Source organism: Motacilla alba, chromosome Z (assembly GCF_015832195.1).
Source record: "Motacilla alba alba isolate MOTALB_02 chromosome Z, Motacilla_alba_V1.0_pri, whole genome shotgun sequence".
In the NCBI taxonomy this organism is placed as follows: Eukaryota; Metazoa; Chordata; class Aves; order Passeriformes; family Motacillidae; genus Motacilla; species Motacilla alba.
This window is the reverse complement of record NC_052046.1, coordinates 20,775,771-20,978,061: the sequence shown is the minus strand read 5'-3', so window position 1 is coordinate 20,978,061 and position 202,291 is coordinate 20,775,771. Positions and strand designations below refer to the sequence as shown.

Genomic DNA, 202,291 nt, shown 5'->3' with positions numbered 1-202,291 from the left:
TTATTGAAGTCCACTGTGTTTAACAATAGTGTTATTAATTTTAAACTCCTTGCCTGTATATAGGAATTGTATGTTCAAATATCCAGCTTGTATCCAGATACAAAAAATAAGCATGCATTTCTACTAGGATAATAATATTCACTTACTGTTTCTTTACTTTTCTCCATCTTCACAGAGCATACAGCCCTACTTTGGGGACTACATCTATGCCTGAATTTAAATAATTGAACTAAATCAAAGGTAGTCATCAGAGTTTATAAAAAAAGAGAATTGTATGTGTATATATAGATTATTTCCCAAAACGTTAAATTGCTTCTATTTCTTCTTGTACGGAAAAGGCATTTTCTTCAAATGAGTCAGCTTTGTACTAAGGCCAAGCAAGAAAACTTTACCCCCACCGACTACAGATCTAGAATTTCTCACTACAGTGCCCTCTATTGGTGCCCTACACTGTGTCTATAATAAAATTAGTAATTTTTTTAAATCTCTTGCAAATGATTGATCATTCGTGTCATATTCTGCATAACATATCCTTATCATAATTAATGTGACTAGCTCTCTGCAACTGATGCCCTCCATCATGGACTCTTCTTATGGCACTTTCTTAAGGCACCCTCTTAAGGCACTTTCTTATTGAATTATCACAACTTTTTAATGTGTTTTTTTAAAAATGTATACTGCTCAATGCATTTATTAATGTAGCAGAGTAATAGATGTGTGTGAGAATTTACAGTAGCTGTTGGTCAGATGGTGAATCTCCCATAGTTGTTAACATTAGTTGCAATGTAAGATGCTGTTTCACTTACAATTTTAGCTATCAAAATAAAAGCCTATCCAAGTCTGCTGAAACCACAGCTAGCTGGAGCATAACTACTGAAGACATTTTGCACAGTCAAGATATAACTATCTGTACAAATTAAGAAAATACCAAGACTTATCCTAGGGATCTAAATGTGCTATAAATATCAAGACAGTATTTAGATTACAGCTCCAGCAGAGTCTCCAGCAATATTAATTCCCAGAGATGGTATCCCAGTTACCAAATAATTACAGATTAGGTGCACAAAGTACAAAATACAGAGTTACGTAATGACTATCACTCTTTCAAGTGAGACTATGCATCTGATCCCACTGAACATTTAAACAAATCCTTTATACACACTTTAATGCTGGAGATCAAGGCCAAACTCCTCTCATTTTAATTTCTATTTTTTATATTTGAACAGGAGCACTAGTAAATACTGCAACAACATGCACCTGAATCAAAAGAACATGTGGTGAAACAGTCACCTGTATGTTTGTCTCTCAGGAGTTAAGTGGTCTAACAATTACTGCATAGTTTCTTCTGAGTGACTGAGTTTAATTTCTGCTTTTCCCTATTCTTACTACTGTTGTTCATTATGATTGCATGTTTCCCCTTTTCCAGGAAATAGATTGAAAGGTCCCTGGGTTAAGAACTTCTGCTTATTAAATGCTCAGGTAGTGACTTGAATGGTGGATTTCAAATTAATTTGAAGTGGAACTTCTGGGCATGATTGCAATACAAATATTAAATAATAATTAGTGGAAGTAATAACCACCTGAAAGACACAAAGAGGCAATAAGTAATTTTTTTCTTTTACAAGTATATATTGAAGTTTATCTTAAGTATCACATAATTTAAATTTGCCAAAATATCTTACTGTAGTATTTTCTGAATTTATGTGGTTCACAACTGGATGACACCACATTTATGCTGGTGAAATTAACACAAAACTGGTATAATTCAATGGCAATTAAGTCTTAGAAGTGTGTTGCTATAACTTCTAAATGCATCATGTGTATCTACCATATTTGAAGAGAAACTAAGTAAAAAAGTTCTGTTCAGTCTAACTTCAGTACAATCCCAAACATACACTGGCTAAATACACCATACAAATAAGTTTTCTCTGTATTTGGTTGTTTTGTTTCTCAAACAGTAAAATCAAAGTGATGAATTATTATGCAAGTACCAACAGAAAACCTTGGTAACACCACAACCTATTTTTTTATATTCTGTGTTCTAGACATGGTTAGGAATGTTTAAGAGTTATTTTTAAACATTATATTGTGACTTTTGGCTTGTGTTTATTTTCGTTGGTTTGCATGGGAGAGCTGGTGAATTCTGAGGAACACTTGGGACATGGAGGAGCATTTCATATGGAGGAGAAAAGACAAAAACGTGGTGTTAAGGTACTTTCCTGATTTGGACTGCTTTGTTCCTGGACAGTTTCCTGAACACTGATTTTAAGCTATACTGCAGCCTCTTAACCTAAGGGTCTATTTTGACAGCTGATGCCACCACATAAATCTTATTCTGGTTAAAACAAAGAGAAAGGAATGAAAATGGAGCCATACTGTGTGAGGACACTGACAACTGTAGATCATAACCAAAAATCCTTTGCTGACTAGTTTAAGACAAAGAGTGCAGAAAAAGCCAACTGCAATGTTGCCTAAAATAAGCCTTGTGCTCAGTATGTTGCCTATGCACCAATGGTAGTTTTGGACTGCCTTTGGTAAGTTCTTGGATCCTAGAAGGGTAGCAATTAATGCTGTTGAGGTTGTTTGTATCCAAATAGAAATCCTAAAAGAATGCTGTACCAACTTCTAGTCGGATCTGGTAGTACTCTTCCATGGAAAATCAGTTATGCTAGCACTATAGGACCCATCATCACACAAACATTAAATAAAACCAGACTTCTTTAATTGTAGGATGAGTTGCATTTATTTTACATTTTATGGCTTACCTCTATTTTGACAATTAATTTTTCTTAGAAGGTGCTAATGCTGACAATACAAATCTCTTAGTAGTCTTTAGCACAATGTTGTGTGTGTGCACACCTAGATTTTTTACCTTTCCCTTGTCTTTTCCTGTGAATAACATCAATAATGTAAAAATAAATGCTAACAATGTTTGAATTCTTGGCTTCAGTGTTGGTTCAATGACATTTCAAATTGAATTTCTTATGGACTACCATATTTGGAATCACAAGGTAAATCCTTTTGAAGCAATGACATGCAAACAGTCCAATGAGATGAACTATTCTGTCTCTAGGCCAGCTAAACTGACAGATTGTACTTAAAGAAAAGAGTTTTTGATTTCTAGAAAAGCCACCGTGGACCATTTTTAGGAGAGTTTAAAAAAATCCTTTTGATTGTCTTTCATCTGCAAAATATAATGATAAAAGTTCGTGATAAAAGATTATTTCATTTTGGGGAAAATAATTACTTTTTTCAGAATCTGTCAGAGCAAATGCAGAATCCTTTCATTACATATGAAATTCAATTTTAAGTTCAATTAAAAAGGAATAATTTTGTCTTCCCCATTTTTCTTCTTTATGAAGTCTTCTGTTCCCCTTTTTTATTTTTGTTTTGCCTTTTTTCTCCTCAACAATCAATAGAGATGACATAGTTCTAAGTGCTAAAATGTTTTCCTTTGACAAATATTTTACCCCTTTCCCTTTGAACAAACAAAATATTAAAAATTGCACTTTATCACTAATATCACTAGTATCACTGAAAACCTTATGGAAACACTATAGATATTTTTAATTTTCCTTTGACAAGAATGGTTTCAAAGTATTTTCTAAAATCTTAAATAGGTATTTTTTTTAGTTATATCTGTCCTATGTTCTGTGGTATGGTAGACGTAAACAATAAATTTTTTATGTTTTAATTCACAGGTTTCATCTACTCTTCTCCTCCATCAAAGGATATTTTTGTACATTTTTACATGGCATGTATATTCTAGAGCATTATTATCAGTAAGGAAATAGCTGCTTTCCCGCCCACAAAAGTGAAAAAGTTGTCTATTAACTCATTTCTGTTCCTACAAACAAGCAAAAGTGCTCAACAGAGAGCTTGGCTTTGCCAAGTACTTTGAGAAGTGCACTTTAGTCTAGAGGTGTAATTATTTCTATTTTTAGAAAAAAATATTTAAAATACTTTACTTTCTTAAACTAAAGTGAAAATGCATAGCTTCTGATTAACTATGCTATTAGCAATGTAGCAGAATATACATCTGAGTATCATGAGAGCATTGATTTCCAACCCATTTCCATAAACATATTTCTAACTGCTGTGATAAAACAGCATACATTCAGATTAAACAGGCACACAGCTCAGGTGAGACAGACCTCCAATGAATTTTGACACTGTAGGATATAAACTAGACAAGTTTAGTTTGTAGAAAAGGTGATACCTTTAATATGATCAACTGGTAGAAATGGAGAAAAAGGTTTTGACTTGACTGACATCATTAATGAGAACTAACAAGGAGGAAAGCCCAAACTAAATACAAGTGGGATGTATTGGTTTTAGTATAATGAAATTATTTTAATCAATCAAACCACTGGTGAGAAAACAGCTCTGCTAACATGAATGTACAGAGGATGAATCAGTAAGAACTGTCAGCTTTAAAAATAATGTTGCTACTGTCTCCATGAAGAATATAGTTCCCAGGATTATTTTTTAAACATGACTTGGAGATCCTTTGTTAGTCCCTGCTCTGTGCAAGATGTGGATTATTTTTTTAGTGAAATAATTTTTCTTCTACGCTTTGCTGTGTTTTATCTGTGCCAGTTCAGTGTAGTGAATAACAGTTGATGAGTTCCATGCATGTAATTCTCATGAGAATGTGTGATACTTAGTGTAATATATCACATTTTAAAGAGTATGAAGAAATCCTGAAATAATTAATTTCCATTAATTCTTTTGGTCACTGATCATGTTAAATTTGTCAGTATTCATGAAGTTTACTTAGGCTGTGCCAGCAAGGTTTCATTCTAATGAGTGCTTTTTAGTACAGGGGAGGTCTGCTTTGGATTATGAGTTCAATACTGGACCTGTTGTTTAAAAAGAGATGTGAGAAAGAAGTCTTCAATGAAGTGTAAATGCTGTAATTATTTAACAGTTTTTTGTATACATACACTAGCATTGAGTATTATGCAATAGACAGGAATATTTTATCAATGAGGTCTTCAATTTTGCATTATTGGATTGATAGGTGATATTTGGGAGGTTAATTCAAATGCAAGGCCTGCTCCTTGCAAGGCAGTTCTGAGATTTTTTTTTCTAGTGCATCTCACATAGTGGCTAATTTTCTGAAGTTTGTTGATTTGTGGATTCCTCTGCAAGGTACTTTGTATTATCACTTTTTGCCAGCCATGTTATCTGGAAAGGTGAGGTTCATTTTCTAGTACACAAAGGGCAATAAATTCTTCATTTAGCAGTGAAAGTCTGTGGAGAAGTTAAGGTTTAGTGGCACTGTCCTTTAAAGTACATTCCCATGAGTAGTTCATGAACATGATGCCATTACTGGTACGAGGGATACATTTAAAAATATTTTCAAGCTTTGATTGCTCTCTCCTATGATTTACACAGTTATTTATGAGTAGCAGGCACCTTCATCTGAAAACCACCAATTTAGGTGTTCAATATTATATTAAATAAGAGAAACAATTGTTCCAGTTTCAAGTTCTTTCTTTATCTTTGACAGAAACCATCTTGAATTAAGTCCCTGCACAACCAAGAAACCTTTGGGAGAGAAATCCTCTAAGATGTGAATATTCATAAACTGCTTTTTAAGGTATTCAAACATAAATGGCACTGTTCTTGTCAGGCTGTTTAGCATTTTAGAACTATGCAGACATTTTCTTGTCATACTCTGAAGAAATGGGAAATTGCCAGGATGTGGTTGTGTTCTTTTCCATCACATATCTATTTATACTATATAAGCTATTTTGCCTCTAGTTCAGCCATGTCTTTATGTGTTAATACAATCATAAAATGAGTTTCGTGTACACACACACACACACACACACACACACACACACCCCACCACTCACACACACAATTGATCCACAAAAGCCTAAATCTGAAATATTATATGAGATGTATATGTATATAAATCAATGTCTCATGTACATATATACACATATGTATATGCATACATATGTGCACAAATGTCAAAGTGAAAGCATTCATCCTTACAGTGTGAAATGCTTATGGCATAGATTTAATTCCTCTTTCATTTTAAGACGATAAATCGATAAGTCAATAAAAATATATAGACACAAAAACTATGTGAATCACACATATGTCTAGGAAAAGTATGAAATGTGCCAGATAGTTTAACAGGCATGCTACTGTCACAGAAATTTAAAATATAAAGATCTGCTTTTTCAAATGCAGAGATATTTTTCCTAGAAGCAAGCTTATTGCCTTCACTGATATTGCTAATCGAAATAAGATGCTACACCTGTCTCTAGATCCATTACCTAAGGGCTTGTTTACACTGAATCAGAAAAGTACACTAACCCTGTGTACATTGAAACACCTTAATTCCATGTGATACAGTTTTAGTATATACTCATTTTTGAGATAAGGTAAACCATGGATTTCCTTTGTTGTATTTTATGGCACAGACTTGATTTGACGTCAGACTTTTCATTAGTTGAACAGCAAGTGTCAGTTTTCAGAACACACATTATAAGTATTAAATAAGGTTTCAAATTTTTTATTTTGACATGCTATTAGAAATACTAAAGAAACATGCAGACACCTACTCCTACTAACACTAAAGAGTGGAAAGCTGGAAATGACCATAGCAATACCACTGGTTGCACAATGAGCTTATTAGAGATTTAATTTTAAGGTCAATAGTCAGTTAAACAAAAACCCTACCAGATTATTTAAAGATGAACAAAAGCCAGTATGTTCTCTCAGTTTTATCACACTTCTCCACAAGGAACACTAACCTGTACGATTATAGGAAGAGCTCACTTTGGTGTTAGGCTGATAACCCAGAATCTGAACGCAGACACAGTAAAGACAGTTCTCATCTGTGTGCTCCTGGAGCCCTGTGTCCTCTGTACCTTCTAAGAACTGACAGGCATCTGAACGGCTGGTATTCATTATTTCTGTGAGACTGATCTGCTGGCGGAGCATCTGAAAAGGGCTTTTGACGACATCACTTGCACCTGATGGAAGACCTGTAAATACCCATCCGACGCCTATTAAAGGAGGCACACATAATGTTTTTCTGAGCTTCTACCTTGCTGCCTTTCCAAAGCTGAGAATATGCTGGAATGATTAGGAAACTAAGAAAGGCCCTACTTGGCCGTGAACTTCACTTCCTCATTACGACACTACAGGCTCATAACACAGCACAGCAAGCCATTTTCATCTCCTTGTTCAGCAAAAGTCAAATACAGAGCTTCAGAGGGCACTTATAGATCCTGACAACAAGCAGCCTCCTCATACAGTGGAAGAAGCTTAGGCCTTGAAGACCACAATGTCTGGCTGCGATAGACAGCTCACAGCACTTGTTCTGCTGCTCTATTGCCATGCCAAATAATGTATCATAATGTACTTCCAAGAACAAAAATAGATTACCAGCAATCCTGCATTTAGCTGCGTACATTAGGAGAAGCCTGACTGGATTTTGTTATGGAAAGACGTACCAAAGTCAGTTTGCTGTAGGCAGTGCTGATGCCAGTGTACACAGTGAGGACTCCAAGGCTGATACATAATGTGACATGTCAACAAGGCTCAGATAAAATACAGGACCATTTTGTATGAGTGCCTAGGTGTCTTGGCTGGATACATGGAAGGAGAGCAGATCAAGTGTTCAATTTGCCCGTCTTATGGACTGCTTGTGTTGGCAACGCTGAGAAGGGAACATCAGCCAGTAAATCTCCTTGTTTTGCCTGGTTAATATGCCATTAATGTGAAAAGCTATGGAAGGGGTATCAGCTTAGGGAGTATGGCTTGCAGTGCTACTTGTAGGCATTTAAAACTCCTCTGCTCCTGACAACCAGCTGCAGTCTGCAGATCTCTTTTCCCTAACTGCTCAGTTGCCTTCATTTGTACATTCCGAACAGTGACCATAATAGAAATTTCAAGAGCTAGTTAAAAATAATGATGTCTCAGCAAATGCAATAGTTGCTCTCAGATGTTCAGTGGAAAACATTCCTTTCTTTCCCTTGCTCTCCTCCCCCACAATACACATTTTCTCCTTCCTCCTCTCCTTCTCTGCTTGATCTTAGAAGGGAAAAGTCTTGAAAATCTCAGTAGTGCTGCAAACATGTCAAAGTTCTCCGCCATCATCCCTCACCAATAAAAGAAGAGGCATGAACCTCTTCTTCACTGTTAGCTACTGAAATTTTAAATAACCAAGCTTCACTGCAAAAAGAGCATTTCTTAGGGGAATAAAAACTGAATTTAAGATGCCAAAATTATAATTGTATAGCTGTCTTGTCCCTTATTCCAACATTGAAAGCAGTGATTGTGCTTCCAGAGATTAGACTGCTTCTGTTCAACTACATATAAAAAATGTCCTATGGATCCTTTCTTTCCATAATGATTGCATGAAGAGGGAAATCACCAAGAGCCAGTGCTGCATCAGTGCTGCATTCTCTATCCTATTTATGGGACTGCAATAAAAAGGAGATTGATTAGCTGCTAATGAATACTGAAGACGTTCCTGGAGCTGAATGAAGTAGTTCAGCTGTTGTTCAGGGACCAGCCTTTGAACGGTGAAAAGCAGAGTGATAAACAGAGGTGTTTTGGTCTCCCATGAAGAAGAGTGCTGCCTTGGGAATAGATCAGTCAGTCCCAGAAGACCACTGTGGAATGAGTGGAGAAGAGGCCAGTTTTACCACATCCAAATATCATACAGGTGTCCCCATAGTTGTTTTATTTTCTTGTGTGTGAAGCAGATAAAAGTCATGGCAAATTTCAGTTATGCTGCCTGTGCATATAGGCTTCTGGAGATGCATATGTTAGGGTTTTTTGTAATGGAAGAATCAGCACTCTGAAAACTGTAGGAGTGATCCTTTAGGAAAGAAATGTAAGTATAGATTCTACTAAGAAGGCTACAGTGTAGGGAGAAGCTGCTGACATTGAGAAACATGAGGAATAATATTTAGAAAGTAATACCTGTTGGTCACTACAGAGGAAATGGATGTGAGCAGTCAGTATGTACTCTAAAGTTAATGTACAACTGCGAAGAAATGAAGGATATAAATGAAAATAAATATTATCAAGTAGAACAGAAGGATATTCAGTGGTCTTTGTCTTGGGTAAACAGGTAAGCTGAAAAAGGAAATGTAACTACATGAACTAATTTTCAAACCTAGTATAGTCATATATGTCTGGGAAAACATGGGCATTGTCATTCTGCAGAGTAAGCAGGGATATGCAATTGGGGTGAACACCATGTTAGACATAAGGCTGCCATGTCCATGCTTTCTTACCACAGTGCAATGGTCACACCGCCCCTCCCACAACTGTTTCATCATCCCTCTCTCTCTTCAGGGTAACTTGCTTTTTTCTCCTAGGGCTTTATTGAAGAGCAGGACTGACTGTCTGGTGGAAAACGAGGTAAAGACAACCAAAGGAGTGGGAAAAGTCATTAAGTCTGTGGTGAAGATGACTATGAAGGAGAGGGAGACTAGTAAGTGGAAGGGAAGGGTAAGGAGAAGACAGAAGAAGTAGGTAATAAAATAACCACTTTTGGCCCAGCACACCATTCCAGAAAGAAAACTGCAGACCTACACAAATGTCATACCCCACTTAATGAAATCAATAAATACATAATATTAGGTCTCTGGAACTTCTGGCAAAGGATTTAAATTTGATTTCAGTACTTTTCTGGTTTGGGCCTTACAATGCTCTACCAGAGCCTTGTGGTTGTTTACAGCCACTTGAGGATTAAAGACTGAAATGAATTACAGACTTTTGAACAAAAGGCTAGAACCTAGAGCCAGTAAATGTATTTTGGCATTTAATTCCATTTATTTTAGGGGAAGTAAGATTCCTATATACTTCCTCTGGCATGAGCTGGATGTGTTACTCACAGAAAGTACAGTTACAGTGGAGGTCCTAGGACTCTGCTAATTTATGCCACTTGACAATTCCCATCACAGATGTAGGAAAAATCCACTGTGGCAACACGACAGGGCAGTAAACGTAGCACATCTAAATAAATGACATTTTGCTTGTACCTAATGAGATATACTCAGATGTACTATTCACCCAATGCTCAGGTTAAAAAATTTAACTGGGATATATTTCAGTTGTTTTCTAATGCTTGAAATTAATTCATCACTCATTAAATATGTTGAGGCATCCAAATGAATCATATTGCACATAAATGTTTTTTTATGTAACTGGCAGCCTTTTATATAATTGAAGTATTAGACCTTTTGTAAGTATATGTATATGTTTGTAATTTTGAATGTTTTGTACACTTCTTTCATTTTCCTTTACTGACTTCTGACTCATAAAAGATTTTCAGCTCACGTGATCTTTGCTGCCTAAATTACATAAATTTTAAACAGAAAAAGTATTTTATATATAGAGACACATCTATTCACTAGATGTTTTAAGAAAAAAAATACTGTGCAAATACTCTGTTGGCTTTTTGTTTGTTTGGGGTTTCTTTTGTCTGTTTTGTTTTTTAGGAAACATTATTATATATATTGTAGCTGACCATTTTTAAAAAACAATATTTTTTTGAAGAAGGCTGCTATATAGTCAACATAATTGTAAAATCCATCTTTTATGAATTCTCTGCTTTGACATTCACCACTACTTGTTAAACTTTGCTGATAAAAATATTAAAAGAGTGGACAAGTCACTCTGCCGTTAAAAATGGCATGGAACAGTTTACAGTTGTCTTCTAAGCTTCCCATTTCCATTGATGTCAATTTACAAAACAGAAACACAGGTTAAAATTAATTCCTTATGTTGTTTGGGGAGTAATAATTCATAGAAATACTTTGCTGTTTCTCTCTCCTACATCCAGATATTTTTGTGTACATTTCAGATTTCAGTTACAAAACATAACATAACCACAGCAGTAATAATATGAGCTTGATTTAACCCCACTTAAATATAACCTGTCTCCGTCCTTTTATTTTCTGCAATACATACTATTATTTTCCAGATGGGATATCCCATAGTAAAGAACACAAGACAGACCTCCTATCTAGATACAGAATGAGAACTAGTTTGAGTACAAATACAGCATTTCTAATGACACTGTTGTGTGAGGTCAATGTTCTGTTTATCTACAGTACAAGATGTTACTTTACAAAAAGTGAAAGACAGTTTTACATTTGTCAAGTGATCATAGAAAATTGTTAGTGCTCTGCAGCAGTTTGACAGCGCAAGGGAAGAGAGGCAAAGGCAGAAGTTTAAAAGCTACCAGTGCAGCAAATACAATAGAACAAAGACTGAAGATAGACTTTCAGTGTAAATCTATATTTCTTTCTCTTAAAAATGTTCTTGAAAAAAGTTCTAAATAGCAGATTCATTAAGAAATAACTAACTAATCCAATGTAGATAGCTTCATATGGGAAAAGTGATAGAGTAGCCCACTTTCTGGCCAATGTAAAATCATTAGAAGATACTCATATTTTCCAAAATCTCAGTCAAAAATGTTTTAAGTTGCAAAATAAAAGCCCTGTTATGAACATCACATTAGTCTTCAACCAGAAAACTCATAATCAACATGCCTTAAGCTAACATTAACTTAAATTTTATACATGCAGCATGAAATTTAAATTATTTTATCTTGTATTTTCCAGAATTAAGATTTTTTTTCAGAAAAGGTATGTTGGGTTTTCTCATTTAAAGAGTGCTTTGGAGAATCCTGAGATTCTGAGCAGCACCTGTTAGTGCTGGGAATTTTCTGCTGACTTACACCTCAAACTAAATTAAGAATTACTGTAATAGGTGTCTATGCAATAAAGAATAAGAATCTCTAAATTCTATTACCAGTTGAAAAAAGAGAGTCTTGCTTAGATCTCTTACTGAAAATTGATCAGATCACAAGGCACTGATTTTGTTTAGATTGCAACGGAGAAGGAATGTGCTTTTTCAGTGTATTAAAGCTAAGCACAATACGGTGAAAGTATAATTACATTTGCTTAGAGATCTTCTGTGCCATGCATTTTGACTGTAAAATACAGGCTAATCATTCAGATGTTAGCTGCTAATCGATATACTAAAAGAAGTAGAGGGAATTAATTAATTGTGTTAATTTGGTACGGCTTCATATTTTTTGGTAGCAGCAAAGTGGGGCTACAGGGTGACTTCTGGGAGAAGCTGCCAGAAGGTCCCACCATGTCCAATGGAGCCAATCCCTGAGGGCTATGAAGATGAACATGCTGCTGGCACAATCAGAGAGGTTGGTAATGCCTCTGTGATGACATATTTAAGGAGAAAATCAAAACAGTGCAGGTGCAGTTTTTGTCCAGGTGTGGCGAGGCACCTCTGCTGGGGACCATCCCCAGTGCAGCGTGTGGCAATGAGCTGCTGCTGCTGCTGCCACCCTGGTGCGGCCCACAGCTTCCCCTTGCCTGGCCCTGCCCCTAGCCAGCCATGCTGTGGGCACAGAGGGCAGGGGCAGCATCGGCTTCCCCTTCCCGGCACCCCCCCAGGAGGTGAGGTGTTAGACAGTGCCAGCGCCGCAGCAGCCACCACTGTTCACATGGCGGTGGCACGGCCACATGGCTGATGGCAAACCCGCCGTGGCAGCCACCACTGTTCACATGGCGGTGGCACGGCCACATGGCTGATGGCAAACCCATCGCGGCAGCCACCACTGTTCACATGGCGGTGGCACGGCCACATGGCTGATGGCAAAAACGTGGCGGATGACTCCTCAGCACGCAACCAAGATGGGATCAACTTCTCGGCGCTGCGGGATCCCGCAGGAATCTTTGAATTAGTGGAACTTGTTGGCAATGGTACCTACCAGCAGCAGTTTTTCTTCTAGATGGAGAAGAGGAGGATGCGAGAACATGTGAGGAAAAAGAACATGGTGACACCAAAGTCAGTTCAGAAGGAGGGGGAGGAGGTGCTCCAGATGTCAGAGCCAAGATTCCTCTGCAAGCCATGGTAAGGACCACGGTGAAACAGGCTGTCCCCCTGTAATGCATGAAAAAGTGCTCATGCTGGAAGTGCTCATGCTCATGCTGAAGTGGGTAAATGCTGGAGAGGGCTGTGATCCAGTTGGAGACCTGAATGGAGGGAGAGGACCCCTGCTTCCAGAGGTAGAGAGAGAGAGCCCTTGCTTCCAAAGCAGAGCAGCCTATCCTTAGAGGACTGCACCCTGTGGATGAGTGACTCACACCACACCAGTTTTTGGGAGGACTGTTTGCCCGTGGGAAGGACCCCACGGCAGGGCAGAGAAAAGCCTCCTCATCCTGAGTGAACAGAAGATGATCTCCAGTGATGAACTGACCAAAACCCCAAGCCCTGCCTCCCTGCACTGTCAGTGGGAAGGAGGGAGGGGGTGAGGGGAAAAAAGGTGTTTTAAAGGCTTATTTTACTTCTCATTATTCTCCTATGACTCTGTTAATAATAAATTTACTTTATACCTTTAAATTTGAACCTGTTTTGCCCTTAGTCTATTTTTCTTCCAGTCCTTATCTCAACTCATGAGCCCTTTGTTTATTTTTTCCCCCTCTCCTCTGCCCAGCTGTAGCCAGAGAAAGTAAACTAACAACTCTTGTGGATGCCTGGTGTTTGGCCAGTGTCAAACCATGACATTAGTTAATTCCATTCAATTAGTTTTTTATTTTTTTAGCCAAGATCCAGTACTATCTTGTCCAGAAAACTATTTTTTTTCTGAATGCATCTACCATTTAAGCAATATTTTACTTGAAATTCAAAGACAATTCTTTCACATTGGCTAAATTCCTGTTCTACAGCATCTATGCTAATACAACTTAGGTAATATAAGAACAAAAATTCTTTTTTTGGTCAGCTGAAGAAAGCAAGCAGAACAGGTAAGGAGTTTTTTTGTTGAGACTTAGGGTTTTTTGTTTGGTTGGAGTTTTTTTGTAATTATAAGTGATCTGATATCTTGGCTGATTAAAAAAAAAACAAACTTTAGGACACAGGAAAGGAGGTTTTATGATTACAATAAACAGCCCCAATTCTGTTCCAAATCTGATGTCTGTACAGTTTTCATTCATGCATCACTTTTAGAAAATGCTTTAAGAAAGAGCACTCTTATGCTGTGGCATTATTGCAGATTTAAAAGATATACAATAGCCTTTTTCTTAGTCCTTCATCTTCATTTAAAAAGTAAAAGCTTATTATTTCATTACAAATAATTTCTAATATTTATTTGCTGGGAAAATATGTATCAATGGTTTAATACTTTTCCTAGCTTCAGTTCAAGAAGGACTGCAGCACTAAGGTAGACAGATTACCATTACTTTTATTATTCCTCTGTCTTTCAACACTCGTAATTGTTTTTCTTTCTAAAACAATCATCTTCTGATTGATCAACTGCTAAGTGGGATTGTACTGTTTCCACCACTACTTCCACCAATGATACTACACTGAGCCACACAGAAAAAAAATTGCAGAGGACATAGAGATCCAGAAAAGGGCAATGATGAACACTCAGGATCACCTGTTGTAACCATATTACACATGTCACTAGTGTATTTTGTTACTTTTGAGAGGAAAAAGACCTTATAGAAAGGGTGCACTAAAAATGAGCATTCAGTAAGCAAACAGCAAATCAAATAAACAGAGCAGTCTAAATATTCAATTAAAATGATCTGTTAAAATGGACCATTGGAAGTGGCTGTAAGCTTTTGTTGAATTCATGGAACCCTGAGGTCCACTGAAGTTTTGTTGTTCTAAAATACTCAAGAGGATGCAAATCTTTCAAAGTTCACATGGTAAATATATATTCTTAGGGTTCTCCCTTATTTGTAATAATCCTACCCTGTTGCTTGTTAACTTCATTTGCTAAACAATCTTTATTGGAAAAACTGCTGGTACATCCATGTGCTAGTAGCTTCAGAAATGTGTATTAACTAATTTCAATCTGATAGTTAAAAACAGTATCTTATTGAATTCTTGCTGAAATTTGGTCCTGGCATAGGTGTTCAGCTCTAAAAATCTTCCACTTAAAATTATTTTTATCTTTCAAATAACTGAGGTGTTTCTTCCCAGTGTTCATATGGCATTTTCCAGGCAAAAGAATTTAACAATTGAAATGAAAGTAAAAGAACAGAGTGACATTAAGGCATGTTTAGGCCAAAACACAATACAGAATTGTCAGATGAGTATGTAGGGTAATTAAGGATTCAGTGTCAGCTCCATACAGAACAGTAGTTTGTTAAAGAAGGAAAGAAATTTCATGGCAACAGTTTATCCACTCATGCAGAATCGAAGCTTCCCCATGCAAATAATTCTTTAATGAGCAAAATAAGGTGAGACTTTGAAGGTGTATATGCTATATCACAAAATTTGTCACAAAGACTTGGCTCCAGTAGCAGAATCTGTGTACTCTTTTCTCTGCAGATTTAATTTTCAAAACAAAAACACCCTGTAGGGAAAAAAAGAGAAACTTCTCCAATCCTCAAGCGCAGACACACCTCAGATACAGAGCACTGTGGTGGCAAGAGGAGCCTCTTGATCCCGGAGCTGGAGGAAGACAACTGTGGGTACCCTGGGTAAACAATGCTCCTGTGATGGAGTGGGAGCAGGGTTCAGCAGGACTGACCCAGTGCCACTGCACTCAGGGCCTCCAGCTTTGCAGGATAAGGAAAGCAACAGGCATATGCTCCTGACCCAGGCTGTGAGACTTTCACTTTGGCCCTGATGAAGGTGTGGGCTGCAGCCCAGCACACAAGCGACATTTACTCTTGTTGCTGGCCAACAGGCAGTAGTAGTGGCAGAGGCATGAAACAGCTCAAGGGGAAGGCTGATGTTCCACAGCTGCTCTGCTGCAGCCAGACCATGCAACTTCTAAATTGCTCATTTCTAAATCTATAAAATCCCTTCCTGGAGCACGGACATTCCTAACACAATTTAGATATTGCATATTTCCAATTTATGGTGGATTTCATACAAATCATAAATCCCAGAAAAAAATAACAGAATAATACAATAAAAATGTGTATTTAAGCAACTAAAAATGGATTTCAGTGGAAATGTGGAAATTCCTTGCTTTGAGACTATGGTAATATGGGAGTTGGCCTTTTGCCATTGGTTCAGTTCTGCTTTACCTCATTATCATGGCCTGCCTTAGTTTTGCTGGAAATGCAGATAATACTAATAAACTAAATGATAAATCAATAAAGTCTCATGGAATTGGGCTAAGATGTATTATTGTTATTTTTGCTGATTATTATTATTATTATTATTATTATTATTATTATTATTATTATTATTATTATTTTACTGGATAGCACAGATAGTCTTTCTCATTGTGATAAATACTGATGGGAGAACAGATCCAGTTCTGCATGCATGTTAATGACAGTTTTTTCACTGCTCATATTCCTAACACACAATTTTCAAGCGAGCACATCTACAATTACATGATCTTCTCTCCTCTCTCTCCTTAAGGCCCTGCTAGGCAGTCCTGCCAGCTCCTGGGCACAGCCCTCATTGTACTCAAAAACTGGCGTTTGGAGTTGAAACGGAGCACTCTGACATCAGCTTAGGACAATGGAGCCTTTTAAGAGGAACAGTGAAGGGAGACAGGGATAAAGCTCCTTCCATGGTATGTACTGAATATAAAGCTGACATAATGAAACTCTTCATAACTCCCACCAAATGCTGAGCGCACATCCAGCCATGTGACAGGGAATATGGTCTGGATATAGCTTTTGCCTCCATACAGAGTATATAAGTAGTCTCTTGGTGGGTAGAAGCGTCCCCCACATGCACATCAGGCAACCAGGAGGACATGCTGCTGTGTAATGCTAACCGTGACTATCCACCATGTTCTGCCACGAGGAGAGGAGCAGTCTGGATGTCCTGACACTTCTATTATTGCACTGAAGTGCTGCCATAGTTTGACCAAAGTGTGTGGGAAGGAGCCCCATGGAGGCCAGGCCCTAATATAGTATGATCAAATGGCTTGTGTAGGGAGGGATCTTAAAGATTATCTAGTTCTAACTCCCCTGCTGTGGGTAGAGATGCCACCCACTGGATCAGGTTGCTCAAGGCCCCATCCAGGCTGGCCTGTGGGCATCCTCATACCACTCAGACATGCACAGGCTGTATCTGCTGCAATGTTCTTACACCTGCAAGAAACTGGTCACAGAGGGGCAGTCTGTTTCTTCCTCCTCAGCAGACCCCAAAAAACACAGAGGCTGCAGTGGCAATATTGTTAAGAAGGGAATTGGACTATTGGAAAATGTGTGAAGAGAATGGAATAGAAGAGGTCCACCTCTGCTGCAAGAGAAGCTAGGGAAAGTATGTGGTTGGATTTTTGTGAGAGATCAGCCGAAGGCACCTTTGAATTTACAGATTCCTGTGCCAAAGATATATTTTAAATTTAAGATTTGTCTGTGACTTTTTCTTTCCCTTAGACAATTCATTGCTGGTCTGGCTACAGTATATTGCTTGGGTGTAACACAATTCTTCATATAAACATATCATAAATGTCAGAAAAGAATTTATACTAGGAATGTGGAGAGAAGCCTAAGTACCCAATGCCAGAAGTTGCTCTGTGGAACTGTATACACCCAGCACTTTGTACAAAACCTGGCCCATAAAAAGTCTTTTTTATGAGATCCACCTGTTCTGGCTCTCTCTGGCATCTAGAATGTCAGCAGAACTGTTGATCAGGACAAACTGCTGCTGCTTCTAATGCCATTAAGCAGAAGACCTCGGCATGGCAGCAGCATGTATTTTATTTAAGTACTAGGACATCTGCTCTTTCATGGAACAAGTTATTTCCATTATGAAGGTATTCATAAGTCACGGGAGCTATTAAAAATAAAAGACATGTCAGTAGTATAACTTTCAAACAGCCTTGTAACTGACATGTGCCTGTATCTGTGTGATCAAGGTGGGACTTTTACACTCCACCAACAGAGTTGTGGGTAGGTTGGCTTTTTTCTTAAGTGTAAAATCAAAATATTTTATAGTTCCAGGCAATTTAATGTAACTAGTTCTGGGTGTTACCAAAATCTCTTTCTCAATCTTGTTTTCAGAGTGAAAGGATAATCTTGTTAATTCACTAATCTAGGATTTAGAAGCTCTGAATTCTATCCCAGTCTGCTACAGACCACGGGTAGCAGGAGTGCAGCAATCCCTCCACCCTTGGATGGTACACAACCTAGGAGAGGGAACCTCCCTTATTTAGCATTTGCAGCACTTGCTATGACATTTTAATACAAATCATAGGTGCTGCAGTGTGGGAGGAACCAGTCAAAGTCACTGAACTGTTGTTGGTGTGTCAATATCTGCTAAGCTGCTGCAGGAAATGTGGCTGACAGATGCAGCTGGGTCACCCAGAGCAGGGCTGCAGTGGCGCTCGGTCTGTAGGGCTCTCTGGTGGCAGTGACCAGCGGAGCATGATTGGCAGCACAGGGACCGAAACAGCTGAACCTTCTGCTTCAGGCATCTAAGCAGCAAGTCCCTCACAACTGCTGGCCAGCAGCAGAGCTGCCGTGCTGCTCCTCTCCTTGCTGCTGAAGGCCCCAGGCAAACCACAAACTGCTTAGACCTGGCAGGGGAGCAAGAAGAGATAAATCAATTTAAAAGGCAGTTCAGCTTGATAAACCGGATAAGTTTCTACTCTTGCAGACTCGTGACATCTAAGCACTATGGTAATAGCTTACCAGAAGAACAACATACGTGTTTTCTTTAGCCATTCAAAACGCCCAGGGTTGGCACAGCTGCTGTGTGGACTTTGGCATGCCACCTGCCTTACAAAAGCTTCCGATGCTGTGCTTCATTGCTCAGGGGCGGTGAAGGGCACAATATGCTTTGTGTTTGGTTGTTTTCTTCCCTGTAGGTCAGCCTCAAGCCTTTGAGAAACATTTTGCCCATTTAGTCTGCCAATAAGAACAGGTGATTTCACAGCTTCCTCCAAAAACTGCAAAAAGCCACATAGCCAAAGACAGAGGAAAGGAATAAAGAAAAGTATATGGGGACAAACTCAAGGTCAGGAGCAGCCCAGGTGAATGGCTTTGTTGTCAGCACAGCACAGCCCAAGGCCTCATTACTGAAGGTACAAATGAAGACAAATCCAAACATGGAAAGCATATTTCAATGGGAAACAGCCTGCAGCATGACTGGAGTGGGATTCTCTCTAATAGAGATAATTCATAATTTTGTTTCTGCAAAGTGGACCTAAACATGAGTGCCAACATATAGAAATGGTTCTCCAACGTACCAGTCTGAGCCATTTGCAAATGGCACAGGCTTACCTTCTCCCACCCTCTCCAGGTTTTCCTCTCCACTAAAGCACATCCATATTTGCTGTTCACAAAAATCTCTCTGCTCTCCCTCCTTTTTCCGTTCTCCGTTCTGTCTCTTCTAGTTCTGCTTCATAAGAGTTTTACTGTCAAATACAAATGGCACTTGATCCAATAAAGCAGATCAACTGTCCTTTTCTCTGACCTAGCCATCTGCGGGCTTGCTGTGTTAGACTCTCCATCCTCTGATGCCAGTTGTTTGCCTGCTCTACAGAGCACAATTGAAAATGAGCAGAGTATGCTATTGGAAATTCAGAACAGCTTTTCTTTCAGTTTTGCAGTTTCAGATCATTGTTACTTCTGTGTAAACCAATTAGAGTAAATATCCTTTCTTCTGCTATTTCATTTGTACACATTTGTGAGTATTCTATCCCCAGTTCACCTACTAAATTTCTCTTTGAGGAAAATCAGGATGATAGCCATCTCTCTGCCAGGATGCAAAACAACATCGGATGCTCTCATTTAGCCTGCTTGTTTTACAGCTGCAGAGGACTCTTGAGGTTTTTGGGAGATGGGACATCAGGCTCCATCGCTGTCTGCTCAGAGGAAGAGGAGATTATAAAAAAACAGTTTTCCCAGGTTTCTCTTCCTAGAAATTGTCTTTAAAGCACAATGACAGAGACAAGCGAATGAGATACCTCCTCTGCTTTATTCCAACTCCTATGGAGCTGGAATATTTGTCAGACAGACATGTTGCATATGACAAGGTAATTTGTAGCTAATGTGCAACCACACAGAAAACACAGGAGAAACTTGATGGGCCTTTAACCCCAGGTATGAGGACATCTAAAATAATCATAAGCCAAATGAGGACAAGAGGATGGCACAAGATGTCTCACACTGTTGCCTTTGTGTAAACACTCTATCAGACTCTGATACTCAATAACATGGTTTGTTTGTGTAAGTAGAAGGATTGAAGGAAAACATAGAAACACTAAGGTTCCATAGAGTCCAACTGTGAACCCAGCCCCACCATGTTCACCACCCCAATACAGGGACTAGCTGTGATTTACTAACCATGACACTTGTCAGTAAAATAACAGCAGCACTATGAATGTCATTGTCAACGATTCTCTTTCCTTCCCCCACTCTCAAGTTTGTTAGCCATGAAAAACCCTTTTTCTCAAAAGCAACTTTTCCTTTCTTTTTCTTTTTCTATTCCCTTTCCCTTCTTCAGGTAGACCAATCACTTGGAACTTTTTCTTTTGCTAGCACATTAAGGCCCTTGCCAAGTAGAGAACACTATAACTTACAAGAATATATGTCTATGAACTTAAATTAGTCTTTCCTTGCTTGAAATCAGGGAAGATAAAACATGCCCAAATATTAACTCTCATTTACTTCAGGCATGTAAAACCAGAAAACTGATCCTGTGTCATTAAAGCTATGCCAAGAATAAAAGAACTAAAACAAATGCAAATATTTAAGGTACTATATTTGGATAAAAATAAAGTGCCCTGATTTTCAAAACATATGATCATCCAGTTCATCCTTAGATCATAGGCACCATATATTAGTATCTCAGATTTCCCTATTATTCTTTTTTAAGTAAACAGAGTAGGTATAATCTCACTGTAAACTGCAGATTTGCTCAAAAGTGAAATTTAGTATGAACTGCAGAATTGAATAAACTTTATTTAGCTAAAATAAAAAGAAATGTATTAGGTGACATTTTCTTTTAAAATGTACCAATGCTTATACCAGAAAAAAAAAATCCTAGATGTTAATGCTTCCAGGATCACTGAAAAGGAATTTCTACTTCAGCATCTTTATGATCCTTATTGAATTATGATGTAATTTAAAACACCCTGTGGAGGACCCTGTCTGTAAAGCCAAACACTTTTTCTTGAAGTGAGTTGTTAAAGTGCATTGTTGAAGTTCTTTTGTTGGAGCTGATTTTGAGCTCTGAAGCTCACTGAGGCAAAAACTAAGATACCTTACGATTTTCTCTTGCTCACCACTCCACTCAGATCACTTCAGAACTTTCACTCCAGGGCACAGAAATGTCATGCTTGGCTTTGCTGAGCACAGTGAATTGCCAGCTACCACAGCCTCGAATCTGTGCTACTTCATAAAGAAAATTTTAATAATTTGCATTTACAACATTCAGGGAAATATCACAATTACACAGTAAAAGCTTAAGTATCTAGGAAGTTCCTGTAGGTCATGGCAGCCTAAGTTTAATACTGCATGTTAAGTCAGTGACATAAACCATTCTAAATACAGTCCATTTACAATTTCAGACACGCTTAAAGCACTGGTGGGAAGTTTGTTCTCAAAATTTGCCTAATAGACAAGACCCAAAAGTCAGGAAGTGGCAAAGCTGTTGTTCTCAGCCCAGGAGGCTGCAGTAAAAAAGACAATTGCTGAGTCAGACAGAATTTCCCCTGAGGACTCTGGCTGCAGACCAGCCCCTGGAAGACCTGCCAGCTCACCTAAGGGTAAAAGCAAAGATTTTAAAAGCCAATATAGCTCATAAAGAAAGAAACTAAATTTTGGCATAGCTTTTTTTTGGTATTTTAAGTTAGGTCTGTGGCAGAGAAATCTATGGAATCTTAGAACATCTGTATGAGCAATTTGTATAGTCTTTCCAACCTCAGCCACTGCTGACATAGCCAAGAGCTCTGAGTGTTGCTTGGCTGAATGCTGCTGTACCTGCTACTGTTACCATGGGAATGGACACTGGCAAAAATAGGATTAGAACTTTAAAGTAATTACCAATATAATTAGCACTTTCACCTTTTTAGAGATGGCATCCCCAAAAGCACCCAAATAGTGAAACCATCCAATTCAGACTCATCAATATAACAATTAGTGTCTAAAGAGGCATCAGTTAACATGATCAATGTGGGAATGACACACAAAATGAAGGCATTGTTGGAGCCGGGAAGCAGTGGGTTCCTGTGGCCTTCTTTGCTTATTACTAATAAGGAACTCTGCTTCTTTGCTATGAGTCAGTGTTCCAGTTTCATCCTTAATTAATTCAGCGTCAAGAGAAAGGGTACTAAAGTGAAGAGAAGCTCCCAGAGATGGCTCAATGAAATTTGCAGAAGAGGGGGAGGGAAAGAAATAATTATAGAAACAAAATTTGAGATCATAGAGAGGAGGAAAACTGGTGGAGAAATCTAAGTACAGTGTTTCTCATTACTCTGCAACTGTCTGAATGAAATACCTATACAAAGAAATGCTCGTCAGAGTCCCTATGCACGAATCTTTCATCCAGTGAGTGCATCAGTTAGTACACTGTGATCTGCACCAGTTTCTACAACATGGCAAAAGTCTTCAAAGGTCTCTCAGTGTTTCCAGCAACATTTTTAACTATGGAGGGTCAGAGGGGAATTTTAGAATTTGGTACAATTTTACGCTTCTTCACTTCTTCCACAATAGCCTGCTTGTATTCAGGTTGAATACAGAACTCACCTTCAGTGACCAGTGAAGTGCCTCCTTGCATAATTATCACTGCTTCTAAAAACATTAACATTTGGCTGGGTACAGCCTGAAAAGTTTTGGCTGTGGTTACTTAGCAGAAAAAGACACTTTCAGAAGAAACTGAGGAACACTCTGAAGAAAGCTAGGGCTAGATATTAAGAAAAATTTTGTAGATTTATTGGCTTACTAGTGGATATTGAAAATCTCTAAACACATATTTGTTATTAAAAAAAATATAAAGTACTAATTACCTCTGTTCATCCCATACTGTTCTTTCAGGCTGCCTTTGGGTAGGGCTGGGCAGCAGAGCCAAGCTCCAGGCAGAACCTCTGAAATGAAGCTGTGTCCCTGGGGATGTCTTTTGTGCAAGTCCTACTTGTTAGTGTGTTCATACCCTCCAGTCTGTTCCCTTTGAGTGTCTTGTTACTCAGGCATTATTGCACAGTCTGGTCACTACACAGCAGAGCAAATAAAGTGTCTTTGTCCCTCCTATCCCCATCAGTGATGTAAGGTAGCACAGTGAACTTCCACTTTGTTGGCTAAATATAGGGGAGTACAGGGTGGGTGGGGGGGTAGTGTGTTGCTTTAAGCTATGTGTTGTACAGCTGTTTCTCATGCACCTGGATTTTCAGGACCTTTTAAGATGTCAAGTAATTTTCTCCTACTTATTCAGTGCAGGAGTTTTTTGTAAACACACTGAGATCCAAATTTCTGTTATTCTTCAACCAAATACCATTGAGACAAAAGAGTCTGTCATCCAGATGTATTTGTCATAGTCCATTTCCCTGCCTACTGCTGTTAAGCACCTTCAAATGAGTGTGAAGTTAGGCCAAGTTCTTCCACTAAGGGCAAAATATTGCTGTGGGTGGAACCCTTCTCTGCTTTCCCCATGACTACATAGACCTAACTGGCTTGTCGGCTTCCTTACAATAGAGCACCCTTAAGACATTTGTGCATGTGAAAGACACACATTTTATCATGGCTCATTTCAGAGAAGACTGAGGCTTTTTCCCAGAAAGAGAGGTAGATAGAGGCAAGAGTGGTGAAGACCACCTGTGTGAAGGGAACTGTCATGCCATGTGACTCTGTGTCACATTCCTAGGCTCCCCAGCTGCTACCCAGAGCCCTCCCAAATAGCTGTCATTCCCCAGAAAAACAAAGCAGCCAAAGCCCTCAGCAACAGCTTTACTTTCTTCACAGTCTACTGCCAAATTTCTTCACTAACTAGCTTTAAAAAGTTAAATAGATAGAGAAAACCCACTGATGCTTGCATTAGTCAAGTAACTGTCTTTAGCTGTAAGAGGGTCACAGCTGATAGAACCATGGTGCATTTCGTGGGCCAGCACAGTTACACCAGACTGAGTTTCAAGGCAAGTATGCAGAGTTAGGAGTTTGTATAATTAAGGTACATAAGGTTAGGAGGTGCATAATTATGTTCAACCATAATTACACCCATTGGTGACTGTGCTTTATGATATTCAATTACATGACCACCTCCTTGCTTTTCCCTATTGGACCTGTGCCTGTGTCAGGGCTGTCAACATGGCACAGTGCTGCAGGATTGCCCAAATTGCCATTAAACATTCTATTTAACACACTGGGAAGTGCAGTAGTATTTGCATTGCATTCTCTTCAGGACACACTACCTTCTTTTGTGATAGACATGTTTGAGGTATAGGAAGTCTGAGCTCACAGATTAAAATGTTGTCATACAGATTTGAAAAAAAATCTAGATTTGCATGTCTGGCTTGCATATTATTAAAGCCTGTATTTATATATAACTTCTGATATGCAGCATCTTTATGAGCTGTTTCCTTAATTATAGGATAAGAAGCTACTTACCAGGACTGAATTTTTTCACACAAAAGGCCTTATCCAGCCTCAGTTCCTGTAGTAAAATTTTTACTGACTAAAATGGGAGTGGGATCATGCCTCTGGCACCTGCCATCCTGCTTCACTCCAAACAAAGCATTGCTCAGTTCAGCCAAACCAACAGGAAAAACTGCAAGGGTAATTTCTCAAGTAACAGCACCAATACATGCACATGGTGTGACAGATTGGAAGGCTTATTACTATTGCTTACACTGAAACAGTGAGCTGCCTCTTCAGATATATCTTGGACATCTTTGTACGTTCATTCTGAAAAGCAGAGCACAGCACTTATCTTATACAGGCACTCACATGTCAGTATCATGAAGAAATATTTATACTGTGAGCAGCTAACAGCTAATCTTTCATAATTGCCTATTAACATCTCCATATTTCTGAAGCATGGTAGAATCATAGTTTCAGTGATACTTTGTAATGCAATGGCAAAACAGAAGTGTAACTATTCATAATTTTAGCATTTCTGTCTGAAATAAATAATCTATATCTCAACTATATTGGTAGTACTAAAACACAGTCTCAAATGACAGGCTAACCAAAATCTGATTTTTGAAAAGACACTACTAAACCATAAATCTCCTTATAACATAAAACCAGACAACTAAGTCATGGAGCTTGTTCTAGAATAAAAGTGTGCTTGAAAATTCATGATTACCTGCATCAAGTAAAGCATACAAAGACCTTACTTTGCTTTAATTAACAGTGTAACTATCTATCCTACAAAATAGGAAGAACTGCAGAAGAAATTAAAAATATGCTTCTATCAAACAAATATGTAAAAGAGGGACAAACTTACTAAGAGAGTCCAAAAAAGAAAAAAAAATCCTGTATTTCAGAATTAATTTATTTCTATTTGCTGTGACCAACCTGGGAAACCATTCTGCAAAATAACTCAAGTGAGGTTACTTGCTTTTCTCCAGCTGAGCATTTGGCATGGCATTCTTGGCACCACAAATTCCATCAATAAATCTCAGTACGATTTTTGGCAGCAGAAACAGAACTATTTCCACCTTTCTTTTATCACACTGGACAGCCCAGAGCTGTTATGGTTCAGTGTCCCTGGAAAAACTGGAGATGGTTTTTTGATGTATTACATTACACTAGGATAAATAAGATTAAATATCTTATTATATATCTGGAAACAAAACAAATGTTTCAATCAAGTTGTATTCCCTTCCCCATCGTCCCACAGCAATAAATATTTTTAACTTCAATCTGTTAGTTATATCCTGTTTATAAACACACAGTTCTCTTACCAATATCTCATGTACTCTAGTTCATTCTCTTGGTGATATTTGTCATGGGTCCCCATTCAAAAGTTAAAATATCATGATGCCAGATTTCATTATCAAGGAAGAATTAATGCTGAAGATTACAGTCCCTTATTTCCACCTACAATTACTACCCACACAAGTGTATATCTTGCTTTTAGTTTCAACACATTTTCCAATGAAGCATATACATGCTGTCATTTGGCAAGTTACTCTACTGCCCTTTGCTCTTTTCTTAGTCTGGGACATCTACATTTGCATGTCAGCCTGACATCCTTTTATCCACATCTCCGAGTGTTAGGCACAGAGAAGCAGCCACATGGTTATCTAGCCCATTCCACTTGCATCAGCAGCCTTGTCAGTAGTTCTCACCAGTAACTGACAATTCTGGCTTTGATGCCAATCTTTGAATACACCATTGTTTGAAATAACCACCTTGCTTTTTTCTCTTACAACTCTTCCCACAGTATGAGATTTCAGGTCTAAATTAGAGCACAGAGCGGATACAACACATATTGTTTAAATAATAGGATGGCTGAAATAAATCTATCCCTTACACGTGGATATTTTCTCTTTTTAAAGTTATACAAAAAGTTACTGTAGGAGACATTTAAATATTTGGTGAATGTCAGAGTTCACTTATTCTGTTAATGCAAGCTGACCAGACAGCTCACTTAACAAAACTCCACTGGCTTTTAGTAGACCTATATCGGTGAATCCCTACTAAAAAAATAATTTCCATCTAAAAGCCATCTGAAAACACATCTTATGCATGTTAGAGTAAAACTGAACTCTAAGTCTGACAATTCTATAAGAAAATACATTACTTTTATGCAAAGGAAGATGCTTGTAAGAATCTCAATTTAAAAAAATTCTCCATTAATATTTCAGTCAAGTCTTAAGGAGAGACCACAATCTAAATCACACAAAGAAATCTGATGAAATAAATGTTGAAGAAAAAAACCCCATGCTATTGAAGTCCAAAGCTCTAATTAAAAATATTTAACATTTTAACCCATACCAAGTGTGATAAATGATTCCAATAAATTTTTATCTACTTTTATAAACCCTCATCTTATAAGTTACTTTCTACATGTAAACTATAGTTTGGGCTTATAGAGCTGTCTGCAATTTAGATTGTCCAACAATCCCTATTATATTAAACTGTTGCAATGTCTTTTAAATTTGCCAAACTGTAACAGTTTAAGCTGAGGCTCTCCATGCTGTATATATTCCCCAGGCTGATTTTGGTGTGGAAAATTTCAGCTGAATTATTTTGGCTGGCTCTGAAAACAAAGCAAAGTATTATGCATATTATTTCAATTACTAAAGAATTCTGACATGCATGTATTGGAGTAGGACTGAAACATAAAAGAGAAAAATTTTGTTTTGAAATGTCCTTTCAGCTGTTCTCATGAAGATACATTTACCCTGATCATAGAGCTCTAAGAACATGCAGTTTGACAAAAACTTGCTGCAGCTATATGGCTGAAAATCTCTGAAATCCCCCTGAAATGCTTGAACCTCCCACAGCGTAGGATAGGCTCAATTGCAATCGAGCCATTTTATCCCAAGCAAGAGTTCTCTTCTGGCCACAACCACAGAGCTGAAGTTGGGCAGCCTATAATAACAGCGGCTAACCTGCTCAGACTACAGTGAGATAAACCAGAACTGTGGAAGTGCAGCTTGTCCCTCTTGTGCCTTCAGTGGTGATTTTCCTGGCAGCAAATAAGGAGGGATCTCTCTGTTACTACTGCAGAAGGAACAATCTGCAAGGGAACCAACAGAATAATTCTTCTAGATCTTAAAACTAAAACACAAACTGTAGATCGTATTCTACAGCAAGCTGATGCACATAAATCTGTGCTGTAGAAAAGATTATCTAGATAGTATCCCATTATTTCCTTTAGAGGAAATAAAGTCCCAGTGGACTGTGCATGTATAATTAAAACCAAAATGTATTTTGCACCCTTTGTTTCCTAGTGTAGGTTAATAATTGTGGCCTTAAGAAATATATTTCAAAAGATAGTATTTCTCTCCATGTCAGGGACTTTTTTCCTTTTTCCCCCAAGACTGACAATCTAGTCCTCACTGGCAACTACAACAGCACCAGCACCTAAGATGAGGGAAACTAATGGCATTACTGAGTGAAATGCTCAGCACAGAGGGCCACAACTGTCTTCACCCAAACTCATCACCTCCTTTGTTATAAGAGAATTCAGTGCCAGAAGTAATGAGTTAGAAAAAAATTATAATTTATTTTAATTTTAATATTTAATTATCAGAGCATTTGCTTAAACAGGGATGGACTTGAACACGTTGGTACGTGTGTCAAGAAAGCATGCAAAATAATTCTTTTCATAGTAATTCCTTTTGTGCATTTTGACATTGAAATTACATGAGTCAGCAGAAACCGCCTTGAATATTGTTCCTTTTGCCATATGAAAATTGCTCCAGTATTTTGTATGCCTCTTTGTATGATAGATATGAGATATTGACCCTTAGTTTTAAATTTCTGTATATATAATAAATATTAGTGTTTTCTGGTGAAGAGTTATAGCTATAAAGTTCTCCCAGTCAACAGAAATTTTATCATCACCTTACTGATCTCTCCCTATTCATATTCAAATCTTCTGTAATCATTTCAAGAATCTGCTGTTTTTCTGGTTGAACATTATTCCTTTTTTCCCCCCAAAATGAAGCTGTTTATGACACTTAAATATTGGTTCTCTAAACCAAGGGGAGATGATATAATTTGCAATAACTACAGCATAGAGAGATAGGAATCCATGTTTACATTTTCAAACCTCTAAGACTGCTTAATAGTTGCCAAAATACCTTCTCTAGGTCTCACTTTTTTATATGTAGAGGAGGCTATTCTTATCCCTGTTATACTGAAATTTTATATCTGTTATTCTGTAAAATGCTCTAGACAAAAAATGGTCAGTGAGAGGAGGACAAAAATTTTTAGCTGTTAGGCAGGTTACCATAGTATCATAGAGTTTTCAGCTCCTTCAACAATAGCTCTCATTGAGCTCAATAGTTCTTCATTCTCTGAAAAATTAAGTTAAATAACTAAAGAATTAAAAATAACTAACCCTGAGCTCTGTATTTTAAAATGTAAATTGAAATACATTTACATGTAAATGTAAAATTATAGTTATAAAATGTTGTTGATAAACACAGATTACACATATAGGAGTTATACTTTGTGCTTGGGGAAAAATCAAGTGGTTGTTTAGATTCACTCCTTCCTTTTCTGTCAGCAGAATAAAAGAAGCACTTACAAACATAAAACATTTCAAGGTGAAAGTAGCTGCAAGAAAGCACAGAGGGCTAACAGAAGTGAAAGTGCACAAGGCATAACCAGGATGCAGGAGAAGAGGGGAGGGACTTGTAACCTTCATGCTCAACCCATATTTGCAATACAGGGTGGCTAAGTTTCTCTAATGACAATCTGATTAAAAGTGAGCACAGAAATGTTATAATGCATTAAAGATATATCCAAAAATATGTATTATTCTAAGGTGGGCTGTTGCTTACACTGAATTATCAATTTTCAAGTGACATACAGAAAGTTTTCAAACACTTTCAGACCTGTTTCAGAAATCACTAGCCTGAACTCATGGTACCATCCAATTATTGATTAAACCCCGTAACAGCCAAATGTAATTAAATATTAAAATGAAAATTATATTCTCTTGTACTTCCCTTAAAACTAAGGTCATTCTTCTTCATTAAGTCTGTGAAAGAAAATTAAGTATCTTATTTTCTAAGATAACGTGTTGTTTTTTAATTTTATGACATACAGCAATATTTAATAAATAATTTTTTGTTTTATAAAACAAATGGATTTACTTCCTTAGCCAAAATCTCTCCTCTGAGGAAGCTAGCACATATCAGAAGACAAAAAGCCAATATAAAATAAGTAATACTTCAAAATTAGGTAACATCATACAAGTTAGCTGCTAAGCTCTGGGATAAAATTCTTAGTGAGATTCAGTAGTGGGAATGATTGAGAGATTTATTCTCTTGCATCTGAAGTTTTGCTTCTGAAATTTCCAATTCTGCTGATGCCTGAATTAATCTTTTATTTTTATGTTAAATTCTATTTTCCTAATATAGTGCTTCTGCACAAACTGAAAGTTCTTTCTAACGAAGTCAGCAGTATTTTTATACTTCTGATGCCACTTTCTATTTTAATTAAAATTGCACAGGAAAATTATATCAGCAACTGAAACATCTTTGTTACCATGAGTAAGTAATCTAGAGAAGCATCATTTTTGTTACAGGTGGGGGCTAGCAACACTAATATAAAATTTTCAATAATAATTTTATTATTTTAGGAATTTTGTTGATAACTAAACACATATTACTCTAACATATATATCGGGGATTTATTTGGAAAAGCATTCTACACTGGTCTAAGGAATCACACCTGGGCAACTTCCTAAACAATGTGCTGAGTTTGACAACTGAGCTCAAATTAATGAAATACATGTATCAGGCAAGCAGAATTTCTACTCTCTCAGGTTTCTCCAGCCCAGAAAGCAGTCAAAGCAGCTTGAATTGTCTCTTTTCCTCTTTTTGTTTTGAGATAGTTAGTTGCAGTCTCTGCTTCGAGTGTGGAATGTCAAAAGCAAAAAAACCTGAAAACCCAAAGCTATCCTGTCACCTATTCCAAACCATGAAGAAATGGCACCCCTTCTGCTACAGAAACAATCCGTGTCTCAGATCCTTGGCAGTTACCTTCTTATTTCAAGATATTTAAGAATCATAGAATACCAGACTGGAAGGGACACACTAAGGATCATCTTGTTCAACATTTCTTTGCAAAAGCGTGATCTAGACAAGACAACCCAGCACTGTGGCCAGCTGGACCTTAAAAGCATCCGAATTTCCAGAATCCACACTTCCCTGAGGAGATATTCCAACTGCCAATTGTTATAATTGAGAAAAATTTTCCTGTTATGTTCAAATGGAATGTCTCCAGGAGTAACTTCTACCCATTACCCCTCCTCCTTCCCATGTGATTCCTTGTAAACCTCCATCTTCTCTGTAGCCACCCTTTAAACACTGGAACATAGGATCCTTCAAGGTCCTCAAGGCTGAACAAACCCAGTTCCCTCAGCCATTCTTCCTGTGCCAGGCTTCCCATCCCTGTGATTACCTTTGTGGCCCTCCTCTGGACCTCTCCTGCCTGTCCGCATCTGCGTTGTGCACTAGGGGCCAAAACTGGACACAGAATTGCAGGTGTGGCCTGACAAGCACTGTGTGGGGTGGGATAAGGAATTCATCTCTGCTGGTGAGGCCCTTGGTGGAGCCACCCAGGATCTGCTCCCTTTCTGTGCTGCTGGAACACACTGGGCACGCAGATGGAGCTGTGTCCACCAGGAGCGCCAGGCTCCTTCCCACAGAGCTGCTCCCAAGCTGGGTAGATCCCTGACTGTGCTGCACTCCTGGACTAGGGTTTTGCTTTTCCAGGTGCAAAACCTTACACTTGTCCTCACTGAACTTCACAATGTTCTCATCAGCCCACTGTTCCAGCTTATCCAGGTCTTTCTGCAAGGTGGCTCTCCCTTGACAAGCATCTGCTTCCTTGACCAGTATATTATTATTGGAAAACGGCACCAGGATAGACCTGATCCTGTCTTCTAGATCACCCTGAAAAATAAACATGCTGGGCCCAGCATCAATCCCTGGGAGCACCCCTCGTGCCAGGCTGTCAGTTTGAAGAGAAGTGATTGACCACTGCCCTGGGTCAGCCAGGTGCCCACCCACCCTCAGGACCCCTTGTCTAGGCCATAACACAACAGCTTCTGCGGAAGGAGGCTGTGGGAAGCAATACTTAGAGCCTTGGAGAAATCCAGGCAAGCAGCGTCCACCACTCACCCAACAGCAACTAAGGTTACTGTGTCATAGAAGGCAATCAGGTTTGTTGAACACAATTTGCCCTTGGAGAATCTATGCTGGCTCCTCCCAGTCATGTGCTTCACCTGACATGCAATAGCCCCCAGGAGGATTCATTCCTTAATCTTCCCAGGGACTGAAGTAAAATGGCTGGATCTTCCTTTACGCTCTTCTTGTAGGTGGGGTGACATGACACTTCTTCCAGTCTCCTGCGACATTCCTTGATCTACACAACTTCCCAAAGACTACGGAGAGTGGCCTCACAATGACATGATCCAGCTGTTTTGACCTCTTGTGGGGGGATATCACCAGAGCCCCTTGAGTCATACGGGTCAAGCTCTAGCAACAGCTCACACTTAACTCTGTCTTCACTAACAGCAGATCTGTGTTTGCATCAGCCTGGGTTTTTGTTCCCAACACCTGGGGCCCAGCAGTGCTGGTAAGCACAGAGGTGAAGAAACTGTTGAAAACCTCTACCTTTCTTGAGCAGTTGGTGACTGATTCACCTTTTCTGTTTAATAGCAGACCAGTATTTTTTTGTCTGTTTCTGCTTGCTGTTTATGTACCAGAAGAAGGCTTGCTTGTGGTTTTGGATATCTCTGGCCAATTTCAATTAAAGCTGAGCTTCTGCCATTTAAACCAAAACTCTGCACACCCCTGACAATGCTCTTGTAGTTCTCAGTGGGTATTTACTGACAGTGCCCTTGTAGTTCTCAGTGGGTATTTACCCATTAAGAAGATAATACATGATTAGCAAACATACCTTCTGCCATTCCAGCCTGGGCACTTGTTACAATTTGAGAATTTACAATGCTAAGGCTTTAGACATGCTTTTGAAGAACTCAGGTAGGATCTTCCACTTGAGACTGACTTTTATACCTTGAAATCTATGAATGGTTTCATAGTATATCTCCTTTTGTCCAGGAGAAAGTCCTTGAGAGACAGTTGTATGATTGGAAAAACTAGGTTTTGTAATGAAAATCTCTTTTCCTGCAAACCTAGGTAAGTCTTGAAATGCATTAGCCAGTTCCCTGTATTTTCTCAGTGATCATCATTAATCTTCTGTAAAAAATTAAGGTGGGGTTTTGTTGTTTGTTTCTTTTTTTCTTTACAGATCATACCTCTCATAAGGGATCCTGAATTTCCTTTCCAAGCATCTTTGGGGGAACAACCACTTTTCTAACATAATTTTTTACCACATCAAGCTTACCCTTGTACACTAAATTTATGTTACCTAAGTATCACACCCCCCACCTTAAGTTTTCTCCAAAAAGACCTGATTAACTGCGTTCCAACCCAGATATCATGTTAACTTTCTTTTAGACTAAACTGAATCTATTTCTATCTAAGTTTTCTTGTCTTCAAGGCATACAGGTTTCTGGGTGTAGCTCTACTGAGAACTGATCACACTGGATCCCTGATGGCATGAAAGAAGAGCTAACTTGTGATTTAAGCAATTTCCATTGGAAGTCAAGCAAACCCAATGTAATTCCTAAGGAATAAGAGAGAAAGGGAAGCCAGCCATGTCAAACTTAATCCACACTTTTACCAAGGACTAAAGTGGTTAAGTTCTAAAAAACCATCCTAGACCAGATGGTCCTTCTTCAGATTAAGGGGTACTGCTGCATGTCTACAGCAGAGCAAAGTGTATAGAGAAAACAAAATGAAGGAAAAAAGAAGCTCATTTGTCAGTAAGTCTGATTATCTTCAGAGGGTTTTTTTTTTTTGTGTGCAGATTCACACCTGTTGAATCTTTCCCTTGTGCATTAAGTTCCATTACAAATGGTGAAGGGGCCTATGGCTGGGCTTATCCAGGGTTTACCATGCTTGGTGTAGAAACAGATAAGACATAAACACATTTTGGCAAAAACACATTCTTAATGTGAGCATGTATACAGACAGCTTATCTATGACACCTCTCAACTTCTGATGATTTTTCTTATCTGTAGAGAATGTGAACATTTTGTATAAAAATAAAATTTAAATAGAAGAGGAAAATGCTATTAATGCTATTACACTTAATTGCACTGTATTAATTAATATTTTAGATAGCTGATTTAAGCCCTCTCCATGCATCTTAATTCTGAATTTTCAATAAGATGAAAGTCTTTCTTCTTGACTAAGCTTAAAATACAAACCCACACTTTAAAAAACTTACCAAGGTGAATAAAATGTATTCCTCTCAGTGCATGCTCTTAAAACACAGTATGTGCTTTGAGACATTTCTCATTAATGCTTTAGGCCAAGCCTCTTTCATGTTTATATAATCAAGTATTTGCAAAAACCTTCTGTGGCTAGCAATATTTGTAACATGTTATACATTATGTGGCTGTAAAATTCTGACTAGATTGCTGATCTGCTGTCAGATTTTGGTAGTAACTTATTTTGACTATTGTACCGTGAGTGGTTCTTAACAAACAAAGAATTTAATACAAGGAGAAATACAAATTGCTCAGTGCTTTGTAGTTCTTTGTATTTGTAAGTGCTTCTCCCAAGTTTAAATTATACATCTCAGATAATGAGTTGACTAAATTCCTAGGGACAGCAACACTTCAGTGGAGAGGCAAGGGAGAAGATATGTTTTGGGCCTGACAGTGAGCCCGGTCAGAAGATATCAGCTCCGTAAAAAAGAAGTCATCTTAAGAAGTCAACCTAACTGAAATCTGGAAATTGAAGGGGGACAACACAATGAAGAAAAGCTAACTTCAGCTACTCAAAAATCCTATTTGTAACAACAGCTTTGGAGTACTACTCAGTTTCTGCCTTCGACAGAGAAAAATACGGTCTTCTTCAATATGAAATCAAAGGATGAGTTTATCTTCTGTCATGTAAAAAATCATCTGTCTGTTAATTTTTGTTGTAAAAGTTTAGATATCCCACAATCATGCAGTTAAAGAAAACTATTTCAGGTTAAAAGGTTTGCTCAATTTAAAAGTACTTTTTCCACTTGCTTTAAATTTCCATTAGGTGTTTAGAAGGCAATAAGTCTTTGACATTGAATTACCTTGAGTAGTTTTACACTTCTTCCCCACATAACCATGCTACAAATGTTTTTGCTAAGATATAGTTTATGGAATTGTAACAGTTTAAAAGGAAAAATGAAATCAATCTGATTTGTATACCACTAGCCATTCTGCTTCACCCAGTTATAATGAATGAAATCTAAATCATTGTGATGGTGAACACAATGTACCTCCTAGAAGAGGTTTCACTTGTCTTGATTTGAAGACATTAAGAACGGACTAACTATTGGGACAAACTACTCACAAAGTTGGGACTTGTCTTTGTCTTTACTGTTAAAAATGCAGTTATTTTCTCTTTGAAATTACTGGCCTCAGCTTCTGGCTAACATTCTCCTACCAAGGAGTCTTTAATATGTGATGGTGATACCTAGATACTAAAAGTCACTTTTTGCTCTTTTGCCGATCTTCATACCAGATCAAGCAGCCGGTTGCTTTGATACAGTATCCTATCTCCAGTAGCGGCTAAAAGCAGATGCCTAAAAGAAATGTGAATAGGGCTGCAATACATGTAAATATCTTGGATATTCTTCTTATTTCCACTCCTTACTTTGCAAGGTCTTTCCTAATATGGAAAAGGTTTTTTTTTTTTTAATATTCTCCACTGGGGTTCTCTTCTAAGACTGGATTGTGTTGACTTTTATCCTGAACTCATATAAAACTACCACCTCTACAATATCCTTGGCAAGGAGTTCCACAGCTCAACTTTATTCTACATCTAGAACCATATGTGTTTATTTGGAATAACAAGGCTTACAAGCCCCAGTTAAAAATCAGGCCACCAAAATTTTATGCAATTGCTGTGCCCATTTTACTGCTCTAGTATACAGAAGTAATTTGCTTCTACACAATATTTTCATGCTATCCATCATGAGGTTGCCTAACCATTTCTTGCTAAAGTCTCCTAACAATTCTGATAGAACTGGCTAAGTAGCCTCTAGATACTTTCAGAAGTAAGGAATTTACAGAATACAGTCCTCCAAGCTTTAGTTTTAACCTACATTTTAGTTGCTACAGGCATGCTACATGTTCCTTTGCCCATGGTACATCAGAATGCCAAAAGTTTTCAAACAATCTAAACAATTCATTGTGACTGGTTTTTTTTTGGTCAATTCCTTACAAATTCTATCACCAGTGATTTTATATTATTGTTTTATATTTTTGTATTTCTCTGTGATGTCTGAAGCACTTAGATCACTGTACCCTGTTCAGTGGTAATTCTATGCCAACAAGTACTCCAAACAGTTAGCTGTTCCTAATCCATTCTATAAATCCTCTATTGATATCATATAGTGTTATTTAAAATGAAAATATGCAGCACTAAATCAAATACATAAATCCCTACAATCGCCCTCAACAAGCTTGTAATAACCATGAATGATTACATCAAGCTTGTCTGAAAAAACTTGTTTTCCATAAAATCATTTGCACTCTATGTGCAGATGACAGAACAGTATTTATGCTTCCTGCTGTTTCACTGAAGTTGAATTTCAAGCTATGTGACCAATAGTCACCTATTGGGTTTTTAAGACTAGAACTCATTAGCAATGTTTCAGTACAATGACATATGCCCAGTTATCCCAAAATTCACAGCACTGGGAAAAACTTCCCCACCACTAATTCTTCTTTGTTTGTAGGATACAAGTTATCCAACTCTACTTGTGCCACAATGATTATTCTTAGTGGGTATTGCTTAATATGCTCCTCACTTAATAGACCGGAAAGTACCCCATTGTTCTCACATGACATGATTATATCACTCACTTCTTTGTAAATGCAGAAGAGGAACTGAATTTAAAACTGTCTTGGTTATCATTTGACATATTAGCATTTCCATCCACTGAAGGGTCTGTAACACAAGTGGTATTTATTTGTTCTTAACACATTGCATTATACATATTATTTGCTATAATGCTTTCATCTATTTTTCTTTGCCTTGACAGTCTTAGCCTTCTTTATAATTTTTAACACTTTACAATTCCTCATTTTATAACTATTTCCTACTCCTGACCACCCACTTCTGTTTTGTTTATTTTTAAATGCTGTTTTTGCTGGTGAGCAGATTGGTTCTTAGAATTTTTCACAAAGATTTTTAAGTTGTGAAATTGTGGGATTTTGGCCAATTGAATCTCAAAGACATACAACTTTTCATTCACATTTTTTCCCAATAATTTTACTCCTTAATTCTCTTAACACTGAGATTTTTAACCTTTTCAATTCATCAGTACTGTAAAGCAAGCAAATATTGGTCGAGTCCACACTCTGTTAATCAATACTGAACAAAATTAGGTCACAATTCTTGGTTTCTAGGCAACCACTTACTTCCAATTCATTTACTTAATTTGTCTGTATTTATTCTAATGAGGTCTAAAACAGATTGACTGCTGTTTGGGACTGCATCTTTAATATCATCTACACTATTTACACAGGCCAGTGATGATTAGCTATACAGGGTTTCTGGCACATGCCCCACAAACTGAACTTCCCAAAAACTTTTTTCCTTCCACCATAAGAATCTATTATTTAAAATATAGTAATCAAGAAAATAGTGGTGAAAAAAAAATTAATCTCCAGATGTCAGGAAGAAGTCAAGAAGTCAAGTTCTCAAGAAATAAGCCAGTGCAAAGTCTCATGTTCTTTGGCTTGCAAGTAAGAACAGAAATTTATTCCTAAAAAAAGCATTGTTTCTAATTCATAAAACAATGAAAAACATTTAAGCAGCCTTTCACAAATCACTGTACATCAAGTTAGTCTTCTTCCTGTTATCTGCCTCTGACATTCACTTCAACCCTTCTACAACAATTGTCAAAACACCATTCTCCAACCTCATCCTTCCACCTAACTGCTTTCCTTCCTTTTTCTCTGACTTGGGTACCACATAAGCTGATATTTAGCCTCTCTAACCCCTATCAGTAAATCACTTATCATGCAAACAGTTTTTATGCTTCCAGAAAACCCCTCCAGGAATCTCCATTTAACTAAACTACCTTGCACTACCTCTAAAGGTACTTGGATATCATTTAATTTTTTCAGAGAGAAGTGTAATGCTGCCACATCTCACAGAGCAAAGTCTTACTCAGACAGTTTTTATCATTTATGTAAACATACCATGTGACTTGCAGGCAATCCAGAAAGAGCCTACATGCTGGACCTCTGTCAGACAAGTAGGCAGTAGCAGCTGCTGAGGCCATCACTTTCCTCTTGTAACCCAGCCACATGCTCAAACCATTATTTTACAATGAAGCAACAGAAAGAGAAAGCCATTGCCTGTTATTCACTTGCTCAGTGGATAATAGGCACGCTCTCCTGAGTCTCTGATATTACCCTTTCCTGTGAAGCCTTTTTTTGTGAAGCCAAAGTCCAATTTGAATTTCTAATACAAGAAAATAATAATCCTAAACACAGTGAAATTTTAAGAAGATATGATACTAACTTTAAATGCCATCTGTTTGTTACAAACAAAAACTACAAATTACTTCCTCATTTATTATAGTGAATACTTAAAGTTGGGTTGGAATAAACTCAGGCTTTCATAGTTTTGAAATTTAATTCAGGAGAAGCCTAGGTCTAGCAGCTCTAGAATAGGCTAGGCTTTGTCAGATACTATGTTTTGGCATGATTTCATATACGTGATTGTTTCTGGCAGTGTCAAGGTCATCAACTCATGTTTGAAAAACAGAAGAAGTGTTCCCTGTTTTATTGGGGGTCTCCCCAATAAACGTCACAGCCTTAGAATAGTGTCAGAGAAAGTTTTTCCTTTACAAAGTTTCCTACCTGTTTTAGACAGGTGCAGGAACGGAAATCAGGTTATTTTTCCATTCCAAGATCAGGTATTTTGAATAAAAATGTGAATATCAATTTCACAGAATCATAGAGTAAGTTGTAGTTTGAAGAAAAAAAGGCATTTACTCCAACCCCAATTTAATTCAGAAGTCTCCAGGAAGCCAATATAAAACTTAGCAGACAAGTTTGATATGTTACCGCATTGAGATTTTCATAAGCACTTCAGAACATACCCATTAGTCTTCTGTGTTGAGTGTTGTATTAGCCATAGGCTGATCTGACTTAATTACTGCCTGATGAAGGAACTGGCTTCTACAAAAAGAAATTACAGTAAATCTTATTCTTTGGGAACAGATATAGAACATAACACTTTCATTTGTGGTTACAATATGGTTTAGTTTTTTCCTCCCTACACACATGGATATCCATTTGCTGTTAACATAACTGTACAATCATGCAGGCATTTCCACACATGAGTAACAGGAGACATTCTCCTGCACTTCAGTATCTTGGCTATTCAACACTGTACAACATACAAGCACACACACTAAAGAGTAAAAGAATTTAAAAGTCCATTCAATTGTCATAATTACCATCAGTACTGTTCTAAATCTAACTTTTAAATCACATGACTTTTTATCACCATGTATTTTTGGCTGTAATTACTGTACTTACAATCATCTACCTTGATCCAGGACTGCTGGTTTATGCAGAGAAAGGTCTCCCTCATGTGGAAATCTGCCTATCAACTGTAAAATAGAAACTGTCTTTTTCTTAATAAAGGTTCTATTGCTTAGATTTGCAGATTCATTTGGGGAAAGTATCACAGTATAATTTTTACAATGTTTTCATTCTTCAGAGCTATCATTACAGTATGAAAGAAAAAGCTATGTTAATAAGACAGAATCACAAGAATTTTAAACATGTATAAGAAGATGGCAAAATACTGAAAGCAAAAGAATGTAAGGGAAATCAATCTAGGCCAAAGTCACAAGTGTTGGAATAATCTTGTATCCATCAGGTTTCTCAGCTTTCCATTCTGGCCATACTGAATACTGTTCAAGATGTTCTCATACATGTGATTTCCATGTATTGCCTTTTCATGGCCCAGCAGAACTGTGGCCTAAAATTGTAACTCACTATAAGACTTAGATTTGACATCATTGTGTGGTCTGGCCAGACTACACAGTTAATCTGTTTTGGCTACAAATAGTTATGATTCCTCACATCTAACTGGTGCAGTTCAAAGGTAGAGTCCACTCAGATTTTCTATTTCAGAAACTAATTAAACTCATTTTTAACTCCCTAATTTCAATGCTGTAAAAGAAAAAAAAAAGGCAAAAAATAAAGAGAAACACTCACAAATTGTGAGAACAATCTCAATTTTAGGATTTTTTCCCCTAAAACAAATGGACAGCTTTGACCCAGAGTGAATGATATCAGTTTTCTTTTGCTGAAAAAATTCTCTTGAGTTGACCACCACATTGTCTTGTCTCATTGTTGAACAATAAACTATAGACTCCTACCATGTTTACAACTGTGGTTTAAATGTCTAAAATGTATTGGCTAGTAAATAAAATTTAGAAGCTGTTTATATTATGCCGCAATAATAAAACCACAGTAAGATACGATACCTAAGACAAGAAAAGTGCACTTGGATGAACAGCTTTATTTGGATGGTGTAGAGTTGGCTTGTAAGACTACTTTTTCCTGATTTTGCAGAAAAACTGCAGAATAATTCCTTGATTACTTTCACACTCTCACAGCTGAAATCATTAAATCTATTGCACTTTTTTGTAGCATCTCTTGCATGCCACACTGGAAAGAAACAGGAAAACTTTGAATTGGCTTTTATCATTCCCGTCAGGGATATCTTATTTCCTTCCTTCCTTATTTGTATCTCAAAATACTTAAGAAACCAACTGAAGCCATTATAATTGCTCAAGTACAATATTTCAATGCCCATGTTGATATAATTTGGAAAACAAAGACCTGGTTTGTGGTCATCAACAGAAAAAGTGGTGGAATAACTGAAGAAGTGACTGATTTTGGCTGATTTTTTTCCTTTTTGGTTATACTTTTTAATTATATAAATGGTACAAAATTTAACACACACCAGAATTAGGTCTAAAAGTATCACACAAAAATCTCTGCTGTAAAGGTATCTGGGGCGGGTTTTCAGTCTTGAAATTTGTCAGGCAGCTGGACTGAATTCAAACAATGACAAAATCAAACACACTTCCTAACCATTAGAGACACTGGTGAACCATCAATACAATAGAGAATAGAGAATAGGAATGAATATGTTTCCTTTATTGCTGGTTGTATTCTTTTTATCCCCTTCAGTTTTAAAATTAATTCACAAGACATAATTTAAGGGCATCTCTTAAAAGAAAAACATGGCAATAACTCCTCATATTGATTAGTATTAATTAGTATTATTTCATAAAAAAATTTAAAAATTACCATCCAATTTCCTCAGCTTCTGCACATCTCAGATTTTTTTCCCCTCATGTTGAATTTTGTAGTCCTATTAAGTTTTGTTTTAAAAGTCACATTTTTATTTATACAGTTTAAAAAATCATCAAAAAATGACCTAGTTTCCCTAGAGTGATACATAGTCAAAATGTGAAATACACTGACATTTCCAGCTGATTCTATTCTTATATGCCGTTACAAAAGAATCATAATGTCACTGAACACGTAATCCCTTACTCAATAGGAAAGCTCTCTGGCTTGGTTTACGCTCCAAGAAATTTTGTAGCATATCCATTCCATCCAAAGATCCTCCAGGTTTCAAAATGAGGTTTCTGTATTTCATCCCAGCCTGACAGAAAGTAAAGCAGAATGTCAGAACTTCTTATCTTGCCCACTGCCCTTTCTTCTGTATTTGTTGCATATTTAAAAATCTATTCATGATAAAACAACTTTCCTCCTTCCAGATTTTCCTAATATCAAATTAGGACATACCAGGATATGTCACAAGTATAATTTAGATCTGCTGGAAGAATTCAAGAGAGCAGAAATTTGACCAGTTCTAAAGAAATTATTTTCCTTGTGGTTTTACATTAGTTTTGAAGCTATAATCACAAGTTGTCTGAAGACATTCTATAAAGCATAACAAACACACAACCTCCTCAAAATCTTCAGTGAAGGATTACCCCTGTGAATGATAGGCAGGAAGAGGGAACCCAACATCCTTTCTCTAACTGATGATTTCTCTTTCTTTAACCTTTATTTGGATAACCCAGATGATATTTCAGAGATAAGATAGGCAATAGCATTGTGGAATGGCATGGCACTCACACCCATATAATATACACAGTTGTACATATCATACATACAAACACATCTAATACACCTATTATAGTATCTTAGAGAAAATGAAGCTTAACTCAGATTTTAATTTAAGGAAGAAACATTATTGCTTCCGAAAGAATGGATTCCTTAAAAAAATTACTGAAGTTTCTAAGAAAACAAGTAATGAGGAGTTTCTTAACAAGTTGTATTTTGAGGAACATATATATCTGGAGAATTCTAGGCTTCTGAGATATGACTACAAATGAGAAAATGTTATTTTGCATGTGCATTTCCCAAATGCTTCTGATATTGAAGAAGACAACGTTCTTCCTTTTAAGCAGTGTATATATACATATACACTTCTCCCACAGCTCAACAAGAATACATTGCTTCCTCAGGACTTGTTGGGGGTTAGGATTTTTCCTTTTGTTTCTTCCTCTCACGGAATTTTGTCCAAAATGTTGCTAGGAAACAGTAACTACCAATACTTAAGAAAACAAAAGATGTAGCTATGTGTCACAACAATCCATTGACCCTGGCTGGGGGCGGGTTACATCTGTCAACACAGAGAAAAGGTGAGGGGGGCCCAGAGGTTTGGGGCTGGGCTTCTGGTCAGTCTGGTTTCCAGGTTTGTGGGAGAAGGGAGCTGTTTGCTGTTTTCCCTGCTGCCTGACCACTTTGAGCTGAAACATTAGGACTGGCTCCTGCCGGACACTCTGCCCACCTCATGCTGCCACAGCCACTCCTGCGCGGTGAACTCCGAGACTCCTGTCTGCTGCAGTTTTCCTGTGCTTTAAGTCTGTTTAAGTATTTTTTTTTTTTGTTTCTCGGCCATTTGGTGGGGGGTCCGGAGCCAATGTGGGGGGTGTCCCCATATGGGCCACCTCTGCATGGGAGCCCCGTAATAGCGACCAGCTGCCGCTCAAGACTCCCCATCTCGGCCAAGCCGCCATTGCCGCGTGGTCGCCGAGCCCACGCCACAGCACCCCCTGCAGCCACGGGGGAATCACCGCACCCCCTGCCCTGCCGGGGGCCAGCAGCGCCCCTGCTGGCTGTGACCGGAACTGCACCGAGGGGAAATAGATTAAACTGCAGGGAGGAGACTTTATTTGGGTTTTCTGGTTTGTTTGCTCTTATTGTTTGTGTGCCTTGTTATACATACCAGTAAAGAACTGTTATTCCTTTTCCATGTCTTTGCCTGAAAGCCCCTTAATTTCAAATTTACAATAATTTGGAGAGAAGGGGGTCGTACTCTCCATTCCAAGGGAGGTTCCTGCCTTCCTTGGTGGAAGGCAGGTGGACACCTGTCTTTCAAACCAAGACATGATTGTACTGTCAAAACAAGCAAAGGTGTTTTTAAGTGATGGGCTTCCATGACTTAATTGAGCTACCATCTGCATTGTCTGAATTACAGCTGGAAAAATCTAAAATAAAATAAAAATAAGTTTAAAAAAATCACTGAAGCGTCGTTCACACTTCACTGTTTTTGTTTGTTTGCTGAACATCAGCAGCAAATGAATATATTGTTCCTTATAGTTTACAACTGTTTTTGAGTAAACTTGAGTCTTTGCTGTTGTCCCTTCAGAGCCAGAATACTGCTCAGTTCTAGGGAGACCAGAGTTTAGTTCAGATAATGTGCAAGGATTGAGGAGGTTGGCTACCAATTAAGTTAGAGTTAACTGTTTGTGGAAGAATTTTAATACATTCAATCTCTGAAATTAGGTTGTATAATTAGGTTATATACAGAAGGAGACAGAAGGAGAAGATTAATTCAAAAAGTAAGTAAGCCAAATTTGTATAAGGCCTAGTCATAATACCTTAACAATTTTCCTTGTCTGCTGTCCAGAAGACTAGTCTAAATCTAGATATGACAAAGTATGAGTAACTACAAAAAACATACTGGTATCTAGCATTTGTTTATAAAAAAATGTTTGTCTCATCCTGTGGGATGCTATCACACTTATTTGGGTTAAAAGATAACTAATTTGAAAAGACAGCTTTGAAGAGGGAGAGAAAAAATCTCCACAGCTATCCCTGAAGTTATATCAGCATTCACACCAAGTGTTTGTGTGCACATATGCCAGAGAGTGAGTGACACACATAAATAATCATCTTTCTGCCTCACCTTTTAGACTGGATAACAGGTTGCACAATAAAAGAGGCACTAGCTGCCTTTCAGCTATTCCACAAAAATATTTACTTTTAGCATAATTAATTTATTCTCAAAGCCTCCCATACACAGGCAAATAAAACAAAAATTCTCACCAAAAATCAGAATAAGAGACATCTCTCAGGGGAAGTAAAGGTAACTAAAAGAGCCATTTTGCCAAACTGTAGGATTTTGACTATACAGTCATTTAAATCAGACTTTTGAGACTAGAGAGTAAAACGGATGGAATAAAAGCATGATGGCACTGGAGGGATATGGGATATGCCAGAACAAAAAACTGACACAAAGTTCCACAAGTTTGGCCCCAGCACCCTTAACCATCTTTCCCAAATGCTAGCAGTTACAAAAGCCAGCAAGTTTCACCCCTCCTGAAATGCCACTTTTAAGATTCATATGAAAAACATTCCATCAAAAGTTATTTTATTTACTCATTTAACTTGACACTTCTTCTCTACTGCTCTTATTTATAAGTGACAATATTCCCAATGAATAAGCAGGTATGCTTATTCTCATATGTACCTGTCATGAATCCCTATCCCTTCAAGGTCAGTCTCAACCTCCAAACCCCATGTTGCTTCTTCTCTCAAACTGTGAAGTTGTCTGCTTTTCTTCATAAAACCCTTTTGGGTTTTGTTGGCCTAACCACTGCCTCAGTTTCACAGTCCTACCCCATCCCCATTCTCTTTCAACTCCCCTCTTTGTCCAAATCAAAATCCAATCTTGTTTATTGTCCTCATTCTCTAGAGGGATGGAAAGTTCTAGAAGTTCTGGTTGCTGTGATTAGTACAGGGAGGAAAGAAGGCATATTCCAGGAGAGGAAAAGGACAGCCATGCATTTTCTACTCTTTCCTTTATTTGTCTCTTGTATACTTCTATCAAAAGGAAGAACGAGTGCTGGCAGCTGAATCAAGAACACAGTTAAGAAGATCAGGAAACCCAAAAGGTCTTTCCCATGACAGAACTCATCTATCTCATCTGCAGCCCCTCAACTCAAGTCTAATACTATAATCTCTGAAAAATATCGCTAGAATTGGCAGGACTAACCACATCACTAATTATCCTTTTTCTCTACTGGAGGCGGAAGAGGCTGGAAAATTACTCTAGGGAAAAAAAATCCAGTAAATCTAGAACCTCTTAATGATTTAGACTTCAAAATGACCTGGAATTTAAACTGAAGATGAAACAACTTTCACATTACTCTGTGTTGTGACAGAGAAAGCTCAAAATAAATTCAGTTTTCTAAACAGTAAGTAACTACATAAAAGGGCCACATAGTTGAGGTACGCAAAATGTAATGGAAATGTAAAAGAAAAAGAGCACCACTATCATACAGGTTTCACAGCAGATGAATATGCATCTCTTCTTACAATGGAGGAATGGTTTTTTTACTCAGAGGAAGGCAACACAATATCTCCAAAGTACTACAGTATTAAATATATGGTGATGTAAGAATTGCATTAAAATTCAAGTACTCTTGGAAATTTTAAGATGGGTTTTCTTAAAGTTACTTTTACATCTTTTTTGTTGTTGATCTGAACTCAACAGATACAGAAGTAGTACTTGAGACGTTATACTTAGGGATCATGATGGCAATAAATGTGGTTTCAGAGGCAAAGTGCGACAGCAGAGTTTATCAAAAAGTATTCATCACCTACCTTTGGATTCATTATTCCTTCCTGCTTAAAGCAGCTATAAAAGATATCCATGGAAAACACTTCACTCCACAGGTACCCATAGTATTGACCATCATAACCACCTGCCAAATGTCCAAAAGTAGCGGGCATGTTTGTTCCTTGAAAAGCAGATTAACATCAAGTTATTGAAATCAAATTCAGTTATTTCTTTGATGCATACAGTACTTCAGCAATAAATTAATAAGGAATTTATATCAACTATTTTGAAACTTTTAGCATAAAGGGTCTGAATATGCCTCAAATTATTGAATATAGTCTGTTGATAACAAAGGAAACTCAATTTCCCATTTTAGGCTACTTGTACATTCAACACAGATGTGACAAAACATCTGAAGTGGAATTCACATCCTGTCACTCTAAAATCTATCCTGCAAAAGGGTAAGTTTTATATTTACCTTCAGAATCTTCCTTCAGAAGAGATCATTAAGATCATCCTACATTTAAAACTAATTATTTCAGCTTCATAAAGTAGATTATTCCATAAACAGCCCTGGTTTTTGTATGCACGCCAGGCATTACTGGGAAAGAAGGGCATGTTAAATCGAACTATTTGGCCATGCTGTATAAAAACTTCATACTGACATACCTGGAGTGGCAGGAATTCCTAGAATCTCCATACAGTATTTAGCATATTCATCTGCTGGGTCAACAGACAGCTTTGTATGCAGTGCCTGGTCAACTTTGCTCAAAACAATCTGACGGAGGGTTAGAAGGCCTAATTGGGTAAAAACATTTAATTAACCAGCATCAAAATATATGGAGTTTCATTTGCATCTTTCCTTCAAAGATCTCAACATGCATACTAAACTATTAGAATTTTTGAGTTGTATCATTTCTATCTGAGTTACTGCACTTACAAAGAGTTGAGAAGCATAGTTTTAATAAAGGAATTATCATGCTAAGCCCCCCTCTTTTGAATACTACTTTCCTCATAGATCAAAACTAAAATAAAGCAGTTCTTTTAAAAGCACATTTTATTTTAGCTGTTTTTAAGAAGCTAGAAGATATGAACCTTTACTCAGACAAAATGCTTATGCAGCTAGAGTCTGTGCAAGCTACAAGGACAAAGACTTTTTGTTTGGGATAGGAAAGCAGTACAAAATAAACAGGAGTAGCTTAAGGATGAATTGGTAGCATAAATGGGAAGCTCTGATTACAAGAACAGAGAGGTGGGAGTGATAGAATAATAATGACATGATAGGTAATGACCTGTGATTACAGTCTTAGTTTGGAGATATGTATAAGGTCTACAACAATGCTGTCTGGGATATGTTATGTCTGTTCAGTAAATTTGCAAGTAAGTTTCATATCTGTTAAGTGTCTCATGCAAATCAAATATAGACAATGCATGCAAATCAAATGTAGATGACACATGTGGCTATACTGTGTCTTGCACAGTGCCTGTTCTGGAGTACATTTAAGATTAAAAAACCACAAAAGCCACACCTGACTACACCAGACTACCCTCCTCCACCTACCACACACACCCCACCGATTTTAAAAGAAAAAAGCTTACAGGTAAAAATTTACATGGATTGGAAAGGTATTTTAGTCCTGGAGGTGACTTGGAAAATCAGAGCTGCTACTGTTCCTGTAAAGAATTCTGTCTGTCATCATAGCCTCTTTTAGTGGGGTTCCCACACAAATAAACCCAGAAAGACGGTGGTAAGTGTATGCACAGAAGAAATTTAATAGGCTCCTTATGTTTGTCAGCTTCTTAAATTACATACTTTTATACATATACTATGGGGGGAAAACACAGAGAGATACCTGTATTAGCAAGTCTAGAGGCAGCAAGTTTCTCCAGGAGAGCATCTCCAACATGGGTTGCATCTTTATAATGTCTTGACATCTGTTGTAGTGGCTCTTTTTCCCACACCCAGTTCTCAAACATTTGTGAAGGTACCTCTACAAAGTCTGTTTCCACATTAGTTCCACTAAACCTTGCAAAATCAGTCTAGGAAAAGAAAAGACATTTAATTAAATTAAAATAGAAGCAAAGATTTTTAGCAGAATATATTTCAGATGTCAAATTTTCAGTTTAAATCACAGGAAAAGGAATTAATTTGAAAATAAGAAGAAGAAGAAGAAGCAGAAGAAAAAGAAGAAATTTAAAGAAAGGAGGAAAAAATCAGACATAAGACTATTATCAAGGAGTAAAGTAGAGTATTGGGTAGTTATATATTGCATTATCTATTGGTACATAACAGTACTTCCATTTTTTTAGTATTAGTGATTTTTACCTTTAAGGTTATAACAGCAATATAAACATTTCTATGTTGTCCTGTGACAAGGATATAATTTGCAAATTATTATAGATTTTTGTTGTGTTACCCCAAAGTAAAATAATAAACTCCAACTATGCACTTTATAAAGTTTATTGTATTGCAGTCTACCCCACTGGCTCACAGATTTTACTTAACCAACTTATTCTATTAAGCTTTGCCCTATTTGTCATCATTTGTAATATATGTGGTTAACATACAGAACAACTTTTTTAGCCAGTAATAGATAGACCAACATAAATAAATCCTAGCAACCTCACCCATGAAAAGTTTTCAAATTTGACACTTGGATAAAAGAATCTTTCTTCTGAAAGCCAAACAAACTAGAACTTTTTTTTTAAATTTTAGTATCAGCAATAACTTCATGTTTAAGAAGCTCCTCCAATACCAATTTTGAAGAAAAGTTAGTATAGTTAAGAATCTTCACTAAAATATACTCTAAATCCAAGTATTTCTAGGAAGTCACCTCTGAAAGACAATTGTTCAAATGCAGATAAATTATTTCATTTCATAGAATCATAGCATCATAAAGGCTGGAAAATATTTTTAAGATTATCAAATACAACCATCAACCCAGCATCATCCTCCTGTTTAGCATTAAGCTGTTAACCTATGTCCTGAAGTACCTATTCACACATTTTTTGAATGCTTCCAGGGATCCTGGCTCCCCATTTCCCTGGGCAAACAACTTCAAAGATTTTTCAACTCTTTCAGAGAAAAAAAAAATTACCAATATCCAATCTAAACCTTTCCAGGTGCAACTTCAGCCATTTCCTCTTGTCTTGTCATTGATTGCCTGTGTGAAGAAGCTGGCCCCCACCTGGCTACAGTCTCTTTTCAGGCAGTTGTAAAGAGCAATAAGGTCCCCCTGATCCTCCTTTTCTCCAGGCTAAACACCCCCAGCTCCTTCAGCCCCTCCTCACAGGACTTGTGCTCCTGACCCTTCCACAGGTCTGTTGTCCCTCTCTGGAGTCTCTCCAACACCTCAGTGTCCTTCCTGACCTGAGGGCCCAGAACCTGGCATAGCACTCGAGGTGTGGCCTCACCAGTGCCCAGCACAGGGGGACAATCCCTGCCCTGGCCCTGCTGGCCACACCATTGCTGATCCAGGCCAGGATGCCATTGGCCTTCTTGGCCACCTGGGCACACCCTGGCTCATGTTCAGCTGCTGTCACCAGCACCCCCAGGTCCCTTCCAGCCACTCTGTCCCAGCCTGTGGCACTGCCTGGGGTTGTTGTGACCCAAGGGCAGGACCCAGCACTGGGCCTCGTTGAACCTCACAGCACTGGCCTCAGCCCATGATCCAGCCTGTCCAGATCACTTTGCAGAGCCTTCCTTCCATCACTCCACCCTTGTCTCGTAATAAGTCTACCTCCTCTTGCCAGCCCAATTTTATTTTTTTTTATTCTCATCAACATACTAACAAAACATTCTAATTGCTAAAAGAAAAAGAATTGTCTGTTGTCCTCTCTAGGAGCTGTTGATATTCTTACAGTCCATCCTCTGCTGGGAAATAGATCCTTACAGGATTATAGGCTTTTGAACTTAGTTTCTTGCAGGGTTACCAAAAAAATATGTATAATACAGGACATAAAATTGAACTGACATCTGTGTCACATGCATCTGTGTGACTTCCTCTCATGTCTTCAGAAGAACAACACAAAAGGAGCAAAACTTTCCTCTACTCTTGCAGGCTGCTCAAATCCATAGTTGTAGGCCGGCCCTTCTTACTGTCCTTTCTGAACAGCAGCTCTGAAGAAAAGCTAGGAAGCACCAGCTTCAGGGAAGAAATAATGATAGAAGTGGCTAGAGCAAAAAGCAAGTGGCCTTCAGATATCTTCATTTACCCATACCCAAGTGCACTCTACTAACAAAAAACATCAAGACATTTGGTTCAAGTTACTCCAGGAGTGCTCCCTGAACAACACCAACAAATTCCCTCCCTGCCCTGATCTCACTCTTCAACACTATATCTCACTTTTCCAGTATATTACATAATCAGACCTTTACCAGCAGCTCACAAATCCCTCCCAGTCTCATCCTTGTGTAGCATTTAACTGCAAAGTCTTAACATGCTTAAACAAATCATCATATGAAACAAGACAGTGCTTTGTACACACGAATTCCAGAGGACAGGATGTTCTTAAGTGGGACTAGCAAGTTTGCACACATGCAAATAGCTATTTACGTACAATACAGGAGAAGTGAGCATGGCAGCTGGGCACACAGAAAACACCAGAGCAGTGCGAGAGACAACTGGAATGCAGGCCTCTGATCTGTGTGCAATTCCAGAGCAACTGAAGTATATATGCATTGGAATTGTTGGCTTTGGCTTCCCTGAAAGGACTCCAAAACACTGAGGCACATCTTACTGGCTGTCAAAATGTTGCAGTCAGTGTTGTACTGTTTTATACCAATGCCAAATGTGTTACACTTATAAACACCTTCTATGTTGCCTAGGTTTTATTCTTCAGTTTTTGATATCAGAATCACCTATCATAGGCTTGATAAAATAATAATTATATTTTTACCTTTAAGATGATTGAAAAATATCTAAGCAATTATTAACTCTGGATTTAATATATGGATTTCTGTGATGATGTTGCTTCTTTATTCTGCAGTCCTAGTCTCTAGGATTATGGTCAAGAATTAAAATCTAATGTAGGCAATGTTTCCTTGACTTTATTATTTTGTATTTGTTTATACAGAAGACGAAGGAAGTGCTACACAAAATCTGAATTTGTAATTAACTATGTGAATTTTTTAGTGTGTGAATACTGACACTCATCTCTTTTTGAAATATAAAATTTTCATTAGGTGAATAATAAATTTATCATCTGGCAGTATCAATTTTACATGTAAGTAAAAATGAAAACAGAAATTTGACAACTTTATTGGTACCTTGATGGAAAATCTGAAACTACCTTCAGTTCTTTCTGGTCACTGCAATAAACCTAACCTGTCAGATAGGAAAAAGTAAAATAGCTTAGGTGAGACCTGTTTTACGCTTGTGATGTCAAGAGTGATAGGTCTCAACAGTACTAAATGCTAAAATGATGCAGGTCAACTAACTTCAGAAATTATTTTCATTCCTAGGTATAGCAGCATTGTTTTGTTTCTAACACCTGGTTTCTCATGCCATACCTCTACAAAACCAGAAGTAATAAAAAGCCATCTAACAAAGACATGACTGAGCATCTTCTTCACTTTACCTGTACCTGTGATGAGTAAATAGACTCCTGCATGATGCATATGCAAAAGTACATGTTCCTACAGAAATGTTTTTCATAAAAAGGCATATTTATTGCTTCAGTTTTAAATAAATATTAAAACTAAAACCGACCTGATGCTCCAAAAAAATAACCAGAACTCTGCATACGTGCTTTACTAAAACTAAAAACCACCAAAACAGAACTATACCTTGCTTTGAGACAGTTGAGAAAGAAATAAGTCTTACACTGGAGTAGAAACATCACTAACCTGTGCACATATCTGATGCATTACGTGACCAAATTCATGGAAGTAAGTCTTGACTTCATCATGTCGCAGCAATGATGGTTGATCCGATGCTGGCTTTGTGAAGTTGGTTACCAGAGCAGCTACAGACATCAATCTGCTGCCGTCAGAGAGAAGACAGCTGGGTTGTAGACCAAAGCAGGCTGCATGCCCATACTTTCCCTCTCTGCGTAAGAAAAGACATCAGATGCTATCTTCAAACCACAAGCCTGCTCACCAGAATGGTGAAGCCCATTCAAGAAGAATGAATATCTTTAAATATCTTTCAAATATTTACTTCCAAATGCATTTAATTTTAATTAAACAAGCAGCAACTCATTAAGACAAATTCCATTTTAAACATGTAAGCAAAACCCTAAGTCATTACCTGGGGTAAAGATCCAAATAGAACTGCCCCAGCATTTCTCCTGTTGATTTATCCTTTACTGTATAAAGAGTAACACTGTCATGCCAAACATGAGCACTTTCTATTTGCTCAAATTCAAGTCCAAGCAGCTTCTGGTAAATATTCAGTAAGCCTTCTGTAACAGCCTCAATTGGGAAGTACTCCTTCAGTTTTTCCTGATCTATGGAGTACTTCAGCTCTTCAGTTTTGCTCATATAATAATGAAGATCCCATGCATTGATTCTTCCATCATAATCAAAGTTTCTTTCTTTACATTCCTTCTTCTTCAGATCTAGAATGAATTGTCTTTCTTCCTCAACCAAAGGCTTTAGCTTTTTACTCAAATCATCTGAAAGAAAGATTGGCTTAGAGTCAACTTCCATGTTCCTTATCTGTTCCAATAAAATGCACTCAACATTTCAAGCACACACTCCAGAAGTGGGTGTTTCCCATTCATTCACCACCAACATGCAACATCTGCTTTCTTGTCCTAAATGCTATAAATGATACAGTAGGTTCCATAGAGGCCAAAGAATGGTGTGAAGGGTTTAGGTGAATTTAAACTTTTTCCAAGACATCATAATCGAAAAGTAACACTAGATACTTATGCTTTAATCCTTTGATTTTATGCCATGTAATCTCACTATTCCTCATACATTTCTTCAGCAACAGTCAAAGACTAGAACTATTGTTATTTACAGGAAGGAAGTGCAACACAAAATTCAATACTTCTAGCTAAAGTCCTATAAAAAATCCAAGAGACCCAAGAATTCTTGCCTATAGGATGGCTGACTTCTACACTAGCAAAGCTTCTGGATATTGAAGTCTATGATTCAAATTATTTCCAATATACTTTCCTTGGAAGCAGACATTGAATATAAAATACTTAAGCTTACTGACACTTCCATACAGTACCTTCTGAACTCATTCTCTTGTAAGAATTTCTGGTTTATCAGAAACTTTTTTCATCATTAAGAATTCACAGTAATGTTCATTGTTAATACCTACAGTGTAAAATTTGGGAATTGCCACTCCTGCTTCTAGGAAGGCTGTAACACATTAAATGGATTTGCATGACTGAAATACTGTTTGCAGCTTTTACTGTGCTAAATTCAGAATATGTCATAGGAGTGAATGCTCTTCTTTCCTAGATGTAAGATCAGCTTATGAACATTTGATTCAAAACATGATTAGATAGGAATAAAGTAGAGGAAAACATACTGTCATGCTTGTAGCTGAGGATATATCAAAATAACTGAATAAAAAGTGACAATTAATTTGATGCGTGTTCTCCCTCTGTGAGAATTACCATGAAGCATGATAGGCTAACTTATGTGTGTCAGCTTCACAATAAATGGAAAAACACAGTATTACAATAATACAATGGACAAAGAAAGTCTAAAATACTTCAAGTACACTTAATAACCTTAACATTTAATAATAAATCAAAATCAAGTATTCCTTAATTGTCAAGTACACTGGAAACTGGTATTGCCAAATATGGATCTGATCTCATGAATGAGCACTTCAGGAGAAATGCAACAGAATTATGGGTTTAGAAAGTGGAGCATTTGAACCTCTTTACTGAAGCGTAAACACCCCACTACCAGCAAACATACCTTATTTTTCTACTAATTTCTTTGGGGAGGTTACTTCTATGATACATCAGTATACACTCCTAAATGGTGTTAGGACACAGTAATAAAGGAACACATATTCAGTGGAGAATACCAGAGAGCAGAGGTTAACTCTACATCCAAGAGTCCACTGACATTGACAGGAAGACTCTAAATTCATTCATAAACTGCTGTGTTTAAAATTTTCAAGATACCTCTGTTTTCAGATCAAATTCCACTACAGGGCTTTTAAATTCCAGATGTAATCCATCACTCTGGATATAATTTTTAATTCAGCTCATGCAAGTTGCATAATTTCATACAGTAAAGTTTCATACTTAATGCAGCTGTACCAGAAAAAGACACCAAGGCTACAGATTCACAAAAAATTGGGAATGAAAAGCTGCAGTTCTGATGCAGCTTCTTGAACTGATAAAATTGCTTAAGCTGCACATGTTACTCTGGTTCTAAATTAGGATAACTTAGAACTTCTGGTTCTAAATTAGGGTAACTGCATTTCAGGGCAGATAAAGGTTTAATCACTTGCTTACACTGGCTGTCACAAAGAATTTGTGACAACCAATATAAGCAAGTGATTAAACCTTAATATTCTCACAATTTGCCTTGTGCTTCCTGATTTGGAACAACTTCATTTATGTAGCTATAATTTAAAAAATATGTATGTATGTCAGAACAGAGGCAGCAGAATTCCTCTTCTGGCTAAACGTCATGGGTGCTGTGACCCACTTATGTATTTAAATTCATCTTGGCTGAGGGGACATGTTACTACATTAAATATACAAGTATTGCTTATAAATATGAACAAACCTAAGAAGGTTGCTACGTTATCTGTGCTCTTGGCAGTGTTTACCTCCAGGACAAAGTTGGCATGTGTGTTATAACCAAGAAGCTCTGCTACTTTTGCCCTTAGTGGGAGCAACTGCTGCAGAATTTTTGTGTTCTCCTAAAAAAGAAAGTAGGCAAATTTGTAATATGAAACCAGAAAACACATGTTAACAAAACAATTATCTCAATAATATCTGTAATCCTAAAAAATAAAAAATATTTCAAATTAAACACTTTCAGATTAAAATATAATACAACCTAAGTTTAGCTAGATTCTTCTCATAGAAGAATCTAGCTTCTCATGGAAGAACTAGAATACTTCTCAGTGTTTGAAGGTAGCTGGTTTTCTAGTTGACCTGATTCATTACACTCCTTATTATTACAACTTATATTTTTTATTTAATCAAAATATACATAATTTTCTTTCAGATTGTGAAGAGCTTATTTCCTTTATTAACCATTTAAATGTGAAAGACAATAAGGAAATTGCTGGCAGCAGGTTCAATTGCTTGTTAGTGATGAAGACAGATTGCTAATTATTGTGCCAACATTCAAAGCTGGTTTGCAAATTTTTCTCTTCTGCCACTCTAACAATAGCAGTCAGAGAAAGATCTGAAACAGAAAACCTCGAAACTTGACTTAATTGTCTTAAAGAATCCTCAAGAACCTGAAAACATAACTGTGTAAACCTGTAGTCCTGGAAAAGTGAGATTTGTCGGGGGAAAAAAAAAATTAAATATTAGATTCAAAGACTGTCACACAGTTTATCAAGAAATCTCTTTATGCATGTTGACTTGCTACGTGTTCAGTTCCTGATGCCATTTTATCTTGTACTCATCACATTTCTAAGCATTTCAAGCACAAAATCTCAACTCTGCTTTGTTCTCTAATGCATGGTTGGTACAATTGTCTGAATGACATATCCTCTATCTTTCAATACTTTTTTTATTTTGTACCGGTCTAATTGTGCACATATGCAATCTGTTGATCTCACATTTAATCATCTGTATTTATAATTAAAACCTGTGCTTAAATAACCCCTCTCTATTCTGAAAAATCTCAAAGGACTACAGAAGCCACAATCAGACATCCTTTTCTGTGAGAAAAATGTTCATAAGCATCTGGAGAACACTGTAGGAGAATTTCACAGAACATCAAAATCCCACTTCTTTTAACAGAACCACTTGAACACTAAGATACGTACAAATATGCACACAGAGGCAGACTGTCAACTTCTAAGGTCTCAGAATGATATCAGAATAAATTGGAGCAAGGCACTGTTAAAGACCACGCTGGTATGTTTTGATTTCAAAATACTCTACAATGTATTTTGAGCAAAGCTCAAAACTAACATTTGAATGTCTCACTCAATTTTTCAACTCTGTCACTGCACTGTAGAACAGCCAGCACACAACATACCTCTTTGCATCTCGAGTTAAATGCAGATTCCATTTTTCTCCTGGTTTCTGAAATGCAGCACTTCTTCATAACAGGAAAATAGTGGGGATACTTTAAGGTAACTTTATATTTGTCTTTCTCAGTCTTCTCTAAACTGTTAATAAAGTCATCAGGAAGGCCAGCTATAGAACACAATTTAATAAACAATGTTTACCAAAATTATCTACTCCCCCCTGTTTTTGTGAGCCTGTTGCATTTGTTTTGCTGCAATCCACTTTGAGCTCAGAAATCTCCACAAATATATACCACTTTTTTTACAATTTCCTAAAACTTTTTCAAATTCCACCACGCAAAGCAAAATTTGGAAACACCTGAGAGCAAAAGAGAAATACATGTAAGGCCACCAGATAGAAACTGAATATCATGAAAAAAATCTCTGTTATTAGAGCACATTTTATGTGATGCCTTCAGATAATGAATCCCCAAATTCTCTGTCACATGAAATCTCTAGATTGGTTTAAATTACTGAATTAGTTAAACTTTATTACAGGACTGAAAAAGTTTTTCCAATAATTACACAGGTGATTGCTTGATGATAATTGAGAAAAGGAACAGAGTAAAGCACATTTTAACTTGATGCAAGGCAAAAACCTCAGGAAGCACAAATGTATGAAGACATCGTGAACACCTGCAGAAAATAACTCTGAATTGATTCTGGAGAAGGACTAAAAAGGAAACTAAAAAGACTGGGAAACAGTCAGAATTTCACTTGATATAACCATCATGGATGGCGCAAAAATCAGTTACTCCAATAAAACTGGAAGGTTGAAAAAACAGAAACAGCAAGCATCCTACTCACCAAGTTCTTCCTTAGAAAATACAAGAAATGTGTTTTCCTCATTCAGGTTTTTGTTAAAGTCTATACATAGCTCATTCAATTTTTTCTTCATTGTCTTTATTTCCTGCATCGGGTATAAACTGAACTTAGTGGAAAAACAAAAATCAAAGCTGGCAATTTTTATCTTCCACATGAATAATATTCCATTTTTTTTTCAGATAGGCTGTCTACTGAACAATACTAAATTCCAGGACTGAGCAAATAACACATTGCAGGTAGCATCATACTTCACACCCTGCCAGTCTTCCTTTTATATTTCTTTCAGTCCCGAGCAATATTGTGACCAAGAGCTATCTCTCCAACATTTTAAACTCAGCTTAGAGAGGACTAAAGAGATTAAACAGTTTCATTAAACAGTTTCATGTGCTAAAATTGAAATATTTTCTTTTGTTTGAACAGATAAATTACAATTTTACGTGTAAAAATATCCACTGAGATCAATGAGAACTAAGGGAGTTAAAAAGCATGCAACCTACTTAAAAACACTGTTTTGGAATTGTACAGGTATGATATGACAGAAAGAAGAGGCTGTTTTCACAAGACAAAGCCATTCTAAAACCTATTGTAAGACCTTGATAAGTCATATTTCTGAAACATTTTCTAATATATCTGAGAGCAAGTTTCTACACATTATTGTCAAGTTCAAATAAACATAGTAGTTACCAGAAAGAGAACACACACCAAAGAAAAAACTAAATGTAATTCAACTATTGTTCCCTAAGGATTTTCAAAATACCTTTAGAGGCATCAGTTATATGAAAATACACATCAAACTGCTCTCACTAGCAGAAGGATGTGGATGAAGATTGATTATTTTCTACAAAGGGTTAAGTTTATTCAACAGTTAGAAATAAAGGTCATAATATAGTCATAAATATCACTCAGAATTTGAAGATAACTATGCTGGCATCTGTAGGATCCCACAAGATAAGAGCTAGTGTGTATGTCTGAAACACCAATAGCAGGGTGGCTTTGGCACCAACCAAGGACTTTAGGTAACAACAACCAAGGACTGCTGGCAATAACATGCTGTGAAAAAGAACAAGATGTGACTGCACAAGGGGCCATACGGAGGCAGGACAGCACTTTTCTGGGACAAAGGTCTTTGATCTACCTCCTGGAGATGAGCACAGCTCAGTACAGCACAAACAGAGAAATGAGAGGGAGAAACAGGCACGGACTGTTTAGGGAGAACAAGACCACCAAAGACCCTCAAAGGCCTCTGACCCACTTCCAGAAAAGTGTAAAGAACAGACTGTGCATGACAACTAATTTACATAGAAAGTGCAAAACTTTTCTCCAGGGCAAGGAAAGCTTGTCTATAAAACAGTACCCCTATCCAGGCCCAGGTGGTGACCCTAAGACTCTGGACACCTAGGCAGCTGGATTGATGCTGGAGGCATGAATGGTGATGTCTCTTTCTTTCTTCTTTCTCTCTTCTCTTCAATTAATTTATCTCACTGTTTTCTCTTCTTCACTCTATCCCTTTTATCAAAAACCTATTCCCATGAGCTTATGTTAGGTCAGGGACTAACGTACCAATTTCCATACCAAGTATATAATTTACTAATGAAAGTTTGTAAGCTTTTGCAGACCCTCTGATTTTGTTGTTCCTTTCAACCACAAGCATCTGTATGAATCTTGGGTGCCCCCTTCCCATAAAGGGTGGGATGCCACAGCATCTCAGATACCGACAATTTTACTTACTGATTGTCTGACAATTGCTTTTTAAGTCAGTTCTCCCTTAATGAAGAAAAATTCACAGAGCAGGCTGTTTTCTCCTCTAACACACTTCGATTTTTTTTTCAGGGCTAAAATCTTAGACACATTTTACAACATCAATTAACTGAAACTAGTGTAGCTGTGCATTTGCAACAGTTATACATACTGTTGAATAGAAGTGCAGACTCACTAGTAACGTATTTTGAGAGGTCTCTTTCCTAGGAATCTACTTTAGGCACTCTCTACAATCGTAATATATAATACAACTTTTTCAGCTAGGCTTCTTTTAGTGTCAAGGCTACAAAATGATGCAGACCACCTCTATCTACTGTGTATCATGGATGTCTATCAGATTAGTTTTAAAAAACCTTCAAGTGGTTGAAATTTAAAGGATGGATCTGGAAGTAAGAACAGTTAAGATTAGAGCAGTAATTCAGATCCAAAATAATGAAGTTCAAATATATGCTTAGTACACCTAACTAACCATAAATTTATCCCTTCAACAGTTGGTAATGTTTGCTTTATAAAAAAATAGTCCATATTTACTTTCTGCACTTCTTTAGGAAGATGGAGTCCGTTTCTTCTCCCCACTTGAACAGATTTCTCTAGATATCGCTTTGTTTCAGGCTTTACATTTTCAAGATCACAGGTTTGCTGAAATGACAGTATAGAATTGTGGTGTTACATTTTAGTTAAATGGTATGCTGTGTCTCACCCCTTGAAAATGTACAGTTTATTCCAAGCTGTGATCCTCCCCTGCAGTATCATGTATCTGTAATCCCATTGGCCCAAGTTTTAATTCTGTGCCCACTTTGAATCTCCCTCTTGAGCTGTGCATGGGAGACAGATCTGTCTCTTAGCCCTTTTTCTCCCTAGGCTCTGCCTCTCTCCCCCTCCCTCCCCCTTCCCCCTCAGAAACCATGCTGCTCCCGGGGGTGGGATCCCCAATAAACCCTCATCTAATCAGCACCCTCAGAAGCCGTGTGGAGTCTCCTTGCCTGTCTGCTGCTACCAGCAATTCTACAGCTTAGGGGGCCCCCGGGGACTCCCTGGGGATCCCCCAAATAGACAGCAACATAGAATAATCGAATTTATAATACATTTTAAGAACCATACCAAGCATTAGAAGGGTTTCAACAGAGTTGTTCTTGAGAACACTGTCATATTAAAAAAGGGAACATCCTGGATTTTAACGTGAAGAACTCCCCTAAAACAGTTATCTTACACAATAGTATTCTTATATTCATATAGAATGTTTTGAAAATAATATTCTTTTACCAAGTATCTCTACACATTTACATGCTGTCATAATGGCAAGCCCTTTCAGCTTACAGTACAGTGCACATAAGCTTCTTCTATAGAGACAGTTGAATGGTTGATAGCTGATAGTTCTTCTTTTACATAGTTGAATAAAATCAGTGCTACAACACTGTACCCTAAAAGTATGAGGGATTGAAGAAAAACCCCAAAAGATTAGAAGTGTCACTTCAGAATATCAGATGGCATAAAATTTGAGCATATTTGTCTTCTCCACAACCAAGTTACCAGTGACAATAAAACAGTATCCCAGTGAAAATAAAACAGTATCCCAGAAAATTCTGAGTTGGAAGAGACCCACAAGGACCATCATCTTGAATGTACTACACACATGAAATTTTGGAACTATCATGATTTTTTAGAATTGTCATGGTTGATGATTTTGTATACCATTTCATAGTTGTTTTGGAGAACCTTGCTAATTTATTCCAGGAAGAAACCTTCAGACAGAGTAAGAAACAAAACCTACTTAGAATTCCGCGAACAAAACCTGAAGCAGCTCTTTACATCAGGCTCTCCTGAGGGCATGTGGGTGGAGCAGACTGGCAACATTCTTAAGCATGCCTCTACTAGTCAGCATGTGCACATGTTAGGAGTAACAAAATTTAAAATGACAGTTTTTACTACTAAATTCACCTTTATTCCAAGCTTCAAACCTCAAAATACAAGTTTTTCAAAGAATAAAATATGGAGCATATTCAACATAATTTTATGCAGAAATTTTCCCCCCTAATATGTGGGGAAAAGAAAGTGACTATATTATTTTAACATTTGCTTGAATTAAATGTAAAAACCTCAATCATTTTCATCCACCAACAGCTCTTAAATTAAGCATAATTTAGAAGGAGTACTATTGTTAACTTAGAAAACTTCAGCCCCCATTAAGGGGAGCTAAAGCATTCTGCATGTCACTGAGGCCAAGCAGATTTGCTCATCTCTTAATATGCTGCATTATAAATAACATGGAAATGTGAGGCCCTCATTCTCCTCACCCCAATATAATCTGGCCCCCTGAAGGATCATGAAAATGAACTAATCTACCTGAATTATTAAATCGACAATGAGGCCACGAAAAACCTGATTTAATCCAACTGTTTACTGCTTTTTTGAATTGGTGAAATAATTTCAGCTGAAATCTGAATTCTGTTTGTAGAAGTTCCTTTTTCATGTGTTCCTGGAGCCTGACTTTTTAACTGACAGTTTCTAACAGGAGGAGGTGTTAGAAATTTAGCAAAAATTAACAATAACTTTATGATTTGGAAATAAGAAATTTTGACCAGTCTGGCACTACTGGAAATTTCATATTTGTTTGAGTGCAAAACTCTTACTATTTAACGGTTATTAGAAGTGGATATATATGCAGAAGTTGCATCCCTGGCAAACTAATACTAAAACATGCCTGCATGCTGCAGTTAAGAAAAATTTCTAAAAAACTTTAACAGAGACTTAAGCAAAAATTCCAACTTTTACAAAGGTCAAAGACTGCTGCAAGAGAAAATGAAATAAGAATATACCAAATGAGAAGAAAAAAATTAAGAGAGTAATAGTAGTGAATAACGGCAATCAGTTTTCACTACCTACTGTCAGATAGTCCTGTAAATGAAAAATAGATAGATACACAGATATGTTAGATTAGTCCTCAATGTATCTGTGCATTCTGTAGTGGAGGGTGGGGAAAATTATAGTAGGTAATACATACAAATCAAGCAATTTAATTACTAGGAACAGAGCAGGGGAAGAAGAAAAAATCAACATAAAGTACAAAAGGAAAAAAATCAACACAAGGCACTATCTGCCAACACACAACAGAACATACTCAGAAGGGGGTTATTATATACTTCCACAAATATTTAACAAGTATACCCAGCTAGAGGAGAACATTTGATAATTTCCCTGGAAAACACAGCAAAAGAAGACAATGGTAATGGAAGGCAATGTAGTACGGTTTTGCAAATATTATTCTAATTCCCAGTCAAGCCTGCAAAAATCACAAATGGTGACTTCAAGAGACAGGGCTCCAGTATCTTATGAGCATTACAAGAAGATAAAAAATCAGTAGGGTTGAGAGGAAAAATTCACATATAAAACATAGAAAAACATATTTTTTTTTTGCTATCACATTAGATAGCTTCCTTGCATTATCCATATATTGCACTTTTAAGAAAATGATTACTAAACATCACCAGACATATTGGAACAAAATCAAATATTCTTTCCGATACAATCAAATAATATAATCAAATATTCTTTCTTTGAGCTACAAAATAAACAGTACAAATGAAGAATATGAGATACCTATAGGCACTCAATTAAAAGAGAAGCTAAACATTAATACAAAAAGGCTAGAAATTGGTTCTAAACTAAACGCACCTTTTAACATAGTTTTATTTTGAGGCTGAAGAAACAGATGAAGAAGATGACACAATGTAATTGTCTATAACTAGCTGATCAAAAGAGGTAATTTCAGCAGTCGATCCCATTTATATGTTCTCATTAACCTACATAACTTAAAACAACTTTTAAATTTAAAATTCTCAACTTTTTCAATAAAGCAGAATTTTAGACACAAATTCAAAAGCAGTATAAGATAATGTAAGTGCTGTATTTCCTCTTTGCTTCCCTCCCTCTTGGAACAAGCTCAGCCAGTAAAAACAAAAATATTTTTTCCTAATAGGTTTCCCTCTTTTAGTTTACATTCCTTGTATCAGTTCTTTGGAAGACTAGACAAAAGTCAAAGCTATTGCAATGGAGAGAGAAGCATACACAGATCTAGATATGAGAGGCAAAGAGTAACAACAGCACAATACACTGTTTTCTGTTGTACAGCTGTGTCCCACCGGAAAGATTTGAATGGCACAGACACAGAGGAAACACAAAGTTATTTTGAAAAGTATTGTGTATACCAAATAGTTTTAGATAAATTTAGATACACGTCACAATTTATGTGGACATGCTGTTATTTACCTGTAAATAAACAATCTTCTGAAACACATCTTCTCTCATGCTCATCTCCACATCAAAATTTGACAGCTTTTTGTCAGCTTCTGTACTTGCTAAGCGTATCTCTTTGTCAGGGGAGACATGCTGGGGAAAATCCAACATGCTTCTTTCCACTGTTTAAATAGGAGGCAATGAACACAGAAGGACAGACAGGCTCTAAGGATAATGAGCTTTCCTTCTTCTGTCATTTATAAAAGACATAAGAAAAAAGTATCCAAAGCAACCTGACACATTTAGCAAATAAAGTGATTACATGTAATATAAAATTTAATAGGTGAAAGGACTAAACCACACACCATTGTAACACATAAATATTTTACAGAAGATTTCTAAACCCCAAGCCTAATTATCTCATCATCTTCTACAAAATCAGCTGAATCGTATATAAATACATTAGAAATGCTTCATCGTCCAAAAGTCATGTAAGTGAAGACTGACGTTTCATAGCTGGCACAGATGCTTCCATGTTAGCATTTAAAGTCAGAAGCTCTGAATCTTTCAAATATGCCCATCTGTCCTCAAGTTATTTTTACATCGTTATGACCACAGTGTCAAATCCCCAAGTACTGCACTCTTTGGTGTTTAAGAAGAAACAACATGGCAAACAGGGAAGAAGCTGTCTGTGCATTCTGAACTTCTAGAGATTGGAAGCTGAGTAATACTACTCTTTTAGAATATACTTTTGAGAGTAAGCAAATCCTTGCTATTAAAGGAATATAACATCTGACATTGAATAGAAATCCTAAAATATAAATTAAATTGCTTAATTGAAAATAAAATTACAATGTCTCTACCATCTACCTTTCCAAAAGTAGATTTTTGAGTAACAACATAATTAGGTTGATTTAAAGCTTTGTAATTTTACGTGATATGCAGTCATTTTATCAAGCTCCAGGACAGATTCAGAAATGCAACCATGGGCATGTGATTCTTCTTGAAGTCCATAGGAAACCTGCCCCTTCATGTCCTGCCCTTATGCAAAGATGTTTCAAAATTATAAACTGAGTTTTAGCAGCTTCCAAGTGTAATTTAAAGTCTATTGTAATCTCTCTCTTTTTGGATAATGAGCTGCAGTTACTGGGATAGGTCTTTATGTGAAAGGGACACACAGGCCTTAAATTCCAAGTTTCGTATGGAAGTCTTGCTGTGTTAATACATCCCTCTCAAATGCCATGGGCTGTTTCCCAGCAGGTCATGATAATTTCACATACAGCTTTGAAGATTAGCATTAAAAGCTTAAATGTGACCCACTATTGCAATAGCATGTAGTGAAAAATGTAGATCTTCCATCAAGTCTTGGTGGCTGTGCTGAAAAGCTGATGACCAATGTTTTCTCAGTCAGAGATTTTCCTTCTGTAAATCTTTGTGGTGAAAAGATCTACAATAATTATACCAAACTGGTATACTGGTACAACTAAAACTGAAGCTGGCAGCAGGCTTTTTTTGGGAAGATTTCTGTCTTTCTGAGTATGCCAGAATAAATTCCAGCCATTTCACTGGATGTACAACTTAAAGTAATGTGAAATCCAGACTAATATTACAGTATAATCATTTGACATGCCATCTGTGCTTTTTTTGCTAGTCAGAGATTTTGCTCCCAGCCAAGGTGGCTGTTTTTAGCACCTGTGTGGCTACTGTAGATGTTTTTAGAGTATTTAAAAGAATTTGACATCTATTACACTCACTGTTTTACAAATAATGCAGCCACCATCTGAAAGTTTTTTCTCAACAAAGACACACAATATGCAGTTTCTATTTTACTTATCTCCTCTGACAATTATGAACAAATTAACTGAATGACCTGTTTGACCATTAAAACCCACCATACCATACTGGTATGGCTTGATAATTCATTCAGAATAATCTAGATGTGACTGCATGACCAATATCTCCCTGGATTCTTCAAGACCTCACAGGCCACAATTTAAATGTGAGCAAGTAAAGAAATCTTCCTTCAATAGCACATTCAAAATTTCCTCATCATCACATTTTCTCCCCTAGCAGTTTATCAACATTTCCATTACACCATTCAACTTGCTTGTGTCAAATTCCACAGTGTCTGAAAAAACACTGCTTACCACGTGTAATGCACTATGCATACCATAGATGCTGCAGCCTACACTGCTGCAGTGTCCCCTGGCAGCTGCAAAGGGTTGGAAATAACTGTGTAACTGTGTGGAGCTTGACATGCAAAAACAAAACAGGTGACTAATGCAGGCCTCTAGAAGGTCGTGAAAGATTGTGGACTCTTGAGAGGCCTATTCCACACAAGAATAGCAGGGATCAAAATTGGAAGCAACAACCATTTTTTCTCAGTGCTTCCTTATGTGCAGATGGAATGCCTTATGCAAAGAAATACAGAAAACACAAGCTAACCTGCATATTCCACCTCTATATCTGCCAAAACCCGTATGGTATTTTCTTGTGTTACTTCTTCAGTTTCAAGCATCCCAATGCTGTCATACACATGTTTTGTCTTCCTGATAAGTTCTTCTGTTCTTGTTCTTATTTCCTCTGGTGACAGGTCCCATCTCAAAAGGTTTCGTCCTGATGCTATGTATGAGGAAGCCTTGAGCCGGCTAGTAATTTCTGCTCCTAATGTCATTCTCAACACAAGCCGTGGCCCAATGGACCTGAAAGGATAAAAATTGTCTTTACATAGCAAGATTCCAGTTCAAGAGACATTTACGGTAAACATTAAAAAACCAGCATCAGAATATTTTTAGAAGGAGGAACAAAGTCCTTTTTAGAGCTGTTATGTTTATCAATTAAGTCTAATTTTTTAATAAATCTGTCTTCTACCTTTTTCATTTAGAGTATGACTAAGTGCAAACAGGGAGGAAAAAACTGGTATTGACAAAACCATACAGATTAAATTATGACTCAACCTTCTAAGGAAAACAGCATTGCATTACTGGAACTCTACAGAAATAGACAGTACTAACATTTCTGAAGTAAGGAATAAGACCCACATAAGTGATTTGTAGATGACAAAGAACTGAAAAGTTGCACAAAATAAGACATAAAAAACATCACTTGACTGTATTCATAATAGTAAATAATTTTATATTTATACAGGATTTCTGCAACATAATAAGCATGGGAGGAAACCTTCTAGTTGTTACTCATCTGCAAATTTATTCCTTCAGTAGTGTTGGATTTTAAATAGGCAGTTTCACTCTTTGACCAGAAGAGGTACATTCCTGTACTATGATTTATGTATTAATAATCTATCAACTATAGTTCTAATCAACTGTGTTTCAGCTTCTTTAAAATTAAGCTTGCATTCAAGTAGTCAAACTTGCTGCACTTTTTTACTGTCACAGGAGGATCCCTGACTGTCAGAGACTAACTATCTGTTGTCCTATTTCAGCTATATAATTAAAAAAAAAAAATCACATGTTGTTATGGTAATAATGACAACTTAAAATTTTCAACAATAACTAAAGAAATACACAGAGATCTTGTTAATGGATGTTTATTCCACACTGTTTTACATTAAATAACCTTTTCTCTTAACACTAGCCATTGTCCCTGTATTGATTTTATTGTAAAACCAGTCTGGTATGTGCAAAAGTGCACAGAGAGGTTTTGGCATACAATGCGGGCAGCATGCACAAAAGACAGCCAATTTTAGCCTGAAGGAATAACAAAGCAGAAGAGTGAAATGCCAACAAACTGAGAAGGGCTGCATGCATGTCTTCTGTTTGAAGGAAGGCAAAACTTTTTGTCAAAAGTGTTCCAATTCTATAACAGAATTTCTCCAGAAATAGCCTAACCAAAATTATTTGATGCAAGACAAAAGCAAAAGACAACATTTCTACCTATGTTTTACATTGAAACTTTATTTTCCTTATTACCACAGATTCTTCAGATCTTTCCATTCCACAACATAGATAAGTTGTTTACTTTTCCCTTTAGTGGCATACAGAAACATCTGTGTCCAGAATATTGACAATTTCACTTTGAAAATGAAGTGTGAATAAAGAACATTTGTTCCACCTCTGTTCTTTTTCTCTGATACCAACTGAGTTCTAGTGCTAAGGCTTTAGTAACTTCTCCCCTGGACTACTGAAACTCTGAATTTCAGATAAAAGTTTACGATAAATGAAGCTGCTGTCATGAAAGCAAAAGCTTAAGTAATAACATTCTCAAAATGCGTTAGTTTCCCATCCCCAAAGTCTACTGAAATCTACCCTGAATCTACAAATCCATTAAAGAACGGTACTTCATTAAGTCACAAACAGATTCTCAGTGGACTGCCCTGTATCTAGTTTTTCACACATTGCTACCACAGGTCTGGTAAAACCTCTTGGGAAGTAAAGGGAAGCTCCTCAGAAATAGGTTCATGGCTTTGAACTCTACCCCACACCACCCACAGCCAAGAAGATGAGAAAAGACTACACAGTGTTACACACTGAAGTCAAAATAAAAGTAAAGTGGAATCAAAGGAAAACAACAGCCTGATCAACAAAAAGTATGCTAAAGTGAAGGATGCTAAGCAGATATTATTTTTAAAGAGAACCTATTGCTTTCAGTCATTAAGTATCTTCACCTAGAAATTTAGACAATACAGCCTTGCCTCTGACCAACTGCCTATCATCCGAAGCGAACACTAAAACGGTCACAGCACCAACATATTACATCAATTTCAGCCTTGCAACAAGATTTATTAATAATTAAAGTTGACTGAGTTCATGAACTGGAATGTCCCTACATTCCAGTCTCACATTACCAGAGAAGACTATTTTTAAATGCTAAAAAAAGATGCCACCTGATTTTCTTAGTATATTGGCTAGCTTAATTAAGACATATACCTATCAATTTGAGAGCTGTATAAATTACTGGCGTAAATACTAGCAAGTTGTTCGCTACCTGTTAGAAACAGGAAAACACAGAACTCCCCAGTTTTGAAATGCTGATACCTTGTTTGCTTCTGTTGATAGAAAGATGCAATCATTTATGTGGATCAAAACCAGAAGTACAAATCAGAAAGCTTTTCTAATTGACCAAATGACATGGTGGGCCTTCAAGAACTGTAATATAACATTTCATGTAAAATCAGTTGCTACACATAATTCTTCAAATAATCATTTACAGATGTGTTGGTACCTTGCTACCAGTCACTCAGACTGTACTAAAAACCAAACTGACATCAGCTTAATAAAAAACTGTGCAAGTAAATATATATATGTGAAACAATATATATACAATAATAAACAATATATACAGGTGAAATCTTGGCCATTTCTTTCACAGCTCAGAGTTTTGAATTATTTATCTATTTAAAACTATAAATAAATAAATTCCTAAAACTCTATGTATCAGACTGCAATATTTTAATTACTTTGCTCAAAAAGAAAACAAAGAAACAATGTCAAGACCAAAAATTGTTAATAGACTGTAAAGAAACAAGAAAGAAGAGTATAACTAAAATAATATGAAGCTCAAAAATACTCTGCAGTTACATTTGACATGCTATTAGAGAAAAAATATTAAATTGTATCACTGAGGGAACCTTTACCTTCCCAGATATATAACTGGAATATGAGTTTTATTAATAATTCTAAGAACCAGATGCAACAGTGAAGAGTTTTCTTCAAACACTGAACCAAGCAGGTACAAATATTATTTTAGACTTGCTTTTGGTAAACAGCACCAACACTACAGAACAGCCAACTACTGCTTGCACTGAGCAATCAGAAGTTGATTCAGTTTAAATTAGATGGAAGCATGTTGCCTTGCATGGGCTGTTGCTAATGCCTCAACTGTTTGGTTCAAACTGTTTCAGCTATCACACTCAGTTTTCTCTGGTGTAGTGCAGAACACTAGAGGCATCTGAACAAGCCTGGGTTAAGTCTAAGGCTCACATCCAGCAACAGTATTGCCTTAAGACATTTCTGTCAGTGTTCCTCTCTCTGTTGCTCATTTCTGCCCCCGTACCTCACTCCATCAAAGGCATCAGCACAACTGTTGCCAGAGTCATACTTAGAAAATATTCACGACAGCCTATAAGTGAAAAATAAAGTGGACCAAAAACATCCAGGGGTGACAGCTTTTTACCAGGTAATCAATCCCATCACCCTTTTGATGAGTGATTTCAAAACAGCTGTGTTGGCCTAAACAAAGTGTCAGTGAAGTAAAAAGTGTCAGTAACAACTTGAACTTTCACTACTGCCAGAAACACATATGAAATCATGAATTTAGTCTAGCAAAGAGAGTCTCAAGATGACTGCTGCCATTAAGCATACCATTTCTATGTCCTAAACTAAAAGAGCTATTGATGCTACGAGGCAATAAGGGCACAAGAACAAATTAGAATAAATTGGTCGGGAATACATGAAAGCTGGAATTGCAACAGACATATGTAAGCATCAGGGCAGTGAGACTCTGAAAGAGATGTCCAGTAAGTCCCAGCAAGTAAAAACATCTCTATTTATAACATGGTGCTTGACTGGCTTATAAAATGTATTAGGTTACTTGGTTACCTAAGGTAGCATGGGACTAGATTTGATCACCCCAAATGCTCTTCCAGTCCCTGCATTTCTGTGAGGTCCTTCAAAATTAAAACTTCATTTATATTGCATTTTTATTATAAATATCTAACTGACCTCTATTGGCAACTTGCACTGGCCTTTTTCTGGGCTTAGTCCTATGACATCTGATAATGTCAATGGAATGACATACAGGGCTGACTGAAATACTTTATGCATTTGTGCAGTGCTTCCATTTAGGAGACCATCAGCAGGAAAGGCACACAAGGTTTCATTTGGACTTTCAGATATAACAGAGATTATTACAGACACTGCTGTTTTCATAAATTATGGTGAAAACATTGGCAGTTAATCTGCCAATCCCAAAAGCAGTAAGAATGGTATTTTCTACCAAAAGCAAAGTAAGTTGAATAACGCTTAAAAACTTAGTAGCTACTTCTAAAAAAGGACTTTAAAGAATACAGCAAAGCTTCTTAGTTGCAGACTGCAATAATTCCAGAGTGCCAGGTAATTTATTTCACCAAAAAATCTACAATTTGATTACTTGCTGCTTCTGGAAAATAGAAATTTGATTTTAGAAAGGGGAAGAACCTTTATAATACTCCATTACAGCAATACAAATCAAGTCTGTAAATTGCGTTGTTTGTCTTTGCAACATAACTGCTGCAAAGACAAACAATGCAATTGAATTTACAGACTTGATTTTAACCTTGTGCAATATCTTAAATATATTAAACATTTATGCAAGTCTAGGTTTGCTTAGAAACATTTTCTGTGACTGAAATGTGTGTCAAGCAGCCTTTTGCTGGCATGTTCCATTAACACTATTAAAATAAAACAAGAAAGCCACAATCTGTGAAGAAGCAGCAGGGAGGCATAGCACCAGCTTTAGAAAATACAGACAAAAGCCAAGATGCTCCTACTACTGAGAATCGCTATATAATACAGTCAAAATTTAAGCCTGCTGTCTCATTTAAGTCTGATTTCAAATTGGTAGTTTTAATTCCATCAAAGACTTTTTAGTGGCACTTTTAGTTTCAAATTATTCTTCACCTAAACAGTATTAATTACAATGACAAGTATAATTTTACAGAGTGAAATAAATGAACAAATGTATTTCTGGGAAAAATACATACAAAGCAATTTATTCTACTTGCAAATACATTTGACAGTTCCATGCAGCCACACAAAAATCAGGGTATATTGGATTCATGGAGGATGGAAAACTATGTTCTCTCCTGACAAAAGAGAATAACAGCTTCAGAAAGTGAAGACGTAACAGCTTCAGAAAGTGAAGTGAGAGCCAAGATTTTAAAAACAGAGAAAGACAGAGGGCTCTGTTTGTGTGTGTGTGTGTGAGAGAGAGAGAGAGAGAGAGAGAGAGAGAGAGCAAGCGAGAGCAAATTCAGATAATTTAGTCATCAAGTTCTTAAATACTCTAATACAAATAAATACAATTAAGTCTTTCTTGCTGGACCTTTAGAGGACATTCTTATGGCTACAAGTAAGAGCGGATCTGCAAATCACAACTAATGCCATGAACAACTATTTCAATCAGTAATAGACAGTATGAAGAATGCTGGAGTTCAAATTCAAGAGAAACATTTTGGTCTTTCTATTTTTTGAAACAGCATATCTTAGCTAAACAACACTTCCCGGTCTTCCAGGCTGCAGGAGAAGCAGTGCTGCATGCTGGAAAGCAGCACTGTGTATCTGAAGACTGTACCCTCTAGGTACCTACAAAGCAATACCCACAGGGGCTCAAGGTTCTGACTCCACCTAGCGGCCTCACCAAAATGAAAATCAAACAAAAAACTAGACACACCCTACTAAGGCAATATAAAAACTGACAGTTTGCCTCAGGACAAGCTATCTGAGTACTTGAGTAACATGCCATACATCAGCATTTCACTGGATGTCAGAGTCAAGTGCTATCAAATATATACAAATGACAGCAGGCAGGCATGGTTTGAGTAAAGATTTTAACAGTAAACCTCACACGAAATGGAATTTAAAAAAAATTTAAATGAAGTTAAAAAATCAAATCTCAATTCAGCATCATCTAATAAAACGGACATTACCATTGGTCTGTTTCACAGGATGGGCTTTATAAAAAATTTAACAGGCTAAGATATTCATATTATTTAGAGATCCTTGGTTTTTGCTTGAATTTAAAATATACTTTCATATTACTTTCAGTTCTGATCACAACTTTAGACAAGAACTGACAGTGTATCTAATAGTAAAGCAATGACAAAATCAACCAAAATAAGAGAACTGGGTAGTACAAGGTAAAACAAGAACAGAAAAAAAAAAAAAATCCAAGACAGAACCAGCAGAGTTAAATGGCTCAAAGTTAATCACAGGGCAACATTATTTCAGCTAAGCCAAAGGAATGAAACTATAACCCTTCAATACAAGACTTCTTCCTGACAGACAAACACATATTAAGTCCTTTTTCCATTTCACTTCTCAGTCCTCTCATCTGTTTGGCTCTTAACAGTATATGGAAGAGTGAATACATGCCTTGAATTCCTCCACCATTTTCCCTGGAAAAGTATTTGGCTCTGTGTCATAACTGTGTTTGGCACAGACCTATCTTACTGTAGCAAAACGATAGCATGTTTAGTGCTTCCTAATTTAAAGTTCCATAACTGCCATTAGAAAAAGATTTTTAAAGCTGTATTTCAAGAAATAGAAAATCTAGCAGCTTTTGACACTAAACCTTAATTTTGTCACACCTTTCAGAAAAAAGAAATTCTCTGCAACTGAGTTCACTGTACAGTCAACATTAACTATACTTTTAGCTTTTACAGTCTCAATGAGCAAGTAAAAAAAACCTGCAAATCATACATTCATTACCCTCAGTGCTCATGACCTTACTATCTGACAACAAATGTTTACTGGTTTTCCAATAGGATTAACATCAGAAAACTAACTGAAAAGGTGCTCCACAGCAGCTAACAAAAAGCCCAGACCTTAAGTAGGAATGAAACCAGTGTACTGAAACACGACACAACTTACTTATTTCTTCTTCCCTTTTCCTCCAAAAGTCTTTAAACAAAAGGAATTTGGAAACTGGTCTGACTGGCTGTCATATAAGGAGGTGATTTCCACACAGTAGTCTGCAGTGGAAAACACAGAAATGCTAGGGTATGGTTTCTGCAGTGTTTGATCTCTAAAATTATGGTACCCATGGTTTTAGGGAAAAAAACAAAACAGAACAAAACCCAACAACCAATGTACCAAACAAAAAACACCCCAACATACCCCAAAACATAAACCACAAATTACTAGTACTACTAATTTAGGTTTCACAGCATTCTGTGAACTGTATCCATTGCATGTCACAGCAAACCTCCACCAAAGTAACTTGCTTGCAGGATCTCAGGAAAGAATATTCTTACCAACGGTTGCATGCAGACAGTAATTGTACTATTCTGAGACTGAGGCACAAGGCATTAACTGAGGTTGTCTTACTGTTTGGTTTTACTATCAGGTGAACTGTGGATACACAGTGGGAAAAAATTGTTGTTAAGGTCCTACAGCTCTCTCAGGTGCTGCTGCATAAGCATATATCATATTTCCATCATGACAGCCATAAACAGCAAGTGCAGGCTGTTTAGTGCAAACAACACACTCCCAGGATAGCTCAGTAGTTGAATGCAACCAGCTAATGCATGAGAAACAGCTTGTTGACTCTATCTGAAAAAGAGCTGGTACTGCAAGACAGAGAAAAATACTGGGAGTTTGTAAACACTTTCTCTGATTGATAGCCAGCGCTAATCAGTTCAGCCTCTTCCACGGAAATATGCTTTGACTTCTTACTAATCTTGTCTCATACAGTCAAAGCAATGAGAAATGTTCCCTTGCCATCACTAGTTAGTTGGAAAACTGTGTCTTCATAGCAGACGATGACCTAGTCTGTCTTACTTGCTTACCACCTTAAATCAGTCTTCCCATCTCCTTGGGAAGACAGTGCATTATGAACATGCCATGTTCATTTCAGTGCTTGCAAAATCCCAAACAGCCTACTCAACACCACAAATTAGGAAAGGAAATGAGGCCTGCTTTCTTCTCTGGCTTTTGAGTGAAAAGTGATCTAGTAACACTCTGCTTCGCAGGCTGGTTACAGGTTATGTGAAATATTGCACCACCACAATTAATTGGCAAAGAACTTTGCTTATTTAGCTTCTAACAGACTGAAGAAACTGTCTGTTAGAGATTGTATCAAAAACACAAGTGTCCAGTAATATTTTGCTCAGAAACAAGTAAAATCAACACCATCCTCACCTCACCTTCTTTAATCTAAACACAGATAACATTTACTGAAAATGAGTCTCCTCTACAGAGAATAATTCAGACTCAAAAATCTATAGTTCAGTTAATATAATCTATTTTATTTCCACGGGTCATTGACTAAAAGGTCCTAAAGAAACTATGTTGTTGTGGAATCAGAAAGTAAATGGTAATAAAAATTAGGCTGTTAAAAATGGCTGCTTATTTTTCTGAATGGAACTATGTGACCTGTGGAATCCTGGAAGGTTCCATGCAGGGTTCTGTATTATTTCATGTCTTTATACATCATCTACAAAAAGCTGGATTAATTAAGTCACAAAATTTACATTTTGTCACAACATTTTCTCATGACAATGCAGTGTACTAAAGGCAGCCACAAAGAGACAAAAAAGAATGTCACAAGACAGAAAATTTTAAAACCACTAACAAAGTGAATTTCAGTCTTAATAAATGTCACACAGTTCTGACTTTACATACACAGGAGGAGTTGTGAGACATCTAATCATTGGGGAGACAAAACAGTTCAACAGAAACATCAACAAAGAAGCAGCTGCAAAGAAAGAAATTATAGGACTTAGTAGAGGTGGAATAGAAAAAAACCACAGAAATCCATATACCACATGCATGAAGTGCATACTACATGCATTTCTGATCATCTGAACAGTTAAACTCCCTTGTCTTCTGTTCTCCCACTTGCCAAAACCTTCTTCTGTTCTTCCAAGTCATGATGACTTAGAAATGATGAAGATGTAGAAACTATCAGCTGCATAGAGCAAGGGACTCAACTCAAAGAACAAATACTAATTAGACTGGGATTCTTTGGAGTGGAAAAAAAAATCACAGAATAAAGCACAACCGAGGAAGTACTTCAAAGATCTAAATGATCATAAAGAGGATGGAGAGAATGAACAAGGATCAATTTTTAACCTGTAACTTTCAACATAACCAGCAAGAGTTTTAGGAGACAGTTTCAATATAAAAAGGTATCACTGGACAGATTTTTATACAAGATCATATGAAAAAGCCAGTTTTTTACTAGAAGTCCCTAATTCCTAGACTGGTCTGAAAAGATAATACTAGATATACATATTATCTTTCATATTTTCTAAGGTTCCTCTCCTGACTCCTGTTGAACAATGGTTAGACTTTTGAACTAACCCAAACTATTCTAAAGAAATCTTTCCAAACCAGGCATTTCTTGCTTTATAGCAAGAATGATAGAACAGGTATAGATAGAACTCAAAATACATCAACAACATTGTTTAGCGTGGTCTAACTGGTGCTCCATGGGTCAAATAAAGTCCACAAATGCTTGCCAGCTTTGTCTCACCCAGTCCAGGAAATAATTTTGCTCTGCAAATTCCATCTAATAGACAAACTGCTCTTCAGGAGCCTGCTGTGGTTAGAAAGGTGGTAGCTGTTGCTACTGACCACAGGAAAAATTGCTGCTGCAATACACAGGAGAGTTTATGCAGTCCGCAGATCATAGGGAAAGGCAAAAATGTCCCATATGTCTTGTTTGGCCTTTGCCATTTCTGAGGTGTTGGACCTGATACTTCAATGAAAGAAACAGACATATTATTGTTATAAGTATGAAATAGGAAAATTATTATGGAAGTTCTTCCCATTTCTTTGTCCTCCGGTGTCATTCCTTCTTCTGCCTTTTCCCAGCCTCAGTTTCTTGCTGGTTTTCCTCAGCAAGAAAAAAGACAGTGCTCACAGTTTCTTTTCACTTTCTTCCATTATATTGTATATAGTATACTATATATAGTACAATATGTTGATACCTGTCTCACTCATGTACATAGATTTTTGTACTCAAAACCTGAATTTGAAGATTTTCAAAGAAACACCCCAGAATTCATGAATCCAAGAAAAATTTTTTAGAACACTAAAATTATTTAAATCAGTGTGTCTTCTTTTATTTTTTTCATATATAAGAATATCATCATAAAGTAAACAGACTTCTATGCTTAATTATCAAGCTAGTTTTTCCCCCATGTATTTTATTGTATTAAACTTACATCTTTAAATCTTTTAAAAATGAATGGGGAAAAAAAATTGGAAAAAGCCTCCTTCATCAAAGCTGCCTATTTTAACAAAAAGAATCAAACCCTAACATAATTTTATTTAATGTAAGGCATAATCTTGACATTTGCTAAGAATGGTCATTCTAATCTCATGTTAAGATGCCCTCAGGAAAAATAGAAGCTGGAACAGAACCTATTCAAGATTTCTGTGATCAGCTCCTTAACTTTTGAAAGTTAAGAGGTCACTATGACACACTCAAGAATACTGTCTTTCATGAAACAATTATTTGGTCACACTGAAATGATGACTTGAGGGAAAAAAAAATCACAATTAATGAAGTGCAGCAACCATTCCCCATTTTACTGATTTTTACTTAAGAAGGAGGTATCTTCTTTGTCCAAATGTAAACTGCAACCAAAGATAAACCTTTTACACAAAGAAAATAAAAAACCCTTCTTGCATCCTTTTTAATGGAAAAATATGTAAGACAAAGACAGACAATGAGAAGAGTGAAAATGACTGAACAAAAAAAGGAATGTAAATGTAAATTAGGAAAAGAAAATAGATGTGCACTTTATTTAGCACCAGAAAATAAATCGCTTGATTTTCAACAGCAGCAGGAGCCTTATGAAAATATTCTGAATCTTATTTTATATCTGCTAATACCCCTCAATCCTAATTTGAAATGAACAAAGGCTGTGAAATAGGACAAAAACTGTACACTTTGTGCAGTAAGCACATGACTATCATTTCTCAAAAGACCATGTGAGGCAACCATCTTTTCCATTTCATGCTGAAATTCAGCTCCATTCTCTTCACCACAACGTACTCTCCTACTATTTCAGTGCTTCCTATCAAATGCAGTCCTTTAGAAAAACTGAGATGCCAAAATAAAAGCAATTATGTTCATTTGTCTATTCTGAGTAGAATTGACTACAAGCCTTCTTTCACACCGATTTTCTGGGGTCCCTTTAGAGCCAGTGTTCATTATGGAGAAAATAAGTAACCCCCTATTTTAAAACCTTTCGGCGGTACATTGGTACCTGTTTCACCTGTCCTACAACGTGCAGTAGTGACACACCTTTTTATAAAGCTACTACGAGCACACTGCCGGTCTTGCTTCACGTACACCCTGCGGCAGAGCCCGCTGCTACAGCCGTATCCCTCAATCCATTGTGTTCTGTCCAATTTCCCTTGCAGTGATTCTGACTCAGTGAATCCAAGAGTACCAAGAGGAGACCTCGCCTGGCCTCGCCCCGCCCATGCTGCCCACCTGGAAGCCGTGCATAACGGAGCCCCCGGCAGGGAGGGCAGACTGCGGGAATCGCTCCAGGAGCGGAGGCAATAAACCCCACAGGCAGTCAGGCTTCCTGCCCCACCATCTGCCTGGCCCCTCGGAGCGCGCCCCGCACGCCCGCGGCAGCTCCCCCTCGGCCCGGGGCTCAGGCCCGGCTCCTCGAGCGAGGACCGAGAACCTCCTGCCAGCCGAGGGCGGCTCCGGGCTTCCCCGGCTTCCAGTCGGGCCGGGCGGCCCCTGCTGCCGCCCTCCCCCGCCCCCGCCCCCCCCCCCCCCCCCCGCACCGGGCACCGCTCCCGTCCCGGCTGCCGCGGCCCCGCCACCTGCCCTGCGCGCCTACCTGCGAGCCGCGCCCGCGCACAGCGACAGCATGGGGGGCGGTGCGGGGGGCGGTGGCGCCGGAGCAGGAGGAGGAGAAAAGACCGGAGGAGGAAAGACGGGCTGCAGAGAAGAGGAGGAGGCAGGACAGGAGGAAGGAGAAGCGGCTTTGCTCCCGCGCCCGTTGCCACGCCGCCTTCTCAGCGCCCTCCCGCCGCCCGCGGGCGCAGCGCTCAGCCCCGCTCCGCCGCGGTCCTGCGCAGCCGCTTCCGCCGCCTCCTTACGCCCCCGCGTCCCTGGTGTCTCGCAGCCGGAGGCAGCGCGGACTCGCCGCATCCCGCACGGTAAGGGCGATGCCCTTCCCTTCGGCGAGCGCAGCTCCTCGGGGGTGGGAAGGCTGGGAGCCGCTTCCGCGCAGCCCCCGGTCCGTGGAGCTCGGGGCCGGTGGGGCGGGTCGGGCCCAGGGCGGTGCGGCCGCGGTCCGGGCGGTGTCGGGAGGGGCCCGCGCCGCGGCTGGTGCAGAGCCGTCCTTGGGGCCCGGGCGAGCGGACCAGAGCCACCAGGAGGTGGGCGTGGGGAGGGAGCGCGGCCCGGCCGGTGGGACCCGCGCTGTCCCTCGTGGGGGGCGGATAGGGGACCCCAGTGCCGCAGCTGTGCATCCTCAGCCGCTGGTCTTCCCGGTTTTCCCCGTCTCCAGGACGGGATTTGCCTGGTGTGGGTTTGGCCGCCCACCGGTTTGGTCGCGGGTTGTAGAGAGAAAATAAGGTAACAAGAGCAGGTCCTGATCTTGTCATTCATTTAATGCTATATTTTAAACCTGCTTTGCTTGGAGAACTGGTTAACATTGTGTCCTTTTAAATTAAAATGGTATGAGGAAAAATAACTTGAAAAGTTGTGACTAAAATTGTCCTCTAAGTTATATAACTCCCAGATGATGCTGAATGGAAATCAGACTAAGCCAGTAGTGTCACTAATCACAAGTATGCACTGAGGTCAAAGCGTTCCATTTCTTTGTCCAAAGTGACAATAAACTGCTCAGAGCACCATGTCACACCGTAAAACACCTTTTATGAAAGGATAACACCGTGTCACACCATCGAACACCTTTTATGGAAGGATAATAGCATATCACACCATCGAACACCTTTTATGAAAGGATAATACTGTGTCACACCATAGAACACCTTTCATGAAAGGATAATAGCATGTCACACCGGAGAACACCTTTTATGAAAGGATAACACCATGTCACACCATAGAACACCTTTTATGAAAGGATAATAGCATGTCACACCATAGAACACCTTTTATGAAAGGATAATAGCATGTCACACCAGAGAACACTTCTTATGAAAGGATAACACTGTGTCACACCATAGAACATCTTACATTGAAGGATAACACTGTGCATGTCCCACCGTAGAACATCTTTTATCAAAGGATAACACCATATCAGACCACAGAACATCTTTTATCAAAGGGTAACACCAAGTCAAATCATAAAACAACTTCTACTGGAGTGTGTTTCTTTATGTCATTACATTTATCACAGTGGCTTTTTATTGGTTTTGACTTCAGCATGTGCTCCTACTTGCAAGTGTATATGTAAATAAAGTGCAAACCATTAAAATAAACCTGTAAATGAAAAATAAGTTGCTAAGTTGTTTTAGCCTTGGTGAACTTTTCTTTCAGGAATGAACTGGAGAAAATATGTGCTTTTCTGCTGATAGTTTGACTATATGATTGTAGCAGTTTTCCCTAATCCGTGCAAATTCACCACTTTTTTCAACATATCGTATTGTTGGGCTTTCTGGTGAAGGATTAGGTTTTATGTATTGTGTGTACTTCTTACTGAGGTTACTAGGAGGCTGGAATACTGTAGGGATTAATTTTCTAAAATAACAGATTCTGTTGTTTTTAAGACACAACAGAAAACAATTTCAACATGTCATCAGTCAAGCGCTTGGTTTATGCAGTCATCCATTTCTTGAGAGAACAGAGTCAGATGGATACTTTCACTCCAGATGAACAAGAAAGCCTGGAAGGTAAGCAACAAATGTGCTTTCGTGTATTTTTATTTATATGTATACATACACATATATGTGTGTGTGTATATAATGCCTGCACAGATGTTAAATTCCTTTATGTATAATATCACAGAAAGTAACTGGAAGGATGTAAATAAAACTGCCACCAAATATTATATGCAAATAAGATTGTGATCCTAATGTTTCTGAGATTATTAACTGTAAGACATCTCTCATTTATAAAGTATTATAAAGCTACAAATGTGTAATAGCTTAATTTGAGCAACAGGTACTTTTAATCACATCAGTTGCAGAGGTCTTTCCCAATCTGAACAATTCTATGATTCTAAGTTAAGCAGTGCTATAATGCAGACAATGGTAATGACTTGTGTATGTACCACAAATTTCTGCCGCTTCTTTCTGTTTTCTATGTTTGCTTTCTCTATTTATTTCATTTCTGTTAGTAGCTCTGCTGGTTACAGAGGAAGTAAAACAGTTACTATATTGGTTTTGGTTTATGAGAAGAACTGTTTCTTACTTTCAAGGATTCTATGTTATTTGTGAGGAAAAAGACATCCTAAGAAAATAAGATAAATGCTTTGCTTTTCTTTTTCACTTGAGTACTGGCTCCAAAGAGTACGTGGTAGTGGATATTTTCAGTATGGTGTAGCTTCTACTATATATCTAAGTTCATCTATCTGTAGACATATTCTCTCTGTATTTCTCTCATAACAGATGCTCATTAGGTCTTTGTAACCTTGTAGTATTTGATGTTCTCCTTCATACTGCTCTTATTCCTTTTCCCTAATTACTGGAGACTTCATGTCAGGTGGTATCAGAATGTGGAATTGAGAGAAGACTTAAGTCTTAACATTGCAGTGAGTTTTTCACAGCATCTTTTAAAAAAGATCTCTCTACTGTTTCAAGCGGTCTTTGGTTGTGTCTATCAGCCCGAGGAGGAATTTGGAGAGAGAAGTCTAGGACCAACAGTGCAGTTGATCACTGAGTTCTGTGAAATCTTAGGCATGGAGAGACTTTGCTGAGATCCAAAGCAAGTCCTGCTTCTCAGAAGCATAAATTAAAAGATAAACCTGGAGTGTGCTTCTTTCTATTATCTGTTGGTTGTCCAGTGTAGTTGTTCACCAAAGTAAACAAGAAAGAAAGCTTTGTGTCATTATATTCAAAGGATAGTCCCAAAGGAATAAAAGCCAAAAGATTTGGTTTTATGTCAGAATCTGGAGCAATTTGTACATTTGAAAAGCAGCAGCCATGAATAAATTTAATCTGTGTCAGATTATGATGATGTTCATCTGATGAAAGAAAAAAAATGTTTTTTGGAAGTCAGATATAATAGAGATGATGCTTTTATAATGAAACTGGTAAAAATTGGGTTATGGTTGAAAATTTACCTGATAACATGTCTTAGAGCAGCCTTAGCCAATGTGTTTGTGAAAATATCAATTTTAAGATTCACTTTTCTAAATAAAAGGCATTACAAAACCTCAGTTGTGCTTAAAAGCCAAGGCAAAATTTACCATTTTAATATAGATCTGAAATCCTATTTTTAGATTTGTGCTCTGTCACAAGCATGGTACCATATGCTATGTGTTAGAGGATGAGGCAGGCATTCTGAAAAATAGACTCATTTTAGTTGTGCAAAATATCTTCAGTGCATGTACAGTAGCAACAGCCAAGTCTTACTCACTGAAGTATTTAATGTTAGGTGGAGAAATAAGGGATGAAAAGAATTGACTGATAGTTTTTGTTGGTACCTTGTGTACCAACTTGGTGTCTATGAAGACAAAACACTGTATGATTAAGTGACTGTGCCAACAAGTAATTCAAACAGTTCCCACTTTGCAGAAAACAACAACAACAAAAAAAAGATAGAACATCACAAAAAAATTTGAGCTTTTATAAAATACAAATCTAGGATATATTCATACTCAATGATAACCTGCATATTGCATGTTTGAATTATATAGAAACGTCAACAAGAGTGTGAATTTCCTTTAGGAGTTTTGTACTTGCTTGATGAATAAAAATGCCTTATTTTGAGAAAGCAGAGTAATTGGAAGGTAGCCCAGAGAAATATATTCCCCTAGCATCTAGAGCAGTGATACAGATCCCCAGTGCTTAGTGCTCAACTCTTTTGTATGAACTAGAAACCTCCCTTCTTCCAAGTTATATTTTAATTGCAGTTATTTCTGTTTCCTGTTTACAGGGTGGGTTTTTTTTTCTCAGTCTCCCTTTCTTTTTTCTTTTCTACAGCACCTATTTCTGTGGGATTAAAGCAAAAACTCTCTACAACATACCCAAGGCTGTGATTTTCTTCTTACTTCTATGATTGATATACCACAACTATTTTCTGTAGGGCAGTGTTTCCAAAACAGGAAGGCAGTGGATGCATGGGTAGGGTTCTGTGTAAGATGAAGCAAGATGACAGCAACTACTAAGGGAGCCTCAGCAGCCCAATTAATGCTCATTATTCAGCCATCATGTTGGCTGTGATGCAGGCTTTGTTGGTCTTCGTGTTGCTTGGTGATGCAGACTTGTGTTTGGACAGCAGAAGTCCTGGAGCTTTGTGGCACTGGATTCCAGCATAGCCTAGTGCTGGTACTGCCAGATAGTGGGTGTTTGTGTGAGCCCCAGCTGTTCAGCAGGGAAGTGGTTTGCAGGATGGTCACTTCAAGCTTCAGCCACCACCTAGGTGGATGATGGTACAGCTAACTGGGAGAACAGATAACTTTGGCCTTTGAAATCAGACATATTAACACTCTTAGGTGAATAGTTCACATGGTGCATCAAGTTTTTCCTTGATAATATCCAGCTTGCAGAATTTGACAGTGCCTCACTTGGATAAATGGGATAGCAAGGTGCTGGCAGTCTGGCCTCCTGAGAAACTTGTCAGGCAAAAACCAAGTTTCCACTCCTTTGACTTTACTGGAGTTGTGTTTTTGTGTAGTGTTAAAACAGGGTAGTTACTGACCTTGTCACAACTTACTATATTTTCTGATTTGCAAATGTTTCTGTTTAGCAATGTTTCTTTCTATGTGGGTTTCTGTTGTTGGCTTGCATTTAGCCAGTGGTTATTCCAACCTATTGATTAATCCTATAAGAGGTCCTAATTTTATTATATCTATATATATCACATATACTATATGTGATAGAAGGATTATAAATTCCATTTTCCACTTAAAGGAGGAATATGGGAATTCACAGCACTAACTAATCATTTGATGAAAATGCTGAGTGGTAATAATACTGTAGTCAGAGTAATTTTGTTTACACATAATGTACACTGCTGCATTTTGTGAAACTTTTCTAGATCATAGAGATTTAGTGTCATAGATTTGACGCCTTGAGAAAGATAAGGGGTGGGGTTGTATTTTAAATTTATGCAAAATTACAAATGAGGAGAGGCATTCAGAAAAGGGAGTGCCTTTCAGTAAAAATAAACTGGGAGGGAAAATTAGTAAGAAACTATTGCAAGTGGCTTCCTATTAAATCATATAAGAAAAATTATATGTGTTGTTTCATTGATTTTATAATCAGCCTGGTAATAAAAAGTACTATTAAAGGTTTATATATATTTCAAAATTCAGCATAATCTGTGTTTACAAGAATTAAGATTTTCACATAGCAGCAGACAAATGAATTTAATCTGAATCCCTCGGTGCTTACTGGGTGATTTAGAACCTGGTCAGTTGATTTATACATTATAGGACCAACTTGTATAATGCATATTTAGCAGTGTATTCAATTGTTACATGCTATCAACTTTAACTTTGTGTCATGCCATACTGTTTGTTTCTATTGTATAGTTTTCTAAAAGAATTACATCTTCCAGGTTTTACTACCTGTTTTACAAATCTCTTACCTCTCCCCTCAGACCCCTTCCTGCCCGCTGTGACATAGAAGATAAAAACTGGCCTTATAGTTGTTAACGTTCAGTAATTTTACTTTTCTAAATTTGGATCAGTGTTCAGTTTCATTGTAATGCAAAAAATAATTCAAATTATATTTATTAAGTTAACATTGGTTTGAGGGTAAGTTTAAATACTAAGAATCTGCTGTTACTGATACTTGATTTGAATTCAGACACTCCTGGTTGTCCATAATATGTGTTAGAACACCCATTTTTCTGTTCAAGCTAGGCTTTACAAAGACCCTTCTTTGTTCCTCCTCTGTTTTCAGTCTAAAACATTTAGATGATACATGTTAATAAAAACATTGCAGTAGGTTTTTAAGATTGTAGGGAAAATAATTATATAATTTGCAATAGTTTAACTGTGTGTGTATATGTATATATATGTATATAGTATATAGATGGAATTGTATATAGTAATTGACACTGATCTTCTTTTGTCTAAAAATATGAGCATATTTGAAACTTCAGCTAGGGATGTGGCTCTACATTTTTAGTTTTACTGTGAGTGTATTTACATTACTGGAGGCTCATCTTTACACACAGAACACGCAAAAGGATATTGCAGATATATTTTTTATAGAACTAAGTTTTGTGATTAATGCAGTATTTGATTAATAAAGTATCTTCAAATAAATGTACTTTTTTCCAAAAAAATGATAAGACTAATAAGTATCTTGCCTTTATTCTGTACAGTAAAGATAAGCCATTTTCTTCCAGCTGTTATGGCACACAAATATATGCCAGCTGTGTGCTTTGAGGTGGGATGTGTAACACATGGACATTTTTAGTCATATTATAAGGTGTGGTGCTCTTCTTAAATAATTTTATTTTTATATTAAAAAAACAACTTTAAAAGACTGAAATAATTAAAATTAATTTTTAAATTGGTTTAAATATAATGGCCAAACTATATCTGGATTGTGTATATCTTAGATCTTTTTCAGCAAGCTCATTCTGTGGAGATCAGGTAGCCTCTCTTTTTTTTTTTTATGTTCCAAGGAGCTGCTTTTACTAGTTAAATAAGGAAGTGAGTCACAGCTTTATAAATAAATTAGTGAAATTATGCTTATATTGAGAAACTGGTGACCTATGTTATTAATTTTTTTCCTGTAAGTTGCAATTCAGTGTCTGGAGACTGTGTTTAAGATTACCCTGGAAGATACTCATCTTGCATCCTCACAGCATTTGATAGAAATGTTCACAAATTCTATTCAAAAGGTAAGAATTTAATTTAGATTCTACAGTAACTCTGGCAGTATGTGCTAATGTTTCATATTGTATATGAATACAACAATATTAAAGTTCTGTATAGGTCAAAATAATGTGAAAACTTAAGGAAAATATGAAAAAACCTACATTTCCATAAAAGCTAGCATAATGTGACTCTTTGGGGGCAGTGGGAGGAATTAATTTCAGCTACACAAGGAAAATTCCATATAGAAAATTACTAAAGAGTGGATGCCTCATTGTTACTTGAAGTTTTTTATTCTTCATTTAAGCATTTTGCAATTCCCAGAGATAAATGCCTGATGTGCCTAAGGTCATTTGTAGTTTGCTGATGTTTCTCACTTTTTTTCTGAAAGTTTTTGATAAAATCAGGGCTTATACATTAAAGGAAAAAAATCTTGGTTTTTTTTTTTCCCATACAGAATGACATGCTGCCTCTCTCACGTTCTTTACCAGAAGGTGTTGTAAAGGCTGACCAACTAAAGGATGAAGGTTTGTAATAAAGACAGAAATAAATTGCCTTATGCTCTTTTATTATATTTTTGCATTATTGTGGCTAGTGATAGTATAGCAGCTGGGTACCACATACCCCACAAAAAAAAACTTCAGCTTGTAGATTCTCTGGTGACTATGTCATAAGAGGGCTAGGTGATTTATTCCATCCGGGAGCAAAGGAAATAATGTTTATTCTCTTCCTGGCTCTGGAGGTTGCTTAAAATCTAAGGGATAAGGATGTAAAGTTGGAAATATTCCTAGGTAGCAGAAGCTTTAAAGAATAAACAGCTCTTGTTTGGCTGTTTCTGCATGGAATTGTTATACAAGTTTCTGCTCTTTTTGAAATGGGTATGTGATGTCAGACATTGGTAAAAAACTGACCCAACAGAAGCCAATGGAAAAATTCTAGTGAACTTACTATGGTTAATATTTCACATATGTGAAATTATTTTGTGCTTTATAAAAATTGCAGACAAGCCAGTTGTTTATTTTCCCTCTGGCAGCTATTATTGCTGTTCTGTGAGGAAAAGCAGCTGTACCATAGAAGTCACTAATGCCACCTGAGAAGGAATCCACATTATTTCCCCTCAAAAAGAAGGGGAGGGAAATGATAAAAAGCATGTAGCACTGATAACTGTTATGAATTGTTGTGGATTGATGCTATATGAATCACATTGTTTATGACCGGTTAGATTTTCAGGTAGCTGAGTTTTATAGGAAAAAGAAGTAAACTTCTAATTGCAAGGCAGATATAATCTTCTCAAAATTTCTGTGATAATGTTGAAGAAGTCCTTCTGTTTTTCGAAATGAATTCCATGTCTCTCTTACCTTAAAACTGGCTGTCTGTAATCATAAATGCAGTCCACTACTGGCTCTGAAATTAAGTTTTCCTAATTGTTAGAGTTGCTCATTAGCTTTTTAATTCTGATAATGAGAGCTCAAAAATGGTTAGGTCACAAGTGAAAATGTGTTAGTAAGTTGTAACCTACCTGCTGTGCATGCTGGCTTTTTGTTTTGCTGTTACTACCAACTCATGGAAAGTGAAGAATACCTCTTGGTCTCAGTATGGTTATTGAACCGTAGGAATAGTCAGCACTTCGCAGGTGTGGGTGTTATAGCTCTTTTAAATCTGTGATTTCGGTCTTGCTATGTTTCAGTCCACAAGGGTCTGTGAAATAGACTGAGGAAATGAAATTAGTGTATGCTATGTGTTAGTCTTTGTGTGGTTTTGCCAAAGTAATTCCACAGCTCTGCTGAAAAAACTGGAAGGATCTAGACTTGGTAACAAAGGACCAATTAGAGTGTCACCTGTCAGGAGCATTAGTAAGCAGTTTCTAACTGCTTGAAATGCCTCTGGTAATTTCCCATAATAAAATTAAAACTTAGTGTCCTGCTTTCTCTGTTGTTTTGATCCTACACATGTTCACACACATATTATCTATCACTGCTATCATGCTTTTCCATTATGAATATTTTCTAGCCTGAGTTGGGAAATAAATTAGATAACTTGGGGAAGTCTATTTGATGTGTATCTTCGATAATATTATAATTCTACAACTGTGATTTTCTCATTTGTATCTGTTTGCCCTCACCGATGGAACAACTTCCCTCACCTTTGTGGCCATCAGCCTGCTCCCCTGATTTCAAACCAGCCCTAATCTTTGTAGATTTTCACTAATGAATGGCAAAACAAAATCAGGAAGCTGAATTTTCTTTCTTGGTAACCAGAAAGTAATACACACTCCAGACTACTCAATACTTGAATTAAGATGCCTAACCTTGTATATCATTTGACACTTGAGCTTAGTGTGAGATGTGTAAGAGCACCGATTATGTGCAGGTTTGTAAAGTGTAATGGTGGCCTGATTGTAAGAACTGTGTTTTATTACCACAGCGTAATTATAACAATAGGTAGTATTTACAGTACAGAGGACACATGTTCAGAAGTGTAACCATTTTTACAATTTTTTTGTCTCATGGATTTTGTATGACATTAAAATACAACAATACAGTTGCTTTTCCTTATCTCCGCAGAATTGTGGATCTAGCTATTTTTCTGTTTTCCTGTTGCAAGGTTGCAGCTGGAGGAAGAGATAACAAGAAGGGTATGCGCTGATACTATCTCCAGCTTAGCCTTGTATGGGTCATATTCAGACCAGTATCAGAAATTCTAATGTTGATAGACATTGAAGGCATTTTTGTTTTAAAGGAACACTAACTGCTGCAATCTTGCTGAGTGCAGCTGACTTGCAAAGCTTTTTTGTCTGACAACGTAATTTAGTGTACGGATCTTTACCTTAGAACAAAGGAAAGCTGCATACACAGTGGGCCTCTAGAAACAAGAAAGATATTGTTATATTCTGCATGTATTTTGAAGGTATACATACTGTTTATTTGAGTTCTCACTGGAAGGGACCGCTTACTATAATTACAGTCTTGTATAGCAGTATTAGAGAATGTGATTTTGTAATACTTTGATGTTACTTAAATCTGCTTTTGTTCACTAAGCTCTTTGTGTTCACAAATAAATGCAAGTACAGTTGCTTCAGTTAGTGCAAGCACTGAGGACTTTCTCCACAGTCTTGCTTTTTCTCGGAGATAAACTGTTGCACTGACTGAACTTTCCTAGCCTTTGCTGACGCAGTTACCTACATCAGTAGTAACTTATTGACCTATCCCTTGACTTGTTTGTTTTAGGAGAAGGTTTAAATATTTGGCCAGAATACAAGAAGTCAGTGGAAGTCTATAATTTTCCTGACCATTTCTTGATATTTCTAGGAAATAAAGGCTTCTGTAGGATCTAGCTGGCCAAAAATTGATTGTAGCAGAACAACAGACAAGTTTGGGCACTGAACTAGGGTTTTTTACTGCGGTGTCATCAGGAAGGAGAGAAACTACCAGGATTGCCTTGTGTTGGGGACAAATGAATGAATAAGGTGTCTTTTGCTTTGAAAGACCTTAGTCCAGAATTTTCTCTCCATACAGAAGTTGCATAAATATTTCTGGGGTTTTTTTTTCCACATATATTAAAATATATGAAATGTGAAACTTTACGGCAAAGTAGAAGTTCTAAGCTTCCTTGGTGAGACATTTTACTTCTGAATCCTTTTAGATTGCTTATGCTATACGTACTTTTCATTATCCTAATGAGTTAATTATATAGTGTCACAAAAAAGGGGCTTATGTGCTTAGTTTTACTTTGTTTGATTTTTTTGGTGTTATTTAAATAGTTACTAGCAAGAAAATGAGATTAAAAAATTAACATAGCATATTGGGCTTGCAAAGATAGTTTACTAGAGTGGAACTGCAATTACAATTGTATTTCTCAGTGAAGTGATCTTTCCTTAACAGCAGAAACTAGCTGGAAAGTCTGAAATACCAAAATGAAAAGAGGAAGGTTTCTGTGTTGTATGGCAATGAACATAATAAACTTCAGAGACATAGTAGATATTTTTATTTGCATTATTCCACGACTTTTCTGTTTAAAAGAATGTATCTTTAAAAAGTGCAGTCATAACTCACTTCTGTAGATGCTAAAAGGTAGCTGCTCTGTTTCTTTCATACAGAGCTGTCTCATCTAACTGCATACTGTCTCATCTAATTACTTAAGAGCTTTTTATAATTAATTTCAGGTAATAATCATATGAAGGAAGAAAATTATCGTGCTGCAGTGGATTGTTACACTAGGGCTATAGAGCTGGATCCAAACAACGCAGTCTATTACTGCAACAGGTAAACCCAAAATGATACACACCTTTTATTCCTGGAGTTTGTTAACATTATTTTAAAAATAAATTGTGAAGGAGGTCAAAGGCTAGAAACCCTACTATTTAGAAATCTATTGTTAGATTTGTAAAATTAGAGTGAAAGTGAGCTCATTCAGCATATCTATATCAGTTAAAATGGGCTTTAAAATTACTTACAACTCTTCAGATATGTTATTGTGTGTGTCAGGTTGTCTATATTAAATCATAATGTAGGCTGTGATTTCTAGCCTGCTGACTGTAGTAAAAGCCTTTTTCTCTGGTGTTCTAGTGACTCAGCTGCTCTCTCTTATCTCCTCGAGTACTAGCTACCTCTGGTAAAAAAAAATCATCAATGCAGGAATCCATTTTTGAGATTTCAACCATTTTGTAAATAGTCAGTATTTTCATGTGTGACCTGTTGAAAAATAACAATGCTGCTGTTACACTTTTCTTATCTAATCTGTTTTTTACCGTAATGAATGAAGACGACATAGTGATTTGGCAGCAGGTGAGCTTGGAAGAGCATGATAACCTAGTCACAGCTGCCTGCTCTTACGGAACACTGCTTGGAAGAGCAGCCAAAGAGCAAAGGCAGTCCCAACTTTGGGCCCTACTGGAATGAGATCACCTCTAGAGTGCCTCCATTATTAATTTAAGGATATAGGATATATTAACGTGAGTGCTGTCAATCTGGCCTTGTGGCACTGTATCCACTGGATTATGCTGTTTTTGAAGCTCTGCATCCATTGCTCCAAAGTTTAGTTTGTGATAAATAAAAATGAAAGATTCAGTGTTTAAAGGCAGGTTCAATGAGAAAGGAAATTATGCAGTTTGCTAACATTTTACATATTTAGGATGGCAGTTCAAAAGTGTAAATCATCTATATTCCTTGTGAAAACTGATCACATGAGTCACTTTATGTATGAAATGGAAATATCAGACCAGATTCAAAAGCTTCCTAAAATCACTGAAAGTTTCCTCAGTATGGGCTTAAATGTCAAAGTTTTAATTAGCAAGAGAAGAAATAGTTTTTGTGTTGCATCATCACATACCACATTTGTGAGAACCAAAATGAATCTGGATGTCAGTCAGTACAGTATTGTATGTAATTATTTAAAAGAAAACAGGAGTTGTTTGGAGTTTTGTGGATGATGGAGTATTTTAATAAGTATATATTAAAAAGTATATATTAAAAAGTATATATTAAGTATATATTAAAAAATAAGTATATATTAAAACCTTATCTTAAGGTTTTTAGGAAGCCATGGGGACATGCAACATTCAGTGGCATTGCTTTTTATCCACAGCAGTGCAAAAAAGAGTGGGCTGATAGGCCCTCAAAATTTTAACTGGCCAAGTAAATCTTCTTGTGAACATCGGAAAATGTTTTCTTTTCAAACATATGTGAGAACAAGCATTGCCCCCAGCTTTTATTTATAAATCTTCACTGGTATCTGTGGCGTTGGACAACTGCTTAACAGCTCAAAACAGATAAGTAGTCCCATTCAGAAAACATTTTAATCAAAGTCAGAAAAACGCATGCAATTTGGAGCTAATCACAGGACAAAGGATTCTTAATAACAAAGAGATATTCTTTATGCAATGAAAATATTGTAATTTCTACTGGATTTTTTAACCAAGGGAAAACAAATGAGAGTGGCTCAAAACCTTTCAAACTGGTGAAGTTTTGATTATTAGTGTGTTTCTTTATAATTGTGTCACATTCATTTCATTTAATGTGTCCTTTTTAATTTGGTCAAATCTTTATTTCTATTGTATTAATATCTGCAACATTTAGTATTTCTCCAATATAGAGATGTAACTGTAATTTAGTAATGCAAAGGTTACTAAGAAATGTTATTGAGATTTACCTACAAGCTTGAGATGAATTATAAAATCCTGAGTAGCCATTCATCCTTTGAATGGCTGTAAAACAGTATTTCTGGAAAACACCAATTACATAAAGTATTTCTCCTTAACACCGATTTTATATAAACTACTACTTGACAGTTTCACTTCTTGTAATAGGTTTTATCATTTATTCCGTGCATAGTCATATGCTAGATCTTAGACAGTTCCTTAGTATTATTTGTCCTTTGTGTCCCCAGAGGTGAGTGCATGTTCTCCAAAACCATACTCCAGCAATGCACTTAGGCACATACTTAACTCATAACATTTGCTTGTCCTACTTCATTAAAGAAAGTTAAGCATAGCCAAATAGTGAATGAAAAGTCAGTAATATTAGGTAAGTCAGAAACGTGTGAATATCTAAGCTTGGGATTTGGTTGTTTTGTTTGGGTTTCTTTGGTTTGGTTCGGTTTTGGTTATTTGTGCGTTTTTTGGTTGGTTGGGGTTTTTTTGACAAAATTTCATTTCCTTGCCATCTTTCTCTTAGGGCTGCTGCTCAAAGTAAGCTCAACAACTTCAGGGAAGCAATAAAGGACTGTGAGAGTGCCATAGCAATAGATCCAAAGTACAGCAAAGCATATGGAAGAATGGGGTAAGCTAATAGAAATCTGAGTAAACACTGAAGACTCACGTGTACATTACCATAGATTTTCTGAAATATGTGGAGCCACTTACAGAATTCACTGTAATTCACTTACAGAACATTGTTGTTGTGTAAATATAACAATTTTCTGAAGGTGACCTGATCAGACTGTCAGCTCTTTTTCTATGCAGTTGATACCAGCATTTTTGTCAGGTTTCACCACTTTGCAGTTTTTATCTTTCAATTTATCAACTTGCTGGATTTAGTTTAGAAAGTAATGATGGTTTCTTCCTAACTAGTTAAAAGGAATTAAAATCCTGCTCTTGGTACTGTTGGTGCTGTTGAATCTGTTCATGATGCTGTTAAGAGAACAGCATTGGGCCTTCACTCTAGCAGGAATAAAGCCTCAGTTTTTCTTTTCAATAGTTCTTTGGAAGCAGATATTTTAGCAAGAATAAGCTATGTCTCTTTGGCAGGTTTTTTCACCAATGTCTGAGAGATTAACTGTATAGCCTCTTGAGAGTGGTTTTAAGTGTTAACTGAAAACAATGTCAGGAATGCTCTAACAGGCTGTTGGTTTGAGTGAAGAGCCATTCTTCCAAGATGTCTAGCTTGGCATTTTCAATAATCAAGCACGTTGTAGCAGTAGACTTAATGCTGCATAAGTCTTTTGAGGTTATATTTATACCAGTAAATTAAAAAATGCTTGGGATGATTTGTTGAGTCAGTTGCCCAAAACAGCTTACGTCCATGTTATTAAAATTTACTTTGTAGTATGGAGTGGCCACATTCAAACAACCTATTGCTAAACTGCATTGGCCTGTTAAAGTTCTGAACCATGCCCTGAAATAGTCTGTGATAATTCTTGTTGGCTTGGGACGAAACCATGCAGGGACATTTATTTTAACATAAAATGTGGTGGAATCCCGTCACTTAAAAACTTTCCGTAATACAGTTCATTTTACTAATACCAACCTAGACTAAGGAGCTTTTGAAATGATGAATTGATTTCAAAGTTTTAGGTTGAATTGGTTGTTGAATTGGTTTTGTTTCATTTAACTCTCCTCAGATTGTTTCTTCATATAGCACAATCCAAGCTCCCTTGATTTCACTGATATGGAGGGATGCTACAGGCTGATTTAACTGGAGATTATTTTAGAGTTTTGGGTGTAAGACCAATGTTTCTTTGATACACATTGAAAGTGGGACCATTCTCAGACAATCAAGCTTCTCTTTATTTTATTGTCTGGTTGTTTTAATAGAGGATGTATTTTGAGCTACAAGCCACTGCTTAACCCAGCAGATGTGTAAACATTTGGCATAGGCTGAATGAGGAAACCGTGCTTGTTTAGTAATAAGTGAAAATCCCACCCCCATGCCCCCAGTGTAGAAAACACCTTCTCAACAAAAAGTCCTTATTATAAAGATGTGCTCTCTGACTGCATTATGGAGTTTTTCTCAGAATCTGACAGAAATTCTTTGTATGGCACAGAAAGATGCAGAAATGCCACAAATATTCAGAGGTGGGAGACATTTTAATGTGGGAATGTCAGCTAAAGGTGGTATTTCCAGCATGATCCTGAAAAACCACTTGTCTGGGTAGGAGGTGTGAGGAAAGAAATTGTCTGCTGTTTTGACTTGTACTGTGCTCCAAGAAACTTTCTCTGTAAAATACTTCTTCTGTAAAAAGCACTATTGCATCATAGAAATAATGGATTGCATTTCTTGTCTGGGCAGAAACTATTTTGGCAAGTGAATGGGCCAAAAGGGAGACGAGACTGTGTTTTATGGGGGTAGATGAGTTAAGAGAGAAAACACTAATATTGTGTGGATACCTTCAGGAGCTATATGGGAAGTTCCTGGAGTTATACTCTTACTGAGAGCGATGACAATCACGGATGTATCTGAAACGCTGAACTTGTTTGCATGAGATAAAAGACCAAGGTCTGTTAGTGGGCATAAGAACAGGCTTATCAACCCGGGCTGTGTAGCTCAGCATCAGAAGTACTAAATATCTGAATGTGGGCTACACAAATCTGTTACAAAATGTTGAAAAGATCAGATTTGTTTTTTGGTCAGTATAAATTAAAAATACAGTGGTAGATAGAATTGAAAGTGCAGCCAGATGGACTTCTGGAATAGTTCAAAGAAAGATGATATATTAAACGTAGTAGCTAATCAAATTTGAAATAAAATACTGCTTAAAAGTAGTAAGTCTGTCCTGTGCCCTCAGGAGCTGCTGGAGCAGTCTTTTTCAAAACATAAAGTAGGCTTCCTTGATACAAGGGTTTCTTACAGCATTTTACAGATATAACTACTATGCTGTATAACCCATTTGTCAAGTTGTTGAAGTACAAGATCCAAAATGAGAGCCTTTACATTGATCTTGAGACAAAAATGCTGAAACTTGTAGGTCCAGTATTTTAAAATAATTAAAATGTTAATAATAAAAATAATATTATATAAATTTATGAAGACAACAATATAATCATCAAACATCTTCTATATTCAAATATTTAATACAGTAATTATTGTATTAAAATATGTTTTTAATATATATAAAAATAAACTATGTATTTGTCGGTCCAGTTTCTTAACATTGCATAACTCATATTAAAAGTATCTTTGCCCTACCAAATCATGTAAGTTTCTGAATAATCTCTTAGGTCAAAAGAACTGGAAAAAGCACTTGGAGCTTATGCAAAAAAGCACAAATGCCAAATACAGCTTGTGCTCTTAAAGTGACTTGGTATCATTTGCTGATACCAAGGAGTTTTAAATGAAACTTGCATATATATGAAACAGACAATGCAAGATGTGTTCTTGAGGGATCCCCTTCTCTACAAAAACAAGTGCTTACACTAAGCAGTAGTACCTGTTTTAATGAAATGGTCAAGCTAAAAATCAGATGTGAGATACTATTTTACTTAGAACAGAAAATATATCATTAGCTTTTGATGGTCATTTATGTTCTAACCAGGATTTCTTTATTTCATATTAGATTGGCTCTGACCTCAGTGAATAAATATGAAGAAGCAGTTAACAGTTATCAAAAAGCACTGGACCTTGATCCAGAGAATGACTCTTACAAGTCAAATTTGAAAATAGCAGAACAGAAACTAAGAGACGTGTCCAGTCCTGTAAGTTTGCTCTGTATCTATTTATTTACAATAGTTTAAACTGGGATTTTGTAGAAAGCTTAGCTTCAATTGCAATTTGTTTATAGACTGGAACTGGACTGAGTTTCGACATGGCAAGCTTGATAAACAATCCTGCCTTCATTAGTATGGTGAGTATATCTCAAGGTTTGCATTATCCCATTTTAAAAACTGAACTTTTAAGAACAAGTGTTGTTCAATAATACAAGCAATTTTAATGAGTATTATTATTGCAATGGTTTTATTACACTGAATTTTAACTTTTCTACATCATTTTACACTTGCAATAAGAAGTGAAGCAAATATCTCCAATAATGCCTGAATATTTCCAGCTGATTCTATTACTTATAGAAAAAAAGCACACATAGGTTAGCTATGCTGTTTTATGTATGCTATGACAGAAAGCTCTTGTCAACAGCATGATGAAAATTTCTTCAATTCGCCAGAGAACAGTTAATAATGATATAAAGACTAAAGTAACTCTGGGAGAACAATCCAAGAGACCTTTCTGCTCTTACTCTTTCAAATTATCCCTAATAACCTTAAGAGTTAAAAAATTGAATATAAATAGCATATACTGCATTCTTCTTATGTTCAGTGCAATAACAAATTGTGTACTTCTCCCTCAGTATTCTTTTTTTTTTCCATATGGCTTTCTTAGCTGAACAGAATTAATTCACTTTGTAGAATGGAATTTGGAGAAAAATAAACGAAAAAAAACCCCACTAAAACAACCCCCAAACTCGATTCCTTTAGGAAAGCAGTTAAAACTTTACAAGCCCTCTGGTAGCTTCAGTGGAACAGAACATTTCAGCCAGTGCTTTTGTGTGGAAGTGCGCAGCATTCAAAAGAGATCCATACATCTGGTTTGGTAACATGGCAAGGAAAGAGGGAGCAAGTTCTCTGATAGCATTCATGATTAAATAGCACTGCATCTCTGTGTACTACTTCACTAGCCACATGATGTACTTAAGACAACCTCTGTCTGTTTAGAATCAATGATGTATGGAGCTGGCTTTGGGGAAAGGATCTTTTACATTGTTTCCAGAAGATGCCTGGAGAACTACATAGAACACACAGCATTTATTCAGGAATAAATTAGTTGTTTTCCCAAGGTGTAGTTCCTTTTTTTTTTGTTAAGGTGAAAAAAAATTGCCTCACTGTCTGACCTTAGGAAAATTTGTTATAGCCTCAGTTTTTGGCCCATAAACTAGATAAGGCTTATTACTGATGGAAGAAACTAACCCTATATTGAGCACAGAATTGACCTGCATGTGAGATTTTATACATTTTATATCTAACTATTAACTAGAGAAAAAAGTTTATTTGCTTTTGAATTATCTATATATGTTGATATTTTGATCAATAAAATGAATATTGGATATATCTGATTTTTGTAATATCTTTAATAAGACATTTAAGAAGCACATACTGTGTTTTGTCTACTGGTGGTGCATTCATTCAGACACTGATTTCTGTAGGAATTACATTACTAACATGGAAAAAATCACATGTTTTTTTCTATAGTAACAGTTCATAGATACCCTTACACTACGGTAAAAGCAATATAATTTTAGAGGTATCTAATGAATGAGAAATTTAAATAGCCTCATGCTTACTACAAAATAAGAAGATATGCAGTTACCAGAGAAGATATATGCTACCACAGAACCATGCTACAAAGACTGTCCACACTCCAATTTGGTCTCAAATATTTTGTGGCCATAATCTTAATTGTTAATGCCTGGTACTAATAAGAGTTACAAATTTAACTTATCCATGCCGAGAAGCAACAAAATATAGACGTCAGTCCAAAAAGACCAGTAGAAAACATTTGTCCTTGCAATTCTTCAATGGTTCATTTGTTTGTTTCATTTTCTGGTGCTGGGTTTTTTGTTGTTAAATGGCTTGTCGTATTTTTCATATCTGAATCTATAACCACTATTTTTTCTTTAACACATTACAAATTTTATCAGCTTCATTTTCATGAAATATGTTGTTGTAGTGATTCTTTTTGCTTTGCATGTAAATTTAATTTGTAATAAAACAGAAGACAGCATGTGGGTTTTTTCTGCATAATTTTCTTAGCGATAGCCAAGTAGTTAATGTTTTATAATTTCAGCTGTATGTTGTCTATTCTAGGCAGCCAGCTTAATGCAAAATCCTCAAATTCAACAACTGTAAGTATTGAAATGGGTTACCATTAAAACAAATGTCTTAAGACATTAGAATTAATAAAAGATGTATAGTACTTACATCTACATTTCAAAAATATAGCTGTATTACTGAAAATGTTATTTTATTTTGCTTACTGTAAAAGTGTAGCTTCTTCTCCTTACAACTTAGTTCCTCTTAGCAATTCAAAAAAGAGGTGGGGCATATTGCTTACAGTAAAGGTCCCTGCACACCCCAATACAAACACTGTGCTAACTGTTCCAGGATGTCAGGGATGATGTCAAATGCCATTGGTGGCCCTGCTGCTGGGGTTGGTGGCCTTTCGGATTTGTCCAGCCTGATCCATGCGTAAGTAAGAACTACATGGTTTTAACTGTCACATTTGTAGTAGAATAACTGTGCAACATCTATTTAAAAGGGTGCAGTGTCAAGGGAATTATACTGTGGTCTGTTCCCACTTTTTATTATTAAAATCAAGAACTCAAAGACTTATTTTCCAGGACTGTGTTTGTTTGCTCCATACATTTCCCTCAACTGGAATGCCTGAACTGCTGTGTGCTCAGCTTCACTTTCTGGTTCTCATACGTTGTTATTTTCTAATGCCACGTACTAAATTCCTTTCAGTCTTTTAAGTACTCCTACATGTGCTTTCAAATTGTGTGGATAAATTTACTCCCTGATATCTCAGACACTAGTTGGTAAAGCTACAGATGTACTTAGCACAAATCAAATCAATTTCTGCTCTGACATCCATCCCTCCATTTAGATAAGGAATGTTTCGGGGAACTCAGGATAATGAAGAATACCTTTACAAAATCCAGGACCCAAGGTTTTTATACTATTATGATGATGTCCATCTGGAAGGACCTGCAAAAAACCATGCCATTTGCTTATATCCCAAGATCTTTAATAGGGCATCCAATTTTACTTTATTTCAGCATTCTAGCCAATTCCTATTTTTAAGTTTCACCTCTTCAGGGCAAAAGTAATTTATGATTTACATCACAGACAGAAATGTCTCCCTGCAAAAATTTAGGGCTATTTTCATAGAAACTGTGTACTATGCAGACATTTATAAAAATGTGGCTTTCCTTCAACCTGCACTGTAGTTTGAAGGAGTCTTGGTAGTTTGCTACTTACGCAAAATGCAGAAGTAACAGAGAGGATAAGCTAGGCTTTTTGTGAAATCATATTTTTTACTTACTTGTTTTTTATTAGTAAACAAGTGCTACGCTTCTCTTAAATTGATAGCGGAGACTAATTCCATGTATAACTCTTAAGCTACAACTGTTATAGATAGATCTGTTATTACTTCAATCATGCAAGGTATTAAAATTTGATAGTATGCTTGCTTTCAATTAATGACATCTTGTTCATAAGTACAAGTCAGCAGCTGCATACTGTATTTCTGGAACCATTAACATAAGGTTGCACACCAACTCTAAGAGTAGTTACTTTAAACAGTTAGAGTGGATCCTGTCAAAAAGAAGGGAATAAATCACTGGAGCAGTTGTGTTATTTTACCATAAAAGGTAATATATTTTGTAAGGTGATACTTTTCTCCTCCATGTTATTAAGCAGAAGTAATTGTTCTAGAGAATGAAAGTAAATTTATGACAATGATCCTTTTTGGAGAGACCTTAACCAGATAAATTCATAATACTGCAAATACCTTAAGACTGTAAATCAAGATATCTTTAATCTTAATTTTAATGTTATGCACCTTTCAGCTGTACTGGGATATCCTGTTTTCTTTCAAATACTGCTTTCACTTGCTGAGCTCACTTTAAACTGTTCAACACAGGGGGCAGCAGTTTGCACAGCAGATACAGCAGCAGAATCCTGAGCTCATAGAGCAACTGAGAAATCATATCCGGAGCCGATATTTGAGTGGCAGCACTGAAGAACATTCCTGACTTCAATGAGTCATATGAATTGGAATGATGTATAACCCCAAAATGCATACCATAGTTAGTAGCAAAAGCACCATTGTAACTTCTGCTTGAATAGAAGACAGAAAATTCTTTGTGTGTGTTTGCAAACAAGAATAAATCTGGTAAACAGATCTCTTGCACATAACTTGGAACATAGCGTTTATGTATAGTTACTCCTCTGAAAATCAATACACTGAATAGTGGTTTATCAAAATCCCCAAGTCCAAATCATTTCAGTATGTGCATCAGATTGACCTCCAGGGCTACTGAGTGGGGAGGAGTTTTGTAGTGTGTGCTGATCTTACCTAACAGCTACTTCTAAAATGATAGTGTAAAAGACCTGTTACTCATATGGTGAGAATCATGACGGCTGTACTCCTTTAAACAGTATTGAAATACTGAAATATTGAAACAATAGGCCCATCTGATGTGCCCTTTTATAATGAGCATTAAGTAGTGTTGGTATAGAGAGTACTTAAAACTCATGCTTGAGAAGTCTGTTTCCTTGATCCTGTGGAGGGGCCTTCATGAGTAACAGGAAATACTTTTCAACTTCATTGGGCAGAAGAGAGGGAGATGACTGCATATGAAGGAGTAACACCCATTGTAGAGAAAGAGAAGACAATAATTCTGTGTAGGATAATGCACAGAAATCAAAATGGAACTTGGCTTGGGAAAGGAAAAAAGTTGTAGGGTTTCCTACTGCCATGTATATCCTCACATCATGATGGTAGCCCTGGAGGTCACAATTATGGCACTATGTTCCTAGGCATGACAAGCTGTAGTACATTCCGTATGTATGCAGTATTTAATATAAACTTAAAATTCTTAACTGTAATAAGCTAAAACTGAGCCTGTGACTGTACAAATAACTAGTACTGAAAATTTTAAAAAAAGAACTGCCTTAGAAGGATTCTTTTTCTATTCTTGTGTGATAAATCACTGGCTTAAACAATTGGGGATTTTTTTTAATTACACATATCTATCTAAAATGATGGTTATATAGTCAAGTTAAAGATTTTTCAACTCTATAGTATTTGTTTCTTGCTCAGTTAATATTACTCTTGCAAGACTGCTGCTCTTCTGTATGTCTAGTATGTTAACTTTTTTACTCTGTTTACTGTTCACACTGCTTTGTGATACAAAGTACACTTGTTCTTAGCCCAGAGACCTTCTCAACACACTTTCCTCTTCCTATATCAAAACTAATTTAAGGAGCCTGCTTTGAATTTTTAGGCAAAGTGATCTCTCATGGCCAGTTAGTCTGGAGGAGTAACAATAGACTCCCAAATGGAGAAATACAGAGAAGCTCCTCAACCTTAGACTTTATATCCAATTGATCTTGTGCTCATAAAAGAGCTCCTCCAGCAGAAGCTGAAGCAAAATTTGGGGCTAAGTAATAAAATTTATTCTGACAAATTATTGTTGTACATCTTCGGTATGACTCTTACCCTACTAAACCAGACAGAAAAATGTTGATCCAAGGAGAAATGAAAGGAATTGGAGAAAGCACATATCTAGGAAATCCATACTACCATCTGTTGAATAAAGAGGTAAAGCTTAATGCACAATTTTAAGACATTTCATACTTTATTGAACAGCTTGCCTATGTACAGCATTAAAATGCTTTTGAAAATTCTCTCTTTAAGTTGGTGTAGCTGCTTTCTTCAGGTTGTAGAGATACTTAAGCCTTACATTAAATACATTCTCAAGTAACAGCTTCTGACTCAACATCTGATGACAAGAAAGAATTTCTAGAGGGATCTTTTGTCAGAGGTAGCTCAGATCCTGAATATTATTCATTCAAGGAAACTTACATAAGTTCAATTACACTGAGTAGGACAGGAATACCGTTTAGAAGGAAGCTTTATGGAGGCTCTGGGTGGGCTACAAAAAGTGTACAGTTATTACTTGGAATAGTGTGTTGTGTCAGGAGAAAAGCGTTGTACCTAGTATGTTAAACTTCACAGTTCCTTTTGATTCTCTTTTGTATCTTCAACTGCCCAAAGTGTGTTTTACTAACTGTGATGGGGGAACCAAAAAATTCATGGTGGAGTGGGCAGCTCTGCCAATATCTCTGTACAGACTCAAATCATTCTCACTTTGCAAGAGCAATCCTCATGCAGTTACTTTTCTGCTTTGAGACAGAGTGTCAATAATTTAATGAGAGTTCCTTAAGAACTACAAAGTTTGTTAAGATCCCAAGAGGGCAGAAGAAGCTGTGTACTTGTACTGTTAAGTATAAGCTCCATAGCTTACTGGATTTATGGGAGAACAATCCCCAAGGTTAAATGGAATGAAGCATTGCTTAGTTACCTGACAACTACTCTTTGCAGTCTTCTTCATGGAGTTGTAACTTTCACTTCACATGCTATAATATTGTTGTGTTTAGGTTTTACTTCATATAATAGAGTATATATTAGAAAGTTAACAGCATTAGCTAAGCCTTCAGGAATGTGCTACAACTGACTGGCACAATACTTCACTAGTAAACATTCTCTGTTTCTTATGTATTAACAGAAAGGGCTTTATAGCCTAAACAAAAAAACAGTGAAACCAGTAACAGGAGCTGTCATTACATGTTTTTCCACTGAAACCATGAACAGAGAGATCATTTATGCTGAAGTCTGCTTTTCTTTGAATTGCCTAGATTGTTTCATTCATGCTACATGTCTTATCACAGGGTGTGGAAGGAATCTTTTCCCATGAAGTAACTGCACTATATCTTGTGCTAAAATTTTTCATCCTGCTAGATAAAGTGGTAAACCACAATTCCTGTAAATATTGCTTTCATTTAAGATCAATTGCAGTTTATCATTCAACGAAGCAAATCCGCATTTAGACCTAATTAGTTTTGTATCATTACTGTTCCATCAGTGTATAAGTATGATAATTTGTTAGAGAAGAAAGTATTTTGCAATTAATTGTGAACTCCTGTAACCTGCTTGCATGGGAGTATATTCTTCTAACTATGATCATAAAGACACTTAATGACATATTCAGCTTAGAAATTGTTTCAGTTGCACTCTTGGTTTTGTAACAAGTGCAAAGTAAAATCACTCCTGCATACTGACATAGAACAACTAGCTCTGCAACTTTGAACAGATTGTTTTATGGCAACAGAAAGTCATACTGGCATAATACAATTTGTCTACTATTTCTGTATCTCTCCTACCTCTTACTGCCATGTGGTTACATCTCCTTCAATTTGTGTAGTTTAACTCAAAGATATATTATAAATAAAGTTATATACTTTTTTTGTCTGTATAGTTGTGGTTTTCTGGTTTAATTTTCTATGTATCTCAAGTTACAGGTATATTGCATTCTTTATATACCTGTTCATGTTCGTTGGATTTTATCACATAGGCAGGATACATTTCTAATTTGTTGTTTCCTGTATGGACTTAGTTCCTCAATATACAAAGCTGGTCCTCAAGTCATCCAGTATTTTAACATTGACTACTACTCTTGAGATTTTATACATGGGAAGCCTTAAGTAAAATAGTGTCAAAACTAACTACAAAGTTGCCAAGTGCCAACATGGTAGCTGAGAAATACAAGCTCCTGATTACAGTCTTTAACACTAGCGTTTACCTGGCGTTGAACTAGGAAAGACAGTCACCATTTTATCTACTAAATGGCTACCTCTGGGTAACCATAGATATTTCAGCCAAAAATACTTCCAGTTTTTGTCAAAACAAAGCTAGGGAAAAGCACATTGTAGTGCTTCACCAGGCCTAAAACTTCTTCCTGTATATGCTCTAGAGAACTTCATCTAAGGCAGCAATGCAGGGTGTTTTTTTTCCTTTTTTTTTCCTTAAAAATCTATTTAATTGCCTCTGGAATAGAAAGAATAATTGTCACCACCTTATTTTAACAATAAAAAATTACCTGAGTTCTACTATTTTAGTTTTCAGTTCTCTACTAATTGGAAAATAACCGGTCTGTTAACAGTATGTCCTGTATTGCAGGGATGACAACTCTCTCATGCCAGCAAATGGACAGATTTGCTGTATTGCTCCCTCTTCAAAGAATGAGCGACAACCAACACAGTCTTTGGCATGTACTCCAATTCCTAGCTCCAAGTGCCTCTAACAGTGCCAGCTGCATTCTCTCATCTCATGCTTTTAGTAGGTTTCATTTTCTATGGGTATACATGTACTATGCAAAAACACTGCCATGCCAGGTACCTCATATTATTTTTTTTTAATTCAGATTCCAGGAACTTGTCTGTAAAAGGTCAGTTCTTTTGAACTGAAGTAGTCTTGTCAGAGCCATGATTTTAAAAGGGTTTAAATACTTTAAAAAATTAAAATAAGAAAAATAAGCCAAAAATGCTAGTATTTTTTATCTATCTCATCCCCCTATCCTGAGAGGGTGTAAATGCAATATAATTTGCTAGAACTGCACTTTTTTTAAAGGTTTTATTTTTAGTAGATAAAATGCATATGCATGTTTTAAAAGATTTGAAAACATTCAAGAAATACTCAGAGAAATTAAATAATCATTATCACATTTACAGCTATATAGGGATTTGATTTTGTTTGTACTCATTTTAGAACAATTGACTGCAAAAACATCAAGAAGTTGGTCAAAAAAACAAACAGTAGAACTACAGAATTTTTTTCCTCAGGTTTGCTTGATTTCTGAAGAAACTACACAGACTTGTGCAATATCATCATACTCGTATGTTCTCTTCAAAAATGTGTCTGTAAGTCTTAGGCCAGAGACACTCTAGAAGGGGAAAATATTAGAAGAGTTGTTATTAGAAAGAACTGTTAATATTATAAAACAGCTATTTTACAACAAAACTGTACTAATAACTTACCTGCAATCCCTGCACTGAAGACAACAATGTAAGTGCAAGATGGAGGGATGAACTTGGGTGCAGCTTTCCAAGTTGCCTTCCTGAAACTCCACACCAGTGGATGGAATTAGTATTGCACATTTCTAAAACCAGATCCATAGTCCTTTCACTGCTAGAGGAAATGGGAAAACAAGAATAAACCTGTGGGCTTTTTTAAGCATTCAAAGACTGCAGACATCCAAAAGCTTGATTATTATTCAGGTTACTACTAATCAAGAGTCATAAATAATTATAAGGTGGCAAGCAGTATTTATTGTGATGATGTAATTCAGCTGCAGACAGCTCTTTTATGACACAAGCATCCTGTCATGGGTTTAGCAATACTGGATAACATAATACTTGGGTGGACTACAAGCTTTTCATGAGAAGTATCTGCAGGCCAGATACATGCTTTAGTCTCTGGGCTCAACTTCTATTTAGAATTACTCCATTTAAATGTCATTCTTGCAACCCTAAAATGAGTTGTGATTTAAGTATGAGGTACAATCATAAATAATATTGCAAAGAGATGCATGGAATTTCTCTGCAGAATTTTGGCTATCTTCTAGTTCAGTACCATATTAACAGATCATGATACAAGTTTTTTAGTTGTAGTTGTTTCCTTGGAGATTTTTTATTCTCTGTGTTTGAAGTAGTTTTGTGTGGCCACAAATCATAGTAAAGATCAGGTTTAAGTAGTTTCAGGAGAAAGTACAGGAACATTAACACAAAACCAGCCACAACTCACCCACTCAAGAAAAAGTAGGAGAATCACATGACATTGTTACCTGCAATTTGTTATTTTACATGTAATGTCAAAAGGTTCTTCCAAATTTACAGTATCTGGTATTGTCTCCAATGAAAGCCTTACATCACCATAACCAGGAGCCTGGGAAGGAACAAGAATGTATATTCTCAGATATTGGATAGGGAATTTGAAGTTTTTACTGAAGTTTTCATTTCCTGGAAGAAGCGTGGAATTAGACAAATCTGAAGAAAAAAGACTGACTGTACTTTTGATTAGAATGGAAATCATAGCAGCTCTCCAACTGATGAACACCTTCTTCACAGGTTTAACAATTCACGAGATAAGGATGATCTTGAGTATTACATTTTCAGGAGAGTTCAAATCCTTAAAGTCTGAATAGCCATATACAGTTCCTGAGAATATCAGCTTTAATCTAAGGCCTCTGTTAGGCAGATAACAGATCTGTGCAGACATCACCAGTAAAACTTCCCTGCATAAACCCACCACTAATTCCACATTCTAAGAAACAAGAGAAACTGCCATTTCAGTCCTCTCTGCCTCTGCCAAAATAATTAATTGTCATCAGTTAGAAAGTCACACAATATGAACACTTGTCAATTGAGCCAAACACATCTCATATGGTGTATTAATAAACCTATAGTAAATAACCTAGTACCATCAGGGCTGATTCAAATTAGTCACCTGCAGATCTCAATGCATGTTTAGATTTTCAATCCCCACAAATGATAGATCATGAGGGAAAAATACGGGGAAAATTTGTCCTGCCTTCCAAGGCTTAGTTATTGCACATGTTTAAATTCTGCTAATAAAAGGATGCTGTAGTGAAAGTTGTATTTACAGTGTGATGAAAGATATTTCCAAAGCAGTCCAGAACATCAGTGACTGACAGGCTGGGAACAGGTTTTAGTCACATGAAGTTTGCTACAAACTAATGACAGATGACATTTCAGAAAGCATATTAAACTGGACATTAGAGTAAGCAAAGGGATGTCGGACCAATGGGGACTTAGATTAGTCAAGCAATATGCATTTGGAACCTTGCATGAAAGAGAAGTAATTATTCGGCACTGGAAAAATGCAGATATATTCAGCTGTGTTAGATGACATGGACGAATTTACTAGAACAATTGTATGCATTATACTAAACAATGGGTAGCTTTCCATTAACATTAGGCTCTTCTTTTACCAGAGATAGTTAAGAAAAAAACCAACAAACACAAACCTGCAATAAAAGCAGTATTTTAGAGAATAAACTTAGCATCAACTGACCAAATCAAAACAGGATCAGAGTAGATGAGACCTATAGCACACCACATCTGTTGAATTCAAAAATGAGATACCTCCAAGAACTGATGGTTAGAGGCAAAGACCTTGTAACAATAAGAGAAGTAACATAGGTTTTATCCAGAACTAAGGTAACTGCTCAGATTATGGAATAAACTAGACAATTTCCCACGTATGCTACTCAAGAATGATGTTCTTTTAACTTCAGACTGGTTCTAGTATGGTCCTGCACTGAATGCCTCTGAGCATGTGGAGCACCTTTTAGCATATTGTGGACACCTGTCTGGTTCATTGTATCCCAAAGAGATTGTAGTTGTGAATTCCAAGACCAAGCCACATACAAACAAACATTCCCAAAAAACCCAATGAAGAAAACAACCAAACCTACAAATTATGGTATGTGGACACTTGTTTCAAAGTATTTCTGCATTTCTGATCTGACCTGTAACTAGGTCACTTCCCTAAATTTTCCTCCCATTCCAAACCATGACACTTAGGTAAATAGGTAATAACAGAGGTAAAATTCTGGGCCTGGGTGGGAAACAATGGTTATAGTGCTGGCAAATGGATTAAGAGGAAAATGATTAAGGGTGATGTCTAGAAATTAAAAAACCTGATGGCACTTATAAATGAGGGGAGAAAATAGGGAGTTAGTGTTACACTGCAACTCAAAAGGGAAAAAAACCAGCTACCTGCTGCTTTTCTAAAGACAGATGTTACTCAAAGTACACAAAATAGTTAGTGTTTTTTTGTTACACAAGGCACAAAACGATGCATGAGCAAAACTAATCCTGGAGTGTTGAAGTGTATGCTTCACATGCAATTCTCAAAGGTTCAAATAAAAGAGATACAGAGTGAGACAATATTGATTTAGAGAGGGAAGAGAAATGAGAGAAAAGGTCAATTGAAAATGAAACAGTTTATTGTTAAAAATAAGCAACAAGTTTCAAAGTAACAGAAGGAACTAAGTTTAGAAAAAGGGCAGTTGCTAATTTCATGGGTTTATGCACACATTCAACACTTCAATTAAAAATCGAGACACATTTCAGTGACTTAGTGACTTTTTAGTGACTTTTTAGTGACTTTCTTGGATCTAGTGAATTTCTGTGGAGAGTTTTGTGGACAGTTGGCTAGCTGAGAGAGGCCATTTAGACATAATACCCTTGGTTAAGCAAGGAGACAGGTAAAGGAGCCAGCAGTCAGTTTCCATATAAGGCAAGGACACTGTGCCCTTGCTGCAACAGTAGAATAGGGAGGGAAGATATTCAGCTAGAAATATGAAGAAAAGCAGAAAAGTCGTAACAGTATTACTACAAGAATGCAGAAGTAGGTGTAGTCGGCTGATAAGTAACTAACCAATAATGAGCTCGCCTTCTGCAATATGTATTAGCCTTATTAACACCAATATAAATATGCGTGTCTATCAATAAAGTTTGAGGCTTGTTGTTCATCATCGGATGTGCAAGTCTTCCTTTATCCGTCAAATTTCCAGGATCTAAGTTTGCTTGCCTAGTTCCAAGTCAGTGTGATTTGCCTACAGAACTGCTCAATGTACTGACAGTTGGGGACTGGGGCAAAGACAGAGGTAGAGACCCAATTATAAGCTCTGTAAACTTAGATTGAGATTCAACTGTCAAAGTTTTTTTTAACTACCCTTCTGTATGTCTCTCATCATCCTCAAGTGAGAAGATGCAAACCAGGTTTAGGCATTAGATGGCTGTGAAGCTGACTTAAGCAAGATAGCAATTATGCCTCAAAATTCAAGAACAATTTATAAATCAACTAGAATAGGACAGACTCAATAAAAACTGTGGACATGAAAGATAAATAACATTATGCATAAAAAAATGTTACTCCAAGCTGAAATATCTGTATGAACTTGGGAGAACCTTCCATATCAGGAGTCAGCACATTTAAAGAGGTTATTTTGTCAGTTTGTTGCCAAATGGTATCCAAGCAGTTAATTTTACTCTAACAAATGTATTTTGCAACACTGGTTACTGGATTCTGACAATTAAAGTGCTCACTCCATTAACTTATCCACACTTCACTGAAGAAATATATGAAATAACTCTCTATTACATACAGAAAAGTGTGACTAAAAAATGAGACCAGAAAGTAAGCAGCTTGCTTACTTTTCCAAGTCGTTATTAAAATTTTCATTGAGTTTCCTTAAAAATGAATGCCAACTTAAATTAATACCTAAGTTAAACTTACCATTCTTTGGAGCTGGCTAGTTTGCAGCCTTCCTCGTTCACCTAGATTAGTTTTCCATACAATGTCTAATTTACCGATCACTGTTACACCTTTTATTACTCCAGCTTTCTCTGCAAATTCTTGCTTTGGTTTTAGACAGTATAAGTATTGACGTGTATCCATAGGTTGTAAATAAGTCCTTGCACCAAAAGTAGACTCACTGAAAGGAAAAAAACACTAGGTCTTAATTTAAACCGCTATCTTGAAGATTACGAACCCAACTTTTTTTTCCCCCATCCCCCACAAGTCTTACTGTATGTGTATGCATAGTTTGATAATGGAAAAAAACACATGGAATATTTTTTGTTTTCACAACAGAAAAGATCTCTAGAATTTATGTAGCACCAAGGACCATGGAGAAATAAAATAACTTGTTCTTCTCAACCAGAGAGAAATAACACAGAACTTCTCTCTGCTACATTATAATTAATTATCTGGTATCTTAGCATTTAAACAAAAATGCTGGTAATTTTTCTTCTGTATTTGTTTTCCCTCACAGTAAATCTCAATGTCATGAAACTCAGATTCCTGTTCAGGAGAAAAACTGGTACAGTGGATGCAAACACTTGGTAAAACAAAGCTTCATTATGCTGCAGGTGAATCTTTCAACAGGCAAGGAGAAGACAGAATTTTCACTTCAGCCCCTACTGCTGAAGCACTCAACCATCATCTCCAAAAACCCAAGCAACTGCAAAGCACAAATAGCCAAAGTTAACTTCATAAGATCTTGAATCCGCTGTAGTTAGTTATTATGTTATTAGGTGTTTAACTAAATTAAATTTATTTCAGCATGAAAAATTTTTATATCCTATGACTCCATGAGGGTGTACCACTGATTCACCTTGAGTGGTATCTTGATATATCATGATTTGAACACTGAAAACAGTAAGCAGTTTACTGACAGGAAGCAAAGATTAGTCAGATGAGTCCTGTAAGGCTAAGTATGTACACAGAGGTCAGATCAAAGTCAGATCTGGTTTAAATTTTATATAGGAGACACTGAAATAATAGTGTGTTTTCATATTATCATGTCATCATTGTTACAAATTATTTTAGGATTAGGCTGGATATTCCTCTATTAGGTAGAATTATAGATTTTTAAGAATAGTTTCTATACAAAGAAAACTGTAACAAATTTTCCAGTTGAGCACAGAATAGGATTTTGATCTTTTTACACAAGCAAAGACATACAGTCTTCCCATTATAGACAAACGACTAACTAATACTTCTATCTCCTGTAATATTAATACAAAACATTTCAAGTCAAATGTCCTGAATGTAAACATACCTTTCCCCTGCTGTGTCAACTATGTTCAGTTCTGCAACATTGTACATCATAGATGGCTCTAAAGAAACCTTCTCCATAAACATTGGAGAAGTAGTGATATTCTGAATTTGAGCTTCCAGAAACACTTCATCTGTCTGAAAAAAATCAAAAGTTCAAGTTCATGAAAATATGATTAGTGTTATTAAAAATAGTAGGCAGTCCTATTGGTTAAAAAAAAGTCACACATGTTTAGTTCATGCCTGCAAATCAAATCAATTAATGCAAGAAAAAACCTTAATCCCAGTAACAATAGGAGCAAAAGTGTTAGTCAACAGATATCTTGCCAAACAATGGATGTGGGATAATTCTGCTGTGTTCTAGCTATTGCTTTTTTGTAATGCATTAGATCACCACTTCCCAAGACTTTAATCAACTTAATGGCAACTCAAGCTTTTATCCAAATTATTTTAAAAATGGAATAAATAGTAAGGAATTGCAGTGCAAAGGAACATGCCAAGCCAGATCACTAGTGCATCAAGCTGTATAAAAAAATGAAAGTAAAATGTGTGTGTTTTTCTTTAACTGAAGTAAAATAATTCAGGTACATGCTCTGAGCTTTTATTATTAAATACTAGCATTCTAGCTAAAATGCAGAATCCAGCCCCTTCTCTCACTCAGTTGCATCATGCCAAATGTTACCAATATAGTATGCATCCAACAATTTAATTGTCAATTGAGAACATCTGAAGCTGATGCCTCAAGGTGGTATCGAAGGACAAATTCTAGTACAAAAATGAAAGCTACAGACTGTTAAACTTCCAAAGATGAAAAACCATGGGACTAGAGAAGTTTTTGCCTCACTTCTTTTGTGGAATTGCAGACCAGTGAAGTCACTTTCCATGTCTAAAAATCTCAGGATAGAATAATTATGGAAGACTTAGTCTTTAGAGATGTGAGTCCCCAAAAAAGTGAAAATCACAATTAAAGAAGTGTCAGTTAAAAAAAGGGGGATACCAAATTTGCATTTACAACAGTCACTGACTCAGGCCATTGGATTAAATGCTTCTTGTAGGTCCCTTCCTACTGAAATAATTTATTCTACAGATTCAGATTTAGGCAGTTTTGAGTATTTTGTTATGATAAATTTTAAGAAAGTACTTTGTGGGCAAGGTGGAACAAAACTTACAGTTTCTTTTTGATCAGTGTAAATAAATGATTCTTTATACAAATGGAGTCCCACTTGTAAATTACGAAATAATCGTGGGACAAATTTCCAAAATATGTTTAGTCTCAAAAATTTGTGTTAGAAGGAGAAATACAGAATGGTTGTGTAACTTTTTATATTGCCTTAAAAACACATTAAATACAAAGCAGCATCTATATAGTAATGAAAACTGTGCAACCTCAATAGGTTACAGAGACACTTTATGCTTGTAGGAACTGGAAATAGCCCGAACTAAAACGTGGCTCTCAGTAATTATTACTACTACTGCCTAACTGCCACCTGAATTGACACCATTTATATCCCATAAATCCATTGCTCAAAGTTTCCATTTACCCAAATTTTAGTCGTTTTCAAAACAGCAACCATAGGCAGAAGTTTAAAGAAGCTAATTTGAAAGGGAAAAGAAAAAACAAGCAGCATAATGAAAAAGCAAGTTAGTTTTGTGTTATTCCTAATTTGGTTTAGTATTACAAAATAAAATAAAATAAAATAAAATAAACAACAAAAAAAACCTTGTCAAAATATGCAGTTTATTTTAGTACAAGGCAGGCCTTAAAGTGAAAACAGACTGCAGAAGTAACATAGTAACTCAATCAACTGCTACATGCAGTTAAAATTGTGAAGTGCAGTTTCAGCTAGCCAAAGGAAGGAAGAACATCCAACTGCTGCTCTCTCCTCAAACCCACTGTCTCCACCAACCAGATGTGAAAAGTTCTGTCACAGCTTACACAAGCAGTGCTGTAGTGAAACCTACATTTCCATGGGTCAAAACCAGAAAAATTTTAGAAGGAAATAAATTCTCCTTTCAAATAACAGATACAATAAAATTTTGTTGAGGTGTTTTATTGGAGGACCCCCACAAGAATCTGTAGATATCAAGTTCTAGTTTCAACAATGGGTATTAAAGAAAGAGCTAACCATTTAAATGATTAGCTGCACATATAATGATGAGAACACATCCCTTTATAATATGCAGAACAAACATTGCTTTTCCATTATGTTTGTAAAGAATGTCAATAACAAGCACAGAGACAGTTAAGCAATTAAAAAAGCATACATATTTATAAAAAAATAAATAAAAATTACCACAGAACTGAGGTCACTCTAATGGGAAAATAAAAAAAGAACACATTAGAGAAATTAGGGTTAAATGTTAAAGAAAAAGGAGGCTAACTTCCAAACAAAATGCATTTCTGCATTTTTTTGCACCATTTAAACAAGATAGCATTAGTAAGACAGAAACAAATAAAAATGGATGCAAACAAAGATGACAACTACGTTTCTAATAACTTATAGCTAGTATAGTTACATGATTTACTAGCTTTGCTTCAGAACCCATCCAAAGTAGAGCTTAAGGCACACAAGTCACAAACAAGATATGGTAGAATAAACTGACTCAAAAAAAAAGAGTTAGTTTTTGAGTAAGTTTGTCCTGAATTTAAATCCATGCAATGGGTTGTACATGAAATGGAAAAACAGTCCTTGTCACCTTATAGATCATCTTAAGTATCCTCATATATGTCTCAAAAATAATGTGGTAATGTGTCCTAGCAAAGCTACTATGTTGCAAGTTATAACAAAATTTGGCAAAATAACAAGAAAAACTCTTTTTAGAATATTCATCAATCCAAAAACCCAACTTCAATTGAAAACTTTGTTGTCTACCTCCCTGTGCATGCTTGTAGGAACAGAACCTTTTACACAGCCTTTTTTCAAGGCACATTAAAGTCAGTGAGAGAGTAATTCAATCCCAGGATTGCAGCAGGTTAGGGCAACAGGGCATGTGTTCTATGCATAAATTTCAGTGATCAACTCCATTTGGGTACTACTGCAATATAAGCAATAAGCAAGAAGATTAAGGTTCAGCATCATTCCTTGTCTTAGAAGAAATAAAATTATGGATTATCATTAGTCTATTAATAGAAATTAATTTTAGTAACAGACATTATTAATAGACAGCATCACATCCATAATCTTAATGATAACAGTTTAACTAGTTAGTCAACCTTTAGAGATCTTTAGTTAAGTAATAACTGACACGTACCATTTTTTTCTCCCCTGCTCTCAAGGATAATAGTCAGGATGAACTTCTTGGTGCTTTCACAGCAACATAGTATCACACACAACAGCTAACCATAGACTTATTTCTAGCTTTTTAGAAGTTAATTGAATTCCATGGTCACAAGACGTAGCAACACTTTATATAATTTCAGAAATTAGACAGGAGTGCTACTATACCAGTTTGCTAGGCAAATGGAAATTGCTCATTTAATATAATCCAAAATCGTTTTTTAAAAATTTTTTTCAATAGATGGTAATAGGAGTTGCATAAATTCATGAACAAGAAGAACAAAAGGTATCAAAGAGCCTCTTAAAAACTCTACAGTGGAAAAGAAAAAGCACAAAAAAACCCTCCAAAACCCACATGTACCAGCTCAAACATCAAAGCTTCTCATAGATTTTTACCACGAAGAATTGGTAGCTAAATGAGAGTTAAATAAGACCCTTATCAAGACCGGTCAGCATAACTACTATGAAAACAACAACAACAACAACAAAAAAATATCTATGTAAAAAGTTTGCCCAGAATTACCTTAAAGAGGTGCTTCATCACAAACTTTACACATGAAATATAAAGAGACAGCCCCATTTAAGATATCTGTCCCTCTTTTCCCTACCACATACTTCACGGCTGAAACAATAATATAATCCACACACTAAATAAGAGGCATATTTTGCTCCCTGAGAAATCACTTCATTTCTTAGAATTGTTTTTGTTCTTAAATCACAGAAGAAATTTCCAGACATTCTCACTTACAGATAATAGCAGCTCTATAAAGGGCTCAGCCAGTGCTATGTGTTTACGCTCCAATCCCGCTCAGGTACCTCACACCTAGTCATTGGATGGTTTGAAGCCTGTGGCCTAAAGATACGTACAAAATTCTTCCCATAAAGAGACAAAGGCAGACATGTACGTATGTCCAAATAAATATGCAATACATATATATATATATATGAGGTCATTTAGTTTAGAAGCACTGTGTGTAACTATCACAAGCCTAAAACTTAAATTACTGAACTGAAGGGTCATAGTTGCATAGGGAAAATCTAAATGTAACTAATTTAAATTTAAATTTTCCCCACTCTGATAAATTGTCATCTCCTTTATGAACAATTAATCTCCCTTACAGTAAGTACTCTATCAGCCTAAACATACAAGCAATAACTGAAAGTATTTGAGTCCATGAGAAACTGGAATATATGCAAAATTGTTACTCAATTACATTAAGGTCCTGACATCTCTTTTACCCTTCATCAAAAGCCTATCTATTTTGAAACTATACAATATATATCTACCACCATTTTTCCATGAGAAGTGATCAATTTTCTCAGAAAAGTGTACTTACAAAGCTCTTTGAATTTATTCTAAGTAACAAACCCAGCATGCCTAAACAAACCTGAATACACACAGTTCTCACCTCTGCATTGTAGAATTTAGTTTTCACATCTAGTGGTTTAAGAACCTGAATGAAATGGGAAAAAAGACAGATTGACAATTGGTTTTTCAGACAACATCAGCATACTCTTTTGAAGTACCAGAGTCTCTTACTAAAAAGTGTTTTCTTTTTTGATCTTACACATAGCAGGTGCATGACAGAATTATATGACAGAATCAACTCAAAAGTATATCCTAGATGCTTTTTACTTATGCACACTTGACTGCTTTCCTATTAAGCAGTCTCCTCATACTGAAAACTAGTAATTCTCCACCCAAGCACTGGCACTGGAGGCCAAATCCAGTGCTGTAAGTAGATATGTGTGTTTAAAATAACACTATAACAATCCTGGGTCCTGCATTTGCTTTCAACTGTGAGCAAGAACTATCTAACATTTCCAAGTCCTTCAGAGTTTTTTAACAAAAGTTACTGAGGGCTTCTCTAAACATATACGAAGCAGAGAACTATCCATTTGTTTAGCTTTCTTAGCCTTCACTTCCTTCTTGAAAATGCCGACTATTTCAGGAAACTAAAGAAAATTATAATAATATATAAAATAACAAATCATATTTATCTTATGAGATTCAATTGGTAAAAGACGAAAACTCAATGATATAAAGTATGACTGTAAAGTGTTGGTTCTTAATGCTTGAATTTTGTGCATAAAGCTACTGTAGTTCACACATTCAAATATGAAGCATATATAAAGTGATGTAACTGAAAGAAATAATCTTTTATCACATTTGTAAGAAACCAAATTTAAATTCTTTTTCTGAAGACACTTGTTTCCCATTACAAAAGGAAACTTTTTTTGTTTGCATATCACTGCATCCTGAGAGACCTCTAATGTTTCAAGTTGTCAACATATTTTTAGCACTGAAGAATTCAAGATCAAAGAGTTGTCTTCACAGATATTTCATCATTTTAAAATGCATAAAGTTCAAATCTTTCAAGTATTAATTACTATCTTTCTCTAGTCAAAAAAAAAAAAATTAAGTCTTTGTTGAAAGATGAGTTTTTTCTGTCAAGTCTTTTTCTTCAGTGAGCTTATTTTCCAATTCCAAATTTTCCTATATGCTGAATTTTTTCTCTCTCTTCTGTTAAACAGTCTTTCCATTTATTGCAGTAAATTTCAATTGGCATTCCAGCAAAATACAAAAAAAAAATATTGTGAGGTTCAAAACCACCCAATCCTAGAAGGAATCATTTTTTCTCCATGAAAACATAATGCTATTAATTACTTAGAGAAAGCTTTGGAACAGAACAGCACTATCAATCAGTATAAAACTACATATATTGGTTTAAAAAAGAAGCTGATTCAAACCAACTAGCACCAGTTCAACTTTAAAGATGCTAGAAAATGCAACTGAAAAATCTGAGAATCTGTAAAAGAGAATTTATTATAAAATAGCTAGTGACATCTCAATCACTAGCAGCCATGAATTTTCACTGTAAAGACATAGTTCAGTTTTCTGTAACACTCCTTTTTGTTCATTCTCAGGTTTCCTACTGGTGTCTCTATGTCAAATTTAAAAACTAACAGCCAAAATTCTCAGTGCAATGCTTTTCTCACAATGAATCAGAGAGTATTTATAGACCTATAAGGAAGCGTATGTATACTTATGCTTCATTCTTTGAATGCAGGGCTTCATATTTGACAGCTGGCTTCAAATGTTTTGACAATTCAGTTACCTGTGGCTGGGTTCAGTTAAAAACCATGGCAATTATACATGCATGCGGAACCCCCAAAAAGCTACACAAATATGTTCGCATACAAAATCTTGTACAAATCTTGTACAAAGCTCTGACAAGAAGAACATTAGGGAACAGAGAAAAGATGAGATCTGAAGCTTGCACATGCATGTGTATGCAATCATGTAAAGTCTAGAGGGGACAGAGAAACAGAACACTGAAAAGAGGAAAATAATGGAGAAAGGGAAGCAGTGTCATAAGGAAAGCACAACAAAGCACACACAGATGAAAATTAACTTCAATAAAGATGAAGAAACTCTATAGAGATGCTAGTTTCAGAGGGAGGGCAACACAAAAATTTATATGGAACCATTTTCCCTAGGATTGTCAGGAAACACCTTTGATAAATCAATACCTGGCATTTCAAGACCCACGACTACTAAGAGCACTAAAGTTTTCTTTTGTTCTTTCTAATGCATGGCGATTTAACCTTCTAAAGACTGAAATCATTTTTTTCTGAAGTATCTAGATAGAATACTAGAAAATAGCAAAATGCAATCACCCCACAGTATCGTAAAATATCCTCAGTAGGAAGATAACCAACCACAAGGACACCAAGTCCAGCCTCCAGGAATATGTGCCTGACAGCATTGTCCAAATGCTTCATGAAAACTTTGTCAGGCTTTGTGCCGTGACCACTTCCCTAGGGAGACTGTTCTTGTGTCCAACAACCCTCTGGGTGAATAACCTTCTCCTAGTATCCAACCCAAACCTCCCCTGAAACAGCTTCAGGACAGAACTATATAATGCTCCTGTATTACCAGACGCAATGTCAGAGTATCTAAAAATGTGTTCAGTAAAGCATGTCATGTAATCCTCCATTCCCTGAAAATTGGTCCACCAATATCCAAGTCTCAATATATTTCTCTAAAAAATTAAACATCCATGAAATACACATTAAACAAACTCTTTCTTGCCAGAACCAGCCCACAAATTAGTTTCTTGATTTCCTCAGTCATTCTTATCACAAGTCTTGAAATTGGTGTGATGGAGGAAAAGGTTTAAATTCTGTCAATTACTTCTGTCAGTATTACATATAATACAAAAGACTTCTTTACTTAAATTCCTCTAAAAACCAAACTATTTAATTCCAGTTTAATAAGGTTACACACACCAAAAGAAAAACCAGAATTTCACACAAGCTTAATGGCTGGATATATCAAAGCCAAAATGGCCAATACTTATTCTGTTTAAAAATAGTCATAGAGCTGTCTGCTATAAAAAGGGACTTTTTAAGAGCATATTTTTTCCTCAATAAATTGATAAAAATTATTAGATGTAATATTTATTAGTTCTGAGATGTCTAACTGTGTGGTAATTGGAAAACACCAGTTTGTGTGAAGTTTGAAGCAGTGGCTCTTAATGGTTCACTTTATAAAGGGAATGGATTTTTGGTACATAAAAGTGCTTATGAAGTATCAAATGTTTTAAAATGTGTTTTACAGACTCATACACTTATTAAAAGTAAAATACTTCACGAAATACCTGAAATTTGAAGAACTTTCTGAAGTACATCTTTTCTCCAGTCTGTGTAGTATAACTTACTGCACAAACTAAGCTGAAAAAAACAAACAACAAAAAAATAGCTGTTACTTTAAATCTTGTGCTATATCAAAAGCAGAATAGCATGCATGTACTCCAGTTTCATTTAAGCTCATTTAGTAACAGAAGAAGTTTAAATTTTACATGTGTGTTCCTATCTCCTTTACTTCATGATGGATCACGTCATCAATGCAACAGTCAGGTTTAAGTTCTGCCACTGCAGCACTAGAAGCTGAAAGGTTCAAACGCTGAGAACTTGTCTGAAGATCAGCCTGGGGACGGAAAAACAAAGCATCAGTTAGAACTACAGCTGTTTAACTTGCGTTAAAGAAAAGTAACTTATGTTATAAAGCACGGGGTTTCACTGAGCATTTCATACCCTGCATGCTTTCACACATATTGTAAGAGCTCAGTTGGTCAGAACATGGGTCTCACAATACCAAGGCTGTGGATTCCATCCTTGTGTGGGCTACTGACTTAAGAGCTGGAAGGCATCCTTGTGGGTGCCTTCCAACTTAGAATATTCTGTGATAGTCTTGACTCAGACACCTTCTGTGATATATATTAAGATGATGAGATACTTACAAAGCTAAAGACAAGCTGTAAAACATATAAATAGTCCAGTCCTTTACCATAGAGCTTACAAAATCTCTATTTACTTTTTACATTGAGTTCCACAATGACTTCTAAAATTTTTACTTTATTTTATATGTTCAGTAAACACAAAACCCCAGTTCTCTCGAAAACAATTAATACAATATACAGATCAGTGTATGCTTCACAGGGAATTGAAGATCTCATTGAAAGTGAAGGTAAGTGAACATAACTCCATTTTTTAGCTGTGGAAGTTTTGCTACACCAACTGTTCAGAGAAGTTTTAAATAGAAGGGTGCATGCCCAAAGAAGGTCAGTGGAGGTGGGGCTGTTTAGCCAGGAGAAAAAGGCTCAGGAGAGGGACTTTACTGCTCTCTGCGACTACATGAAAGAAGACGGCAGCCAGATGTGAGCTGGTCTCTTCTCAGAAGTAATAAACAATTGGAGCAAGAGAAAATGGCCTCAAGTTGCACCAGGGGAGGTTTAGATTGGATAGCAGGAACAATTTCTTCAAAAAAAAGGTTGTCAAACATTGAACAGGCTGCCTAGGGAAGTGGTTGAGCCACCATCCCTGCAGGGGACTGTGCAGATGTGGAACTCAGGGACACAGTTTCACAGTTTAGCAGTGGACTTGGCAATGCTGGGTTAACAGTTCCACTTGGTGATCTCAGAGGTATTTTCCAACCAAAACGCTATGATTTTATATATATATATATATATATATAAATATGCTATGATAATATATAATACTGTAATAAATCAATTTTTTTACACAATCCTAGTTTTTCATTTTAATATTTGAAGAATTCTATAATAATTGCTATTTTTATGCAATTATTATAGAATTATAATTATATTCTATTATAATTATAATAATTCTATTCTTACTCTTTCCAATTTCCAGGTATATTTTCTGGATTGGAAAAAGGGACATACATTTCCTAAAGTCTATATATTAGCATTAAGCATACAATATATTCTCAGAAAATATAATAATTGTGTTTTATTTTTTCATAAATCTTCTATTAAGTGGGTTTTCTTCACATACCTTCACCAGTATGTCCTTGACAACCTGATTGCTATCATTGTGCACACTAATATAACTGGAAAATGTCTCTCCCAGAAATATATTTCTGTATTTCAGGCAAAGAAAAAAAAAAAAATTAGTAACAGTTACTAAAAACCAGAACATTTCACTGAAACATTTCTAAGTTCACACACATACACATTTGCCAGATCAAACCACAGAGGAAAATTGGCATTTGCGCACCCATACTTCTGCAATCATCCTTCTAAGACAAACAGTTTTAAAAGAGAAAAAACAAATCAGAACTTTTTCTAGCTAAATGTCTGACAGGAATAAGAAGATGGCTTTCAGTACCCACAAAAATCACAGTAGTAAACATGATATAACACATGATTTATAGTAGTACATTATCTTAGAAATTCACCTACAGCTGCAAATCTCTTTCAACTTTCAATGCTTATTAGGTTCAGTCAGGCTACAGACAAGAAACATCAGGCAGCATATGCATACGTATTTAAAAATCAAGCCACATATTGTTTTTAAATTGCTGAATCTCATTGCAGAACAATGGTATTCAAACAGATAGAGAAGTACGAATCCTAAACCAAATGAATCCCAAACCTTGCATATTATAGTTACAATCATTTATTCTTACCCAAAATTTTGAGGCAAAGTCAGCATTTCTCCTAACATCAAAGTTTCAGCCCCCTTTACAGTGGAAGGATCATCTTTCATGAGCTGGTTAAATAGATTACCTGTAAAAATATCAAGTTCCTATTAACTGAATATTTGCTAAGTCCAAAGTTTTGTCTACATTTAAGTTACGCATGTAATAACTTACTCAGATGTAGTTTATTTTAGATACATATCTTTTACAATAAACTTGTTTAGGGATGAAATATATATCCATAAGCCTGCCTATAAGTTATAACTTAAGACACTTGTGTCCAATAATTTACTCAGTATATACATACCGAAATGCACAATCCAAAAGGCATTGCTCAAATTAACAGTGAATTTTGAGAGAAATTGTATCTATCTAAACCACATTACATAACAGAAGTAATCAACCTCACTTACTTTCTTCCCCTGCTTGCTTTGCATTTCCACACAACCCTCCTTCTTCAATCTTTCCTTTGACTCTCTTATACTTAACTTCAAGACTTCAACTATTTCTGCGAGACAACCCAGAGATTTCCAATTCATGACAGCACACCAAGCCTAATGCAACTCAAAACCAGTGATTCTTGCAAGACTGTTTTTCCACAGAACATTCATGTGTTGGTTCTAACTACCAGGGCCTTTTCTCAAAATTAGGAAAAAATATATTAATGCCAATCTTTTTCCACTTACACATTTCCCTCACAGAAATGCATGTCACCGTGTATATAAATTGTTCAAACTTTGAGGTCATGTGTTTGTTTGAGTATCATCACCAATCTTTCAGAGATACAGGTCAAGAGCTATAGAGTGCACCTTGGAAATTTCCTTTACCTATTACCAAATCCTAAGTATATTGCTGTTTCAGAAAATTCTATGGGAGGTCATGACTCCTCTAAGTGTTAGATGGTCACACTGCTTAAACTTGGTAAAACATACATAACAATCAGTCAGTAGAAAAGACTTACCGGGCAAATCTCTTTCTTCACAAGTCACTGGAATATTAGTGAACAAGGTAGGTTTGGTTAGCCTCATCACTGCAAAAATAAATTAAAAAAAAAAAAACAAAAAAACCAACATTGGTCAATCAAACAACCATTTTAAATTTTGCTTTTCAACTTCCACAAGAAAAACCAAAACCACCCAACAAACCACAACCACCAAATAAGTCTCAGCCTGAAAATGGATCACATGGCCATTCGCAATACAAAAGAAACCTTCCTGCTATTCTAAGATCCAAGAAGGCAATTGCTTCCTCTTGCTTTCTATCCTGAACTAAACTACTCATCTACTGCTTTCAATTTGATGTGCTAGAGGTCTCACACCTGCTACAGCATTAAGTGCTTTATGGTCTTCAGAAGTGTGTCCATTTCATTTGTTTGTGGACTTTTCCAGCTTAAGTGCCTGTCCTGTGATCCTTGTTGCCCTAGAATGGGACGTATGACGACTTGTATGGACCCTTTCAGTCAAACACCAGTCTATTAGAAACTGCATTTACATCTTAAACTATAACACCTACACATGGTAGAGTTACAATACTAAAAGCTTACATTATTTATACCACTGCTTTTTCTCTAAGTCACAAACTTTAAACTCAAACCAGTAAAACAAGCACAAAAACCTCATGAAAATACAACAAAGCTATTTTATTGATACTGACAAAATCAAAATCATTAAGATTTTCCTATTAAAAAAATGCTACTTCACATAAGTGGTATTTTCAAAGGCTATTTTAACTCACACTCAAAATTACATTATTTTCACTTAAATGACAGATTTAAGGTGCTACTACTTAAAAGAATTTCTCCCTCTTCAAACTAATCAAAGGCCCTAAACTTATATATAGCTTATCATGAAGGCATTTATATGAAACAAAATTGAGCATTTGTAATCTTAGGTGTTAACCTGAGTATGTAAAAACTGTTAGGGCTTTTTTTTTGAAACTTAACAAACACAACACCAACTAAAAAAATAAACCAAAAGGACTTCTCTTGATTGCAACAAGTTAATCAATACCTTTGCACTGACACAGATATGGTGGGTTCATTTTCATTGTACTTTTGTACAGCTATTGTGTCCAGACAGCATTCACTGTTCCCAGTGGTGTTAAGTATTCAATCACTTTGACAGACATTTGAGTACAGTGGGCCGTATGAGTTCACAAGAACTTATGCTACCATACAGCAGACCTATGCAAATTAGCATTGACAAAAACAATTCTCACTTTTCACATGAAAAAAAAGTGAACATATTCTTTTTGTTATGGTGACTTTTGAAGACTTAGAACCACGAGGTATATTAAATGAAACCCAAGATATATAAAACAGAGTTAATAGTGAACCACATTCAGCATTAAAAATGAAAAAGAAAAGATACTGAATTATATATGCTTATGAATTAAGCATTCCTTGAAGAGAACAAAATGAGAGCCTGGATTTCAGCTTGTATACCAGTGCTCACCAAGACTGTAGTAATTCTGCAGAGCAATCAAACGTGGTGTTAACTCTTACATGACCTCAGTCACCACCTCAGTTGCTCACAGCTAGCAGTGTGTCTACCATTATTCACACACAAGCCAACCCAAAGCAGCATAAAGCTGGCAGCTACAGTGACAACAATCTCTCCATCTATTTAGTAAAATGTTTGTTTAGCTCTTTTGTCAGTATATCAAATTAATCTAGTGGGACTGTATTATTGGCATTATCCAATTTTATTCAAATTCACACTATGCCTGTATAACTAGTATTTGCTGTTTCTAAACAAAAAGTTAAGTCATGTTTCAGAAAATAAATAAAAACATCACAGAATGAAGTCAAAACAAACTATGATAGGTATATTATCACATTTACTAAAAGTACTAAATTATTGTTAGAAAATGTATCATCTCTTCTAAGATCCTAGATACAAAATACATAAAATAGAACTCAAATCACACTGCATTTTACTTCATTTTATCTTCAAAAATGCTGATGCACAAAAAAATTTTGTTACTATTAATGTTGAGCTCAGAAATATAACATCAGTGAAAAATTTGGCTTTACAGCCAATAACAACCCTCAGTTATACTGCAGTTATAATGCAGTCTAGAGAGCATTTTGCATCAATTTTGCTATGTGGTCATATTAAATGTCACAAACACCCCAAACATAAATATAAGACATCTTTTATAAGACTGAATTTTAAGACAAATGTCTTAAAATTCAGTCAAAGTTTAAAAATACATGTCAATGACTCAAATGGAAAAATTTTTATCTAAAAAATTGTAATGCCTATAATAAAATATAATTATCCAACACAAGGATGCTAAAAGAATGTTAAATCTGAGGGGAATTCACTATTTTTTTACAGAGGGATCTCTGTTATGCTTAGGTATACTTTGGTGTGAGCAGCATTAATGACAATCTACAAATATTTTTTCCCCTTTTCCAGATGCTACAGACCTTGACCTCCAGCTAAAGCAAAACTATTTAGAATTAGCAGGAGAGCAAATGCATAACCTTGCAGTCATATTGATCCCAGTTTAACTTCTCTACTGACCCTCACAACTTTCAACTGAGCAGGGACAGCATCACCTTGGAACACTTAATTCTTTTAGGAGACAAAAACTCATCCTGAACTCTGCCTTTTATGACCATAAAAGGCATTCAAATTCTTAAAGACAACAAGGTTTCAGATAGATGTCTCATTTCTTAATTTCCTCACTTTTCTTGCTCCCAAATATAATTAGAGACAAAATAACAGAAACATCAGAAAAAGAAATCATCAAAGGCATAAAACAGCAATTATTAAGTTGTTAATTATTTTTCATTCCACAGCTTACACTGAAGCTATCATTAATACTTCCATGAAAATATAGCTAACATTACTAAGGCAGTGCATACATCCCACATAAAGTAGATTTGTACTTCACGGGAGGGATATGCCATCATTAGAAAAACTTACAGACTACTTTAAGGAAATAATCAGATCTTGAAAATCTTAATGTCAGTTACAGCTATTATAGCAATTATTACAACACACTTAAAAACATCTTTTCTTCTCCTAATTCCAGTGAAGCAGAGATGATGCACTTTGCTTAATTGAAAGCATTAATTTTATTACCTGACATAGCTTGCCACAATAGTCTGGAATTTTTACTTTAGTTGTTTCCTTTAGACCACCAAGGTAGAGAAAAGCTATAAAACACAGTACTAAGCCAAAGAGAAACTTACTAATCTTAACAGAAGTATAAGTCTTGAGGCAAAACAAAGTTAAAGAAATATATCATTATAGTTAGAAAACCATAGCTAAGTAACATAAGTAGTTTTCTTACTGTCAATTTATCAGTTGTTCTAAGGTCTATATATTCCAAAGTGCTTAAAAACTTTATTATTTCTGACAGCAATGTTATTATTTAATTATATCTGAAGTTATAAACTAAATATAATTCCATATTTATGTACAAGCAAATTCATTTTATCTGTAAGGCTTAGCTTTTCCCTAAGAATATTTCTAACATATTCACAGTATAATATATCACAGAAAATCCATATCTGTCCCAAAGATCTTTGGATAGTAGCATTGCAAGATGGTAATTCATTCTGTTTAATGAGTCTATTCAATTTTACCCATATGTCCTCCAAATTCTGGTTTTTACAAAGAGACTGTTCAATTGTCCACTTGGCTCTACAAAATGCATGCAGCTTTAGTCTTTCCAAATTATTCTGCAGTTCTTGAGATAAAGGATGAATCTTTTCTCTGAGTTTAGCTCTAGGGAGAGAGACACTCCAAGACCTTTTCAATTTTTGTTTTTCATTAGGTGGTGGTTCTCCTTGACAGTCCAAGTTAATTGGTCTGTGAACAGCCTGTGCTTGGATTAAAGTTGGACCATGTTTCATGCTAGAGTGAAACTCAAGGAGATTTTTTGTGCAGTCATAATCAGGAGATCCTGTAACATATTCTGAAGGTGTAGAAAGCTGTTTCAATTCTTCCACTTCCTCACAAGAAATAACAGGTGCCTGCTTTTTTGGTTTGAGGGGAAGTCTGTGCAAATCATTTGGAAACCAGGGTGCAAATCTTGGTAACTGGCGAATGGGAAACTCCTTCACGGCTGCTTCTGCAAATTTCTGCAGTTTTATTAGATCTCTCTGATGTGGTCGATAGTGCAAGACCACTTCCATGCTTGAACAGTAGGAATCCAGTGATTCTTAGGAAAACAGTCTCTTGATAATGATTCTCGTATCTAGACTGAAACATCTTATTTACAAGAATTTCCTTGCCCCATGATGCATAGATCAGTGGAAAACAGGACCTAAAGCAAAAGTATTATAAAACAATGAGATACTACCATATTAAGACAAACGTTGCTAGGATATTTTTCAAGAAAGAAACAGGTAGTAAAAATACATGAGGTATATATCAGAACATTCTATTTTATCTTAGCTGAACATTAGCAGCTCTATCCCATTATTACCAGTGTAACTGAACATTATCCACATGCACACTGCTCACTCAAAACAGTCCTTTTCCAAGAGAACTCTTTTACTGTCGCCATCTCATACTTGCCATCCATCACTATTCTGGTTATATTGTCGTGATGCATATTAAAAGATACACAATTACTTCTGCCTATTTTCTCAAATTTAGCAGACAATTTTTAAAGCGGTTTACTCCTATATACCAGCACATTTAGCAGAGGCACATAAAGTAACTAGAAAACACATATATTACAGAAACCCTTCCCAAAATGGTACTGGCTGATACAGTAATTTTTAAAGTGAAAAGTAAAATGGGAAGTGCTCTAGGCAAACTAAAGCTGCCTGCTTCTGTTTTGTATCAGAACTACATATCTAGTTTCAGCCTCAAAGCTTCCAAGCATTACATGCAGCTATGCTTTAATCCTTAAGGAAATGATAATTTCTTAATTTATTAGACTTTTGAAATAACTAAGCAACTCATTAAGTTGTCAAAGGCTTTATACTTCCATAAAAAGATTATATTAAATTCAGAAGCATGGTGAAGGGAGAACTACACTACTATGAAACATAAGAAAAACATGCGCAGTGTTGCTCTCCTATTTCCTACGCTTCTCCCACTTTCCTCCTGCACCCACAAAATATTTGCAATCATTTCACACTCCCTAATGGAGAGCAGTAACACATGATAGTAAAATAATAAAATTTAGGATTGCCACTGTCAAGATTTTGTTTAATACAGTCACAATGCAAATAAATGCCCATACCTTCCCCACTTCTACAAAAACTAAAACCTGGATTAAATTCAATACAAAACCAAGGATGGCACTGATTTCTTATAAAAGCAAAATGATCCACCATAAAGCTTTTTACTTTGAATTAATTACTACCAAAACACATTTGACAGCTGTTGACATTTCATGTTGTCATGTTTTTGCCTTATTGCGGGTGTGCATATGTATTTGAAAAGAGCTTGTTGAGCTCTGAATTATGGTTAACAGATTTTGCCAGCACATGGAGACACTATTTAAAACTTTGTCCAGTAGAGTTTTAAAACGAGAAGGTTGTCTCTGAAATTACTCATACCCGCACTACTTTACCCACCTGGGCAGTCTCACTGATCTAGAATGCTTGCAGACGTGAGATTCTAACCAGCTCTTCATAACGTGTACATAATTAGCAGCATTTATGATTCAGAAATGATCACATTCTTCACAGGACTCTCTTGATTTCTACATTAATTTTGGAGGCATGCAAGTGACCTACACAATTGTTTTTCCACTCTGTGATCCCTGAATCAAAGAGGTAAGCCTCGTAATTGCACATTAAGCATGAGGTGAAAAGGGCAAAAGCCATCCTAAGGGGAATCAACTGTGCTGGAAAAGACGTCTGAGATCATGGAATCCAACGTAAAACCGAACACCACCTTGTTAAATAGACCGCGGCATCAATTGCCACGCACAGTCTCCTTAAATACTTTCCGGGGCGGCGGCTCCACTGCCCCTCTGGGCAGCCTATGCCAGTGTCTAATCACCCTTCCCGTCAAGGAATCCCTCCTAAGGCACAATCTAAACCTCCCCTGACGTACTTTAAGACTGTGTACTCTCGTCCTGAAAAACAAACAAACAAGAGGCAGCAGGAGAAATGGAAAGGAAATTATAGCTGAACACTTTCTTTGAAGCCTTATGCAAAGCACTGACACAGCCGAGCAGCCGCGTTGAGCCCGTCACACCAGGTGCACACCCTGTGGTGTGCGCGGCACGGCAGAACAGCCCTCACCGCTCCCTTATGCCCTGCTCCCTTATGCCCTCGGGCACCGAGCGCCGCGGGCCCCGAGCGCCGGGCCGCTCTCTGCTCCACCTCCTTCCAAACCGGGGGGAGAACCACCCTCGGCTGCGGATCGACACGCTGTTTCACCATCGAATCGGGGCCGGACGGGCGGGAACCGGTGGGGCCGCGCTGTTGGTACCTTTCAGAGCCAGCAAATGCTCCTGCTTGGCCTGGTTGACGTCCATGGCCTTCACTCCGCGGGCTGGCCGGCGCAGCGGGAGGACTCGCGCAGACTGCGGCGGCAGCAGACACGGCCGTCCCAGGCTGCAGCGCGGCGGGAGGGACTACAGCCCCCAGGGTTCTCTGGGCGGCCCCTGGGCGGCACCGCCGTCTCCTCCGCCTGCCAGAGCTCCTGTGGGGCACGCTGGGAGTCGTAGTTTTACATTTCTGTAGTTTTGCTGTTCTGCAGGGCGGCGCCTGCGCCCGCCGGAGTGGTGCTTGAGGCGGCGGCAGCTCTCCGCTCCTTCCTGCGGGGCTGCTCCGCCCCGCCTTCCCCCAGATGGCGGCCCTGGCTGTAAACAAGGCCGGGCCGGAGAGCGGCCGCGGGCCTGGCGGTGGCGGTCGTGGCCCGGCGGGCGCTGCGGTGAAGGTGAGGCGGCTGCTCGGGCCAGCTTCTGTGGCGGGGCGGGCTGTGCCCGCCCAGGACACGGCGCGGGAGGCCTGTGGTACAGGATGTGCCCCCTGGGGTGCCGGGCTTATGGATTGGTTTTGGTGGGGGTTTTTTGGTTTTTTTTGGTTTTTTTGGGGGGGGTTTGTTTGTTTGTTTTTGTTTTGTTTTGTTTTGTTTTGTTTTTTCTGGATGACCATCAGTTTTGCTTTTTGTTTCTAGCTTGAGGTATTCCGGCTCGCAACTAATTGCTCGCACTAGCTCGGTGCTGCGTTTATAGCTTGCTAGTTGGCTCTCTTGGTATGACTGACCTCTTTGTGAGCATCAGCTGCGAGGGGAAACTCCACCGGCCAACACTTTGCTCTGGCAGGGTTTTACTGGCCGCTTCCTTTTCCTGAGAGGATGTTTCTTCTGGTTGTGCCTCTTGACAAGTAGACTTGTCTTGTGGCAGTGTATTAAATGAAATGGGTAGGAACTAGTCGTGGTCAGGCAGGATGCTGAGGAGTTAAAATGTTGTGTTTGTGTCTAATTAGTTTTTTACCTTTTAAAAATTGATAGTATGATCGTTATATGTGTGCATATAAAGCAAAATTACTGATTCAGCTTATATACTGTGGCTGCATGAACATCTGTAAAATAAATTGTCATATAGCCTCCTGTGTGAAGTTTTGCTTTTTAACTAGCTTAAAACCCAAAATGGTCTTTTTTAACTTACAGGTTCTTGAGTGTGGGGTCTGTGAAGATGTATTTTCTCTGCAAGGGGACAAAGTTCCCCGTCTGCTTTTGTGTGGCCATACTGTCTGCCATGACTGTCTTACCCGGCTTCCCCTTCATGGCAGAGCAGTTCGTTGTCCTTTTGATCGACAAGTTACTGAACTAGGTAAGAAAATAGGCATATGACATTCTTGAAACCTTACAGTCAAGGAAATCTAGACGATAATGCTTGACATAGATTCTTAGTGCTCCACTTAGTGACAAAATTTCCAAGTAATGAATGTGCAGTAAGGAAAAGAAAGAAAAGATTTTGCCTTTATGTTCTTGAACCTGGACTTGCATGCTTTTATACCTGGACATCTTCTTGTACACCTATATTTACAAAGGGACTGCTCTGTTTAATGTTTCTGTGTAAGGGTTCCTGAAGGATGAGTATTAGTTTCCTATTGTCCTAAACACTAAACCCATGTAATTGAGTAGGTAAATGTTTGACAAACATTTGCCTGAATTCATGATGAAGTGATACAGAGGGAAGGATCAGTGATAACAAACCTGGTTTTTACAATGTTAGTGACTTCTATACGAGCATTATGGTGATAGTGGAGATAGTGGCATATGGAGATAGTGGCAGGATATCAAGAGGGGTTTCCCTCCTCCAAGAATGTCTGCACATGGTATTTGAAAGCATAAGGTAAAGATTTTTTTCTTACAGTGAAAGTTTATTTTATGCAAAAGATGACACATGCATGTAATTTCTTCAGAATAAGAATTACCTAGTCCACATGGGATTATAGAGAAGACAAGTCTCAGAGGAAGCTGTAACAAAAAGAACTTGTTAATAGAACTGGCTCCAGCACTGGAGGAAAAAGGAGCCTGTTGAAAGGACAGGGTTTCTTTAGAAAAGGACATCTCTAGTCTCGTAAACCTAAGTATCAAATTCACTTGACTTTGAAGTACCAGAATCTGCTAGAAATATTAAGGCACTCTGCAGGATGTTTTAGTGAAGATAGAAATCAGGAAAAGAAGTGTCAGCCTTGTATGAAAGAGGGGTTTGTTTTTTGGGTAGGGGAGATGGTAAAGTGTGAGAATCATGGATGATTGCCAGTCTAGTAGAGTGACTAATAGTAATGGTTTGTTTGGCTTCTTATCTATGACTGTACAGCTGCACAAGATTTCTTAAACTGTGCTTTTAGAGGGAGAATCTTAGAGCACAACACTTGGTCCTGTTGTTATGAAACATTTTTGTCCAAGACCACTGCTTTTTCTCTTGTAGTGGGGAACTTGTTGCTTCTTAGTTTTTACTATGCAGTTTTTCCCAGGCATGTGAAAGGATCCTATCATATTTTTTCAGTGTGTTTCATGTTTGATGAAAATAAAGCTTTACAAAAGCTTTTTTTTTTTTTTTTTCTGATGAGTTTTTGATGAAATGCCATGAAATGTTATTAAATCTCCAAGTCCCCTACAGTTAGGAAGAAGGATGAAAAGCTTCAGGATCCTTATATATTGAGGAGTTGATAAATAGAGTTGCATCCTGCTGTCTAACACTAGAAAGAAGGATGCACTGTGATCAACAGTTGCTCACAAAAGTAATGGGTAAAAAATCTTAGCTAAACAGCTTGAAAATAAAAATACTTCTGTGAATAAAAGTTTTACCTGGTGATCTGAGGAAGGGGGAGGTCGTAGGCACTTTAGTCTTTCCATATCCAACACCCTTGAGACATATTACTGGTTCTTGGATATAAAACTAGGAAGTTTTGTGGAGTGCAGCTCATGGCCCCTCTTTGTGTTACCTATACATTTGCTGCCTTTCTCTAATCACTTAGTAGTTGCTGGTATTGGTTAAATTTGCTGCATTTGTAGTTCTCTTTTGTTCTAGAGCTTAGGAGCAGGGAGGGACAACTCAGGGCCCAGGGGAACTTTTCATACTTCCTGCCCCTCCGTTTCAGGATATGAGAAAGCAAGCTCCATGTTCACCCTATAGCAATTCTACAATTTAATTAATTTAATGAAATAATGTTCTTTAGTCTCAGAGAGCTGTTTTGTGTCTAAATCTTGATTATAGGACCACTGCAAAAAGATAATTCTGTTGAAAGAAAAGCTGTAAAATTAGGATGTAAACCTGCCTATGCTGAACACAGTTTCTTAATCAGTAGCTATGGATTTTATGGAGACTTTTAGTTGGTCTAAAGTAACGTGGTACTTTTTTTCCATTGCGCTTATTACTAAAGCACTTAACACTATATTCATCCAAGTTTTCCTAAGTAATCTTGGGAGCTTTCTGAAATTAATACTGGGGGATCTGTATATGGGTAGATGTAGCTGTATTTTTTTGGAACTGGACTTGGTTTAAATATACAGGACCATCTCTTCTTTCCATATATATCTGTATGTGAAGGCGGGGTTAGAAGTACTTTGTGAATCAGGATTTTTGGAAATATGTGTTCTGCAGCTGGAAATTGAAACGTTGTTTACATGCTTAGCAAAATTTTCTAATAGTTCACAGAATCCTGTTACAAGAGAACACATTTTGTAATGAACAGGTAAGACTGAAGCTTGCCCAAACCATCCTGCATTGCAGAATAGACAAAATATTGATTTTTTGGGGGGGGGGGGTTTAAAGAATTCTTTAATGAAGTTGCCTGTGATTTAATCTTCTAATGGAAAATTTTGAATGAGTATGTACATGCTGAAGGTATGTGAAATGTTGTCTTCAATTGCATTAACATTTTTTTTAACCAAAAAGGTGCAATGGAAAAGTTTGTTTGATTTTCAAACTTTTTATTCTGGAGAGTGTTGATTCAGACAGTTTATATAATCAAAAATCTGATAAATGGTGTCTGTAGAAAAAGAGGCTCCTCTTAAAAATTTTCCTTAAATATGTTGATTTGGGAGAAAAGGCAAATAATTTCTTGCAAATTGTTTTCTCTCTTCCTGTCTCTCACTGGTTATTTTTGTTTGGTGGAGTTTTTTGTTTGTTTGGTGGGGTTTTTTGTTTGTTTGTTTCTGTTGGGTTCTGGGGTTTTTTTTAATTAATATGCGGACCAGGGTATTTTTAGGAAAAATGCGCTGATGTTACAGCTTTGGAGTTTCTCTCTATCTACCATTACTGCAGAGCTAAAATTGTTTTCTATCATTAAAACTTGTTCCCGGGGATGTGCAGGTGATGGCATCCTTCATGGAATCCATCTGATGGTCTTGCTTACATTTACATGTGCCTTTGCTAGTGTTTGAGTTAGTGTTTAAGCTGAAGCTTAAAAATGCTGTGCATGAAAATGCATTTAAACATTTAGACAAAAGTTGTTCCTTTTTTCCTTTCATTATTTATAATACTTTCACAGTCAAGCTTCATGCTTCTGAAATTGATGTTTGTATTGTTAGCTGGAGTCAGTCTTAATATCTTCATTCCTGGCTGACACATTTCCTGCTATTCATGTCTTATTTTTCTTTTGAGATGACAGTCAGAATGTGTGATGATTTTTCTAATGGGCACAAACATTCTTTGTAGGCACAAGGATGAGATCACTAGACTCTCACATTTATGATCAAAGCACAATTTGAGGTGAAGTCTCAGTAAATGGATGTATTTACAGAACTCATTTTTTAATGATTTCAAATATAAAATAAACACTTGGTCAGTTTTGTTGAAAATGTGTTGGTAAGTACCTAAAAATTTTATAGGCAGATTTAAAGTAAAAAGGAGCAAAGTCACATTTGTGCAAATATATAAACTTTATGATAGATACCAGTGAAATGAGACATGACTTTTTTATGAGAATGCATGCTTATGACAAGGTAATCCACGTAGCTGATGAGGGGAGGCTGGTTGATGTGGACTTCTTGTATTTCAGTAAAGTTTTGGTACTGTCTCTCACTGTGTCCTGCTGGACAAAATGTCCAGCACACAGCTGGATAAGCAAATGCATCACATAATGGGAGAGCAGCTGGTTCATGGGTCAGGCACAGGGGGTTATAGTGAATGGGGAGACATCAGAGTGGTGCCCTGGCACTAGATGGGTTCCACAGGGCTCCACCTTAGGCTCTGTGCTCTCCAACATCTTCAGAAATGATTGGGTGCAGGACTGGGAGGAATACGAAGTTCACAGATGATACAGAACTGGGAGGAGCTGTTGACTCTGGCCCGGAGGCCCTGCAGAGAGGGCTGGGCAGTCACCAACCATAGTTCAAGGTAGAAGTTCAAGGGTAAAGGAAGATGCTGGGTTGTGCACCTGGGATGGGACAACCCTGGATGTACAGACAGACTGGGGAATGAGAGGCTGGAGAGCAGTGCCGTGGAAAGGGCCCTGGGGCTCTGGTCCATGGCAAGTTGAACATGAGCCAGCAGTGCCCTGGCAGCCAGGAGGGCCAAGCGTGTCCTGGGGGCATCAGGGACAGCATCACCAGCTGGGCAAGGGAGGGGATTGTTCTGCTCTGCTCTGCACTGGGGCAGCCTCACCTCGAGTGCTTGGCACAGTTTTGGGTGCTGCAGTGTAAGAAGGACAGTACTGGAGAGTGTCCAGTGAGGGCATGGAGGCGGTGAAGGGCCTTGAGGGGAAGCTGTATGAGGAACAGCTGAGGTCACTTGGTCTGTTCAGCCTGGAGGAGACTGAGGGGACACCTCATTGCAGTCACAACTTCCTTGTGAGGGGAAGAGAGGGACAGGCACTGATCTCTTACCTCTGGCAAGTGGTGACAGGACTCAAGGGAATGGCCTGGAGTTGTGTCAGGGGAGATTTAGGTTAGATATCAGGAAAAGGTTCTTCACCCAGAGGGTGGCAGGGCACTGGAACAGGCTCCCCAGGGAAGTGGTCACAGCACCAAGTCTGCCAGGGTTCAGGAAGCATTTGGAGGATGCTCTTGGGCAGTGTGGTCATTGGGAATAACCTGTGCAGGGCCAGGAGTTGGACTCAGTGATCCTTGTGGATCTCTTCCAACTCAAGATTATTCCATGATTCTATGTTTTATAGGCTTGCTGGTTATAAATTCTGTTTCAGTAAATTAAAAGTTAGCATGTAAGATTCACTTGTTTTTTTGCTGTGACCAAGATGGACATGTTGTACAACTGCTTGTACTTGTGTTATCAAGCCTCATGATTCATAATAGAAAGAATGTAAGAGCGATGTATCTTTGTCTCTCGTGACATCTTAGAGTTATAGACAAAAAAATAATTACATAATAGCTACTCACTTATCTTTTCTGATCTTCTTGGTTGCAATTCAGTAAATTAGTTTTGTTTTGACTTTCTCTTCCCTGCTAGACATGGAACAGAACTAACATGATTAAAATCACATACAATGTTGTAAACTGAGAACAGTACTTCTGAGTTTCTAGGGTTTTTATAATAAACACTAAAACCTGTGAAAGAAAAGACTTTTGTAAGAAACTCTGTAATGATTGAATAGCTTGTTCCTCTTGCAGCCTTACCCCAGTGCTTGCCTAAAGGCTAAGACAATGTCTGCTTCAAGACTAGGAACTATATAATCTCTTACTTAAGTAGGTATATCCTTTTGGTACATGTACATCCCTTTATACTGGGCTATTAATGGCTATCTGGATTAGTGGCTAATCTGAAAATATAAGGTGCGTGTTAGTATCAGCAGTCATTATATTGCTGTGTTGTTAATGTTACTGTTTTGTATGCTGTAAAAGCTGAAGGTTGTGCAGTTTGTTTGCTGTGGGAAAGTGCTAAACACCCTAGAAGGGAACCACGTAGCCACTTTCCAGTGCTTTGTTTTCTGAGAGTTAGTCTGTCTAGATACCTATTTAGCAAATCCAGACTGTTTAGAAACTGTTTTGATGTAAATTAAATTCTAAAAGTATATATAGTGCTCCGTATTTCTTCAGCTGGTAATAAGAGATGACTGGTTCTGTGTTATGGAAAAAAACAGTGATCTTGCTAGGAGTGCTTAAACTAAAAATTACAAAGCTCTGAGGTCAGAATATGTCAAAGCAGATGACTTTGCTGGTGCTTAGTGTAATTTTGGAGGGATAGAACATACCTTCTGTAAACTCCTTCAAGATCTGTGATAAATATAAGTCAAAATATTTTGTTTGTTTGTTTGTTTGCAGCTTATTTTGTGGAGTGCACTGATCTTATATGGGGTGTTGGCGATGTAGTGCCTCTCTGGAGCAGAGAAGGCTTCAACTATGGAACTGATAACTGCAGAGGTCCCTGACTTTAAAAGCACGGACTTTTTAAAGCACCTTGCTTTATATCTGACTTAAGTTAGATAGCACAGTTAGCAGTATGCTTCCATAGGCCCACTTCTGCAAGCAGCAAATGCATGGTCTTGACTGGTAAACATATTTTTTTAACACAGGTCATCAGTGTTGTTTTTACCCATTGAGAGTGTTGGATCATAAAATAGTTAAAAATGCTCCCATTTATAGCTATAGGAAAACAGTATCATCCATTTATTTCCTTTAATCTGTGAGGCACATAAATTCTTAGTGACCAAATTTGAAGTAGAGTATTACGGTCTATAGTCTAAACTGTGAGGAAGATGGACTAGGGAAAAAAGTTTCATGAAGTTAAAGTAGAAGCTACATAAAGCAGTGTGGTTACCAACTGGGTATTTCTCATAACTGTGTAGTTGTTGTTTGTCTGGTCATTTGGAACTGCACTTTCATTCCAATGATAAATCTTAATCTATGGAGTGTTTGATAAATGTCCATATTGAAGAAGTAAAATTTCATGTCTGTAAAAGATCAGTGAGATGACACTGAACTCCAGAAGGGTGAAGGGCACATACTCCTATGAGACTGCTGCAGGGCAGCCTACTTTAGGAGTTAGAAAACAACGTGGGACAACTGGACAATTCAAGTAGTCTGGGCTCTCTGGGAAAACACATGGGAATACTGTTTCCTTGAGTTCATGTGGATAGCTGATGTGTCATGTGCACAAACTGAAATGCAGAAGTTTTGTCTGCATATAAGGAAACAGTTTTGACTGTAAGAGTAACCAGGCTCTGCCACACATTGCCCAGAGAGGTGATAGCATCTCCCTCCTTGGAGATCTTCAGAAGATGCCTGGATGTGGTCCTGGGCAACCAGCTCTAGGTGACCTAGGCAAAGTGATGAAGAGGACCGCCCCAACATCAACAATTTTGTGGGTTTTTTATGGTTAAAAAGTAATGATCTGGTGCTCAAAAATGATGCTTGGTCTCATGAGCCACCTTTTCCATTCAACAGAGAAAATGTCATTAAATTTATGACAGTTACACTGGAAAAAAGTCAAGGGATGGCAATTCCTTGAAGAAGCAACTGCTAGGATTCTCATATGCTGTGTGGCCTATATGGTTACCATTTAGCAGCAGTTATGGGGATGCAGTTCTGATTTTGCTTCTCATCTCATTGCTTCATGTTAACTTCTATAAAATAAGGATCATGCAGGAGTAGATTTGGATTGGAGGAGGAGTGGATTTCTGCTTTGCTCTAGGGAGTATGAGTGATCTTCCATTTTATCAATTAGTGTAATACCTTGGGGTTTTTTTCTGGATATTGTTTTAACTCTTACTTAGATTTTGCTGACATGAGATCTGCAGTTGGTGTTGCATCTTGTGATACAGGGAATAAGGTTTCTCAGTAGGGAATTCTTCATAGCTTCCATTAGTAGTGTAGAAATGTTCACTATACCTCTGAAAACAATAATTTTTATAATACACAGTGTTTGTGTGTTCCTTGTATTCTTTAGTTGTTAGCTATTGCAGATTATTTTACAAGTATTTTTACTAAGTTTTTCTAAATTTTTAATAATCTTGGCATTTTTGATAGGGAAGGGCTGCATAAATATTAAATAGCTCAATGATTAAAGGAAGGAAGAAGATGGAGTGAACTTGCAGAAAAACTGCTAGCTGTATCTCACTTTCTTAATATTAATGTAGTTGATGTTCTCTTAATATTTGTCTGAATCTCAGCTGTGGTTTGTGGAATTTCTCAAAATGATATGTGCTTGAGATTTTTCTTCCTCTCCTCCCCTTTGTTAAACTCTTCGTCAAAAATAGGAGATTCTGGTGTCTGGGGATTGAAAAAGAACTTTGCTTTGTTGGAACTCTTGGAACGATTGCAGAATGGACCTGCTGGGCAGTATGGGACAGCTGAAGAAGGCATTGGTCTGTCTGGAGAGGTACTGAGTTTTAAGCAAAACAAACCAAAACCAAAAGTTTCATTTTCCAGACGTTATCTCTAAATAGGAAAAAGATTGAAAATCAGTTCTTTGCCAAATGTAATTTCACCAATAATACTGTTATTTTCTTCCACTATTTAGTATTAAGGCTTCAATTAATTGTTCATAATTAAATGCTAATTTGTACTTGACTGAAGCAGAAAATAAACTGGTATTAATAAACATGCATACTATTTCACCCCCTTTTTATGCCTTTAGGATTTTTAGAAAAGCTTACTGATTTTGATGTTATAGTTCTAGTCATATAAGCACAGTTTTCTGAAACTCCTTAGGAATTCTTCCTAAAGACCTCAGCTATTGTCAGTAGTTGCCTTTTATAGTAATTTTATTATATCATGTAGTACTTCATTACCAAAAGTAGCTGCTTTTATCATTTCAGCATTAACAGCAGGTGTGCAACATATCTTGCAGTACCATTCTAGATGTAGATAAGTTTCCTAAGTGCTTATTTGACTGTTGGTGTTTTGTTTTTCTGTAACTAATTCTCTGTTCTGTAATAACTGCTTTGGAGGAAGTTCCCAGAGCCAGATTTATTTTCTCCTCCAAACCTTTAAAACTTGCACTGAAGCTTGGTTTTTTAAAGTCACTGAACACTTAGAACTTCTGTTTTTAAAAAGTTTCTTGAAAACTTTAATCAAGTTGCAAAGTAGTCCAAATATTTATTAGTATATAACTTTTAAAGAAAGCCTGTAATGTTGACAAGTCTTCTGATTTTTCCTCCATTATTTGGATTAAATGTTAACCACTTTAGTTTTGCCTGTTTTTCATTGTTAGAGTATCATTCGTTGCGATGAAGATGAAGCCCATGTTGCATCTGTGTATTGCACTGTTTGTGCCACTCACCTGTGTGCAGACTGCTCCCAGCTTACTCATTCTACTAAGACTCTGGCGAAGCACAGGCGTGTACCTCTTGCTGATAAGCCTCATGAGAAGACGATGTGCTCCCAACACCAAGTGCATGCCATTGAGTTTGTTTGTTTAGAAGAGGGCTGTCAGGCGAGTCCTCTCATGTGTTGTGTCTGCAAAGAATATGGGAAGCATCAAGGTCATAAGGTACTGCTAGTAGTTAATTTCTAGTCATGCCATGGGGTGGCTTGCATAATTATTTATCCAAATGAAGTACAAAAGGTTGTCAGGAAAGGAGGATAGATTCTTGATGTGTTCGTCCCATTCTTTAATTTTCCCTTTGTGTCAGACAGTTGCCATGATAAAATAAAGAAAAAAAAATTCTAAGAACTCCATGAGTTACTAATGTGAATATATATATATATATGAAGAAGGACGGTCCCTTTATCTGCTGCTTTTCTGAACTTTTTGTGACATTGGGCCACCCTTCTAAAAGCTGTTTTCATAATGCAGACACTACATACACGTCACATCACTGGAGCAATCTAACCATCCTTCTTTTTTTTATAATAAATTATGATAAACAGGCAAGTTTTTGTTTAATTGTGTAATTGCTAGATGTCTGAGCTGGTTTCAGCATAATCTGTAAATCCTGACTGTTTTTTTAAATTGCAAGATGGTTTTAAGTTCTTACTTGGCTTTACTATATGTATGTGTAAATATATGCCCATATACTTGCACATGTATATTAAATATGTAGTAAAATAGAAAATATTATTAAAGAAGATCATAATGATTGATGTTTAATATGTTGTTTTTAATTAATAGCATTCTGTCTTGGAACCAGAAGCGAACCAGATTCGTGCATCCATTTTAGACATGGCTCACTGCATAAGAACTTTCACAGAAGAAATCTCTGATTATTCCAGAAAATTAGTTGGAATTGTTCAGCATATTGAAGGAGGAGAACAAATAGTTGAAGATGGAGTTGGAATGGCCCATACTGAACATGTATGCTTTTAAAAAATTTTATTTCCCCCACATGCACAGATTATTGGCTTTTCTGTAATAACTGGGATAAGGACTTTCAGAGAAAGTTATGTGTAGGTTTTATAGGGCAAGACTTTAAGGTCTTCTATCTAGCAAGTCAGTATTGAGGCTTAAGTCAGCAGATAGATGGGAACTTGTGTGTTACAATGTTTTTAGGCTATATGAAAATATGGAGGCAGTGGAAAAAGTTGTTTGACTCCTAGTGTGCAGACTGTGTATGTTCTCAGGTGGTATAAAACTATTGAGGCTTTTTTCCCTGGTCATTTTAGTGAGGTGTCTATGCATGCAAATGAGGTATGTGATTATAGGAATTACTTCTGGAAGTGTATTGGTATTATTCGAGAAGTCTTATCTGCCCTAAATAGGACATGAACTGTGATGTAGCCAAGCAGATGTGAAAATAAATTAGAATCTGGAATAAAATTTAAAATTTGCTCCTGGAATCAGCTGGTGTCCTTAAACACTTGGATCTCCTTGCTGCAACACTCTAGGTACCAGGAACGGCAGAGAATGCTCGCTCATGTGTCAGAGCCTATTTTTCTGATCTTCATGAAACCCTTTGTCGCCAGGAAGAAATGGCTCTTAGTGTTGTTGATGCTCATGTGAGAGAGAAGTTGATTTGGCTTAGGCAACAGCAAGAAGATATGACCATTCTCCTGTCACAGGTTTCAACAGCTTGCCTTCACTGTGAAAAGACTTTACAACAGGTAGGTTGGCAAGTGAGCTGTAGCATATGGCAAAATACATGGAAGTACAAATTGATTTTAGACTAAAAAAAGAGATAAGATGGTATTCTGCATTATTTTCTTATAAGATTAAATCAGTCATGGTCTAACATGAGATTTAAGTACTCATTACTAGATAGTGTTAGCCAAAGATAATCAGTACAAAAGCATAGACCCCTCCAGTTACTGGAAACTCTGTGGCATGATTTTTCTGGAGTACTTTCTGATATTTGTGAGGTTAATGGGAAGGCAAGACAAGACTGAAGCAAAAAAAAAAAAACCAAAAACAAACCCTACAGAATGTAGTGGAAAGATTTTACAGTTGGAATTACAAATATAGATGTTTGAAGCTAGTTGTCATAGATGACTGGTAGGAAAATATGTTTTAGGATTAAATTGCTTTCAGTAGCACTTTTAACATTGGTAATTCAACATCTTAAATGTATGAAGAAACTGATTGTGTGTGAATTTCTCATTGGTCTCTTATTCATTCAGTTTAATGATAGGAAAAAGTAAATAGTTTATGTAGCAAATAGTAAACTGAGTGTGAGAAGCTACTTTATGAATTTATTATTTGTACTTCTTTTTTCCAAATTTGTTTAGAGCTTTTGTTTGGTTGTGCAGTCAGGTTTAACTGTTCAAATGTTTGAATCATGAATGGGGGGATACTAATGTTTTCCTATTAAGTGGGTTGCTAGATGCTGCAAAAGAGTTGCTCTGTTCCCTCCGTTTAAATGATACGTGGAAACTATAAATGTTCTTTATATGTTACATTGTTATTATTGTTTCTTATAATTTATATTACTCCTAGGTGGCTCATAAAGAAAGTTTGTTGGTTTTTTTATAAACTTGAAGAACTTAGTATCTATTACTGTTAAGGAAAACTGTTAAGATATTAATATTTGTATTGCAGTTTTAAAGAAATCTATTTTGTAAATGTTAATTTCTTGAAGTAGTATATTTTCATTTAAAGTGCCTTCTTTCTAGCAATCATATTTATATTGTATTTGGGGTATTTTTAAGTAAATTACTAAAGGAACAGCATGCTTTTGTTTTCTTTGTCTGTTTAGGATGACTGCAGAGTGGTGTTGGCCAAACAGGAAATTACAAGATTGCTAGAGACATTACAGAAACAGCAGCAGCAGTTTACAGAACTTGCAGATCATGTACAGCTGGATGCTAGCATACCTGTCACTTTTACAAAGGTATTCTTAATCTCATGGAAGTACAGTTAACCACTTTATGAAATCCCAAATCTAATGTAAAATAAAGCAGGAATAATGGATGTACATTATTATGCTGTATTTGTTGCAACAAGTTGAGGCAATTCAGTATCAGTTAGAGCCACACTGATGAATGCAATCTGGTATTTGAGCAACAAACCACTGTGCTGCTGTAATAAGGGTGGGAAAAGTTCTTTTGACATTGACTGTATCAGTTACTTTGTTTGAACATGAGCTGTTTTCTTTTAAATAAGTTGGATAGCATTTGTGAGTTCTAGAAACACCTTTCTTTGGAAACATATCTGATTATTTCCTGGAGATTGCTCACCTATTTAAAATTGAATACTACTATTATAACTTTCATTTATAATGTCAAAAAATGTATTTCTTTCATTTATTAAATAGTCATTTGTTTTACAGTTGCTTGGTATTCACTCATAGGTTAGCTTTTACATGATTAATCTTTTAAGTAGGTTTGGGGTTTATTGCTTCAATATAAGTTCAGTACCACTTTCATTGAAAGGGATGAAATTATTCAAATTTTGATAATGATACTTCTCTTTGGTGTGTTTATATGGTATTTATTATTAATGATGCTTTCCTCATAGGAAAGTAAATAAGTTTGAAACTTAAGGAACAAGAAGTACTTTGATGTATGGGGTTTTTTTGGGTTTTGAATGGGTGAAAGAGGAAGAGGATCTGTTGTGGCTGAGACAAAAATGAGAATTTAACTGTAGCTGTTGAAGCATTTACTGTAAGGAAATGAATGGTTCCGTAGAGATTCTATGTCAGTTCTTGCTGACTTGAGAAATTAAATTTCTTCAAAATAATTGATTTTGTAACCTCAGTATATTTGAATTTCCATGTTAATGCAGCACTTTCACTTCTGCCTGTCTCTTTCCTATTCAGCAGAGACCAGGTGGTAGGGCCAAGGAAACCTCTTCTGCAAACCCTCATTATTCCATGAATGAAGCAATAATGATATTTCACAGATAAAGAATTGCAAGTCAGAGGGGCATTTTGAATGTCTGGCTTTGACTTTCAGAGCTGTTTATCAGAATTGGAAAATCTTGGTTGTGAATTTCTGAGCATTTGGAAAGATAATGATAGGAGCTAGCTAAGGTGTTCAGGAGGCCCACAAAAAATAGGCTTGGGGGACCCAGAAGACTTGGTTTTGTCTTGTAACAATTTGGATTTTTATGAAGTCTTCTGAAGGTTAATTTCTGAATTTCAAAGGTGCTAAAGCAAGTGTAATTTTTCACAGAAATGGCAGCAGTTCTGAAAAAATAAGGTGAAAGTAATTCTTTCAGCCTCTTACTTTTTGTTTTCTCACATCTGATAAAGCTTAAATGTTGTCTTTCTTGACAATGTGTTTTTAGATTACTGTTATGCTGATGGCCACTATTGTGACTTGCAGTGAGGCTTGTTGTATATATCTGGACCTGTCAACAGATATCAGGCAGAAATAAAATCTCCAGATAAAAACCTGTAAACTGTTACTATTTTACTGGAAAGGTCTCCCTCACAAGCTGGCATACACTGAAGGCTGCATCCATTGTAAAATGTAAAAAAGCATTTCAGACAGTAACAGATCAGAGGAACATTTAATATCAAAAGGAAGTTGTGGAGGTTTAAGGAGGGGAGGGAGAAGTCCTTTTCATTCCTGAAAGTGAGTAAATTTTACCTATTTTTTTGTTTCACTGATGACACAAGAAAACAGGCACAGTGCCATTTCCTCTTTCTAAACTAGCTAGGGAAGTGCCACATACAAAGCTCTGAAGGGAGGATTTGGAGAATTCTCCTTGCCCAGGAGCAAGGAGATGAAAGATAGATTTCTGTTAAATGAGTGCAGTGGCTGTAGAACATTATATACAAGAATTGCATTTGGTCATCGTGAATATGTGTATGTGCATGCTGTAGAGAGAGAAGACTATTAAGGAAGAAGTATGTGAGACTGACAGATAAATTCTCATTATGATGTTAAACTAACTATGGGCAACTAACCCTTACCAGCATAAAGACTGGTAGGCATCTGAGAAGGCAGTGTTCTCGCAGAGGGAAAGCACTTTAAGATACCATTAAGTAAACTGTACAGAGGGCTTTTGTCTCATGAAATTTCTTGAAAGAGCTCGAGGATGAAAAAGTGAAGAGATCATAGTTGCGGATTTTTCTTCTGCACTTTCTGCACTGAAATTTAAGAAACCAAGTTTTACTTAAACAGAAGTCTAAGGTTACCTGTTTTTAAGTATGCCAGCAGTTTATGCACCTGCCAGAAATACAGACACAAAGGGGTTTTATTTGTCATTTTTTTAAGCAACATTTTAGTTAAAGGTGCTGATACAACTGACATTTTCCATGTCAATTTCTAGCTGTGATTGTGAATAGTCCATTATTACTAACTCATATTGCAGATGCTACATGGAGTTTCTAAATAGAATTTTTGCTTGCAATATTTTTTGAAGTGACAGAACTACTTGGTGCAAAAAGTGGAAATTTGGTAACCATCACGTTTTGATTCCTTCTGAGAGAATACAAACATGCTGAGAATAGCCTGTTTCATTCTAAACCTTAGAGAAGGCAAACTGCAACAGGATGGCTAAATTTGACAGCATCACTCATCTCCTTCATTTCCCTGATGATTTAAGTTGTACTGCCTCTGCCCTCCAGCCATGGGAGCTGTCTAGGTGAACAGTACATCTGGTGGAGCTGTGAGAGGATTGTCAGACTGGCTCACTGTCACCAAGCTCTGCCCATAGCCAGGGTACTGCCTCCTGCAAGAAACCTGTGAACTGAGCAGCTCTATCCAGAGCTGCTGCTTTTCCTTCTTCCTTTCAGGTGCAGAGAAGAATTGGGGAGATTCACTGCCAGAAATTTTGGATAAAATTAGAACTGAAGTTTGAGTGTGAAAAGAGTGCTGGAGACATGGCATTTTTTAGACTCTTCTGCATACTTCTTTTGGTTTTTTTCTTTCTCTGTACCTTGTCAAAAATCTGCCCACAAGCTCTTCTTTTCCAGAATGACATAACCCATTCTGATAATCATGTTGTGTTGCAGTGTTGTCACTGAATTTCAGTTCTGACTCCAAATATCTAGAACTTGGACAAAATTAATTAAAAATCAGTTAAGTCTCAATGTTTTTTTTTTTCCAAATCTCCAGTCTTTTGGTTGTGGTGCATCTGCCTTGTCATACTGAACCTGCTGAGCTTATACAAGTTCATTTCACTGATTCAAAAAAAGTAGTTTATTTCATACTGAATAGGTAGTCTGTGGAGTTCTATGATAAGGACCATCTGGGCCCGTTTAGGTTTCAAGCAGCAAGTGGACAATTTCATCGGTGAATAATGCATCAGGATCTGCTGGTTGAAGAAACTTCACAGTTGGCTTAGGAAATTCATGAGCTGCAAGCTCTTAAGCACAGAGAAGTTATTTAGAACAGTTATCATCACTGTGTACTTTCCTTATTTCTTATTTATTGTTTTCTTATTTCATGTCCATCTTTGCCTTGTTTCAGACAGCATATTTGATGAGATGAACCTTTGATCTGGCTTTTACACTTACAGTGATGATGTTGCTGACTTTTGCATTGTGGTAGTTGCATAATAATATTTTAATTTTTTTTTTAGGAAGCAGTTTCTCAAGGTGTTTTTATTCTCTTCCAAGTTTGTGATAGCATAAGGTCTTTGAATTGTATTGATTATTCTGAAAGTATGGTACTTCTCTGATGACAGAAGGGAGAATCCAGTTACTTGTCATGATGACAATATATCCAGATACATAATGGATCCTATGTGTGTATCTGTGTGTATATGGAAAGATAAATAGTTAGATATCTCACATCATGTGATACAGACGTTTATATGTCCTGTAACATTGGCAACCTGTTGGTCTTTTACTAAGAGATGTTGCAGCATTTTTGCACTCCGTAGTATTTCTTCTGTAAGAAGAAATAAGAGGCTGTGTGGAGTAGGCACAGAGCTGTCTGGATTTTGCAAGAAAACAAATATACTGCCACATAGTTCTGGTGATTGAAACCCTGGTGTTTCATCAAGATAGCAGTTCTAAGTACTTCAAAATGTGTTTCAGAAATAGATACTAATGTCAGCCTATGTGTTTATTTTAGAATTTATGCTTTGCCATTTGATCCCATTGTGAATGTCATCTCCTTCAATACTCAACAATAGCTTGGTGTAAACTACAAACAGGGAAGTTGATTCTTGTCTCCAAGTAAGACTTGGGGGATTCTGTTCGCTTTTCTCTGCTATTTCAGATTACTGCCTAGTGCTAGTAATGTTACTGTTGCAAAGGATTGGAAGAGGCTTAGGATGAAGAGGTAAAGCTATGGAAACTCCAGCAAGGAAGTAGTTCTCGAGGTGGAGGCATTAATAAAGTGGGGAAAAAAGAGAGTTTTCTGGTCAGAGAATTCTAATTAATTACCATAAAAAAAATTCCTCACAAGGTCTCAACCAAGAATGATGAAAGAATTTGAAATTTTATCAAATACAGACATAGTGTCACGAAACTGGCTTTCTAAAAGACATGACTCTGGTCAGGTAAAAGTTACAGGTTCACTACAGACATTGTTGGATATTTTTGTTTCTGTTATTACTGGGAGAGATTGATGATTGGGCTTTGTACTTTTGGAGACCACCTATTTAGTCATTTTAGAAATGGTGACAAAAACATGTTTTAAACATAAGAGCTTTCTAGATTGAATTTCCAAAATTTGCTGTTGTTATTAATACATAATATTCTGTTTCTTCCAGGACAACAGGGTACATATTGGACCAAAAATGGAAATTCGGGTTGTTACTTTAGGATTAGATGGAGCTGGCAAAACAACTATTTTGTTTAAGTTAAAGCAAGATGAATTCATGCAGCCAATTCCAACAATAGGTTAGTAGCTACAATTCAAATGTAGTGACTTTTCTGAATGTTTGATTTATCTGCTAATTTTGGTTATTTTATGTTTATACAGAGCAGGACTGTAAAACCTGAATATTTTTATTCCAGGTTTTAACGTTGAAACAGTAGAATACAAGAATTTGAAGTTTACTATTTGGGATGTAGGAGGAAAGCACAAATTGAGGCCTTTGTGGAAACATTATTATCTCAATACGCAAGGTAATACTGATACAGCTCTTAAACTGTATTTTGTCTTCTAGCTTGTGTTTCAAAGCCAGACAGATTACTAATAGAAATAATTTATGACAGTAGAAAGTTGTTCATCTAATGCAAAGTACAGCTGTTAGATTAATGAGCTAATAAATTTTAATCCAGTTGGTCAAAATGTCTACTGCATGATAAAGGTACATTCTCCATAAATCCATCAGACAGTTCATGGAGCCAAACAAAATTAGAACCTCTGTTAAATTGGTTCTAGCTGACAACAGACAAGGTACAGCGTCCCAAAGTCTGCATAGTGAGAAGCAGTACTTTCCAGGTATGAAATATAAATAGCACTTGAAAATACTCAGCTTTTAGAAGCCTTTAGATAGCAGCTTAAAAAATTCTACCAAGTTCTGTAACTTCTGACTTGCTATTGCAGTGTAGTATCTGATTATTGAGTCTGAAAACATTGATGAACTTAAAAATTTGTGGTGGTGTTTTGTAAATCCTCCATAGGTATTTCCCAGTTCAGAAAGAAGTTCCTCTAGATTGATTCATTCACAATTATCTAAAATATTTAGGAATTACAAACGTCAGCTCATGTGCTCTGCTTTGTGCCTTATTTCAGCCTTAAATGCAAACTTTAACTTTTTAAATTACTCATATTTTCAAACTTTTAAAAGTTGTATTTTGGGACTTCTGTTATCCTCTTAAAACATACTTTGTGAAGTAGCATGGAATCATGCCTGCCTTGGAACTACATGTTGGAGAGAAAGCTAAGCAGTTACCCTGGTACATATCTGCAGTAGGTTATTTTTAGTTTTGGTGTTGGGGTTTTTTTGTTGCAAAACCCCTTGATTTTAAATTCTGTCCTCTAGCTCTGCCCCCTTGACTCTCCAGTCTTTCTGGCATCTTAGTTACTCTCTAGTGGATAGTAAAATTTAATGCTGCTATGTCAGGTCCTTGGCCATCTTTTTTGGATTGTGTAGTCTGTAGTTGAAGCAAGCTGTGCTGATTTGGCTGAACCTGTGAATATTACAGCCCATTAAGGGAAACTGAGACAGCCATATGGGAGTTAATGGAGTATAAATGGATCAAGAAATGGCTTAAACTGAGCTACTTAATCCATGCATAGTAAATCTAGTTTTAGACCTAAGTAGTTAAAATACCATAGCCTTTATATTAGACTAGGAAAAAAAATCAGAGATTTTTTCACTGTTTTAGGATGAATTCTAGACTTCTGTTTAAAATGCAGAAATAGTTAAGGAATTTCTCAGTCATCCTGGATTTAAAATTGAAGTTGTGTACTAAGAAACTTCATATAGAAAGCTTCTAGAAAAAGGAATGATGTAAGTTGAAAACTAATTTTGCAGTTTATATGTGAATGTGTGTAAAACATTTCTCTTCTTCTTTCATAGCGGTGGTGTTTGTTGTTGATAGCAGTCACAGAGACAGGGTCAGTGAAGCATACAGTGAACTTGCAAAATTATTAACAGAGAAGGAATTGCGGGATGCCTTGCTCTTGATCTTTGCTAATAAACAGGTACTTGTGATTTGGTTTTACTCTCTTTTCCTCAGCTTGTCTATCAAATTCCAACGTTCTGAACCCTCTGCTGTGGGTAGGGAGTGCTAATGTGGAAAGCATAAAATGTAGATATTTTCCTTATGTGTAATGCTGGTCAAGTAAATGTTGGTGCTAAGCATGCTTAGTAGATTGATCAATCAGGGCTTTTTTGTAGTAGGAAGTAGTAAATGCTTAACTGTTTGATTTGTCTTTTGTGTTTGAAGAGCTGTTATGTGATCTGTAGCTTCAGTCTAAGCCAAAGAAATGGCTTCAAATATAATGCAGAAGAATAATTGAGTCTTTGTATCTGATTATCTTGCAGGATGTAGCAGGTGCTCTTCCAGTGGAAGAAATCACAGAGCTGTTGAGTCTCCACAAACTCTGCTGTGGCCGTAGCTGGTATATTCAGGGTTGTGATGCCCGAAGTGGTACAGGACTTTATGAAGGATTGGACTGGCTTTCAAGGCAGCTAGTGGCTGCTGGTGTCCTGGATGTGGCTTAACTTTACATTAGCTGCAATTTAATGTTGTAGTTTATGGTTTTGTTTTGTTTGCACGATTTAGGGTTGGCATCAGGTCTGCTCCCTGAGGAGGGGACTTTGTTTAATTTGGTGGTTACAAAAAAATATGAACCTTCATACTAGATTGGATAGTTGGTTCAGTAAACTTGTGTCATTATAGTGATTTTCAAAGTTGATACATCTACATTTAGTGGGAATTGAAGAGTGTTACAAGGATGCCTTGAAATTCCTTTTCGAGATATTGTTAAAATTTAATTTTTTTCCCTGATAAAATATGCATTGGATTTCATGTAAAAGATATAATGCTGTTACAGTAGTTAATTGGTATTATAAAAATTCTGAGTAGTTTAGAAATGCTTTCCCATTAAGCTATTCCACTATCCATCTCAAGTTTATTAGAATAGCCAGCTCTAATAGTTAGAGATAAGTGGTGCTACTCTTTAATATCAAAAGAATCCATAAATATAAAGGTGGCATTGAAACTTACATGCAGCTACACCATGTAAAGAAAATGCTTCCCTTATTATTTATTAACCTCCTTGTTTGTTACAGGAAGGCAGCATAACTGCACAAAGAAAATTCAGAATTGTAGAAAAGTGTTGCACAGCAAATGGGCTTTGGCATTACTTAGCAACTTGTTTTATATCTTGGGGGCAGGAGTTAGTTGAATTATTTATGGACATACTATGGTGATAATGAGGTGAAAGTGTTTTGTGCATACTTGGGGACATAATTTGCCTGTAGAGATTAAGTTTATTCCTGAAGAAGTCAAATTAAATTTAAAAAACCTAACTTCTTAAAGAAGTAGTGTGGTGTAATGTCAGTCCAGCTATGTGCTTTTATTTAGTAGTCATAATTCCGGAATAAGGTAGTGGTCTTAAAATACTCAATAACACAATGTAAAACCAGTGAACACTAATTATAAGTCTTTAGAAGGGTAGATGATAAAGTGGGATATAAACCTTCCATAATTAGATTTTCAGTTTTTACTATATCTTCTACATGGAATTGTCACCAATGCCTCTATTTCTGAAGATTACTCATTCACAAACCCATGAAATATGGGTGTAGTTTTGTTTAAATTTAGAGAAGGTTGCAATGACCTAGTGATATCTTTTTTTCTGCTGGACATGCAACTTTGTGAACAATTTTATCTGTCTGGTATGCACACCAGAATCTTCTTCCCTTTTCTCTAAGTCCATGGCCACTGCCAGCTGAAGAAGCTGTGCCAGGGACTCTCTTCATGTCGGTAGAGAAGCTACAACAACTCTGAGCAGTAGATCAAAACTCTCTATCATAACTTTTTTTACTGGAGTAGAGGCAAATCAGGAGAACTAGATAGTGCAAGTGAACAGTGTTGTTTCACAGATGTGGAGATATTTTTGCCATACTGAAAAGTGTTTATCTGTGAGAGCTCTGAATCTCACCTAGTAAAGAAAGTGTATCTCATTATCTGTGGCTTTGCCTTCATTGTATTATTAGGATACATACCTTAGGTAAAGCCAAGAATGTATAAATGAATAATTTAGTACATTTGCACTTTTCTTCTAGAGGAAGCAGTTAATGTAACTACTTCCTTATTATGACACTTGTAGTATTCTTCTTACTTAAATTTCAGGTAAATTATGTAAAATGCAGCTTCAGATTCAGCAAGTCTAATGATGTGAATAATACCTGAAGGAACACTAAGCTTTAAAGTAGTTTAATGTTTGTGAAGTGGTCTTCAATGCCTACACATGTACAGGTACTGAGAGAGTATTTAGTCTTTCTTTAGACAACCTGATAAATTTGGAAATTGTTTATAATGGAGTGAAAAGTGGAGTTTTTGCACATACCAAACTTAAAATTGTTCTTCCTTCCCAGCCTGTAACTTCTTGCACTGTACACAGTTGGTGGCTGTGATTTGGGCATCTGCTCAGACTGTGCTGCAGAGCAACCCCTGACCTAGTTAGGGCTGGCTGTCCCTTCACAGCTCTTTTTGAAATAGGAACAAGTTTTGCTAAGTATGGTAGGTATCTTTTCCTGTAATATTTTTAACAGAAGACATGCATTCTGTAGAAGAATCCTGATTTAGTTTCATTTTAGCTGGTTTAGGCTTCAGTTACACATGCTGCTCAGTATAGTTCTAATTCAAAATGTTCAAGGTGACTAGTTGGTATTTTATGTAACATTAAATTTGAGGGGAGAGGAAAAATTCTCACTCATTCATATTTTCAAGTTCAAGTGATTGCTTGTGACACATGGAATGCTACCATGAAAGTGTTTTTAAATTGAATTTATTTAAGATGACTTGAAGTAAATGTGAAAGTGTTGCGTTTGTCTGTGAACTCTTCAGTGTAGAGTACACCAAGAGGTTTATTCGTATTATACATTAATACAACATATAAATGGCTTTAGTTATAAATTTAAGCTTGTTTCATCAGTTTTACTGAACTTTAGTTTTTAGTGTATACTGACTTATGGAATATGTAATTGGAATATTTCCTGAACTAGAACTCACTAAAGCATTGCTAACTGTTTAGAAATACTGAATTAACTTTTCAAAGGATCTTGATGTAATTTTGAAATTGGGTAAATGCAACATCCAGTGATTGTGTTATAGCTTTCTTTAAAGAACCTCATCTCAAAAATAGTATGTCTGTGCTAACTGAACAGTCATGTTTTATCACTGTTTCTGTATTCTGTCTTCAGAATTACTGTGGACTATGAGGGTCTGGTTCTGAGTGCGTTGAGTAGATGTGGATCTTAAGTAAAGATTTCTTTAAAGAAAGAGCTCTTTTAGTAGAAGAAATTCGTGAGCTGCTGCAATTTGCATTGCTCAGAAAATAATTTCTTTTCAATAAAATATGTAAAACCTTGAGCTAATTTTAATAAACTTGCCTTTTTGTTTTGTTTTTTAAGGTCCTCTGAGAATAGAGGTGCGCTATATTTAACTTCCTGTGGAATTTTTCTTACTGATCCTGTATCTCACTAAAGATAAACTTCCTGATGGTAGCAGCAACTTTTGAGAGGAAATATATTTGGTTATCACGCATCATATCTCGATTCATAAATGAAGTTACCAGAACTGTCAACTCCCAAGTCTTTTATGAGTGCAGTGGTGTTAGGTGAACATATACAGACATGATCAATGTTACTGTTTATAGAGTACGTTTAACTAAGCAGCATAGTAACAGGACCCTGTTGAACCACATTCACAACAGCTTGAGAAGTTGTCTGAGCTTTCAGTGTGAGCCTACTGTTTGTGAACAGAGAAAAAAGCGTGACTCATGTGATGTTTGGAGGCTGTCTTGGGAACAAGGATCCAAGGATCACAAAAGGAGGTTTTGATTCTTGGAAAAGTAAGGATAGGGGTCAGCAGCTCTGCCACCTTGGACTTTCAGAGGGCAGACTAGGGCCTGTTTAGGAAACTAGTTGAGAGAGTCCTGAAGGAGGTAGTCCTTAAGGGCAAGGGAGTCCAGGAAGGCAGAAGCAAATCCTAGCTAGAGATGCAGGAGTAGGATCTACCCAGGTGCTGAAAGATGAGTTGGTGGGAAAGGAGGTCAGCCTGGCTCAACAGAGAGCTCTGGCTGGAACATGTGGAGAGAAATTTTATAACCTCTGGAAGAAAGGGCAGGCAACTCATCCAGACTACTCATAGGTGCTATGAGGTTATGTGGGGAGAAAATCAGAAGGGCCAAAGCCCAGCTAGAACTTGATCTTAATACTGGTGAAAAATACAACAAAAAATGTTTTTGCAAATACATCAGCAACAAAATGGCCAATGAGAATCTCCATCCTTCATTGCATGCAGAGGGAAACAGTGGCAAAGGATAAAGAAAAGGCTTAATGCTGTCTTTGTCTCAGTTTTTAAGAGTAAGACCAGTTATCCTCAGAGTATCAAGTCCCCTGAAGTGGAAGACAGGGACGAGGAGCAAAATGAAGTGCTCATAATTCAGGAGAAAAAGGCTAGTGCTTGCTAGACCCCTTAGCTCCAAGTCTGTGGGACCAGATGGGATCCACCAAGATTACTGATGGAGCTGGTTGGAAGAGCTTTAAATAATTTTAAGGCACCAAGAAGACATTTCAAATCATTTACCAACAGTCTTGGGTTATGGGGGAGGTGACTACAAATTGGCAACTGTAATACATATCTACAAGAAGGTTCAGAAGATGGATCTAGGGAACTATAGGTCAGCCTAACCTTGGTGCCAGAGATGATCATGGAGCAGCTCATCCTGAGTGCCATCATGTGTAAAACAGTAAGGGTTTTGGGGCCCAGCCAGCACAGATTTGTGAAATGCAGGTCCTGCTTGACAAACCTGATCCCTTTCTACAGCAGTGTGACACACTTAGTGGATGAAAAAAGCCTGTGGATGTTGTCTGCTTGGACTTTACTAAAGCCCTTGACAGGTCATGGGTTAAAAACTGTGGATGGCTGGGCCCCAGGAGTGGTGGTGAATGGAGTTATCTCCAGCCAGAGGTCAGTCACACGGGCTGAGGTCAGTGGTATGAGGTTCAACGAGGCCCAGTGCTGGATCCTGCCCTTGGGTCACAACAACCCCAGGCAGCTCCACAGGCCAGGGCAGAGTGGCTGGAAAGGACCTGGGGGTGCTGGTGACAGCAGCTGAACATGAGCCAGGGTGTGCCCAGGTGGCCAAGAAGGCCAATGGCATCCTGGCCTGGATCAGCAATGGTGTGGCCAGCAGGAGCAGGGCAGGGCTTGTCCCCCTGTGCTGGGCACTGGTGACTCTCAATTCAGAAGGGATATTGAGGTGCTGGTAAAGGGTCTGGAGGAGATGTCCTGTGAGGAGCAGCTGAGAAGAGGATCAGGGGGCCTTATTGCTCTTTACAACTGCCTAAAAGGAAGATGCAGACTGGTGGGTGTTGGCCTCTTCTCCCAGCTAAATAATGACAAGAGGAAATGGCCTCAGATTACCATTGGACATTAGTAAAAATTTCATCACCGAAATTGGGCCAGGTATTGGAATAGAGCACCACTGAAGTGGTGGAGTCCCCATTCCTGGAAGTGTTCAAAAAACATATGGATGTCATACCTGGGGACATGGTTTAATGGTAAAGATGGTGATGGTGATGTTGCTGAGTTAATGTTTGACTTACTGACCTTACCAGGTTTTTTCAGTCTTAATGATGCTTTGATTTTGTTCTATAGCTCCATCAGAAACAGCTGATGCAAAGCTTAGTTTAGATATAGTTTAAAATAAATTAAGTATTTCAGTAGAAGCAGTAATGTTTGTAGGATGTTGGCTAAAAATGAAGCCAGGAAAAAAAAAGATTCACTAGGCTAAAATAAAGAGAAAGCAAAAAAAGCATGAAAGAAAAAAAATCACTGGAAGAACCAAACAAATTGCAAAAGACTTTATACACTGGCATTTTAAGAATTGATAAATGCTCTTGGACAAAGACGTGTACACAACTATTTTTAAAGAACAGAGGTAGGTTACAGTGTTTGCTTTTCACAGCCAACAGTACCATAACTTAATCTAATTTTTGATACACGTACAAAGGATTGAGAAGTTCACTCAACTTAGTATTTCTGGCCTTTTCCTTTGTCAAAGATTACTTTGTCAAACATTAATTAAATATGAAAGATGCAAATAAACATGAAAAAGTTACAAACACTGTCCTGGGACGTGGTGGGGGTTTTTATCTTTAATTTTGCATAGACGAGATGCAAGAAAGACAGTAGCCTTTGTAAGAAACATGTAAATGTTTTTACTTTAAAATACAAAGTTACCAGAAATGCAGAATCAGGGCACTTTAGGTACATTAAAAATAGTAGAACTGGTGATTGCTCTGTCCTGGTATTTGCTATATCTAGGAACTATCAAAAATGTGTGTTCTTCCTAGGTCCCTTTCTGGGTCCCACATGCTTAGTTTTTTTCTACTTAAGCAGGAGCCTTCAACGCCTGCCTTACTTCACTGTTATATTAATGATGCTGATATCTTCATAGGGTTTGTCAGTTTTGGGGTTGACTTTGACATTTGAGATTCTCTGAACAACTTCCATTCCTTTAGTCACCCGTCCAAACACACTGTGCTTGTTGTCGAGCCATGGCTGTTTGAAAGCGCAGGAGAAAAAGAAAACCATATTAAAGTAGAAAGCAGCGTGTAGGTTAGGTACCAAACCAAAAATAAAATGTACATGGATACATTTTGTGTGTCCAGACTATGGAACCTAACACCCTGTAAACATTAGCATGCAAGGAGAAACTAGAATGCAGCTAACATATATTCATCTGCATTTGAGCTTACCTTTTCAATTGCTTTCTTAAAGTACAACAGAGGTCATGTTCTACCAGTGCAGCAGCATTGTATAGTTCATTTTAAAGTGCATTCTCATTCACAGAAACGTTGTTTCAGTCACTCTGTTTCATGTTATTTTCACAGAGGAATTTTAAGTGCTAGTACAGAATAGTACCCAATTTAATACTAATTTAGTGTGCCCAATTTGAATATAGGCCCTCATACAACTTAAAAAACCTCAGAACTATGGTTGATAGGTTTTTTTTAATATTACTTTGAAGTGCTATAAGAATGCAGTTTTTATAGACATTACTTTTAATTATTTGGTTTCTGTATCTTAGACTCACATATCAAAATTTTTATTGTTGGCTTTGAATTTATACACTGATCAAATGAAATTTTTAAACCTGAACACTGGCTTCCTTGTACAGCTACAATTAGACAATATTAGACAGACATCCTGGCACCATATCCAAACCACAAACAATCTAAGCTATACCTAGGTTTCCATCAAGTTTAACCCACTATTATTAACATAAGATACTTTAGTAATACATAATTGCAAACATGCCTAGGAATTTTATACCACCCTCACTCCATTTAAAGGCAAAAGGCCTCTTTATCACAAGTGATGGAAAAGTATTTCTATCTTGTAAGGGACAGTTTCAGTAAAGCCTATACATTACACACCATATAGCATCAATTACTTGTAAAGTAAGAACTAGTGTGTTCCTTTTTCCATGAGAAAAAAGTTGATTTCTTACTGTCTAAGTAGCCTCTCAGGCTTTAAGTTGAGCTTTTAGTATTACTTACAGTTGGCACTACTGTTATAAAAAACTGGGATCCATTGGTATTTGGTCCTGCATTAGCCATGCTGAGTGTATATGGTCTGTCATGTCGTAAAGTTGAATGAAACTCGTCTTCAAATTCTCCTCCCCAAATACTTTCACCTCCCATTCCTGTACCAGTTGGGTCACCAGTCTGAATCATGAAACCCTGCACAGAAATTATATGTTATCACATTACTGCATAGAATACATAACCTTAAGTGTTATATGCTAGGTGACATTTATTCAAACTTATTTCAAACATTTCCAAAAAATGTGTTAAAATGTTGTGTGTAAGGGAGAAAGCATTTAAGGCTTTTTTAAGTGTCTGTCAAGTACTTGAGAAAAAGCGAGGTTACTCACTATTCCTGCCAATGAAGGACAGAAACCTGACTATCTCTACCTTCTGCAAATTCTTAGGCTCTATCACTTGATTGTGACAGAAATAAGAAGCCTTACAAGAAAGGCCTTCTGACATGAAGCAAAATTTTAATTCAAGCAGGATAGTAGGACTTATCTTTCAATTTTCATTTTTCTGCTACGTTATCAGTTGCAGAACAGCTACGACAACTTTACTAAGTGTTAAAGCTGTTTAAAACTTTAGAGCTGTTCAGAATTTACAAGGAACTCTAAAGATACTCCAACAATCCTGTGAGCAAAAGGGAAATGGAAGTGTTAATAGAGGACTGACCACCAGAGTACATGACATAAATTAACAAAAAATTAACATGTTGCAAGTTACCTTGATGATACGGTGAATTATGTGTCCATTGTAGTAACCATTCCTGCTGTGCACACAGAAGTTTTCCACTGTTTTGGGGCACCTAAAATCATGTAACAGAAAAGACAGTCATATTTGTCTGGTGACAGGGCCATAAAGATTTCAGCTGGGACTAAGACCCCCTTGTGCTGTGCAATGTTTCAGGACTCTGTAGGAAGGGATTTAGCCAAATAAGGAAAAAACAAAGCTCCAACTCCTCAAACCTAAGCTTAAAGAGAGCTGAAAGCAAAAAGCTCAAGAAGTACAAAGCTGTGTGATTACACAGAAAAGCAGCAGCTGTGTTGATAGCATGGGGATGTTTTAGCTGTTGCTAAGCAGGGCTTACGCACTGTTGAGGCCTTTTCTGCTCTTAATCCCACCCTGCAAGTGAGGAGGCTGGGGCTGTTGGAGTTGAGAGGGGACCGAGCTGAGACAGCTGAACCCAGCTGACCACAGGGGTGCTCCATTGCACATATGGCATTATGTTCCAGCACATAAAAGCTGAGGGAAGAAGCAGGGGACGTTCAGAGTAATGGTGATCTACCTTCCCAAGTACCCACTCCGTGTGAGGGAGCCCTGTTTTCTTGGAGATAGTGGGATAGCTGCCTGTCCAAGTTCCCTGCTTTGCTTTGCTTGGGCACATGCCTTTTGCTTTCCCTACTAAACTGTCTGTGCCTCAGCTCACAAGTGTTTTCACTCTTACTCTTCCAGTGCTCTCTCATTCTGCCAAGGCAGATATGATCGAGTGGTTCTGGGGGGCTTAGTTGCTGGCTGGCGTTAAACCATGAGAGCCAGAAACCAAATCTGTCTCTTGAAGGCCTAGTTCAAGGCACCACTGACTATAGGTTCCCTAGTTTTTATCTGCACTCTCAATAAGGAGAAAATGGCCAAGTTGAGTCCACGCTGTAGAGTTGCTCTAGTCTAACTGTGAAAAGGAACATTAACTTGGGTTTTAGTGACACTCTAAGCTATCTTGTGAAAAAGAGCAACAATGTCATAACTAATGGAACAAAATAATTATAGTCCCAGTTCTTGCTGAGCAGTACAGAGTGATTCACAACTTTATTTCACAACGAAATGACCAAAGAATTCAAAGGTGTGCAGAGCCATATTCTATATGCTCTTCTTTAAAGTTTAATCACATTAAAGAGACTTTAATTTAAAGCTCAGCTGGAAGAAAATACTACAATAAGAAAGGACAAACCTAACAATGGACGAACCAACCCTTGTAATGCTGTATTTAAAACTGCATAGAGAACATTGCAGTGAAGCACCCTGCAATACTGAGCATGAAGATATGACAAATTAGCATGACAATTAAAAAAAAGAATTAATGTTGTTTGACCTGTCACTCACTGGCAAGAGCTCTATCATTACTACAACCTATATGCTAAAATTATGAATTCCAGAAAGTAGAGCCAGATGCAAGGAAACACTGGTGAAGACAGCAGTAGAAGTCTGGTAGCCCTACAGGGCAGAACTGAGGTTGCCCTACCTGTGCTTATGACCAAAGACGAATTTGGTTTTGAAGAATCCTGGAGTACATCAACATAATTTAGGTTTCTATGTATAGCAATGTATTATATAAATTTCTGGTTAAATAACAGAATATTTGCAATTTTTGCATCATGAAGGAGAGAAGAGGACACACTGATTTTCGCAATTGTCATACATAAAACTTTTCAATTCTGTTGTGATATACACAACACTAGTATTATATGCTGGTATAAATGTTACATGGCTTTTAAACGAGCTGCAATAACAAAGCGTAGCCACATTCGGAAGTTGCAACTACTATTCTTCTGGCTTGCACAGACTTGCTGCCAAATCTGCTGTGCCAATATCATCTTTCTTTTTCAAGATCTGTGCAAACAGCACTACCTTACAATACAGAGCTTACGCAGAAGAGTATCATTACCTGTTCAAGAACAAAAAAAAAGGAACACCCTCCCTGAATCAATAACTGAATAAACCCAAATAAAATTCCAAAAACTCCTGTGCCCCAGACTGTTATTTAGACCTATTTTTATCCTACTTTATTTCTGTTTGTTAAGAGTCACATTCCTACCTTACTGTATTAAGAAAATGTCAGGAAACAACAGCAGAAAAAGGGAAAGAAAATAATGATTTCTAGCATGAGATAAGTCTTGAATACTGCAACCACAAGGGATAGAAGAAAGCAACAAAACCAAAACAACAGAAAAAACAGCAACTACATACTCAACAGGAAAAAGCTTGATATGAATATCTCCCATGCTTGTGTGGATGATGGCACTATCTGACACTCTTTTGGGACCTTCTGCCTGAGTGGCTGCCATGACCTCTTCTTTAGAAGGTTTCTCATTAAATACATCTCTGTCAGAATCTGCACTCTTCGTGTCTTCTGGTTCACGTTTAGTAAACTGAAGCACAAAAGAACAAAAGGTTAACTGCTTTTTTCTTTTTTCATCTTATAATACACAGTGCTCTGAACCCAACACATCAATGTCCTTATTCAACCTGCTGAACACCCAATTCAATTTGAAAAGTACAAAGACAATTCACAGACAGTCTATCCTTGGACTGCTGTGTTGTGTTACCAGCATTTCCACAGTCACAAATTCCAGTAAAACTACATGCAAATCCAAATAACTTTTAATAATCTGTTATCTTTAAACTTTCCCTTTTACAACAGGAGTCTGCATTAGTTCAGCATCTTTTCTTTAAAATGAGGTGGAGAATACCAGGCTGTTCTGCTATATTCAAAAAAACTGGCAGGTTTTATGCCAAAAGGATTAGTTGTGCTTCACAGTTGTGCTACAAAGTTAAAATAAATCATCTTATTCCAATACTGCATTAATATAAAACTATAGAGAAACCCATCAAATTTAAGGCATAACAGGCAGTCCAATCTCTAACCTCTGTGGCTATGACCTCTCCTATCAGCTACTAACCAACCTGGAATTGCTTGTCTGTTTGGTTCCATCTCACCTAAAAACCCAACTGTAAACAGGAAGATGACTCCTTTCTTGGTTGCTTATAATGTCCTTAGTGTTACCAAGTCCTGATTCTGGTCTGAATTTTTTTTTTCTATAATATTTTTTAAGCATACTGTTGCTTATTGTTTCTTTATAAAATCTAGTTAGTTTTTTATGTGTTCTTACTTGTTTCGTTTTTTTTTTCAACAGGAACAAGAGGATATTATCTTCTTGGGGGAATAAAAATTTATGAAAAAATCACAGTTGTTTCTAGTTAACGTATAGATAGTTAGAAATAAAAATTCTAAATATACTTGCAATATAAAGAGACTCCTTTGTAAAAGCTACATTTACAACTACAAAAAGCACTTGAAAATGCAAAGAGAAAAACAAAAAATAACATAGATAAATCAATACAAGAATGGAGCTATTTAAATAGAAACCCCACACACCATGTAAAACCTGTTTTTTTTAAAAGCTGTGCAGATTACTGTTGGATCTGCCTGAATATTCTGGAGAACAGGATTTTCAGATGCCTTCATCTCTATAGTGATTGCTGCACGATGTTTCTTTGCTACTCCTTGGAACAAAGCCAGTTGCATCATTCTGATGTTCTCTTGCTTTCCCAAGATACGAATACACCTGAAATACAACATGTAAAGAAGTGTAATGTTCAGCTGCTCACAGTCAGACAATGTCTTCTTTCTGACTGTTAAGACTCATAATTTCAAAATCCTCTCAAAATCATTATTCACTAATCATTTCTACGATGTTTCTCTATTTAAACTTGGTACCTTAATTTACCAGTCAGCCTCTTCATGCAATAAATATTCCAATTAAATGATCCACCTTTACTTTACATTTACATTATCCCATCCAGATAGACAGAGATTAATTGACTATTACACATTTTTAATACACATGTGCTTGTCATTTGTCTAAGCTCTAATCTCCAATCACTCCTTACAAAGAATGAGAGCCTTACAGTGTAATGTAAGGTTCTCAAATGACAACACAAAAGATCAGACACCTCCACAGTCATATCAAGTTTTAAATATGCTCTAAATTTGACTGAATAAAGATTTTAAAACAGAAATTTATCTCGATGTATGTCATTGGAACTTACCTGTTAGTCTCTACATTTATGACCTTAATGCCCAACATAGTTCCATAGAGAACGAAGTGTCCAGTTTCATCAAAAATTATATTAATTAATCTTACTGCATCCACTTTCTCCAGCTCACGTTCAACTGCCATACGCCGGCCAAACTCCATGTCAGGCAGTTGTTGTCTCATCTGCTGAAGTTCAGTAAACATCTACAAAAAAAAAACCCCAGCACTACTATATTCACATATTTTAAACTTTTTTCCCAGTAAAACACTGATTCACATGATTAGAAAATACTGAATTGAAGTGAGATTACTCCATTCAAATTTAACTGAAGGGTTTAGGTAAATAGAAGTAATACTCTCTTTATTTTAATGATACAACAGGCATGTTGTAGGACTAGGCTTAAGCATGTGAAAGTGTGCAGTCGTCTATCAGATTCCTCAGAAGATGACAAATTTAATTCATTTTCATGATGTTACTTGCAATGGGCATTTTCCACTATCTTCCACAAGTGCTTTCTAGTTAAATGTAATCTAGCAGCATGAAAACAGAAATGAAAATCAACAACTCTATTTCATTATGCAGGTAACATAAACCAGTAAGAATTCATTTTGGGGCAAAGCAATCTAAGAGACAAGCAAGAGAACACAGAAGGCCTTTTTTGCAAGAAAAATATGGGAAGGAAGGTTGCCTTTAGAAATAAATTATAGCTTAGGTGAATGTGCTGGCAAACAAATTCAAGTAGAGAAAACATTCCAAGAAGGAGAAACAAGACAAAACTCACACTCAGAGATTCATCAAAGACTCTCATGAGCTTTCCCGTCAGAAAACGAAAAATTCTAACTTTTCTGTCAGACCCAAGAGTGGCCATTTTCTTGCCATCAGGTGAAAAACTTATACTGGATGGGTAAGCCTTGCATTTAGCAAATTCATATAGATCGGTATCCGTTTTATACTCCCAGTTCACATTCTTGGGAAATTTATATTCATGAGGAGTACCGGTCCAGTACTCGATCATCCCGGATTTGTCAGAAGACACAACTGCTTTGTAGACAGGGTTCAGGCGTATCTGAGTAAGAGGAGACATATGGAGTTTATCGAAAACATGAAGTGGCTGGTTGTTTCCTCGTCCATCATATATGAATATTTTTCCTGTGCTTTTCTCAGATGTTGCAACAGAAGATATAGCATCTCCAGGGCAATATACCCATTCACACTGGCCAGGGTGGTAGCTGCAACAAAGAGCAGAAAGGAAAAAAAAAAATAAACTAGGAATGGTTTTAATTAGGTAAGAGTCAAGTTATGCTGTAAACTTGAAATCAAACACCAGAAGCAAATTTTAAACTTTATTTATTAGTTTTGCTAGTACATATCTTGCTAATTTGAGCATATTATAACAAGTTTTACCAAGAAATACTATTCAGTGGAAGACTACCAATTTCTGTTCCTTCCATATTGTTTTGTAAAGAGGCTGTGTTAGTCCAAGTAGAAAGTGGGTAAAAAGGATGAATTTGGACAGAAATCCAGATAAAAAGCCCAAGTGGCATTAATAATAATAGTACTCAACTTATATAAGTCAATACCTCCATTTTTAAAGTAATGATTCAGCAGAAATGAAGACAACTGCACCTCTGGCATACACTTCTGCAAAAGTTCAACTAGATCTTGCCAGAAAAAAAACACAAAACCACAAAATATCCAAGAAGATACAAACAAAATTAAGACAATCCCCCTATATTCAATAAGGGTAGTGAGTGCATTTAAGAATGAACTCATTTGCTACTTGCAAAAGTGTAACCTACAAATAAGACAAGTCAGAGATATAGTCAATAATAAAAGTTATGTCTGTTTTAAAGTCTGTAATGCAAATATTCTGAAAACTAGAACTCAAACTAAATTGCAAATGTCAAAAAAATGATACAATCTCAAGAGGAAAACACATGTTTAGTATCCTTTCCCAAACTGAACTGATGAATGCTGATGGACTGATGATATTCTGACATTATGACAGACACCAATAATTGAGATTTTCAATTTCTGTCTAGAAAGAGAAACAAATACTTTGTCTCAAATTCATTAGGAAGTACAGGATCAAATAAATAAATATGAAGTCTCTGCAGAAATAGCCAATGTTTTCCAGATCACAGATGGAAGCATAAAGCAGAGAGCTAAAGATTTGCAGAGAGCCATGGTCTATAGATTAGTTAGAACTGGAAAGCTCTAAAGATCAGGGGTGCTTTTTTGAATATATTTTTCTTTTCTCTATAATTTTACCAATTATGTAGTAACAGTACAGGGCTACATCAAAAATAACAGCAAAACCTAAAAGCTTAAGCCTAACTGGAATTTTTCCAGAATAGACAACCAAGAGAGAATCAATTACTACAGGTGAAGTAGATTATCTGGAGGATGACACTAAAACTATAACAAAGCAAGCAGATAGCATATGCTTTTATTACATTTTCTTTGTAAAAGCGTTTTTCCCTGACTTTATACTTCTATTCAGTTTCAAAATTAACCAATACGTCATGGTGTGGGGTTTGTTTTTCTCTGGTATTGTTATAATTCCAGTAACATCCATTCTGTTTCTCCCAGATCCTTTAGGTACATACTGTGTATGTACCTAACTACACAACTAGAGAAAACAACAATATTGCTTCTAGCAGAAAAAGGAAATTGTATCCCTATGACAACAAATGAGACAATACATGCAGGCCAAATCTCTTCCCTAATGTAACTACTAATAGACTGTTATTTTTAAACTGAAAGAAATTATGCCTAGCTAAATATTTGAAGAAACTCTACATCTTAGTGTGTAATATGTAACACCGAGGAAGCTCCTTTTCTACTCCTCTCTTCTAGTGCTGCAGTAGTAATTTTTTCTATTCAGTCAAGCAGTCTCCAGCCACTGGATTCGTTTCAGACAATGCAGTTTACTCAACTTCATATGACTGGGGCATGGGGGAAAGGGAAGAATTCAAAAACCCCAAATTACTGACTTCTCTTAGCAAAACAACCACCACTGATAATCTCAAAAGAACACTTCTGAGAACTAAGTAACTTACCCAAGTTTCAGCATGTTGATCATGTCAAAGTTGACTACATCAAACACCTTCATCGCTTTGTCATCTCCAACAGAACAGAATAATGCCCCCTCTGAACTAACAGCAATACTCTCAATAACACCTGTGAATTAATTTAAGATACTATTAAGAAATGGGAAAGGATGTCCTTCATTTCAGTATTACATATGGAAAACCTACAGAGGCTTGAACCTGTTTCCGAACTGTTTTGTCACCTTTTCCATTTAAAACCCTACCTGAATTCAATAAAATATTATTAAAAAAAAAATCACTAAACAACACTTTATGGCCTATCAGCATTTAGACTCAGGTACATGATAATGAACAATTTATGAAAAAATAGTAAAATATTATAATGGCAGTAAGTTTAGTTTAAAATGTTGATTTTAGAAAATTGAGAACATTATGATGAGGTAAACATACTGTGCTCCTCAGTTTGCATCTCTCAACAAGGTAAAAGCAGCAGAAGTCTACAGACTATTACACCCATGATACTCAGAACTCCTCTGCAACTGAGCCTTCCATAAAGTTCTCACAATGCTGATTTTCACATGGTAGGTTTTGTTCACACCATTTGCTTCTATATATAATAAGAAGCTGATAGTTAAGATTAACACCAGACTTTAGCGTTTCCTGTAACTCTAAAAGGAAACCTTACTTTTACTACCTATTATTAAACATTTTTCTTACTGTAACATTCTGCCTATCAAACTGGATTTTTTTCCTTCAGGCATATAATAATTTCTAATATTGTTGAAAATATTATTTTCTGTCCAGCCTATTTAATGCTTAGCATAGTGTTGAAAACCTTTGTGTACTTACTAGCTCAGAAAATTGGGTTAAAGTTTCTCTTAATTGCAATTTGTCTGATAATTACAACAATAAGGCAGAATTTACTCTACAGTTACAGTATTCCAGATGAAAATAACTGCTTTTTTTCCATACTACAAGGAAAAAAAAAAAAAAAAGACTGAGGTATCCTTATTTAAAGTAACATATTTTTAAACTTCTCTGGATTTTATGAACACTTTTGTGTATCTTGTTCACTTATGTCCCAGATATTCTCCCTACAATCAGGCACAAGGTAATGCAAAGACTTCAGTTTTCATTTTCATGTTTAATTTTCATCCTATCACTGCTACAGCTTGGGAGCAAATTGTAACAGGACAGAGGAATAAAAGGAAGATTGATAGATACCATTTAATCTCTGACTAGACAAAAGGAACCCCAGAATCTCTCTATCCATTTGCACTTTCTCTTCAAACCACGAAGAGCAAGGGAGAGGAAAAAGTAAAGTCCTTTACATTAGAAAGAGCAACTACTCACCCAAGTGACTTCGGAAGTGCTTAACAAACTCAATCCCTTCTTCTATTTTCTTCCAGAATTTTACATGTCCATCATGACTGGCTGTTATGATAAAATCTGTCCTACAATTAGAAAAGAAAAATAATATAAAGAAAACAGGAGCAAACATTATGCACCTTCCCACTGGTCAGTAATCTGCACTAGAATTAACACTGTGCAGAGAATGAAATCTCAAGAAATTACTCCGAGAGTCTGTCTGAATGGGTACTATAACTCCTGGAAAAACAAAACAGGTATCTTACTGCATTCTGGATTAATCTATGGAAAGTCAAACTGAAGAAAAATATAACACTATCCTTTTTGAATATGTAAATATAACTCCTATTTTAAGTCTGGTTTCATAGCAGTTAATATGTGCATGTGTGTGTGTGTGTGTGTGTTCTCTGCAATTCTGGTGAATGATATTTTTTCAGAGGGAGTAAGTTATTAGTTACCCCTGTATTTCCTGTATATTTTAACAAGGATTTTAAGACCGTCCTTTAGCCTAAAAAAAACCAACTTATATCTTGCTTCTAGGTAAGCCACCTACTTTTTAAAAAAACCCACCACCCTTTAAAAACCACCTCAGGACACTGTAACTTTCCGTTACAAAACTTCTACAGTGAAAATTTCTTAGCCTACACAAAAATACATCCCAGACAAAGAAATACGATGGAGAACAAAACTACTTACTTTGTACATGCTACATGTGTAATAACATCTCTGTGCATGTAACTGCGTTCATACATTGAAGCCGACGGTAGATTTTCAAGATAAACGTGTTCAAATTCAAGAACTACACAGAATAGAAAGAAAAGTCAAGATTTTTATTTTTATAGAGTTACGTCCACGTTTTGTTCTCTTTTACTTATCCTTTTATCGCTTACTCATATTTAGTAAAAAATATGCAGGATTTTGTGCAAACATAATTAAAGGGCTTTTAGCTCTGGCTTTGCACTCAGACTTACACATTTTCTGTGGACTAAAGCCACTCAAATGCTGCTTTAACTCATATTGGTCTTCCTTCTTAAAGCAACTGTTACAGTAACTGTCTTATTGTTTCAAAAAACCCAAAGTCAATCAACAGTTTTTAAGTTACTGCCAGAAAACAGAAGGTCATCTGAGCCTCATTTCACTGTAAACCCACATGTGCCCCTGTTGTTTTAATAAGATTTGTGGTACCACACAGGTCCTGTAGTCTGACTTTTAAGTGCTGGTATCCACCTATTTCTTTGTTTAACTGGCTAACCTAAAATAATCTGATTCTGAGTTTTGTTTCTGATTTTTAGATCCTACTTGTTAACACTTGTGCAATGGTATCTTTTACTGAACGTGCATGTTTACATCTGATGAATATTGTTTTCTTTAAGTAAAGAGAACTTTAAGTAATGCCCAGAGACCTGGAAGTTGCTGCACACATCAACACCACATGCCAAAACACAGCCTAAAGGTTTCTCCTGCTACTCCAGCTTAGGGTGATGATCTGAAAGACGGATTAACTCTACATCAATAAACAGCACAGCTTCAGCTGCACAGCACTAGGGCTCTCAACCTTCAAGTGCTCTCCAGAGGAAGCAAAAGTCTTAAGAGTCATAGAATGTTAAGGGGCTAGAATAAGCCTTAAATACCACCTAGTCCCAAGCCTCCTCCTACTAGATGAAGTTGCTCTAAGCTTTATTCAAGCTGGCTTTGAACACTGCCAGGGCTAGAGCACCCAAAAAATCACTGGGCAACCGGTGCCAGTACCTCACAGTAAAGAATTTTTTCCTTATAGCTAACGTGAATTTCCCCTTTTTCAGTTTGCACCAAGCTTCCCTGTAAGTCCCTTTAGGTCTCCACGTAGCTTTCTCTTCTGCAGGCTGAACGGCCACAAGTTTCTCAGCATCGGGCACCCCTGCTCTGTAATTCCGCTACCTGAACGTTTCCCCACACCGTGCTCACTTTCATACGAGACACGGCTTCAGGAGTCGGGCTCCCGACAGCTGCCCTCACGCCGTGGCCGCTCCCGCCCGGCGGGGCCTGAGGCGATCCCACCGCCCCGGCCCCAGTCGGGGCACAGCTTCATTCCTCCCCTTACCTCTCCTTTTCTTCGCCTGCGCCGCCTCCCCCGGGAGCGGCCCAACCCAGCGCTCCTCCTCATCCTCCTCGTCCGCTGCCGCCGGATCGCCACCACCCGCCTCCACCGCGGGCACCTTTCGCTTGCGCTCGGGCACAGCGGACGCCATGGCGCTGACGTCATTGCCCCGCGCCGGGCGCTCTGCGAGTGACGGGTGCGCCGCGGATCGGACGGCGGGAAGCGGCCATGGTAGTAACGGGCGGGAGGTGCGGCGGGAGAGTCCCGGGCGGCTCCCGGCGCTCAGCGGGATCCCGGCGCTCCGACGCCTCGGGGCCGGGAGGCGTTCTTGGCCGCTGGGGCCGCGGGGCTGTTTTTCAGGGAGGGCGCTGGCTTCCCGGGTGGGAAGGGGCGACGTTCGTCCCTCGGCTGTGGGCGGAGATGTCTCCCCTCACGTCCTCCCGCCGATGTGCTGTGGGGGTTGGCGTCGGGGGTGCGAGGGCTCCCTGTCTCACCGCTTTTGCGATGTTGATTATACCCTGCCGATATTTTGCTTCCTAAGGTGCCTTCTAGTCTCTTTCACAAGTCTTCTGTCATTTCTCTCTCCCCTCCCTCCCCGTCTTCCCGCAGTTGGTCGTTATGTGCTTGGTCACATGACGCATTTCGCCTTTTTAACGTGTGTAAGTGTATGAAAAGGACAGTGCCAAGAGAATGCATTCAGGCTCTGCTCCGTGGTGCCCAGCAATAGGACGAGAGGCAGTGGGCAGAAACTGATGCACAAGACGTTCCACCTGAACCTGAGGAGGAACTTTACTGTGCAGGTGACCATGCACTGGAAGAAATTGCCAGAGAGGGTGTGGAGTCTCCCTCGCTGGAGATACTCAAGCAGCATCTGGACACAATCCTGTGCCGTGTGCTCTGGGATGACCCTGCTTAAAACGGGAGGTTGGACCAGATCACCCCCTGTGGTCTCTTCAATCTCATTCATTCTGTGATTTTTTTCATAAAGCCTTGGCTAGCATAGAGCCTACACTTGGACATGTGTGTATTTCTTACCTAATTATGTAGTCCTAAAACAAGGTAAGAAGGAATAACTTGTTGAAACTGGAAGACGTTATTATTAATGCCGAAAAGTCTTTCAGTTTTCAGGTATGGTGTGGAAATAGAAATGTAATTTAACCGTACTGAAATGGGGAAAACTGCAAGCTACAAGAAATAACACCCGAAAGTGACATTTCAGTGTGTGCACAGTGTAAGGTAGTTAAGAGCACTGCATTAAGACAGCAAGTCACTTTGGCTTGTGAGAGCCCTGTCATGTCTCACAATATGTACATTTTGAAGTGTTGTATGAATTTGACCCAGAAATTCAAAGTTAACAACAGAATCATTTAATCATTTTTATGTGATGGAGATTTTCTGCCTTTCTCTTCAGAGAAGAGAAAGCATTATTATTCCATATAATGCTGTCATGGTGATGAATTATAGTATTGCAGGGGATATGGAAGAATAGTTTTTTATCCCACGTCACCCCTTTCAAATTTCAAAAGCATGGGGTTCTTTTTCTCCCCTTCCTTTTATTCTTCTCTCTCCCCACTATCCCCCCAGACCTTCTTTGTCTCCTTTTTTTGTCTGAGAAAAAACTAAGACTGCTTAGTTTCTTTCTTAGTTTCTTCCTTCTGGGCAGTCTTTGCTGGAGGCATTTCAGAAGTCTTAATAAATTATGGGAACTGGTTCTATTTTATATTATACAGACATTCCAAGACTCTTGAGAAGATAATGATCTTCCTTTCCAAAATCTGTGCTCATTAGTTCTTATAAGATCATAGTGACCTAGATTTTGTAGTGTTCTGTTTTAAATGCAACAAATTTGCCAGGAAGACTTAGTAGAAGTATTGGCTATGTATGAGTTCTCTAGTGTAATTTCAGCATTCAGTGAGATGTTCTGATTCTCTTTCCTCATCTACTTTGCTATGAGGTGCTTGAGCTTTGCAAGTACTAGTAGAATATTTCACTCCTTTTAAATAGGGGTTTCAACAAAATTTTCTCTGATGCTGTGTTTTTGTTCTGAAAAAGAACAAAAGATTGAGTTAGTAATTTATACTTAATTAAGAAGGTAGAAAAGTGTAATTCTTCTCTAGATCATTATCCTTAAAGTTTCTGTTTAATCTCTGTGTGTTTGGTGGGCCTAGTGACCTACTAAGGTATTTTTAAAGGCTTTCTGCATCTGGTACATCCAACCTGTTGGTTGTTTTCCCTGGGAAAAAAATTTTAGTCCTTCTTATTTTTGCCTTTTTAATTGTTGCTGTCATTCATGTATCTCTTAAGTGAGAAACATACAAATTCATAAATTTAATTCCAGCTGTTTCTTTCTGACCCAACAGTTTCTCAAAATTTTTAATTTAAGTTGGATTGATTTTTATTTTGGCTGTCCAGGTGCTCTCTTTCCTTGGTTGTCTGTATGTCTTTCAGGTTCTTTTACTTGTTTTTCATGTAACTTTGAGGGTGCTTAATTTGTTAATCAAAAATATTCTGAATTCAAATGAAAGAGAACTAGATTACCATGTTTATTGACAGAGCAGAAGTAACTGCTTAAAAATAAATATTTCGTATATATATATAAAAATATAATATATAATAAATATTGCAGATAAATGGAGGTAGGGTGTGGCTTTGTAGATGTGAGATTCTCTTATTGTTTCTGTAATAAAGTTGTTGGAAAATAAATAAGCCATTGCAAATAATCAAAGCAGTTATGAAAATTTAGGACTTTGTCATTCAGTTTTAAAAGTAAATTATTAGTGTCTTCTAATTTTACTTAGTTATATAGCTAGCCGATTTTACTTAATGGCTGGGTGATTTCTAAAACAACAGAGGAGTTAGCTAAAAGCTTTGGATTAAGGGAGTTTATTCTGTTACATAGTTGATCTGAAATGGCAGGTATGATTAAGTAATCAGTTATTGTAGATCTGCATGATAACTGCTCTCCTTGCTTGTTAATAGGCTGAATGTTTACCAGAAATCAGTAACACAGCTGGTCCTGTAGATGCCAAGGAAGAACTCTTGCATGAATGTGAGAGTATTTGGAAGCAGATGGAAGAGGTATGCAAGTATAAATGATAGACTAGGTTTATTATAAAGCTTTTTCAGAATTATTTTATTCACCACATGCTTACTCCACCCCCTCCAGAGAAACCACTTCGATAAAATCAAACCAACCAACCAACCAAAAAAACCCCAAACAAACAAAAAATCACAAACAAACTAACAGAACAATAAGGAGATAATATCTTCAGAAAGGTCAAATGTAGAAGTGCTGGGAGAGGTGAAGAATGCCTTGTAATATCTATGTGCTGATGGTATGATTTAGTTAGTGTGGGAGTATATATTAAAATTAGGGAAAACAAAGCAATTTATTTGTGTTGCAGTAGTACCAGCATACAGAGACCCTTCTCTCTTTAGCCTCACAAAAGATGGGATTCCATTTCATAGGTCCTTTGGATCTTAGAGGAGAGAGAGAATAGGAGAGAGAGGCAGAGGAGGACAATGATATCTCTCTGTGCTTACTCCCTTGCAAACACACAGTTACATTGTCATGGTTAAAATTTCTCTCTTGTACATAGTACAATATGTTAATAAATAATAGTTTAGGGCTAGTTATTTTTATTTTCAGGATTCCCAGAAAAGATAAACTTCTATCAGTTCATAGGGAATACTGTTCTTCCTTTAAGATTCTGCTGAATCTGATGAAAAATCATGTTCTAAATTATATTTTCAGAGTTATAATCACTTCACTCAGTTTTCTATTATACATGCTATTTGCTTGAGTTCTGAGTTGTAGGTTCAAAACAATAAAATACCAGAAACAGAAGTAAAAGTATTTCCAAACTTAAAGTAAAACAAAGTACAGACAACTCACAGTGCAATAATTTTACACAAGTTTATATAAAAAGACTAATGGGATTTATTTCTTGTCGAGTATTCAGATAATTCACATGTATCAAGTGGCAGGGAATTCTATGTCTCATTTTCTGAACTTTTGTTTGGAGAACCTGTACTTTCTTTGTAATTTTCAAATTAGAAGGGAAATCTGAATGTTTACTATTTTGAATGTAATTGAAAATATTTGATGTTTTGTATCTCATTCCCACTATGCCCAAAATAATACAAGAAGTGATGTGTTGTTTTTGGAATTTGATGAAAATAGTAGGATTTTTATTATTTGGATTTTGTATCCTGTATGCAAAATGTTCATGTTTCAGGAAAACGTTTAAACTAACAGTCATTTAATTAGCTCCTGGGTTATATGGTTGCATGTAATGTTTCAATGATTGTGTGTCATCATGAACAGTTTTTGTGGGAGAAATCCTGTACAGTGTTCTGGTATCCAGATGTTAACAGCAAGGTTTCCAAAGTACTACTTAGTAGTTCTGTTGCTCTGTAGAATACATCCTGCCTTGTTGCGGGCAGGTTACATAGGTGACAGTTAGAAAAAAAGAGTTTAGCAGGTGTCACCTCTCTATGCCTTGGATATTTGTGATAGGCTGTATTTCAGACTGCATATACCCCCCATTGCAGTCATGAGAGCTGATCTAGTATTCTCCCAAAAATCAGACCACTTCTGAGCTGTACAGTATACTGCCCTAAATGACTCAAAACTAAAAATACATATTGTAATATGATTGTTCTCTTTGGAGCAATCTGTTTGGAAAGCCAGAAGTGTAGCAGAAAGTGTGTTAACTTTTCAGCAGCTTCCCTGTTCAGCTTTGTCTCTGACTGTCTTCCCAGTTTCTCATGTTCTTCATCTGTTCAATGCCTTTCCCCATATGAACTTTTCCCTCATGACTTGCCTTTTTATTCAAAGAATACATATTTCTTTAGCTGCTACTTTTCTCCTTCAGAGTTAATTAAGTTCTACTTTACTGTGCTGTGATTTCAAAACATTTCCTAATTTGCTTTTCTGGGTTAGGGTATAAGGAATGTGGAAGGATCCAAGTTAAAATTCTTTAATTTCTATATTTAAAATTTGTGTTTAAATTTCTAAGAATTGCATTTTGTTCTTACAAAAGAGAAGAGTAAACAAACTTTCTTTGTGTTTTATTTCTTTTTGTTTTTGCCAAGTGTCAGAGCAAGCTAATGCTTCTAGGAACAGAGACACTGCTACCATCAGATGCCAAGGTAAGACAGTGGGTTTTTAAAAATGCTTCATTTTCTGTTAAGACAATGGAATCACAGAATAGCCTGGGTTAGAAAGGACCTTAATGATCATCTACTTCTAACGCAGGCATAGGCAGAGACACCTTAAACTAAATCAGGTTGCTTTAAGCCCCATCCAGCCTGACCTGGAACCATTTAGGGATGAGGCATCTGCAGATTCTCTGGGCAACCTGTTCCAGTGTCTCTGTGCTTACACAATAAAGAATTTCTTCCTAGTATCTAATCTAAACCTGCCCTCTGTCATCTTAAGGCCATTTCCCCTTGCCCTATCACTACATGTACTTGTAAACAGTCTGTCTTCTTTCTTTTAGGCCCCATTCAGGTACTGGAAGGTCCTGTAGTGTTTTCCTGGAGCCTTCTCCAGGCTGAGCAAACTCAACTCCCCTCACTTGTCTTTATAGGAGAGGTATTCCAGCCCTCCAGTCTTATTTGTGGTTCTCCTCCAGACTTACTTGAGCAAGTTCACATCCTTTTTATGCTGGGGAGCCCAGAGCTGGAGGCAGCACTCAAGGTGGGGTCTCACCAGAGGAGAGTGGTGGGGCAGAATCACCTACCTTGACTTACCTGCTGGCCTTGCTGCATTTGATGTGAGGGTTATGATTGGCTTTCTGGACTGCAAGTGCATGTGTCTAACTTCTCATCCACCAGGATCCCCAGATCTTTCTTCACAGGGCTGCTCTCAGTCAGCCTGTATTGATACTGGGGGCTGCCCTGACCCTGGTATAGGACCTTGTGCTTGGTCTTGTTGAACTTCGTAAGTTTCATACTAGTGTAGCTCTCAAGCCTGTCCAGGTCCCTCTGGATGCCATACCTTCCCTGCAGTGTGTCAATTGTCCCACACAATCTAGTGCTGTCAGTGACCTCGCTGAGGGTGCCCTTGATCCCACTGTCCATGTCCCTGACAAAGATACTGCATAGTGCCTGTCTCAGAAACAAGGCCTGTGGAATGCCCTGTCATCACGGATCTTCACCTGAATGTGGAACTGTTGATTGTACCTGTGAGTGTGACTATGCAGCCAATTCCTTACCCGCTGAGAGGTCTGTCAGATCTGTGTCTCAGGAGTTTAGTGACAAGGATGTTGTTCCAAACAGCATAAAATGCTTTGCATAACTCGCAGATAGATGACATCAGTAGCTCTTCCCTTATGCACCAATACCCTAATCCTGTAATAGGAAGCCAGATTTGTCAGGCATGATTTGCCCTTAAAGTCATGTTGCTTAACAACAATTGCCTCTTAATTTTCCACATGCCTTAGTGTAATTTCAAGGAGGATCTGCTCCTTGGTCTTGCTGGGCACAGAGGCGAGACTGATGAATATGTAGTTTCCAGATTTTTGTTTTTCTCTTCTTAATAATATGGGTTATGTGTCTCCTTTTCCAGTTGGTGGAAAGACTGCCATGACTTTTCAAATATGATGGATAGTGTCTTTACCACTTCACCTGCCAGTTCCCTGTGGTGGGTTTAATCATATCTGGCCAGCTTAGCTGTTCATCACTCCCCTCCTCAAGTGGACTGGGGAGAGGAAATATAGCTGAAGCCTCAGGAATGGAGATAAGGACAGATTTTCTCTAACTTCGAAGAATGCAACTGATAAATTACTAACATAGGCAGCAAAATGGGAGGAGAAGGGGGTGTAACCTGTTTGGACTTCTTCCTAATCAGTGCATATGTAATTTCTTCTTGTTAAATGTCATTGTTACTCTATCTTTCTGGACATCTGTGCAGCTGTGGCATGAGCAGGTTCACAGTGTGCTGGGTAAAGACCTGGCTGAAGCATAGAGCTCAGCGGGGTGCAGTGACTGGGGCTCTATCTGGCTGGTGACCAGCTACCAGCGGTGTTCCTCAGGGTGCCGCTCAGTTCTGTTCCATGTGTTTATCAGTGATCTGGATGAGGGATTGGAATGCACCATGAGCAGACTGGCTGATGACTCCAAACTGGACCATGCTGTTGGCACTCTGGAGGGACCAGAGGCCTCGCAGAGGGATCTAGCTAGCTTAGAACATTGGGCAATCCTCAGTGGCATGACATCTCATAACAGCAAAAACAGCGGCTCAGGGTGAGCGTGCCCTGGCAGCCCTGAGGGCAGTGGCATCCTGGGAGCCTCGAGCATGGCCCTGCCAGCCACAGGAGAGGGGATTATCTCTGTATTCAGGGCTGTGCAGCCTCATCTGGAGTGAGGTGCAGTTCTGCACCCCACAGTTTAAGAAGGTTGTGAAGGTCCTTGAGTGCATCCAGAGGAGGGCATGTCCTGTGAGGAACTGCTGAGGACTCTAGGCTTCTGTACTTTGTAGAGAAGGAGCTGAGGAGTACCCTGATTCCTCTCTACATCTTCCTCAGGGAAGTGGAGACGGAGACGCTAAGATCTTCTCCCTGATACCCAGTGAATTTATGTGTGGGAATGGTTGAAAGATACAAAGGGAGGTTCAGAAATGACATTAGAAAGCATTTCTTTACCTGTATGAACCTTCCTCTGAAGGGCCTTCATAACTCTGCCAACTCTGACTCCTTCTCATTTCCCCCTTTTGAAAAAATAATAGAAACATTCCATGATCCCTGTGAATTACTGTAAAATATTTTGAAGAAACTAGTGTTCTATTGTAATAGATGGTCTTTTGTTTTCTGCTGTATCAACGTAACAATTCAAATTCAAATTGTGTTCTACCTCATTTTATGCCAATGCAACTCAACACACTTCAAGAGATGCTTCTTTTATTGTTACACAGCTTTCCTTGTTAATGCTGCGATGGAAAGCTTTAACTGTAGATTTTCATCAGTGGAAAGCAAGAAATCCTGAACGTAAGTAACTGTTTCCTTGTAAAGAATGCTTATATAACATTCTGCAAAGTTTCTTTCATCTAGACCATGAGTATATCGAATGTCTGCTGATGGTATTTTCCTTCCATAACTACTTACAAATTAAATAATGCTACTTTAAAAATTTCTTCATTATTTTTGCACTTCAGTTCCAAGTCAACTTGAAATTAAAAGTGAATTCCGCTATAACTTAATCCTATGATTCTAGACAAATAAATGCATGATTCATATCACTATTCATCAGTCAGTTAAATGGAAAAACAACTATTAGCAGATCTCCTAACCAAATAAGAAAAGTTAATTATCCTCTTACCCTCCTTCATACTCTTTTCTGTGTGATTGTTTTTTCCTCTATCTTTTATTTGTATTTCGTTTTTAGAACAGAAATATTTTGGCAAATAATATTGTCTTCATTTTCTCTTTTAAGAAGCTGATACATTAACCATACATCTTCTGATTATTTTTCTGATTAAAGGTGTATAGTATTATGATGTGACAGTTGAAACTTTGAAATAGACCTTAAGTGCTAAGCCCTTTACACTGTAGTGAAATACCTATTTTGAATTAACAGGGATTGGAGATTTCAAGTCAAGATAAAGTGTTAAGAGCAGCTAGAATTTTTAAATAACACAGGAATTCAGAATACTTACTGATCCTGAAGAAGCACAAACCACTGAGACTAGTAGTAGTTCTTACATTTGTTAGGCATTATCAGTCAAAAGGTATCAATTCCTCAGTTCTTCAAAGTTCTCTTTGTACATAAGCACCACTGCTGATAGATTTCACCCTCTTGCAAGGCTGATGTGGCCAGACACTGGAAATAAAAGCATTCAGGATCTAAGAGTGAGTAAAGTAATCTTTGTTTTCAGATGTCCCATATGGACACTCCTAAAACAGTTGACACTACACTATCATTAATATTCTGGTAGTACTCCTGGTTATATCTCCCATCAAGGACCTGTTAGCACCTGTCAATCCCATAAAACTTCTCGTTAATCTTTGACTCAATCTCGTTAATATTGACTCAATTGAATGTTTTTATGCCATTAGAGGCTTGGTTTTGTAGTATTTGGGAAATTATAGGAATGTGTTATAAGACAGCATGTGGTGATTTCTAATGTTTTGTCAGTTAGCCAAATGGAAATGCCTTTTCAGATCGACATTAGAGGCAGTTCTCCAACTTTTTTTCAAAGTCTGTGTATTTGCTGCATCTCATCACTTAATAAGAGAAGCTGGGAAATTTTTTTTGATAAATAGATACTGTTGCTGTATTAGAATAAATTCATAGTTCAGTGTTGTAAGCCTCACTCCAAGAACTGTCAGCCTCCAGTGCTTCTGAGGTATGTAGACCAAAGGCATGTCACTGAATGAATTTGGAACATACTGGTTGCTGGCTGCTGTTCATGAATAAGTTGCTGGCTTGAAGCAAATTAATTGAAAGAACTTAGTTTTTATCTGGTTAGAATACCTGAGGCTGTTAGATTTCCATACTAAAATATGTATATTAAACTTCAAGCTATTGGCTTAAAAATATCCTTGGCCTATTTTTTTGGCTTGCTGAATTGCTTTGTTCAACCATTCTTACTTCTTCCCAGATGATAATATTTCTTATTAGAAATCTTAAATTTAATAGAGAATTGTCTATAATTAATACTTTACAACCAACTCTCTGCCTTTTTTGGCTCCCTTTCCAGTGGAAGAAAAAAAGTTCCTGCTAACAATTTGAATAGAGTTATGATGTTTGTGTGAAAATGAGGAGTCTGCTTTGCTTGCTTCTCTGTCTTGGCTTCTTTCTACCTACTATTTGTTTTGAAGGAGCAATTACTTAATTGAAAACATTGTCTGATTTTATCTAAATAAAAATAGCAGAAATACTGATTTAATGCAATTTATTAATAGAGCATGAATGTCAGACTGTCTTGTTACTTTGGTTTTAGCTTTTAGTAGCGGCCAGTTCATTTTCTGTAAATGAGGACCTGTCAGCATTTCAATCTTAAACCTGCTTTTCAGAGTATAGCTTGGCAGTTCTACATTTTTTTGAGCACAGTATTGGCAAACAGACTTGAATACACGATGCAAATTTTATTTTTGCAAAGCTTTTACTTTAGTCTCTTTTTCTTTCTCAGTTTCTGGTATTATTTATGTAGCTCTAGATCTGCTAAATCAGCTGAATTAAAACTTCTAAAAAAGCTTTTGGCTTATAAAAATAAAATTTAACTTTTACCTTTGCAAAATCAGGAAGTGAAAGCAACCATATTTTAAACCATTTCAAACAGTTGTGGTCTCCACATAATTTCTGTTTTTCTTTGCAAAATAGCAGTATTCTGCCAAATACCTTTTTGTTTTATTTTAATATGAGTTTCTGTATAAACATGTGCATAGTAGTTGATTTTACATTCCTAGCATCTGGTAGTATTTTTCTTAGTAATTGTACTTTGTATCACTACGCAATTCTCTCTGACATTTGATTTTTGCAAGTGTAGTGATTCAAGAAATCTGAAAAAGATTTAATTGATTATGGATTGAGCAAGCAGTGAATTTACAGCAGCAGCTGGCATAAGTGTGTTGTCCCAGTGTTTTAGATCCGCATTGTTCCTTCACTAAATTATGGCTAGTGATTTCTTTCCCAGGAACACAGGGCCTTCTATTCTGATACTCACACAATATGAACAGTGAATGGCAAGCATGAACTCAGGATTAGGTATCTAGAAATAAAGAAGTGTTATGAGGCCATTGTAAAAATTGATAATAATTGGTAAGGGAAGGCTTATAAAGATCATGTCAGCAGGAAGTGGGAGGGGGAAGAATTGTATGAGTTTTTTTCAAATATGCCAGTGAATGTGAATAAAAGTGCACCAATGAATTTTATCACGTGTACGTAGTATATTCATGTAAATAAAGAAATCTTACTCTTATAAAGCACAGACCAGTGTCTTCTGCAGCTCTTAAGCTTAATTGGGAGCAGAGAACTCAAATTTTGCATCAGGATTTAGAAACAGTAATTTTCCAATTAAAAGGAGTTTTATTGAAACATTTAATTTAATGTATTTTTTGATGCATCAGTAGTTTTTCTGATTCTCAACTCAGAATGAACAGTGCTTTTAAAACTACTAATCTAAAGCTTCTTAAAATTTTTGAGGTAAGTACTATAACATTAAGAAAGGAAGTACTTTTCTGAATTTATTAAATTTACGGTGTGTATTTCAGATGTATTTAATCCTGTCATGAGAGGGTTAAGGATTTCCTTTTTGACAAAGGAACTCTTTATTTAAATAGTTATTTGTAAGATTAGAGATTTCAAGCCCAAACTTGCACAAAAAAATCTGCTTTATAAATATTTTAATCTGTTAGAATAGCTTTTATTTCTCCTGTTAATTATTGAAATAGTTTTAAAAAGTCATATGTTTATGCAGAAGCTGCAAGTTGACATGGATCTGAGGATTGACTGGAGTCTGTTGAAAGCTGTAAAAATCAAGAATTCGGTTTTAATTCTGAAAATGCATGAGTCATAAACCACTGCATTTTGTAGAAGCATTCTAGAGAAAAATTTCCATCTTCTTGAGTTGTACTTTGGTTTTGTATAAGTATTGCTGTTGCTCAGTGTTTTGAGTTAGGATCTTGGCCTTGCTGGGCCATTTGTCTCTCTACTGTTCCTGTGAACAGTAAGGATGGTGACATGCCTCTGAAGTTATTAAAACTAGTCCTGATCAAGCATTTAGAAGGCAATTTAACAAGGAATTGGAAGACTGGAAGAATTTTATTGCCCACATAGATAATGTTGATGGAATGCCTTCTGCTGAAAAAATGAGGCTTGGTTGTCTTGGTTGTGCTGTTTATTCATTATGCACCTGCACAAGTGTTCTTGGAGCTAATTCAGGTATAAAAATAACACACAAGCATTAACAGTGCACTTTTTTCAGTCTAATTTAATTTGCTGACTAGTGATAGTAGGTTAGCCCAGCAGGACACCACAGCATGTAGTTAAGCTGCTACTGAGAGCCAGACTGTTTTTCAGAAGGTACACAAATTTCTCTCTAGCCAAGCTGCTTTTCAATATAAATAAGTCTTTATCATCCAATGCAAAAAATTAACAATTCATTTTATTTTTCAGTAATTTCCACCAATCCGGATGTACTGTTAGAATTAGGAAAAGAAGAGGTAAGTCTAATAAAATTTTGTTGGGAAAAACTGTTCCTAGGGTGGATTGCTAAAATTTTCCTTCAGCCATTTATGTTGTTCTAATGCTTTTTTTTCCCCCTCTAGTATAACTAGTAAAATTTCCTAGTTGTAATGACTTCACTAAGTCTTAAGCTAAATTATTGCACAAGTCACTGAGTAGTGCACAATAAACAGGATTTTGCCTCTGGACACACCATCTAATCACAAGTAGCTCAACAAACTTATCTGCATGCAGTGAAAATGATGTGATAATCGACATCCCAGCTACATTAATGCTCCAAGGCCCCACTTACGATTGGAGTCCCATTGTGCTGGGTGCCACCAGGAGAGAGAAATCTTGTGCCAAGGAGACTGATGACCATGCCTTGCAAAGCTTTAGCCATCATCTTTAACATCGTGCAGCAGGGTCCATTTCTAGGGCTGAAGCCTACACACTGTACTTTTCAAGATTACTTTCATTTAACATTGCGCAAGTGCTCGGGCAAGAAGATCCACTCAGAATTGTGTTTTCAAGATGATATGTGGCTGAATTTTAATTGCTAATTTGTCACAGAAGGGCTGGAGTTAGAAGGGACCTGTGGAGATAGTTTAGGTTGGAAAAGACCTCTATGATCGAGTCCAGCCATCCAACCCCACCACTAAACCCCGCCCCTAAGTGCCTCACAGGATTGTGTTAAGATGGCTTTTGAATATCTTTAAAGGAGGACACTCCACAGCCTCTCTGGGCAGCCTGTTCCAGTGCTCAGTCATCCTCCAGTAAAGCAGTTTTTCCTAAATTTCAGATGGAAATTTCTGTATTTGAGTTGGAGCCTCTTGCTCCTTGTCCTATTACTTTGCACCACTGAAAGAGTCTGACTCTATCCTCTGATACCTGCTTTTAAATATTTATGTGTGCTTTTTTAAACAAAATGTTATAAAATATTGCATTTCATACTTAATAGAAAATGACGTAACATTATGTGTTACTATGTGTCTCACAGAAGAGTCAGGTATCTTAGACATTGAGTTCGGTGGCAATAATTTGCAAATAGTTTGTTGAATCCATTGGAAGAAAGAGCAAATCAATAATGTCTTCCAGGTAACATTATACTATACTGACAGGACATAGGAATGTTTAGAATATTTATTATATATTAGCTTTAGAATATTCCTGGGTCTAAATGCCTTCTAGTATCACTCATAAACAGCAAATCTGATTGCTGTTAAGAGTCACTATCAAAAAGTTGTTAGGTTGCACACTTTGATTGGCATGTTGGTCTGATATTTGAGGATTACAGGTTTTTTTTCAGATTATATATATATGGAGCATATTTGTTTCTGTAGCATATTTTCAGAATGTGCATTTCTTTGAGCTAAATTCTTAGGTGCTCTGTTGTGGTGTGATGTCATGGTTTACCCCAGAACCCGGGTTTCTCCCCTGAAGATTCCCTTCCAGGTGTGTCAATCACCTCTCCTTTCCCCACCCTGACCCCTGCTGAGCACTGTCTGTCAATCCTGGAATTCCAGAAGGGCGTGGAGTGATTGGGCAGATTCAAAAGATGCCCCCTACCCCCTGGGGGGGACATTGGCCATCCAGGTGTCCTTTGTCCCTTGGGACCTCTTCTCCCGTACCTGGGCTCCCTATCCCTTCCCTCCCTCTCTCCCCCAGTGAAAGGGCAAACATCCACGTGGTCCAGGAGTTCTGTTGGAGCAGTTGCTAGATTCAGAGGCCTGTGGGCCAGAATAAAAAGCTCTGGATTAAAACCCTCCTTCAGAACTGACTCCTTCACCTCACCTTAAAGCTTCTCCGTCAGAGGGAACCTGAAGAGCGGACCCTCCATGGGAGGAAGCTCCATCCCGCCGCCATCGGAGCCCCAGCATGCCAGGACTTGTCTCTGCTTGCCCAGCTGCATCATCCAGCTAGTCAAAAGTGTCTCTGGGGTGGAACACCACAGTTGCTGCTATTTAGTTCAGCAGCAAGGGCTAGATAAGCCAAGGCACATCTCGTCTGCAATATTGGTAAATACCAATAGTGCTCCTATTTTGTATGGAAGCAGAAAAAATATATCCAAATCATAGGCTTATATAAGAACCATGATTTTGTACAAGACCATAGTGCTCTAACAGAGGATCTCATAAATTTATACAACTGTCTGAAGAGAATGGAGCCAGGCTCTTCTCATTGATTCCAAGCAGTAGGAGAGGAGGCAATGGGATGCACAAGAATACAAGGAAGAGCTTCTTTACTGTGCACTGGAACAGATTGCCCAGAGAGATTGTGTAGTCTCCCTGTCTGGAGTTTGTCAAGAACTGTCTGGATGCAACCTGTGCCTTGGATGACCCCTGCCTGAGTAGGGCCATGTTGGACCACGTGACCTATTGTGGCCTGTCACAATGGTTAAGGAAACTTCCCTGTGCAACAGTCCAGGAGCCATGGTGTCAGTCACTAAGCCCATTCGCAGCTACACATCCCACACTCACACAGATCAGGTGTCCTTACCAGCTCAGTTCTAGGTTTTCTTCTTCCCTTAGGTTCACACATCCTGATCCTTAAAATAATTTAATCATGGCATAATAACAGAATAACAGCTTGAGCTGGGTGCCTCTGAGGAAGGACCCAGAACAAAGGAAATTTTATACTCTCAAAGCCAAAAGGCTTTTATACTCTCACAGTGTAAAACACAGGTGTTATCAGCTCCTGCCATGTCTCAATGTCCCCTCACCTGGCAGGGCCACAGGTCCCCAGGCCCCCTGTTCTACAGAGAATTGGCAGTTCATGACCTCTTGCCTGGGACTCTTGCCGGAGCTCATCCCAGAGCTCAACCTGCAGCTCTGCTGCAGCTGCACCCTGAGCTACCTGCACTGAATGTGTTCCTCAACACAACCTTACCCATTCTGTGATTCTATAATGGAAGACCCAGGCCGCTTAGAGTCCACTGTTCCCTAGATTGAGCAATGCCTATAGCTTCTGACTGCAGTAGTTTTATTTCTCTGTATTTCCTGTCCCAGATGTGTCATAGCACTGAGGATCATTTAATTCATGGATGCAGTTAGTCTTTCTTTGATGCATCTTCATTTTCTGTACATTTTATGTGGTGCAAGTAGCATGGATTCATTCTTGCCAGCAGCTGCAGTAGTTCAGACAATAGAGCCCTGGTGCTGTAGACATTTTCTCCTCAGCCATTTATCAGCTGAACAGTTCATGTGTGTACTTCAGGTAAAATTAAGTATTTTGTTAAGCTCTGTGTGCTTCAAGAAGACACTAATGAGCAACTGGTCACAGTAACATTTTGAATAGCTCCTGCATTTTAAACTGGATTTTAATGTTTATTAAGGAATTGCAGATGATTTTGTCCCCCTTTATCAGATTTACAGATGTAGCCTTACATAGAACAAATGCTACAGTCTGAGCTACCTGCAAACAGTAGTTTAATTTCTATTCTTTTATAGTTGCAGAAAGTAAAAAATGATCTTGAAATGGTGCTGTCAACAGTTCAGTCAAAGAATAAACAACTCAAAGAAGATCTAAAAAGGTAATAAAATAATTTGGACTTTGGAATTATTTTCTTGTTTTGACTGTCCAAGGAAACTATTTATCTGTTGTGCCATTTCCTACTTTTCATGTTTCAAAGAGAACAGCAGTGGTATGAGGAACAGAAACAGATGCTAGAGACTCTTAATAAAATGGAAGAAGAGGCAAATACCCAAGTTGAACATCCTTCCACAAAAAGGTATTTCTGCATTTTTGAGTTACAAATTCAAGAATTGAAATATCAACAGGAGTAAATGAGCAAGCAAACTCTAAAGATTTATTCCTTGTTTAATAGATAAATGCTAATAAATAATTGCTCAGTAATCCATATTTGAAACATGAAAGTAATGCTACTATATCCTGTGATTAAAGATGTTGAATTTCTAACAATAGATAATAAAGGTTTTTTTACTTAGGAGGGATGTTTTAGTTACTTCATTTGATCCCTTGTTTTGTTGCTGTGTTTTTACTGTTTGAAAATTAGAGAACTCAGTGAACTGAAAAATAAAGTATTGAAATTGAAGACCTATAAGAAAGAACTCTTGAGTGCTTTGGGTGAATTCCTGGATGAACATTTTCCCCTTCCAGAGAGACGTGAAAATACTAACAAAAAGGTAAGACTTTTCCTTACCTATTAAATATGAAATGTTCAGTTCATATTTAATTAGATGCAGTATCTGTTTGAAGTCACTAGCATTGAACCTGCAGTTGTATTTTGAAATAAGCCTAATTTTTACAGCTGATCCTCCAGGTTTAATTTTTATTTTTCTGGTTCTTTTATATTATTTAAGGCTGTTTCCAGCTGCATATTTTCTTTTCTTGATGCATATATCCCTTACCAATGAGATGCATAGCAATTTATTGTATTTCTTACTGAACTGCAAGCTATGCCAAATTTGGAAATGGTGTGGGGTTCAGTCCAAATAGACCCTTTTTTTTTACTTGACTGGGCAAGTAGATTCCTATTTTTCTTGGCAAAGCAAATTTTAATTGTCTAACAACGTTTTTGGAACAATAAGGAAAAGTCTTTATAATTACAGAGTAATTTGGAATGTTAACCATCAGATTTGGTTCAGGCAAACTGGGTCAAAAATTATCGTAAAACCTCAGGGAGAAGAGGCAGCCAGGGAGTATTTTGCATAATAAATTCAAAGTATGCATTAAAAATAAAACTATTACCATTACTATTTGATAGATACAAAAAAGCTATGAAAAAAGGCAGGTTTTGATTTTGATTTCAGGCACACTTAACATTACAGAAGTTGAAATTATTTCTTTAATCCAGTTCCCTGTTTTTTCAGGTAACTACATAATATAATTTGTTCAATATTATCATTGAGCTCCATTTTAGAACAAATAAATTTTTTTACTACTGTTTCCCCTGTGTTTTTTCTTCTAGTACCTCAGTACTTTGGTTAGAAACTGTCTCACAGCTTTCAGTCTAAATGTATCCAAGTCTAACACAGATCCACTGGTATTCTTACACCAGAATTTTTCTTAGAATAGCTCTGTTTCTTTCTTGTGTGTATTCCTCCTGATATATTTATGGCAGCAATCTCATGTCCTCTCTCTTTGTTTTGCTAATTGAACTAGCAACACCTTTATGTTCTCCTGTAAGATAATATTTTTCAGTTCTCTAGCTTATCCTAGAAATAACCATTGTCTATGTTTGTTTTCAATTGGATTCATCTTTTTTTACAACCTGCTAAGAAAAAATATTATAAATAAAACTACTAGCTCACACCCATCACCAAAGCAACAAATTACACCCTTGTCTTTTTCTGTCTGTAATTTGCAGCTAATGAATCCTGATCTTTTAATTTTAAAAGATTGTTTTGCACATACATACATATTTTGCACATAAAAGTACCAAGTGGAGATGTCAAGACATGGTGTTCATTTTCAAAGTATTATTAAAATATCTTACTCTGTTGAATCTTAGTTTTTCTGCATACCAGTGCTTTCCTTTCCTGTTGTTAGTAAATATGACGTATTTTGGTCTACGTCTCTCCATTTAGAAACAGTCTCATATGGGACAGTGTCAAATGCTTGCACAAGTCCAGGTAGATGCCATCAGTTGTTCTTCCTTTTCCACAAATACTGTAACTCTTGTACAAGGTCACTAAATTTGTTTGGTGTAAGTGGTCTATAGTGAAGCCATGTTGGCTGTCACCAATCACTTTACTTAAACAAAAAAACTACTTTGATTAATTTCAACACAAGGTTTTATCTTTCCTTAGCTTAAATTTTATTTATGCATTTCCTGAACTCTTAAACAGAGTCTGTTTTCTGACGGTATTTTTCTTTCTTTTCACTCTTTGTGAATTCATAGCTTTTCTATACCTTTTGACTCACTTGGATCACTTGGCTTAACTACAGGTACCCCTTAATCTGCATCTAGTTGACTGTGAAGGCAGGACAGCCAGCCATTTTTGCCTACATTTATTGAGTGTCAGAAATACAAATTGTAATCACTGGCAATGAAATTATCTGCTATGTTGGTTCAGGAGAACACATTATTCACTTCTCCTATCAGCTTGGTTCAACAGTCTAGCAGCACCAAACTCTTAATTCTGCACATCAGTAATTTTGCTTCACTTTGTGGAAGCATGTTGTGTTCACAGTGGTTCCATGTGAGGGCAAATGTGCAGAGTTGATGTCTGTAGGACATGGCTGCAGCATAGTTTGAACTGCTCCAAGCCTCGCTGGTCTGGTTCTACCCTCCTTTCACCTGGCGACATGCATGAGAGATTGGGAGTGGGAGTAGGAGTGAAGACTGCATCATAGCAGCTCAGGTTGGCTTCCATTGCCATGGCCCCAACACCTTTAATATAGGTAGTGACTGTAGTAACTATGATCTTGCATTTCAAATCTAGGATAAAAATCTACTTTTTTTTTTTCAAGATAATACCACAAAAAATCAGAGGCTGAGGAACATTCTTTATGCAAATCTGTCTGATTGGAAGGGTGAAGAAGGTGCCTTTCAGGCTAAATAATGAAATGCTGAGCATCCTGCTTAATGACTTTATAAGCATTAAGTGATTATCGGTACTTAATTGTATTAGTAGTAATTTTGACATCAGCAGAGGTTGTAAAGTACCTTCATGTTTGCTCTAAGGAGCTTTTTGCAGATAGGTAATGTCAATTCTATTCACTCAGCCAAATATTGAGATGAGGGCACATGGATAGATGTTATTGGGTCATAATAGATAGATGTTATTGGGTCATAGCTCCAGGATTAGCAGAGCTTCCATGGAGCAGGCTCTCCCTGGAAAGTGAAACTTCTGACTCTCTGCAGGTGAGTCACTGTGTCTGGGAAAAAGGATCCAGAACTTGCCTTTGAGAATATTATTCTTTCTTGCTTGTATTCTTCCTCTGTTACAGAAGTGAAGTTTGTATAAGGTGCTGCACAACTGGTAATACCTTAGGTCTTAAATTCACATATTCAACAGCAATGCTGAGAAAGCCAGTGGAATATTACCTCCTTTATTTTGTTGAAACTGAAGTAAGTGGGGAAGAAGAAAACTGGAAAATTAAAGAAGCAGGTTTACTGTGCAACAATACAAACAGATCCACTGACATTGCTGCCAAAGGAATCTTTATAGACAAATGGCTTGATTTACTTGCTACAAAGGAAAACAAGTAATCTTCTAGTGATATTTTATCATTGCCTTTTATTCCACCAAAATTTTTAATTATTCTGTTTCTTAACCTTGATAAGATAAATGTTTTAGTTGAATTCAAAGCAAGTAAGTATTCATTGTCAACTCATGAAAAAATATTAAGGCATTATGAAATTAAGTCTTGAGTTGTGTCAAATTTCTATTATAAACATTATTTAAAGCTCATGAAAAATATTTTTTCCTCCAACAAATCTTGTTCACAGAAGGTTCTGTACTACATTATAAATTTGATGTACTTGGTTTTATTTAAATGTAAACACAGGTAAAACATTATGATCACTTTGGATAAATCTCTCTTGATAATTCAAAAAAAATTTGAAGTGTAGGATTTTGAACTGGTAGATTTAAATGCTACCTATATTTCTCTCAGGATTAAATCTAACTAAAAATTTTCATCTATTGTGTACTATGCAATCAAATAATTGTGTAATTATTTTACTTTGTCAATTAAAATTTTTCTTAACTGGTTTGAGGTTTTGTTAATTTTGCTGGGGGATGTTTATCTTTCCAGAACTCTTCGGCAGAGCCAGTTGTAGAACTAATAACATTGCAAGAAATTTTAGAGGTAAGGTGTTTTTACTATGTAGAGATTTGAGGATTTTTTAAATATTCAGATGAATGATGATGGGGATGATGATGATAAAGTGTTTATTACTAATACAAATAACAGTATGTGGTATTTAGTTAAGACAGTTAATCTACAGTGATTAAGAATGTTGTGTCTACAAGAAGAGTGCAGGGAGACCTCATTGCGGCCTTCTGGTTCTAAAAGGGGGCTTATAAAAAGACAGAGAGCAACTATTTGCATGGGGGAATAGTTTTAAATTATAAGAATATATATTTAGATTAGCTGTCAAGAATAAATTCTTTACTGTGAGGCTGGTGAGGCACTGGAGCAGGTTGTCCAGAGAAGCTGTGGATGCTCCATCCCTGGCAGTGTTCAAAGCCAGGTTGGATGGGGCTTTGAGCAATATGATCTAGTGGAAGGTGCTTGGAATGAGATGATCTTTAAAGTGCGTTCCAACCCAAACCATTCTATGAATCTATGTCAGTTTTCTATTTTAATTCCTATCAAAGTAAACACCAGATTTTTACAAGAGGTGTGGCAATAATGTTCTGTTTAGGCTGGAGAATGTAAAAATTAAGAAATAAGAGACAGCCTATGTTTGATTCAAAGAAGTTTTATGTGCCTTAGTGGCTCATGTTGGGAGAGACAAATACTGTGTTTAACAAAAAAAATGGTCCATTTCATGCTCTATTTTATACTGTTTCAAGAAAAATATTTCTGAAATACACATTAAGAGAAGGACTAAATATGTAGGACCAGAAGGACCAATAGTCTTGTGCATTAACTGGATTATTAACTCATACAAGGAAATCAGTTCATCCGATTCATGTATTTCTGATTGATTTTATAAGTATAGAAGCATTGCTTAGTGTGAATTTTTAATTACAGTGCAGTTTATGAATGTGAATTGTAAAGCATAATTTTTCTTGTCTTAAATGTAGCATTTGAAGTGAAATTTTCTGTTTTCCCTCCTTAGACAGTTCTAGACTTCTATATGTAAGATATCCCTGGGGAAAATTTTTTTCTTGAGGCAAAATGTGATGTATAAAGACTTTCTAGTGTCAAGATGCTATTATCTAATCACTATGCACTATAGTTTAAAGCCGAGGCTTTGGGCTTACATCATCAAAATCATTTCATGTGCTTCAAATATCTCAGCATACCTGTTAATGCCAAATTAGGCAGTGCTTGAAAATAGGTCAGAATTCAGAGTGGCCACAGTCCTTATGGAAAAAAAAATGTTGAAGTTGTTCTAATGCTTTAAAATTGCCTTTCATATTTTTCTAATATTGTTAATCTCCTGAAAATGTGAACATATTGGTGTAATGTCTGACTTCTGTTTGGAAGAACACACTATTTGAAAAATTCAGACTCATTTGGAATTTCAACATCCTGACCTAAAGTGTCAGTGTCCCTTCTCTTTGTATTCTGGAAGGTTTTTATTTGTTGAGTCATGTTGTTCTAGCTTCAAGTCCCTGTTAAATTTGAAAAATGTTTTCTGAGATATACATAAAGTTATAGCCATAAAAGCTATTTTGGAGTGTCAGATGTCAGAAAAACCTAAGTAAAAATCTGTCTAGAATAATGCATTTGGAGTAAATGTTCATAATTGGAAGTACAGAAGATATTAACTGGAACAATTCTTCAGAATGTTCTGAAAAAGAAGAGCAGTTGTTCATTTGGGTCTTTTATTTGTAGCACTGGATGCAAAGATATAAAATCTGGTAGCAAGTATTTTGAATTTGTCTTTAGCACTAAAGGCAAAAATATTTTGTACTTACTGAAATTGGGTCAGTATAACATTTAAAAGCTCTGAGTAGAAAGATGAAGTATCTAGGATAAACAGAAAGAGCACCATGAGATGGGTAAGATTATTTAATCTGTAGTGTGTGCAGTACTCCCCATGAGCAATATCATGAGCGCATGAATATGATCTCCAGGAACTGAAAAAGAATGACAAAACTGATTTTGTTTTTAACTCCATTAACTAATTCTGTATTTAGAGATAGCATTTAATCTGTATTTATTCTGGAATAAAAGAGTATTCTGGTTCTAATTTTTACATAAAAATATGTTATGTAGCTAATTGGAAGTCCTTTACTTCTGCTTTGAACAGGTCTCCTATTTCTTCTGTAGTCCTTTATATCTTATATTGCCTACATCACAGTAATTTGTAAAAATTTGGTTAAAGGAGATAAAATCTAGCTGTTTTGTTAATTTCCTAGATGTTATCCTTTTGATCTTCCAGATACTGATAAACACGTTAATGGACGCACCACATGAACCTTATGTAACAATCAATGAGTCATTTTGGCCACCTTATATTGAGCTGCTGCTGCGATATGGAATGGCCCTGAGGCATCCAGAAGATCCAAACAGAATGCGCCTCCAAGCTTTTCACAAGTAGTGTGGCCTACATGTGCACTTGAAAACAAAACAACACCAGTACTCTTAATTCAGGGCTAGGACATGCTTAGGTTTCCTACTAAGCTTTCTTAGTATCAAATATCACTTCTTGTTGGATGATTTTTTTGCTTTTATATTAAATTGGATATATAAGAACATAAAATGTGGGAAAAGAAAAAAATCTATTTTAACTGCTTACAGTTGGCCTTCAGTGTTATATCAAGATTTGCATTATGGAAGGTTTTTTTAACTGCTTCTGTAAGATGCCAATTCATGTAATAGACAAATATGTTTAACAGTCCTTTTTACTTTAAAAACCATATTTTATACATTACTTCTATGGTTTAGATTTTTTAGATTGCCTGAAGTTATCTCTATTTCCTTTAGTATTTTCTTGTATTCTGTAGAGACAAAATTCAGAATACCGCCACTCCTGTACATGGCCTTGCAAACATTTGGAACTAACAGGGAGGTGTCCTCTCAGGAATGTGTTATGCCTTGTTTGTTTCTCAGAGTTTTTGCAAACAATTTTACTGGCTCCAAGATAAACACTTAAGAAAGCTGACACATCTTTCTGTGCAAAGGGCAGCAGATGTTGAGTCTGCGCCTTTCACTGCACGCTTCCCAAATGACCCACTTTGTGCTATGCTATATTGCCTTACAGTATCTTGTCTTCACTTTTTCAAACCTAGTTTATCAAGGCTTTTAATGGGTCTCTGTTCTGTTGATCTCTACAGCTTCTAAGTTATGTCAGTTGAGAGTTACCCTCTGACTCAATGCTGGCATTGTTTACAATCTCAGTCTTTTCTGTAGCCATTTTTATTATATTGTATTGAGTACAAAAATTCTACTCTTGCTTATCTGTAGTGACTAAATTATCCTTATTAACCAGATTGTAGTGTATTGAGGGAGGAACTTGGGTAATTTTTTAATTGATAGAAAAATAAAGGCTTGTATACTATCATAGAATGTTTTGTGTGATGGTTTTTAGAACAGTGTTTATGTGATTTGGTGTGATGACTTGTAAAGATGATGTAAGGATGCATGGGAGAGGTTAGGGGGACCAATCTAATATAAGTTCCAGTATAATTGCCCTTTTTAGACTAATTAAATGTTAAGCAAAAAAGTCATTAATCTTGTCTACTTTTGAGTGAATGCTGATCATTTTACCCTCACAACTGGTGATTAAGCATGAGTATAGAATGTGGTGTGTGCTGTTGTGCCTGAACTTTGACTTCTTTTTGGTTCATATTGCTTGTGTAACTATCTTTCTGTTGTGGTTTAACCTCTCTTATGAGCTCTAGAGTCTGACTAATCTATACACATTTACCTTACAGTGTTTTTAATTAAGAATTTGAATAACTACATTTTTGGCTTACATTTATAGCATTGTCTGTTTTGGGTTTTTTCTTCATTTGTGTTTAAATGCTTTGTATTCTGCTATAATTTCAACTTACTTATTAACACTGCTCAAATACTTCATTGACGCTGGATGACTTCTTCTGTTGTGACATTAATAAGTAGAAGAAAAAATGCTAAACACTCTCTAGCCTCTTGTGTTTAAAAAGAAGAATACCAACCCATACTACCCACCACCCAAATCCAAACCCAAACCAAAGCACCGAGGAGATAGGACAATCTATAAACAATTGCTCTAAAGAAGATGCAATATTCATTATTCTTCATACCAAAATCAAATCTCATCCAAGTAAAATACCAGAATAGATTTAAATGAAAGCTTTACATTAAATTATGAAACTCACTGCCATAAAATATGTTGTAAGATTACATATGAACTTGCAAAAAAAAACCTTATGGAATTCATATTTGTGATTATGTAAGAAAATTGGCAGTCAGCCAGTTCAGAAATCTCTGACCTACTAATTGTTGGACCTTGAGGAGATACTTACAGAAATTCCCTAAGATCCTCCTGCAGTTCCACAGTATCTTTGGCATTCTCTGAAGCCTTTCCCTTAGGCTCAGATATGCTCAGAACCCAAAGGTTCAGTTTAGAGCTTTTTCCTCAGGAGGGATTGGATCAGTACAGCAGAAGAAAAGCTGTAGAAAGAGATAATCCATTTTCTCTCATTGCCAGTTTTTAGGAGAAGCTGATTTAGACTGAAACATTGCTAGCTGAAAGCTGTAGCTCCTAGAAAAATTCTGACAAGTAAATTGAAGCAAATCAAGGCAATGATGAAGAACAGATCTTCCTTATGAAAAAAGGCTAGGAGTAAGCTCTTCCATCAGTACTTTCAACAATCAGGAACGTTGGGGCATATGTCAAAAGAGTAGAGTAATTTCTCCATTTTTTCTCTCTGTGTATGTCTAAGTAACAGTTGTTTGTTTGGAATTAACACCTCTATTAAATGCTAATATTGTGACTCCATGTGCATTCTATGAAATAAGGATTTGTTTAGCTTACCATCAATTTTTAACTCTACAAAGGTAATGTAAAAAAAAAAGCCAGGATGTTAAATGAACATTTGGAGCTACCAAGCCTGAGTAAGATGACAAACTGATCTATGAGCTGGCAGTGTGTCCTTGTGGCCAAGAAGGCCAATGGTATCCCATTGGGTGCAAATAGGAAGATCAATGCCAGTCTGCCTGTGCCTTTGCTTCTTTCCCTTTAGTTGACCAGCTGTTCCCTACTCAGCCATGCCTGTCTAGAGAGAATCAGGTAAACCTAAATCTGTGTGTTATAAGCCATGCAGGTCAAGACAGATGATAATGATAATATGATAATAACCTGCAAAAGGACAGATGTCTTTGATTTCAGTCATTGCTCAGTATGGAAGTATTGTACTTGGCTGGGTCTATTTGATTAGGCCCATATCTCTGGAATATTGGCTTAAAACCTCTCACAGCTCTGCCTCTGCACCAGATAAGCAGACAGCTTCTAACACATGCCATACTCTCCCGGTATAGAGCTGGTGGTTTGAGTATGGTTAAGAGTAAGATGTCAGTCACAATGGTGTCACCAGCCAGGGCATAATTCACGGACCAGCAGTCACCTGCTAAATCAGAGGCCAAACCTTGGGGACTGGTGCTTTCCTCTGTGACTGTTTCAGTAGAAAATCTCACCCCACAGGAGCATTACTTGCCATTCAGATTTGGTGTGGTCTAGACATCAGACGGGCATTTACATGAAGAGGAAAAAAATTACTCATTATACAGTAATGATTCTTCTGGAATGTGTATGCTGTGCAGAGCCCCCAACTCTTCTTGCTTTTTGGAATACATTAGTACACCAAACTTCTTATTGCGAGGAAATTGATCTAGCAACAGCAGCCTTCTTGCACGTAGACTTATGAGATTAAGGAAGAGCAGACCACACCTGCCTTCACAAACTCTGCAAAGGGACTGTTGGGACAGACTGACTGATGTGATTTCCTAGTGAAATAACTAAATTGTTCCCCAGATTTTCAACTTTTGATTGTGGCATAAAATGCAACTGCTATATCTATCTGCATTTTGCTGCATTGAAAAAAAATCTGATTTTGAAAGTTTGGCATAAAAGTTTCTGGATGTAAAGTTTTGGCAGAAATATCCATGAGATTTGTTTGTGGTTTGAGAGAGTGCAGGTGATACTAATGAAGACTTCTGTAGCTAGTTACAGACATATAACATAACCTTGGAAAAGCAAGCCTATATTGAAATTCTTGAATGTTCATTAGTGTTTTGGTAAAATGATGCTATATTTTCTGTATCTTAGATTGTATTTGAAGCTTTTTTTAAAAAATAAAAGTCAAAAAAAGCATGTGATAGCAGTCTTGTAGCTGTTTAAATCTTGAAGTCATCTTTTATAGTTACGCACTCACAAAAGATAGCCAGTCCATGTATTTGCTGAGAGAAGGTTATTGGTTTCAGTGTTTTGGTTTAGTTTACTGGATTTAGTGTGGGGTGGGTTTTTGTGGTTTTTGGTTGGTTGGTTTTTTTTGTTGTTTGTTCAGTTTGGTGTGTGGTTTTTGTGGGGGGAGGGTTGTGGGGTTTTTCCGTTTGTTTTGGTTTTGGTTTTATTTGCTGTTTTGGGGGAGTTGGGGTTCTGTTTGTTTGGGGGGGATGGTTTTTTGGGGATGTTTGTTTGTTTGTTGGAGGAAGGGATTCTTTTGTTCTTGTTGTGTTTTTACTTTATTTACTTATTTATTTTGCTTCAAACTCTTTTAGCACAAAAAAAAAAAATATAGTTTGATCACAATACTTCTACTTATTTCCAAGCATGACATTCTAGTGATTAAGACAATGAGACTCTTTATTTTGTGCATATTGTCAGGTAATACACCATGTTTTAGTAGATTGTTTCCAGGTTAAACAGTGAGCATTCCAAGTTACTTCAGCAGTGCCGAACTACTCATAATTATAATCAGTCATGGTTACAAGAAGTTCTTTGTTCTGCAAAGGTTTCAAATTCTGTACTTCAGAAAATTTATTGTGTCAAATGAAACATAATATTGCCTTCTCTATTTGGCAACAGATGCTGCTTGCAGGTGCATGCAAATGAGCTTTTGATTAGAGCTAGCCAAGGCAAATGTAATTTTGGTGGTATTCCTACTCTAGTTTTAATTTAGGTTGCACTAAATTAGTTGCTGGAGATTGTTTCAAGCAGAAAAACTTAAAAAACAAACTAAACTAGCTTAGTGTTGCAGTTTATTTGATAAATAACTAGTCCATTCATTTCCTTGACAATTGTTTGATCAAGTTTCCTTAAGATTATGAAGTGGTTGTGGTTTATTTCCTTTAATAGAACACTGGGCCATTTTGATTGGTGATGAGGCAAACAGTTATTCTTGGTGACATGATCTAGACACATCATTACTAGAACACTAACTTATCCACAGAAACAAATTACAGTGCTCAAAGCTGATAACTATCATAAAAGTTAATCTTTGCTACTTCTATTGCTTTTATTTAACAGACTGATTAATTTTATTACTATTTACACTGATATAAAACTCTTACCATTATCAGTTTCTATTAAATTTTGCAAAAGAACAAGCTTACAATGCTACTCTGTATGTGTAACCAATTGCAGTGGTGTGTAAGTTTTTATTTGAATGGGCAGCATGCTTCTATTTCAGTATAATTTCTTTCTGTATTTGTGTCTATTACACTCTTAAAAGGTTTTGTGTTGTCCAACGCATTGCAGTGAAAGTTTTGTTAGATTTGGGAACATGTTACTTATCGTCCTACAGAAGTGACGTGCAACACCAGAAAACAAGGTGATTATTTTGTTGAATTTAAAAGAAGAATCCAGACTGGGGTTGACGTGAATGAAGCTGCTTAACAGAAAGGGACCAAATGTGTATTTCATAACGGAGAGATGAAACTCTTCAGCTGAGCTGAATTTAAAGTTAGTTAGTGTATTCAGAATAGTTCTCCTACCTATTTTGCAAGTTAAAAATCCATTCTTTATCAGGTAGTTGCCAGATGGTTCTAAAAGCAGGAGAAGCCCTGATTGCAAACAGGAGCTTAGTTTTAATGCTCTTTGCTTATGAAGACTAAGGCTGCGCAGTCAATACATTCTTTGACTGAGTGCAAGCTTGACAAAAATTCTGTAACTGGATCAAAGTTCCTTGGATATGACAGGGTTCTGGCAACATTGCATGTAATCTATTATTTGGGAAGACAAAATACTGAAGAACTGGCAAAAGTATAAAAATAATACCATAATTGCGTATGTGAGGGTCCCAGCAGAATTCTGCTAAGAACAACACAAATTTGAATGTAAATTTCCCTTTACAGCTAGAACTGATGCGGGCAGTAACAACAAAGCTGAATTTAAAAAACATTTTCAAGTCTCTGGACTGCTAATTTAAGAGATGATTAACTAAGAAAGCAAGCTCTCATGTATGCATTACAGTTCAAGAACACTGAAGCTGAGAATAACAACTGTGTCTTGACTGTTAGTCAAACAGTGTCTGCTCTACATCAAGAAGAGTATAGCTGCAGCACCATTCAAATTTTATAATGTAACACAGATATTAATTTCATGAAATATTACATCACTACATCAACTGTGAGTTACTGTGAGAGAAGCAGCACTTCTCAGAAAGCCAAGCCACATTAACCAAAATAAACTGGGGGAGGACAGACAGAGCCCCAGAATGATGTACAGTAGGAATTGTGCGTACAAGAAGAAATCTCCTATACTGTGCCAGGAACGTTCTAAACCAAATCAGTTAACTCCATGTAGAACTACCAGGAGTTAGATGTAGGCCTTCACCTTAAATAAAGAGAGCGTTATTTTACTCAAGACAAATTAATTCCTGCTGAAGTTCTTTTCCATTGGAGATAAGGCTGTCTGTGGGGCTATACCAGGGATGAAACCATCCTGCAGCATCAAAGCATTATCATAACTGCTGAACAAAGTTATCTTTGCAACACTTTAGCAAGGTTGTCTTCAAGCTGCTTCTATTAAAAAAAAATAAAATCTGGGTGGTTGCAAACATGCACATAATTCCTCAAAGGGACACAAACCCAGTGCCAATTCTAAATAGCAAGAGTGCCTAGGAAAGAAATAGACCCTGAAATAATTGAACTCAAGCTGATGTGTTACCATCTCAAACAACTGACATGTGGTTGCAGTTCAGAACTCAAATTAAGAAGCAAAAATGAATAATATGAATGTGAGGCTTTCCAGTGAACATGCATATGTATGGCAGGGATTAGGCTTATAGGAAAAAACATTTTCAGGTATGGGTGTTTGGCAAATTATCAGCACACTACACAGTTGCCTGTAAGACAAAACTCAGCTTATTCAGACCAAAGAGAATATTTTTAATATATTAATGAGAGTGATACATTTTCCCACAAAACAATTTTGTTTCAAAAATCTGTGCCTGCTTTTTGCATAGCTAAGGCAATCCTTTGATTTCCTGACAATAGTAAAAGAGTTCAAATTTTCATTTTTTATGGAGGTTGTTTCAACTAAATTTAAGCAATAAGTAATCATCACAATGATTTATTAATGTTATATATGACAAGTAAATGTTAAAGTAGATTGGTTTTGATTATAATCACTCTTTTTGTAATAAAAATTGACAAAGGATAAGACAGAGTGTGATCATTTTTAGAAAGTTGTTTTCTTCTTTTTGGCATGGTGATACACAATGAAATACAAAGAGCATGATGCTGTTTTTATATGTTACTCAATACACTTGAAGAAGCACTTCCATATCTTTTAGTAGACTAAATTTATTTTTAAATTATATTGCTATGATGTTAAAATCTCAGTCCATGTATTGCACATACAATAATTAATAGAGTAAGGACTCATTGTGTACAATATCAGAGAAGTATACTTCTGCTTCTATAACAGTTGCATTTTAGTATTGATTTCTTCAGCCAAAGTTATTGATATTTATTCACCTGCTATCCAGTTTCCATCAGGCTTGCAACACACATGGCCAGTTTATAACATGACCTGAGATAAAGATACTAATCCTGCAAATAATTTTCCCTAGAGTGTGGATATCATAGAACTCTTAAACATGTGGGTTAAATAAATGTCTGCTAAATCACACAGACAATATTTCCTAATTTTAGTGGCACTTTAAAGAATCACAAGAGAAGGGTACAATGATCTTTCATAAGATATTGGATGGATCTTATGTAGTCCTAGAAATAACTGAGAACCCTCAATAAAATTGTTTTCATTTAATAAAAGTGACTATTCAGACTACTTTCTTCTTCCAAACCTTTCTACAAAAATTGCATTCAGTTCAGATTTGCTGGTTAAATATGCACACTGCTACAGACACCTGTAATTCATAAGAGAAATGAAGCAGTGCAATCAGATGTGGAGTGGTGCAGGTAATAGCCAAAATTTTTCTTGATGGCATGTTAGGTTGGCTGCATCTGCCACTTTTTCTATTTCACTAAAACTTCCTTTTAGTCCTATGAAGGAAAGAAAAACAAAGAATCATTTTCGGTAAATTTATTTATGGCTAAGATCCCTTTCTGAATAGAAGCTGGCCAAATCATAGGAGTTTAGTGTTTAATCAGATAGAAAACTTAGTGTATAGAGGCAGGAGGAATTTAAATTTAGCAGCTACTCTGTGCCAAGTATATAGTCATTTTTCTTCAGGGAATTGGTTGAGTCCAGAAGCATTGGCAATGCATAAGGGGAAACCTATTTTGCTTCCAGCTGGCCAGTCTATGACTTTATAGCTCAGAGGTTTAAAATATTATGCTGCCTGATGTGGGATGATTGCCTGATGACCAAGTGTGAAGTTGGGAAATAAAAATTACCTATTCTGACAAAGTTGTAATATTTGTACAGAGATTCTGATCTTGTTACCAGTATTATGAAAAAAAAAAAGAAGGGTATGTTTAATTTAGTAAAATAACTAAATAAAGAATAAAGGAATAAAGATGGATAAGAAGTATATCACACACACTTCCTGTATGTAAAAGGTAATTGCTTTTAATTACATTTATATTTTCCAAAATGAGTAAAAAGCAGTATCCAACCATACAGTTAATTAGTCCAAGTTAAATTTGACTGTGTTAAAAAAAAATAATTTGGGTAATCTAGATCTTAAAGGCCTGTGCACCTGTCAGAAAAGCTGAATCTTAATGCATAAGCAACAAGAGAGTCCTTTCCGCATTCTCAGCTGCAAGAACTTCTCAATTGCAAATACATGCTGCTTGGAAGTTCACTACTATCAAACCATCTGAATGTTTCAGAAAAAGCCTGTCCAAAAACAAAGATGAGAAAAGCTAGGAATCTGAGTTTTAAGACAGTACTTTAGCCATAAGACAGGATCAAGTATAGTGGTATTTTTATATAGCAAAGCACTATTTCATTGAAAATAAAATAATTAGAGTAGCCTTGCCTACCTTTCCAATACCAGCGTCAGTACAGTTTAAATTTTTACCTATACATCATTTAATGATATACAATTCTATCTTTAAATCTGAGTAAGTAGACCCGATTAAAATAGTCTAATTCTTTTAATATGAATTTATATTGAAGTCACTAAGCCCACAAGATCTTGCCAGCTCATCTACAGCAAACTGGTTTTTTGTATGTGCAAAGTTTTTTAACAAGCTAAGAGCTGGATTGGATACACATACCACTAGTAATGCACGTATTTACCATTCATATTCTTAATATGTCTCAGAGGTCAGGGGAAGAATTCACTTTCTCCTCAACCAGGATCTGAGAGGGAGCCAGAATGAGAATAGCCATTGCTGATCCCACAGCTGACGGCTGTTTAGTGTCGGTATCGCTGATCAGTGTCACTGGCAAACCTGAGAATACTGTAAGATTTCATAAGTGCAGTATTAAATACTTTATAGCAAAGAAAACACAAACAAAATGGTATCCTTTTCTACAGCTTTTTCATATTGAGTCATACAAGATTAATTCCTTTCTTTCATGTAAAATATATAATGAGAAAACTGGAAGAGCTTCTGAGAGGCTTGGAGGCCTAAATGCTACCAATGGGCAGAAGACACTTCAGTAGCAATGCGTGCATCCAGGCACATTTACTAGGACATATATCATGTTTATAGCACAAGCACAATGAGGATTTTTTTTTATTAAAACATTCATAGTATCTAAATATATTTAATAGAATGTTCATTTTGTCATCCAGAGTCCTGTTCTCAAGACAAAAGTATTCTTTTCTACACATCATAATTCAGTCAATTCCCCAAATTCTTGTTTTGAAAAAACACCAAAAAAACAAACAAAACAACAACAACAAAACCCCAAAACAACAAAAAACCCCACCTGGTTCTATCCTTCTTAGAGAGCAGCAATCAACAGATAACTTTTCATCTACAAAACTACAGTTGTACTTCAGAAGAATTACACTAATGCACTTTACATCCCATCTTTGGTAAGAAACCATGTAGCTAGTAAGTAATTGTCGTTTGAAAATTATTTTTGTGATTTACTGTAGAGTACGGTGTGATGAATTTTGGGCTGAAAACCTGCTTGTTCAAAACGTTATATACTGGGCATTTCAAGCTTCTGAATTTCTTTTTTTCTTGAAGTCTCAGAGAAAACCTTTGCAGAGACAGTGCACAAATTGAAATCCCTGGTATTCTTTCTTTTGTTTCATCCCCCAAAAGAAAGATCCCAATAGAAAAGTATTCATTCATGTGCAAAGCCGAGATTCTGGGGCAGAGCAAGAGCAAAGGTTACCTCTTTACCCTCCCCCAAGCCTATTCAGAGAGAATCCCAATGTTCACCTCTGAAAGTCAGATACACTGTCTGGGGACAGAGAAAGAGAATGGCCCAGGGACAGCTTTTGGAGGATGAAAAACAGAAGCATCCTGTGTCTGGACTATAAATAGAAAGGATAGGCTATACCCACAGGTGATGCTTAAAAATAATACTTCAGAAGAAGGATGTACCAATATTAAGGAAATAGCAGCCCTGAAGTGGAGAAAATAGCTGTAAAATATATTTTTACAAATTGTACAATATTTTTGTAAATTTATCAAAAGATACTTTGGCCTTAAAATTTGTACCAGCTGTGGTGAAGATGGGTTCTTGCATGAATTTAAACTGAGTTATGCAGATCCTTCAATTATGAGAAAAAAAAAACCACCTTAATTACACCTCCCTTGCAGTCCCACTTGATCTGCTACAAAACACCAATGATATCTGGTCAAGCACAAAACTTTCATTTCTGCACTACTCAAGCACTGGTGGGCATGGAAAATAGGCAAACCTTGAACCTGCTTTTAAAGACAGCAAGAAAAAATTCATCATAGATACACAGTTGCAAGTGGGATATCTCTGTATTTGTGCTCTTTATGTGTTTACCTGAATTTTTTTGTAAATACAAAGTTGGCAAAATAGCCAAACTTTACAGAAGATCAGTATGGGAAGAGTTGTATAAAGTATATAATTAAATCTATGCAGTTTTCTAAACAAAAAACTGTTCCTGCAATAATTTATACAGAAGTTTATTCTATTTATTGTCAGATAACCTAATCTGTGAATGAAATTGTGTACATGAAATTGTGGATGCAATGAGCTAAAAATAAATGTGCAGAATTTTCTCTATGCCCATAGATTTCTTTAGCTGTTACTCCATTTGCTTTGAGTACTTTTATGGCTGAGAAATCTCCTGATATAATATTAATTTAAAAGTTTACAAATATAATACACAGAAGTTATTACCATTGATTGAGTTTCAGGCATGGTGGGAATACATAGAGGGGGTGGTGGTGGATTTTTTTGTTTTGTTTTGTTTTGAATAAAAGAAAAACTGAAGTTAGAAGAAGTTAATCTTCCAAGAACTCAGAAGGTTGATGCAAGAACCAGTGTGAATTCATTCCAGAGTTTGCAGTGGTGACTACATAGAGGATGAGGCCTCTTTTGATTTGCGTTCATCATGTAAGTATGTGTACATACAAACACAGACTCAAGTTGCTCTTCCTTTGCCCCCAGGCATCTGTGAAAAGTCCTGCACCATCATCTTCATATCTCTGAATGCTTTTATGGTTATTTCATGTTAGAATACCAAACTGATACCATAGACTGTACAAGTCATTTTAATCACAATATTAGGCATCTTGAAAACTTTTGAGAAAAACTGAATATTATCCTTTGGCAGTATAATTTGCATATTGGTGTTAATAATCCCCTGATGGCTCTAGCTGGAACAGAAGTATGCCAAACCCAGTTCATATTTCAGTTTGTAGATTGTGCCCAGAATATAAGCCCATAGCTAAGAAAGGTAATCTTTTGACTCCTTAGAAACAAAATTTTATTTGTGATTTTAATTCACAGCTGAGTTTTCAGTAAATATGAAAAAGATACTTTTGATGCTGGAAAACTTACATTGTGACCTTTGATCTTTTATTTCAAGTCCTTTACTTTAGTTTTATCTTTAGACTGTAGCTGTACCCTTTTACCAAATAGCAAAGAGAAATATATGCAACACTGAATGTACTTCAAGAATATTTAGAGGAATAACAAAATATTCATAGCACTAACTACTATGAAGGTGTTAAATAAATTTCAAGCATCCCGGTATTTGCTCTTTTTCTCAAGCTTCATATAAATGTCAGAGGTCTTTGAGAGGTTCATTTCACAAATAGCTGTGGTCATTACTAGAGGAACAGTAGCTGTTCTTTTCTACAACTTCTTTTTATAACTGTTCTCTCATGGGAGATCACTGGTCTCACAGCAGAGCAGCTAAATACAATATATGCATGCTCCTGAGCTGCTCCAGTGTGAAGTCAACAGCACAGTGGATTCTTTTCTTTGTATGTGAATGCCAGTGGATTGCAGTGGGAACTAGTGGGAAGTGGTAGGTGGTTTTATGCTATTGCTCTTACTTTTGTACTGAAGGAGTTGAGGATTACTTTTAACATAAGACCAACTGCTGGTCATACCGAAAGATTCATCTGGGCCTGGATTTTGACTCCGAGAGCACCTACAAGGAGACTACTTGAGTTATGTGGGGAAAAAAAATGGGACAAGCATGTATGGCAGTTCTCCTTTCTACTCACCAATCTGCAGTGTCTAATCACTTCCAGGTTAGACACACAGATGAGGGTCAGAGCACATACTACTGCACAGACCAGCTTTATGCAAAACCAGCCAGTCCTAAATAAGTCACAAAAGGGATATGCTGGACTTTTTGAAGAGGCTTTAATAAACTCCTTCAAAGCAGAACACTATTTTCCATAAACACAAGATGTTAGTGCTGTGATAATCCTGTAAAGAAATGAAAAATGAAGTTAATTGTGAGGTAAGAGGAAAGAAACACATTTATTAACCACATCAACATCATACCTTGCAGTATTCAAAATAAGTTTTTGCAGTTTGGAGTGACACAGAAAAGTTACAAGGGGACAGGTGAGTACTGGGACTTTTTTCAATTATTTTTCAAGCCATTGTCTTAACAGAATGTATGAAAGATATTTCCATTTATAAACTATTGCAAGACAGTGTGATAGAAAGACTGCCAGAAAACCACCTAAATTAGACAAAGTTGTAATCTGTGTCCAAAGCAGTATGCACAGTATACTCCAGAATATTTAATAAATCTTTTCCACCTATACAGTCCAGGAATATGGAAAGTCCAAATTTTTCCATTCAGAATAAATCTGTACTCATTTCATGATCCAGTTTTACCATCTCTGACATTGTTGTATGTGTCCACATTTTTATATGAAGCATATCAAGAAAAGGGGAATCACCACATGGTTCACCAGATACTAAATGAGCCGTCTGTGATGCTCATCAGTGCTCTCCTTCAATTCAGAAACTCAACAAGTCACTCAGGCACCAGAGACTAAGATGCCTAATTCTGCACTAGGAGTGTCATTCCTGGAGCTGAGTGCCAGACTGCTAAATGCTGCATGGTAATAGCCAGGTTTTCCTGTAAGTTAATTCCAGATTTTTCATTCTAAAACCAAAATAACTGAATTCTTATGTATTTCCTAAGATTTTCTGCACAGCTTTTATATGTTTCTGTGTACACTAATCTTTGAGGAATACCATTTGCCAATTTTTTCATAGAGATTTTCCACATACACATTTTCCACATATTGTATAATTTGTCTCAGCTTTGCTCTCTTTAAGTCTCAGAGATTGTTCAGATCTTATGAACAACTTTCTCTGGAAATAGAAAAATAGCAAAATGAGAATACACAGAAAAACTATAATACATATAGCTGGGAAATACTCCCTTTAAACATGCCTACTGACCTAATCTTTCTGGTATCTCTCTCTTGACTTGGAAAGTTGGAAATAGACAAAGCAGGAAAAACTCTGAAAAAAACCCAACTCCCTCATTTGCTTATCTATTTTTTTTCTGTTTACAATTGTTCCTGTTCTTGTGTGGAACTTTATTGCATTTGTGTTCTTTATTTTCTACATTAATCTTAATGAGGATAGCATTTCTTTCATCTTATTTGCCTGCAAAATTTGAGGCGATCCTTTCTGCTATAGCATTTCCCTAAGAATCTAAGATTCCTCATCTCAGGTTTAATAGATAATTCATCTTACCCTTCTCACTGTCCATCTCTCCCACGTTTTGAGCAAGTTTGGGGTGTTACTCTCACTGCATTCATATTCTCTAACCTCTCTGCCCTATCTCATCTGTGTTCACAGGGAGGAAACTGGCCTGGAAATTATGGAGGATGTCAAGCTCACATCAAGTTTTCTAGTTTTATTTCTAAATCTAGAACGAAAATAGGGTAGTCAGTTTCACAGGGTCTTGCAGACATAAGGGGGGCTTGTGTGAGGATAAGCTCCACATCAGTACAACACACAGAGCTGCTTGTGGGGGTCCTGCGTTTGGCAAGGCTCTTCTTATTTAAATGAAGACATTCTTGGCAATATTGCTTTGCTGGGTAGAAGTAGCCTCAAAGCCCTACTTGAAGCCAAATGCATCACTGAGAATTTTGTTTTAGAGGGTCATCAAGAAGAGCTCAACTCAAAAGGGATGCATTTTCCAACTGAAAGTACACTTTGATATGCATTGTCCCTCTGAAGTGCAATGTACCAGGCACAATTGAACATACATAGCCTGGGGTCATTTCTAGAGATGCTGTTAGATCTCCTCCTATAAGGGAAGGTGATATTTGTAAGCAGTTTGAATTCAGACTATTTACAAAGAAAAGTCAGTGAAAGATACTGGGTCCCAATAGCACCATTACCTTTAAGTACCCCTAG

The 202,291-nt window shown here is 36.9% G+C and overlaps 7 protein-coding genes across 15 annotated transcripts; 3 read left to right on the top strand and 4 right to left on the bottom strand.

Moving 5' to 3' along the window:
• Nucleotides 1-38,949: 38,949 nt before the first annotated feature.
• On the bottom strand, nt 38,950-77,499 carry NLN (neurolysin). 3 transcript variants are annotated; one of them, XM_038124331.1, is made up of 13 exons: nt 77,183-77,499; nt 65,098-65,354; nt 62,686-62,834; nt 58,951-59,058; nt 56,644-56,746; nt 55,806-55,966; nt 54,369-54,504; nt 51,907-52,273; nt 51,504-51,705; nt 47,509-47,695; nt 46,325-46,453; nt 45,700-45,836; nt 38,950-41,401 (listed from the first exon to the last, which is right to left on the bottom strand). In XM_038124331.1, the coding sequence occupies exons 1-13, from the start codon at nt 77,494-77,496 to the stop codon at nt 41,267-41,269; spliced, it is 2,385 nt and encodes a 794-aa protein (XP_037980259.1). In that variant the 5' UTR covers nt 77,497-77,499; the 3' UTR covers nt 38,950-41,266. The 3 variants fall into 3 exon arrangements, with proteins under 3 accessions (XP_037980259.1, XP_037980261.1, XP_037980260.1); XM_038124333.1 differs by lacking the exon at nt 77,183-77,499 and adding an exon at nt 76,627-76,769; XM_038124332.1 differs by lacking the exon at nt 77,183-77,499 and adding an exon at nt 67,597-67,604.
• Nucleotides 77,500-77,513: 14 nt separating this feature from the next.
• Nucleotides 77,514-98,326, top strand: SGTB (small glutamine rich tetratricopeptide repeat containing beta). Its single transcript, XM_038124352.1, has 11 exons — nt 77,514-77,874; nt 79,083-79,205; nt 84,233-84,336; nt 84,768-84,837; nt 88,473-88,572; nt 90,982-91,086; nt 94,079-94,217; nt 94,304-94,366; nt 96,378-96,415; nt 96,675-96,758; nt 98,215-98,326. Exons 1-11 carry the CDS (start codon nt 77,514-77,516, stop codon nt 98,324-98,326), a joined length of 1,299 nt encoding a protein of 432 aa, XP_037980280.1.
• Nucleotides 98,327-98,620: 294 nt separating this feature from the next.
• TRAPPC13 (trafficking protein particle complex 13) lies at nt 98,621-126,616 on the bottom strand. 4 transcript variants are annotated; one of them, XM_038124337.1, is made up of 13 exons: nt 126,486-126,616; nt 120,032-120,100; nt 119,059-119,158; nt 118,425-118,509; nt 116,927-117,054; nt 116,726-116,798; nt 113,471-113,515; nt 111,078-111,095; nt 108,788-108,921; nt 107,461-107,659; nt 103,979-104,079; nt 103,173-103,323; nt 98,621-103,078 (listed from the first exon to the last, which is right to left on the bottom strand). In XM_038124337.1, the coding sequence occupies exons 1-13, from the start codon at nt 126,529-126,531 to the stop codon at nt 102,974-102,976; spliced, it is 1,254 nt and encodes a 417-aa protein (XP_037980265.1). In that variant the 5' UTR covers nt 126,532-126,616; the 3' UTR covers nt 98,621-102,973. The 4 variants fall into 4 exon arrangements, with proteins under 4 accessions (XP_037980265.1, XP_037980266.1, XP_037980268.1 ...); XM_038124338.1 differs by having other exon boundaries at nt 103,173-103,320; XM_038124340.1 differs by lacking the exon at nt 111,078-111,095 and having other exon boundaries at nt 102,762-103,078; nt 103,173-103,320.
• Nucleotides 120,133-126,632, bottom strand: SHLD3 (shieldin complex subunit 3). The gene is made up of 2 exons (XM_038124345.1): nt 126,486-126,632; nt 120,133-124,353 (listed from the first exon to the last, which is right to left on the bottom strand). Exon 2 carries the CDS (start codon nt 124,220-124,222, stop codon nt 123,473-123,475), a length of 750 nt encoding a protein of 249 aa, XP_037980273.1. The 5' UTR covers nt 124,223-124,353; nt 126,486-126,632; the 3' UTR covers nt 120,133-123,472.
• Nucleotides 126,633-126,701: 69 nt separating this feature from the next.
• TRIM23 (tripartite motif containing 23) lies at nt 126,702-149,787 on the top strand. Its single transcript, XM_038124335.1, has 11 exons — nt 126,702-126,935; nt 127,671-127,833; nt 135,668-135,789; nt 136,624-136,902; nt 137,524-137,706; nt 138,237-138,452; nt 139,541-139,675; nt 144,457-144,586; nt 144,704-144,814; nt 146,218-146,342; nt 146,686-149,787. The coding sequence occupies exons 1-11, from the start codon at nt 126,846-126,848 to the stop codon at nt 146,863-146,865; spliced, it is 1,734 nt and encodes a 577-aa protein (XP_037980263.1). The 5' UTR covers nt 126,702-126,845; the 3' UTR covers nt 146,866-149,787.
• Nucleotides 149,788-152,574: 2,787 nt separating this feature from the next.
• Nucleotides 152,575-165,467, bottom strand: PPWD1 (peptidylprolyl isomerase domain and WD repeat containing 1). The gene is made up of 11 exons (XM_038124334.1): nt 165,289-165,467; nt 163,905-164,007; nt 163,194-163,294; nt 161,850-161,970; nt 159,569-160,016; nt 158,800-158,990; nt 158,126-158,315; nt 156,937-157,118; nt 154,699-154,780; nt 153,943-154,125; nt 152,575-152,941 (listed from the first exon to the last, which is right to left on the bottom strand). Exons 1-11 carry the CDS (start codon nt 165,434-165,436, stop codon nt 152,798-152,800), a joined length of 1,893 nt encoding a protein of 630 aa, XP_037980262.1. The 5' UTR covers nt 165,437-165,467; the 3' UTR covers nt 152,575-152,797.
• On the top strand, nt 165,435-191,400 carry CENPK (centromere protein K). 4 transcript variants are annotated; one of them, XM_038124342.1, is made up of 11 exons: nt 165,435-165,516; nt 165,895-165,944; nt 168,265-168,363; nt 170,383-170,439; nt 173,204-173,276; nt 177,406-177,452; nt 180,903-180,985; nt 181,085-181,183; nt 181,469-181,598; nt 185,179-185,232; nt 187,484-191,400. In XM_038124342.1, exons 1-11 carry the CDS (start codon nt 165,435-165,437, stop codon nt 187,640-187,642), a joined length of 933 nt encoding a protein of 310 aa, XP_037980270.1. In that variant the 3' UTR covers nt 187,643-191,400. The 4 variants fall into 4 exon arrangements, with proteins under 4 accessions (XP_037980270.1, XP_037980272.1, XP_037980269.1 ...); XM_038124344.1 differs by lacking the exon at nt 165,895-165,944 and having other exon boundaries at nt 165,460-165,516; XM_038124341.1 differs by lacking the exon at nt 165,435-165,516 and having other exon boundaries at nt 165,523-165,944.
• Nucleotides 191,401-202,291: the final 10,891 nt, after the last annotated feature.

Excerpts from the sequence above, each read along its gene's own strand:
- NLN (XM_038124331.1), bottom strand. The coding sequence starts at position 77,496 with ATGCGGCGAGTCCGCGCTGCCTCCGGCTGCGAGACACCAGGGACGCGG. Across the intron at positions 65,355-77,182 it reads TGCGCGGGCGCGGCTCGCAG|GTCCATTGGGCCACGGCTTG; the intron begins GTAGGCGCGCAG and ends TTATCCTTTCAG. Across the intron at positions 45,837-46,324 it reads AGGAATTCCTGCCACTCCAG|GAACAAACATGCCCGCTACT; the intron begins GTATGTCAGTAT and ends CTGCTTTTCAAG.
- SGTB (XM_038124352.1), top strand. The coding sequence starts at position 77,514 with ATGCCCTTCCCTTCGGCGAGCGCAGCTCCTCGGGGGTGGGAAGGCTGG. Across the intron at positions 77,875-79,082 it reads CAGGACGGGATTTGCCTGGT|ACACAACAGAAAACAATTTC; the intron begins GTGGGTTTGGCC and ends GTTGTTTTTAAG. Across the intron at positions 91,087-94,078 it reads AAAGCATATGGAAGAATGGG|ATTGGCTCTGACCTCAGTGA; the intron begins GTAAGCTAATAG and ends ATTTCATATTAG.
- SHLD3 (XM_038124345.1), bottom strand. The coding sequence starts at position 124,222 with ATGGAAGTGGTCTTGCACTATCGACCACATCAGAGAGATCTAATAAAA.
- TRAPPC13 (XM_038124337.1), bottom strand. The coding sequence starts at position 126,531 with ATGGACGTCAACCAGGCCAAGCAGGAGCATTTGCTGGCTCTGAAAG. Across the intron at positions 118,510-119,058 it reads ACTTTGCCTCAAAATTTTGG|AAATATATTTCTGGGAGAGA; the intron begins GTAAGAATAAAT and ends CCTGAAATACAG. Across the intron at positions 117,055-118,424 it reads TCAAGGACATACTGGTGAAG|GCTGATCTTCAGACAAGTTC; the intron begins GTATGTGAAGAA and ends TTCCGTCCCCAG.
- TRIM23 (XM_038124335.1), top strand. The coding sequence starts at position 126,846 with ATGGCGGCCCTGGCTGTAAACAAGGCCGGGCCGGAGAGCGGCCGCGGG. Across the intron at positions 127,834-135,667 it reads TCGACAAGTTACTGAACTAG|GAGATTCTGGTGTCTGGGGA; the intron begins GTAAGAAAATAG and ends CGTCAAAAATAG. Across the intron at positions 139,676-144,456 it reads TACCTGTCACTTTTACAAAG|GACAACAGGGTACATATTGG; the intron begins GTATTCTTAATC and ends TGTTTCTTCCAG.
- PPWD1 (XM_038124334.1), bottom strand. The coding sequence starts at position 165,436 with ATGGCGTCCGCTGTGCCCGAGCGCAAGCGAAAGGTGCCCGCGGTGGAG. Across the intron at positions 161,971-163,193 it reads GCACTTCCGAAGTCACTTGG|GTGTTATTGAGAGTATTGCT; the intron begins GTGAGTAGTTGC and ends ATTAATTCACAG. Across the intron at positions 154,126-154,698 it reads TAATTCACCGTATCATCAAG|GGTTTCATGATTCAGACTGG; the intron begins GTAACTTGCAAC and ends ATTTCTGTGCAG.
- CENPK (XM_038124341.1), top strand. The coding sequence starts at position 165,732 with ATGTGCTGTGGGGGTTGGCGTCGGGGGTGCGAGGGCTCCCTGTCTCAC. Across the intron at positions 177,453-180,902 it reads TAGAATTAGGAAAAGAAGAG|TTGCAGAAAGTAAAAAATGA; the intron begins GTAAGTCTAATA and ends ATTCTTTTATAG. Across the intron at positions 181,184-181,468 it reads GAACATCCTTCCACAAAAAG|AGAACTCAGTGAACTGAAAA; the intron begins GTATTTCTGCAT and ends TTTGAAAATTAG.